Below are 288,358 nucleotides of genomic sequence, written 5' to 3' on the forward strand. Positions count from 1 at the left end.
AACTTACCAAGGAGAGGGAATGTATGTATGGCAGTCCTTTTCAGAAGTTTCTGCTTTTAGTCAGGAACTTAGTCCGCATCTATTGATTTTAATTTGCCTCCAACTTAAAATATTCCTTACTGCATGGCCACGGTACCCACTGGAGGATGGCGAACGGTGGCCAGTTGGAGGGTCTCTTAAGTATAATACTGTTCCACAATTAGACTGGTTTCGTAAGGAACAAGGGAAATGGGTAGAAGTAGCATATGTGTTGCCCTTTTTCTCTCTGCGAAATATGCCAGACTTATGTCCTAAGGATGTAGATTTGGGGGTGAAACCTTCAGCTCCCTCCTGTCCTCTTACTTTGCCCCCGTACCTGGGGCTCCAAGCTGAGCAAACTGAAAGCCAGAGAACCCCCCTCAGAAGGGTTGCCTTGGTCTCAGTGGAAATCCAAACTGAGATTCAAACTGCCCACGTGGAGGTCCAAACAACTCCTGTCTCAGTACAACCTCAGACTACTCTGGTTTCAGTAGAAACTCAGACCATTGAAGTAAGAGCTGAGATGGAGGACAGGAGACAAAGAGAAGAAGAAAAACAGGTTTCTCCAATCTATCCCTGGGATCATATGCGCAGAGCAGCCAGAGACTGAGGAACAGCCACACAAGCTGTTGCCTCTTTATGAAACACCCACCCGGAGAAATAATCAGTCTGTGAGAGTTAATAAGCCTTTTTCTTATCAAGAAATACAAAGAATCAAGGAGGATCTGGGAGACTATTTAGAGGACCCAGAAAAATATATTAGAGCTTTTAAAGGTGTTACTCTGCTTTATGACCTCACTTGGAAGGATGTGATGTATATCTCGGGACAAACGCTGACTCCCGACTCAAAGACTCGAGTTTTGGGAAAAGCGGTTGCTTATGGAGATGAATGGAGAAGGCAATGGCACCCCACTCCAGTACTCTTGCCTGGAAAATCCCATGGGCGGAGGAGCCTGGTAGGCTGCAGTCCATGGGGTCGCTGAGGGCCGGACACGACTGAGAGACTTCACTTTCACTTAAAATATTACTTATGCCAAAGTGACGTAGTCTTGTTCTCAACATGAGCAAGAGAAAAAGACGTGTCCAGAGGCAACTTATAAAACACTTGGCAGGGAACTTGCATGGTGGGCCAGTGGCTAAGACTCTGCATTCACAATGCAGTGAACCAGTGAAGCTGCTCAGTCGTGTCTGATTCTTTGCAAGCCCATGGACTGTCATGTACCAGGCTCCTCCCTCCATAGAATTTTCCAGGCAAGAGTACTGGAGTGGGTTGCCATTTCCTTCTCCAGGGGATCTTCCTGACCCAGGGATCAAACCCAGGTCTCCCACATTACAGGCAGATGCTTTACCATCTGAGCCACCAGGGAAGCCCTTAACATATTCCTTATATCAAAGTGACATATTCTGGTCCTCAACATGAGCAAGAGAAAAAGACATGTCCAGAGGCAACTTATAAAACTTGGCTGGGAACTTGCCTGGTGGGCCAGTAGCTAAGACTCTGCACTCACAATGCAGGTGGCCCCAGTTTGATCTGTGGTAAGGGAACTTATGCAAAGAGTTGACTCATTGGAAAAGACTCTGATGCTGGGAGGGATTGGGGACAGGAGGAAAAGGGGACGACAGAGGATAAAATGGCTGGATGGCATCACCGACTCGATGGACGTGAGTTTGAGTGAGCTCCGGGAGTTGGTGATGGACAGGGAGGCCTGGTGTGTTGCAATTCATGGGGTCGCAAAGAGTCGGACACGACTGAGTGACTGAACTGAACTGAACTGAAGGGAACTAGATCCCACATGCCACAACTGCAAGTTCACATGTTGCAACTAAGGATCTCATGTGCCACAATTAAGACCTGGCACACGCGCGCGCACACACACACACACACACACACACACACACACCTGGCACAGCCAAATAAAAACTAAAACACTTGGCAGAACACAGTATGTATGTAGAGAAGCAATAGGAATTAAAATTTTGTCAAGGTTGCAGATATCATGGCAAGGTTCTACTAGCTGCAGAAACTAATTCAGAGAGTTTGGACTTTGAGAAACTAAGAGCTTTTAAATAAGAGAGCACTACATAAGACATCACACTTGAGGAAACCATGTTATAGACAAAACTGATTATCAAATTAAGGCAGGTATTTGCTAAGCTAGAAAATACTGAATCTAAACATATATGTCTAGTATCCTCTTAGCACTCTGCACCATGCCAGACACCAGATTGACACTGATGCTCTTTTTCTGAAAATGGTCTCACTTGAGTATGACTTCATTTTATATCTTACTGTTGAAGGCATACTTGGTAAGGATGTAGATAAGGAAATAAGGGCCCCGTCTGACTGGTGCTGAGGAATCTAATGTGGCACTGTGCATGCTCACCCTGTGCTTTCAGCCAGCTGATCAGCTTCCTGCCAACTGAGTCGCCCATGCCAGCAGGTTGTGGGTGTGGTTGTTAGTCACTCAGTCATGCCTGACTCTGTGACCCCATGGACTGTAGCCCACCAGGCTCCTTGGTCCGTGGAATTCCAAGAATACTGGAGTGGGTAGCCATTCCCTTCTCCAGGGGATCTTCCCAACTCAGAGATTGAACCTGAGTCTCCAGCACTGCAGGCAGATTCTTTACCGTCTGAGCCACCAGGGAAGCCTCAGCAGCAGGTTAGAGCATAGTAATGAGGAGCTCGTTGACAGCTGCATCCCCTTCCCAACATGATCCTGACCTCCTCAGCTTCTCTCTTCTTCTCCCATTTTGGTCTTATGCTCTGATTCTGATACTTGATATCAACAACTTGATATCTGATACCACTCTACCAGTACAACCTTGGGTCTTTCTTATCATTTCACCAACACCTGCACTCCCATCTGCTGCCAGGCCATAAGCAAACCAAACAGCCTGTGCCTCACAGTACCTGGAACACTTTCACAGCCCATGTGGCCCCTGAATAGCCCAGGTTCCCTCAATGTTCAAATGAGAAAATTTACAAAAAGCAAACTAAGGCTGTGATATATATAATAGGTTCTTAGATTTGACTCTTTGTATTGTCTCCTGCTTTGAGCAGAGGCCCCAAAACACAGAATAAAAATAAGTAGCAGAGACAGTCATGTTCTAAGGTGAGATATTAGACTGCAAAGAGGGTGTCCTAACCCAGTTTTACTGTCAGCACACCGCTTGTATCCAGGCTGTATGTGTACACTATGAATCCATGAGAAGGATCTAAAGATGGGAAAATATGCATTTGTTTCAAGAGGTTTGCCACATGATCTGAATATTCCCATCAGCATCCCTGTATAGATTTGGGAGGTGTGTTTCTCCCCATCTCAAGAAAAGCAAGGGAGGAGGCAGGCACTTCAAGAGAGTATTCCAGAGTCTTGGCACACGTTCTCTTAATTTAAGGAACACAAAGTATGGTGCCCAAGTTCAGGGGCAAGAGGATGTAACTAGGGCCTGTAGGAGCCTTGCTGCTTGGTCTGCAGGACAAGGAAAGTGAATTCTGATGGGAATGGCCTATATTTCCAGGCACAAAAATTAAGATGAACTTCTCCTGGGCCAAAAGTGGACCACATAGGAAGGAAACATACTGGGTTTCTTTTTCTTCTCTTTTTCTTTCAGTTTTATTGGCGTATAATTGACATATGACACTGTATAAGTTTAAGCATAATGATTTGATTTACATACATCATAAAATTATTACCACAATAAGTTTCGTGAACATCCGTTGTCTCACATAGAAAGAATATTAAAGAAACAGAAAAACAGTTTCTTCCTTGTGATGAGGACTAAGGATTTGCTCTCAACAATTTTCATATATAACATTCAGCCATGTTAATTGTATTTATCATGTTGTTACATCACATCCCTATTACTTATTTTTTTTAATATATTATCAACAGCAGGAAATGAGTTTTTATTGCATACTGGGCTTCTTAAGAGTGACTCTACCAACTAGGTCTGCCTAGAGAGATGAGGTCTGTAACAGAGAACTACTTGGGGGGTGGGGGGAATTGTAAGCGGTCGTGTAAATGAAACAGGATTGTGCCTAGGGAACAAAAGGAAAATATTTCCCAGCAGAAGCATTCCATGAGATCAAGATCTGCATTTGGAGTATACCATGCCAGTGGTGTTCCAGTAAAGGTTTACCACCTGATCTCCAGGAAGAGTCCAGATTTGTAGCATTTCTGCCTTCCATGGTGTGATTGGTTGGCTCCTGTCTCCTGCCACAGCCAACTTATGTGGGAAAGTTGCATGGTAGGACACCATTATAAAGTGTCTTTACCATGCAGATACAGTAGATGTAAATAAACTCAAGACAAGAACAGAGATAAAGTGTGTGCTCAGTTTCTCAGTCATGTCCAGCTAGCTCTTTGTGACCACATGAACTGTAGCCTGCCAGGCTCCTCTGTCCATGGCATTGTCCAGGCAAGAATACTGGAGTGGGTTGCCAAGCCATCCTCCAAGGGATCTTCCTGACCTAAGGATTGAACTTGCATCTTCGGCATCGCAGGCAGACTCTTTATCACCAAGCCACTGGGGAAGCCCCAGACATAATAGAAAAATGTAATCAAGTAGCTAGGAGCTATTGCATATTATCCCTGATTTTTAAAAATTTATTTAACTGTAAGTATATATATATATATATATATAAATGGAGTAGGAAATGGCAGTCCACTCTAGAATTCTTGACTGGAAAATCCCATGGACAGAGGAGCCTGACAGGCTACAGTCCATGGGGTCACAAAGAGTTGGACATGACTGAACGACTAAGCACATTATGTATAATTTAGTTTTTTTTAAAGTCTTTCATTTTATTTATTGTTGGCTGTGATGAGTCGTCAATGCTGAACACACGCTTTCTCTAGTTGCAGCAAGCAGGGATTACTCTCTAATTGTTGTGCAGAGGCTTCTCATTGTAGCAGCTTCAGTAGTTGTGGATTATAGTCTCTAGAGTGCAGGCTCAATAGCTGTGGTGCATGGGCTTAATTGCACCATGGCATGTGGAATCCTCCTGGACCAAGGATCAAACCCACGTCTCCTGCATTGGCAGGTGGATTCTTAACCACTGAAAAACCAGGGAAGTCCATAATTTAGTTTTTAATGATGACTGGATTTAACAACCATACAAAATTCCTAATAACTGAACAATTAGTGCTTGAGACATGACATAGGCAAACTTCAGCATGCATCACTGTACTATTCTCAGAAGTCACAGATGTCATATTACAGCCAAGACCTTTTCTGTCCCTTCCCTGGTACCCTTGCTCTGCCTTATCCTTTATCCATGGAGGCTTCAGAAACAGGATAACAATATACAGCCTTGCTGTACTCCTTTCCCAATTTGGAACTGGTCAGTTATTCAAGATCATTCTATTGTTTTTGAGATTGCACCAAAGTACTGCATTGCAGGACTCTTTTGTTGACTATGAGGGCTATTCCATTTTTATTAAGGGATTCTTGCTCACAGTAGGATATAATGGTCATCTGAATTAAATTTGCCCGTTCCCATCCATTTTAGGTCACTGATACCTAAAATGTCAATGTTACACTCTTGCCATCTCCTGCTTGACCACATCCAGTTTACCTTGATTCATGTACCTAACATTCCAGGTTCATAGACAATATTGTTCTTTACAGCATCGGACTTTCACCACCAGATGCATCCACAACTGAGGGCTGTTTCTACTTTGGCCCAGCTGCCATTCTCTCTGGAGCTAATTGCTATTAGTAATATGCTCTTTTCCAGTAGCATATTGGACACCTTCTGACCTGAGGGCCTCATCTTCTGGTGTCATATCTTTTTGCCTTTTCATACTGTTCATGGAGTTCTTGCAGCAGGAATACTTAAGTGGTTTACCATTCCCTCCTCCAGTGGACTATGTTTTGTCAGAACTTTCCACCATGATCCATCCATCTTGGGTGGCCCTGCACAGCATGGCTCATTGCTTCATTCAGATACACAGGCCCCTTCACCATGACAAGGCTGTGATCCAAGAAGGGGTTTGATTTTTAAATTTTTAACATTTTTAAATATTTAAAAGTACCTTTTTATGCACAGAATATCCTTTAGAAAGTGTGCAATACAAGTATGTACAAATGTATGTATGTATATATTATTTACTATACTAAATATTTTACACCATAAGTTTATAACACTATAATTCTTGGTAAGGAAGAAAATATTCTAGAATTATAACTTAAAACATATTGTAAGTCTGAAAAGATACTGTTTCCTACCATAGGTCCTCATATGGCCATTGATCAAAAATTATTTATTAATGCTCTCTTTTATGACCATTGCTAGACAATGTGGGGAATATATTCATTGACTCACAAATATTTATTGAGAGCCTGTTATATTCCACCCTCTATTTAAGACAATAGACTATCTGAAAATGACCTTAACTTCAAAGCACTGGAGACCTAACAGTAAATAAAATAAACAAACCCCTGGGGACTTCCCTGGTAGTACAGTGGCTAGGACTCTGTGCTTACAACACCAAGGACCCAGGTTCAGTCCCTGGTCAGAAAAGTAGATCCCACATGGCCCTACTAAGACCAGCACAGCCAAATCAGTCAAGCAATAAATAAATAAATATTTAAAAATAAATAAATAAATAAAGCCCTTATATTCTGGAATTTATTTTCTAGAGGTAGACAATAAATAAACAAAACCAAAAACAAGTAAACACAGACCGTGATAAGTGCTCTGAAGAAAATAAAGATGGAGATGTGATAGTAAGTAGAAGAGACCAGTTTCCAGTGGACCTGTTAGGGAAGGCCTGTCTAAAGAGGTGACTTGTGTTCAGAAGACTGAGATTGAACCATAAATGTGAATAGCTGTGGGGAGAGCAATCAATGGAGGAAATAACAGGTGGTTTAAGAAGACCAGGTGTGGCTGAGGCCTCAGTGGGCAAGATGAGGTATGCTGTTGCTGCTGCTGCTAAGTCGCTTCAGTCGTGTCTGACTCTGTGCGACCCCATAGACGGCAGCCCACCAGGCTCCTTTGTCCATGGGATTTTCCAGGCAAGAGTACTGGACCATTGCCTTCTCCCAAGAAGAGGTATAAGATGGGTTAACTGGTAAGCACTGGCCAACACAAAATTAAAAAAAACAAACAAACAAACCTCTGGCTGCCATATGAAGAATGAATAGGAGCGTGGATACAGGGAAAAGGGAGAAATTAAAAGATTATTTTCCGAGTTCTGAGGAAGATGACAGTCTTGGATTTGATAAGGAGTTCCTATGGCTCATTGGGTAAAGACTCCTCCTGTAGTGCAGAGACACAGGAGACACGGTTTTGATCTCTGGGTCTGGAAGATCCCACGGAGGAGGAAGTGGCAACCCACTCCAGCATTCTTGCCTGGAAAACTTCCAGGTCACAAAGAGTCAGACACAACTGAGTGACTGAGGGCACACATACACAGCAACCAAGACATGCCTTGCAAGAGGTAGGGAATGTAAATCCTATAGAAAATGTCCTTAATTTGCCTTCTAAAAGAATCTCTAGGTTGAAATTTTTTATGCACTGAGCAGTTTGCTTTCATGGATATTGTTAGGTTAGATTTTAAAAGTTAAACCTTGCAAAATCTAAATTACCCACAGTCCCGCTTCACCTTCCCAAGTCCTCTGTATTGTGATTTCCAGAATTGTTAATTGCAGTTCAGTTATGCATTAAGATATAAAATAGTTACTTTTAAAATCGAGAATTTGTGGGTGGTGAGAAGACCAGGCAGCCAAAATTCTCAGAAAATCCTCATCTTAGAATGACCTTAACTTCAGATTCTCCCCCTGCCAGGAATTTGCCTCATTAATGGCTCCTTGAAGCAGCTGTTGTCACTGAAATAGACTTTTGAGGTCATTAGGTATGAGAAGGACACATAAACTAGGAAAATTTGAAAAATGTGGTTAGAGTCCACTAAATTTAGAATTAACATCTTAGCAAAGGTTAATTTTTTTCTTTTTTAGAGCAGTTTTATTTTCACAATCAGATTAAGTAGAAAATACAAAGAATTTCTCTGTAATCCTTCCAACTCAACTTCTCCCCTCTACCAACATCCCTAAACAGATCAACAGTATTTTAAATTCTACATGAACACAATTTTTCATGCCTTTCTTGTCTGACAAAGATAAACAAGTGAAGATTTGTTTTTCACAACATTCATTTATTGCAGCTAAGATAAGTCTCTGATATTTCATCATGATTACCCTTCGATTTTCCTCATAGACCAAGTCAATCACTGCCCCTTGGTCACTAAAGCAGCTCCTATGCTATTTCACAGACTTTCCTGTTATCAGTAGGATATATCAGCTGCCTTCATTCCCCCACCTTCCCAGCCAGACTTACACTGTCAATGGTCTTTTTTCCTTAAATAAGTGAAAGGAATACATTTTCTGAAACTAATCGCATACCATGCTGGATGTATCTGCCTGTGCCTTATTGGTCAACTAAAGCCTTGAACTTTAATCAAAATGTACCATCATACAGGGTAAAGTAATTCAGAAAGAGAAAAACAAAGATTGTATGATATCATTTATATATGGAATCTAGAAAAATGGTACAGATTAATTTATTTGCAAAGCAGAAACTGAGACACAGATGTAGAGAATAAATGTATGGAAACCAAAGGGGAGAAGGGGTGGGTGGACTGATTTAGGAGATTGGGATTGACATATATATACTGCTGCTGCTGCTGCTAAGTCGCTTCAGTCGTGTCCGCCTCTGTGCGACCTCAGACGGCAGCCCACCAAGCTCACCCGTCCCTGGGATTCTCCAGGCAAGAATACTGGAGTGGGTTGCCATTTCCTTCTCCAAATATATATATATATACTATGTATAAAATAGATAACTAATGAGAACTTACTGTATAGCACAGGGAACCCTACTCAGTTCTCTGTGGTGACCTAAATGGGAAGGAAATTTAAAAAGTGGATATACTTACAGCTGATTCACTTTGCCATACAGCAAAAACTAACAAAACATTGTAAAGCAACTATACTCCAATAAAAAATTAGTAAAATGAAAAGAGAAAGATTACTTGAATTCGACCCAACCCTTTCTCACACAGTTCTTGGAAAAAAAACTGTTGTGGAGACAATTCAGTACAAACACAGTGGGATTAATTAAACAAATTAGCAGGAATCTAGTGCTTTGATTCATTACCTTGCTCTTTATCCTGTACTTACTTTGTGCCAGGTGTGGTGCTTGCCACATAATAGTAAATAAATCAGCAATGGCCCCCATTCTTGCAGAGCTCCATCTAAGGTGCTTGTTCTCAGTGGGCTAATTTTATCTACCTCCCCTCCCACCCCCCCAACCCAAGAACAATTGGCAACATCTGGACACAATTTTTGGTTGTTACAACAGAAAGGCACTACTAACCTCTAGCAGGTAGAGGCAAGAAAGGCTTCTCAACACCTCTAATACACAGGACAGCTCCATAATAATGCCAATGGTGCCCCCAAATAGCCACTGCCCCAAATGTCAATAGTGCTGAGGTTGAGACGCTTTGGTCTAATGAATGGAAATATATTACAGATTTACTGAACAGTAAACTAAATCCTCTGTGGAGGATTCCCAGCAGGAAATCATCACTTAGAATGAAGTGTTTGGGATTTATATAGACATCTCAAACTTACAAACAGAAATAAGTCCAGCCTACATCAGAAGAAGGTATAAGAATATATAGGAGGTTTTGCTCACTGTGATGTTTTCCGATTCTAGTACAATGATTCTCAACCTAAGGACTGATGTAGAATTCCAAAGAGAGTTTTAAAAACTTCTGGTGACCAGTTTGTACCTCTACTAGGTATACAGTAGGGAAATGTGAAACCTAACACAGAGTTGAGAGCTATCTCAGATCCTACCCACAGGGAACAACTGTAGTGGAGACAGTTCAGTAAACCTTTAGGGATATTTAAACTTTCTTTCCTTCTTTTCCTTTCTTTCTTTCTCCTCTAAATTCCTTGAGCAGTTAAGTACAATCTACTTCACACTTTACTATGTAAAGCTTTGAAGCTATAGTCTAATCATTTTATGAATGGAAATATTTTCTTTCCAAAAGATGATACAATATCAAATTTCATCTCATCTTCTTTTGGTCCTCCTTTGGCCTAATGTAATGCTAACCATTTAACAAGTGCTAAACAATTGGTGCTTAATGACTTAAATAGATGAAAGAAAGACTCATAAAAGCTCCAAATACAGAGATAGGAGGAGAAGGAGAGTATCAAATATGTCATAAGATGACAACTAAGCACAATGCAGTGGATCAGAAAGGGAAAACCCTAGAAAGACTATTATTGGGCCAGCTGGTGCAATTTGAATACAGATTGACCATTAGATAGTATTATGGTGTCAAAGTTAAACTGACCTCGTTTGGTCATCATCCTGTGATTATGTATGAGAATGTCCTTGTTCATAGGAGATATACTAGGAAAGGGTAAAGGGTTAAGATATCTGCAGCTTACTATTAAAAATTCAACAACACAAATAGTAGTAATAATAATACACATATATGTGCACTTGTATGTATGGATAGATATAAAAAGTTGGTGATAAAGCAAATATGGTGGAATGTTAACAATTAGAGACTCTAGAGGAAGAGTGTCTGACTATTTATTGTATTCTGCTTTGCAATTCTTCTATAAAGTTTTCAAAATAAAGACTTACAATCTACATATGTATAATATTCTGAGAAATATTAACTGGGGCTTGGTAGTTGCCTGAATGCCATAGAGCAAAGAAGATTGAAAGATACTTTCCTGAAAGTTATACCTTTGCCATCTGCTATAAGCATGAATTACTTATGTGGCTACAGTGGAAACAGCAAGGTTCAAGTGTGAGATGGAATTTAGCCAATTAGGAAGTGTCATGCTTTTCTGATTAGGCAACATCTGCCAAATCTACAGCTGGACGAGAGCCTATAAAATTTGGATGGAGAGACTCTATAGTTCCCTATTCCAGCTGAAAGGGCAGTGTCCAAATGCTTATTCCTATACTCTCAAGAAAAAAATGTGTTTTTGTATTCCTCCTTGAACCTCTAAAATGGTAGATTAGTGGAAGTACATGGTCAAAGTACCCTGGAGGAGGAAATGGTAACCCACTCGAGTATTCTTGCCTGGAGAATCCCATGGACAGAGGAGGCTGACAGGCTACACCATGGGGTTGCAAAGAGTTGGACACAACTGAAGCGACTTAGCATGCATGCATGGTAAAAGTAATTACAGGCCTGTTGCTTTTTTTTTTTTTCCATCCCTCACCTCAAGCACTGAAAATATTCTGACTCCAGTCCAGGGCTAATTCTTTTAGACTACTAGTTTAATTTTTTTCTGTCATGGCATTTCTAAATACTCTGTATTTCTTCAAAGATATCTATACCACCAATACCTGAAACTCCAAAAACTCTATCACAATCTAGAGTGATTCCAGACAATTATGTACTCTTACATCTCCTAACAGCAAAGAAGTAAACAACTTCTCTTTCTCATCACCGTAAGTTTGGAACATCATTGATTGAGTTATTGGATCATTCAACAAATATTTGAGTGCCAAACCTCCTCCTCTCCCAGCCTCATTCTCTGTGGAGCAGTGTTAATCTTGTTCACCTCTTTTTTTTCATCCCAAGGATATCAAGTTCTACCAGTTCCACTTTCAAAATGCAAGTCCAGCTACTTCTCACACCCTCATCCAAACCCACTATCACCTCTCACCTTGACAACCAAAGGCATTCCTACTACCTCTCCTATCATTTACCACCTAGCTCACAAGATTCCAACCACACTGCCTTCTATGATGATTGTTCTTCCATCACCCCTAGCCCTTCCTGCCACAGGGCCTTTGCACTGGCCATTGCTTTCCCCTGCAACACCACTCCTGAAGTGTTCCAGGTCATCTCCTCAGAGATTTTCCACAACCCACACAATCTACAGTTATTCCCCCCCACCGCATCCCACACCATCATCACTTTTCATTTTCCTACTCTGTTATATACTTTTTTTTTTCATAGCAATTATCACCAACTGGAAATACAGTATATATTTATGCATTTTTTTGTTTTCCATCAGAATATCAACTCCAGGAGTGCAGGAACTTTTTCTGTTTTGTTCACCACTGCATGCCCCACCTCTAGATAAGGGCCTAAAGCTTATAAGGAGCTAAATTAATATTGACTGATGGAATTAATTCATGACTAATACTTTCTGACAAATTTTCTAAACAAAGCTCCCTACTCCAGAGTAGTTAGCCTACAGTTAATGTTTTCAGAACCACTGTCCTCAGAACTCTTGCTGTTAACTGTTCACTTGTTCTCCTGGGAACTGGTTGTTGTTGTTTATCGGAGTATGATTGATTTACAATCCTTGGAGCTCATAAAGGCCACAGGTTCAAGAAGAGGGAAAAAAGAGAGTAACAATTTGGAAAAGATCCATTTACTTTTCAAGTTTGACATTACACATTGGTGGTAAAGTAGATAGATGCCCATCTACTGAGGTGATAGGAACAGCAACTGTGACAAAAAATACCTTCTCTACTGGACTATTATATACCCTGAAATTCTACTGTTAAGGATTAAATTATCAAGTCATCAACATCAAAGCGCTGATTCTTCTTCAATGTTTCAGACAACAAACAAATTTTTAATGACTAATGTTCTTCTCTCTCCTCTGTGCCTAACGCATGACTTGCATGTGTATGTATTCAATAAATATTTGTTGAATAAATACAGACTTTCCTCCTTGAGTTTACCACCTCATTTTCCTTGCCATGCACTTAAGTCTCTATTATGCATGTCTCTCCTCTACCACTTCAAACTCTGATAGTTCTTTTCCATCTTTAATTATACACCTGGATTTTTTCCAGAAATATATATGCTGGTTAACAGCAAAGACCTTGGCATCTGAAATGAAGGGCACAGACAGTTTTCTGAAATCTAATCTCTTCAGCCTCCCACTCAGACTTGCCAGAGAACTTATTCTGGCCCATGTGTTCCAAATGTATTAATGCCCGCCCACCTTCCCTCCATAGTGAGGTGGCTGGCCTTCCCATGTCCTCTGTGTCATTTTTATTCTCACCTTTATAACTGCTTATTTGTTCCTCTACCCCCTGCCTTCTTCAGCCCATGGAAATAACACTCATTCTTCAGGGTTTGGATTAAAGAACATCTCAGACCACACTAATTAATCTAGCTTGCCTCTGAAATCTAATAATAATAAGTGTTGGTACCACTTGTTTGAACATAAAATTACATATTACCCTGGAACATAATCTTCCTGAAATTTATTTTGTCTCTCCAGTTTGATTGTATGAGCAGGGAATATATATATTTTATTTTTCTTCTGTATTTCCTCTAAATTTCACACAGAGCCCAGCTGGTTGCTTTTGCATAATACTAGAGATCAATTCGGAGAAGGCAATAGCACCCCACTCCAATACTCTTGCCTGGAAAATCGCATGGGCAGAGGAGCCTGGTGGGCTGCAGTTAATGGGGTCGAGAAGAGTCGGACGGGACTGAGCGACTTCACTTTCACTTTTCACTTTCATGCATTGGAGAGGGAAATGGCTCCAGTGTTCTTGCCTGGAGAATCCCAGGGACGGCAGAGCCTGGTGGGCTGCTGTCTCTGGGGTTGCACAGAGTCAGACATGACTGAAGCGAGTTAGCAGCAGCAGCAGCAGAGATCAGTTAGTACTTGCTGAATTACACTGAGTACGAATTAAATACATTTGTGACTGGAGAAATATACCTGCTCTCTAAAACAGTTTGGATAAAGCCAAAGATAAGTTCCAGGTCTTGGCATTAATAATAAGCAAGACATCCCATCTTAGGTCCCTGTTGCAAGACAGAAGAGAGGATGAAGCTACATAAGACATGATGGTGCTCTTTCTACCTTATTCTCCTGAAGTCAGTCCTCACCAAATATAGCTTAGCTTCTTTTTCTGAAATATAAGGAAAACAATCTCATCACCATATTATGTAATTGCATGCATGCTCAGTCATGTCCACCTGTTTGTGACCCAGTGGACTGTAGCCCACCAGGCTCCTTTGTCCATGGGATTCTCCAGGCAATACTGGAGTGGGTTGCCATTTCCTCCTCCAGGGGATCTTCCCGATCCAGGGATGGAACCCATGCCTCCTGCCTCTCCTGCCTTGGTAGGCAAATTCTTAACCACTTTACCACTGCGCCACCTGGGAAACCCATATTAAGTAATATAAATGTTTAAAGCATGCTTTTTACATAACTCATTCTAGTAACAAAAGCACTTAATCTCTCAATTATAAACAAAGTCTAGATACATTAAAAATTAAGTTGGTAATTTTCAGGTGGTCCACTGCAGGGAGCATGGTCAAGGAACTAAGATCCTGCATTCTGTGTGGTGGGCCAAATTTTTTTTCCTTTAATTTTCAAGAAAGAAAGACTGGATTCTTGAAACTTCTGACCAGAGCACCTACGTGTGACCTGTTCAGTGTGGTGGTTTCAAGGTTGTCAGACTTTACTTGGCAGCTCAAGCCCCAAGAGATCCAGATAAGGGCTAACCTTGAAAATGCCAGTCTGATATTTCTGCCATATTCTACTGGTCAAGCTAGTCACTATGGCTGAAATGCAAGGTACAGGGAGTTAGATTCCACCTCTCAATGGAGGGAGTGGTAAAAATGTGGGGTCATCTATAATCTACCACAGAAGTTATGTTTTCAAAAGAATAAGCTTTATTTTTAGACATATATATCAAAGGGTTTACAGATGAAAAGTATGCTGCCTGAGCTTTACTTCAAAATGATTGGGGTGAGGAGGGGATAAGGGTGTTGATGAAACAGGACGTCATGAATATTACTGGAGCTGGATGATAGCTATGTGGGGTTCACTGTATTATTTTATTTTCATATATGTTTGAAATTTCCCATAAAAAGTTTTTTAACAGCATTTTTTAAATAAAAAATTTTAAAGATTTATTTATTTATTTGGCTGTGGTGGGTTTTCATTGCTGCCCAAGGGCTTTCCCTAGTTGCCAGGCTACTCTTAGTTGCAGTGCGCAGGCTTCTCATTGCAGTGGCTTCTCTTGTGGAGCATGGGCTCTAGGCATGCAGGCCTCAGTAGTGAGGAGCCTGGGCTTAGTTGTTCCAAGACAAGTGGGACCTTTTGGGATCAGGGATTGAACCGGTGTCCCTTGCATTGCAAAGCAGAATCTTAACCACTGGACCACCAGAGAAGCTCCGATTTTTAATTGTTTTATTTTTTGGGCCACACCCTGTGGCTTTGTGGGATCTTAGTTCCCCAGCCAGATATTAAACCTGAGTCCTCAGCATTGAAAGCACATAGTCCTAACCACTGGACTGCCAGGGAATTTCACAAAAAAGTTATTTTTAAAAGTTCAAGTTTTCTTTTGTCTGAAAGCTATGCAATAGCGAAAGAAAGAAAACATCACTAGAAACATTTCTGTATGATGCATTTGGTGTATCTTTACTGATATTAAATATTGAGAAAACCAAAATAAATTACTTTTATAGCTAGGAACTTAGGTATTTGGAATTTGAAGGAGAAAATTTTATTTCCTTAGATTGCTGGTGTACAATTGTATATATGATATGAATTAACAAATATCTTGTATTTGAAATATTGTCAATAATTGTAATGGTGTGTAAAGTGCTTTCAATACCTAATACAGCACAAACCTCAACTGACTGCTTGATTATGTGGTTTTAAAAGTTTACTTTTAAATAGTTGTAGTGGTAAAATCCTTCCAGGAAACTCAACTATTTTTCAGTTAAAAATTTACCTGCTTTAGTAAATACATTTTTCCCTTTAGGCATAACACTATGACTGCATTTTTTCCTTTCATTTAGATCTATCACTTGCAAAATCTCTAATGCAAGCGCAACTCAATGAATAACTAGAGAAAAATAGGAATTGCATGACATCTGAGTGCATAAAATGTACCTTGGATTTTCTGTTTCCCAAACTCTGAATTTTCATATTACTAGGTCTATTTTTGAACAATCTGCAATCCTTAATAATCGGATTTCTATATTGATCTCTCTCTATGCATAAAAATACAGAGGCCAGGTGACTAACATTTATATTACTATATAGCTAAATGTCTATAACTACCAAGTTGGTATTATGCCTTACAGAGGATCCCAAATCTATTCAGTATCTGTACAGGATTTGATGCTAAAATTTGTTACACTACCACGAGTGAGAGTCCTAAGCAGCAGATAGGGGGCGTCCAGGCTTATTTGAGAAGTATGCAATGATTCTGAAGAAGAAATGCTTGAGGAAAACAAATATTTTTGACATTGATGGCTATGTTTGCATGAACCAACTTCCCCTTCCCAACACTACCAAGGCCCTTCACGGAAGATTCTCCTTTCTGCAATGCTCCCACCTGATGCTAAAGTGGGGAAATTAAAGAATGATTTAGAACTTACAGCCATGGGACCCTGGGGAATACATATTCTTTCTGTGCCTCGGTTTCATCACCTGTATGATAAAGATGACAATTTCTGTCTCATCTACCATGCAGGACTATTAGGACCATCAGTGGCTACAATGTTCTCTGAAACAACTTTGAAACCTTAGAGCTTTCTGTAATAGCAAGAATTGCTGGAATTAGTACTATTCTACATACATGAAAAATGTTTTTTTAAAAGAAATCTAGAGCTATTTTATTCAAAAAGAAATTTTTGTTTCCAATTCTTTTAGCATTCCCCACCATTTTTTTCCATTAGAGAATCAGATGCCATCATTTTTAAGAATAGGAAAAATATTTTAAATTACACTGACATGGAAGTGATCACTGGTCACCTCTCTCCTTCTATTCCAATAGAACCCAGATTTTATTCACTGTGACCAGGTGCCCAGCTAAAAGATTGTATTTCCTGTCCAATATTACAGCTAGTTGTGATCTTGTGACTATGCCGAATATAGTGACAGGTTATTTAGGGGTTCAGAGGCAAACATCAAAACCATCAGCTAAAAGAGTAGAAATCATCCTTCATCTTTCTCTTCACTCTGTGTCTCTCAGTTGGATTTATTTTCCTGTGTAAACACTAAACTTTCTCCAAAGTGCTCTCAGCTAGCCATCAAATGGGGAAAAACTTGAAGGGTTCTTTCATATTAAATATTAATGGCTTATAGTAATTTAGTGTTCAAAATTCTTTACAGACAGTTGAATTTAGTATAATTTTCCAATCCAAAGAAAGGCTAAGATAACTCATAATTCCCATATACTATAATAAAAATGTGACAGTGTCTAGAATTGATAAAGAAACAGCAATATGAACTGTAACAAATAAAAGGAATAGCCAAAAGATTATAAGCACGGAAAGAAGAGTGGGGAGGTAGGGGCAGAGCCCTATTGTTTTTCTTAAAGGAAGGATCATCTCTATACTATTCTAAACATTTCAGCCTTTGCTACTTCTGGTGCTATTCATAAAAAGTCATGTGTCAGTATTAAACTTCAGAGAAGTTGGAAGCGACTGTGTAACAAGCATTCAAACACTGAACACCTGCCAGGATGCTGGTTCCTTCTGAGCAGAGGGATTCTAGGCAGTTCCTTAAATATATCTTGACTTGCTTAGTGTCATAAGGCCACAGCTGAAATGAAATAAAAATGGGTTCACTGACCAAAGGCAACCAGTTTACATAGGTTGGGGTGGTCTTGCCTCAAAATCAACTTAACTGGGACAATCTATGTTAGAGGGTGACTAGTGAACCCCAATCTGGAGAAGAAAATGGCAACTCACTCCAGTATTCTTGCTTGGAAAATCCCATAGACGGAGGAGCCTCATAGGCTACAGTCCATGGGGTCGCAAAGAGTCAGACATGACTGAGCAATCTCACTAATGAACCCCAATATAGCCTCTTTTTGGAAGATATGAATGCAAAAGAAAGAGCAGTTAGAAGACGTGGAAAGACAGGACAGTAGAAAAGGTCAGAGGAGGACATGTTCAGAGAGAAGAGCTAAATTGCAATCATTCTGGAGTTGAAAGCACGAGTAGGAACAATGTGCCTGCTTCTGAGGTGGCCATGAGCTCACTGGGCAACACAATTATTGTTGAATGCTGAATGACGGTTGTACTGACACATGCAGTCATAGGCAAACTGCCAAGAGTTCTCCTTTGTTGCCTGTGTTGCCTAATTTTATAAACTTATTACAAACATCTCTTATCTGGGACACATTTGTTCCTTCCAACATGAAACAGACTGTGGTGGATGTGGTCATATGCTGCAAGGTTTAACTCTCCCCTCCTCTGGCATCATCTTTTCAGGAATACAGCCTTCACTTCTCTAGCTACCAGCATATTGAAGGCTGATGACTCCCAGCTAAATCACCAGAGAATTGCCTCGCCCAAGGTCACTGCCCTGTAGGCAACCCTCATCTAAAATGGGGTGGGAGGAAGATGAAAATGAAGACACGTTTACCTCCATCAGGACAATTCATAGGTCCAGAGCTCCATAAGCTATCAGTTGAGTCCTCTGTTGTGACTGGATAGCAATTCATCTTTTCCTTCTGCCTCTTCACTCCCCCATTGATATTGGGGTACTGATATTAAGAGCACTCCCCTCTTCCCCATGATAAACGATTCGTGACATATGTATGTTTCTCTCGGAACATAACGTTAAGTAGACATGCTGGTTCTTATGCCAAATAAGATAAGCAGGATGTCTTTCTGTCATCTTTCTACCAAATCTCTAAAAGTTCCTGCCAGGTTTAAGGTAATAGCTATCAAGCTCCTCTTCCCAAATGCAAATAATCATCAGCACTAGTGAGTGCAGCCAGCTCAAACTCAGAAACATCCACCAGTACAACAGAAAGCATCTCCAGGGACATGCAATGGCCCATAACAGCAGCCACCATCTTCTCAGCTGCCTTTGCCAGGGTACATCTGAGCCTCAACTATTTCTGGCCAAATAGAGACAGAGACGGTATAACTGTAGCAGGGCATAGAAACCAATGCTCCAGTCCACAGATCGAAGGATGCCTTCCTAGCCATCAAACAAGATGTCTTAGAAAAGACAGTATTCCCAGGTAGCACTAGTGGTGAAGAACTCACCTACCAATGCAACACACACAAGAGACACGGGTTCAATCCCTGGGTCAGGAGTATCCCCTGGAGGAGGAAATGGAAACCCACTCCAGTATTCTTGCCTGGAGAATCCCATGGACAGAGAAGCCTGGCAGGCTATGGTCCATAGTGTCGCACAGATTTGGACACAACTAAAGCGACTTAGCACACACATATAGCTTTATGTGAGCCAGAGTTCTGTCTTTTGTTTCAGGCTATTTCAGTTGTCATCTTCAGGGAGCTGTCCATATAGCAAAAGCTCAAGCTAGAGACACTCAGCTGCTACAACCTAAGGGTGGCAGACTGACCATCTCATTATGACCACACAGATAAGCTACTTTGTAGATATCTAGCTGCATCCAAAATTTCTATACCAGGACTTGCCTGGTGGTACAGTGACAAAATATCTGTGCCAATGACATATATTTATAGGTAAGTCAAGAATTTTATTTCAGTCCTGACCAGCAAACATTAACAGTGATGGAATTAAGTAAAACACATTGATCGTGTGTTTTGAATATCAGAGCACAAAATAATGTGTCTTAGAAACACCACATTTCTTTTTTTGTTTGTTATGTTTTAAAATTTTATTGATTTACTTACTTATGGCTGCACTGGGTCTTCACTGCTGTGCACGGGCTACTCTCTAGTTTTGGCGCATGGTCTTCACGTTGTAGTGGCTTCTCGTGTTGCAGACCACGGGCTCTCGGGCCTGCAGGCTCAGTAGTTGTGGTGCAAGAGCTTAGTTGCCCTGCAGCATGTGGAATCTTCCTAGACCCGTGAAAAAACCTGTCCTGCATTGGCAGGTGGATTCTTAGCCACTGGACCATCAGGGAAGTCCTAGTATTTCAGTTTAATGAACTTTATCACTATGAACCTCCCTCCAAAAATTCAATTTCAATGACCTTCAGGACCTATCTTTCAAGGAGAGTTGTACAAAGGTCCTGGGGCTGATACAGGGAAATACAACTTGCTGTTGTTTCATTTGCCTCAAAACCACACTCATGTTCTGTGGTTCCTCTGTTTCAATCCTTCCTACCCAAGTACCCACAAAGCTGTTTCTGTGCTCACTCAGGGTCCCTGCAGGGGAGCAATGCCAGGGTATCCACAGCCCCAGATTGCAAATACATTTCAGTGCCTCAGGAGACTTTTCCTCTCAGCCTTGGGGCATCCCAAAGAAACCCAGCAGAAAGTGTTAATTGTTAGTTCCGCAGTTGTGTCTGACTCTTAGTGACCCCGTGGACTCCACCAGGTTCCTCTGTCCATGGGATTCCCAGGCAAGAATACTGAAGTGGGTTGCCATTTCCTTCTCCAGGGGACCTTTCCAACCCTGGGACAAACCCAGGTGCCCTGCATTACAGGCAGGGTATTCACTGTCTGAAAGCCAGGAAAGTCCAATCCTACAGGATGCCTTTATAACTCTTTGCAGCTGAAGATGGAGAAGCTCTATACAGTCAGCAAAAACAAGACCAGGAGCTGACTGTGGTTCAGATCATGAACTCCTTATTGCCAAATTGAGACTTAAATTGAAGAAAGTAGGGAAAACCACTAGACCATTCAGGTATGACCTAAATCAAATGTCTTATGATTATACAGTATAAGTGACAAATAGATTCAATGGATTATATCTAGACAGAGTGCCTGAAGAACTATGGATGGAGGTTCATGACACTGTACAGGAGGCAGTGATCAAGACCATCCCCAAGAAAAGGAAATGCAAAAAAGCAAAAATGGTTGTCTGAGGAGGCCTTACAAATAGCTGTGAAAAGAAGAGAAGCAAAAGGCAAAGGAGAAAAGGAAAAATATATCCGTATGAATGCAGAGTTCCAAAGAATAGTAAGGAGAGATAAGCAAGCCTGCCTCAGTGATCAATGCAAAGAAATAGAGGAAAAACAATAGAATGGGAAAACTAGAGATCTCGTCAAGAAAATTAGAGATACCAAGGGAATATTTCATGCAAAGATGGGCACAATAAAGGACAGAAATGGTTTGGACATAGCAGAAGCAGAAGATACTAAGAAGAGGTGGCAAGAATACACAGAAGAACTATATAAAAAAAGATCTTCATGACCCAGATAACCACAATGGTGTGATCACTCACCTAGAGCCAGACACATCACCTAGTGGAGGTGATGGAATTCCAGTTGAGCTATTTCAAATCCTGAAAGATGATGCTGTGAAAGTGCTGCACTCAATATGCCAGCAAATTTGGAAAACTCAGCAGTGACCACATGACTGGAAAAGGTCAGTTTTCATTCCAATCCTAAAGAAAGGCAATGCCAAAGTATGTTCAAACTATCACACAGTTGTACTCATCTCACACACTAGCAAAGTAATGTTCAAAATTCTCCAAACTAGGCTTCAACAGTACTAGAACTGTGAACTTTCAGATGTTTAAGCTGGATTTAGAAAAGGCAGAGGAACCAGAGATCAAATTGCCAATATCTGGTGGATCATAGAAAAAGCAAGAGAATTCCAGAAAAATATCTACTTCTGCTTCATTGACTATGCTAACACCTTTGACTGTGTGGATCAGAACAACTGTGGAAAATTCTTAAAGAGATGGGAATACCAGACCACCTTATCTGCCTCCTGAGAAACTGTACGCAGGTCAAGAAGCAACAGTTAGAACTGGACATGAAACAACAGATTGGTTCCAAATTGGGAAAGGAGTATGTCATGGCTATATATTGTCACCTTGCTTATTTAACTTATATTCCGCATATATCATGCGAAATGCCAGGCTAGATGAAGCATAAGCTGGAATCAAGATTGTTGGGAGAAATATCAATAACCTCAGATACATAGATGACACCACCCTATGGCAGAAAGTGAAGAGGAATTAAAGAGCCTCTGGATGAAAGTGAAAGAGGACAGTGAAAAGATGGCTTAAAACTCAACATTCAAAAAACTAAGATCATGGCATCCGGTCCCATCACTTCATGGGAAATAGATGGGGAAACAGTGAAAACAGTGTCAGACTTTATTTTTGGGGCTCCAAAATCACTGCAGATGGTGACTGCAGCCATGAAATTAAAATATGCCTGCTCCTTGGAAGAAAAGCTATGACTAACCTAGTGCCACGGAGAAGGCAATGGCACCCCACTCCAGTGCTCTTGCCTGGAAAAGCCATGGACGGAGGAGCCTGGTGGGCAGCAGTCCATGGCGTCGCTAAAAGTTGGATACGACTGAGCGACTTCACTTTCACTTTTCACTTTCATGCTTTGGAGGAGGAAATGCCAACCCACTCCAGTGTTCCTGCCTGGAGTATCCCAGGGACGGTGGAGCCTGGTGGGCTGCCGTCTATGGGGTCACACAGAGTCGGACACGACTGAAGCGACTTAGCAGCAGCAACCTAGTGCCAACAAAAATCCATCTAGTCAAAGTTATGGTTTTTCCAGTAGTCATGCATGGATGTGAGAGTTGGACCGAAGAAAGCTGAGTGCCAAAAAATTGATGCTTTTGAACTGTGGTGTTTGAGAAGACTATTGAGAGTCCCTTGGACTGCAAGGAGATCAAACCAGTCAATTCTAAAGGAAATCAGTTTTGAACATTCATTGGAAGGACTGATGCTGAAGCTGAAACTCCAATACTCTGGCCACCTGATACAAAGAACTGACTCATTGGAAAATACCCTGATGCTGAGAAAGATTGAAGGCCGGAGGAGGTGAGGATGACAGAGGATGAGATGGCCCGATGGCATCACTGACTTGATGGACATGAGTTTGAGCAAGCTCCAAGAGTTGCTGATGGACAGAGAAGCCTGGCATGCTGCAGTCCACGGGGTCGCTGAGTCGGACATGACTGAGAGACTGAACTGAACAGAATCCCTTGGATTTAGGCTGTTTCTGCTTTCAGCCTAGTCATAAGCCCTAAGGCATAGAATGGCAAAGCCTGATGACAATGAGTGGGGAGGGAAAATCATGGAAGAACAAACAGAATTTAGTAATTCAGTAAATTATCTTGCTATTTTCCAATGGCTTTCCCTCTCAGTGAGCAAACAACTGGAAGTCCCTAACCTACTGTGACCTAAAAAGGCCGGCATGACTTTACCTCCTGCTCCCTCTTGCACCATGGCTCTTTCTTTGCACTCCCTTACCCTCTGTCACACTCTCTCATAATTCCACTGTATTCACACTGTACTTTATGCTCCTTGAACTTGCTAACCTCTTTCCTCCTCAGAGCCCTGTGGCAGCCAGCCTTAAGGATGATCCCCAATGATCCTCATCTCGTGATTTTCATGTCTTTATGAAACATGAGGAAAAGGGGCAGGGCACAAACTTTGAAAGAATGACTTAGACACAGGACATTATAAAAATTGGTTAGAACCAACTAGGTCCAAGATGGTGGAAGAGTTGACTTCCAGTGACCTTGAACAGCTAAGTGACACACCCACCAGCTCCATGACATTTCCAACCATCAACGATCAAAAAGTGGGTGGTGGCCTAATTCCTGAATATCTCTGCCCCTTCCCCAAAATAGTTGGAATAATCCCCCTGGTCATTAGCCTATGAAATTACACAGTCCATAAAAACTGCTGCTGCTGCTGCTGCTAAGTCGCTTCAGTCATGTCCGACTCTGTGCAATCCCAGAGACGGCAGCCCACCAGGCTCCCCCATCCCTGGGATTCTCCAGGCAAGAACACTGGAGTGGGTTGCCATTTCCTTCTCCAATGCATGAAAGCCATAAAAACTACCCACCCCATATTTCAGGACCTCTCATCTTCTCAGATGTCTGTGCAGTGTTTACTTCTAAATAAGTTCACTTCTTACCTGTCACTTTTTCTCTCACTGAATTCTTTCTGTGATGTGATATCAAAAACCTGAACTTCATTAAGTCCTGAGACCAAGTGTGTGATCTCAATTAAAAGACTGTGGATTCAAGCCCCAATCTAGGTTACACAGTTTCACTTGGTTTCACTTACATAATCCCTTCCTACACTGGATGGGTTTATCTGTGAAACAATCAGATTTTGTGGAGATGATGATGTGTAGCTTCTGAGTTGGATCATATAAGGCATGAGGCTTCTGTGACTTCCTTGATGGTCCATTGGCTAACACTCTGCACTCCCAGTGCAAGGGGCCAAAGTTCAATCCCTGGTCAGGGAACTAGATCTCACATGCTGTAACTAAAAGATCCTGCAGGCCACCACTAAGACTGGAGCAACCAAAAAAAAAAAGACATGTGGCTCCTCTCTTGCCCCATTTTGGACTTTTTTCTCTGGGAGAAGCCAGCCAGTGTATCATGAAGACACTCAAGCAGTCTATGGAGGGGTCCATGCTGGCAGATACCGAGGCCTCCTGCCAACAATCAGCACCAAGTGAGAGAACCCATTTTGGAACTGGGTCCTCCAGCCCCTGTCAAGCCTTCAGAGACTGTATCCCTGTCTAACATCTTGACTGTAACCTCTTAAGAGACTTTAAGCCAGAACCACCCAGTTAAGTCACTTTCAAATCTGGCCCACAGAAACTATGAGATAATATCTATTGTTATTTTAAGCAGCTACATTTTGGGATAACTTGTTTTGTAGCGATAGATAACTAGTACCAGTCTTGACATGCTTTCCCCAGAACACTTGACCTCGAAATTCCTACATGTCTCCTAGACTCCATTAATAGTGCTCTAACATCTCCTTGCAAGAATGTCTTCTCTGACCCCCAATGCAAAAACAGCTCTCTTTCCCCACTATGATGCCACAACTGGTCTCCATTTCCCTGCTTTATTTTCCCTCATTGACCTACATAACAACCTGATAGGTTATATTTAATTGTTATATTTAATTGTTTGTTTACTATCTGCACTCCCATGCTCAAATGTAACCTCCCTGAGAACAGGGATTTGTTTTGTTCAGTGGTGTATCCCTAAGGCTGAGAACAGTGTCTGTCCCATGGTAGGCATTCAGCAAATATTTCTTGAATGAAGGAAGGAAGGAAATGAAAATACAGCAAAGGATCGTCAGAAGTCGTGGGGTTAGACTGAGGATATGAGACTCAAAGTGTGCCTTGAAGAGAGTAATAACAGTTTGGAAGGTATTATCTTCCAGCTCTGGTCCAGAAAATTAAACCAAAGAGAGCGATGCAGAATTACAGTTTGTAGGAGAACAAGGAAAGACTGAAAAGATAAGAAAGGCTGAACACCACAAACGCCAAGCCAAGGAGCTTCAGGGCATCTTTCAAAATCACAAGCATGAGATGTAATCCTACACAAATTGTAAAACTAATTTAAGAAATCAAAAAGTTCAATACAAAGCTGAAGGATTTTACAGTTTTAATGTGCCTTTATTACACATTTCACCTCACTGTGTGATTACTTTTTTAAAATAGGAGTATAGTTGCTGTTGTGTCAGCTTCTGCTGTACAATGAAGTGAATCAGACATATTTATACATATATCCCCTCTTTTTTGGATTTCCTTCCTTTTTAGGTCACCACAGAGCACCATGAAGAGTTCCCTGTGCTACACAGTAGGTTCTCATTAGCTATCTATTTTATATATTTTTTGTTGTTGTTCTTCAGTTGCTAAGTTGTGTCTGACTCTTTGTGACACAGTATACATAGTAGTGTATATATGTGTGTGTGTGTGTGTGTATATATATACACACATTTATACATAGTAGTGTGTATATGTTAATCCTAGTCTCTCAATTCATCCCACACCTCCCCTTTCTCCCTTGGTAGCCATATGTTTGTTCCCTATGTGATTACTCATTAATAATCATTGAAAGACTATAAGCATTTTAATCTAAAAGGTTATCCTATCCCAAGTAACATTCAAGATAAGTCCAGATGGAAGTTTGCACCTTCAGGAATCCTGCTGAGTAGCCAAAACACAATCTTTGCAAAAGAATTTAGTCAGATACCTATCAGAGGATGACACTGAATTAACAACAGCCAGGATTTGACTAGAGGTGGTATTTTCTGCAAAATATGTAAAGTGAGCAACTTATGTGTATCATAATCTTCTTCGATTTGAAGAGCTAGAAATAAAACATTCTTTGAAGGGGAAAGAATCAGAGACTGGAAACCAGGGCAAGATGACAAGAGGTTTATTTGTTTGTTTGTTTTTAATTAATTATTAGTTTGCTTGCTCTTGGCTGCACTGGGTCTTCCTTGATGCATGTGGGCTTTCCCTAGTTGTGGCGAGTGGGGGCTACTCTTCATTGCCACACAGAGCTTCTTATTGCAGTGGCTTCTCTTGTTGCAGAGCATAGGGTCTAGAGCATGGGCTTGATAGCTGTAGCACATGGGCTTAGCTGCCCCTTAGCATGTGGGATCTTCCCGGACCAGGTATTGAACTTGTGTCCCTTCCATTGGCAGATAGATTCTTAACCACTGGACCACCAGGGAAGCCTGAAATGTGTTTTGTTTTGTTTTTTTCCTAAATATTGGCATATACTTTTTGGGGTAGGGCTTTTCTATTTTTTAATCTCTTTATTTGTCTTCCCTGGGGGCTCAGGTGGTAAAGAAATCTTGCCTGAAACTCAGGAGACCTGGGTTCGATCCTTGGGTCAGGAAGATCCCCTGGAGTAGGGTCCATGAAGTCACAAAGAGTTGGAAATGACTGAGTGCCACTTTTATTTATCTTAAAATACATTAAAGTGTTTGAGTGAATTATATTTCACCTCATTTCCATTTATCTTTATTTTCTTTATTCTGACCACTATCTATTTATATTTACTGAGTTTGTTGGTTCACGACGGCTCAGCATATTAGTTGGAGATCTGAAAGCACTGATTTTACTCTTGCTCCATTAGTAATATTTTAATATCAGCTCCATGTTTTCCAAATGGGGTCAGTTTTTGTTTTTAGCTTTTGTTTAATGCTTAGAAGTAACTCTATTCAAATTTTCTTTTCTTTTTTTTTTAACTTTACAATATTGTATTGGTTTTGCCATATATCAAAATGAATCTGCCACAGGTATACATGTGTTCCCCATCCTGAACCCTCCTCCCTCTTCCCTCCCCATAACATCCCTCTGGGTCATCCCAGTGCACCAGCCCCGAGCATCCAGTATTGTGCATCGAACCTGGACTGGCAACTTGTTTCATATATGATATTATTCATGTTTCAATGCCATTCTCCCAAATCATCCCACCCTCTCCCTCTCCCACAGAGTCCAAAAGACTGTTCTATACATCAGTGTCTCTCTATTAAAATTTTCTTATCAGGGCTTCCTTTGCTTTCAATGAAGTAGGTATGAATGCGTATTTCACTGTCTGTTTCACACCTTCTATAAAACAGTGTTGTTGCACAGAAAACAATATATGAAAAAGTGTTTTACAACATACTCAATGAACAGCATGCTCTTTAAAGTGTCTAGATTATGGCATGCATACTAAGTTGCTTTAGTTGTGTCTGACTCTTGGCAACAGTATGGACTGTAGCCTGCCAGGCTCCTCTGTCCGTGGGATTCTCCAGGCAAGAATACTGGAGTGGGTTACCATGTCCCCCTCCCAGGGATCTTCCCAACCCAGGGATCGAACCCACATTTCCTGCATTGACAGGTGGATACTTTACCACTGAGCCAGCAGGAGAGCTATGATTTGCCGTAAAATAACTCAGAATCACGCTTTGAACTTATGTAGCTCCTGCCCTTTGACATGCTTAAAGGTTTGAAAGAAGGCTAAGCTGTCTTCCTGCAGTTTAATACTGGGAGACAAAATGGCATAACCAAGAAAGCAAGAGAATTGTTAGGGAAGGAATTGATGTTTGTCTCTTGGGATTGTACTCATTTATCTTCTTGTGTAACCAGAATATGGTGAAGCTTAAACCTAGGTTGAAAATATATGGTATTGCAAGTTCTACGAAAATCTTACTGGGTTTCCTAAAAAAAAAAATTTGAGAATTATTTAATGATCATCTGGGTAGACTACTTCATTTTTGCTTAATGTAAAAAGGAGGAAAATACAAAGCTATTCATTTACTACAAGATAACCTTAAATATATCATTATTAAGCAATGGGTTGTCTTCTAGAAGAGGAAAAAATGAAACACATCTGTGAAATTGAAAGATAGACTTTATGGTTGATCAATGGACCTGCATATTCACCTACCTGAGTATTCACCTACCTAAGCAGTACAGCAGAACTATAAACTGAATGTTGTCAAATGAAAAGTCTTCTGTGTGCACAATTATTTTAACTAGGCAGTTAACATCTTTTCATTATCATATAAATGTATTATATTGAAAATTTGATAGTATGATATTAAATGGGAAGGCCTTCTTAAGTATAAAATTGGCATTAAAAAACCTATCATATATTTGCAAATATGCAGGTGGAAAACCTTTAAAGAATTTAAATTGCCTTAGTTAAAATAAAAAATTTCAGCCTAATTAAGATGAAAAACTCCCTGTGTGTACATGGGAATGACATTGCTAATGACTGCAATTGCTCTCTTCTGTCAGTGTAGCTGAAATTTTTCATATTTTGTAAGCCTGCTCTATTGTTCTACCTGAGGCTATCCGTTTTGGTCTCTGTGGCCCCAATCCCTGTCTAGATTTCCCAGAGTCCTTTGTAGACCACATGACTAGATTCTAGCCAGTGGACTTTGAAGTTATACCTCCATCATGCTTTCATGGGTATAACATCAATAAGGCACAAGAAAATTGCCAGCCACAAGATGGAAGAGTCCAAATCTCTAGATCAACCCATGGAAGAAAGCCATCTTCAATCAGGAACCCTTCACTGAACAGCTATATCAACAAAAAATATATTTTATTATGTTAAGCCATTACAATTTTAGGTTTTATTGTAGCAACTAGTCACTCCAATATAGTTACCTAAGTTAAGTAATATTTCACCTTATTAGAAGAAACACATTTGCACATACATTATATGCACACTAATACAAGCAAATATATATAATATACATACACTGTTTTCATCTCTTTTTGCTAATGGGAGTATAAAATTACACAATCTTTCTGGAATAAAAATTGATGGTCTTTATTAAAACTCTACCTGTTCATGCTTAATTATGTGATTATCTTGACCTCTTTCTAGAAATTATCCTGAATAAATCACAAGCTTCCCTGGTGGCTCAGACAGTAAAGCGTCTGCCTGCAATGCAGGCAACCCGGGTTCGATCCCTGGCTTGGGAAGATCCCTGGAGAAGGAAATGGCGACCCACTCCAGTACTCTTGCCTGGAAAATTCCATGGACAGAGGAGCCTGGTAGGCTGTAGTCCATGGGGTCGCAAAGAGTTGGACATGACTGAGCAACTTCACTTCACTTATCCTGAATAAATAGTATGCAAAGATTTAGTTTCAATGATATTGTGTGGTATTTTTTTATATTGGCAAAAATCTGTATCCATAGAAATATCCATACTAATGAATGATTTAAATAAATTGTGGCACTTTAGACAATAAATATTTTAGACAATTAAAATATTAATTACCTAGAGATTATCATACTAAGTGAAGCAACTCAGAGAAAGAAAAATATCATATGGCACCACTTACATGTGGAGTGTAAAAATATGATTCATATGAACTTATTTCAAAACATAAACAGACTTCCAGACATAGAAAACAAATTTATGGTTACCAAAATCCTTCAAGCTAGGCTTCAACACTATGTGAACAGAGAAATTCCAGATGTACAAGCTGGATTTAGGAAAGGCAGTGGAACCAGAGATCAAATTACCAACATATGCTGGGTCATAGAAAAAGCAAGAGAAATCCAGAGAAACATCTATTTCTGCTTCATTGAATATGCTAAAGCCTTTGTGTGGATCACAACGAACTGTGGAAAATTCTTCAAGAGATGGGAAAACCAGACTACCTTATTTGCCTCCTGAGAAACCTGTATTCAGGCCAAGAAGCTACAGTCAGCAACAGTTAGAACTGGACATGGAACAACGGACACTTGTTCCAAATTGGGAAAGAAGTGTGTCAAGGCAGTATACTGTCACCCTGTTTATTTAACTTATATTTAGAGTACATCATGTGAAATGCCAGGCTAGATGAGCTCAAGCTGGAATTAAGATTGCCAGGAGAAATATCAATAACCTCAGATATGCAGATGATACCACCCTTATGGCAGAAAGCAAAGAGGAACCGAAGAGCCTCTTGATGAGGGTAAAAGAGGAGAGTGAAAAAGCTGACTTAAAACTCAGTATTCAGAAAACTAAGGTCATGGCAGCTGGTCTCATCACTTCATGGCAAATAGATGGGGAAACAGTGGAAACAGTGTCAGACTTTATTTTCTTTGGTTCCAAAATCACTGTGACTTCAAAATTAAAAGACGCTTGCTCCTTGGAAAACAAGCTATGACCAACCTAGACAACATATTAAAAAGCAGAGACATGACTTTGCTGACAAAAGTCCAGATAGTAAAATCTATGGTTTTTCCAGTAGTCATGTACAGATGTGAGAGTTGGGCCATAAACAAGGTTGAGCGCTGAAGAATTGATGCTTTTAATCTGTGGTGTTGGAGAAGACTCTTGAGAGTCCCTTGGACAGCAAGGAGATCAAACCAGTCAGTCCTAAAGGAAATCAACCCTGAGGATTCATCGGAAGAAGTGATACTGAAGCTGAAGCTCCAATACTTTGGCCACCTGAAGCTGAGACAATTCATTGGGAAAGACCCTGATGCTGGGAAAGATTGAGGGCAGGAGGAGAAGGGGGAGACAGAGGATGAGATGGCTGGATAGCATCACTGACTCCAAGGACACAAGTTTGAGCAAACTCTGGGAGATAGTGAAGGACAGAGAAGTGTGATGTGCTGCAGTCCACGGGGTTGCAAAGAGCTAGACATGACTTAGCAACTAAACAACAGCAACAGTGGAACTAAATGTGATTTTAAATTGTTGTTTTTATTTCTGTATTTTCTGAATATTTTTCAGTGGATACACATGTTTTTGTTATACATTGTGTACACATCCACACACACACATACATGTATTGTGTGTGTATATATATATAATTGGAAGGAAGGGAGAGAGGTAATCTTGCTGCAGAACAGGCTTTTCCCCAGAGTACAAAATGAGGTCTCTATGATGGTAAAGAAATGTAGGAAAAAGTTGTTCATTGAGGACATGAAGATGAGGAAAGGCACATCAGACAGAAATCATTCCATATTAAGTTGATTCTGAAAAGAACTGCAGAGGGCACTAAAATTCTGAGTATTTTATACTACAATTTTTTGAATTAAAAAAATTTTTTTTAATTTATTTTTTTAATCTCAGTTTTATTTATTTATTTTACTTTACAATATTGTATTGGTTTTGCCATACATTGACATGAATCCGCCATTGGTATACATGTGTTCCCTATCCTGAACCCCACTCCCACCTCCCTCCCTATCACATCCCTGTGAATCATCCCAGTGCACCAGCCCCGAGCACCCTGTATCATGCATTGAATCAAGCAGTAAATGCTGGAGAGTCTGTGGAGAAAAGGGAATCTTCTTATACAGTTGGTAGGAAAGCAAACTAGTACAGCTACTATGGAGAACAGTATGGAGAGTCTTTAAAAAACTGGAAATAGAACTGCCATATGATCCAGCAATCCCACTGCTGGGCATACACACTGAGGAAACCAGAATTGAAAGAGACACGTGTACCCCAATGTTCATCGTAGCACTGTTTATAATAGCCAGGAGATGGAAGCAACCTAGATGTCCATCAGCAGACGAATGGATAAGAAAGCTGTGGTACATATGCACAATGGAATATTACTCAGCCATTAAAAAGAATACATTTGAATCAGTTCTAATGAGGTGGATGAAACTGGAGCCTATTATACAGAATGAAGTAAGCCAGAAAGAAAAACACCAATACAGTATAGTAACGCATATATATGGAATTTAGAAAGATGGTAATGATAACCCTGTATACGAGACAGCAAAAGAGACACAGATGTACAGAACAGTCTTTTGGACGCTGTGGGAGAGGGTGAGGGCAAGATAATATGGGAGAATGGCATTGAAACATGTAAATTATTACAATTTTTTTTTATTAGTGAATCCCCATGGTACTCATGCAGTGATTCTGGCCTAACATCCACATGTGCTATATCCACCCTAATCCCTGTTTCACAACACTGCAAGACTCATGCCTGTCCAAGACCAAAGGTCATCAAAGCAAACATACACTTTGTATTTTTAGCATCCCCCCACTTCTTCCTGCTTCTTTGTCCTTCTATTCTTTATATTTTCTCTTGTTTTACATCAATACTTAACCACCCAAAGCCCAAAATTGTCCTGACATTTAACATTTGGACACTTCTAAGCGCTTTGCTGGAGCAGCCATGAAGAGATACCCCATGTTCAAGGTAAGAGAAATGCAAGTAAGACGATAAGTGTTGCAAGACGGCATCAGAGGGCAGACACACTGAAACCATAACCACAGAAAACTAGTCAATCTAATCACACTAGGACCACAGCCTTGTCTAACTCAATGAAACTAAGCCATGCTCATGGGGCCACCCAAGACGGGTGGGTCAGGGAGAAGAGGTCTGACAGAATATGGTCCACTGGAGTAGGGAATGGCAAACAACTTCAGTATTCTTGCCTTGAGAACCCCATGAACAGTATGAAAAGGCAAAATGTTAGGATACTGAAAGAGGAACTCCCCAGGTCAGTAGGGGCCCAATATACTACTGGAGATCAGTGGAGAAATAACTCCAGAAAGAATGAAGGGATGGAGCCAAAGCAAAAACAATACTCAGTTGTGGATGGGACTGGTGATAGAAGCAAGGTCCGATGCTGTAAAGAGCAACATTGCATAGGTACCTGGAATGTCAGGTCCATGAATCAAGGCAAATTGGAAGTGGTCAAACAGGAGATGGCAAGAGTGAACGTCGACATTCTAGGAATCAGTGAACTGAAATGGACTGGAATGGGTGAATTTAACTCATATGACCATTATATCTACTACTGTGGGCAGGAATCCCTCAGAAGAAATGGAGTAGCCATCATGGTCAACAAAAGAGTCCGAAATGCAGTACTTGGATGCAATCTCAAAAACGACAGAATGATCTCTGTTCATTTCCAAGGCAAACCATTCAATATCACAGTACTCCAAGTCTATGCCCCAACCAGTAATGCTGAAGAAGCTGAAGTTGAACAGTTCTATGAAGACCTACAAGACCTTTTAGAATTAAAACCCAAAAAAGATGTCCTTTTCATTATAGGGGACTGGAATGCAAAAATAGGAAGTCAAGAAACACCTGGATTAACAGGCAAATTTGGCCTTGGAATACGGAATGAAGCAGGGTAAAGGCTAATAGAATTTTGCCAAGAGAACACACTGATCATAGCAAACACCCTCTTCCAAGAACACAAAAGAAGACTCTACACATGGACATCACCAGACGGTCAACACTGAAATCAGATTGATTATATTCTTTGCAGCCAAAGATGGAGAAGCTCTATACAGTCAGCAAAAACAAGACCGGGAGCTGACTGTGGCTCAGATCATGAATTTCTTATTGCCAAATTCAGACTTAAACTGAAGAAAGTAGGGAAAACCACTAGACCATTCAGGTATGACCTAAATCAAATCCCTTATGATTATACAGTGGAAGTGAGAAATAGATTTAAGGGCCTAGATCTGACAGATAGAGTACCTGATGAACTATGGATGGAGGTTCGTGACATTGTACAGGAGACAGGGATCAAGACCATCCCCAAGGAAAAGGAATACAAAAAAGCAAAATGGCTGTCTGGGGAGGCCTTACAAATAGCTGTGAAAACAAGAGAAGTGAAAAGCAAAGGAGAAAAGGAAAGATATAAGCATCTGAATGCAAAGTTCCAAAGAATAGCAAGAAGAGATAAGAAAACCTTCCTCAGCGATCAATGCAAAGAAATAGAGGAAAACAACAGAATGGAAAAGACTAGAGATCTCTTCAAGATTTTTAGAGCTACCAAGGGAACATTTCATGCAAAGATGGGCTTGATAAAGGACAGAAATGGTATGGACCTAACAGAAGCAGAAGATATTAAGAAGAGGTGGCAAGAATACACAGAAGACCTGTACAAAAAAGATCTTCCTGACCCAGATAATCACGATGGTGTGATCACTCACCTAGAGCCAGACATCCTGGAATGTGAAGTCAAGTGGGCCTTAGAAAGCATCACTATGAACAAAGCTAGTGGAGGTGATGGAATTCCAATTGAGCTATTTCAAATCCTGAAAGATGATGCTGTGAAAGTGCTGCACTCAATATGCCAGCAAATTTGGAAAACTCAGCAGTGGCCACAGGACCGGAAAAGGTCAGTTTTCATTCCAATCCCAAAGAAAGGCAATGCCAAAGAATGCTCGAACTACTGCACAATTGCACTCATCTCACACACTAGTAAAGTAATACTCAAAATCCTCCAAACCAGGCTTCAGCAATACACGAACCATGAACTTCCATATGTTCAAGCTGGATTTAGAAAAGGCAGAGGAACCAGAGATCAAATCACCAACATCTGCTAGATCATTGAAAAAGCAAGAGAGTTCCAGAAAAACTATTTTTGCTTTATTGACTATGCCAAAGCCTTTGACTGTGTGGATCATAATAAACTGTGGAAGATTCTGAAAGAGATGGGAATACCAGACCACCTGGCCTGCCTCTTGAGAAACCTATATGCAGGTCAGGAAGCAACAGTTAGAACTGGACATGGAACAACAGACTGGTTCCAAATAGGAAAAGGAATACGTCAAGGCTGTATATTGTCACCCTGCTTATTTAACTTCTATGCAGAGTACATCATGAGAAGCACTGGACTGGAAGAAACACAAGCTGGAATCAAGATTGCCGGGAGAAATATCAATAACCTCAGATATGCAGATGACACCACCATTATGGCAGAAAGTGAAGAGGAACTAAAAAGCCTCTTGATGAACGTGAAAGTGGAGAGTGACAAAGTTGGCTTAAAGCTCAACATTCAGAAGACGAAGATCATGGCATCTGGTCCCATCACTTCATGGGAAATAGATGGGGAAACAGTGGAAACAGTGTCAGACTTTATTTTCTTGGGCTCCAAAACCACTGCTGATGGTGAGTGCAGCCATGAAATTAAAAGACGCTTACTCCTTGAAAGAAAAGTTATGACCAAACTAGATAGCATATTAAAAAGCAGAGGCATTACTTTGCCAACAAAGGTCCGTCTAGTCAAGGCTATGATTTTTCCAGTGGTCATGTATGGATTCGAGTGTTGGACTGTGAAGAAAGCTGAGTGCCGAAGAATTGATGCTTTTGAACTGTGGTGTTGGAGAAGACTCTTGAGAGTCCTTTGGACTGCAAGGAGATCCAACCAGTCCATTCTAAAGGAGATCAGCCCTGGGATTTCTTTGGAAGGAATGATGCTAAAGCTGAAACTCCAGTACTTTGGCCACCTCATGCGAAGAGTTGACTCATTGGAAAAGACTCTGATGCTGGGAGAGATTGTGGGCAGGAGGAGAAGGGGACGACAGAGGATGAGATGGCTGGATGGCATCACTGACTCGATGGACGTGAGTCTGGGTGAACTCTGGGAGATGGTGATGGACAGGGGGGCCTGGTGTGCTGCAATTCATGGGGTCTCAAAGAGTCGGACACAACTGAGCGATGAACTGAACTGTAGCCTATCTTGTTTTGTTTATTTTTCCTCTTTATTTATTTGGCTGTACCAGGTCCTAGTTGCAGCGTGTGGGATCTTCAGTCTTCATCAAAGATCCTTTAGTTGTGGCATGCAGAATCTTTAGTGGGATCTTTAGTTGTAGCATGTGGAATATAGTTCCCTGATCAGGAATGGAACCCAGATCCCGTGCCTTAGGAGTGTGGAGTCTTAACCACTGGACTAGGGAAGTCCCTAAGCCTAGCTTCTTTTAAATTTTGGACCTGTGATCTTGAGAAAGTTACTGGCATGTGTTGGGACTTATCCTTCCCTTTCTTCAGTGAAATAATTGAACCATGGTTCTCACCTACTCCAACACACAGAGATTTTGTGGTAATGAATTACCATCAGAGATAGATCTTGAACTTCACTCAAGGTTTTCTCCCTGCAGCTCTGTTCCTGACCTAAAAAATATCTAGTTCCCAATCAAGGACTCTGATAGAGTTGTATGAATGCCTAGGGATTTTTCTCTTGTTCTTCCTTTTTCTCTTCTTTTATTCCTCTCTCTTTATTTACCTTACTTCCTTTCCCTTTCTTTTGTATAGTTATTAATATTTTAAAAATATTACTTCTAGGTTAATTCCCCTCTTGTCTTCCCAACTCTTTATTAGTGAGAAAAATGACAACTATCCAAATCTATCAATTACATTCCCATAATCAAACTTCCTCAGGAGTATCTATTAAGAACAAACCTGGGAAAGAGGAGTTTATTTTTTGGTAAACTTCAGGAAAATGAATCATTTAGGATGTCTGGCTGCTGATATTCAAATGTGGGCAGGGACATGTATGGATAGCCACTCATGTTTTCATTAAAGGGGCCTTAGTGTACATGCCTTTGCATCAACCATAGAGTCCCTCCCACCCACACCTACCGTTGTGGGTCTGGAGACTAGGACCCTGAGCCACTCTGGCCCTGGGGAGCTGGCCTCTGGGCTTCCCCTTCTAGTGAGGTTCAGTGTCACTGAAGTTCTTGTCCAGTCTTTTCTCATATACATGAGAAATTCTAGCATTCTCATGTATAAATGTCATCTGTGTGACTCCAGTGGGAAGAAACGGTAGGATTTAGGGATTCAGAAATCCTGGTAGCAATGGGTTTGTTTTGTTTATATGTGTTGCTCAGTGTTGTTAGTTGCCTAGTTGTGTCTGACTCTTTGTGACCCCATGGACTATAGCCTGCCTGCCAGGCTCTTCTGTTCATGGAATTCTCCAGGCAAGAATACTGGAGTGAGTAGCCATTCCCTTCTCCAGGGGATCTTCCTGACCCAGGGATTGAACCCAGGTCTCCTGCCTTGCAGGCATATTCTTTACAGTCTTAGCCAACAGGGAAGCCCTTCTTTTGTTTCCTCAAAGTCAAATAACTTGTGTGTTCAGGTGTAATTTCATTCTGGAGAGGTCCTCTGAGCTCTTCTTGATGACAATTTTCCTTTCAATGAGAAGAAAAAATATTGCAGAGAAGCCCTTTTGGAAGCAATCGGGATGAATAATGAATAAAGTAAGCAATGAAAAGATAAATTCTTGGGAGCCTAGAAAGGAAACTATTTTTATCCATCTGAAAAGTAGTTCCATCATGTGTATCAAGGTTACATCAAAAAGTTATTTATCCAATGCAACTACATTTCTTCACTTATGGGAAGTAAATGAATAATAGATATAATCTCCATTTTACAGAAGAAAAAAATGAAAGGTAAAAATTTCACCAAAGCTCAAGGTCTATACTTTAGTTTCCTAAAATGTGAGTGTTATATTAAAATAATTGCACCTACTTCATGAGTTATGAGGGCTGCACGAGACAAGGCTTATAAGGAGGTTTGCACAGGTGAAAACCTGATAATTGTTAGCTGCTATATTATTATTATTATTTAATAAATGGCAAATTCTGAAACCAGTATTCTTGTTCCTAGTGTATAAGTACAAAAAGGACAGTACTGGGCAACAACAACAACAACAAAACACACAACTGAAAAATGGGCAGAAGACTTACACAGACGTTTCTCCAAAGAAGACATACAGATGGTCAATGGGCGTATTAAAAGATGCTCAATGTTTCCAATTATTAGAGAAGTACAAATCAAAGCTGCAATGTTATCACCCCACATGAGTCAGAATGTTTACAAATAACATTAAAAAGTTTACAAATAACAAATGTTGGAGAGGGTGTGGTGAAAAGAAAACCCTCCTACACTGTTGGCAGGAATGTAGGTTGGTGCAGCCACTATGGGAAACAGTATGGACGTTCCTCATAAAACTAAAAACAGAATTACTATACGATCTTGCAATCCCACTCCTGAGCATATAGCCAGACAAAATTATAATTAAAAGATATAGATGCACCTCTATGTTCATAGCAGCACTGTTCATAGTATTCAAGACATGGAAACAACCTAAATGTCCATTAACAGATGAATGGATAAAGAAGATGTGGTATATATATATGTAATGGAATACTACTTGGCCATAAAGAAGAATGAAAATGCCATTTCCAGCAATATGGATACAACTAGAGATTGTGATACTAAGTGAAATAAATCAGAAAGAGAAAGACAAATACCTTATGATATCACTTATATATACGGAATCTAAAATATGGCACAAATAAACCTATTTATGAAACAGAAGCAGACTCACAGACATAGAGAACAGACTTGTGGTTGCCAAGGAGGGTGGGTAGGGGAGAGAAGGATTGGAAGTTTGAGACTGCAGATGTAAATTATTATATATAGGATAGATAAAAAACACAGTCCTATTGCATAGCATAGGGAACTATATTCAATATCCTGAGATAAACCATAATGGAAAAGAATATTTTTTTAAAAAGTTTGTATATGTATAGCTGAGTCACTTTTCTGTATGGCAGAAATTAACACAACACTGTAAATCAACTATACTTCAATAAAAACATTTTTAAAAGAGAAAGAACAGTGGTGGAAAGGCTGGAGCAACATCAGGAAGAACAGCAATATAGATCAGGAATAAGTCCTGAGCCCATAAACTGCTATGTTGGGGACAGTGACCTGACCAACAGGTATGTAGTCACCTGGTCCAGATAACAGTGATGGTAATGAGAACAGACACCTTAATTCTTCTAGTGTAGCAGGTGCTACCCACACCCACTTAGATACCTGCCCTTTTTGAAGATTTTCGCCACACTTTGAACCACAGGAAAAGGTTCAGATACCTAACATTTTCTGCATAAGAATGGTAGTTCTTCCCATCCAAAATTTTATTTGCTCTTTCTTAATATGTGTTGTGCTTAGTCACTCAGTCATGTCTGACTCTTTGCAACCCCATGGACTATAGCCTGCCAGGCTCCTCTGTCCATGGGGATTCTTCAGGCAGGAATACTGGAGTGGGTTGCCATGCCCTCATCCGGGGGATCTTCCCAACCCAAGGACTGAACCCAGGTGTCCCATATTGCAGGAGGATTCTTTACTGTCTGAGCCACTAGGGAAGCCCTTTCCTTAATATAACTCTTATCTAAAGGCAATAAATGTAGGTTTCATTTTGAAACACAAAACTTGCAAAATAATTTTGAAAAACAGCAGTGATTTGTGGTTGCCTCTTTCCATAAAACCAGAACAAGTCATTTTATATGTCTTATACTTTATATCAATAACCTCAGATATGCAGATGACACCACCCTTATGGCAGAAAGTGAAGAGGAACTGAAAAGCCTCTTGATGAAAATGAAAGAGGAGAATGAAAAAGTTAGCTTAAAGCTCAACATTCAGAAGACGAAGACCATGGCATCTGGTCCCATCACTTCATGGGAAATAGATGGTGAAACAGTGGAAACAGTGTCAGACTTTATTTTTTTGGGCTCCAAAATCACTGCAGATGGTGAGTGCAGCCATGAAATTAAAAGACGCTTACTCCTTGGAAGGAAAGTTATGACCAACCTACATAGCATATTAAAAAGCAGAGGCATTACTTTGCCAACAAAGGTCCGTCTAGTCAAGGCTATGGTTTTTCCAGTGGTCACGTATGGATGCGAGAATTGGACTGTGAAGAAAGCTGAGCGCTGAAGAATTGATGCTTTTGAACTGTGGTGTTGGAGAAGACTCTTGACAGTCCCTTGGACTGCAAGGAGATCCAACCAGTCCATTCTGAAGGAGATCAGCCCTGGGATTTCTTTGGAAGGAATGATGCTAAAGCTGAAACTCCAGTACTTTGGCCACCTCATGCGAAGAGTTGACTCATTGGAAAAGACTCTGATGCTGGGAGAGATTGGGGGCAGGAGGAGAAGGGGACGACAGAGGATGAGATGGCCGGATGGCATCACTGACTCGATGAACGTGAGTTTGAGTGAACTCTGGGAGTTGGTGATGGACAGAGAGGCCTGATGTGCTGCAGCTCATGGGGTTGCAAAGAGTCAGATATGACTGAGCAAGTGAACTGAACTGAACTGAACTGATACTTCATATGTCTATAACTGCTACTGATAATAATCTTCAAGAACTTGGGAGCACAGTTCTCCTTTTTGGATTAGAAAACAGTGATACAAAAAATTTCAGGGACTTCTCTGGTGGTCCAGTTGTTAGGACTCCATTCTTCTAATACAGTGGGCACTGGCTTGAACCCAGTTTGGGGAACTAAAATTCCATATGTTTTTGTAGCAAAAAAAAAAAAAAAATTGAATTAAAAAAAATTTTTTTTAATGGACTTCCCTGGTGGTACAATGGATATGAATCCTCCTGGCAATGCAGGGGACACTGGTTCAGTCCTTGGTCAGGGAAGATTACACATGCCAAGAGGCAACTAAGCCTGTGCATAACTACTGAGCCTGTGTACCACAACTGCTGAGGCCTGCATGCCTAGAGTCCATGCACCACAACAAGAGAAGCCACTGCAATGAGAAGCCTGAATACCACAACTAGAGAAAGCCCGTCCAAAGCAATGAAGACCCAGTGCAGCCAGAAATGAATAAATTACTTAAGTTTTTAAAAAGCTGAAAGACCATGATCACAGAAACAAAATCTACCTACCTTTCTACAGGACTGAAATAACAGAGGGAAGTGTGGCAAATAGTTCATACTAAAGTGGTTAGCAAAAATCTTGGCATTGACAAAGAAATCTTATTCCAGACTTTCAGCATCCAAAGATATTCCCTTAAGGCAAGTTACTTAAATTTTCCAGGCATGAAAATTTTCATTTACAAAATGGAGATGATATAATGATATCTGCTTCTTAGATAATGGAGTAATATACATTGTTGAGTACACAAATAATCAACATAGTCCCTAGTACAGGATTAAACAATCAGTAACTTTTATCATTAACAATCAGCAAAAATAATAAACAGATTCACAGCAGAGGAGCTGGATCATCTAAGTCACTGGAGAGTCACTCTGGGAACAACCCCTGAAAACCTCATGTAACTCAAAACATGCATAAGACATCAAGATAGATTTTTCCCTTAAGAATAAATGTAATGAGGGAAATAATAGTCTGAGTGCATGTAAACCTAGGCAAATGAAATACATTTCTTACATCCAACTTACTGTTTAATGCACAATCAACAGTTTCTAGTGAGGGGAATTAAAATTATTTCAATGTATATGCATAAAGTGAGACCTTAATAATATTTTTCACTGCTCACTGTTTCAAATTTGCTAATTCATATCAGTGTGAAATATAAACACACTGTTTATCCAAAGGCCATTCAGTATCAGAGAGAAAGTATTATAAGAAATGAGGCACAGGGGAGTGTATCGAAGGGTTTCAAGGGATATACTTTAAATATAGAGGAAAACAGTAGGAAATGTAAATCCTGCAACATCTAGAGTTTAAATTGTTGGAATTTCTTTTACAACTGCGAAACCTATAAGAAGGTACTTTTTTTTTTTTTTTTTAATCTGCTGCTGCTGCTAAGTCGCTTCAGTCGTGTCCGACTCTGTGCGACCTCATAGACAGCAGCCCACCAGGCTCCCCCGTCCGTGGGATTCTCCAGGCAAGAATACTGGAGTGGGTTGCCATTTCCTTCTCCAATGCATGAAAGTGAAAAGTGAAAGGGAAGTTGCTCAGTCTTAGCCGACTCTTAGCGACCCCATGGACTGCAGCCTACCAGGCTCCTCCATTTTAACCTGCAAAGAAACCTAAAAAGGAATGCGAAATGATGACAAACTAAAACACCCCACTCCCAAGACACTTGCTGTGATGGAAGAGAACACAGAAATGTGGGAGGGAGGAGGTGGGAAATCCTACCAATTGCATGGACAAAAGCCAAACTTCTAATAAAAATTGTGCCTGCAAGGTTTGGATTTCCATGCTTACATTTCTGCCTCAGAGTATAGATCAAGCCTTACCTGATGACCTAGCTTCCAGATTCCACACTTTAATCCATGTCTTTTTTTTTTTTTTTGGATGATAGCTGTGTTTTGCTTTTTTTTTTCTAATTTTATTTTTAAACTTTACATAATTGTATTAGTTTTGCCAAATATCAAAATGAATCCGCCACAGGTATACATGTGTTCCCCATCCTGAACCCTCCTCCCTCCTCCCTCCCCATACCATCCCTCTGGGTCGTCCCAGTGCACTAGCCCCAAGCATCCAGTATCGTGCATCGAACCTGGACTAGCAATACCATGTAAGAAACGAGTTGCTAATCCATGTCTTTAATCACATACTTGTCCAGAGATCACATAGAATGATAAGGTTTTGCTGCCACAATTCTAATGTCAGAAACTGGAAGAGAGAGAGTTTTAGTTCTGTTTTTCACTCTTAATTGGGAGAAGGAAGTTCTTTTAGCTTAAAAATTGAAGGCTTACATCTTCAATTTTTCCTATTTCAATTTTTAAAATGGGATTTAACTATACAGTTCATATGGCAGTGAATTATATCCATGAGATAAAGATCTTAAAAATATTACATAATTCAAAACTTGCATAATTCTAGACAGATTATCCCACCCAAAGAACAATATAATGTAAGAAATAGTATTCTCATAATAATAATAATAAATAATCCTACAACATTACAGAGCATTTCTTAGAGTAAATTTTTAGTGTGTTTTTTTTCAAAACTAAACTTTTTCTTTGGAAATAATTTTAGATTTATAGAAAAGTTTTGCAAAGATAGTATTGACTTTCCTTATACCCCTTACCCAGTTTTCCCTATCATTAACACCTAACGTTACTATAGTACATTTGTCAAAACTAAGAAACTAACATGGGCAATATTCACTGAATTTAAGATTTTACTCAGATTTCATTAATTTTCCCATTATGCTCCTATTTCAGAGAAGGCAATGGCACCCCACTCCAGTACTCTTGCCTGGAAAATCCCATGGCTGGAGGAGCCTGGTGGGCTGCAGTCCATGGGGTCGCTAAGAGTCAGACACGACTGAGCAACTTCACTTTCACTTTTCACTTTCATGCACTGGAAAAGGAAATGGCAACCCACTCCAGTGTTCTTGCCTGGAGCATCCCAGGGACGGGGGAGCCTGGTGGGCTGCCGTTTATGGGGTCACACAGAGTCGGACACGACTAAAGTGACTTAGCATAGCATAGCATAGCACAGCATGCTCCTATTTTTGTTCCAGAATCCAATACAATTTTAAATACTTTTTGTTTTTAAAGATTCATATTATTCAAAATTTGTGTAAACTGATAACATTTTAAAATCACACCTTCAAATTTGTGAAATTAAAATTGGCAAGCTGTTTATGCAAAGGTTTTCCATAGTATTTAATACAAGGATGGCTGAAGAATTAACCTACCGCAGTGGCCTGAGCCAGTGTTGTTTAAATTGGAACGAGGAGTGGAATGGAGAGAGTGTATTTTGTACTGGGTTTCAGCTGAAGATTTCATTTGAATAAAATCACTAATAAGAAATCCAGGGGAAATATTAGAATACAGTGAGAAATACTAAAAAAACAAATAAGCCAAAATTGAAAATGATCATGTTATAAGAAACTTGCAGAAAACTGCCATAGGCATCATTTTTTCATACAAATAGTTTAAGCTTTTTACTGCAAAGAACATACAAGCAAATTAGGTAGCCACATACATTGCAAAATATTGTCCATTTGTTGTTACTATACACAAAATTGTTAACCAACTATATTGTTTTTGTTTACTCGCTAAGTCATGTCTGATTATTTTGTGATCCCATGGGCTACAGCCTGCCAGGCTCCTCTGTCCTTGGTATTTCCCAGGCAACAATACTACAGCGGGTTGCCATTTCCTTCTCCAGGCGATATTCCTGACCCAGGTATCAAACCTGTGTCTTCCACACTGCAGGCAGATAACTTACCATTGAGCCACCTGAGAAGCCCTATTAAAATATAAAGAGCCCTTACAAATCAAGAGAAAAATGAACAGAGAGCACAGCCAATTTATGGCCAATAAGCATCTGAAAAACTATTCAAATTCATTTTCAAAGAATACAAGCTAAACTGCAAAGTACATTTTTTAACTTATCAACCTGGTGAATGATAATGCAAAGTGCAGGCTGATGTGCAAAGAACAAGGCACTCTTGTACATTGCTAGTGAAAGTGAAAGTTGCTTAGACATGTCTGACTCTGTGAGACCCCACGGACTATAAAGTCCATGGAATTCTCCAGGCCAAAATACTGGAGTGGGTAGCCTTTCCCTTCTTCAGGGGATCTTCCCAGGTCTCCCACATTGCAGATAAGATTCTTTACCAGCTGAGCCACGTTGCTAACATAGGAGTAAAATGTGAAAATTGTTTTACAATGGCTTGGCAATACATGTTTCCAGTTACCTATTGCTGACTAATTAAAATATTCCAAAATGTAGTCGCTTAAATCTACAACAATGTATTGTGTCTCACATTTCTGTGAGTTGGCTGCGTGGTCTTTCATGTCATGGAATGTTGGCTGAGGCCAAGCATGCAGCTGCACTCAGCTGGGAGCCCAGCTAGGGATGGATCGCCTAAGGCTTCTTTTCTTTTCCACATGGCCTTTCTTTCCATTTGGCCTCTCATCATTCAAAAGCCTAGCCCAAGGATCCTTCATGTCAACTGGATTCCAAGAAAGCAAAAATGGAAGCTGACAGATCTCTTAAGGAGTAAGTCTGGAAGCGATGGTATGCTGGAGCCCATTGGTCATATATGCTATCTCTTTCCAACTACATGCTCTGTGATATCACATTGGTAGCTCGAAATCAGTCATGCTGGCAGCACTTACACCATGTGCTCAGTTATTCAGTCATGTCCAACTCTTTGCAACCCTTTGGACCATAGCCCACTAGGCTCCTTTGTCCACAGGATTTTTCAGGCAAGCACACTGGAGTGTGTTGCCATTTCCTCTACAGGGGGTCTTCCTGACCTAGGGATCAAACCTACATTTCCTGTGTCTTCTGCATTTCAGGTGGATTCTTAGAAATTGGCAAATGCTCTAAATCATGACTTTTAATTATGTTTCAAAAAGCTGAAAGTCACACAGCTTCACATCCATCACATTCTGTTTCTTCAAGCAAGTCACAAATCCAGCCGAGAGTTCCTGTGGGAGAAGAAACAAATTTTACCTTCTTGATCTGAGGAGTGACAAAGAATTTGTGACCATATTTAATCCAACAGAGTCTTCCCTCTGGCCACAAATTATTTATATTCTTTCTCATGCAAAACAAAACAAAACAGACCATCTCCCAAGACACCTCAAAGTCTCATTCCAAGAGAGCATCAGCCTCAAAGTTCAATATTTCTAACTCACAAAAAACCTACTATATAGCCCAGGGAATTCTGCTCAATATTCTGTAACAACCTAAATGGGAAAAAAGAATTTGAAAAAGAATAGATAGGTGTATATGTATATCTGAATCATTTTGCTGTACATCTAAAGTTAACACAACATTATTAACCAACTATTGTTGTTGTTTAGTCGCTAAGTTGTATCTGACTCTTTGTGACCCCATGGACTGTAGACTGCCAGGCCCCTCTGCCCATGGGATTTCCCAGGCAAGAATACTGGAGTGGGTTTCTATTTCCTTCTCCAGGGGATCTTCCCTACCCAAGGATCAAACCTGTGTCTCCCGCTTGGCAGGCAGATTCTTTACCACTGAACCACCTGTGAAGCCCCTTAATCAACTATACTCCAGTATAAAATTAAAAAATTTTTTTAAATGTTTTAAATAATAAAAGAAATACCCACTTTGGAATTAAATTTTTAAAAAGCTCAATATTTCATGACCTGAATCATGCTAAGATGTGACTGCAGCTCCTCTGGGTCTAGAAAGCTGTGAACTGTGAACTTTCCCAACTTGCCTCCACCCTTCCACCCCTACCAGGCATTCAATGGTGAGAAGTGGACAGGAAAGTCACCATGGATGCTCCTATTCAACAACACAGAGAACAGGTTTATAACAATTCTGAAATCTACCTGGATATTAGATGAGAAATCCTCTATACCCCACCCCCCAGCTCTGGGCCTGGGAGCTCCGCTAGGGCTGAAACATGTCAAGTGACTGCTCATCCCCCTGGCTTCCCTAGCTGACCTCTATTCATTCAGGAGTCTAGGGCAAAGTTCTTTACAGAATGCTAGCTGGTTTCTCGGAGAAGGCGGTAGCACCCCACTCCAGTACTCTTGCCTGGAAAATCCCATGGATGGAGGAGCCTGGTAGGCTGCAGTCCATGGGGTTGCTAAGAGTCGGACAGGACTGAGTGACTTCACTTTCACTTTTCACTTTCATGCATTGGAGAAGGAAATGGCAACCCACTCCAGTGTTCTTGCCTGGAGAATCCCAGGGACGGGGGAGCCTGGTGGGCTGCTGTCTGTAGGGTCGCACAGAGTCGGACACGACTGAAGTGACTTAGTAGTAGTAGTAGTAGCTGGTTTCTAGATAGCAACAGGAGAAACTGCTATGTCTCTCAAAGGCTAGGTCTGCTGATTCGCACTGTTGTATAGCAAAAACCAACACAACACTGTAAGGCAATTTCCTCCAATTAAAAAATAATTTAAAAAATAAGGCTAGGCCTGGAATAGCAATAGTGTCTTCATACTAGTGTTTCTATATTTAGCAAATAAAAATACTGAATGCCTCATAAAAAGATGCTCAACATCGCTGATTCTTAAATGCAAATCACAATGGGATATACTTTACACCTGTCAGAATGGTTATTATCAAAAAGTCTACAAATACCATATTAGTAAGGAAATGGGAAAACAGGAACCTTTGTAAACTATTGGTGGGGAAGTAAATTGGTGCAGCTACTGTGGAAAACAGTATGGAGCATACTCAAAAACCCAAAAATAGGACTACCATATGACCCAGCAATTCTACTCTTGAGTATGCTGCTGCTGCTAAGTCGCTTCAGTCGTGTCCGACTCTGTGCGACCCCATAGACGGCAGCCCACCAGGCTCCCCTGTCCCTGGGATTCTCCAGGCAAGAACACTGGAGTGGGTTGCCACTTCCTTCTCCAGTTCATAAAAGTGAAAAGTGAAAGTGAAGTCACTCAGTCATGTCCAACTCTTAGCGACCCTACGAATTGCAGCCCACCAGGTTCCTCCATCCATGGGATTTTCCAGGCAAGAGTACTGGAGTGGGGTGCCATTGCCTTCACCACTCTTGAGTATATATCTCTAAAAAATGAAAATACTAATTCAAAAATATACGTGCACCCCAATGTTCATTGAGCACTATTTATAGCAGCCAGGACATGGATGCAACCCAGGTGTCCATCAACAGACAAATGGATTAAGAAGACTGTCATAAGAAGAATGAAATTCTGCCATTTGTAGCAATGTGGATGGACCTAGAGAATATATTATGTTAGTGACATAAATCAGACAGGGAAAGATAAATACTATAGGATACCACTTACATGTGGAATCTAAAAAATTATACAAATTATTGTATGTGCAAAACAGAAACACAAACAGATATAGAAAACAAACTTGTGGTTACCAAAGCGGGGAGGTAGAGGGGGAAAGACAAATTAGGAATATGGGATTAACATATACAAACTACTGTGTATAAAATAGATAAGCAACAAGAATATATTGTATAGCACAGGGAATTATAGCCATTATCTTGTAATAACTTACAATTGAGCATAATATGCAAAAATATTGAGTCATTATGCTGTACACATGAATATAATATCTTATAAATCAGTTCAGTTCAGTCGCTCAGTCATGTCCGACTCTTTGCGATCCCATGAATTGCAGCACGCCAGGCCTCCCTGTCCATCATCAACTCCCAGAGTTCACTCAGACTCACGTCCATCATGTCAGTGATGCCATCCAGCCATCTCATCCTCTGTTGTCCCCTTCTCCTCTTGCCCCCAATCCCTCCCAGCATCAGAGTCTTTTCCAATAAGTCAACTAAATCAGCTACACATCAATAAAATGGTACAGAATACCCAGTTAAATTTGAATGTCAGATAAATCACAAATAATATTTTAGTATAAGTATGTCCCACTTTACTGTTTGTTTGATATTCTAATTTTACTGAGCATCTTGTATTTTACCTGGCAATCCTATTTTCACCACATTCTGAACGTCAAAGTAAGTCACTCAAGGATAAGGAAAGGAGACATCACTTATTTTTGTTTGTGTCATGTCTTAGTTGCATCATGTGGGATCTTTCGTTGCAGCTTGGGCTCTCTCGTTGAGGCACATGGGCTCCAGAGCAAGCAGGCTTCAGTAGTTGCAGCACATGAGCTTGACTGCTTTGAGGCTTATGGGATCTTAGTTCCCTGACCAGGGATTGAACCCACATCCCCTGCATTGAAAGGCAGTTTCTTAACCACTGGATGATGAGGGAAGTCCTGAGACATCACTTTTTAAAAATTTAATTTGTTATTTATTATTGAAGTATAGTTGATCTACAATGTTGTATTAATTTTTGCTGTACAGCAAAGTGATTCAGTTACACACATACATACATTCTTTTTTATATTCTTTTCCATAATGGCTTATTACATGGCATTGAATACAGATCCTCATGCTATCCTATAGGACCTTTTTGATTATCCATTCTGTATATAACAGCTTGCATCTTCTAACCCCAGCCTCCCACCCCATTCCCTCCTCATCCTTCCTCCCCCTTGGCAACGATAAGTGTGTTCTCTAGAGACACCACTTATTGACGGATGAGTGGCATGCTTGTATAGGGAGAGGAGAAGTTAATGATGGCTATTTTTCAGACTGTCACCCTTAGCAAAAAACCTTGAAATTGTGCATCTCATTATAAAACCAATGATTCTATTTCTAGGGATTTTTAAAAGCACATGATTAAAGACGTGTCAAAGATTTAGCTACATGAAAGTTCATTGTAGAACTGTTTGTAGTGGTGAAAAATAGGAATAACCTAGATGTACAAAGATAAGAAATAAGTATATTTATAGTGGCCCTAATATGCTCAAGCACTGAGTTGAGCCCTGAAGAGATAGTGGACAACATGGAAAACCTGTGGTCTCAGAAATTTTAAAGGCTAAAAGCACAAGGTTGACATTAAACAGATAATCATATATTTGACTAATTGACTGTAAGTGTGCTAATTACCACAAAGGCAAATTACTGGGTGCTATGGAATCACCAAGGTATCTAAATTATTGGGGACTGGTTTAGGAGAAGGAGCAGGAAATAAAGAGAAAAGATGAGGGAAGAGAGCACTAAGCAGAGTGAAGAGAAAAAGGATTCTAAATATATGTTTATTTACATGTAAAGATCATCATAATAAACGGATATGAGATGCTCACGAGACATCTAAGTGGAGATGCTGAATTGCATTTAGATACACAAGTTGGGATCCTGGGGAAGGTTAGATGTGGATATACACACTCTGAAGTTACCAGTCTATAATAGTCACTAGGCAGTGACATAGGAAAATCAGGGGCATAGGGTGTCACAAAGTGGCTTCCCACATGGTGCTAGTGGTAAAGAACCTGCCTGTCAATGCAGGAGTCATAAGAGACGTGGGTTTGATCTCTAGGCGGGGAAGATCCCCTGGAGGAGGCCATGGCAACCCATTTCTTGCTTAGAGAACCCCATGGACAGAGGAGCCTGGAGGGCTACCGTCCATAGAGTGGCAAAGAGTTGAACATGACTGAAGAAACATATCATGACTTAGCACATACACATGCATGCAGGGTATCACAGAAGCCAAGAAAAATTTCGAGGAAATCATGGTCACTTGGGAGAAAAGCCACTGAGTGGTTACATAGATGAAGGCAAAATGTGACCACTGAGTCTGGTAACATGGAGGTCACTGATGAATCTTTTAGAAGTTTCAGGTGTAGTGGGGAGAACAAAGGCCTATATGAAATGGACTGAAAATAGGTGATGCGGTGGGGAAAGGCATTCATTTGAGAAGTTTTTCTGTGAGAGAGCAGGAAAATGGGGTAGCAACTAGACAGGAATGGGAGGTCAAGAGCAGGTTTGTTGGCTGAAGGACACAACCCCCTAAAAAGAGGGAAACTGATAATTCAGGAGAGAGACGTCTATTTGTGGGAGTAAAGTCTTTGAGAAAGTGAAAGAGGATGAGGTACAGAGCACAAGAAAAGGGTTGGCTTTATTTAGGAACAGGTATGCTTCCTCCTATGATAGCGGATGAAAGACTGTGGGTGCTGATTCAAGAGGCTGCAGAGACACAGTGAAAGGAAAATGAGACACAGTGAAAGGAAAATGAGAAAGTGTCCATTTACTTCTATTTCTCATGAAGCATGAATCAAATCCACCAGTAAGAAGGGAAAGAAGGAAGGGGGAGATTAGAATAGGTTCTCTGAATATACTATACATCTCATGTTGATCCTGCTAATTTGAAAATCAATGTACGTATAGACTCTCACTTACCCAATAAAATTTGCAGTTTCTCAGGATCTCAAACAAGAAAAAAGTGAAGAGGCTCAGTACCAAGAACAACAGTGTAAAAATCAAGATGGATTTATTGAGGAATTTTATTTAAAAACCTTAAAGGAGTTTTATAATCATATATTAAGATTCATTAGTGTCAATTCAGCAACAGGAAGATTCTGAAGTCATAGAAGGAAGTACACATGAAAGTATTGTTCAGTTCTGCATCTTAGCCAGAATTAACAGAGACCCAGTGATGGGCTTCCCAGGTGGTGCTAATGGTAAAGAACCTGCCTGCCAATGCAGGAGAGGTAAGAAATATGGGTTTGATCCCTGGGTCCCTGGAAGGAGAGCACGGCAACCCACTCCAGCATTCTTGCTGAGAATCACATGGACAGAGGAGCCTGGTGAGATACAGTCCATGGGGTCACACAGAGTTGGACATGACTAAAGCGATGCATGCACACATGATGATGTCTGTTTTAGTGACTTAGCCAATGAAATAAATTGCTTATTTCCATATTAGCAAAGAGACTGAATAAGTAATTAGATAACGCATTTCTTATGACCAAGGCAGACTAGACATGAATAGACTTGTGAGATAAAGTTAATGTGATAAAATGCAATACACTACTGTAAATGCAAAACCAGCTAACTTGACACTAAGAGTTGACACTCCTGGGAGTATTTTTTCAGACGCTATTAGAAAAAATGAAATCTGAGAAGAACTTTTGGGTCATCAATGCTCTATATATAGAATCTTCAAATAATCATAGATCTCAGCACTTTGTCAACAAGGGAGACATAGAATGGGGTTACATCATCTTTTCACTGGTTTTCTTTCTTGTTGAACACATTGAAAAATTTGTGATGGGACAGATCCCATCCTAAATCTTAAAAACAGATGTTACAATTTTCACATGAAATTAAAAATACACTATGATAATTTAGCATATAATAGTAACATTACCGGAGAAAGCAATGGCACCCTACTCCAGTACTTTTGCCTAGAAAGTCCCATGGACAGAGGAGTCTGATGGGCTGCGGTCCATGGGGTTGCTAGAGTCGGACATGACTGAAGCGACTTAGCAGCAGCAGCAGCAGCAGCAGTAACATTACATTGCAACACAAATTTTTAAAAGAGCAACCATTCATTGAGCACTTAGGTACCAAGCACTGTTCTTTGTACCTGGTATATGTATTATCTTACATAAACTTCAAAACTCCTAAGACACCTCTATGAGGTAGCTTCTATTACTACCTACATTTTGCAAAAGACAGAAAGTTGGTTCATCTAATCCAGTGTACTAAGATAGACTGTTACAAGTATTATATACCTCTTCCATATCAAGTATATTACTACATTCAGGGGATTTTGTACAGTAAAAAAGAAGGCCCAGTGCCGAAGAATTGATTCTTTCGAACTGTGGTGCTGGAGAAAACTCTTGAGAGTCCCTTGAATTGCAAGGAGATCAAACAAGTCAAACCTAAAGGAAATTAGGAGGAGGAGGTCACCATTAACCCCACCATAGAGCTGCCAGAACTTACACAGAACTGGGAAATAAACCTTTGGAGGGCACAAACAGAACCTTGTGCACCAGGACCCAGGAGAAAGGAGCAGTGACCCCAGAGGAGACTGACCCAGACTTGCCTGTGAGTGTCCAGGAGTCTCCACTTGAGGAGTGGGCTCAGTGGTGGTCTGCTGCAGGGTTGGGAGCCCTGAGTGAAGCAGTACATGCTACACTCAGGATCTTTTGAAGGAGGCCACCATTATCTTCATCACCTCCACCATAGTTTGGTGCCAGGTAAATAACAGTGAGGGAACATAGCTCCACCCATCAACAAAAAATTGGATTCAAAATTTACTGAGCATGATAGGACCATCAGAACAAGACCCAGTTTTCCCCTCTGTCAGACTCCCATCAGGAAGCTTCCATAAGCCTCTTATCCTTCTCCATTACAGAGCAGACAGACTGAAAACCACAGTCACAGGAAATTAACCAATCTAATCACATGGACCACAGCCTTGTCAAACTCAATGAAACTATGAGCCATGGAGTGTAAGGCCACCAAAGACAGATGTGTCATGGTGGAGAGTTCTGACTCTCCACCATGTGGTCCACTGGAGAAGGGAATGGCAAACCACTTCAGTATTCTTGCCTTGAGAACCCCATGAACAGTACGGAAAAGCAAAATGATAGGACACTGAAAGAGGAACTCCCCAGGTCGGTAGGTGCCCCATATGCTACTGGAAATCAGAAGAGAAATAACTCCAGAGAGAATGAAGAGATGGAGCCAAAGCAAAGACAACACCCAATTGTGGATGTGACTGGTGATGGAAGCAAGGTCCGATGCTGTAAAGAGCAATACTGCATAGGAATCTGGAATGTTAGGTTCACGAATCAAGGCAAATTGGAAGTGGTCAAACAGGAGATGGCCAGAATGGATGTTGACATTTTAGGAATCAGCGAACTAAAATGGACTGGAGTGGGTAAATTTAACTCAGATGACCATTATATCTACTACTGTGGGCAGGAATCCCTTAGAGATTCTTGGAATGGAATGGAATAGCCATCATAGGCAACCAAAGAGTCCAAAATGCGGTATTTGGATGCCATCTCAAAAATGACAGAATGATCTCTGTTCGTTTCCAAGGCAAACCATTCAATATCACAGTAATCCAAGTCTATGCCCTGACCAATAATGCTGAAGAAGCTGAAGTTGAATGGTTCTACGAAGACCTACAAGACCTTCTAGAACTAACACCCCAAAAAGATGTTCTTTTCATTGTAGAGGACTGGAATGCAAAAGTAGGAAGTCAAGAAACACCTGGAGTAACAGGCAAATTTAGCCTTGGAGTACAGAATGAAGCAGGGCAAAGGCTAACAGAGTTTTGCCATGAGAACGCAACAGTCATGGCAAACACCCTCTTCCAACAACACACAAGAAGATTCTACACATGGACATCACCAGATGGTCAATACTGAAATCAGATTGATTATATTCTTTGCAGCCGAAGATGAAGAAACTCTATTCTGTCAGCAAAAACAAGACCAGGAGCGGACTGTGGCTCAGATCATGAATTCCTTATTGCCAAATTCAGACTTAAGTGGAAGAAAGTAGGGAAAACCACTAGACCATTCAGGTATGAACTAAATCAAATCCCTTACAATTACACAGTGGAAGTGAGAAATAGATTTAAAGGACTAGGGGCGGTCCTAAGATGACCCCTAAGACGGCCCCTAAGATAGGATGGGGAGACCATTTTCTCCCCCACAAATTCATCGAAAGAACATTTGAACGCTGAGCAAATTTCACAAAATAACTTCTGAATGCTGGCAGAGGACACCAGGCACCCAGAAAGGCAGCCCATTGTCTTCAAAAGGAGGTAGGACAAAATACAAAAGGTAAAAAGAGAGACAAAAGAGTTAGGAATGGAGACCCATCCCATGAGGGAGTTGTAAAAGAGAAGTTTCCAAACACGAGGAAACCCTCTCACTGGTGGATCTGTGGGGAGTGTTGGAATCTCAGAGTGGAACCTCAGTGTTGGAACCTCAACATAACCGGGAGGATAAATAAATAAACAAAACCCACATGCCTAACGGCAACTCCCAGCGGAGAAGTAGCCCAGATGCTCGGGTCTGCCACCAGCAAGCGGGGGCTAAACAGGGAGGCAGGAGCTGCATTGCTTAGGGTAAGGACCGGGCCTGAATGCCGTGAGGGCAATCTGAGGGAGCTAACGTGGGATAGCAACCCAAACTGTGGGATAACCAGAGAGAGAGAGAGAGAAAAGAGAGAGAGAACTTTCCCTCGAAAAGCCCTAACCTAAGGCACTGCCAGGCCTGCTCACAGAACAAAGGACTGAGCGAATACCAAAGGAGAGATAACCCGTTGCGGACTGGCCATCCCCCGCCGGAGGCAGGGAGGCAGCCAGAGCCAGAAAGGGGCAATCTCGGTCCCAGAGAGGGCATCCTCTACCAAACTGCGAGCAGGCTCCTAGTTGCTAACCAAGTCTTACTGGGTCCTGGACAGTTGACACCCGCTGGGAGGGTCGTAGCCAGAGATCAGCTCCCCAGAGAGACACACTGCACACCTGAGATGGCACTCCCGCTGTGCACCCAGGAAAGTAAGTGGCTGGGATGGGGGAGGTGATAAGACGCACCGCACCTGGGGAGTGTGTGCTTGCTAAGCACCTGGTCACCTGAGCTGCTCGGACCTGGAAAGGGCACAAAACGCAGGACCCACGGAGTCTGTGCCTTTGTGGAGTACCCAAGAACCTCAACCTGAGCAGATTAGACCCGGGAAGTGCACGCAACCCAGGGCCTGCTTTAGACAGTTCCCCTGCAGAGCAACCTGGAGCCTGAGCAGTGTACAGCAGGGGCAAACCCAGTGTGGCCAAGACACTGCAAGCACTCCCCACACACGCCAGTGATATTTGTTTGCAGTTTTCCTTCCTCCCCACAGCACAACTGAACAAGTGAGCCTAAATAAGTGACCACTTTCAACCCTTTGTGTCAGGGCAGAAATTAGACACTGAAGAGACTTGCAAACAGAAGAAGCCAAAATAAACAGAGGGAACCGCTTTGGAAATGACAGGTGCAACAGATTAAAACCCAGTAGTTAGCATCAACTACCTTGGAAGGGGCCTATACATCTTCAGAAGTATAAGCTGGAACAAGGAACTATCTGAAACTGAACTGACCCCACACTGCGTGCAACAGCTCGAGAGAAATTCCTAGATATATTTTTACTATTACCATTTTTTTAATTAAAATTTTTTTTTATTTTTAAGTCCGCTATTACTTCTTAATTTTCATTTTTATAACCTACTATGAAGAATGCTCAAACTACCGCACAATTGCACTCATCTCACACGCTAGTAAAGTAATACTCAAAATTGTCCAAGCCAGGCTTTCGTAATACAATGAACTGTGAACTTCCAGATGTTCAAGCTGGTTTTAGAAAAGGCGGAGGAACCAGAGATCAAATTGCCAACATCCACTGGATCATCAAAAAAGCAAGAGAGTTCCAGAAAAACATCTATTTCTGCTTTATTGACTATGCCAAAGCCTTTGACTGTGTGGATCACAATAAACTGGAAAATTCTGAAGGAGATGGGAATACCAGACCACCTGACCTGCCTCTTGAGAAACCTATATGCAGGTCAGGAAGCAACAGTTAGGACTGGACATGGAACAACAGACTGGTTCCAAATAGGAAAAGGAGTACGTCAAGGCTGTATATTGTCACCCTGCTTATTTAACTTCTATGCAGAGTACATCATGAGAAGCGCTGGACTGGAAGAAACACAAGCTGGAATCAAGATTGCCGGGAGAAATATCAATAACCTCAGACATGCAGATGACACCACCGTTATGGCAGAAAGTGAAGAGGAACTCAAAAGCCTCTTGATGAACGTGAAAGTGGAGAGTGAAAAAGTTGGCTTAAAGCTCAACATTCAGAAGACGAAGATCATGGCATCTGGTCCCATCACTTCATGGGAAATGGATGGGGAAACAGTGGAAACAGTGGCAGACTTTATTTTTTGGGGCTCCAAAATCACTGCAGATGGTGAGTGCAGCCATGAAATTAAAAGACGCTTACTCCTTGAAAGAAAAGTTATGACCAACCTAGACAGCATATTGAAAAGCAGAGACATAACTTTGCCAACAAAGGTCTGTCTAGTCAAGGCTATGGGTTTTCCAGTAGTCATGTATGGATGTGAGAGTTGGACTGTGAAGAAAGCTGAGCGCTGAAGAATTGATGCTTTTGAACTGTGGTGTTGGAGAAGACTCTTGAGAGTCCCTTGGACTCCAAGGAGATCAAATAAGTCCATTCTGAAGGAGATCAGCCCTGGGATTTCTTTGGAAGGAATGATGCTAAAGCTGAAACTCCAGTACTTTGGCCACCTCATGCGAAGAGTTGACTCATTGGAAAAGACTCTGATGCTGGGAGAGATTGGGGGCAGGAGGAGAAGGGGACGACAGAGGATGAGATGGCTGGATGGCATCACTGAGTCAATGGATGTGAGTCTGAGTGAACTCCGGGAGTTGGTGATGGACAGGGAGGCCTGGTGTGCTGTGATTCATGGGGTCACAAAGAGTCGGACACGACTGAACGACTGAACTGAACTGATATATAAAATAAATAACTAATAAGAACTTACTGTATAGCACAGGAAACTCTACTCAACACTCTAATGACCTATGTGGGAACAGTATCTAAAAAAGAGTGGACTGGCGCTTTCCTGGTGGTCCAGTGATTAAGAATCCGTCTTCCAATGCAGGGGATGTGGGTTTGATCCCTGGTCAGGGAACTAAGAGCCCACATGCCTCGGCGCAACTAAGCTCTGCACCTCAACTACTGAGCCCGGGGAATTTAGAGCCCTCCAATCCCAGGGACGGGGGAGCCCGGTGGGCTGCCGTCTATGGGGTCGCACAGAGTCAGACACGACTGAAGTGACTTAGCGGTAGCAGCAGTGCCACACGTAGAGAAGCCGGCACGCTGCAAGGAAAAATCCTACATGTCACAACTGACAATTTACCCAGACAAATAAATAAACATATATACTTTTTAAAATAAATAAAAATTAAAAAGATTGCATATATATAACTGATTCACTTTGCTGTATAGCAGTAACTCACACAACATTGTAAATCAACTCTACTCTCATAAAAATTATTTTAAGTGATTTCCCTGGTGGTCCAGTGGTTAAGAACTTGCCTGCCAATGCAGGGGACACGGGTTTGACTACTGGTCTGGGAAGATCCCATATGCCATGGGACAACTAAGCCTGTGCACAGTGCAGCAAAAAAATAAGTAAATAAAATTTTAAAATTAATTAAAAAAATAAACAAAATTGCTGTCACACACTTACCTGCAGATTCTCATTGACTCCCTCTCTACCTCCCTGCTTTATTAAAAAAAACTTTTTTTTTTAGTGAAACAAGTATTTATTAGAAGGAAAAAAGAGTATAGTACCTGTGGACACATGGGCAGGCTCAGAGACAGAGAGTCCTGAGTCATCCTCCCTGCTTTATTATTTAATTTTTTTTGTCAGCACTTATCACTATCTAATACAGCATATATTTTACTTGCTTATTCTATTTATTGTCTACAATGTTAGTAAAGGGTCCCTCTCCTGATTTAAAACCTGTGTGTGACATTTCAGGCCTGACCAAAGGCAATTCAAAGGCTTTAAGCTGGAAGGTCTGGGGTTGGGAGGAGGGAGCTTCCCCCTCCCCACACAGCCTCAAGGACTCAGAACCCCTGGGGGAAGTCATGCTCTTTCACTCCTAACCCTGGAGGCTTCATTCCTAGGTTTCTTTATCTAAGGCCTTGGGCAGAGATCTGCAGGCACCTCCAATGTGACCTCCTTATGGGTTTAGTGGGAAAGCCTCGACAATTTTTTCTTTCCTCTGACTCAGTACCACCTACTTATCCAGCCTTAGCATGCCCCACCTCACTTTGCCATCCTCCCCTCTTCTGCATAAAACTGCAGGAGACTCCCAGGTCTGTACTGATCCACCTGACCCTCACTGGAATGCCATTTTGTGGGGGAAATAAAACTGGAGGGAGCCTGCACTTTTCCCAGTTTTAGACTTTCTTATAGCATCACAAGAAGTGATTAAAGGCTTCACTCTGATTTTTGGCTTGTTTTAAAAAGCTATTACAACAGTTTTTTCCTTTCTTAGCTCAGCTAAATTCCTGACAGCTTTACAAGGGCAAAGCTTTGACTTTAGTCTTTTTAGAGCAGTTTTATGTTCATAGCAAAACTGAACCCCCACATGAGTGTAGCCTCCCCCACCATCAGCAACCCATCAGTGGTACATATCACCCAGAGTCCATAGCTTAACTTCAGGTTCAATCTTGGTGTACATTCTACATGTCTGAGCAAACTGATGACAGGTATCTACCACTATGGTATCAAAGCCGGTAGTTTCACTGCCCTGAAGTCCACTGCTCTATTTGTTCCTTCTACTCCTGGCAATAAATACTCATTTTACTTTCATCATAGCTTTGCCTTTTCCAGAATGACATATTGTTGGAATCATATAGTATGTAACCTTTTCGGATTGGCTTCTTTCCTTTCACTTAGTAAGTTTACAGTTCCTCTATGCCTTTTCATGGCTTGATTGTCCATTTCTTTTCAGCACTGAATTATACACTATGGTCTGGGTGCATCACAGTTACTTATTTATTCACCTACAATGAAGGGTCATCTTGGTTGTTCCAAGTTTTCACAATTACAAATAAAGCAGCTATAAATATCTGAGGGCTATAATATCCCTCCCTCTAAAAGCATTTTCTTTCTATTCTACCCTTTTTCTGAGTTACAGTGGAATAGTAAAGATTACCTGACAAGACCTTTATTGGTCTGCAATCTGGGTGAGTGACAGAATCAACAATGGACACAATTCCCTACATTCTGTTTCCTTTGAAATGAGCCCTGATACTTTTTATGCCAGGCTTCCCTGGTGGCTCAGTGATAAAGAATCCACCCGCCAATGTAGATGTGAGTTTGATCCCTGGGTCAGGAAGATCACCTGGAGAAAGAAATAGCAACCCACTCCAGTATTCTTGCCTGGGAAATCCCAGGGACAGAGGAGTCTGGCAAGCTACAGTCCATAGGGTCACAAAAGAGTCAGACATAGTAACTAAAAAAGAACCACTTCTATGCCACCTCAAGGCACCCTAAAGTTTTCTGCAATAGGGTTCACCCACCACTCAACATTCTAGGACTTTTTAACTTTCTTACTACACATCCAAACTTTTAAAATACTCTGTAATATTTTCCAACTGAACTGAACAATGAAATCTGAGGGACAAGACAGTCTTAAAATATTGCCAAGGGAAAAGAAGGAGCTGAGGGACAAGAGCTGAGTGACAAGAAGATCTTAAAATATTGCTGAGGGACAAGAGCTGAGGGACAGGAAGGTCTTAAAACAGTGCCTCACCCAGATGACAAAGTTGTCCCTATTCCTGCCAGTATCAAATGCAACCAAGTAACATTGCAATGATGGATAATAAGTCTCTCCTGCTTTCTAATGTCCATCCATAGCTGAAGTCACCAATAGGTTCTTGCTGACTTGCCACTGGAAGAAAAATTGCATGCTTGAACTGACTGATGAGTGAGGTATTAAGGACCAGCTTGACTGGCATCCTACCAGTTCTCCCAGAACTCTAAATTTAATCTGTCACAAAAGTTGAGTGAGTTGCTGGGTGAAGGAGTCTGCACACTTATTACCTCACCGTAGAGCACCTGGGCTCTACAGGTCATCAGATCCATGACAACTATGCTGTTGTCAGAACACTGATTTTTCTCAGAAGTGACAGAAAAGGTCATGGTAGGAGACCTAAAAGCCTATCTACCCTGCAGCTGAAAACTTAGTTCACTTTATGTGAATTATTTTTGTTTGTTTGTTTGTTTTTATTTGACTTCAGTTCAGTCAGTTCAGTTTAGTTGCTCAGTCGTGTCCGACTCTTTGCGACCCCATGAATCACAGCACACCAGGCCTCTCTGTCCATCACCAACTCTTGGAGTTTACCCAAACTCATGTCCATCGAGTCAGTGATGCCATCCAACCATCTCATCCTCTGTCGTCCCCTTCTCCTCCTGCCCCGAATCCCTCCCAGCATCAGGGTCTTTTCCAATGAGTCAGCTCTTCGCATGAGGTGGCCAAAGCATTGGAGTTTCAGCTTCAGCATCAGTCCTTCCAGTGAACATCAAGGACTGATCTCCTTTAGGATGGACTGGTTGGATCTCCTTGCAGTCCAAGGGACTCTCAAGAGTCTTCTCCAACACCACAGTTCAAAAGCATCAATTCTTCGGTGCTCAGCTTTCTTTATAGTCCAACTCTCACATCCATACATGACCACTGGAAAAACCATAGCCTTGACTAGATGGACTTTTTTTGGCAAAGTAATGTCTCTGCTTTTTAATATGCTGTCTAGGTTGGTCATAACTTTCCTTCCAAGGAGTAAGCCTCTTTTAATTTCATGGCTGCAATCACAATCTGCATGAACCAGATGCAGATGAACCAGATGCATGAACCAATCACTTCCCATGAACCAGATGCCATGATCTTAGTTTTCTGAATGTTGAGCTTTAAGCCAATTTTTTCACTCTCCTCTTTCACTTTCATCAAGAGGCTTTTGAGTTCCTCTTTACTTTCTGCCATAGGGTGGTGTCATCTGCATATTTGATGTTATTGATATTTCTCCTGGCAATCTTGATTCCAGCTTATGCTTCTTCCAGCCCAGCGTTTCTCACGATGTACTCTGCATATAAATTAAATTAGCAGGGTGACAATATACAGCCTTGACGTACTCCTTTCCTTATTTGGAACCAGTCTGTTGTTCCATGTCCAGTTCTAACTGTTGCTTCCCGACCTGCATATAGGTTTCTCAAGAGGCAGGTCAGGTGGTCTGGTATTCCCATCTCCTTCAGAATTTTCCAGTTTATTGTGATCCACACAGTCAAAGGCTTTGGCATAGTCAATAAAGCAGAAATAGATGTTTTTCTGGAACTCTCTTGCTTTTTCCATGATCCAGTGGATGTTGGAAATTTGACCTCTGGTTCCTCTGCCTTTTCTAAAACAGCTTGAACATCTGGAAGTTTACGGTTCATGTATTGCTGAAGCCTGGCTTGGAGAATTTTGAGCATTACTTTACTAGCATATGAGATGAGTGCAATTGTGTGGTAGTTTGAGCATTCTTTGGCATTGCCTTTCTTTGGGATTGGAATGAAAACTGACCTTTTCTAGTCCTGTGGCCACTGCTAAGTTTTCCAAATTTGCTGGCATATTGAGTGCAGCACTTTCACAGCATCATCTTTCAGGATTTGAAATAGCTCAACTGGAATTCCAGTTTCTATTTGACTTAGTCAAATAGAAAACAGCTCCAATTGACATTTTTCCAAAGAAGATATACAAATGACCAATTAACATGTGAAAGGATTCTCAAAATCATTAGTGATTGGTGGTGGTGGTGGTTAGCAGTGGTTTAGTCGATAAGTCATGTCCAACTCTTGTACTGTAGTTCACCAGGCTTCTCTGTTCGTAGGATTCTCCAGCAAGAATACTGGAGTGGGTTGCCATTTCCTTCTCCAGGTGATTTTTCCCACCCAGGAATCTAATCCAGGTCTCCTGCATCACAGGCAAATTCTTTACCAAATGAGCTATGAGGAAATCCCAAATACTGGAGTGGATTCCCATGCCCTCCTCCAGGGGATCTTTCCAACCCAGGGATAGAACCCAGGTCTCCTGCATTGTAGGCAGATTCTTTACCATCTGAGCCACCATGGAAGCCCAATAGGGATACACAAATCAAAAATAGGTACCACTTTAAACCTTCCATGGGATTTTCCAGACATGAATACGGGAGTGAGTTGCCATTTCCTTCTCCATTTAAACCTTCTAGGATTCGTAAAATAAAAAATTGAGAACATAACATTCTCTTGCTGAGGATATGGAGAAATTAGAACACTCATACACTGCTGGTAGGAATTTAAAGTGGGGTAGCCGCTTTGGAAATTACTCTGAAAGCTCCTCAAAAGTTTAAATATGGAGTTATGATATAAGCCAGAAATTCATCTCATAACTATGTACTCAAAAGAATTAAAAAGTAAGTTCACACAAAAATTTTTACCTGAATGTGCATTAGTACCATTATTCATAATAGCCTCAAAACGGATACAGCCAGAATACTCACCAGTGAATGAATGGAGGAAAAAATGTGGCATACACATGTGAAACTGTTGGTCACTCAGTTGTGTCCAGCTCTTTGCTACCCCATGGACCATCCACTAGGCTCCTCTGTCCATGAATTCTCCAGGCAAGAACACTGGAATGGGTTGCCATTTCCTTTTCCAGGGCATTGCCAACCCAGGGATTGAACCTGGGTCTCCCACGTTGCAGGCAGGCTCTTTACCATTGACCCACCAGGGAAGCCCTGGTATATGCATATAATCGAATATTATTCAGCTACAAAAAGGAATAAACTACTAAAATATGAATGACCACTGAAAATCTATGCCAATTGAAAGAAGTGAGGCTCAAAAAAATCACATATTGTATGAGTCCATTTATATGCAATGTACAGAATGGGTGAATTGAGATAGAAATAGAAAACAGAAAATAGAGATAGAAAACAGGTTAGGGACTTCCCTGACTGACCAGTTGTTAAGAGCTTCCAATGCAGGGGGTGAGGGTTAGACCTTGGTTGGGAAACTAAGATTTTTTTGGTGCAGCAAGGCCAAAAAATAAATTTAAAAAATAATAAAAAGAAAATAGATTAGTCATTGTCAAGGGCTGGAGGGAGAGAGGGATAGGAAGTAACTGCTAATAGGTATGATGCAACTTTGCGGAATGATGAAAATTTTCTTATCTTAGATTGTGGATTGTGCTATGCTCAGTTGCTCAGCCATGTCAGACTCTTTGTGGCCCAATGGACAGTAGCCTGCCAGGTTCCTCTGTGCATGGGCTTTTCCAGGCAAGAATACTGGAGTGGGGTGCCATTTCCTACTCCAGAGGATCTTCCCCACCCAGGGATTGAACCCACATCTCTTGTGTCTCCTGCATTGGCAGGCAGATTTTTTTTACCACTAGTGCCACCTAGGAAGCCCCTAGATTGTGGAGATGGTTGGAAAATTCTCTGAAAACATTAAAAAGCCATTCATTTGTGCTCTTTAAATGAGTGAATCATATGGTATGTGAACTATGTTTCAATAGGTCATTAAGAAATAAAAAAGACAGCTCTTACCTATTGATAAATAGTCAATAGCCGAGAATATTATTTTTGTTTTTCAGCAAACCTGTCAAAACCTTAAAGAGGAAAAGGTACCCCATATGGTCTGGAGGGCTGAAGTCTATACCAGGAAGGAATCTCTTAGTAGTGTGGCAGCAGTTAAGCAGTTGTACTTTTGAGAGGAGGCCCTAACCCTTTACGGGCCAGGAACAGATATGGTCTCCCTGTCTCCTTTTAAGGCAAACCTGCAGCTAGTGAGCTATATTCACAGATCCACTGCAATTCCATTTTGTCAGTCAGACCTCTGAAGTCTTAATCAGGGATTGCAATCTTTCAGAATATAGAACTACCTAGGTTTGATTAGCTTGTCCTGGTTTACCCAGAAGTTTACCAGTTTCACACTGAAAGACCCACATCCCAGTAACCCTCTCCGTGCCAGGAAAATTAGGATAATTAATTATTCTCAGACAACCAGATAGAGCATAGCCTATGGTGAGCAGCTGTCTGTATTTGTTCTTATGATCAATAAGCTACAGAGGGCAGAAATTATTACAATAATCTTTTGCTATAGAAAATAGACTCATATCTTTTCCTCTGGAGTCCTGAGGCTCACTGCTGCTCTTTCCCACTGTGGAAGAATGACTGGAGCTTAAAAATAACCCAAGACAGTAAGCCATAAATCAGATTTAATACCATCAGAAAATACATCTTGGCAGTGGGATTCTGTCTCACTCACATATTCGAGCCATGCTGGAAAGTCACAGCAAACTTTATAGGATAGATAGACTGCTTGACGACAGGCAGAAACCACAAATCATAAATTTTGACCCGAAATTAAAACTATTGATAACAGGTGTTCATTAATGAAGGAACTTTTCAAGCACATATATAGGTCCTTGTCTAAAAATTTCCTGGAAGCTAATCATAGCTCTCTGAAACATCTATTTAATAAAATTTATAAACCATACCTAAACTGAAATCTGCCATATCAGAATAAGGTAATATAACATTAAAGGATTATTATTTAATCCATCTAAACTATTTATATTTTCCAGGGAAAAAATAACATTCATTCATAATCAGCTACTAACTGGGTAACCTCAGAAGGGAAAAATAGGTCCCAAGAATACTTTTCCAGTAATTTTAGTCATGCTTCCATATAGTAAACAAGAAACTGTGAAGGAAATGAACAAACAGTAGAAAAGTTTTATGTAAAAGAAAAAGCTTCAATGGCAATCTCAATGATGTATGCTTACTCTCCTGGCAGATCCTTAACTTCTGTGTCCTTCATTCAGATGTCTTAGGATCAGCTGAAGCAGAATGTTTTACAAAAATAAACTAACATGAAAACCTTTTCCCAATGTTCATGCAAAGAAGATAATTACAATTTCAGATGTAACGCCAGACTCTTCCTTTTCACATGATGATCTCGTGGTTTCTTAGTTGTGACACATAAAAAAGGTATTTGACCCAAATTGACTCAATTTGTTATATAGTTTATAGAATGTTAAAAGAAAAAAAAGGGAGAGAAACATTCCCCCTTCCTTCCTTCTTTCCTTCCTTCTTTCTATCTACCTACCTCTAACTACCTTGACTTTTCTCTGTAGGTGTGTGTGTATGTTTTACAACTTGGCAGAGGCTGAAGGCACTTTGTTGCTTTGGAAGTCAAACACGTTTGTTACTCAGCTGATACATCCCACATGACAATCATAGGATAAGCTGGTTGTTTTTTCCAAGGTATCACTGCATCATGCTTCTCCTCCTGCTTCAAACTGGGTGTTCCTTGTCCTCAGCAATTTATTTTTTTGTTATGAACTTAAAGCTAAAGTCCATCGAATCCCAGATTTAAATGAATAAACACTGTTCACTTGGTGAAAGAGGGAAGTAACAACTGAGGAAGGCAAATGTTGGGTAAAAGATGTGTTTTATCATGAGCTTCTACAATCTCTGAGGCTGATGTGCCTCTAATCGGACCCAGAGCCCTTTCTCCATACTGAGCCAAAATAATAGGACTGTCTCTTTTTCTTTCACATTCCTCTAACTAGGAATCCAGGCTGTCTGTTGGGACGTTTTCTCTCTCAGAGCTGGTCTTAGAGCGCAGATCAACCCATTATTACCCAGATAGAGTTTTGTTTTGTTTTGTTTTTAACCCAGCTTCCCATGAAACCCAAAACAGTACAAGGTCCTGCTTTCCCTGAAGAAAGATGGCCTTGCACCTTATCTTCCAGAGTCCACATTGCATGAATTTAGCATCTACAACCTACAATAAATTTTTATTTATTTATAATAAATTACCTTACTGTGAAACTTTGTTTTATAATTTTTATTTTTTACTATTATTATTTAGCTGTGCTGGGTATTCACTGCAATGCACAGGCTCTTTGTCACAGTGCAGGGGTTTCTCTAACTGAGGTACATGGGCTTCTCTAGTTGTGGTGTGCAGGCATAGCTGCCCTGCAGCATGTGGGATCTTAGCTCCCTGACTAGGGATCAAACCCATGTCCCCGAAATTGGAAGGTAGATTCTTTACCACTGGACCACCACGGAAGTCTAAAACTAGGTGAAAGAAGGCCCTTTGAGTTTCTTTAGCTTTTGTGCTTAATTGGATCAACATTCCATTATTTCAACTGTTGGTTTTTCCACCTTAGGAAGGGAAAGGATGGAAATTCTTCCCTTGGAGGGGTGCCTTCCCGGCCTGGTGATAGGGAGCAGGAATTCAGTATGCTCAGCTTAGCCCCTATACCTCATTGTTGCTTCTCTGCCCCACCTCTCCTCAAGCATCTCTCATTCTATTTATCCATGGCATAAGCTTTCTATGTCAGGATCTGGCTGTAATGAGGAGACTTGAAGTTTAGTCAATCTGTAGGGAAAGTCATCAGGGGACCGAATTTTGGTTAATATCCATTCTCCAAACTGTCCCTTTGATTATTTTGTTTTTCAGCTGTCTGATTCCTGTGTCCACTTCTCAATGAGGTTTGAATTCAGAGGGCTGAAAGGAAATAATCACTTCTTCTATAGGAACAAAACCCCCCTCAAGGAACTTCCCTGGTGGCCCAGTGGTTAAGAATCTAACTTGCAGGGAACGCGGGTTTGATCCCTGCTTGGGGAACTAAGATCCCACATGCCATGGGGCAACTAAGCCCGCAGGTGCCAACAGAGACCCAGAGCAGCCAATAAAAAAGTAATTAAAGAAATCACACACACATAAAAGCCTTCCAACCTGTGGCTAAAATAACAAAGGTTTATTTCTCACTTATGTTACTTGTTCACAGGGTCTCTGGTCATTGTTTTTGACTATACACACCACAAAGTGGGAGTTTAGGGGTTTTAAAAATGGCTTAAATATTAGCATCCCTGAGTAGAATTTTATTAGAAAACAGAATAAGAAGAAATGTTCAGATTTGAAACCCACGATATAATTATAAAGACTGTCCCAGAACGCTGTTTTCAAATCTAACTCTTTCTATTGGGGGATATGTTTATAATAAACAATAAAAAAAAGGTATGATCTGCTGAATAGGTCTTTTCATATCCTCTGATTTATTTTCGGGAATACTTAATTCAGAGCTTTTCTTTCGGGGTGTTGGCACTTTCCCTTTTTGGAAATGAGTTGTACTAGACTGACCTCTATTATTTCTGGATTACATGCCAGTGATGGAAAGTGAATTGAGTGCTTTGAGGAGGGAAAAAAATCATTACCAGAAAGATGAATAGACTGATTTTGTACTGGGTTCCTAAAAGGAGGGGCTCTGGAAAGATCAGTGGTTTGAATTTTCTGGGAGACATATCTTCTTGGATACTCTTCAGAGTTGTGATAAATTCCTCCAGCAGCAGGTGGGAGGTAGGTCTATTGATAGCAGACTCTCTTCGGGCCCACTGACTTCAAAGAGAGGCCTCTCTTTGCTATGTGATATTCAGATACAAAAACTGCATTGGCTCTCAGATTTCAGGCATTTGGAAAAGAGTCAACAGCCAGCCAAGTTTACAAATTTATTGCTTTGCCATAGCATGGAGAGATGTTTTTCAACAAATATGTATTATTTTCTACTATGTGCCACACCGTGCAATGTGCTGATGACACCTAATCTACCTATTAGATCCACCTAAAAGACCTATTTAATAGAGCTTTTGTTATTGGAGGAGGGAGCTGAATCTAGCCGGTAAACAGCCTACAATTCAGTGTGAGAAATACCAAACTGAGGACACATAGGGTACTAAGCTTCTGTGCGTTTGTGCTTAGTCACTCAGTCATGTCTGACTCTGCGACCCCTGGTGGACAATAGCCTACCAGGTTCTTCTGTCCCTGGGGATTCTCCAGGCAAGAATACTAGAATGGGTTGCCATGCCCTTCTCCAGGGGAATCTTCCCAACTCAGGGATCGAACCCAGGTCTCCGGCATTGTAGACAGATTCTTTACCATTCTTTACCACCACGGAAGCCCAAAAATACTGGACCGGGTAGCCTATCCTTTCTCCAGGGGAAATTCCCAACACAGGAATCAAATCGGGGTCTCCTGCATTGCAGGTGGATTCTTTACCAGCTGAGCTACCCAGGAAACCCTAACTAATCTTACACTGGAGGAAATCAGGGAATACTTCCTAAAAGAATCAACCTGGAATTGTGATCTCAGGAACGACAGGACTTAATGTCGTTGGATGACGACGGAATGGATGACGGAATGAGCAAAGTCCCAGGGGCTGGAGAGCATATGGCATATTTGACAGCACTGAGAATATAAAGTTACATGCAGGGGTGAAGGAGAGAAATGTTTTTGTTTCTGTGTTTTTTAGGGAATAAATGAACAGGAAAGGGATGTGGCTTGAGGTTAAAGGGGTAAACAAATGCAATATCACGGAAAGTCTAGCAAACCATGTTACAAAGTATGACCTCTACCTTTATGGAAATAGTCATTGAATAATTTTTAGCAGGAAAGTGGCATGATTGAATTTGTTTCTGGAGGCCACTCTGGTTGCTATGTTGAAAACAGATTGAGAAAGACAAAGTCTGGAGATAGGAGATTAAAACTCCAAAGCAGGATCTATGTAGCTATCCAAGAAAGAGACAATGGTCCTCTGAGATCATGTATTGGCTGTGGAATGTACAAGAGGGCAGATTCGAGAAAATTCTAGAAAGTAGAATTGACAGGACATGATATGTGGATGGTGTAGGAAAGGAGAGGGGGGACTTTAGCCTGCTACTGAGATTGCTCAAGTCTCTGGCTTGGACACTAGGTTGATAGTCAGGTCATCTATTGAAATGGGGGACCCAGAAGGAAGATCTGAGTCTAAGATTTGAGTCTAAGATTTGAATCTAAGATCTGGAATTCAGTTTGGGACAGGTTGACTTGAGGTGTGTAGTGGACACTGGCAATGACCTAGTCATGTCCCTGAAGCCTACTATTCAAAGACATGAATTTGAGCAAATTCTGGGAGATAGTGTAGGAAAGGAAAGCCTGACATCCACAGGGTCACAAACAGTTAGACATGACTTAGGGACTGAACAATAAGTTCCTGTATGTGAAGAAAGCATCTGCATCTCTCTGCCTGTGGTCATTCCTTGCTCACTAAAGTGAGTTTTGCTTCAGGGCACATGTAGTCAGCTACAAAGTTTCAGGGAGTTGATGTCCCAAGAGTGACCAACCACAGTGTGGTACAGGAACTGATGAATCACAATCTTAGCTATCTTTCTCCTTTTGCCTCCACCGCACAGCTTTTGTGATCTCGGTTCCCCCATCAGAGATGGAACTTGGGCCCTCGGAGTCCTAACCACTGGACTGCAAGGGAATTTTTCTTGTTTTTCTACACACCATTTCTGAGGCATCTTCCATCCAGGGTTTAGAGGGTCCCATGAGACTAAGCCTCAGGTATCAACCACAATAGCTGTTCGTTGACACATCCTCTGCTGATTCTCTTTTTTTTCCTGTCTCATTCCCTTAGAAGGCCTCCAGAGATCACCTCCCCCCAAAATAAACCATTTGCACCCATACTGGAGTATCAGAGTCTAAAATGAAGCTGTTTTTGAAACAACCAAGTGGAGGTTTCAGAAGGCACATGGATATGAAGATTGGAAACTCAGGTGGAAACTTTGGGCTGGAAGATATTTAATATTTAGGAGTCATCAACATATGCTTTCTCATTGAGATAGTGAATGCAGATGATTTTTAATAGTCTGTAGAAGAAGTGGAAGGCCAATCATAAGTATTATTTAGGGGAAAGGCAAGGGAAGCACTGACCTCCAGGAGGAACATCCAGAGAGGCTGAAGGAGAAATGGGGAAGTGTAAAACCACACAAATCAGAATAAGTAAAATTATCTTATGACAGAGGAGTTATCAGAGATCTCTAAGAGAAGAAGGCAAAAAATAGTCACTGGATTTAGCTACAAGGAGGTAATTGGTGACCTTGGGAAACACAATTTCAATACAACGTAAAGGCAAAAACATCATAGATTAAGTCATGAATGAGAAGTGAGGAAAGTCTGGGCAGAGAACATAGACAATTCTTTCAATAAGTTAAGCAATGAAGGGAGAGAGACTAATAGAACAATAGCTGGAGAAATCTGCTGAGAAGAGGAGCAGGGTTTCCTGTAAAGCTCCTTCAAATTTCTGCCTAACTTTCTTTCCTGCCTCCCTGGATTTGTGATTTCATGTAGCTGAACCAGATAATCAGGAAAATATCAGTTCTTTGAAGTCAGCCCCTTGGCAATCTTCATTCCATCTGCATCCTTCATTCCCCCTTGCTGTGTACCATCGCATATTCACAGATTCCGAAGACTTAATGGATTCCTTTTTCATTCCTAGTTCCGTTATTAATACTGTATTATTATAGTGTTGTGTCAAATTCTTCTAGAATTAACCCTTCCAACTTGTGTGATACTCTTCTTATACACAGTAGACTGTTGTACAATAATCTGTGTTTGGCCTGAAAACAGTAGTGATTTTATTTATATTTTTATAAGAAACACAAAAATCAAAATTTCAAGCCAAATAGTAAATATATCATGTGGTAGAAAATAACATTTATAGGAATTTTTCCTTCAGTTCAGTTCAGTCACTCAGTCATGTTGGGCTCTTTGCGACCCCCTGAATTGCAGCATGCCAGGCCTCCCTGTCCATCATCAACTCCTGGAGTTCACTCAAACTCATGTCCATCGAGTTGGTGATGCCATCCAGCCATCTCATCCTCTGTTGTTCCCTTCTCCTCCTGCCCCCAGTCCCTCCCAGCATCAGAGTCTTTTCCAATGAGTCAACTCTTCGCATGAGGTGGCCAAAATACTGGAGTTTCAGCTTTAGCATCATTCCTTCCTAAGAACACCCAGGACTGATCTCATTCAGAATGGACTGGTTGGATCTCCTTGCAGTCCAAGGGACTCTCAAGAGTCTTCTCCAACACCACAGTTCAAAAGCATCAATTCTTCAGCACTCAGCTTTCTTCACAGTCCAACTCTCACATCCATACATGACTACTGGAAAAACCATAGCCTTAACTAGAAGGACTTTTGTTGGCAAATTAATTTTTCCTCAGCCTTCCTAAATTGGCAAGATAGCCACTCAAAGATTACGCTGCTGCTGCTGCTGCTAAGTGGCTTCAGTCGTGTCCGACTCTGTGTGACCCCATGGACAGCAGCCCACCAAGCTCTGCCGTCCCTGGGATTCTCCAGGCAAGAGTATTGCAGTGGGTTGCAATTTCCTTCTCCAATGCATAAAAGTGAAAAGTGAAAGTGAAGTCACTCAGTTGTGTTAGACTCTTTGTGACACCATGGACTGCAGCCTACCAGGCTTCTCCGTTCATGGTATTTTTCAGGCAAGAGTATTGGAGTAGGTTGCCATTGCCTTCTCCCAAAGATTATGAGGAAGCAATAAATAGTAAACATCAATGGAAGCAGCAGTTACCTATAGGCTCCCAGAGTGTACAGTCAATCTTTTTAAGATTCTTGTTTTTTTTTTTTTTGATGTGGACCCTTTTTAAAGTTCTTATTGAATTTGTTCAACATTGCTTCTGTTTTAAATTTTGGTTTTTTGGTTGCAAGGCATGTGGGATCTTAGCTTCCCGACTAGGCATTGAGCCCCACACTCCTTGCATTGGAAGGTGAAATCTTAGCCACTGAACTGCCAGGGAAGTTCCCAGTTGATCTTTATTAATGAGTCTTCTCTGGACCAAGTCCAGATCTGGAAAGTTCTTCATTGGCACTATCCCTATAAGGCTTTAATGAGCCCTATTCCATTCTATTATTAGGAAGCATCACTATGAACAAAGCTAGTAGAGGTGATGGAATTCCAGCTGAGCTATTTCAAATCCTGAAAGACGATGCTGTGAAAGTGCTGCACTCAATATGCCAGCAAATTTGAAAAACTCAGCAGTGGCCACAGGACTGGAAAAGGTCAGTTTTCATTCCAATCCCAAAGAAAGGCAGTGCCAAAGAATGTTCAAACTACTGCACAATTGCACTCATTTCACATACTAGTAATGCTTAAAATTCTCCAAGCCAGGCTTCAGCAATACATGAACCGTAAACTTCCAGATGTTCAAGCTGAAGTTCAAGTTTTAGAAAAGGCAGAGGAAGCAGAGATCAAATTGCCAACATCTGCTGGATCATGGAAAAAGCAAGAGAGTTCCAGAAAAACATCTATTTCTGCTTTATTGACTATGCCAAAGCTTTTGACTGTGTGGATCACAATAAACTGTGGAAAATTCTTCAAGAGATGGGAATACCAGACCACCTGACCTGCCTCTTGAGAAATCTGTATGCAGATCAGGAAGCAACAGTTAGAACTGGACATGGAACAACAGACTGGTTCCAAATAAGAAAAGGAGTTCGTCAAGTTCTGTATATTGTCACCCTGCTTATTTAACTTATATGCAGAGTATATCATGAGAAACACTGGGCTGGAAGAAGCACAGGCTGGAAGAAGCACAAGCTGGAATCAAGATTGCCAGGAGAAATATCAATAACCTCAGATATGCAGATGACACCACCCTTATGGCAGAAAGTGAAGAGGAACTGAAAAGCCTCTTGATGAAAGTCAAAGAGGAGAGTGAAAAAGTTGGCTTAAAGCTCAACATCCAGAAAACTAAGATCATGGTATCCGGTCCCGTCACTTCATGGCAAATAGATGGGGAAACAGTGGAAACAGTGTCAGACTTAATTTTTCTGGGCTCCAAAATCACTGCAGATGGTGACCGCAGCCATGAAATTAAAAGACACTTACTCCTTGGAAGGAAAGTTATGACCAACCTAGATAGCATATTAAAAAGCAGAGACATTACTTTGCCAACACGGGTCCATCTAGTCAAGGCTATGGTTTTTCCAGTGGTCATGTATGGATGTGAGAGTTGGACTATAAAGAAAGCTGAGGGCCAAAGAATTGATGCTTTTGAACTGTGGTGTTGGAGAGTCCCTTGGACTGCAAGGAGATCCAACCAGTCCATCCTAAAGGAGATCAGTCCTGGGTGTTCACTGGAAGGACTGATACTGAGGCTGAAACTCCAATACTTTGGCCACCTCATGCGAAGAGCTGACTCATTGGAAAAGACCCTGATGCTGGGAAAGATTGAGGGCAGGAGGAGAAGGGGATGACAGAAGATGAGATGGTTGGATTGGGTTTGGGTGGACTCTGAGAGTTGGTGATGGACAGGGAGGCCTGGCATGCTGCAGTTCATGGGGTCGCAAAGGTCGGACATGACTGAACGACTGAACTGATTCCACTCTGGTCTGGGAGGGAAGGAGAGAAAAGGAAGGGAAGCAGAAAGATGAGTATCATCAATGTGTAGAAGGACCCTGGACCATGAGAAGGGAGCGCAAGGTGGTGGCCAGTTCACAAAGGGGTCATAGCCCAGGCTTTGGGGCTGACTTGTGTGGTAAGAGGTGCTACCTGAAGACTGCTGATTGGCCCCAGCTGCTCCCAGCCTAAGGTACACTACTTACACCATCATTCTCTAAGTGGAGAAGTCAAAGTCACTAAAAACTCAGGGATGATTAGATTCCCAGATTGATTGGCAGATCAGAAAAGGACATGAGGGAACAGGACACCATGCCAACAGGGAAGCAGGCAGCAGCCCCTGTTGTAGGTCACCCTAAACACATTAGACGAACTGGGCAGCAAAAGGAATTTAAACACCTTCCTGGAAAGTTCCACCCCTTCCTGGTCGCATTAATGACTTAGCATGTGAAAATGGTTCACAGGTCCTGAATATGCATTAAGCCATTTACTGGGCTTCTCAGGTGGTGCACTGGTAAAGAATCTGCCTGCCAATGCAGGAGACGTAGGAAACACAGGTTTGATCCCCGGGTCAGGAGGATCTCCTGGAGAAGAAATGGCAACCCACTCCAGTATTTCTGCCTGGAGAATTCTATGGACAGAGGAGCCTGGTGGGTTACAGTCCCTGGGGTTACAGAGCCAGATACAACTGAGCAACCACACACACACACAAGCCTCCTTCTAGACGCATTATGGCCATTATGTGATTTAATCTTACCCCCAGTTCAGTAGGCTCCTTTAGCACCTGTAATGAACAGAGAGAAAACTGAGGCCAGAGAAGTTTAGTTACTTACCTAAGGTCACACAGCTGATGCACTTCAGAGTTGAGATTCAAATTCTAGACGCTGATTCCAGAGCCTTTTCAACCAGGAAATACTTTATGCAGCTTTCTCTTCAGGATCATTTCTTCTTCTGTGGATGGATAATTCGAACCATCAGCCCATTTTGCCCTATAACAAGTGGCTTTTCCTAGAGCTATTTGTGTTGAAGTCTAGAAGAAATGTGTAAAATAAGTAGGCTATGAGAGAATTACCAGCAGGGGAAATATAAGAATGCCAGATAGCTGTTTTGCTCTTTTCATGTCTTCAAGAAGATAGTTAACTTCCAACTGCTTAGGTGAGAAATGGGGAGAATATGTAATAGTTTACCTCAACAAGTACTTGTTTAGTGTCTCCTCCAGGAACAAAGGTGACATGTGGTGTTTCACGCCATGTTTCAGGAAGGCCTGTTTGACTTGATTTTCCTCTCTACTTTGAGAGAGGTGAAGTTGCCAAGCCACTGTGAGACAAGGAACTGGTACTGGAATTGCTTTTTCAGATCTGACACTGCCCTGGAATCCTTACTTCTGTTGAGTCATCTTCATACTGGCACCTAAGGTGTGTTGTAACAACGAACCATAAAACTGTGTTACAGGGTGTGTCATGACCATCCACCAATGTCAACTTGGCTGGTGCATTTACATGAGAGGGAAATTACAATGTGTAGCCACTGTGTTCCCGTAATAATGAGACTCTGGAATTATTAAATACTCCCTGACTCTTTCTAAGAGAATCATGGAGAAGGTTAGGGTTGTCATGTTGAATAAGACAATATGATCGCAATATCAAATCACGAGCCAAACCCTGCTGACTCTTGGTATAGAAGCAAAATTTAAATGCTAAAGTTATGAACTCTAGCTTGGAGATAGCTCTTGCAAGAACCCCCACATTTAAGTGTATGTGTGCGTTTTAACCTAAAACATTTTTAGTTTATATATTATTATATAGCTATTTTGATTTTTTGCCTTTGAGGTAAAGTTCTATGAATTTTAACACATGTATAGATTCCTGCAACTACCTCCATGGCCAGGATATAGAACCATCCCATCATCCACCCTCCAAAAAAGACTCTCTCCTACCATCCCTCTATAGTCACTCACTCCCAGTCCCTGAAAACCACTATCTTCTTTTTTACAGTTTGTCTCTGAGAAAGCCATATAAATGGAATCTTACAGCATGTAACCTCCTGAGACAAGCTTTTTTCAATAAGCACAATGCCTGGATGATTCATCCAACTTGTGCGTGTATCAATACTTCCTTTCTATTTATTGCTGAGCAGTATTCCATGGTATGAATGAGTCATCATTATTAACCTCCTAAAAATTCATTATATTTTTAATTGAAGTTTAATTCATATACAATAAAATTAATCCCTTTACCTTAGTTTTTTTTTTTTAAAAATGAAGAAATGAATCATGTGAACATCCTTACTCCATGAAAAGATATGCTTTAAACTGGAAACAGATTTTTGGACATGCCATGTTTGTCTGACTTTCTCCAGTAGATGGTCTCTATATTTGGAGAATTGTTCAGTACAGTTCTCTTTCCATCTGCTTGTACTCATGTCATTAACAAATAAATGTTCACTTCTTTCAACTGATTTCATATTGACTCTCCAACATTCTGCATTGTCTCTATTCTTTAGTGTTTTTTTTAATACATAATACCTGTACATTGCACAAAATACAAAATGGTACATACCAAGATAAGTAAGTCACACCCACTTTCTATCTCCCAGTAACTCAGTTTCCTTTCTGGAGCTAACAGTATCCTCAATTTTTTTTAAAAGCATCATTAGAGGTATACTATGTTTTTACAAATACATACATGTATCAATGTATTAAAAAGTATGTACATAGACATATATAAGTATACAACTATAGGTATGCACGTGTATTCAGCTTCTCAGTCATGTCTGACTCTTTGCAACCGCATGGACTGCAGCCCACCAGGCTCCTCTGTCCATGGAATTTTCCAGGCAAGAATACTGGAGCAGGTTGCCATTTCCTACTGCAAGGGATTTTCCCAACCCAAGGATCGAACCTGCATCTCTTGCATCCCCTGCATCAGCAGGCAGATTCCTTATCACTAGTGCCACCCAGGAAGACCCACAAATATATATATTAATATATTTTAATATAAACTATAAATAGATGCATATAAAAATCAATGCATATATGCATGCTGCTAAGTAGCTTCAGTCGTGTCCAGCTCTGTGCGACCCCATAGACGGCAGCCCACCAGGCTCCCCCGTCCGTGGGATTCTCCAGGCAAGAATACTGGAGTGGGTTGCCATTTCCTTCTCTAATGCAGGAAAGTGAAAAGTGAAAGTGAAGTCGCTCAGTCGTGTCCGACTCTTAGTGACCCCACGGACTGCAGCCTACCAGGCTCCTCCGTCCATGGGATTTTCCAGGCAAGAGTACTGGAGTGGGGTGCCATTGCCTTCTCCACCAGGCCCTCTGCTGCTGCTGCTGCTAAGTCGCTTCAGTCATGACTGACTCTGTGCGACCCCATAGACGGCAGCCCACCAGGCTCCCCCGTCCCTGGGATTCTCCAGGCAAGAACACTGGAGTGGGTTGCCATTTCCTTCTCCAATGCATGAAAGTGAAGTGAAAGTGAAGCCATTCAGTCGTGTCCAACCTGAGTGACCCCATGGACTGCAGCCTACCAGGCTCCTCCGTCCATGGGACTTTCCAGGCGAGAGTACTGGAGTGGGGTGCCATTGCCTTCTCCGGCATATATGCATATGCATACACACATACATTTTCCCCACACACAAATGGGGGCATATTCTACCCAATGTTCTGTACTTTGCCTTATTCTCTTAACTTCCCTTCTCTCAGAATTCTTTCCAGAAAAGTACACTCAAAGCAGTATAGTAAGTCCATTTTACTCTATTGTTTGAGTGTATTAGAATTTATTTAAGTATCACATTACTGATGGTCCAGCAAGTTTCTAAACTTTGTTCACACAAAGAATATATTGTTTTATTTGTATCATTTCATTTCACACAAATGGAAGCATCTTTATAGGATAATTTCTTAGAAGTGGAATTTCTGAGTCAAGGGATATATTCATTTCTGTTTTTGAAAGATTTGGCCAAAATATCCTTCAGGACAGTCACATCAGTTTATATTATATTAGCAATGGATCACAGGGTTTCTACATTTATTTAGTAACTAATTATATTCAATGATAAGTATCAGAAAATCAGCATTAATAGCTTCTCAATCTTTATTTTTATGACATTAACACTTTTGAAGAGTTTAGGCCAGTTCAAAAACTGTCCTTCAATTTGGGCCTTTATTTTTTAAAAACAAAGAACCAATTGCAAATAACTCAAAGCAAAATACAAGGAAAACTTTTCAGATATAGACAAGAACAAGAAAAATAAAATTTAAAAATGTACTTGGTAAGAATACCTATCATTTGTGGGGGGTGAGGCTAAGAGGAGAGAAATAAGTGAGGAAAATTAAGAGGAACAAACTTCCAGTTACAAAATAAATGAATCGTGGGTATGAAATGTATAGTGTGCAGAAATAGTCAATAACTATGTAATATCTTGTATTGTGACAGATGGTAACTAGACTTAGTGTAGTGACAATTTTGAAATGTATAGAGATACTGAATCACTGTGTCATGTGCTAACAGTGTTGTAGCTACAATTTATTTCAAAAACAAACTCAGAGAAAAAGAGATCAGATTGTGATTATCAGAGGAGGGAAGAGAAAGGAGGAATTGGATGAACATTAGTCAAAAGGTACAAACTTCCAGTTATAAGATAAGTAAGTACCTATAATGTACAATTAACACTGTGATATAATGTACAACTAACTCTGTGGTATGTTATATATACAAACTTATAAGAGAGTAAATCCTAAGAGTTCTCATCACAAAGAAATTTTTTTTCTATTTCTTTAATTTTCTATCTATATGAGATGATGGGTGTTCACTAAACTTACTGTAGTCATAATTTCATGATGAATGTAAGTCAAATCATTATTCTGTATGCCTTAGACTTATACAGTTATATCTCAATAAAACTGGGGGAAAAAAAGAAGGAATACCTATCATATTTTGTTTGTTTGTTTGACTACTTACCATTTTTTGAGCACTTACTATATGGCAAATATTGAGTTAAGTATTTTGCTAGGGGTAACAGTGAACAGTTATTGGATGCTGAATTTGTGCCAAGTGAAGTGCAAAATTTTTTATATGCATTTATCTCCTGTATTCCTCATAATAATCCTTCAGTATTCTCTATATAATGCATGAGTAACCTGCAGTACAGAGAGGCAGAATTGTTTGCCTCTGATCACAAAATTAGCTCTCTTCCTATTCCTTTCCTTCCCTTCTCTTCTTTTCAAGTTAAAAAAGTTCATATGCTCATTAAATCCAGAGGGGGTAAAGTAAAAGTGGAGTGCCTGCTGGCCTCCAGAGGTAACCTCTATTAACAACTGGGTGTGTTTATTTCCACACCATTTTCTATTAGAGCCAAGACTTAAATCCCATCTTTTCTGACTCCAAAGCCTTTATTCCTAATGAATATTCAATGCTGTCTTCCATAGGTAAATAGAAAATTATATAATTATATACATATGCTATAAAATGAAATGGCTCTTAAAACTCTTATCAGTTGGATTATTGTTGAAAAGCAGGAAAAGCTAAAACATATTAAGTACCATCTCTCTGATACAAAGAGCCTTTTTATCCATAGCATAAAGAAGACTAAATTAACTAATTAAAACTAAAAGAGCTTTTGACAAATGACACCCTGCAAGTACCTTTTGTGAACTTGCTACTTAGCCAACTGTTGACTATAAAAATAGAAAGAATAAGGCATGTGACCAAAGAGGAGGAACAAAAGCAGCTGAAATCAAAAGCAGTCCTGTTGTGCAATAGCTGATCTAGTTGAAGCTTTGCTGTAGAAGGAGCTTCGAGTCATTGGGTCCCACAAAACTCTTGCAGTTTCTAATAATTTCTAATCTAATACTAGATTACCTGTAGAGTACTGTCTGTGTGGTATCCCAGTGAGGTTATAATGGTGCTCAGTCATGTTCCACTCTACCTAAGGTCAAGAAGAACGGCAAAGTATCAATAGTAATGGCACTGGGAAATAAAAACTCATTTCTTCGGGTCATAGAAGGATCCAATTTAAAAAATTACCTTTGCATTGGATGATGATGCAGAACGCTGATGCCTCATTCTTCATAATCTGGGAAGCTAGTCAGTGAGGAGAGCCCAGCAGTTTCATTGAGTTAAGATTCCCTCTGCCTTCTACTTCCATATAGCAAACACATTTCACTGGATCTCAGACTAAAAGATCTCTGTTAATTTTACCTCGAAAAATTTCATCTTTCCTTTCCTTGTATTGCTCTTGTCCCATTTTGGTGAAAAGGTAGTTAAACCTTCATAAAACAAAGTTCATGGCTTTCTTCCCCCTCCTTTTTCTGCTTGTAATTGTAAATCTCTAAAACTTTGGATTATCATTGCTTTAAAGGTTTTTTAATATGCACCATAAAATTTTCTGTACCTTCTCTTTTTGTAAGTGAAAAAAGGAGTGTTGCAAGAGTCCTGAGTACTTTCCATTTCTTTACTGGGTATTGGTTCATCTTTTTTTTTTTTTTTTGGCAACTTTGTTAACTTTTGTTTTCTAGAAAAAAATACACTTTAACTTTTCAGTTTATTGGTAAAAAATTCTTCATACTATTCATCCATAATTTTAAAAGTCTCTGATATTTCTCTAGTTATGTCTCTTTCTTTACTCACTTCTTTTTCTCTCATATTTTCATTCTCTTTGAGTTTCTCTGTCAATATTTAAAGAAACCTATTTTTATAGGCTTTTCAAAGAACCAGCTTTGGGTGTTTAGAGTTTTTGTTTGCTTCCTCTTTGGGGGGTTTATCTATTTTCAAACTTGTTGAGTTGAATATTGAATGCTTAGTTGACTTGTTTTTAATACTTTTATATAAATACATTTGCATAATTCCACTTTAGCCGCAGGCTGGCAACAAAAGATTTCCTGGGTTTGAATCTCTGCTCTGTCACTAGCTATATAGTCTTGGACAAGCTATTTCACTGAAGCTCTGTGCTTCAGTTTCCCCTTCTTGTTGTTCAAATCAATTATTCATTATCCTTATCAATGTTTTAAATGCTTGGTCCATCATTATCTGAGAGAGATGTTTTAAATTCTCCCAGTTTGGGGATTAACATATTTCAAGGCTGTTTTTTGGGGGTGCAAGGGGGCAATACATACAAGTACATGATGATTCTATCCTCCTGGTAGACAACTGCTTATCTTAATATTATATCCTTCTTTTTGCATTAAATTATATTTTTGTAAATATTAATATTCTTATACCAAATTTGTTTTGTTTAGAGTAGATGTTGACAGATTTATATTTTTCTGTATCTTCATTTTCAAAGAAACCAAGCTAGTGAATGGCAAAACCAGTTTTATTCCTAGACCCAGTCCTGTGTTCTTTTTTCCTGGCCATGACACATCCTAGGTCTACCTTCTTTCATGAATCAGCTGTCACTCTTCACTGTGAGGCCTCTCTCAAAACCTCAGCCTATAGTGACTGCTTCCTCCTCTGAATGCTCAATGCCAGCAGTACTTATTCAGTCCTGAAAATGTTCTCTTCTAGTGCTGTATGTGCATCTGTTCTGGAAGTTCCTTAAAAGCTAGAATAGGGTTTTGTTTTTTTGGCTCCAGTGGGTCTTCATCACTGCATGCAGGCTTTCTCTAGTTGTGGCAAGTGGGGCTATTCTCTAGTTGTGGTGCTCAGGCTTCTCACTGGGGTGGCTTCTCTCGTTGTGGAGCACAGGCCCTAGGGTGTGTGGCTCAGTAGTTGTGGTTCGTGGGCTCAGTAGCTATGGCTCTCGGACTTAGTGACTCCATGGCATGTGGGATCTTCTGAGACCAAGGATCAAACTGATGTTCCCTGCATTGAAAGGTGGAGTCTTAACCACTGGACCACCAGGGAAGTTCCTAGAACAGGGGTTGTTAATCAAGCTTCAGAAACAGAGAACTGATTGAAATTAAAAAGTGCTAATTTGGGGTTTGTTAGAACTGCAGGTGGAGAAGGCAATGGCACCCCACTCCAGTACTCTTGCCTGGAAAATCCCATGGATGGAGGAGCCTGGTATTGCCTGGAGAATTCCAGGGAATGGGGAGCCTGGCGGGCTGCCGTCTATGGGGTCGCACAGAGTCGGACATGACTGAAGCGACTTAGCAGCAGCAGCAGCAGCAGGACTGCAGGATACACAGATTCAAGAAGCAGTTGAATTGTGTTCTCCCAGATCACAAAATGGCTTATAAGGGAAGAAAACTGAAGATTACTATGAGTTACTTGAATTATTTTTCAAGAATTATAATTGGAGCTGGAAAGAAGTAAGGGTGCTTATTAAGTAAGAATTGGTTGGAGTCTAAAAAGGTTGCCTAGTTACAAAGGGAGACCCTGAGACCACAAGGTTGCAGCTGGCAAGTGTTGTTTTGAATACAACTGGTAGTGTCTTTGGATCTGGTACAGTTCAAATAGAGCTCAAGTTCTCATGGTGTGGAGATGTGTCTGAGATCAGATTCTCAATGGCCACCTGACTCCATTTTTGTATGCCTGTAAGTGTGGTTAATCCATTATAATTTCAATTTGTCATCAGTTCAGTTCAGTTGCTCAAGGAAGCTTTTATCTTCTGTTATTCATTGTGAAAGATATAAAAGAGGAATGAAACAATGACAAATAACAAAAATGTTGGGTTGGCCAAAAAGTTCGTTCGGGGTTTTCCTTACCATCTCGTGGAAAAACCCAAAGAACCCAAATGAAATTTTTGGCCAACCCAGTAATAATAGCTACCATCTACTGAGCACTTAATACGTGCCATGCACTTTATTAAATGCTCTACATGCACTGTCTCATTTATTATTTACCAGATTTACCTTCTGTGGAGACTGTAATCAGGACCAACTTATCCATTATGCTCATTAGGTACAATGCCTAGGACCCACAATGCTTTTAGAGGTCCATGAAAATGTTTAAGTTTCTTTTAGAATCAGAAGGGAAAATAAAGGAATATAATCTTCCCTGGACATTAGTTTTTCTCACAGCCATAAAATGTAATTTATAATATTTTTTATGGAGTAAGCATCCATGAGGGCAAAATGCCTTTGGGCCTCAGAAAGTCATAATGTAGCCCTTGCTATAATCATTCCCACTTAACAAATAAAGAAACTGAGGCTCAATCAAGTGGAGAAATAAAACATGCAACAGAGCAAGAAATGGTAGAGATAATTTTGGATATAGCTCTGAGGGACTCTACTGATGACCCTTTTAATTACTACGCTATACATTAGACAACATTATGTAGCAAGAAGCTCACACCAAATTTGGAAAACAAATTTGTTTAATACTAATCAATTAGAAAATACTTCAGGGAAAGGAAAGAATATAATTAACTGCCCAAATTCAGGGACAGAGCCACACTATGTAGGACCTCAGGCTTTTACAACTTGAAAGATCTTCTTTCAGAAAAAATAGTAAAGTATAAATAAAAGTTAGGCCTAAAGTTTTTGGAGGGAACTGTCCCAAGAAGGGAGCCTTCAAATGGAAGCCTCATTTTGTGTGTGTGTGTGTGTGCACGCGCTTAGTCCCATCAGTCATGTCCAACTTTTTGCTACTCTATGGACTGTAGCCTGTCAGGCTCCTCTGCTCGTGGAATTCTCCAGACAAGAATACTGGAGTGGGTTGCCATGCCCTCTTCCAGGGGATCTTCCTGACCCAGTGGTTGAACCTGCGTCTCTTACATCTTCTGCATGGCAGGCAAGTTCTTTACCACTAGTGCCACCTGGGAAGCCTGGAAGCCCCATTAGCTTCACGGCAAATCCATCTCATCTAAATGTCCTTGCACCTGAAGAAGGCCAGACAAGGAATGAATCATCGTCAGCCAGGAATATCAGCAGAGATTTTTAGGAGGAGATGGACTTTGAAGTGTGGCTGTGATTGATGCTTTTGAACTGTGGTGTTGGAGAAGACTCTTGAGAGTCCCTTGGACTGCAAGGAGATCCAGCCAGTCCATTCTAAAAGAGATTAGTCCTGGGTGTTCTTTGGAAGGACTGATGCTAAAGCTGAAACTCCAATACTCTGGCCACCTCATGCAGAGAGTTGATTCATTGGAAAAGACTCTGATGCTGGGAGGGATTGGGGGCGGGAGGAGAAGGGAACAACAGAGGATGAGATGGCTGGATGGCATCACCGACTCAATGGACATGAGTCTGAGTAAACTCTGGGAGTTGGTGATGGATAAGGAGGCCTGGTGTGCTGCAATTCTTGGAGTTGCAAAGAGTCAGACATGAATGAGCGACTAAACTGAACTGAGCTGAGCTGAGCTGTGATTGGGCACCCTGAGTGTAAAGGCAGTGGGGGGAGTGTGAACACTGTCTGTTCACAGAAGGACAGAAAATACCACCTGCCTGAAACCCACAGTGACACTGGCCATAGGTGAACCACTGGGTTTGCTGAGGAAGGCAGTGCCTATTTGAAATGCCAGGATGGAAAGTCTGCTGGGAATGTTCATACATTCCTTGGTCTTACAGCATTACACAGTGAAATGCATCAAAAACATGAGAAATAAGGACTTCCCTGGTGTCCAGTGACTAAGACTCTGTGCTTCCAATGCTGGGGTCCCAGGTTCAATCCCTGATCAGGGAACTAGATCCCACATGCTGCAACTAAGAGTTCACATGCTGCAATGAAAGATTCTGCATGGCGCAATAAAGATTGAAGATCCTGCATGTCACAATTAAGATCCAGCACAGCCAAATAAATAAAAATAAATAGTTTTTTTAAAAAGAAAAAAAAAAAGAGGATGAGAAATCTGGTGCCAAGGGCAGGACTCTTAGGAGGGGTGGAAAGAGGCAAAGAGATCTAACTGAAGGACTATTATGGGTTTATTTTAATGAGTGCCTTATAAATTATGGGTGGCAGAGAAAAGGAAGGAGTGAAATAAGAGAAAGAGATTAAGAATGAAAAAAGATCAATCAGGCAGATGTGAGGACTAGACAGGGCTAAGACTCAGAAATAATTTTTACATTCTGAGCCTGGTAAATTGAAGGAATAGCTCTGGGACTGCCAGAAATGTAGGGAGTGGTTAGATGTGGTTCTAGAGAAGCTAAATCCAGCTATGCCAAAAACTCGAACCAACTGGGCTACATGCATCCCTGGGAGAAGCTGAGTCCAGGGACAGGGAAATATCCTGAAAGAACTTCAAGGGGTTCTGCTGGTGTATTAGCCTTTACAGTCTTTTCCACATACCAACTCCCCATTGGATCAACACATTCTTTCTCCATTATGTTATCAGCATTTAGAACCCCCAGTCAGGTCTTACCCTTCTAACTGACTTAGAAACATTTTGCTTTTAACATGGCTTTTGTTGAACACTATTATGAGATGAGCTATAATTTCACTCTCAGGGTTTCAGATGAGCTATAATTTAACTCTCAGAATTTCAGCCTATCCTGTGCCTCTCTCCAGGTGAGTGGTCAAGAAAACTAGTAACATTGAAAATAGGAAACATAAAGAGAATAAATATGAGAGGGCATTACCAAGATAATCAAAACAGGGATATGGAATTAGAAAGGGGGTGGATTCTTCCAATGATTCAAAATACATTGACTGCATATTCGTTCCACGTCAGGCTCTTTGCTTGGAACAAAAGATATTACTGTGAAAGAAATGCAGTGTCTGCTTTGAAGGTGTCTGAGTTTTCAAGGATGGCTGTTTGGGAAAGTGACAGGGTCAGAGAGAGAATTAAAACAGCAAATTCTAGAGGGTAGGGAGCAAGATGATGAATTTAGTCAAATTTGATGTCCTGAATAATGTATGCTATGTCTAATACACAGTTGCAAACATGGAAATGGTGTTCAGGAGAAAAGGCAAGGCAGGGGATACAAATATTAGGGTATAGAAACCAGCATAAAGTCAGTGCCAGAGGCAGACATAGAGGATGAAACTATCGTTTCCAAGGCTAATAGTATCAGTGGAGGGTTGCTTGTTTTGTTTTGTTTTGTTTTGAATATTTATTTATTTGCCTGCACCAGGTGGTAGTTTTGGCAGTTGGGACTTTCAGCCTTTGTTGTGGCACGTGATTAGTTGGGACATGCAAACTCTTATTTGCAGCGAGTGATATCTAGTTCGCTGATTGAGAATTGAACCTGGACCCCCTGCATTGGGAACGTCAAGTCTTAGCTACTGGGTTACTAGGGAAGTCCCTAGTGGAGGTTTTCAAAAGAATGACAGTTGCTTCAAAAATTAAAGAATGATACAGAATTGGTTAAAAGAAAAGAAAAGTGTTAAAGAGTGGTGACTATAGCACAGACAAGTTAGCCAAACTTGGAGGAGGATCAACATCAGATCTTGCTTTTTAAGACAGAAATTTCGCTGTAAGTACTTCTTTACCAACATCCTCAAATGGTGATACATAGATTGTGTAATTCCTCATTTCTAAACATTACCCCATGAATTATTTAGCCATAGTTTCTAAATATAGGGGGTTGTATTGGTCATGATAGATATATGATAGATATAGCTATAGATATACAGATTTGACTAGAGAGAAATTTAACACAGAGAATTGATTCCATGGTGGCCACAGACTGAGAAGGCAACTGGGGACACTGAGGCAATCCAGAGATTAGCAACAGCAGGAATTCATTACCAATTCTATGTCTGTGGGGACAACAGAAGGAGGTGGCTTCACCCAAGCTTAAAGCAGAACCCATCTGGAGTGAGTTAGAGCCAAAGAGGGGACTGCCCAACAGAAGCTGGGAGCCAAGAGAGACAATCCAGAGGAACCAAGAAACATCCTTTTCCCTTTCTTCCTGCTAATCTAGGTCAGTGCTATCAGTGCCTTCCGCTATCAGAGCCCAAGGCAGCCTGGGAATTGTAGTTCCCTTTCATAGGGGGAAGAGTAAAGGGAAAACAGCAAGGAAGTGATCTTTTTGTTATTGATTTGTAAATTTATTATATGATGATCAAAGACTGTAGTCTATTTGATAATAATTATTTGTTATTCATTGAAACTCATTTTGTGGCCTATGACATAGGTTTTGCAAATGTTCCAAGTTTTATTGAAGCATGTGTATTCTCTATTTTGTTTGGGGGCAGTGCTCCACAAAGGTCTGTCAGACTTGGTTTGTTAGTTGTGTTGCCCACACCATAAAGATATTAATACATCTTTATCTATACAGCTATTCTGATGGTATGAAGTCAGTTTTTGAAATAAGTTTGTTAAAAATCTTTCATTATAATCATCAGATCAGATCAGATCAGATCAGTCGCCCAGTGGTGTCCGACTCTTTGCGACCCCATGAATCGCAGCACGCCAGGCCTCCCTGTCCATCACCAACTCCCGGAGTTCACTCAGACTCACGTCCATCGAGTCAGTGATGCCATCCAGCCATCTCATCCTCTGTCGTCCCCTTCTCCTCCTGCCCCCAATCCCTCCCAGCATCAGAATCTTTTCCAATGAGTCAACTCTTCGCATGAGGTGGCCAAAGTACTGGAGTTTCAGCTTTAGCATCATTCCTTCCAAAGAAATTCCAGGGCTGATCTCCTTCAGAATGGACTGGTTGCATCTCCTTGCAGTCCAAGGGACTCTCAAGAGTCTTCTCCAACACCACAGTTTAAAAGCATTAATTCTTCGGCGCTCAGCCTTCTTCACAGTCCAACTCTCACATCCATACATGACCACAGGAAAAACCATAGCCTTGACTAGATGAACCTTTAAATTCACATGCCAGTTATATGAAAAATAAGGAGCATGAATGGAAATAGTTGGAAGGCTGATACACCAGGCCAGGTGAGAAATGATGGTAGCTTAGCCTAAGATGGTAAGAACATAGAGTGAAAGAGAAAGAGAAATTAATGCTGATTTCTAGGTTTCTGGCTTGGGAAACTGGGGTGAATGAGGGTACAGTTCACATATATGGACTGCCATTGACCAGGGATTTTTGCTTGAGCAAATTACATAAATTCTTTGGACTCAGTTTTCTTATTTATAAAAATGGGTATAATAGATTTTATTTCATAGGGTTATTGTGATGGTAAAAAGAGTTAATATATGAAAAGTATTTAGCACCTAGCTAAATAAATCTTCTATATAAGCTTTTATTATTATCAACTAATGTATGGTTAAACAAGTGAAGGATTGGGTTTAAGGTGGGAAATCAAGATTTCCTATTGAAGCTCATTATGTTTGAGTTGTTTTGTCAGTTACCTTTTTAAAAAATACTTGTTTTTATTTATTTAGTTAGTTGCACTGTCTTAGTTATGACATGTGGGATCATAGATCTTGGTTGCGGCATGAGAGCCCTTAGTTGTGGCATACAAGATCTAGTTCTGTGACCACGTATCAAACCTGGGCCCCATGCTTTGGAAGTGTGGAGTCTTAGCTACTGAATACCAGGCAAGTCCTGTAAGTTACCTTTTAGTAAAGAGAGTCTGAGTAATCTTGGCAAACACTGCTTAGGAATGAAAGAGGACAGAAGTGAGAAAAGACCACTGTAAGGTCCAAGGCCACCTACAAGAGGTGGCAGAATCAAGGAAAGGAGAGTAGACAATAGCTTCAGGAGCAAATAAGGGTCACTTCAGAATGAGATGGAATAACTGAATAAGAGCCCACATGTGCTTTCTGCTTATTTTTGTTTTGCAGTGCTACAGTGTGTTGTTGTCTGGCTTGGTTCTAGCTAAGGAAGCCAGTCATTCTGAAAAGACTGCAGAAGAGCAGCGCTCTGGGGGAAAAAATGATTGCAATTAACAGAGCAACATTAATTTACCTTGTGTGTGATTTATCATAAGATTAGCAAATAGGTTACTCTAGCAACAGGTTGTTGAGAAGCTTGTATTAAACTTGTGATACAACTGGAAAAAGTAATTAACCTGACACATATTCATGAACATGTTTATTTCCGGCTTTGAGCTACTGTGTGGAATAAAAATGGAAATTATGAATTCCATAGTATGCACTGCCTTGGCAGATTTTAGTGTGTGATTATGCATGACCACACCTCTCCCACAAGTTTGCACAGGCTTAGGAATTTTCTTATTAAGGTTGTTACACAATTTGCAACTTAGCAAGGGCATAGAAATGAATGGAAAGAGTATTTCCAAGCATATTCATCTTGATTTATAATTATGTATCCCCCTTCATTGGGTTAGTGCCAAATTATTTTTTCTTGTCTGTAGTGTTAAGAAGGGGAGAAGGAAATGGCAACCCACTCCAGTGTTCTTGCCTGGAGAATCCCAGGGACGGGGGAGCCTGGTGGGCTGCCGTCTCTGGGGTCGCACAGAGTTGGACACGACTGAAGCGACTTAGCAGCAGCAGCAGCAGTGTTAAGAAGGAGAGCTTTGCTTTAAGCTTATTGTAATTAAAGTCATCTTTCATATATCAGATTTAGATTGCTCTCACATAAATTATAAGCTATATTCAATAACAAAGCCATTATCACACTTCACATAAATAGAAAATAAAAAGCAAGTTCTGTGTGAAGAGAGGAGATTTAACATGTACTTTGACTCTCTTGCCCTTCTGTTAGTGGGCTAACACAATCAGTGAAGGGATATTTTAAGGCTTAAACTCAATATATGGAAAGCTAGAAAAGGGATCATTTTGGAAGTTGGACAGCAGATGAATACATAGGGATAGAATAAAAAGAGCTGAGAAAGTTGAATTCAATCAAACAATAGAGAATACTAAGAAGTAATCTGATTTACAGAGAATCAAAGACTTAGAAACTAGGATTTCCCTGCAAGTCCAGTGGTTAAGACTCTGGGCTTCCACTGCAGGGGGCACAGATTCCACCCCTGGTTGGGGAACTAAGATCTCACATGCCACAAAGTGCAACCAAAAAGGGGGGGGGGGAGGGGGAGCTCATCTATTCACTCATTGAACCCTCACTGTGGGCCATCATGTGCCAGGCACGGAGGACACACGATAGTTGGGATGACCTCATCCTTTTTCTTGAACAGCTTAAAACCTCAGGAAGAAGAAGGTTGGGGTGGGGGATGCTGCAGTAGTTGGGGATGCCTTCTTGGAAGACAAAGTAGCTTTTGCAAACCTGTCAAGAAGAGAATAAGCACAAGTAAAGGAGGAATACAGAAACTGCTCCTTCCTTAACTGGCAGAGTGATGGCTTATCTTTAGAATGAAATAAAATAGATGGTCTGCATGGAAGAATATCAGTGCATTGAGGGCAAGAGAGCAGGACTATCAACAGGGGAATAAATGAATGTATGCATATTTGCTTTGGAGACATGTGATGTCTCCATGTGATAACATGTGATCTTTCTCAGTTCCGAATCCAGGACACTGAAAGCTAGATCTTCACCCTTCTGGCAGGATACTGAAAGAGTCTTCTCTGGGAATATGGCCAGTCCGTGATGAAAGCCATGACATTGGAAAGGTACTGACATCAGAAATTTCCCCAATAGACAGCCCACCCTGATGCTCATATAGGAAAACTCACATCAGACTAGCTCATCTTTCACATCCTCAGAACTTTCAGCCAATATTTTAGTATCACACACTTAAATATTGTCAAGTACAAAGACTATGTATGAGAAATCTGAGGAAAGCTAACCTGGAAGATAGAAAATAAAATAAAGGGAAAAAAATAATGTTGAAAAATTAAAGACACTATAAAGGTCAAAAACATCACAAAGTGAAATGACTGTTAACTATGAAAAAGAACAGAATTCTCAGTTCAGTTCAGTTGCTCAGTTGTCTCCTACTCTCTGCAACCCCATGGACTGCAGCATGCCAGGCTTCCCTGTCCATCACCAACTCCTGTAGCCTACTCAAACTCACGTCCATCATGTCAGTGATGCCATCCAACCACCTCATCCTCCCTCATCCCCTTCTCCTCCCACCTTCAATCTTTTCGAGCATCAGGGTCTTTTCCAATGAGTTGGTTCTTTGCATCAGGAGGCCAAAATATTGGAGTTTCAGCTTCAGCATCAGTCCTTCCAATGAATATTCACGACTGATTTTCTTTAGGATTGGCAGGTTGGATCTCCCTGCAGTCCAAGGCACTCTCAAGAGTCTTATCCAACACCAAAGTTCAAAAGCATCAATTCTTCTATGCTCAGCTTTCTTTATAATCCAACTCTCACATCCAGACCTGACTACTGGAAAAACCATAGTTTTGACTAGACGGACCTTTGTTGGTAAAGTAATGTCTCTGCTTTTTAATATGCTGTCTAGGTTGGTCATAGCTTTTCTTCCAAGGAGTAAGCGTCTTTTAATTTCATGGCTGCAGGCACCAACTGCAGTGATCTTAGAGCCCCCCCCTCAAAATAAAGTCTGCCACTGTTTCCACTGTTTCCCCATCTATTTGCCATGAAGTGATGGGACCACATGCCATGATCCTAGTTTTCTTAAGGTTGTGTTTTAAGCCAACTTTTTCACTCCCCTAATTTACTTTCATCAAGAGGCTCTTTAGTTCTTCTTCGCTTTCTGTCCTAACGGTGGTATCATCTGCATATCTGAGGTTATTCATATTTCTCCCAGCAATCTTGATTCCAGCTTGTGCTTCATCTGGCCTGGCATTTCTCATGATTTACTCTGCATATATGTTAAATAAACAGGATGACAATATACAGCCTTGATGTACTCCTTTCCCAATTTGGAACCAGTCTGTTGTTCCTTGTCCAGTTCTAACTGTTGCTTCTTGATCTGCATACAGATTTCTCAGGAGGCAGGTCAGGTGGTCTGGTATTCCCATCTCTTGAAGAATTTTCCATAGTTTGTTGTGATCACAGTCAAAGGCTTTGGCGTAGTCAAAAAGCAGTAGATTTTTTTGGGAAATCTCTTGCTTTTTCGATGATCCAACAGATGTTGGCAGTTTGATCTCTGGTTCCTCTGCATTTTCTAAATCCAGCTTGAACATCTGGAAGGTCATGGTTCGTATACTGTTGAGGCCTGGCTTGGAGAATTTTGAGCATTACTTTGCTAGCATGTGAGATGAGTGCAGTTGTGTGGTAGTTTAAACATTCTTTGGCATTGCCTTATTTTGGATTGGAATGAAAACTGACCTTTTCCAGTCCTGTGGCCATTGCTGAGTATTCCAGATTTGCTGGCATATTGAGTGCAGCACTTTCATAGCATCATCTATTAGGATTTGACATAGCTCAACCAGAGTTCCATCACCTCCACTAGCTTTGTTCGTAGCAATACTTCCTAAGGCCCATTGACTTCGCATTCCAGGATGTCTGGCTCTAGGTGAGTGATCACACCATTATGGTTATCTGGGTCATGAAGATCTTTTTTTGTATAGTTCTGTGTATTCTTGCCACTTTTTCTTAATATCTTCTGCTTCTGTTAGGTCCACACCATTTCTGTCCCAAATAAATAAACAGAATTCTACCCCCCAATAAAGAAACAAACAAGTAAATAAGTGGAATGTTCCAAAAACACAGTGAATGTCTTAGAAATTAAATATCAAATAAAAATATTTGATAGAAAGTTTAAAATATAAAGTTAAGGAATTTTATCAGCAAAAAGAAAAGAAGACAGAAAATAGATTTAAAAAAAAACTCTAAGACAATTAAGAAACTGATCATGGAAAAATTAGCATTAAAAAAGAGAGGAAAAATAAGAGCAGATGGAAAGGAGAGATAGGTAATAATCTGAATTTCCAGACTGAAAAATTTACCAAGTGAAAACAGATTCATGCTAGTACAACATTGTGAAATTTCACATTTAGGGCAAGGAGAAGATCCTGCAAGACTGTAAAGAGGAAAAAACGTCCAGATCATACACATAGGGTCAGCAATCAGTGAGAATAAAAATGTTCCCCCAAACATGGATAAAGGCAATTGTTCTATAGTCATGATAACAAGTGGCCATTAAAATGGTTTTAAACTCTAAATCAATCAAATGCCCCTCCTCCCCCCACCCTGGAAGAATATGCCTTTGAAAACCAACCAATCAGCATGAGTTGCTCACTTCCGATCATTGGCCCATCAGGGATGGACTCACTCCAGTAAACACACCCAAGGAACTGTGATTCTGCAGATGATGGCAACCCACTAAAGCCTCTGAAAATCCACCAGTCCCTGAACTCTGTGCTTTCCCAAAACCCCAGACAAGCTTAGCAGTCTGCTTTGCTTGGAGAAATCATGCCTGACCAGCATAGCTCTCCTGTACCATAGCAAGCAGTATATCCAGTGTTACTCTTTTATTTCAGATATTGAGTGGTGATCTCATCAGCCTTTGACATAGATTTTTAATTTCTGAACAGGAGCACCTGAAGCTACAAAGCAATAGAGGAAGACTTTCAAAATTCTTAAGGAAAATAATTAACAACTTGGCTCAGTGGTAACGAATCCATCTGCCAATGCAGGAGATACGAGTTTGATTCCTGGGTTGGGAAAATCCCTTGGAGGAGGAAATTTCAACCCACTCCAGTATTCTTGCCTGGAAAATTCCATGGACTGAGGAGTCCATGGGGTCATAAAGAGCTAGACTCAACTGAGCACGCATGCAGAGTTCTACACCCAGCCAAATTATCATTTAAATGTGAGAATTTCTTTTAAAAGACACTTTTAGACATGCAAGATCTTAAACAATTTACTTATCATATACCTTTTCTTGGGAAGTCACTGGATGAACCAACCAAAAGGAAGATGTGGGTTACTGGAAACAAGAGATCCCATTTAGGAAAAAAGCAAAAGACAGCTCCAGAACAGTGATCAAGAGAATCACAAGATGGTAGTTATACCCCCACAGCAAACCAATCCATATTGTAGCTTGTATCAGCTACCCAATGCTGTGTAACAAATAAACCTAAAATGAAGTGGCTTAAAACAAACTCTTTAGCTCATGCTTTTCTGGGTATTTCTTTTGGCTGATCCTAGCTAGGATCATTCATGTATCTGTGGCCAGTTGGCAGGTTAGCTGTGGGTGATTGGTTCCAGATGGCCACACTCACATGTCTGACAAGTGGTGATGGTGGCTAGAGCCATTAAAGTGTCTAAGCTATATAATTCTTTCCTCATCCAGAAGGTAAGCCTTGCTTTTAACATGGCACCAGAACTCCAACAGCCCAAAGCACAAGATCTTTTCCAACTACTATGTCATGTTTACTAACATTTCCCTGGCCAAGGAGAATCACATGGTCAAGTTAGGAATCAAAGTAGAAAATGTACTTAAAGTTGCAAAGCAAGGAACATGGGCTATTAGAAAGGGAATTGTTGGACATTTCTGTTAGCAATCTACTACAGAGTTTAGCAGAAGTTTCCAGGAGAAAATTCTCTAAGAAGATGAAATTAGTAAAATGTAACTGATGTGTCTGAACACATTAAGGGAAGATTTAGAGAGCTGTTAAAGATTTTGGTATTGAATTCATAACAAATAAAAAGATAATTAAGCAGAGAAAAAAATACAGGCCATTATTAACTCTGAGGATAACAGAATGTTGTTAGCAAATAAAACTAACCACAATTTGCAACAGATTTAGTGTTAATTAGTGTTTAATTGGTCATAAGTCAGCTGGTTAATACTAAATATTAAACAAATGAAAATTACAATTTGATCAGACTTCCCTGGTGGTCCAATGGCTAAGACTCTGTACTCCTAATGCAAAGGGCATGGGTTCGATACCTGGTTGGGAAACTAATATTCCCACATGCCATGCCATGCAGCCAAAAAGAAAAAGAAAAATTGACCAAATTGTGAGAAAAATGAGTACAAAAAGTGGGTACAAGTAGTGGGGGCAGGAACCGATAAAAGAGTGCTGAGTCCTACTCTTCTATTCTTCTTCTTGAATGGAAAATCAAGAGATCATATCTAAAACTGGAAAGTCAAGAAAGAGCAATGCAAAAATGTTATCTAGAAAAATGCAGGCAAATACCAAAATAATCAGGTGAAACTGGTGCCTCTGGGAAGGAGGAAGTGATATGTGAGGGGACCTGCTGTGTTCCACAAAAAGTCACAAAGAAATATTTGTCTTTAAAATTATGTGTATGTTCACTTAAGTACAAATAAAAACTGAAAGAAAAAAGACAGAGAAGAAAGTGATAAGTATCTTTAATCCAGACTGACATGTAATAATCTCTGTCTAATATCAAGTGACACAAACTAAAATGTGGAGTAGTTTGTATACTAAGCTATTGTTTGCATTTTAAAAACAGAGGCGGAGGTGTCCTCAGTGGCTCAATGGTAAAAGATCCACCTGCCAGTGCCGAAGACGTGGGTTCGATCCCCAGTTTGGGAAGATCCCACATGCCTTGGAAAAACTAAGCCCATGCACCACAACTATTGAGCCTGTACTCTAAGGCCCAGGTATCACAACCACTGAGCCCATGTGCCACAGCTACTGAAGCTGTGTGCCCTAGAGCATGCTCAGCAACAAGAGAAACCACCATGATAAGAAGCCTATTCACTGTAACTAGAGGAGCCCCTGCTTGCACAACTAGAAAAAAAGTCCACAAAGCAAAAAAGACCCAGCACAGTTAAAAAAAAAAAACGTAAAAAATAAGTAAATAAAATTATTTTTTATACATAGGTAAATTTTTAAAAAATGGAGTGGGGATTTCCCTGGTGATCCAGTGTTTAAGACTTCACCTTCCAATGCAAGGGACAAGGGTTTATTTAATCCTTGGTCAGGGAACTAAGATTCCACATAACTCTTGGCCAGAAAACCAAAAAACATAAAACAGAAGCAATATTGTAACAAATTCAATGAAGACTTTAAAAATGGTCAACATAAAAAAAAAAAACTGTGAAAAAAAAAAAAGAGGGAGTGGAAACTATAAATATACACTTGTTATTGCACAGAATGGGCTTCCCAGGTGGTTTAGTGGTAAAATTCTGCCTATCCATGTGGAAGACACAGAAGACATGAGTTCTATCCCTGGATAAGGAATATCCAGGGATAGAGGAGGAAATGGCAACCTACTCCAGTATTCTTGCCTAGAAAATTTTATGGACAGTGAAGCCTGGTGGGCTATAGTCCATGGGGTTGCAAAGAGTCAGACACGACTGAGCACGCATACACGCACTCATTGCTCAGAATAATTCATCAGAAAGCTCTGTTGAGTCTATCCTCAAAATAAATTCCAGTCCCAACCATTCCTCCCCTTCCATCATTCTCATCCTCAGGAGAGCCATCACCTCTTGCCTAGATGAGGCTAGCAATCTTCTCGTTACTTCACTGGCCTCACTGCCTCCAACCTTCAATCTAATCCCCACACAGCAGCCCAAGGTATCCAGTTAAAAGGAATATTAAATGACATCATCCCCCCACCCCTCCAACTCTCGCCCTGTTCAAAACCTTTAAAGTGTTTTTTTTTTTTTTTTTTAATCAAGTTGAGTAAAACCATATTGCTCTCCAGGTCTCCACAATCCCCTATGATCTGGTTCTGACCTCATCTTATTCTAGCTCATTCTTACTTCAACACATGGTCCCTTTGCCTAGAGTGCTTTTCCCAGAGACTGAGTCTGGCCTATCACCCAGATCTCTGCTCAGATGTCACCTCCTCATAGGGACCTTTCCTCATCCTTGTCTCTGTCTCCTCCTTCCCCACTCCCCATCTACCTATAATGTCTGTCACCTTACCCTGATTTATTTTTCTTCATCGCACTGATCACCATTTGACATTTAGTTACATATTGAATGGTTTAGTTGTTTACTAGCTGTCTCTCCCAACAGCATGTGGAGTCCCATTAGGGAAGACCCCAAGCACCTAAAACAGGGCTGGTGCAGAGAGTGTGTGCCTAGTCACTCAGCTGTGTCTGACTGTTCGAGACCCCATGGGCTAGGGACCACCAGGCTCTTCTGGCTATGGGATTCTCTAGGCCAGAATCTGGAGTGGGTTGCCATTTCCTTCTCCAGGGGATCTTCCCAATCCAGGGACTGAACCCTTGCCTCCTGCACTGGCAGGAGGATTCTTTACCACTGAGTCAACTTGGAAGCCCCTGGGGCATAGTAGCTATTAATAAATTTCCTTTGAATAAATTAACTACAATGAAAAAATACAGGAGAACCCCCCCCCCCCCTCGCCCTGCTGGCCAAATATTTATCATGAATGCTTTGCGGAAGGCAACTGGGAACTTGGGTGTCAGGGGTGGGAGAACAAGAGAGAATTATTTTCCACTTGCCTAGGTCCCATGATCTTTAATTCCTCCAGCACCCAGAGTCCAGACTGCCCCCAAGGTGGTGCTATAGAGCACCCAGAGTCCAGACAGCATCACCACGGTGATGTTCTAGAGTGAAGAAGGGAAATGTGAGAACATCTATTTAGGTTTATTTTTTTCCTAAAAGAAAGAAGGTATTATTAACATTCAATTCATCTACTTTGAGTCCATGTATAAAATTTATAAATTATATTTTGAATTTCATGTTCAATATGTTTTTGCTGACTAGGATATGAAATTTAAAAGTTTGGTCTGTAAGTTGGATCACAAACCAATGACCTTTAGGTCTTAGATAAATTGGACATGTTTGATGTGTCCCATTCTGTTTAAAAGTATACGAATCAACATTAAAATCCAGAAATTTCACAGAAAATCTCAGGCGTGTGGGTTGTTTGAGAAAACAGAGTTGTTGGCAATGCTGGTCCTTTGATGACTGAGGGCCACATGGGCGCAGCCCCATTTAAAAATGCAAGTGGATCCTGGCTCACTGAGGTTCTCTCTGTCAGCTTCCTGTAGGTTCTCAGATTCAGCTCATCTCACTCCCTGGAGGCATTTTACTTTAAGACCCTTTTCTGAATCTTTTTCTCAGTTTCAGGCAAAGCATTTTTATCTGATAGCAGTGAAAGTGCTGAAATTTGCTAATAATCAACTTAAAACAAACAAAAGAGACTGTGTTTAGAGCTATCCCTATATTCACATGACACTTAACTCTTTCCATCTGCTGAGTAACAGGGGGAAGAGCAGGTGTTGGCACAACCATGATTAATAAGAGATTGTGTCCCTATGAATCATGGTGCCTGGGATTTGTCCCAGCTAGAGCAGACTGAGAGCCACTTCTCTGTAGCCCACAATTTCCTAATTATATATAGTCCTTCACTGTTATATGTGTATCTACAGCCCCATAGAAACTTCTTGTAAGAACTACTGAGTGTGTAGAACTCCTGAGTTCCTCAGAGCATCAAGTACTGAAGATATTTAATAAAGGTTTGTTGGTTAAGTGATTAACATTAAAAAAGTGGATACTGCCAGTTCTTATAACTTATATCACCACAGTTTACATAGTTAAATATATAGAGATAGTAAATGAAGAGTACATACACACACATGCACAAACACACATTTAAGAAAAGCTAGAAGGAAGAATGTCTTAGTTTTGTTTTCCTGTAGTGCCCAGGGAAGTGCCATTGCTATTAACAATCAGATAAATGGATGGATAAATGAATGAATGAAGTTCACAATAGCCACCTTCATCATAATCACAGATACTATTTACTAAGTATTCTCTGTGGACTGGCCACTGAGCTAACTCCTCAACATAATTTTCTCATTTAATTCTCTCAATCATTACTATGGCCATCTTTTTAATATTACAAATTTAAAATATAAGGCTTGGAAAAATGAAATAAGTAGTCCAGAGCCACATAACTATTAAATGGCAGATTCAGGATTCAAGCCCAGGGTGTTCCAAAGCCAGTGGTCTTTACTAAGAAATACCGAAAACAAACAAAACCCACTGGATGAGAAGTTGAAATTTCTCCAATAAAATATTCTCATACAATGACATGGCTGTCACTGAAAATAAACTCTAAAGTCAGCATATTCTGCAAAAGCAGAAGTTAAACATGTATTTAGTCAAATATAAACGGGGAGAAAAAAAGGACATTCAGTTTAGAGCTCAGAATAAGTACATGAGCAAGGGAAGTTGAAACTTTGAAAAACAGTCAGTCAGTCAATCAGTTCAGTCACTCAGTCACGTCCGACTCTTTGCGACCCCATGTATTGCAGCACACCAGGCCTCCCTGTCCATCACCAACTCCCTGAAAAACAGCAGACAATTGTAAATTAATTTTTACAATAGCGGGAAGCTGTGTTTCAGCCACAACTTCTATTTATTGTAGATAAGAAGTAGTGACTGAATCATTTTTTTTTTAATGTAAAATCAAAACTCCAGTTTCATTCATCCAACGGGAACATTTCCTTCATGACAAAGGCCCTATTGAGCTGAAGAGATCTTAAACAGTTTGAAGGCTTAGGCTCCACACCCAAGGAGTTTACCATGTGCTAGAGATGCTGAGGTGTCTACATGCAACTGGAAAAGAACACTTGGTCAAGTGAGGCCCAAGCTGGAAGGTCTTGCCAGCCAGGCAGATAATGCTGGACTGTCACTTGGGAGCAAAGGGTTAAGAGGCCACTCTCTGCCCAGGCTGCATGTAACACCACACTCCGTTTGTTCACTGCAGAGAAAAAGAGGTGTGGTAACAAGAGTCCTTCATGAGATAAGATAAAAGCTTTAAGTAAATTAATCAGAATTGTTCTGAACATAAGATAAGGGGTTTAGATGACTGAGGGTGAGGCAGACTAAGAAGAGATATACATATTTCCCCAGCAGGAAAGTGTTAACACAGTTCAAGGCAGCTTGCTTAATAGAAAGGAAAATATGCAACTTTTCTTTAGATGGAAAGTTGAGTGTCTGCTGTGTGTGTGTACATATGCGAGTGCAGAATTATAAATTAAAAATTAAAGAAAAACTTCTAAGCTGGTTGGTAGACCATTCATGGGGTGATATAAAAGAGATTTTGAGTTTACTTTAAAAATTTTTCTCTCTAATAGAACAAATAATACACAAATATACTTTCCTTGCAAAAATTATAAGTTACAGGTCAAAATAAACTCCCCTTTGGCTATCTCTCAGTTATACCCTATTCTGAATCCCAACACCTCCTCAAACGATCTTCTGAAATTTGAAGTGCAAGTACATGTGGTATTTGAGAATAATGACAAAAAAGGAGAAAAATATTTCAGTAATAACACTAATTTCCTCTTATTAAGTAGGTGCTATGCTAGAATTCCATGGACTATATGGTCCATGGGGTAACCAAAAGTAGGACACAACCGAGTGACTTTCACTTTCTTTCATGCTAGATAGTCACCAAATCATTAGATCATTTAGCAAATGTTTTGTGAGCAACTAAATGCCAAGGACTATGAATACAATAATGACCTCAAAGAACTTGCAACTACATCCTAACTTGGTGTCCTTCTACTATATACTGATAAAGAAAGCAAGACTGAGAGCTTAAGCAACTTACCCAAGGCTGCTGTGAGATAAGTGGTAATACTGTGGTTCAAAGCCTGGACTGTACCTCTTCAAAGGCTCACTTTCTTTCTTCCACTACCGCTCAACTGTTTTCAAACTGTTTATTTTAAAACAATAGTCTTGGGCTTCCTTGGTGACTCAGTGGTAAAGAATTTGCTTGTCGATGCAGGAGATTCAGGTTCTATCCCTGGTTTGGGAAGATCCCCTGGAGAAGGAAATGACAATCCACTCCAGTGTTCTTGCCTGGGAAATCCCATGGACAGAGAAACCTGGCAGGCTACAGTCCATGGGGTTATAAAAGTTGGACATGACTTAGTGACTCAATCACCACCACCACCCTAAAAGTTCAAGTTGTGCAAGGTCATCAGGGCTAGTGAATTCCAAACCTGAAAGTGCCTGGGAATCACAAATTCCTGTCCCTCTCCCAATATTAAGGGCCCTAACTAAATAGTACTGGTGTTCCCATAAGAAGAACAAATTAGAACACAGTTACAGAGAAGGAAGACTATGTGAGGAAGCAGGGAGAAGATTGCCACCAACCCAAAGACAGGCCTCAGAAGAAACAAGTCCTCCTAATACCCTGATTTGGCATTTCCAACCTCTAGAATTGTGATAAAATTAATTTCTGTTGTTTAAACCACCCAGTCATGGTACTTTGTTATAGCAGTCCTAGCAAATAAACACAGGCACTATCTGGTATTATTTGCCCTTTGAATGCAGGAGAATTAATGATTCTGTAAGAGAAGGATGAGATCAAAGGGGTCAATAAAAATAAAAACAAGAAGATGACTTTCACTTTCATCAAATTCAATTTCAGGAAATGGTGAAGATAACAATAAATGAATGAGAAAAAGTGGACAACTGCCAAAACAAACCTTTGTTAAGGAAAGAGTACCAAGATTTCTTACTCTAACAGAGATGCCTGTGTTTTCAGTCAGTGGAGGAGAAAACTTCCTGAGCTCAATGACAAAGAGGTGAAGAAAGGCTTCCATGGAAGACATGGAGGTAAAGCACAAAGGAATTGAGAAGCATCATGCAAGTATATAAAATATTCAAGAAGGAAGAATATAGGAAAAGAAAGAAATGTGAGTTCTGAGATTAAAGGAAGTAAAACATTAAGAATTTAAGGAAGTAAAAGGAGTTTGAAAGAAGCCTAGAAAAGCTAAAAATAAACCATATATGTGGGCCAAGTGTTATGTAAACCGGAAACAGGTCACTGAGATAGCAGTAGATCACTCAAGGTTACAGGCACAGTTTATGGGTATCAGAGAGGAAAGATTTAGGGTATAATTTTACAACAAGAAGTAAAGTAATATGTGAAGAAAGACTGGATTTGGTTATCTACTTTTTCATGTTTCCTGGAGCCACTGAGTCAATAATTTCCCCATTTTGTGTCAAGTTTGAAACCAACCAAAATAATAAAATAGCTATGAATGGAGGGAAGAAAAGTGATACATTTCTTTTTTGCTATGTTGAACAGATTAGATATAATTTAACCACAATAGACCTTATGGGCAAGCCAGTCATCGCACGGATCCATTTGGAAAACCTGCCATGTTCCACCATGCTGTTGCTGCTGCTAAGTTGCTTCAGTCATGTTCGACTCTGTGTGACCCCATGGACTGCAGCCTACCAGGCTCCTCCATCCATGGGATTTTCCAGGCAAGAGTACTGGAGTGGGGTGCCATTGCCTTCTCTGCCATGTTCCACCATGACTGTTAGCTAATCTTTTAGCTCCCAGTTCTCCTACCTCAGCTGACTGGAGCCAGGAAGGAGCATGTAACCCCCAAACAATTTTATAGATTTATGGTCTATGAGGAGGTTTGGCATAGAACCTTTGTCCAAGTAGGGATTTTTCTGAGTTAAGCAGACACTATCTTTTAGAAATTTGACAAGGAACTGCAAGATTATGAATAAGCTGAAGCTTAAGTTATCAGAAAAGAGAAGCTAAAATCACAAGGTATTCATAGGGGAGCTGAGAAATCGGCAGGCAGATATAGGAATGGTGGCAGGGCAGATGGAGGGATGCTGAGTCATGGCAGTATAGGCTCTAAACTCACCAAGACAGCAAGATGACTCAGAGCAGCAACTCTTCACTGGATGCCTCCAGTTCCTGAATGACTGCCAGTGTTCATGAGGACTGACTCCATCACTTTTCCCAAATTCCAAGAAGATTCTTAAAAGTCTTTACTTCCACAGATGTCCTCACAGTACCTCTACTTCCAACCCTCAAATGAACCATTGTTCTTTGTAATGAAAGGATATTGACAACATCTCAGGAATAATAGCACTGGCTAATATTTATTTAACACCTATGTGACAAGCACTAAGGGGTTAACTTTACATGTTCTTGTTTGTTTAATGTTTTCAACAATCTATGAGGCACTATTATTACTCTTACCAATCTATAGGTGGAGATCCTAGTTCAGAGAAGTGATCTCTCCTACTAAAGGTCACAGTGATTCTGTGGCAAAGCTGGTTCTGTCTTCAGATTTGTACAACTTCAGAACCCAAACATATAATTAAATCTAACTCCAGCCAAGTAATTCTCTTTCTTTGGGGTCATGTTGCAACTACAAAGTGGGATTCAGTTACTCCAAATCATAAATTTTATATGTAATGATTAGAACTTATAGGGAAGAAAAAAAAAAAGATTCATCATGAATTTTACATGCTCTGCTGCTGCTGCTGAGTCACTTCAGTCGTGTCCGACTCTGTGTGACCCCATAGACGGCAGCCCACCAGGCTCCCCTGTCCCTGGGATTCTCCGGGCAAGAATACTGGAGTGGGTTGCCATTTCCTTCTCCAATATGTGAAAGTGAAAAGTGAAAGTGAAGTCACTCAGTCGTGTCCGACCCTCAGCGACCCCATGGACTGCAGCCTACCAGGCTCCTCCATCCATGGGATTTTTCCAGGCAAGAGTACTGGAGTGGGGTGCCATTGCCTTAAAATAATATAATCATGCATCTTCTGAAACTTTGGAAACTTCATAAAAGGAAAGTTCTGAAAAATTTCCCCTGAGCAAAACATAGTGAAGGAAAGTTAATTACTAATTTCAGATGCAAAATATGTGCTAGTTGTTATTTTAATTACTGTTTAAGGAAAATAAGTATTTTTCTAGTTTAAATCTGACCTTAATTTCCCTAAACTAACTTTCCTCACAAAATTTTAAGCTCCTCAACAATGAATTCTCTACAAAGAGGTTTTAGAAACCAAACTTGGGTATAGAAGAGAAACTACTTTGCATTAAATAAAAAAAAAAAGAGAGAAATGAAACTGTAGAGTTTAAAATATTTATATGTAAGGGAAAGAGGCTTTGAAATATAAAGTGCAAGATTCCAACTCTTTCACTTATGCTAAAGAAATAACTAAGATTGATTTCTCAAAATTGAGAAATTTAGCAGAGATGTATATTGTTTCCTTCACTGCTGGAGTCTCTGGCAAAATAATAGGTGCTCAATAAAAATATATTAAATAAAATGAAAGATGACCAAACTCAAGATACTGAGATTACTCTCTGGATTCTATCTCTAAATTACACAAGAATTTGAACATGTCACTTAGCAACTTTGGATACAAATTTTATTTATTTATTGTGAGATTTTTTTTGTTTATTCAAAACATATTGCAAGAAGATATGTTCTGTCAAAATTAACAGCACAGTACTGATTTAGAAATAAGCAAAAAAAACTAATGGAGCAGACTAGAAGACAGATTTTTTAAAAATTGAAGTATAGTAGATTTACAATATTGTATTAGTTTCAGGTATACAGCAAAGTGATTCAGATATATGTATCTATCTATCTATATCTATATATCTATATACACATATATAAGCACATAACGTATGTACTCTTTTTCAGATTCTTTTCTATCCCTCCTTCCCCACCCCTGTCCCCTTTGGTAACCATAAGTTTGTTTCTATGTCTGTGAATCTGTTTGGTAAATAAGTTCACTTGTATCACACTTTTAGATTCTACATATAGGTGATATCATATGATATTTATCTTTCTCTCTTTGACTTACTGCATTTAGTATGGTAATCTTTAGGTCTATCCACATTGCTGCAAATGTCATTATCCTTTCCTGAGGCTGAGTAGTATTCCATTATATATGTGTATATATATATATATATGTCTATACATATATATATATATCATGTTTTCTTTATCAATTCAACTGTCAATTGACATTTACTTTGCTTCCATGTCTTGGCTATTGTGAACAGTGCTGTATGTAAATGACCAATAAACATAAGAATCCACCAATTATTGATATGTTTATATAACCTTTTGGAGGCCACTTTGGCAATATGTATCTTTTCAAATTAGAGTTTTGTCTGGATGTGTGCCTAGGAGTGGGATTGCTGGATCATAAGGTACTTCAATTTTTAGCCTTTTGAGGAACTTCCATACTGCTCTCTATAGTGGCTGAACCAATTTATATTTCTACCAACAGTATAGGAGGTTTCCTTTTTCTCCATACCCTCTTCAGCATTTATTATTTACACTTTTTGATGATGGCTGTCCTGACCTGGTGTGAGATGATATCTCATTGTAGTTTTGACTTCCAGTTCTCAAATAATTATCGATATTGAGTACTTTTCATGTGTCTGTAGGCCATCTGTAGAATTAGATTCTTGTATATATGTGTATGTCAATTTAATATATATGTATGTGTGTGTGTGTGTGTGTCTGTGTGTGCGGAGAAGGCAATGGCACCCCACTCCAGTACTCTTGCCTGGAAAATCCCATGGACAGAGGAGCCTGGTAGGCTGCAATCCATGGGGTCGCTAAGAGTCAGACATGACTGAGTGACTTCACTTTCACTTTTCACTTTTACGTATTGGAGAAGGAAATGGCAACCCACTCCAGTGTTCTTGCCTGGAGAATCCCAGGGACGGGGGAGCCTGGTGGGCTTCCGTCCATGGGGTCACACAGAGTCGGACACAACTGAATCGACTTAGCAGCAGCAGCAGCAGTGTGTGTGTATGTGTGTGCGTGTGTATTTATTATTCCATAAAGGCTGAATACCAAATCATTATGTAAAGTAAAATTGATTTGGGACAGCTGATTATTGTTTAAAGAAAAAATAATGCTAATTATCTTTCATATCACAAACTAAGCTAAATTTCAGATAGATCCAAGACCTGAAAATTAAAAAAAAATTTTTTTTTTGATGTGGATCATTTTTAAAGTTTTTATTGAATTTGTTACCATATTGTTTCTGTATTGTGTTTTGTTTTTCTGGCCTCAAGGCATGTGGGATCTCAGCACTCTGATCAGGGATCAAACTCACCCCCTTTATTGGAAGGTGATGTCTTAACCACTGGACCACCAGAGAAGTCCTGAATATTTTTTTAATAAAAAAGAAAGTTATAAAACTACTAAGAACAAAATTCATAGAAATGTTTTTATAACCTCAGGGTGGTAAAATCATTTCTCAGAATAACATTAAGCCCATAAAAGAAAATGATTAAAATGTGAAAAATTATAATTGTTTTTCATGTAACAGTACTATAAACAAAGTTAGGAGGTGAAAGGCAATCTAGGAACTCGGAATTATAACAAAGAAAATAAAGAAATCATTAGCCATAATATAGAGGGGCTGTAAATCAAGAAGAATCATAACTTACATATAACATAGTAAGAAAACAGGGAAAAGGGAATTAGCAGGAAATTCAGAGAAGAAATGATGTAGTTAATATATATATGAGAATCTACTAATGGCAAATATGTAAATGACCAATAAACATAAAAATCCACCAATTATAACCACCAATTAAGTTGATATAACCTCTTGAGGCCACTTAACTTCCCTGGTGGCTCAGATGGTAAAGCGTTTGTCTACAATGCGGGAGACCTGGGTGCGATCCCTGGGTCAGGAAGATTCCCTGGAGAAGGAAATGGCAACCCACTCCAGTACTCTTGCCTAGAAAATCCCATGGACGGAGGAGCCTGGTGCAGGCTACTGCCCATGGGGTCGCAAAGAGTCGGACATGACTGAGCAACTTCACTTTCACTTTCTTTGGCAATATGTCTCAACGGCATTGATCTAACTAAAAATGAAGGTGCAGAGGAAAGAGCACTGGTTTTGAAGTTAGACTGAACTGGGTCTGACACTTGCCTTTGCGATTTACCAGCTGTGTGATCCAGAGTGAGTTGCTTAACCTATCTGAGCCCTTTTCCCCCTCCTCCAGATTTCCTGCCAGCTTTGATTAGACTTGAGGAATGATTCAAGGCATATACCCTGAGAAAATAATAATTTAAAATGATACATGCACCCCAATGTTCATTGCGGCACTATTTACAATAGCCAGAACATGGAAACAACCCAAATGCCCAATAACAGATGAATGGATAAAGAAGATGTGATACACATATACAATGGAATATTATTTAGCCATAAAAGGAATAAAACTGAGTCATTTGTAGAGATGTGGCTGCAACTAGAGTCTGTTATACTGGATGAGGTAAGTCAGAAAGAGAAAAACAAATATCATGTATTAATGCACACATGTGAATCTAGAAAAATGGCACAGATGAATCTATCTCCAGGGTAGGAATAGAGACTCAGATGTAGAGAGCTGACATATGAACGTGGTTGGGGAAGGGGAGTTCGGGACAAATTGGGAGATGAGGACTGACATATATACACTAATCTGTAAAACAGATAGCTAGTGAGAAGCTGCTATTAATATAAAGCACAGGAAGCTCAGCTTGGTCGTGTGATGACCCAGAGGGGTGGGATGAGAGTAGGGGTGGGAGAGAGGCCCAAGACGGAGGGTATATATACATATATATATATAGCTAATTCACATTGTTGTACAGCAGAAACTAATACAACATTGTAAAGCAATTATCCTCCAATTTTAAAAAATAATCTATCAGAAATAACTTTTCATGAATGGATAAGCAGCTTTCAAATTTTTATATACAGAAATGTTTGCAGAGGATAACAATTAAAAGAAAGAAAAGAAACAGAGAAAGAAACAAATAAAGGATAATTCTAGGATAACTGAAAAATGAAGATGTAAACAATTATTCGCAAGCAGACAATACAGCTTAAGAAGTGAATAGTAAATTGATCAGATTATTGAAGAGACATTTTCTTGGGTCGGACAGTTTTTCTCTGTTCATTCTTAAAATATTTTTTCAAATATCAAAGCAGTATGTGCATACGTTTATAAAAAAGTATCAATGATGCTGAAGAGCTACTGCAAAAGGTAGGAATACCTGTTGCTACATCTCAGCCCTACCCCACTCCTTTCTCTCTACCCAAACCCTAGAAGACTCAAACTTGAAAATCAACTAAGTTTAACTTTTTAACAGCTACAGTTTATTTTTTATTTTATTCTTTTGGGTGGTTACTTCCCTATCTCTCAGTAATACAGTCATATCAGGACTTTTTCTTTATCAAATAGACTTTTATCTATGGACTTCCTTCACATTCTGATACATGAGTACTTAGTTCACTTACATCCTCCCGACCCCTCAACATGAATAGCTCACTAGTTTTAATTCCACTATTGTAATTTTAGGTAATGCTTTTTAGTTCCTCTTTGCAATTTTCTTACTCTATGTATTTTTGTTTCCTGTTCCATTAACAAATGACCTATAGCTCTCAACCCCCCACTTTGTATAGGTCCCCTCCCATTCCACTTCCAAAGTTCTTTTACTGCTGTCCTCTGTAAGATTTCAATGAAAAAGTTCAAAGGACCAGCATAATGGAATAAGAAGTTCAGGGAATTCCACGGTGGTTCAGTAGTTAAGACTCAGTGCTTTCACTTCCGTGGGTCTGGGTTCAATTTCTGGCTGGGGAACTAAGATCCTACAAACTGTGCAACCAAACAACAACAACAACAAAAAAAGGAATTAAAAAAAAAAAAAACAAGAAGTTCAAACCACATTACAAAAATTGTGAAATAGTTCATGCACATAGACAATAATAGAGACTAATATAGAAACACATATATATCCACTACTAAGCTTTATCAAATCTTAACACTGTACATATTTACTCCCCTTAAAAAAAAGCATTGCCAATCCATTAAGGGCATCTATACTATTTCTCTTTACTAGTATTTATCATTACATCAAAAACCTATCTCATTAATTCCATGTTTACCATTCTAACACATGATTTTGTATTTTAAACACATACTTTGACATCTATATATATGATAAACATATTTAAATATATTCATATATATTACATATCCATGTATTATTTATTAATGATGACATTTTCAAAGTAAAAATTTGCTGGGAATTCAGGAGCACTAATGTTTCTAAATTCTGAGATTTGGGGGTAACTCTTACTACAAGGCAAGGAAAAAGTTCCAGGAGCACGACTCACAAGGCACACAGTCTACCATAAAAGGGTAAAAAACAGTAGCTGGGTAGTTTATGAGGAAGGCTACAGTACCAAAGGACAGAATCAGGAAGGTGATTTTTTAAAAAATATTTATCTATTTAATTATTTATTTTTGGCTGCATGGGGTCTTAGTTGTAGTACCCAGTCTCTCCAGTTGTGGGATGCATGGGCTTAGCTGCCCCATGGCATGAGGGATCTTAGTTTGCCAACCAGGAATGGAACCTGCATCCCCTGTACTGCAAGGCAGATTCCTAACCACTAGACAAGGTACCTCAGCTGGTAAAGAAACTGCCTGCAATGCAGGAGACTTGGGTTTGATCACTGGACTGGAATGATCCCCTGGAGAAAGGAATGGCTACCCACTCCAGTATTCTGGCCTGCAGAATTCCATGGACTATAGTAGGTGACCAATATGCTACTGCAGAAGAGTGGGGAAATAACTCCAGAAAGAATGAAGAGACAGAGCCAAAGAGTAAATAACACCCAGTTGTGGATGTGACTGGTAATGGAAGTAAAGTCTGATGCTGTAAAGAATGATATTGCATGGGAATCTGGAATGTTAGGTGCATGAATCAAGGTAAATTGGAAGTAGTCAGACAAGAGATGGCAAGAGTGAACGTCAACATTTTAGGAATCAGTGAACTAAAATGGACTGGAATGGGCGAACTTAATTTACATGACTATTATATCTACCACTGTGGGCAAGAATTCTTTAGAAGAATGGACTAACCCTCATAGTCAACAAAAGAGCCCCAAATGCAGTACTTGGGTGCAATCTCAAAAATGACAGAATGATCTTTGTTCATTTCTAAGACAAACCATTCAATACCACAGTAATTCAAGTCTATACCCCAACCACTAATGCTGAAGAAGCTGAAGTTGAATGATTCTATGATGACCTACAAGACCTTCTAGAACTAACACCTAAAAAAGATGTCTTTTTCATCATAGGGGACTAGAATGCAAAAGTAGAAAGTCAAGAGATACCTGGAGTAACAGGCAAGTCTGGCCTTGGAGTACAAAATGAAATAGGGCAAAGGCTAACAGAGTTTTGCCAAGAGAATGTACTGATCATAGCAAACATCCTCTGACAACACAAGAGATGACTCTACACATGGACATCACCAGATGGTCAGTACTACTACCGATATCAGATTGACTATATTCTTGCATCTGAAGATGGAGAATCTCTATACAGTCAGCAAAAACAAGACCAGGAGCTGAATGTGGCTCAGATCATAAATTACTTATTGCAAAATTCAGACATAAATTGAAACAAGGAGGGAAAACTACTAGACTATTCAGATATGACCTAAATCAAATCCCTTATGATTATACAGTAGAAGTGAGAAATAGATTCAAGGGATTAGATTTGATAGACAGAGTGCCTGAAGAAATGTGGATGGAGGTTTGTGACATTGTACAGGAGGCAGTGATCAAGAAAAAGAAATGAAAAAAGGCAAAATGATTGTCTGAGGAGGCCTTACAATTGGCTGAGAAAACAAGTGAAGGGAAAGGCAAAGGAAAAAAGGAAAGATACACCCTTCTGAATGCAAAGAATTCCAAAGAATAGTAACAAGAGATAAGAAAGCCTTCCTCTGTGATCAGTGCAAACAAATAGAGGAAAACAATAGAATGGGATTTCTTCCAGAAAATTAGAGACACCAAGGAAACATTTCATGAAAGTTCAGTTCAGTTCAGTTCAGTTCAGTCGCTCAGTCGTGTCCGATTCTGTGCGACCCCATGAATCGCAGCACACCAGGCCTCCCTGTCCATCACCAACTCCTGGAGTTCACTCAGACTCACGTCCATCGAGTCAGTGATGCCATCCAGCCATCTCATCCTCTGTCATCCCCTTCTCCTCCTGCCCCCAGTCCCTCCCACCATCAGAGTCTTTTCCAATGAGTCAACTCTTCGCATGAGGTGGCCAAAGTACCGGAGTTTCAGCTTTAGCATCATTCCTTCCAAAGAAATCCCAGGGCTGATCTCCTTCAGAATGGACTGGTTGCCAAAGCCTTTGACTGTGTGGATCACAATAAACTGGAAAATTCTGAAAGAGATGGGAATACCAGACCACCTGACCTGCCTCTTGAGAAATCTGTATGCAGGTCAGGAAGAAACAGTTAGAACGGGACATGGAACAACAGACTGGTTCCAAATAGGAAAAGGAGTACATCAAGGCTGTATATTATCACCCTGCTTATTTAACTTATACGCAGAGTACATCATGAGAAACGCTGGGCTGGAAGAAGCATAAGCTGGAATCAAGATTGCCAGGAGAAATATCAATAACCTCAGATATGCAGATGACACCACCTTTATGGCAGAAAGTGAAGAGGAACTCAAAAGCCTCTTGATGAACGTGAAAGTGGAGAGTGAAAAAGTTGGCTTAAAGCTTAACATTCGGAAAACGAAAATCATGGCATCTGGTCCCATCACTTCATGGGAAATAGATGGGGAAACAGTGGAAACAGTGGCAGGCTTTATTTTTCTGGGCCCCAAAATCATTGCAGATGGTGACTGCAGCCATGAAATTAAAAGACGCTTACTCCTTGGAAGGAAAGTTATGACCAACCTAGATAGCATATTCAAAAGCAGAGACATTACTTTGCCAACTAAGGTCCATCTAGTCAAGGCTATGGTTTTTCCAGTGGTCATGTATGGATGTGAGAGTTGTACTGTGAAGAAGGCTGAGCGTCAAAGAATTGATGCTTTTGAACTGTGGTGTTGGAGAAGACTCTTGAGAGTCCCTTGGACTGCAAGGAGATCCAACCAGTCCATTTCATGCAAAGATGGGCACAATAAAGGAAAGAAATGGTATGGACCTAACAGAAGAAGAAGATATTAAGAACAGGTAGCAAGAATACACAGAAGAACTATACAAAAAAGATCTTCATGACCCAGATAACCATGACAGTGTGATCACTCACCTAGAGCCAGACATCCTAGAGTGTGAAGTCAATGGGCCTTAGGAAGTATCACTATGAACAAAGCTAGTAGAGGTGATGGAATTCCAGCTTAGCTATTTCAAATCCTAAAAGATGATACTGTGAAAGTGCCAGCAAATCTGGAAAACTCAGAGTGGCCACAGGACTGGAAAAGGCCAGATTTCATTCCAATCCTAAAGAAAGGCAGAGCCAAATAATGTTCAAACTGTCACCCAATTGCACTCATCTTACATGCAGGCAAGTAATGCTCAAAATTCTCCAAATGAGGCCCCAACAGTACATGAACCGAGAACTTCCAGATGTTCAAGTTGGATTTAAAAAGGCAGAGGAACCAGAGATCAAATTGGAAACATCTGTTGGATCATAGAGAAATCAAGAGAGTTCCAGAAAAGCATCAACTTCTGCTTTATTGACTATTCCTAAGCCTTTGACTGTGTGGATCACAACAAACTGTGGAAAATTCTGAAAGCAATGGGAATACCAGACCACCTTACCTGTCTGTCTCCTGAGAAATCTGTATGCAGGTCAAGGAACAACAGTTAGAACTGGACATGGAATGATGGACTGGTTCCAAAATGGGAAAGAAGTATGTAAAAGCTGCATATTTTATCCCTTTTATTTAACTTATATGCAGAGTACATCATGAGAAATGCTGGACTGGATGAAGCACAAGCTGGAATCAAGATTGCTGGGAGAAATACCAATAACCTCAGATATGCAGATGACACCACCCTTATGGCAGAAGGTGAAGAAGAACTAAAGAGTCTCTGGATGAAAGTGAAAGAGGAGAGTGAAAAGCTGGGTATGGAAGCAACCTAGATGTCCATCAGCAGATGAATGGATAAGAAAGCTGTGGTACATATACACAATGGAGTATTACTCAGCCATTAAAAAGAATATATTTGAATCAGTTCTAATGAGGTGGATGAAACTGGAGCCTATTATACAGAGTGAAGTAAGCCAGAAAGAAAAACACCAATACAGTATACTAACGCATATATATGGAATTTAGAAATATGGTAACAATAACACTGTATACAAGACAGCAAAAGAGACACTGATGTATAGAACAGTCTTTTGGACTCTTTGGGAGAGGAAGAGGGTGGGATGGTTTGGGAAGATGGCATTGAAACATGTATAATATCATATATGAAACGAGTCACCAGTCCAGGTTCGATGCACGATACTGGATGCTTGGGGCTGGTGCACTGGGATGACCCAGAGGGATGGTATGGGGAGGGAGGAGGCAGAAGGGTTCAGGATGGGGAACACGTGTATACCTGTGGTGGATCATGTTGATATATGGCAAAATCAATACAATATTGTAAAGTTAAAAAATAAGATAAAAAAATGGAAAAAAAAAAGTTCAACATTCAAAAAACGAAGACCACAGCATCCGGTCCTATCACTTCACGGCAAATAGATGGGGAAACAATGGAAACAGTGAGAGACTGTATTTTCTTGGTTCCTAAAATCACTGTAGATGGTGACTGCAGCCATAAAATTAAAAGACGCTTGCTTCTTGGAAGAAAAGTTATGACCAAACTAGACAGCATATTAAAAAGCAGAGACATTACTTTGCCAACAAAGGTCTGTATAGTCAAAGATGTGGTTTTTCCAGTAGCCATGTATGGATGTGAGAGTTGGACTATAAAGAAAGCAGACCACCAAAGAATTGATGCTTTTGGCTTGTGGTATTGGAGAAGACTCTTAAGAGTCCCTTGGACTGCCAGGAGATTCAACCAGCCAATCCTAAAGGAAATCCATCCTGAATATTCCTTGGAAGAACTGATGCTGAAGCTGAAGTTCCAATACTTTGGCCACCTTATGTGAAGAACTGACTCATTGGAAAAGACCCTGATGCTGGGAAAGATTGAAGGCAGAAGAAGAAGGGGACGACAGAGGATGGGATAGTTGGATAGCATCACTGACTCGATGGACATGAGTTTGAGCAGGCTTCAGGAGCTGGTGATGGACAGGGAAGCCTGCCGTGCTGCAGTCCATGGGGTTCCAAAGAGTCAGACATGACTGAGCAACTCTCATTTTCACTTTTCTTCAAACCACCAGAGAAGTCCAAGAAAGGTGATTTTTAAATTTTGCACCAAGACATATTTTAAACTGGGCCATCTATGCAAAGAAATGAAGTGCTGAAGTTCAAGAGGACGTTCCCCTTTGGGGTTTCCTTGCTATGCTCCCAGGGTGGGTAGAAAGAGAGTATCAGGGAGTGTGAGGCAAGGCTGATCCTAAGGTGCTTAGGATAAAGTACAGCTCACACTTCACAGAAATGAAAATTAAGGAGGAAGGGACAGGGATGTGAGATTGACCCTTTTTCAGCTTCTGTGGACAAAAAAAGTCACCATTCATAGCTAGAATGTATTACCAGAGAAGCATAGATATCATCTAGCAGTTAAACAATTGAACTCATGCTAGAAAAGTAGAAGCAAGAGTCACCAAAGAGAGCCCAAACTCAGTGTCATGGAGGCATAAATGTAAGGACACTCATCTTTCTTCATAGCTAAACGGAGTACATTTTTACAAGCAATTTTTAAAAGTGACCTGAAATTCCCTTACTATATGGTGATTTTGTTTCTTCATGTTCCACCCCAATTTTATCCCTCCATGCCCCCATACACACAATATATATGTTTATATTTTGCCACTTTTGAAATTTAACATGTTTTCTTCAATACACCATCAGTCATCAGACTTACATTCTCAATGTCTACATCTGGTGGCTATTGTTTCCAGTTACCTATAATTATAAATATATGCCAACAAGCACAATGGGTATTCTCAGCATAAGTAGGGGAGGGGATGCTAAGAAAAATTTTTAAATGAACTTTTTTTAAAAAGGAAAAAGTTAAATGTGAATGATTTAGAAGTTACCTTTAAGAGTCAGTTGATTCAGCAGAATCAGCTTCTTATTCTTATATATTAATTATGCACATTTTAGCAGGTATGCAGTTTGGCCCAGGGAGGATTTTTAATTTTTGAAATTTGAAAACATTTAAAAATACAGAAAAAACCATAGATGACAGTGAAAAATACAGATACCCAGAATTAATGGGTGTTCATCATATTTTTTCTTAAATACAAGAACATTCCTGAAAAGTTGAAGTCTCTTTTAGGCTCTTCTGCAGTCACATGGGTAGCCTTTTAATGACTGTAAGGAATAATAAGGCAACTTAGTCCCAAAGTAGTTCACATAAATGGTGATAAAGGACTGATAAATGGGTGTGATCCATGCAGACAGACTTTATCTTTTAATGGGTGGCTATTTCTAACAATTACAATAAGACTCTGTGTTTGTATAATGCATTACAGTTTGCAAAGTGCGTTTGTGGTCTACATCATAGAGGGATGTGAGGTAAGCTTCAGCCAAGGATGCTCCACTCCCTCAAAATGGATATAGGATGATGAAGTAGCAGTGGCAAGGGAAGGTGCCTATAGGAACCACACAGAAAGCAGGTTTTGGAGTTCAGTTAGGGAATCTTTGCTAGTTTCCACTACTGCAAACTCTCCTTCCATTAAAACACGAGCAGGACCATCCCTTCTCCTTGGATCAGTGTGACTCAGAGACAGCTCAAGGACAGACGCTCTGAGACGAGTTGAAACTCACAGTTCTATTTTACATACTTTACTAACAGAAAATACTCTTAAAGGCGATCAAGAGAGCAGTGCAGGGCATAGAGCATTTCCTCACAATAAAGATGACAACATTCTCCAAAGTCCAAGCCTACTTGGAAGTTGCAGAATTGCATGGAGCTTTGAAAGTAATAACAGGGGCTGTGTACTCAGACCATACAATATGGGCTTCTCCAGGTATTTCTTGTAAGGGATCCTGGGGCAATGTTGCTGGTTACAGGATGTAGGCTGATGGCTAACTCTATGACAAGCATGGTGAAAGAAATACAGAGCAGAAAATAAGAATGAAAAAGCAAAAGTGTTAGTCGTTCAGTCATGTCTGGCTATTTTGCAAGTCCATGGACTGTAGCCCACCAAGCTCCTCTGTCTATGCAAGTCTCCAGGCAAGAATACTGGAGTAGGTAGCCATTCCCTTCTCCAGGGGATCTTCTTGACCCAGGGATCAAATCTGGTATCCTACAATAAAGGCAGATTCTTTACTATTTGAGCCACCAGAGAAGCCCCAAATAAGGATGGCAGTCTTCAAAAGGAAGAAAGGAAGGTATTTAGGGGATTCAAGTCAAACAGGGTATGTGTATACATATATAAAATACATACTGATCCCAGTTTCAGCTTATTTAGAAGTCATCATTTATATCTACTAGGTAGAAAAAGCATAGATTCAACCGTATTTTAACACTTGAACATATGTGAAAGAAGCAGGAGAAAGACTCACAATAGAGCACAGTATTTGTAATATATTCACGTACATACATTTATATACATGGACATGCACATGTGTATGTATATATGCGCGCGCACACACACACATATATTTGTAAAACAGAACTTTATGAATTGAAAAAATAAAAGAATTAGGACAAACCAGAAATGTCAATAAACTCCATAATATATCTCACATTCACAAAGTAACTGCCAGTTAGACCCAACATAGAGATTGTAATTAGCATCAGTATTACCCCTGCTGTGAAGCCTTCTCTTAGCTCCCTTTCCTCCCATTAGAGCTGATGATTTCCACTCTATGTATGACGCAGAGCACTTTCCACTTTAAGCCTTTTTTAGCCTCAGTCACCATCATGATAGGTTGAATCACAGGTTTCTTTTGTTCTTCCAAGTAGGCTTGAAGGATAGGACAAGGAACATGTTCTACTCACTTTAATATCTCTGAAATCCAATACAGTATTTGGACAATGTATATACTCTATGCGTGTTTGTTGAAATTGAAACTGAGCCATTGTCTCTCACAGAGAGATTTTTGTCTTGTGGAAGCAAAATCTTCTGATCTTCCAGTCCATTTCTCCCAACTTGGTTCTCTCCTTTAGGCAAAGAATCAACATCTATCAAGCTAAGTTATTTTCCTTCTTCTATAGGGGAATAAAGATAAACAGTTTTTCCCCAGAGGCTAAGACACTAGTTTTTCTTACATCGTGTTAAAGGGTAAAAAAAAGAAAGACTATTGGAGACCTAAGACTGACTGATGATTGGAAAACCAGGGAACTCGACTCAGACAGAGGAACAGGCCTTAGGAGCCCCTCAAGGATAAAGCAAAAACACTCCAACTGTTTTCATCCCATATTAGGAAAGCAAAATGTCTTGAGTGATGTTGGTTGGCTGGTGCTATCTGAATCTTCTGTTTGTGTAATTATGGGGCTGGTCTTCTTTGGGAATATGGTATATATTTGGGCCATTTTGAGATTATGGTATGTAGGCACCTTATGATCTGCCTGATGGTGATGATGGAATCCACTGGGGTGTCAGCAGGCTTGGTGGACTGGTCAGAGTTTAGCAGTGCACACAATTACCCTGGGGTGTGCAGGTAGCCTTCCCATCTGTACTTTTGTCAAGAAAATCAACCCCAGTCCTTGTCACATAAACTGTGGCTCCACTTTTCAACGGTCTTCCTTCTCTGAGGTAAGGAAAGGGATGGACATGCATTCAGTGCCCACTGTATATCAGGAACACTAGTGTACTTAGAAACTTTACAAATGACATGAAGTAAATATCACCACTTTATGGAGGATGCCACACAGCTATTAAGTGGTAAATCTAGGGTTCAAAGCCTGGTCTAGTCTAGCTTAAAAATTTGGTTGATAGTTGATAACCTCTAAAGTGCTTCAACAGCATCAACAGGCCACAGAACTCTCACACTATTAGTGAATGACCTGGGCAGTTAGTTATAACATAGACACCCAGAGGTCCATCCCAACATGGATTTTTTCTAGGTCTTAGAGGCCCTGTGTTACTTTGTTAAGTGCAAGATGAGAAATTTAGACAGTCAAGACAACAGACCAGTAGCATAAAATGCTCTCTAATTAGATGGAAAGTGAAAAAAAAAAAAAAAACAACTAAAAACAAAACAAAACCTTAAGTGGAAATAGCAAAAGGCTGAGAGTTTTTAGGGCATAAGAATCTAATTAACCATATTTAATGTTTTATTGATTTTGATGGTAGAAAAGCATTAAGTAAAAATACATGAAACAGAAAGTGCCTGTTATGATACAACTCACTAAAATTCAAATGAAGTAATAATGTATCTGAAAGTGTTTTAAAGGCATAAAGTGCTATATAACTGTGACGGGTTATTTGAACAAGAAATCTTTTCTAGGAGAAACATGAAACATTGGTATTTTTGCCTCTCCTCTTAGAACGACAGCAGTTTTGAGAGTTGCTCTTTGCTGAAGAAACAACTTATGCTTATTTCCTCAGTTTGGCAGGATCAGGTAGAGAACAAAATTAGCCTTCAGGAGGAGAAACTCTCTGAGTCTATGTGAGGCTTCACAATTGTATTCTGAACTGTGGCCAAAAAGTTAGCACTTTTAAAAGTATTTTTAGAAAAAATACATAGTGAGTGTGATAATCTAAATTAAACATTAATGGCATGCCTAGAGACTTTGTACAGTGAAATATTTTTACTTAAAAAAATCAATTTTTATTTTATGCCTTGTACATATTCAATCTGCTTTCATCTGAGTTCTTTCTGCCCTGTTCTTACTCCCACTCCCTCAATCTCTGGTTCTTTCCTCTCTAGCCTTCCATCTCTCATTGTACTTGGGAGAAATGTGATTTTACTGTTCCTTTCTCCTAGAACTGTGTCTTCTGATTCTCTGAAGTGTCTGATCAAATACTTTCCCTCTGAGTCTGAAAGCACATTGCGCCTTCTTCCCTTCTCCTTGTTCCCTATCCTTGTCCCCACCACCTTGGAGCTTCAAGTTCCCACTACAATTTCAAATTTAGAATATTTTGCTGTTCCTCCTACGAGGGAGCTTAAAATGCCTCTAATTACACTGTTTCCCAAGTCTCTCTCCTCCTTTGCAATTTAGATATAGCACAGCAGAACAGTCTGCCTGACTCTCCTCTCTGATCTGTCATGTCCTTTTGAACAATTTCTGTCCTATGTTAGTCTTGTCTCAATACGGGCCCAGCGCCCCTTCCATGTCCAAAAGCACTGCTCACAGGTAAAGTCAAAGGGCCAAGAAGCTGCTAAACAGCAAGAAGCTTTGCTGTTTAGCCAGTGCCACGTTGCTATTCAATTCCTGGCTGAAAATAAATTTCTGTCCTATTTACCTAAAACATTTCCTTCTATTTCCTAGGATTTCAAGTTATTTCAATCTGGATGTGTCCACAAGTATAAAGTAAGATAAAAGGTCAACTGTTTCCACTGGTCCAACGTAGCCTTCTTCAAAGAGAATGGGGTCTAGGGACTTCCCTATTAGGACTCCAAGCTTCTACTACAGGGTTCATGGGTTTGATCCTTGGTCTGGGAACTAAGATCCTGCAAGCCGCATGGTGCTAGATAGTTGATAGATAGCCTCAAGTTTGAGAACTATATGAGAAACTGTGGTGAGAAAAAACAACAGACATAAGTGACAGGACAGTATTTTGAACATTAACTGATATTCCCCTCATTCCCACATATTCTTCCCTGTTAGCTCTACCCCTCCCAGAACCCTCATCCTCAGGCTACTAATTATTTTGCCTTTAGGCTTTAAGAAAAGACTAAAAGGAAACACAAAGTTGATTCCTGATGTTTTTGCATTTCAAAACAGACTTCAAAATCATAAATAAGAAAGAGTTGAAGAGAACAGTCTATTGAAGGTGAAAGATTCAGTTCAGTTCAATTCAGTCGCTCAGTCGGGACCAACTCTTTGCAACCCCATGGATTGCAGCACGCCAGGCCTCCTTGTACATCAACAGTTCCTGGAGTCTATTCAAACTTATGTCCATTGAGTCAGTGATGCCATCTCTCATACTATGTTGTCCCCTTCTCCCGCCGTTTGTCTTTCCCAGCATCAGGATCTTTTCAAATGAGTCAGTTTTTTGCATCAGATGGCCAAAGTATTGGGGTTTCAGCTTCAGCATCAGTCCTTCCAATGAATATTCAGGACTGATCTCCTTTAGGATAAACTGGTTGGATCTCCTTGCAGTCCAAGGGACTCTCAAGAGTCTTCTCCAACATCACAGTTCAAAAGCATCAATTCTTTGGTGCTCAGCTTTCTTTATAGTCCAACACTCACATCCATACATGACTACTGGAAAAACCATAGCCTTGACTAAATGGGCCTTTCTTGGCAAAGTAATGTCTCTACTTTTTAATATACTGTCTAGGTTGGTCTTAACTTTCCTTTCAAGGAGTAAGTGTCTTTTAATTTCACAGCTGCAGTCACCATCTGCAGTGATTTTGGAGCCCCAAAACTAAAGTCTGTCACTGTTTCCACTGTTTCCCCATTTACTTGCCATGAAGCAATGGGACCAGATGCCATGATCTTAGTTTTCTGAACGTTGAGCTTTAAGCCAACTTTTTCACTCTCCTCTTTCACTTTCATCAAGAGGCTCCTTAGTTCTACTTCACTTTCTGCCATAAGGGTGGTTATTATCTGCATATCTGAGGTTATCGATATTTCTCCTGGCAATCTTGATTCCAGCTTGTGCTTCATCCAGCCCGCCATTTCACATGATGTACTCTGCATATAAGTTAAATAAGCAGGGTGACAATATACAACCTTGACGTATTCCTTTCCCTATTTGGAACCAGTCTGTTGTTCCATGTCCAGTTCTAACTGTTGCTTCTTGACCTGCATACAGATTTCTCAGGAGGCAGGTCAGCTGGTCTGGTATTCCCATCTTTTGTAGAACTTTCCATAGTTTGTTGTGATCCACACAGTCAAAGGCTTTGGTGTAGACAATAAAGTGGATGTTTTTCTGGAACTCTCTTGCTTTTTTGATGATCCAATGGATGTTGGCAATTTGATCTCTGGTTCCTCTGCCTTTTCTAAAACCAGCTTGAACATCTGGAAGTTCACAGTTCATGTATTGCTGAAGCCTGGCTTGGAGAATTTTGAGCATTACTTTACTAGCGTGTGAGATGAGTGCAATTGTGTGATAGTTTAAACATTCTTTGGCATTGCCTTTCTCTGGGATTGGAATGAAAACTGACCTTTTCCTGTTCTGTGGCTACTGCTGGGTTTTCCAGATTTGTTGGCATATTGTGTACAGCACTTTCACAGCATTATCTTTTAGGATTTGAAATAGCTCAACTGGAATTCCATCACTTTCACTAGCTTTGTTTGTAGTGATACTTCCTAAGGCCCATTGACTTCGCATTCCAGAATGTCTGGCTCTAGATGAGTGATCATATGATCATGATTATCTAGGTCCTGAAGATCTTTTTCCCATAGTTCTTCTGTGTATTCTTGCCACCTCTTCTTAATATCTTCTGCTTCTGTTAGGTCCATATCATTTCTGTCCTTTATTGTGCTCATCTTTGCATGAAATGTTCTCTTGGTATCTCTTACTTTCTTGAAGAGATCTCTAGTCTTTCCCATTCTATAGTTTTCCTCTATTTCTTTGCATTGATCGCTGAGGAAGGCTTTCTTATCTCTCCTTGCTATTCTTTGGAACTCTGCATTCAAATGTGTATATCTTGCCTTTTTTCCTTTGCTTTTGGCTTCTCTTTTCACAGCTATTTGTAAGGCCTCCTCAGACAGCCATTTTGCTTTTTTGCATTTTTTTTTCTTAGGGACGGTCTTGATCCCTGTCTCTTGCACAATGTCAAGAACCTCCATCCATAGTTCATCAGGCACTCTGTCTATCGGATCTAATCCCTTGAATCTTATTTCTCACTTCCACTGTATAGTCTTAAGGGATTTAGGTCATACCTGAATGGTCTAGTTGGTTTCCCTACTGTTTTCAATTTATGTCTGAATTTGGCAATAAAGAGTTCATGATCTGAGTCACAGTCAGCTCCTGGTCTTGTTTTTGCTGACTGTATAGAACTTCTCTATCTTTGGCTGCAAAGAATATAATCAATCTGATTTTAGTATTGACCATCTGGTGATGTCCATGTGTAGAGTTGTCTCTTGCCCTGTTGGAAGAGGGTGTTTGCTATGACCAGCATATTCTCTTTGCAAAACTCTGTTAGCCTTTGTCCTGCTTCATTCTGTACTCCAAGGCCAAATTAGCTTGCTACTCCAGGTGTTTCTTGATTCGTACTTTTGCATTCCAGTCCCCTTTAATGAAAAGGACATCTTTTTTGGGTGTTAGTTCTAGATGGTCTTGTAGGTCTCTTCATAGAACTGTTCAACTTCACCTTCTTCAGACTTACTGGTTGGGATATAGACTTGAATTACTGGGAGACTGAATGATTTGCCTTGGAAATGGACAGAGATCATTCTGTCATTTTTGAGATTGCATCCAAGTACTGCATTTTGGACTCTTTTGTTGACTATGATGGGTATTCCATTTCTTCTAAGGGATTCTTGCCCACAGTAGTAGATATAATGGTCATCTGAGTTAAATTCACGCATTCCAGTCCATTTTAGTTCACTGATTCCTAGAATGTTGATGTTCACTCTTGCCATCTCCTGTTTGACCACTTCCGATTTGCCTTGATTCACGAACCTAACATTCCAGGTTCCTATGCAATATTGCTCTTTACAGCATCGAACTTTACTTCCATCACCAGTCACATCCAAAACTGGGTGTTTTTGCTTTGGCTCCATCTCTTCATTCTGGAGGTATTTCTCCACTGATCTCCAGTAGCATATTGGACACCGACCTAGGGAGTTCATCTTTCAGCATCCTATCTTTCTGCCTTTTCATACTGTTCATGGGGTTCCCAAGGCAAGAATACTGAAGTGGTTTGCCATTCCCTTCTCTGGTGGACTACATTCTGTCAGAAATGTGAAAGATTAAGCTTTTGAAATATCAAAGCCCATGTCTTGAAAGGACTGGGTACAGTATGTAAGAATCAGATTTTTCTGTTTCCTGGGACTAGGAAGGGTCTGGCTCCAGGAGAGCCAGTGAGCAAGTCAGTGGTGAGTAGACTTAAGGGTTTCAGAGAAAGTGGTCTGTGAGGTATACATCCTGCTGAAGAGCAGAGAAGATGTAAGCCCCACAAGCTAATGACCTATGGCTGATTTATCTTGAGGTTTGACAGAAAACAACAAAATTCTATAAAGCAATTATCCTTCAATTAAAAAAAAAAAAAAGCAGTAAGATCCCAGAGTTCCCCATTCCTTGCCAGCCGGGAGTGGAGAGAAATGGGCCAGCTGGACCATAATATAACATAAATTGTAGCAATATTTGGGATAATATGTAAAACTTGCTAAGCAATACTTGTTTTTCTTATAATTAACATAAAGCATTTTCTATTAATGCAAAACAGGATTACATTCTATGTTGTTAATACAAAGATATGTACTCACAGTCCCTACTGAAGATTACTCTAAATTTCTTTTTTAACATTAATAAGAAATATAGACACTCCTAAAGGAACTGTGGGTTTTCCAGGTGGATCAGTGTTCAAGAATCCTCCTGCAATGCAAGAGAGGTGGGTTCAATTCTTGGATTGGGAATATCCCCTGGACAAGGCAATGGCAACTCTCTCCAGTATTCATGCCTGAGAAATCCCATGGACAGAGGAACCTGGTGGGCTATAGTCCATGGGGTTGCAAAGAGTCAGACATAACGTAGCGACCAAACAACAACAAAGGAAATGCAAACTTGGTAGCTACTGCTGTTTTATAAGTGATACATAGCCTATGAAATTAGAAAGATATTTGAACCACTCAAATGAACAATGGCTTTAAATCTATCCCTTCTAAAATTATTATTAGGAGCCATTTTTACAGGCATCACAATATTTTTTTAAACTCAAGAGTGTGGACTATGAATATAGCACAGCTATCATATTTAAGAAACACTTATATCAAACTTACACTGAGAACTAAAAAGATAGGAAAACTGGACTTCATGTGTTGTACTATAAAATATAGTCAATTCTCATTATGCATGGTAGTTATATTCTATAAAGTTGCTGTGAACATGAAATTAATGAATAATGAACCACTGATCCTAGGGGAAATGCAGGGTTAGGTTCATGTTGACCTCTGGTCACAATATTTTTGTCAACTGAACTCATAATCTTGCTTCATGTGTGTTTCTGTTTAAAGACATATTATTCAGTGTTTAATGTTGATTAATTAATTGTCAATTTTATATATTCAACCTAATGTTAACATACCCATTTTAATGATGGGGAACCTAAGGCTCACAAACACTGACTGTCCAGTGGCACACACAGCTTGCAAGAGAGACTCTGAATCTGAACCCAGATCTCTTGTTTCCATTGAGTACCAGGTATACATTTCAGGCCATAAAAGTTCTTGTAAAACAAATGTTTAACTTTCTTTACATATGTGTGTGTTAGTTGCTCAGTCATGTCCAACTCTTTGTGACGCCATGGACTGTAGCCTGCCAGGTTCCTCTATCCATGGAATTCTCCAGGAAAGAATACTGGAGTGGGTTGCCATTTCCTTCTCCAGGGTATCTTTCCAACCCTGGAATCGAAGCCAGGCCTCCCACCTTGTAGGCAGATTCTTTACCATCTGAGCTACCGGAGAAGCCCTTCTTCAATTATGTGTGACATTAAATGCCCACCAAATGGTAGAGATTTGACTGTAAAAACAAAGGCAAACATCAGGACGATATTTCTGCCCACCAAGAAATACCAAAGACTGTCAGCAAGTCACCAGAAGCTAGGATAGAGGCCTGGAATAGAGCCTTCTCTTACAGTCCTCAGAAGGAAGCAGCCCTGCCAATACCTTAATCTGATTCTTTAGTTGCCAGAACTGTGAGACAACACATTTCTGTTGTTTGAGCCCCCTAGTTTGTGGGTCCTTTGTTACACTGGAATCTAACATATAGCCCATCACTGGTTGAAGAATAAAACTTATCCCCTTATAGCTTCCATTTTGCTACATTTCAACAAAACCAGAAAATAATTTACTTAAAAGATAAACAATGAACTGAATCCTACCCAAGGTTATGAAACCATAGCATCAACTTTTCCCAGAGTACAAAAGTCTGATTTTGAAACCTACCTCAAAGGATGGATCACTTCTAGGCCATCTGGGCCACTGACAATTGTTCTGGACTTCCTAGCCATTAGTGTGGCTGCTTTTGTGTCATGTAAAAATTAATGCAGAAAGAGAGTTTCTTGGGGGGAGAGCAGAGGTCCCCATTGTTATTTAACATTAACAATGCTAAATGTATTTTGTTTCCTACACTGGGTGCTGATTACATCTTTCTTTCTTTTGTGCAGGCAAATATGCTTGGGATTATTTTGGACTCAACGTCGGCATGGTTCTTTGTTCATTCTGCTCTATTCCCCATGGTTTCCCTATTGATGGGAGATTACTAATGAATAAATATAAGAAATAAATGAAAGTCCCTTTAAAAAAATTAAATGACTAGGTTTCCATTGCATTATATATTTCCAACAGCATGTTCATTAGCTATTCTATACCTCTGCTGGATATTTTGGGATGTGAACCTTGAAATACCTACATGAGTTCTGTGATGATGATGATCACTTGGTTCTTTGTCTAATAATCTGTCAAGTATTGTCTCTGGGGACCAGTCAGAAATCAAGTGAGATAGTTCAGTTGAGGGAATTTAATAAGGAACTGGTTATGAAGGTGCTAGATGGGCCAGAAAGCCTAACTGGGGAAAGAGGGGAAGCCCAGTGAGAAGCAATAGCAGAAAGCCTCTACCCATCACCTCTAGGGTTTGGAAAGACCAACAGAGGGACTGAGTTAACAGATCCCTGGAGTCATTTACCCCAGATGGTCCTAGAACGGGACTCACAGAGGAGAGCAGTCACTGTGGGAGAAGTTTCCTGACTCAGAGAAAGAGGCAAATACCTTGGCTTCTCTTCTTCTGCCTGTGTTCCTATTTTATCTTTTTATCTTTCATTACCCTAATTCTTTTTTGGCATGGGCAAATGAGTCTAAGAAATGAAGCTGGCAGGAATCAGCTTCCTTCCATACAGACAGAATAAGAGAATGACAAAGAATGAATGAATTTGACAGCAAGTAGGCCAATGACTAGGCTTTCCTGGTGGCACTAGTGGGGGGAAAAAAAAAACCACCTGCCAATGCAGGAGACCTAAGAGATTCGGGTTTGATCCCTGAGTCAGGAAGATCTGCTGGAGCATGGCATGGCAACCCACTCCAGTATTCTTGCTTGGAGACTCCCATTGACAGAGGAGCCTAATGAGCTATAATCCATAGTGTCACAAAGAGTCGGTCATGACTGAAACATCTTAGCGCACACATGCAAGCAAATGGCCAGCACATTAAGCCCTTAGTACAGTGTGTTATGTTGTGCTTTGGGGTAGCAAATGGTCAAAACAGGTCAGAGAAAACAAAACCAGAGATTGGGCAAAGCCAGTGAGGTATGACAGATACTGCATACAGATTACAGGGTTATGGGACTTCCCTTGTGGTCCAGTGGCTAAGACTCCAGGCTCCCAAATTCAGGGGGCCTGGGTTTGATATCTGGTCAGGGAACTAGATCCCACATACTACAACCAAACTGAAAAAAAAAAAAAATGAATGCAGAGTCATAAATAGGAGTTGAGTCAATAAAGAGAATCAGCACACATTTGTCATAAATTATAAGTAGAGACATATAAAATAGTCTCCTGGAGATCAGAGGAAACAAGAAGCCATAGATTTTCAGGATAATTAGGCCATATCATGCAGATAGAACATCAACACACACAGGGTAGTAAGAAGGGGTCAAATAGGCTGACAGAGAGATACCATTCATTACCTGTATTACAGTAGGGATCCATCCCAAATAATCGGTTTGAAAAGTAGACATTCCTGTATTTGCTTGGAAATTGCACTTTGAAATCACTGTATTAGTTTAGTTACTTGTCTTTGCTTTCTCATGAGAGTAGATTATAAAGAAAAGTTGTAACTATTTGAGTTTTCTGTTGATTGCAAACTCTACAAGTAGGATGTTCCTGTTAGGTACTCACAAGGCACTTATCTGCAGCAAGGAAGGCGAAGATAATGGGGAATAAACAAAAAAGGAATCATCCAGTCAAAGGATAGAATGAAAGTTTACATATAGAGTAATGTAACCATCAAATTCGTCTTACATTTTCTGTCCTTGTATTATTTCTTTTTCATGAGCTTGAGTAATGCTTTTCTTATTTATTCTATATAGTATCATATGAGAAAAAGATACTTTAACATGATCATACTATTCTCCTTAAAAATAATCTCTCTGCAATCCACTCCAGTATTCTTGCCTAGAGAATCCCATGGACAGAAGAGCCTGGCAGGCTGTAGTCCATGGGGTCGCAAAGAATCAGACACGACTTAGTGACTGAACAACAAAGAGGTTATTTCTGGGGTTGCAGGCAAGGCCTCCTGGGGAAACGGTGGAAAGAGTCACGGGTTTCTCTGAAAACTGGCAAATGAGCCTCCTTGCAGCCCGCAGACCGGCTCTTCAGGCTATGTTCTCTGGCCGGCTCATAAAAAAAAGAAAAATCTCTTTGGATCCACAATGTTTATTTAGATAAAATTAAATGAAAATTGTTCCTTGTCTTTAATTAATTAGATTGAATGTTTTTAAACTATTTTTTTTTTTTGTTAACCAAGCTCTTTTTTGGTGGAATCTAAATATAGGAGATGCCTGATCCACTAATTATACAGGCATTTATAATAATTAATGTTTGGAAGAAAGCAGTGTATTTTGCATACTCTCCTTTATCATTAAAATGTACATTTTGGAAAATAATAAAGGAAGCATGTGAATTTCAGAAATACTAGTTTATATAATCACACACACACACACACACACAAACACACACACACACAAGGGAGGCCAAAAATCTATACAGATATAATGAGGCTGCTGTAGCTATAATTATAGATATTAATAAAATTCATTCACCCAGAAATAGAGGCATCAAATATGTGCAGGCACAAGGCTAGACTCTGAGAACATGTACATATACATAATTCCTAGCTTCAGGAAATAAATAAGCTAGAGAGAAAGTCTAAGAAGCTACTACAGAAGCTATGAGAGGTGACTATTGGCAGGGCTCACAGGTGGCACAAAGAAGAGAGGTAGAGACGTACCTAGGTACCTAGACGTACCTTGCCTCCTCCTTCCTAGGCAAGGAGTCATCCACAAGTTTTCAACCTCAAGATTTGCAAATTGGAAGCTCTGGACCTTGGACAGCCCAGTCCCAAGCTTTGGTCTCCTGCCCATGGCAAGTTCCAGCCTGGTTTCCATCCTGAGCTAACATTACACCGCTATACACAAAGCCATGCCTCCTGCTCACCTCTCACTCCCAGAACTCATGGGCACCCTTTATAAACTTAATTCCACCCCCTGCCTCCCACAGACAGACACACTTTGCTTCATGGGCACCCTTTATAAACTTAATTCCACCCCCTGCCTCCCACAGACAGACACACTTTGCTTCCCACATCAAACAGGTCATCTGGTGCTGATGACTACATTTCTCAGAAACATCTCTGAACATCTGCTTCTGCTACAGTGCAGGTACGTGCCATATCTTAACTTGTTCTATCACAATAGTCTATTGGGTCTCTCCATCTCCTGTTTTGATCTGCTCTTTTGCAACTTTGCGCTGACAAAGTGCTCTCTTTCCAAAACATGTTATTCTCTTTCCTGGTACCCTCTGATAGACCCCCACTGTCCATACACAGTGGCTCTCAGACTTGGATGTAACCCATTATCATGTTAGGGAACTTCTTTTTCCAACAGATTCCTCTTGAACTAAAATTTCCAAAGTGGGGCCTTGGCAATCTGTATTTTTAACAAGCTCTTCAGAAGCTATTTACTGTCAGCCTGGTTCCAGTCAAGGGACCAGGGTTTTGGAACTGCAAGATGAAGTCTAAACTTAGCACACAGTGATTCACATGGACTCTTCCCCCGTACACACCCCATATCATGGTCATGGTTGTAACCCATTTCTGAAACTCCCAGGGTTCTTCTAAAGCCTCTGTGTCACTGCATATCTATTCTTTCCAGAATTACCTTGCACTCCTTTTTCATCCTGGAAAGCATTCCCTAAGCCCACTTTAAAGCTTTCCTTGATCTCTCAGCTGAGTGAGCTAAGGGTCTGCCTTTGTTTTTAAAAGCCCTATGCAAATCTCTTCTCATAGCGTACTTTAATTTTCACTTGTCTGTTTCTTTTACTGTACTTTGACTCCTCCAGGGGTGGGACTGCAAATTACTCATCTCTTTAATCTTAAGAGTCCAGCCTTGTTCCTGATTCATAACAGGGACATAACAAATGAACAAATAGACTAATGAATGAGTAGAATTCTGGTTACACTATGGTAGAAATTGGCTGTGTATAGATCATTACTCTTTATGAACTGAATAATTATATATCTTTCAACAGAATACTATTAAGCAAAGCTAGCAGAAGCTCATCAGCATTTGAGATAAAATGGAAAGAAACAAATGCTACTACAAAAAATATGATTGTTCTCCATGTGCAGGATTGAGGGAATCATTAAACATTTAGATTAATGTATTGTTTGGCAGATGTCCAATGTTTTTTATTTTTCATTTGCCTTTGTGTTCATATATGGGCTGGTAATATAAATACTGGAGAAGAAAAAGGGCAACCCACTCCAGTATTCTTGCTTGGAGAATCCCATGGACAGAGGAGCCTGGTGGGCTACAGTCCATGGGATCACAAAGAGTTGGACATGACTGAGAGTAAACCAATATAAACACAAACATGCAATTCATCTCTTCTTTTTTTTGCAAAGTCAAAAATATTTTTCAGTGTATTTCTATTTTTTTGGCTTTTAGTTGGTAGTATTTTTGTTTCAATGAACATAGCATGAACCCCCAACTACTAAGCAAGACACTGACACTCGGTATCAGTTTATAATTCAATGTAAATGCAATTTTTAATGGACTTCATTTGTTTTTTCTTGCCTTACATTCATTCTCTGGGTAATAAATGTGTATTTTTCCCTTTGTGACTACTCCTCCTCCACTTTCTGTACACATGGTTCTTTTTGGTGAGACTGGTTGGGGACGGGGAACATGTGACCCAGGCTTGGCCAGTTGGAGTCACAGTGAAGAGCTTAGGGAAGATGCCTGGTCCAAGGCAGCCAAGGTGAGTTAGTCCTAGTTCCTTTGCCAAGACTATTGGAAACGATGTACTCCCTGCACTGGGACTGATACACTGTAAGAACATAAGCCATTTTTGCCACTGTGTGAGTAAGCTGCCTAAGAATGAAGCCAACATGATAACAAGCAAAGCCAAAAGAGAAAGACAGGCAATTTCTGATGATACTTTTGAACCTTTGCATCCAGCTGTGACTAAATCGTTTACTGTTTGAGATTTTTACTTAGTTGAGCTCTACTCACTCTAAAGAAAAAAAAAATCCTTTTTATTCTTAAACTGGCTTGAGTTTGAGTTCTCTCATTTACTATCATATGTGTCTTGATCATAAGACACTATATCTGATTTTATAGCATCACTGAACTTATTATACAAGAATTGTGTGGATTTTCAATAAAGCTCTTCTCTTCTATGAATCCCTAGAGATATACTTAAGTAGAAGTAATCTACCAGTTTGTTGTCAGGTCTTAAATAAATCATTTAATCCTCTGTACTTCAGCTTCCTCATTTGCTAAACTGGGGAATTATACAAAGTCCCTTCTGCAAAATTATTATTCTATGGAAAAAACACTGACACAATGTTAGAGCAACTGATTGCTATTGAGGATCATAATTCTCCAACCATAAATGCTGCCATGGCATACAGTAAGTGTCAGGGGCTGGAGGAGGAGAGAGTAGAGAAAGAAGAAGAAGAAAGTCCGATAAATTTCATTTTGGATAAACCCCAAACAGTCAAATAATTCATTATTTATCACAGTACCATTATTAGCTTCTTCTGTAATTGGGAGATGAGTTCCAGAAATGTGAGAACTGTCACAGGTTGTCAAATTTACCAAAGGATGAAAATAGATGTGTCAGGGAAAAAATGCATTCATAATTCAGTTTCTTCTCATCAAACTGGAATCAAATGCCCAGTTTTGGATTGAGAGAAGCCTAAACATATTTCAAATATGTGTTTCGAAGAGATGGCAATGCCTGAGATAAACGTAGAAAAAAAGCAATGACTATTTAAAAACCTGGGCTGCTCTAAAACCAGAAGCAGTTTTAATAAAAACCAACATAATACATTAAACTAAATGTAATGACACAGTGGGTTACATAGCAACTTCAAAGAACTCAGAATGCACTTCTTTTTATCTTTCACTTAAGAAATAATCAAGGTTCCATTTCCTGAAACATTTTTTTTTCTCATGCGCATGTGTTTACATGACTTCCTATTCATCCACACCTAACAAAAATCACAGCAACCTACGATGTGTCTGTGTTTTCTCTCTCAAATTTGTATTTTTAGTTTTAGGTGTTAATACGTAGTGATCTGCTCCTAAGACACATTGAACTTGCTCAGGCTGAATCATCCTAAAAGTTTTCTATGACTATGTTTTGATATTTGCATTGGATTTCCAAGTTGGGTAACTCAGCAATTTTGCTCCTGCCTTATTAGATTTTTCTTAAATTACGAAAATTAATGTATATTCATTGTAATTAGACAGAAAATAAAGAGTTATACCAAAAGTTACAATGAAAAATTTAATCATCCTTCAATCTCATCTGTTAGGTCTCCATTGCTTCATGTGCAACTTTCTATACAGTTCCTGTTTATACCACATATGAACACAGACATACACAGGGCTCATCCTTCCTTCCTTTCTCCCTCCCTTAATCCTCCCTTTTCCACTCATAGTTTTCCAAATATTGGATCCCACTACAAATCAATGGTCACAAACTAGCGGCTCACAGTCAGGGAAAATATTTTGTTGGCAAAAGATTAAGGAAATTTAACATGAACAATCTGGACACCCATTCCTCTGTGCTGATGATGTTATCAACGCTGCACAGGCTTTCTAATTTAACATGGTCCTTTCCAGTTCCTATTATTCACGCCTCTACTAATCCACCTTTTTACATTCTGGCCTATCACCTGTAAGCATTTGAATTTATATCCTCCTGGTATTACTTACCAACTTGCTTTTTGCATTTAACATTATGTCATGATATTATCGATTAGAATTACATGCAGTTGCCTATAACTGAAAATGCCAAATGATAGTGGCTTAAATCCTACCGGTTTCTCTTTTTCACATGTAAAATAAGTCTGGAAGTGTGTGGGCCACAGCCTAGATGGCACTTCAGAGTCGTAAGTGACCTGAGCTCCTCCTATTTTTCCTTTCCACCTTCCTTGGGACCTGGCTTCTAGTCTCAAACTCAGTTTATCATCCCTACTGGCTAAGAATTCTAGTCACTCAATGTCGATCTGTGTTACAGGCAGTAGAAAACTGGAGGGCAAAACACAGAATGGTGCTTCTCCTGAATCAGCCTTCTTTAAAGGCATTTTCCGGAAGTCCTGCTCAAATACTTTCACTCAGATCTCATGAGCCATAACTTTGCCACACAGCCACACCTAGCTACACAGGAGGTGGAGAAATGTCCTTGACTGGGAACACAAGCACCAGAATAAGATCCGGGTACTGCTATCAAGGAGAAAACAAAAATATCAACCTCTGCTCCATATCCCTGCAGGTTAGTACAGACATATGGCCGAGACTGTCAGGGTCCCTCAAGTTCCAGATGCCTCTTCTTTTAAGTTAAAAGAAGTTTCAGCTTTAACCTGGTCACAAAGGTACTTGAAATGAAGGCTGTATTTCTAACTTTTCAAAATTTTAAATAATACTTCATGATCATAACCTTCTCTTCCATCATCAGAGCTTTTTTTTAGGATTCACCAAATGGGATTCCTAAGACTACCTTAAGCAAAGTTTAAGTTGTTTTTTTTTCAGCTTATTTTGAATTGGAGGATAATTGCTTTACAATGTTGTATTGGTTTCTGCCATACAAAAATATGAATCAGCCATAAGGATATTTATATCCCCTCCCGTTTGAACATCCCTCCCACCTCTTATTCCATCCCACTCCTCTAGGTTGTCACAGAGCACTGGGTTGAGCTCCCTGTGTCATACTGGAAGTTAAAGTTTTAACAGATACTGGTGGTTCACTTTGCAGGAGGCTATGGCAATTCACTTTTAAGAACTGACACAATGTTAGAGCAACTGACATACATTGTTCAATACATGTCCATTTTCTATATATTCTCAGCACTGGATTTTTTTTTTTTTTTTCTCTTTTTAAATGTTGTGAATCATGGGTGAAAAATGGTATCTGTCATTGTTTGATTTGTGGTTCCCGTACTGTCAGCAATGAAAAGCCTCTTTGTCTATGTTAATTGTCCATTTAAATTTCTTCTGCAGGGAGTTTGTGTTAAAACTCTTTGCCAATGTTTCTGTTGGATTATTTGCCTTGTTCTTACCATTTTGACTTTGTCATACATGATATAAATATTTTTATAATCCCATAATTTCTAAAAAAATCTTTAGCCACTGGAAATTTATGTAACCAAATCTTTCCATGAATGGTGATGGATTTCTACTTTTACTTAAGAAAACATCTCTTCCACTTTCAGATTATTTTCCTAAAATTTCTTCTGATTTTCTGATATATTTCTATCTTTATTATCCAACTCATCCAATCAACTATTTGTTGACCACTTATTATATGCCAGGTCCTCTTCAAATTCCACTGGGGATGTTTTCCTAGTTGGTAAAATGGACAATAATGCAATGAACTGATATAAAACATGAGGCATTTCACCATAGAATTAAAACATGGTGATGTGGTAGGGTGAGGCGGGCTATTTCAGATTGAGTGACCAAGAAAAGCTTCTAAGAGGAGATAAGATAAAACTGATTCAGGAATAACTACTGATTAGGGGAGAAGATGCAGGTGGGAATGGCCTTGGGATGTGTGAAGAGCTGAAAGGCTGATGTGGCTAATGGCTCAAGGAGAGGAGAAAAATTTGAGAGGGAGGCAGGAACCAGAACATGGTGGGTTTAGCAGACCAAAGAGGAGTAAAGATTTAATCCTACATTGAGGATTTATAGTTCATATGGACTTTTTTTTTATATGTAATATGGTATGTGTCTAGGGGGAGTCTAACTGTGATTTGCTTTCAAATGGAGAGTTCTATTTTAAATAAACTATTCATCATTTGCAGGTGGTGGTGGGAACTAGGGTGATATTCTACAGAATCTCACCCCATTTCAACACTGTATAGATAACATTACTAAATAAAATATTTGTTCAATTGAAATTAAACATAGAATGAGTGTAATTTTTGTTTTGTGTTGTTTTGCTTTGTTTGTTTTTGTTGTTGTTTTGGATTTTGGCCATGCAATGTGGCATGCAGGATCTTAATTCCCTGATCAGGGAATGAACCCATGCCCCCTACAATGGAAGTGCTGAGTCCTAACCACTGGATAATCAGCAAAGTCCCCATGAGTATATAATGTTTTTATCTCAGGGATGTGCCTATTCAACAAATCTTTCTAGAACTACTTTTTAGAAACACAGTCAGAAGCAGTTTTTAAGTCATCTTGAGTTAATACAGTTCAGTCACTCAGTCATGTCCAACTCTTTGTGATCCCATGGACTGCAGCACGCCAGGCTTCCAAATCCATCAACAAATCCTGGAGTCTGCTCAAATTCATGTCCATTGAGTCGGTGATGCCATCCAACCATCTCATACTATATCGTCCCCTTCTCCTCCTGCCCTCGATCTTGCCCAGCTTCAGGGTCTTTTCCAATGAGTCAGTTTTTTGCATCAGGTGGCCAAAACATTGGAGCTTCAGCTTCAACATCAGTCCTTCCAATGAATATTCAGGATGGATTTCCTTTATGATTGACTGGTTTGATCTCCTTACAGTCCAAGGGACTCTCAAGAGTCTTCTCCAACACCAGAGGTCAAAAGCATCATCTTTGGTGTTCAGCTTTCTTTATGGGTCAGCCCACAAATCCATACATGACTACTGGAAAAACCACAGCTTTGACTAGATGGGCCCTTGTAAGCAAAGCAATGTCTCTGCTTTTTAATATGTTGTCTAAGTTGGTCACAGCTTTTCTTCCAAGGTGCAAGCATCTATTAATTTCATGGCTGCAGTCACCATCTGCAGTGATTTTGGAGACAAAGAAAATAGTCTCTCACTATTTCCATTGTTTCCCCATCTACTTGCCATGAAGTGATGGGACCAGATGCCATGATCTTAGGTTTCTGAATGTTGGGTTTTAAGCCAGTTTTTTCACTCTCCTCTTTCACTTTCATCAAGAGGCTCTTTAGTTCCTCTTCGCTTTCTGCCATAAGAGCAGTGTCATCTGCATATCTGAGGTTATTGATATTTCTTCTGGAAATCTTGATTCCAGCTTGTGTTTCATCCAGCCTGGCATTTCACATGTTATATTCTGTGTGTAAGTTAAATAAGCAGGGTGACAATATACAGCCTTGACGTACTCATTTCCCAACTCAAAACTAGTCCATTGTTCCATGTCCGGTTCTACCTGTTGCTTCTTGACCTGCATACAGAGTTCTCAGGAAGCAGGTAAGGCGTTATTTCCATCTCTTGAAGAATTTTTCAGTTTGTTGTGTATCACATAGTCAAAGGCTTTGGCGTAGACAATAAAGCAGAAGTAGATGTTTTTCTGGGATTCTCTTGCTTTTTCTATGATTCAACGGATGTTGGCATTTTGATCTCTGGTTCCTCTGCCTTTTCTAAAGCCAGCTTGAATATGTTGAAGTTCTCAGTTCACATACTGTTGAAGCATAGCTTGGAGGATTTTGATCGTTACTTTGCTAGTGTGTGAGATGAGTGCAATTGTGTCGTAGTTTAAATATTCTTTGGCATTGCCTTTCTTTGGAATTGGAATGAAAACTGACCTTTTCCAGTCCTGTGGCCACTGCTGTGTTTTTCAAATTTGCTGGCATATTGAGTCCAGCACTTTCACAGCATCATCTTTTAGGACTTGAAATAGCTCAACTGGAATTCCATCACTTCCACTAGCTTTGTAGTGATGCTTCCTAAGGCCTATCTGACTTTGCATTCCAGGATGTCTGGCTCTAGGTGAGTGAGCATACCATTGTGGCTATCTGGATCATGAAGATCTTTTTTGGATAGCTCTTCTGTGTATTTTTGTCACCTTTTCTTAATATCTTCTGCTTCTGTTAGGTCCATACAGTTTCTGTTCTTTATTGAGCCCATCTTCGCATGAAATGTTCCCTTGGTATCTCTAATTTTCTTGAAGAGATCTCTAGTTTTTCCCATTCTAATGTTTTCTTCTGTTTCTTTGCACTGATCACTGAGGAAGGCTTTCTTACTTCCCCTTACTATTCTTGGGAACTCTGAATTCAGAAGGGTATCTCTTTCCTTTTCTTCTTTGCCTTTTGCTTCTCTTCTTTTCTCAGCTACTTGTAAGGCCTCCTCAAGACAACCATTTTGCCTTTTTACATTTCTTTTTCTTGATTATGGTTTTGATCACCACCTCCTGTAGAATGTCATGAGCCTCTGTCCATAGTTCCTCAGGCACTCTATCAATCTAATCCCTTGAATCTATTTGTCATTTCCACTGTATAATCATAAGGGATTTGATTTAGGTCATACCTGAACAGTCTAGTGGTTCTCCCCACTTTCTTCAATCTACGTCTGAATTTTGCAATAAGGTGTTCATGATCTGAGCCACATTCAGCTCTTGGTCTTGCTTTTGCTGACTGTATAGGGCTTCTCCATCTTTGGCTGCAAAGAATATAATCTATCTGATTTCAGTGTTGACCATCTGGCGATATCCACATGTAGAGTCATCCCTTGTGTTGTTGGAAGAGGGCGTTTGCTACAACCAGTGCATTCTTTTGGCAAAACTGTTAGCCTTTGCCCTGCTTCATTTTGTACTCTAAGGTCAAACTTGCCTGTTACTCCAGGTATCTCTTGGCTTCCTACTTTTGCATTCCAGTCCCCTATGTTGAAAAGGACATCTTTTTTTGGTGTTAGTTCTAGAAGGTCTTGTAGGTCTTCATAGAACTGTTCAGCTTCTTCAGCATTACTGGTTGGGGCCTAGACTTGGACTACTGTGATACTGAATGGTTTGCCTCAGAAATGAAGCGAGATCATTCTGTCATTTTTGAGATTACATCCAAATACTGCATTTTGGACTCTTTTGTTTACTATGAGCATTACTCCATTTCTTCTAAGGGATTCTTGCCCACAGCAGTAGACATAATGGTCATCTGAATTAAATTCACCCATTCCAGTCCATTTTAGTTCGCTGATTCCTAAAATATTGATGTTCACTCTTGCCATCTCCTGTTTGACCACTTCCAATTTGCCTTGATTCGTGGATCTAACATTCCAGATTCCTATGCAATATTGCTCTTTACAGCATCAGACTTTGCTTCTATCACCAGTCACATCCACAACTGGGTGTTGTTTTTGCTTTGGCTCCATCTCTTCATTCTTTCTGGAGTTATTTCTCCACTGATCTCCAGTAGCATATTGAGCACCTATCCACCTGGGGAGTTCATCTTTCAGTGTTGTATGTTTTTGCCTTTTTATACTGTTCATGAGGTTCTCAAAGCAAGAATACTTAAGTGTTTTGTCATTTTCTTCTCCAGTAGACCATGTTTTATCAGAACTCTCCACCATGACCTGTCTGTCTTGGGTGGTCCTACAGAGCATGGCTCATAATTTCATTAAGTTAGACAAGGCTGTGGTCCATGTGATCAGTTTGGTTAGTTTTCTGTGATTGTGGTTTTCATTCTGTTTGTCCTCTGATAAATAAGGATAAGAGGCTTATGGATGCTTCCTGATGGGATAGACTGACTGTGGGGGAAACTAGGTCTTGTTTACTGGGCGGGGGCATGCTCAGTAAATTTTTAATCTAATTTTCTGTTGATTGGTGGGGCTGTGTTCTCTCTCTTTTGTTTGACCTGAGGCCAAACTGTTGACCCATGCCTCCACTGAGACTCCTGGACACTCACAGGTAAGTCTGGCTTAGTCTCTTGTGGGGACACTGCTCCTTTCTCCTGGTGCACATTAGGTTTTGTTTGTGCCCTCCAAGAGTCTGTTTCCCCAGTCCTGTGGGAAGTTCTGTACTCAAATCCCACTGCCCTCCAAAGTCAAATTCCCTTTGTTTTCTCCTTCCCTTTGCCCGATCCCAGGTTATAAATTTGTTTTGGATCCTAGAACTTTCTTAATAGTGTGAGAATTTCTTTGGTATAATTGTTCAGCAGTTTGTGGGTTGTCTGCTTGGCAGCTCTATGGTGAGGCTAATGACGACCTCCTCCAATAGGGCTTATGCCACATGCTGCATGATGCAGGTCTGCAGCAGCCAGAGCTCCTGTCCCCATGTCAGGCCACTGCTGACCTGTGCCTCCGTGCGAGACATGCAAACACTCAAGGGCCAAGATTTGCCACCAATGAAGATATTTAAGGGAATGTGCAACAGGCTCTGAAGGCAAGTCTGAAAGAAACCTTCTAAAAATATTTTGCATGATGGTAGCAGCTGCCGTCTATGGGGTCGCACAGAGTTGGACACGACTGAAGCGACTTAGCAGCAGCAGCAGCGTTAAAAGAGTAAGCAGACGGGCCCCAAGATAATTTCTGTGAAAAGAGGGACAAACTTTAAAACTTTAGGTCTGTATAAGTAATAAGTAAAAGAGTCATTACTTTATAATTCAAGCATGTTCCTTTCGATCTTTTCATACAGTTGTTTTATAATTTGCAACATGCTTTTTAAAAATTTATGCTTTACAACAACTCTGTGAGTTACATATTCCTACCATTTTTTAAAGATGAAGAAACAGATTAATTTAAGAAGCTGACATTCAAGTCTCTTGATTCCAAGGTCAGTGCTCTCTCTACACACTAAGTTATTTAAGGTCACACGACTTGAGAAAGGAGAAGCCACCGTTCATAGCCATCATCCCCTATGACCACTGGGCTGCATGGACATCTTGACCATTTATCTAATCTGCCTTAATCAATGCTCTCTATAGATTTGATTGCTCTGACAACTTGCAAATAGTCACCTGTGCAACAAGTACCCAAGTTAATTTAAAAAAAAAATAATATTGTTTCCCATTTTAAAATAATGGAAATGAAGTGCTGTGAAAGTCTTGGACATTTTAAGATTCAGAGACATTTGCTAAATTGATGTTAAAGAACAGGAATGACCTAGGAAATTTCATGGTAACCTGTAACCAGTATAGCAGTCAAAATTAAAGAATGCTTGTGGCATTATAACTTAAGAGTCCTGAAAAGGGGTCAGAACTGGGTTTTGATCTGGACTCTGTTCCTTAGTTTCTCTAAGATATTGGGAAAATCGCTTAAACTCTCTGGGCTTCTGTATCATTTAGAGCTCTTAAATTTATGCAAGTAATGGAAACTGACTGCTATTAACTTAAGCAAAAGGGGATTTATTGGAAGGATACTGTAAGATGGACAAATGCTTAAAAGGCTAGGAACTGGGTTTGGAAACTGACAAGAACAAAGCACCTAGTTGACCTGAACTGAAAGGAAAACCAGGGTACTAATAGGCAGCAATGAATTTAGGGCAGTCAAACAAATCCCACTCATCCACCACTGCTTTCCTTTTCATATCGATCAAGGATCATCCCCAAGAGGCCTTCTAGCTCTGACATCCTCTGCTTCTCAGTATTTGTAGAAGGGTAAGCAGGAAGAGGGGTGCATATGCAAACAGGGTGGTCAGAAATGCTTTGGCCGGATATGCCTCAGAAGGTTCTACATAGCTGAAGAAGGCTGAGCCACCACAGCGGTACAGACGCTGACCAATGTGGCATGCAGCAAGCAGGAAGTGGAAAGGGTCTTAAGCAGGCAAAGTGTTTGGGTAGGTGAGTTATGAGGAACCTCCACAGACAGTTTTCACAAGTGCTGGAAACTGAAACACTTCTAACAAGTCACTCCCTTTACAGATGAGGGACAGGTCTTGACTCTGTGAAAGAGACTGCAGCAGGTCTCCTCATGTCTACGGAATGAGACACAGTAACTACCATGAACACAAAGCTCATATTTGAATGTAATATACTGGTATACATTAAACAGTCTCTTGAATCAAACATTGAAAATGGGTAGCCTGTGGGTCAGATATGGTCTTCAAAAAATTAGTTACCAACAGATAAAAATACAGGTATTTCCAACTTTTCTTGAAAAAAAAAAAGGGAGGTTTTGGCAACACAAGGCCTACAATCTTACATAGCAACAATTTTCTACTGTCTTCTGTGGGCTCTCCACGTTGCCATACCCTCCTCATAGCCCTCTTCACTTATGAGGCTGCCTGCCTGGATCATTCTAGTTTCTGAACACTGATGTAATTACTTCCATGACAACCCACCCAAGGCCAGCATTTTGGACAGCCATTTTGAGGATCTATTGCTGTGGGCTTCCCTGAGCAGGAGAACTTCCCTGAGTTCAAGTTCCAAACCTCTGTTCTTGAGACCCCTTTGGTAAGATCCCGTTAGTCCAGACATACTACCTGTCATACTGGAAACAATCATTTGCTCTACCCCAACCAAACCACATCTCCATCTTCTGTCAGGGCCAATCTTCGGGCATCTGCTCTCCCCCAAAACCTTCAGTACTTGATGGTGGAAAAGGCAGCAAAGAGTCCTCATATACCATCTTCTATGTATAGTGAAAAAACAGAAGGTACCTGAACAAAGAATCACTTCTGTTTGACTTCTTGGAAGACAAACCTCTGAGGAAAGTGGCCCCTGAGATTTATTTATTTGTTTGCTTGTTTATTTCATATGAGTAGCTGTGGATGTACTGGGCACCAGTGGATGGTAATGATGATGATGCCCCTTAGTAAGTCTCCTTTGTACACATCTAATCCCATCTGGATGCTACTCCTCATATTTTCTATCTCTTAACGCCAACATCATATACGCTATATAAGCATTCACTTCACTATTAACTTTGTAGAATCCATTCCTTACAAAGCAGGCAAAACATTTCCTTAAATCTCTGATGGATTCCAAGTTGCTTTTAGGCTAAACTTTAAGATGCTTTAAGAAGTCTACAAATCCTCGCATGATTTGATTCCTCCTTATCTCAGGCTTTACCTCCCATTCTGTCTTCTTCTCTGGCTCACTTCACTTTGAACACTTGGAACTTCTTTAAACTTGTGGAAGAAAAAAGGCTCATTCTCACCTCAGGGCCTGGACTCTTCTCACTTCCTGGAAGGCTCTCCCCTTCTTCCTCATTCTCCTCCCTATCTATCATCTTCCAGCCCTCAGTTTTTAAATGTTTCCCTGATAGCTCAGTTGGTAAAGAACTCGCCTGCAATGCAGGACACCCCAGTTTCATTCCTGGGTCAGGAAGATCCACTGGAGAAGGGATAGGCTACCCACTCCAGTATTCTTGGGCTTCGCTTCTGGCTCAGCTGGTATAAGAATCCGCCTGCAATGCAGGAGACCTGGGTTCACTCCCTGGGTTGGGAAGATACCCTGGAGAAGGGAAAGGCTACCCCCTCCAGGATCCTGGTCTAGAAAATTCCATGAACTGTATAGTCCATGGGGTCACAAAGAGTCAGACATAATTGAGCGACTTTCACTTTTGTCAGAGAAGCCTCTCCTACCTTTTGTTTCCCTCCCATTCACTCACCCCTCCTCCCCATTTCTCAGAGCCCTCTGCTTTATAATTTCTATTGCTCTTAATACAGTTTATATGTTTCTCCACTAAACTGTAAACTCTGCAGCGCGGAGAACCTGTTCATTTTGTGTCTACTGAATATTAACGGTCAGCATAGTCCCTGCCTTAATAGAATGGGTGAGCAATACTTATTTGCCAAATGAATGAAAAGCTTAAATTACATTGCCCAGCCTGGTCTAACACCACTCTGTTATCTTCTGGAGTAATGAGACATCCTTTCTTAGGAAAAATATTTTTATTTCAGTCACCTATAAGTGAATCCACATGGTTTATCAGAAGGTAAACCAGAAGAGAAAAAAGCTAGTAACATTATAGGTTTCCTAGGTGGGGGGAGGTCCCAGACCAACACGTAGAAACTGGGTAGAAATGCAAATTACCAGGCCCCACTCCAGACCCCTTAGAGAACTCAGGGGATGTGGTTCAGCATTCTGTGCTGTAACAAGCCTTCCACGGAATTCTGATGCACACTTTGAGAAGTTTAAATGCCATTTCTAGGCTTTCTAGTTTTTAATTTTTTTTAATTAAAATTTTTGGTCCTTAATCCGTGGTTTCATCCTTCAAGTAGAATAGCACAGTCTAAAACTACCCCGGAGAGTACTTTTTTCTCCTCATTCAAAGCCACCAAAAGCTTATATGTGTAAGTGTTTACCTGTACATTCCTGTGAGGTGTGCCTTCTTAGTGGGCACAGGCCTGCCCTCCGGGTGGCCTACAATCTAACCCTTGTGGTAACACTTGTAATGTGCCCCGTTGTAACAATGCACAAGTGTAACTGAAGAAAAAACAAAAACAAAAAACAATACCAAGGCAGAGGAGCCACGGCGCAAGCCTTTGTTCCTCTCTCCACCAACGGCTCACCCTCCGTCAGATATAGCTCTTTACCAACCAGAAAAGGAGCCGCTCAAGATATAAAAACGGATGGGTGCCGCTGACAAGGTTTTCAATTAGGCCGTTTTCCCCGGAGCACCGGAGGATAGTTGTGGCTGTGGAATGCGATTCCAACGCTTCCTCAACCTAGCACAGAAGTAATTGCAACGAAAAACCCCTTCCAGTTTCAGAAGGAGAATTGGAGGCTCGGGCAGACCTAGTCGCCCCTACCTGGAGAACACCCGAAGTGGACCACCTCACCTTCGGAATGGGAGCGGCAGCCGGCGGCGCTCCTCACTGCGCATGCTCTCTCGCCCCGCCCGCTCGGAGCCGGAAGGGGGAGCGCTCGAGGCCTAGGCCTGGCCTGGCCGGGGCGTCGGCACCGGCGGCCATCTTGGCTTCCCGGGGAAAGGCGGTGTGAGGGGAAGAAGTTGTAGGGTGGGGGCAGGAGTGAGGAGGAGGGGAGAGGGGGAGGAGGCCGCGGCGGGGCAGGGCGGGGACTGCCTGCCTGCCCGGGTTGCGGAAGTGGTAGCCGCTGACCGAGCCTGCTTCTCTCTCGCTACTGCTTCGGCTTCCCGGCTCCCCCCCAGACGGAGAGGGTGGCCCGGCCGTGGATGATCAGATAGCTTCTACCTCCCGCCGCCCATCCCTGGCCCCAACCGGCACGGAGCAGACGGCGGCAGCAGCAGCAGCAGGCGAGGAGGAAGATGGCGGGACGGCTGCCGGCCTGTGTGGTGGACTGTGGCACGGGGTAAGGGGGCTGATGGGCGGGGGTGGGGAAACTGAGGCGGAGGCAGGAAAATGGCGGGGCCAGGAGGAGGCCGGGAGATGAATGGAGCGGCAAGGTGCTGCCGCCGGCCGTGTCAGCCCGGGCCGCGCCGGGTGGCGAGGGGTGGGGCCCGCAGTCAGGGCCTCCCTCATCCCCCGCGCTTCACCCTCTGGGAGCCGGGCGGCGGCGCGGGGCCCAGAAACCCCCCCGGGAGCGGCTTCCTCCGCGCGACCCCTCCCGGCCCTTCCCCCACCGCGGTGGGCAGCGCGGCCCGAGGGGCTGCGGGGACGGTCGCCTCCCCGGGGCCCGCGGTCGCGTGGGGGTGGTCGTCGAGCCCGGCGCAGCCGACCCTCCTTTGCCCGGTGCCCCTTCCTGCCCGTAGGTTTGGAGGCCGAGGGGAATGGAGCGCGGGGACTGGCCGGGCAAAGGAGCGAGAAAAGAGAAGCGCTCCTTTAGGTTTTGCAAGATTGCTGTGACAACATTCTACCCGGGGTGTGGGTGGGGAAAGGGAAGAATCGGACCCTGAAAATGGGAACCTAGATCGGGGTTTTCATTGGACCACCCACCTCCTCTTCCTTTTCGACTCCCGGTCTTTTCCATCTCCCACTACGTTCCTACCGGCCAAACAAGTCACATTTTAATTTGAGAGAAAGATGTCATGTGTTACTTCTCTTGCCTCAAAAAAGTCCCCCAGTGAGCAAGCGCGCTGCAACTTCCTTAGTTTTGTCAAAGCCGCTTCCTGCTTTCAGTCTTTTATACCCTTATAAGGTAGTTTTTCGTTTCCAACCTGAACACATCTTATTAGAACTTTCAAAATCAAGCAGTTTTCAAATAGGCTGAGATACTGGTACTAGGTATGAATTTCTGTGAACGTAAAAAGTATATTTGCGTTGCATGGAGAGGAAGGAGGGGAAGCACCCAGGAAAATTAAGTTGTATAGATTCATTCTGTGACCATGTCTTAAGGAGAGAAGGAAGGTAATAGAGTTGTAAAGGAAGGTACTTGCTTTTCAAGGAGTTGTTTATTATAGATCTGCAGTGTAGTTTACTAAAGTATATAACGGTGTGGAAGTGGTCGTTCCTTTTGTATTAATAGGCGTTTATAGCACACTTTATACTAACGTAGAAAATATTGCCTGTGTTTTAATGCAGAGTGACTGCTTTATGTTTCACTATTGGAAGTGTTTTCTTTTGTGCTTGTGAATACTGTCTGATACAGGATTACTTCTCCAATTCCCCCAGTTTTGGAGGGGGTTATGAGAAGTAGATTGTCAGCCTTTCCCTTCCCTTTTTACTCTTTAGCAAATATTGTTACTTAAAGGATGGTATACTCCTCACTCAGTTTGTTCTGTGTGAACTTTCTCTATAAGCCTCATAATCATACCTTTATGAAAGTGTGGCAGTTTGTAAAATCCCAGCCGTGCAGAAGGAAATAAGCGATTTATTAATATAATAATAAACCAGTGTCGTTTAGCCATGAAACTTGTATGTAGCTTTTTGATGGACGGCTGATTAAAGTTATTTTTCTTAATCCAGTTTTATTTCCTTAAACCAGTATTTTTTTTTTCCGCCTTCCTTCTTAGTCCAGTTGGTGAGTAGTTTTATGTTTAGGGTCAGTTTTAAAATTAGATTTGGCAGCTTGACTGAGAAAGAATTTTCAAGTATGTTTTGTTACAGTGAAAAATATTGTTACATAGTTAATATTCTATGCTTTAGTAATTATTGCCTTGTCAGTAAAATTAGTGTAGATAAGTGTTGCCCTAATGGTAATATCTTAAGTAAGGTGTTAACTTTTTCTCATTTAATTTTTTCCCTTTTGAAATACAGTCTTGGTTATGTTTGAATTAGTATGCTGGCTATTTCTTTGAGGTTGACGATCTTTAAGTGCCTTTCTGATAGGGCAGCCTTGAATTTAAAACACAGACTGAGTGACTAGGAGGTGTGGGGGAGAGGGGTTCAATTTATACTTAGGATGCTGCCCATGCTTAGTGGTTGAGTTGTATCCGACTCCTTGTGGCTGGTGGACTGTAGCCTGCCAGGATCCTCTGTCCATGGAATTTTCCAGGCAAGAATACTGGAGTGAGTTGCCGTTTTCTACTCCAGGGGATTTTCCCCACCCAGGGATCAAACCTGTGTCTCCTGCATTGGCAGACAGATTCTTTACCACTGAGCCACCTGGGAAGCCCCTTATATTTAGGATACTTTTGCTTTAATGATCAGTTATTGATTATATTACTACATTAGTTTTATCTCATAGGGAGAGGTTGTTATCTGGACAGTCATGATTTAAATGAAACTGATCTAAGAGTTCTTGTTTCTTTTACCATCTGTCACTGTCTGAAATTCCACCTTTAGAGATCCATTTATTTATTTTTAATTTGATTGCCCATGCGAAATGTGAGATCTTAGTTCCCTGAGCAGGGATTGAACTCTTGCTTCCTGCATTGGAAACTGAGTGTTAACCACCAGGGAAGTTCCAGATATACACTTACTGTGGTTTTCAGAAGGCATTTTGGTCTTTCTTGTTGCCTATTAATAGAAATCCTGCAAAGTTACACCTTCAACTTTAATACCGTACAGAAGATAGCTCATTGAAATTGCACCTTTGATAAACATCTGTAAATAAGCCCTTAATATAGAGTTTTATGTTCCAGAGTACTGTAGTTTTCCACATGCAAATTATGCACCTACAATGTGTGTGTTCTTTTGTACTTTAGAGAGTGCATTCATCAACCACAATTACCATTTACATAAGTGAAAAATTATAATGAGTTCAGATACTCATTCCATTTCATTATATAAGATAAGCAAAAGGTGATAAAAAGAATGGCTGTCTATGAAGTTTGGTGGGCTTAGGTAAGAAAAGCTGTAAAAGTTAGGAAACAATGACATTTAATCCCCAAATTTAGAGATCCTCCAGTGATCCTTTATTTCAGCATAAGATAAAGAATCACCTAAGCACAGATCATAAAAGAAAATAATTCCTTTTAAAAAGAATTTAGAAAAAAATACTTCTTTCATATTGATACCATGTCTACATAGTTTTGGGTGGAATCTGTATTGGAATAGTAATGTAAAATAAAATCTGGGAACAGATTATTATTGATAGAGCAGGTTGCTTAAGAACTAAGGTGCGGACTCAAATGGGCTGGCTACCAGTGGTGAGGAAAACTTTTTTTTAAGCATTTAAAAAATATTGTAATACTTGTAAAGTTAAGATTATCCTAAGTTATCTTTTGCATATTTTCCCCCAGAATTCTTCAGCATTCAAGCCATACAAAGGAACTCCTTACATGCTTTTATTTTGTTATACTTGTTTGCAGAGCTGTGCATTGTGAAATTTCTTTCCCCTTTAATGTCTTTCCTTTTTTTTCCTAATAAATACTGTAAATTATTTCCATTAACAGAGTTATTATAGTCTTATTGTACACATATCCAAGAGCTCTTGGATATATTCGGATCTAGAATCAATTAAGCAGTTTTCCTAGTTGAGTTAAACTTCTTGGCCATCTTGAAATGTAAGCATAGTATTTTGTTGGAGTTGGTGGTTCATCTTGTAGTCACATTCTAGCTATTAGTACAGATAGGGTGTTCACGTTTGAGAGCAGTGAGGAAGAGCTGAGTGGGTGGGAGAAAATACAATTGGGAAGTCCATGTTTCTTAAATAAATTCTGTATGTAATATGTAATAATAACGCTATTTTTCCAGTTGTCTTGAAGAGCAGAAACAGTCACAGTATCTAGTTGTTACCAAAACATTCATTAAAACTCTTACTACTTCATGGGTCTTGTTTTACATGCTGTTTGCAGTAAATATAACAGACATGCTCCTGTTGAAAAGTCAGATTCTTACTTGGTCATGTCTAAAATCTCTCCTTTCCTTTCCTTCCAGTCTTCTTCTGCCTGCCAATTTTGTGTTGGAATATTGACTTTGGATTGGGTATATGTTGTATCTAATGAACTTTTAAGCCTTATTGTAAAAGAGTTTGGAAATTTTACTTTTAAGCACAGAAGGGAAAGATCCACTAGTGGAGGATCTGTTGGTCAGGCTTTTTACTTATTTAATCTTGTGACAGCTATTTTTACCTCATCTTACAAGTGAGAAAATAGGATAGAGAATTTACTTTTTTGGTATCATGTAGTTAAGTGTGAGCGTTGCTATTTGCATTTAAGTTTATTTTATTATTATTATTTTTTTTTGGTATTTAAGCCCCACGTTCTTTCTGTTAATACTGTGGGGACTCCTCTTAGGAACTATGCACATTGATTATTTGTATTAGTAAAGTTAACTCTATTCTTGCTTCAGTTCAGTTCAGTCGCTCAGTCGTGTCCGACTCTTTGCGACCCCATGAATCACAGCATGCCAGGACTCCCTGTCCATCACCATCTCCCGGAGTTCACTCAAACTCAAGTCCTTCGAGTCGGTGATGCCATCCAGCCATCTCATCTTCTGTCGTCCCCTCCTCCTCCTGCCCCCAATCCCTCCCAGCATCAGAGTCTTTTCATAATCTTATTTAAAAAATCCTAGCCTTACTAAGGCGATGGCACCCCACTCCAGTACTCTTGCCTGGAAAATCCCATGAACGGAGGAGCCTGGTAGGCTGCAGTCCATGGGGTCGCTGAGGGTCAGACATGACTGAGCGACCTAACTTTCACTTTTCACTTTCCTGCATTGGAGAAGGAAATGGCAACCCACTCCAGTGTTCTTGCCTGGAGAATCCCAGGGACGGGGGAGCCTGTTGGGCTGCCGTCTATGGGGTCGCACAGAGTTGGACACGACTGAAGTGACAGCAGCAGCCTTACTAATTCGGAGAAGGCAATGGCACCCCACTCCAGTACTCTTGCCTGGAAAATCCCATGGTTGGAGGAGCCTGGTAGGCTGCTGTCCATGGGGTTGCTAAGAGTCAGACATGACTGAGTGACTTCACTTTTCCCTTTCGTGCATTGGAGAAGGAAATGGCAGCCCACTCCAGTGTTCTTGCCTGGAGAATCCCAGGGATGGGGGAGCCTGGTGGGCAGCCGTCTATAGGGTCGCACAGAGTCGGACATGACTGAAGTGACTTAGCAGCAGCAGTAGCAGCCTTACTAATTAGAGAAACCTTTCTGTGCAAATTTGACTTACTTTTGATTTTTCTTTTTCTGGATATGTGAATTCCCCGACTTATTTTGTCACTTTGTTTTAGAAATGATTAAATTTAATCTCCAGAAAAAATTTACTCCAGGTTTTGTTTATCAGGAAATACTAACAGCTAACATTTACCAAGAATTATGTGGCAAATGCTGTGCTAAATGTTCTGTGTTATCTCATTTACTTTTCATATTGGCTTGAGAAGTATTACCTCCGTTTTTAGACTGGGAAATGTAGGTTTAGAGAAGTTAAACTACTTGACTCAAGGTATTATAGCAAATACCTGTGGTAGAGACACTGTACTATGTAAGTCTCCTTACATAGAGGATGAGCTTTTGACAATTTTGAATCATTTAGATATTTTTTAAAAGAAAAATATATGTTGTTAAAAAGGCAGAAAGCAATGTAACTTAAGGATTACTTGCACAGGTGGAAAAACTGGTGTTGTCATATCAAGGCTAACTATATACTTAGCAGGGGGCTTTCCTGGTGGCTCAGTGGTAAAGAATCTGCTTGCAGTGCAGGAGACCCGGGTTCAGTATTCTTCCCGGTAGGATCCAGTGGACGAGGAGCATGGCGGTCTACAGTCCATAGGGTTGCATAGATCCGACATGACTGAGCGACTAACACTTAAATACTTAGCAGGTCAGAAACTCTTGGAATTATAATGAAAATGTGTAGTACAATCAGCTCTCAAGAATCTCAATGAGACAAGAGTGAAAAATCATTAAAAAGAAATTAGAGGAGCTTTGTTGGTGGTCCTGTGGTTAAGAATCTGCTTTCCAGTGCGGAGCATTTGGGTTTCTAACCCTAGTTGGGGAACAAAGATCCCACATGCCTCAAAGCAACTACCTAGCCCTTGTGCCACAGTCAAGACCTGACAGCCATAAGTAAATAAATATTTTTAAAAGAATTTAGAGGATGTATAAGACTGTACTTAATCAGATGTTAAGATATTTCCTTTTCTGGCAGTAGTAATTCCTGTCCTATAGGTTGGTAAGGAAAGAAGAATTATTGTGGTCAGGATGAGTCGAGGAACTTGGAGTGAAGATAGGATATAAACTCTTCCTTTAAGGATTTGGATTGAGGCAGGGGAAGGAAAAGCACATATAGTGGGGAGCGGGGAGAGCTGTTTGTGTTTAGTCCTCTTAGCAAATGTTGCACCATTTCCCCTGTGTTATGGATTGAAGTCTGTAATAACAGTGCAGATCTAGATTATGTAATGCGAAAGGTACTGACATTTATTGAGCTCTTCTTGTGTATCAGGTGTTCATTATATGGCAGGAAAGCTTTGATCAAAATAATTTTACTTGATAGGGCATAATAATCTAGTACACAGATGAGTGAATGTTGAAAATAGGGTTTTTAGAGTATTTCTGGAATGGAATTTAGTCGGATCAGGTGTAGAGGAGATATTTGGGATGAATTTACCGGACTTGCTACATAGTAGGAACCTGAATCCTTGTTGAATGAATGAATGAATAAATGAGTGAATGAGCAATAATTAGGGATATGGTTTTTAAAAAGTGCATCAGAAACACCTTTTGCCCAGTGGTTCAGAATCTTATGGGTTGGGCCTAGGAGCATTTATTTAAATGGGCTCCCTGTGTAATTTTTAAGCACCCCTCTCAGTACCTGTTTTGCAGGAATTCTGAAATAGGGTGTTGGCAGTGGGAATGGAGAAGAGATCAATTTGGGAAAAGTTGCTGCTTTCCCTTTCTTTTGGCAGCTACATTGTTTTGTATGTTTTATTTATGGTTAGCAAGGGCTTTGTAGTCAGAGCTATTTTTGAGTTCAGGCTCTACCATTTTCTAGTTGTGTGATCTTGTACGCTTCAGATTCTACAGATACTGTTTTTGTCACTTGGAGATCATAGTATCTTACGGAGTTTTAGTTTTTTGAGATAATACATGAAGATGGTTCAACCCAGTGCTTGGCAAATAGTAATAGTTCAATACATTGTAATCATTACAGTTATCAGTTAGCTCTGTCTTTTTATTGAATTGAAAAGTTCTTAAGGAAGGGAACACATTGTCTTATGCTTCTTATTTCCAACAGGCTTTGTCTACCATAGTTTTTTGCTCAGTCACAATATTTTTGTTGATTTGGAAGATGGAGGTATAGTTAGGGCTTGGCATTTGTTTCTGGTGTATTGTAAATAGGAATCAATGAAGATTCCAGATTGTGAGTTTAGAGTGGGACATGAAGGAGTTGGTTTTGAGAAGCTGAGTAAGGTTGAAATTTGTATTTGTGAGCCATAATTGGAAATGTTCCAAGAGAAGTTAGCAATGTAGGAACTTCAGGAGTAAAGGTGGGGATTTGGCGGTCACCATTATAATTTTTAAATTGAAGCTAATAAGATGACAATTTAAAGAGAGAACAGAAAGGTTGAATATTTATCTTCTTTTTTTGAAAAAAATCTTGGATATGTGGTCTGGCTTCTTGAACATCACAAAAAGAAGAATAAGAGAGCTCTGTGGCTTGACATGGTGAGTGATCTCATCCCACTTCTTAAGAGGCAAAGTGCTTAGAAGAATTTAGCTCAAGGTGGGTTATATTTTACTCCACAGTGTTTCTCCTAGTCCAGAATGCTCTAGTCTGGGATGGTTAAAATGTTTCTTTAGGCAATATATTTTCTTAAACAAAATTCCCTTGTAATAAAAGCATTGGAATGCTCACCTGCAGTTGTTTTGGAACTTATAGCCTCTTTTATGATAATTGTGGTCTATAATAGCCACTAACATAGAGGTAAGAGCAAAGCAGTCAAGTAATAATAGCGTTACATTAACATGCTTTCTAGCTTACCAAGAACTTAATAATTCATGAATTATTAAGGAATGGTGCAAGATAGGGTGATGTTATTGGATTAATGTTTTAAATCTGGTTCTTAAGTATGGTACCAATTAATACTATTTTTGTGTTGCTTGTTTTATGTCTTTGTGCTTGATCACTCAGTTATGTCTGACTGCAGCCCCATGGGCTTGTAGCTCGCCAGGCTCCTCTGTCCACGGAATTTTCCAGGCAAGAATACTGGAGCAGGTTGCCATTTCCTACTCCAGGGGATTTTCCCAACATAGGGATTGAACCCACATCTGTTGTGGCTCCTGCATTGGCAGACAGATTCTTTGCCACTAGCACCGCCAAGAAAGCGCTTTATATCTTTATGTATACCTTTATATCATAAAATATATAAAATGTGCCTGCATAGCTGATTAATACCAGTGAAGAAAGACAAATAGTATCTTAATTTTTTTCAAAGGACAAAGTTTTATGGAATTTTAATAATTTTCTTTCAAAAGCTTTCCAAACTGTTCATTTAAACACAAGTCATCCTTGCAACCAGGAAGGGAACAGCCTTGAATATATCTGGTCACATTCTCTTTTTCACTCTTACTCCTTCTCTCGCTTCCTACTTACAAACCATACCCCAAAGGATATTTTCTTCATTTGTTCTAATGCTGAGCGTTTTATCTTTAAACATTCTCCTTGCAGGCTTCTTGCCCTTTGTGAAAGCGTGATACTTTTGAGAAGGATGTCTTTAACACTTTTTCAGTTATAGTAATTATGTGAATGAAAGGTTGCTAGAAGGAGGGTACGTCTTCAAAAGGGGAACTAGGATGCAAAATACCTTACAGTTTAGGGTTGGTTTGGAAGCTGTATAAAAATATAAACTATGTTTTTAATATTGGTCTATGACAAAACACAAATGTGAGCCTACTTAAAGTTTTAAAATTCAATATAATTAAATACAGTGCACTTTTTCTTCTGCTATAAACATTTAAAAAATTAGGTTACTTTGAGGCTATAAAAATAGTATTTAATGTGTATTTGTAACACTTCACTTACACTTTAGTGAATGAAGAAAAGTGCCTAATTACTCACACAGAATTTTGGAGCTGAAAAAGACTTTGAAAAATAATTTAATCCACTCTTTATTTACAGATTAAACAGAGGTCCAGAGTTGAGAAATGTCTTTCAAGGCCCTTGTAAGGGTTTTATTTCTGAGATAACTTTTTATAACAGTTTCAGAAACCTTGCTAAATGGGTACTATTTATAATTATCTTTTTAAAGATGAGGAATGTGAGGTATGGTGAGCTTAAGTAACTTGCTCAGTTACATAGTAGTCTACAATTGAGCCCTGTGGCAGTCTGACTCCAGGGCCCACTGCTGTACTACCCTAACTTGGGATATATTCAACAGGGATAGTTAAATTGTTCACCCAGTTTTTTGAATAGTGTTCAAAGTTTAAGCTACATATTTAGAAAAGCAAATTTCTACTTTTATTTCTTTATTAAAAAAATTTAAAGGATACTGTGTATTTATATATGGTTTCACTGGGTCATCGTTGCTACTTGCAAACTTTCCTAGTTGCGGCGAGTGGGGGCTACTCCATCACTGTGGCAGGCTTCTCATTGCGGTGGCTTCTCTTGTTGCAGAGCACAGGCTCTAGGCACATGGGCTTCAACAGTTGGGGCTGGCGTGCTCTAGAACGTGGGCTCAGTAGTTGTGGTGCACGGGCTTAAGTTGCTTGTGGCATGTGGAATCCTTCTGGACCAGGGATCTAAGTGATGTCCCCTGCATTGGCAGGTGGACTCCTATCCACTGTACAACCAGGAAAGTCCTAAATTTCTACTTTAGAACTGCATTTTTTGGTGAGGGACGCAGGACTGTGCTGGGTCTTCCTTGCAGGGCACAGGCTTTCCCTAGTTACGGCCCAAGAGGGTTCCTCTAGTTGCAGTGTCCAGGCAGAGTTGCCCTCTGCATCTGGGGTCTTAATTCCCTGATCAGTGATCTAACCCCAAGTGCCCTGCATTGAAAGCTGAATTCTTAACCATTGGACTGCCAGGAATGTCCCAGAACTGCTAACTTTGAACAAATATGAAATATATAGGGAGGTCTTTGTGACCAGTTCATTGATTTTACTAACTGGAACCACATGTAAATTACATAGCATAGAATTATTTATTTAGCCTCACGAATATTATAAGGACATATATTGTATTTAACATAATAAAACTGACAATTGTTGGTTTATACAGGACAGCTCAATTAAGGAAATGATGTCTAATTACATATAACTTTAAAATGAAGAGCATATTTGTTAAGCTGCAATTTGAAGATAAACAATCGATGCATTTAAAAAGTCCTTCCTCATTAATGATGGCATAAAACACAGAAAGAAACTGTTGAACCCAAGAGTAAAACTAGCCTTAGAATCTAGGACTATAAAAATGATTTTTGTATTAGACTCAGAGGACTTAATACACATTTGCAATGTGTATTAGGAATACAGTCTTAGGAGTAAAGTTTATAATCATAAGACAGTAAATGGTGGACATTTCACTCATAACTTTTTGATTTTATGGTCCATGTTCTTACCTCCCTACTAGTGTAAAGGTATTAAGTTTTAGCTCTAGAAGAATTGAAAGAATATTTCTGTTGATATTTAGGAGTCCAGATTCTTCCAGTCAGCGGTCTTGTACGTGTTTTTGTGTCAGGTTAAATAGTGACTTTCATGTAGTGAGAAGAGCATTGGAGGAGATTGGAAATGCTCTTTAAATAATTGCTGGTTATCTTTATAGCTAACATTTCCTGTTAACTAGATACTACCTTCTTGTTCTGAAAGTTCCTTAACACTACAAGTATAAAGAAAACTGTAGCTAAGCTGAGAATTGACGTATTATGAAATTTGACATTGGGATTCATTTGTATACCTCTTTTTTCATTTAAAATTTGAAAATCATTTGTTATTTTGTAAAAAATCTCTATGTGTACGCTTTACTTTGTTTTTATAACATATTAAGGGTGGAAGCTGATCATTCGTACTGAGGTAAAATTCTTTCAACTTTAAATTAATGGTTCTCACTACCAAAAAATTTTGGAAAATGGATTGTACTGTTATTAAGGTTCTTTGCACTCTAAAGTTCTAGGGTCTAGGGTCTTTTATTTGTTTTGTTGTATGGTTTAAAATTGTTGCAACATTTAAAGTTAAAACTCTACTGCTGTTTTTCCCTTATGTAGTCTATAGAATCAAGTACACCATACTTAGTATAATAAATTCAGTTTATTCTTTTCTGGAATGATTTTTGTCCTAGCTTTCTATCCATTTCATTTTTGAAATGTGATTTTTTTCAAAGATTCTCTTTAATATTCTCATTTAATGGTTTGATGTCGGCAACTAATTGAGATCTTTAAGTAGTTTTTGCTGTGATATGTTTTTCAAAACAAAAAGAAAAGTGAACCATTGTATTAAGTAAAAAAAAGTACTTTTTGTCAACTAATGTTTTTAATAAGGAAACATGAATTTGTAGAATTAAAAGTAATACCCAACATGTGGGGTGCTACTGCTTTTATATTACAAGCATCACTGATTTTACTATTTAAAAATATTCTTTCATAAATTTATTCCTTTTAGAAAGATACAGTGAATAATATAACATATACCCCTATTTATTAGAATCATTACCTGGTAAAATTTTATATTTGTTTCATCTCTTTGTTTTTTAAGAATAAGAGAACATTATAAATGACTCTCCTCAAGCCCACTTTTCCCCTGCCCAGAAGCATTTACGACTACAATAAATTAACCATTTTTTGTATAAATTTTTTTTTTTTTTGCTGTTCATTTCTATCAGTCCAGGTCTTCCCTCACTCCCGACTTGATTACATTACCATTACTGCTCTTCTAGTCACTTTGATATAATTTCAGAAGTGCTTTTGAACTCTTTTATTGTATTCCTTTCTCATAAGCAATTTCTAACCTTGTTGCTCAAAACCAGCATTGTAGATTTTTTCTCATTGCTACTGCAGTCCAGGGAGATTTTTCTGTATATTCAACTTGCTTCCCTGGGCCACAAAGGAAAAAATTTGGTTTAATTTTTCTGAGTATTATATTGCCCTTATCAGTTTCATAAACTTAGTATAGCTTTGTCTTTTTCATTTTATGGTCTCTTTAAAAACCATTTAGAAATGACACTTTCTTTTTCTAAGTATAGGAAAGCTTAAAGAAAAAGAATCATTATTTCACTACCCAGGTAACCCAGTGACATGTTTTAAATTAAAGTAATATATATGCCTGTCTGTGTGTGAAATATCTCTGGAATACATAAATGATTGACTCTTGGTAGCAACAGACTGGTTAGTAGATCAGCCTTGTAGGGAACCTTTTTGTGTGGTAAAGATACTAACTTTAGTACTTCCTGTTTTATTTATTAAATTTTTTATCATGTGCTCATGTTACCTATTCAGAAATTCTTTTAAAAATAATTTATGTGTATGGTTATACTATTTAAGACAAGTGTTAATTTGAAAAACAAAATTCTGACATCCTGCTATCTGTGGGTAATCAGACTTTACTATTTCTTTTGTAGACTTTCAGAAGAAACCGTGTATATATATTCTAGCAATATATAATAGAATTATTCTTGATGTGTAATTTTATTTCTACTCTACATGTATATGTAAATTTTTGTTTGTAGTTGACAAAAATACTTGACATGAAAATATTAGAGTATTCACAACATGTATTTTTCCCTGTTTAGAACTAGGTTTGAAAGTATTTTTGAGACATTTTAAAGTAACAGTGTAATGTAATTAATACTAAAATACAGACTCACGTACATGCACAGGCACATACATACACACACACCATTTATTAAGACATAGCAAGTTGGAAGGCTTTAGGACTCTTCCTGATTTTGCCTGGGAATCATGCTGTGAAAATCAAATGTGTCCAAAAGGACTGATGAAAATGGAAGATTTGAAAAGGACCTTTGAAGAAACAAATGATTAGGATAAAACAAAAACAACAATGAAAAGAGGATGGAGCGTTTATAAGTGCTAGGATTTATGTTTCTGTTCCCAAATACAATTTTCAAGACTTTATAATAGTTATTTCTTTCTGCTTCAGACATAACAGAGTGTATTGCAGGAGTTGAGAATTAAGAAAGTGAACTGTGGGTATCTAGATGAGTCTGAGAAGGTAAATAGGCATCAGATCATACATAGCTTGTTGAGGAGGTCTTCAAATCAGTGAAATTCATTGAGGTGTTCTAAAAAGCAGAGCCTTGGTTTTTTGTACTGTTAATCCATGTATGTGTGTGCAAGGCTCAGTTGTGTCCAACTCTTTGTGACCCCATGGACTATACAGTCCATGGAATTCTCCAGGCCAAAATACTGGAGTGGGTAGTCTTTCCCTTCTCCAGGGGATTGTCCCAACTCAGGGATCAATCTCAGGTCTCCCCCGTTGCAGGTGGATTCTTTACCAGCTGAGCCACAAGGGAAGCCCCTGTTAATCCATGCTTGACATTTAACTGTTAATAGGCACGTGCATTTAAGACTGTTATGTCTTCTTGATGAATTTATCGCTATATTATCATAAAATTTCTCTTACCTTTGGTATTACTCTTTTTCTTAAAAGTTTCATTCGATGTTAATATAGCCACTTCAGACTTATGCTTACTATTTGCCTTTCATCCATCTTTTTTCATTCTCCATCTTCATATTTAAAGTGTGTACCATGCAGACAATATATAGTTGGGGCTCCCTCTCTCTCTCTCTTTCTTCCTTTCTTCTCTTCCTTTTTCTTTCATCTGTACTGATTGTCTATCCCCTTTAATTGGAGAATATAGTCTATTACATTTAATGTAACAGTATAGTTGGATTTGGGTATGCCATTTTATTTTTTACTTAGTGTGAATAAAACTTAAGCAGAGTAGAACCCTTGTGTCTCGGTAGATTTATCAATACTAACTCTCTTGCCACTCCCTCTACCTCATGGTGTAGTTATCATAGGTGTTACATCTACATATGTAACCCCACAATACAATTTAATTTTTGCTTTAAATACTCAAAAGTATGTCAAAAATTAAGCAGAAAAAAGTCTCATTTACCTGTTTACCATTTCTAATGTTTTTCATTAATACCACAGTTTCCCCTCTGGTGTCATTTCCCCTCAGCCTGAAGAACTTTCTTTAGCTCAGGTTTTAATGGCAATGGGTTTTCTTTTAACTAGAAAAATGTCTTTATTTCACTTTCTTTTTTTTTTTTTTCTTTATTTCACTTTCATTGTTGAAGGATATTTTTGCTCTTAAAGATTTCTGGGTTGACTGTTTTTGTACCTCTTTCAGACTTAAGGAATATTACTTCACTATTTTTTGACTTCCATAGTTTCTCATAATAAGGTGCTGGTAATTTGAATTTTTTGTTCCTGTTATTGGGGCCTTTTTCTCTGGCTGCTTTTAAGATTTTTCTTTATCTTTGATTTTTAGTAGTTTAATTATGACATCCCTAAGGTTTCTTTGTGTTTTTTCTGTTTCTCCCCTCCCTCTCTCCTACCCACTTCCCTCCCAGCCTCCTCCTCCCCACCGTTCAGGAACTTCATTGTGTCACCTTTCATTTTTTGTTCCCTAAGTCTCTGAGGTCTGTTCTTTTCTCTTTGTGTCTATCTTTTTAATATTTTTCCTCTCTCTTTTCAGATTTTATAATTTTTACTGATCTGCCTTCAAGTTCATTGATTATTTCCTGTGTTGCCTCTGTTTTGCTTTGCTCATTCAGAGAACTTTTTGTACCTGGCATTGCATTTTTCAGTTCTGTTATTTCCATTTGCTCTTTTTACAGTTTTAGAGTTTCTTTGCTATTTATCATCAGTCATTACTACTTCATTGTGGTAGTCACAGCTGCTTTCATGGCTTTATCTGATAATTCTAACATTGGATTATTTCATCTTCTGTTGAGTGTCTTTTCCTTGGAAAATGGGTTACATTTTCCTGATTCTTCATATTAATAGAATAATTTTCGTGTGTATGAATTAACCAACCTTTTTTTTTGTTGTTGTTCTCTTGTTGATGAATATATGCTTTGCTTCCAGTTTTGGGCCATCACGAATAATGCTCTTGTGAACAAATGTGCACATATCTTTGTGTGGGCATATGTTTTTATTTTTCTTGGGTGTATACCTAGAAGTCGGATCGCTGGATCATATGGTAAATGAATGTTTAACTGTTTTCCAAAGTGGCTATTTACAAATGATTTTGATTTTCTGTCATTTCAACTAGAAATGTATGAAATTTTATCTCAGTGTACTTTTAATTTGCTTTTTTTAAGCCCTGTGGAGTTGAGCATCTTTTTGTTTGTAGCCATTTACATTTCTTTTTCTTAAGTGGTTAGTGTCTTTTACCTTTCCTTCCCTTATTTCCTCTTCCTTTCTTTGCCTTGTTGTCATCACCTTCTAGTTTTAGTGTTTACATGTAGGTCTTTGATTTATTTTGAGTTGTATGTGGTATAAGATTAAAGTCCAGTTTTCTTAGCACCATTTCTCGAAAAAACTGTCGTTTCACTGAATAGTTTTGGCACCCTTGTCAAAAATTATTCAACTGTATATGGCAGGGTTTATTTCCAGGCTTTGTTCTATTCCAGTTGGTCTATATGTCTGTCAGGCCACACAGTTTTGGTTACTGTAAATTTTTAAGTTTGAAATCAGGAAGTGTGAGACCTCCAACTTTGTTCTTTTTCAGGATCGTTTTAGCTGTTGAGATTGCATGTGAATTTTAGAATAGATTTTCCATTTCTCCCCCCAAAATTGTTGGAATTTTGATAGCAATCACATGGGTCTGTAGGTGGATTTCAGTAAATAGCTTGTTGTTGTGCAAGTTTGACCCATGTCTGAGTCGTGTACCAAATAATGTTATCCAGATGGCAAATTTAAGAAAAATCCAAGCTATTTAATCTCATGTCTGTCTGAAGGAAGATTTTTTTCCTGAAGGTGTTACTGAGCAGTGAGGCCAAATGAACCGAAACATTGAGTTTGGAGCAGAGAAAGGTTTATTGCAGGGCCATGCAAGGAGACTGGTACCTTGTGCCTCCCAAACCCTTAACTCCTTGAAAGGTTTCAGCAAAGCACTTTTAAAGGCAAAACGATGGAGTGGTATGTTGGCAACTGTTCACATACGTCAGGTTATTTCTGTAAGCCTTGAAGACCAAAGATTTCTGCAACTTTTTATCTCTGTATGAATAAGGAGGTATTATACTCTAAAAGGTCAAAGAAGCCTTGAGAATCTGTTATCCTGTGTATTTCAGATTATAGGCAATGTTTTTTTATTTTTACAAAAGTGCGGAGCTAGCATGACTAAGCATAGGAAACAAAGCACAAAGGTTAATAAAGTATATAAAAGGAACAGCTCTAATATGGAGTCAGATTTGTTCTTCCCTGTTACAAGGGAAGTTTAGAAAGATTTGGTGTGTGTATGTGTGTGAATGTTTGAAATTTAGTATAATTTAGTTAACTTATTTTCCCAATATGCTTAATTATATAAGTGACTTTTTGAACACCCCAAAAACTTAGTAGAAAATTGCAAGGGCTGTGGAAAAATAAAGTGTACTGACAGAATATATGAATTCAAAACAAAAATTTGCCTTGTAAATGTAAGGTTAGAAATGGTTTACTGTGCTATTTGGTCAGTATTTGTTTTTAAGTCTAAGGAACAGTATTATAACTAAGAGAAGAACGTGTGTATGCCTAGAGAAATTATTTTTTTTCAAACTTTTAACTTTGTATTGGGTCCAGAGAAATTCTTAATATGAAAAAGTTTGATTTGAAATGTTTCCTTTACTATAAAAATTGAATTAATTGTGAGAGAAGAGTTTTTTTGAGTAAGAAAAAAAATGAGAGAAGCTCTTCTGCCATCTACTTATACAGTGTTTCTTCTCTGGTGACTGGAGAATTTTGACAGCTCATTGTAAAAATACCTTAAATCAGTCATTTCAAATGTAAAACCTGATAATATTTTAATATTAAGTTAGGTTAATGAAAAGCTAGTTTATATTTGAAAGCTCTAAACAAATTTAGTATTTAAAGTCTTTCTTGTTTTTTTTCTTATATTAATATAAAGAAAATTTAAGTGAAGTTTTAAAGCAAACCTCTTATACCTATATTCTCAAATCCCCTCCAGTTTATTTATATGTGCTCTACAAATACTACTGTATCTTGTATGCATTGATATGTAAAGGGTTGGAAAGCTTTTTAGAAGCTAAACAACTTGTAAAATTACGTAAACTAGGACATTTCCCCTTACATTTCTTAAAAATGGGTGTAAATATTGTCCTCTATGATAATCTCAAGTATTATTATATAGTGGTCTCTATCTGGTGTATCTAGACTAGAAGATTTTGTTCTTTGGGGTATTATTTAAATCCAGGGCAGTAGAACATTGTGTATGTGTGTTCAGTTGCTCAGTCATGTCCTACCGTTTGCCACCCCATGGACTGTAGCCCCCCAGGATCCCCCAGGACTGTAGCCCCCCAGGCTCCTACTGGAGTGGGTTGCCATTTCCTACTCCAAGTAGAACATTAGTAAATATATTTGGCTGCTGTTCCCCCCATTCCCCCAGTTAAAAAATTATTTTGCTAGATTTGTTTTAAGTTTAATAGAAATGATTAAATGTTATGGTGTATCCATATAGTTGATATATTATCTGTAGTTACCTTCATGTTTGGGGGAAGAACATACTTATTTTGATTATGTCTTGACTTTTGTATTAAGTTTATTATATCCTTCTTTCAGTGTTTGTTTTGAGAGTAGATTATTGCTGAATATGCTCAACCTAGGGAATTTTACTTTGATCAGGAATAGAGTATTGATTTACCTGGTGAACTTGTTAAATGGAAGTTTCTTACGGTAATGTGGTTTCTACTTCAAGTTTCTTACTGTTATTCTTGGGAAATGGTATTACACACATAAAAATAACATAGGCTTATATATATATGTTCATCAAGTGGTTGAGAGAAGTTTATTGAAAGAAAGGATGACTCTTAAAATGATTAGGAAAGGCTTCATGAAAGACTCTTAAGCTGTGATCTGAGGTTTTTGAGAGGGTGCAGTGAGAGCACAGATAATATGTGAGGGAGAACGTGCAAGTCATGTAGGGGAAAATGAGGAATAGGTACAGTGGGCTTTGAGTTGGGTTCGTGGAAGTAAGTGATGGGAGACACTTTTAAAGTTGAATTGAGGATTATTTTGGAGAATCTTAATACTTAGCTGAAGGAGTCAGAGTCATAATTTTTTATCTACAAGGTACTTTACGAACTATTTACAGTGGCTCATTTTATAGACGCAGAAACAAGTTCTAATCTTGTGGGTCATAGAGCCTCATTTGAAGATTTTTGTTAGGCAGTGACTTTTCAGGGAGATTATCCTCCTTTGTGAGGGTCATAGAACTGGAAGGAAGTCTTTCTGTTCTGTTAGGGTACTGTTGTATATAATTGCTTGAACAGCTTTGGGAATAAAATGAAAGGGACTGGATGAAAGAATAATTAGTATTCATTTTGCCACTGTGTTGGTAAGACAGTAGTGTCTTTTAGGGTTTTATAGCCTCAGGCAGCTTTAGACTGACTTGGTTTAACCAAGTCTTTGTTTTGATAAGGTTAAAGTAGTTCTTTTTTCCCACTGTGGATGGGGTGGGACAAGGTATACTGTTGGCTCTCTTCCTTTCAGTGTCATGGTAGCCTCTACTTTATCCAGTACTGCTTCCTAGGTGGTGCAGTAAAGAATCTGCCTGCCAATGCAGGAGGTATAAGAGAGGTGGGTTCGATTCCCTGGGTTGGGTGTATCCCCTGGAGTAGGAAATGGCAACCCACTCCAATATTTTTGCCTCCAAAATTCCATGGACAGAGGAGCCTGCCAGGCTACCATCTGTGGGGTCACAAAATGACTGAGCACACACACATACCCTTTTACTTCAAGTAGGTTACTGTTAGTTTTAGTGAGTTCAGTGGGAACAGATTATTCATGTTAGTTGATGGTGGTTTTGTGTGTTTGAATAATTCTAATTTTTTTGTACCGAAACCAGAGGGTGTGAGCAAGTGGTTCAATCATGCTGACCTCCATCTATTACAGGAGTTCTATTCTACCACAGTTGAAGGTTTTACATTAAGAAGAGACTGATTTGGAAGTATAAAAAGTGTGGGCATTAGCCCTCTGTGACAACCCACACTCTTGTCTGTGAAGTATGTTTTTCCCAAGACTAGTCTTGCCTTATGAGATGGCTCACACTCTGTCTGTGGAGTATGTTTCTCTCTAAATAAATCCACTTCTTGTCTTTAAAAAAAAAAAAAAGACAGTGAAAGGGTTGAAAAAATAGATACAAGCACTAATCTGAAAAATCTTCTACAGACTAACTTTCATTTATGAATACAGGGATAATTTGTATCATAGTGATAAGCCAAAGAATTGATGCTTTTGAACTGTGCTGTTGGAGAAGACTTGAGAGGCCCTTGGACTGTAAGCAGATCCAACCAGTCCATCCTAAAGGAGATCAGTCCTGGGTGTTCATTGGAAGGACTGATGTTGAAGCTGTAACTCCAATACTTTGGCCACCTGATGCGAAGAGCTGATTCATTTGAAAAGACACTGATGCTGGGAGGGATTGGGGGCAGGAAGAAAAGGGGATGACAGAGGATGAGATGGTTGGATGGCATAACCGACTCAGTGGACATGACATGGGTTTGGTGGACTCCGGGAGTTGGTGATGGACAGGGAGGCCTGATGTGCTACAGTTCATGGGGTCGCAAAGAGTCAGACACAACTGAGCAACTGAAGTGAACTGATAAGTATTTAGAAGTTCAGTTATCTGCATGGCCTGTATCTGATTATTGGGGAATGGAAATTTTGGAGAGAATGCATGGACAGAGTAATTAGAGTTGACATGTATTAAGTGTGTCCTTTATGCCAGGTGCTGTGCTTAATGGTTTACCTTGTTCTCCTATTAAATACCCTTAACAGTCATAAGTTACTGCTCTTTATTTTACAAATGAAGGAATTAAGGCTTAGGAATTATTAGTAAACAATACTTGTACTCACAAGGGCAGAGGTAATCAACTATGTGGGAGGTTGTGAAAGTTTTCTTATAAAAGCAGTGGCATTTAACCCGGAACAGTGTTGATAGTGGCTCTTTGGCATGGCATGAGTTGGTCTTTTTGGAAATTGTTAGTATTTTTATGGTTTGGTAGTGTGGTGTGGTGTCAGGGCTGCTGGAAAAGGTTGTCAGGAGCCAAATATTAAAGGGGGTCTTTTGTATGTCCTGCAAAGAAGTTTTATTTATTTTTATAACGTATACAGTATGGAATCTTTGTAGAGATTTGGTCAGTGGAGCAGTATCACATTGTGAACAGTTTATGTTCTCCCCTTATTTTTAATGTTTTAGTTTGTTTAGCACTTTCAGATCTTGAACTTAATTTGGGGGCTAAAATGTACTCCAAAGAGATCTTCCCAATATTAAAAAATATTTATGCTGAAACTATTAAAATCCAAGAATATCACAGTAATTTACCTGCCTCCTGTTTAGCAGTGTGTTTGAATATAGAGTCAAACTCTGTCTGTGGAGTGTGTTTCTCAAAATATTGTAATGTAAATACTTTCTTTTTAAAGCCTGCTTATAGCCAAAAAGTATCCAGCTGTCTCCTAAGTAGCCCCCAACATGCTGCTTGTGGAAGCTCCGCTTTTCTAGACATCCTTGTTGTTATTTTGTTAATGTTGATTAGTCACTAAACCCCGTCCAACTCTTTTAGTGACCCTCTGGACTGTAGCTGGCCAGGCTCCTCTGTCCATGGGATTTCCCAGGCAAGAATACTGGATTGGTTGCCATTTTCTTCTACAGGGGATCTTCCCGACCCAGGGATTGAACCCATGTCTCCTGCATTGGCAGGCAGATTCTTTACTGCTGAGCCACCAGGAAAGCCATTGTAAGACTGTAGGTTGAATCTTTTACGGCAAACACTATAAAATTTATACTTTTTTTTTTGAGTAGTAATGAATTCAAATGGTATGAAATAATATATGATTAAAAAAAAACTTTTTACCCTTGCCTGTTACTTAGTTCTGTCCTCTAGAGACAACCAAAATTATGAATTTCTTAATACTCTTCCAGAGATATTCTGTGCTTATACAGCGAAATATGTTTTACCTGTACCCTTTACTTTTTTACAAATGTCACATTGTTCAGTACCTTGATTTTGTTCAGTTAACAAAAGCATTTTGGAGTTTGTTCCATATCTGTACATAAAGAGCTTTTTCAATCACTTTTTAATAGTTACCTAATATTCTATGGTTTAAACATAACATATTTAATAAGCTTCTCATTTGATGGCTCTTTATTTTCACTTTTGCTATTATAAGCAAGATTGTAATGAAACGCCTTATTCTGTGTTATTTTGTACATTATGAATATCCCTATAGGATCAGTTTCTAGAAATGCAGTTTCTCATGAAAAGCTGTGTGTACTCAGTTACTCAGTTGTGTCCGACTCTTTGTGACCCCATAGACTCTAGCCCTTCAGGCTCCTCTGTCCATGGAATTTTCCAGGCAAGAATACTGGAGTGGGTTGCCATTTCCTCCTTCAGGGGGTCTTCCTGACTCATTCCTGCCTTGGGAGGCAAATTCTTTACCACTGACCCACCTGGGAAGAAACAGGGGACACAGAAAGACCCTAAAGCTTCATAGATTCCTGCTTAGTTTTAATGACTTGTAGCCAGGTAGCCAGTTGCCTGGCTTTATAAAAAGTAAGATTATAGTTACTAGCTGCCAGCAGATACTGTTTTGATAATGTCCAATGGCATCCAAGCCTGACACGTCTCAGAAAACTCAGCTTGTTAGCAATGCAAAGACTAGCCTGAAATTACACCCATTGTGTCACCTCGTTATTTCTTTGGATGTCTGAACCATAGTTACTCTGAGTTTTGACTTTTAATATTTTTCTTATTAGCCAAAGCAGATATCATCTTTAACAATATTAGTGTTTCTTTGTGTATGAGAAGATGCAGGAATTGGGACTCATAAAATCTTTTCCTGAAGATATCCAACTCTCTGAAGGCCTGTTCTGCCAGTTTTTCCAGAGCACAGAATGCCTGATTCCTGATCTCCACCCTAATCTTTCAGTGGTGTTGAAGGTCAGCAGCTGCAGTGGCCATGATTTAATCTTTGTAGAGGTAGATGGCAACTGCCAGTTTCCAGTTGGCAGGGTCCCTTCGTGTCATAAATTTGACCGTGATTTGAGGCTGCTATTTCGTCCTGTTGTGCTGAGAATGCTCATTCCCAGGTCTGGCAGAGATATTGCTTATAGGCCACTCAGTGTGCTCTTACTGGATTAGGTCATAAAACACTATCCAAAATTCTCTGGACCACCTGTCTTACCAGCCTCTCGATCCAAGAAAACATTCCCTCTTGTTGCATCTTCCATATCTAGTTTCACTGTTAAAATCATTGACCTCTTATGGAGCTATATATTATTTTATCAGAGGCTTAATCACCCATTTGGTACTATAAGAGATAGCAGTTTTGTAAAACAGTTGAAATACAAATAACAAATAAAAGTTATGGGTACTTATAATTTTGAAAGTAGAAATGTTTAAATAAATTGAAGCTATGGGATTTTGTATAGTATTCACCCAGAATGGAATCTTGCTTTGTAACAAATATAAATCTAAGAATTAAATTCATAATTGCCAAGATATTAGTGAAATACTTATAAAATTCTTTTTGTTTTTCAGGTATACAAAATTAGGATATGCTGGAAATACGGAACCACAGTTTATCATCCCTTCCTGTAAGTATTTCTTTTAAGTCATAAATAAGCTGACTTAATATCTTTTTCTTGATAAAGTAAAAAAGAAAATAATCATTTCAACACTCTTTAAGATTTAGACCTTTATAAACATGATTTGCCAAGTTCCAAATGTGGCCTCATTTCTGTACCTCTGACCATTTATTTCAGATCTCTTTTTAGCTCTTCATTTACTAAATCTACCAAATACCTTTTAAAGACAAAAATGAATGAGCTGGGAATCTGCTTTGAGGATATTGCTATTAATAATGTGTGTATGTTACTATTAAGTAATGCATTTCCCATCACACGCCTACAAAGACCATCCTTTGGTTTGTGCTCATGAGTTTTGCGGGGCTTGTGCTTGTTGACATCCCTAACAAAAGCCCATGGCTCAGAATAAGGATGGCATCTTATCTTTAGAGATGCAGACTTCAGCTGTTCTCTAATACTTTATAACCTTACTTAGGTTATTTTTGTTCTGTCTTATGTTTGTTAACTTCGCTTTAACTGACTGTCCAGTTTCAATAATTTATCTTTCAGATGTTTTTAAAAAATACTCTCAGACTTGGTTTGTTTGTGCTCTTATTTGTTAGCCTGAGCTATGTAGCTGGTCCTTGATGGACATATTTTGGACGTCTCATTTAGATGGTTCACCTTTTGCACATTGTATAGTCACATTTCTCAACTACCTGACCTACCACCAGGTTAAGACGTCAGCATATCAGACAGCAAACTTTTTGAGCCATTCCTTGGTGGTGCTAACTTCTAGGTGGTTTAATTTTGGAAGTATCACTAGTATTTGTGTGACTGAATATTTTTGTGTATTCTTACTGATTTATGAAAATGAGAAGGAAACAGAAAGATAAACATGCAGAGAATAGTGAAAGCAGCCTAGGATTCAGAGTCTGTGATATTGAGAACAAGGTAGAAATTACTAGACTTCCCTGAACTACAGATCTCTGGACTCAGTTGGGCACTCATTGGACATGAACGAGTAGTTTTGTCGTTTATGTATGGCAAGAACAAAGTTAAATGTGTGAAGATGTGTCAAAATTATCTCTAAAGGGGGAACTATTATATATTTCTTTCATTCTCTAGAAACAGACCTGTTTGACTTGTGCACTTCTGATAAACTTTTGATACATTTTTTCTAGGGATTGATTATCTGTGAATTTAGGCTATTACCTAAATCTAATGCTTCAATACATGGAATGGCTTTTAGCTGACACTGATGAAATAACTTATTCATAGGAATATAGTGGTGTTAATTTGTAGTACTGTTGTTTTTACCCTTTATTCAAGTATATTTGTTATCTACATGGAGGGACAGATTTGCTTTTTTTCACTTTTGTCCCAACTTTACATATCAGTATATTGATAGTTTGTTTAAGATTTTGATGACAAATATTGGCTCTGTTGCTGACTAAAATAGAGTACTTTTGCAAACTAGTACTTGATGTTAGTTATGTTTGAGTTTAGTTTTATACCATGTGTATATTTATATTAGTTTCCCAATGCTGCCAAGGCAAAGTACCAAAAACCAGATGGCTTAAAACAGCAGAAACTTGTAGTACTGCAAGCAAGAAGTCCGAAATCAAGGTGTCAACAGGGCCATGATCTTGCTGACAGCTGTAGGGGAGAAATCGTCTTGGCTCTTAAAACTTCTGATGTGTCCTGACAATCCTTGGCATTCCTTGGCTTGTATGTGCATCACTCCAGTCACACAGCTAACCCTATGTGTCTTCACATTGTTCTTCTTCTGTAAATGGATATGCCCAAATTCTGTATTTTTATAAGATCACCAGTCATTGGATTGTAGCCCATCCTAATAACCTCATTTTAACTTGAAAGACCCTATTTCCAAATAAGGTCACATTCTGAGGTAGTAAGAATTAGGACCTAAACATATCTTTTTGGGGGCACACAACTCTTAAAATGCTGATTTTGCAATCTCTTAATTTGTAATTTTTTATAAGGCATTGTATTGTGATTAAAACATTTATTTCAGGAGATTCCTGATGTGTTAACTCTGATTCTTGCAAAATTTGCTTTTGCTTATATTCTTCACTGCTGTATTAAGTCTTAGTTCGAAGCCCATATACTTTTGATATTTTAAACTTTTGGTTCTCATCACCATTATATTCTTTTTCTATTTCATCTTTCTGCCAAAATTTGCAATTTTAGTTTTCATTGTCTTTCTTATGAGAGGTTGAAGCATGTTAAAAATCCTTTTGTGTATGAAAGAAAAGATTTTTGATTATGGAGTTTTTTTTACTCAACTAGTTTTAATGCTGCAAGTGTAGTTTTATAATGAGCAGATATAATCATTGCCACTGATGAACATGGATATTTGACCTGGAAAACCTGTGGATATGATTCAAAGTTATTTTCATAATCTTTGTCTTCTAGGAAATTTGTAGTGACGCATCTGGATGTCTGTGTGCATTATGCTAGAGAAGCAGCATTTAGAAGTTGATTGGATTTAGAATTTTCTTCTGTATTTTCTACACACCTTATTAAGGATATAAATTGTTATTAACTGAAAGTGTAACTGAATGGCCCATCAGCTTATGTGCATGCATGTTTTTGTTTTTTTAAATTTTTGGCCACTCCTCATGCAGGATCTGAGCAGAGGTTGCACCCATGCAGTAGAAGACCTGAGTCTTAACCACAGGACCAGCAGGAAAGTCCCCATGCAGATGTTTTGAATGAAGAACTGTTTGATTTGAAGGATTCAGACATTTACAACTTAGTTAAGAAATTTATAAGTTTTAGGTCTAGAACTGTATGCTGTTTTTTGAAATTATATAAGGAGATTGCTGTGGGTTTTACCTAAACGATTTGAAATTTCCCTTTGTATATGTGGATTAAAGTTTAACAGGTCCTTATGCCAGTGTTAAAAGTAAGCTAGTTCATAGTAGTGCAAACAGGATATGAAAAAATTTTTAAAAAATATTTCCCCATGCAATTTACCTACTTTTATTACTGGTTTTCAATTTTTTCTTTCTGATTGTCCATCAAGCCTATGTTGACTTGGTGGAATTACAGTTTTACTCAGATCAAAATAGAGCTTACATAGTTTTTACAAACAAAACTGAAACATTCCCACAGCAGTACTTCTCTTTTGGGGGCTTTTTATATTTGAGGCCTTGTTTCTGGGTGGAAGTTGAGATTTCATTGTATTAAAGGAATTTTGTCATTTTTTTTATTAATGACCTTTTTGCTTTAATTTAGCAATTTAAATATACTAGATCATGTTCTATGTAATAATACTTTATTATGAAAAATACAAGTGAAAAATTTGTCTCACTTGAAAAAAATAAAATTTTTTACATACATAAATAACTTCTATTTTAAAGGTATTGCTATTAAAGAGTCAGCAAAAGTGGGAGATCAAGCTCAAAGGAGGGTGATGAAAGGTGTTGACGACCTAGACTTCTTCATTGGTGATGAAGCAATAGAAAAACCTACATATGCAACAAAGGTATATTTTTATGATTTTTATAAAAATAAATAACATTTTATTTCAAAAAATTAGTTCGTTTAGTAATTTTGCCACTTAATTACAGGACTAATACTCTCAGCCTCTTCACAGTAGAAATTTCTTCTTTCTCTGTGACTTCTTCCAGCCTTGCTTTAACTGTATTATTTTTTCCTCCCCACCAAGAGGAATATTTTAGCTCCTTCACGTAACTGGTATTTACTTTTTCAATCTCAGAGTCATCAATGTGATTGACTTTCTCTTGCCTCCACATTATCACACCTAGAAATACTTCCCATCTTTATTCAAACCCACACTATTTTTCTCCTGTTGAAGCCTGTGTCATCTGAAAGAGCACTGTTTTTTATCTTGTTTGTTCCTATCCTTCATCCTCCTGCTCCTTTTTTATTGAGATATAATTTACATACTGTAAAATGGGTAAGGCTTAGTTACACAGTTAAAAAAAATTTTGTGACTGTAATCATAAAAGTTCAGGATAGAGAACAAATCTAGTAACCCAGATACCTTCCTTGTGTCTGTGCTCAGAGTCACTGTCCCCACCTGCACCAAAAGGTAGATACTGTTTAAATTCTCTTTGCCTGATCTGTGCATTTCTTCCTTTATATATCTTTTCTTCACTTCTCATAATTTATTCATTAACAAAAAAACTACCATGTATAAACAACTTTATTTAAAGTGCTGAGATTAAATAAGAAAAATGGATTTCTTGACTTCAAGACTATTGTAATGTGGTGGAAAGAAAGCCCTTGAAGAAGTAATTATAAGTGGTTTGCATTTATACAGATATTTGGCTCTTGGAGCTTATAAACAAGACAGAACTGGAGATAAATATTTGGAAGATATTAGTGACCTTTGGAAGGGGTAAGATTCTCTAGCGGTAGGCCTAGGACAGAGCTTGGTCAATGCACCATTGAGGTTTGGATGGAGGAGGAAAGCCTACAAAGGATTCTGAAAAGGCATAGTTAGGCTGGGTAAACAGGAAAGAGCGATAAACAGTGTGGCATGCTGCTATCAGGTGATCTAGAGCCCATACGTTACTTGCTGTCTTTAGCTGCAAGGATGTTATTTGTAACCTTAATAAGAACAGTTTTAGAGGATTAATGAGCCTGGATTAAAGTATAGGTTAGATTGTGAATGGCCAGAAAAGTAGGCCAGGAAAAATGAAAGGATTATTTCCGTGAGGTTTGGCTTTGATTGGGAAGGAGAAATAAACAGATAAGTTGTGGGCATAAGATGGAAGAGATGTTTAAATGCTTAAATGCTAATGTAAGAGAATTATTAGAAAAAGAGATCAAAGTAACAGGAAAGACAGACTATAATACAGGTCGATGACAAAGCTAGAGGGATGGAATCCAGAGCATAGATGATCTACTTCATACATGGTGGTGAAGGTGAATTCGCTCAGTGGTGTCTGACCCTCAGCGACCCCATGGACTGCAGCCTTCCAGGCTCCTCCGTCCATGGGATTTTCCAGGCAAGAGTACTGGAGTTGGGGGATCTCTTAAATTATAAAAAATTGAAAAAGAAAAAAGAAGTAAGTGCAGAATCAGTTTTATAGATTTGGTGAGGAAAGTCAGTTTGGCTTCCTGACTGTTAGCTCCTGATTTCCTTGTGAAACACATGATGACATTTTCTCTACTGCTCAGGAAATAGAGGGGAAAAGTGCAGTCTGAGTGATGGGGAGAATATTTAAAATCATCACTGTGGAGAGTAAAAATGAACAGAGTGGGGAAACAACAGCTTGCCAGGTATATTTATGTCCATTTGGGAATAGTAGTTATGAATTCTTAGTTTTATCAGCCGGTTCTGTGTCATTTGTATGATCAGCATTCTGGATATAGGTTAAGTTTAGGGTAGGATCATGCCAAGTTGGGTTTTGGTAGATGGAATGACAAAAGGAAATATGAGCAGAGTAAGGAAGCCCAAATCTAAACTGTGTGTTGTGAGGAGGGATGGGTTTTGGCTAGAGAAAAAGTAGATTAGCCTGTGGACTGCAAGTCAAGAGAGATGTAGTGAGGTGCTGGAGTATGCTAGAAGGATAAGAAGTTGTGATCAGAGAGGGGGTGTACTTGCATTTCAGAAATTTAGAGATGATAATGATACTAAGATCTAGACTGTGGCCAAAATGGAAAAGACACCTTCAGAGGTGGTGAAGTCAGTGAACTGAGAGGCCAGAGTTCTCTGCATTGATTCTGTTCTCTTAATACACTTTCAGGTCTTCCAGATGCAACAGGCAAATGACAAAGCTTCTTACAGTCCTGCCTTCTTTCCTCAGCATTTTAGCTGTTGTTTTATTTTTCCTCTTTGTCCTTTTAAAAGCCAACTTATTTTGATAAGCTCTTTGTTAAATCCAGTTACATCTAGCAGTCTTCATCCTTCTTGATTTGTCTTTCTTTCACAAGATTACTCTGCTGGCTCTCTTCCTAACATGGGCTATTCTTGTTATTTGTTACTGTTCATTTTTTCCCCTGTACTGTCACTGGTTCTTCTTGCTTTGCCTGCTGCTGCTGCTGCTACTGCTAAGTCACTTCAGTCGTGTCCGACTCTGTGCTACCCCACAGACAGGCTTCTCCATCCATGGGATTCTCCAGGCAAGAACACTGGAGTGGGTTGCCATTTCCTTCTCCAATGCATGAAAGTGGAAAGTGAAAGTGAAATCGCTCAGTCGTGTCTGACTCTTAGCGACCCCATGGACTGCAGCCTACCAGGCTCCTCCATCCATGGGATTTTCCGGGCAACAGTACTGCAGTGGGGTGCCATTGCCTTCTCCCTTCCTTTGCCTACTACTCAAATATCAGTATTTCCCGGGTACTGTCCTTGATTCTCTCTTATTTAAGACCTTTTGTAGATGATCTCATCCACACCTTCATCTGCAGGCACAGCTTAGATCTCTACCCAATTCCTTGACCCCATTTCCAGCTGCCTACTGTCACCTACCTATTCTCTGGCTCTTGAGTTTAATATATTCAAAACAATTTTTTATATATACTCCACCCTTGCTATTCGAAGATAAGACAAAATACATTTTTGGTATCTTGATTAATAATAGATCCTTTTCATCCTGATTTGATAGTTAGAAACCTATTGATATCTTTGAGTTTTTTCTCATAGTGATAGAAATCTTCAGTCTGGCCTAACATCATTTACAGCACAACTGGGGCTCTTATTCTCTTTTGTTCTTTCAGGATTCAGTTCAGCTTTCCCAATGTTACTATAATTATCTTCTTAAAAATCAAAGCTATTCTTGTTTACCCTGATAGAAAATTTCTACTGATGTTCTGTTTCTTATAGAATAAAAGACCAATACAAGGCAAGTAATAGTTTTTGAGAACCTGGTCCCCTTCATCTAGAAACAATCTACCTATCTACACCCCTTTCCCTAAAGGCACAGGTATTTTTCATTGATAACTGTTATTATAATAACATAATATAACATGTTATATTATGCAGTGTTTGTACGTATTGTTTGCTATTCTCTATTTACATTTTCTTCTATCTCCCACTCTGAAAAGAAAATTAACAAGATTGCTCCTTTAAGACCCAGCTTAGATATGACCTCCTCAGTCATAGAGAAATAGGAGCCTTCATATTTTCCCTCCGAAGGCAAGTTGTTCATCTTGTCCTAGGTACTTTATTTCTTTAAAAGCTAATGTTTGTATCTGCTATATTTCTTTCATTAGATAGATTCTTATGGCAGGATGTTCATGGCCTTAGCATTTGTGCCAATGATTCATAGTAGGTGCACAATAATAGATGATGAATAAATATCATTTGGAACATTAAAATATGTAAACTTCCAGTAATGTTATAAAATGAATGATGTAATAAGTACATTTTTTTCCTTTCCTAAAGCAAAGTGAGGAGTTCAGTTCAGTCGCTCAGTCGTGTCTGACTCTGCGACTTCATGGACTGCAGCACGCCGGGCCTCCCTGTCCATCACCAACCCCCAGAGTTTACTCAAATTCATGTCCGTTGAGTCAGTGATACCATCCATCCATCTCATCCTCTGTCATCCCCTTCTCCCACCTTCAATCTTTCCCAGCATCAGAGTCTTTTCCAATGAGTCAGTGAGGAGTAGAAGTTATTTTTTAAGTGTAATGCTTTAAGAAGTATCTATTAGAAGGTTTTGGTGAAATGTGGTTATTAGAAATGAATAGATAAGAGGTTTAATGATGACTAAATGACAGTAGGATATTTTCTTCACTAGTGTATTCATCCTTAGGTACTGAGTGTATATTTATTCTATGTGCATGGAAGTATATTTTTAAAAATGTTTCTTTTGTAAAATTTTGGAAGATTTTTGCCTAAGCTTTTACTTTGCTTGTTTAAGGAATTCTTCATATATTCAGAATACTAATTTTTACTTTAGTTTTATGTGTTGTGAAACTGTTTTATTGCAGAGGTTCACGAACTTTCTTAGTGCCTTTAGTGTCTCAGTAAAGTTTTGACAGTTTTTTGTCACTTAGAAAGAAATTTTAACAATCTGTTTGTTAAGTAGCAACGTAGCTACTTGAAAAAAAATGACACTTCTTTGAAAGGAAAATATTTTTGTTAAATTGTTAGTTACTATTAGGATGCATGTGCCTGTCAGGTAGGTCACAGTTTCTCACACCTGGAATTAGATTTTGTATCCCCATCCTCATTCTTAATTTACTTTTTACATTTCTTATTTTATGGATTTTTGGGGGGAGGGATTTAATTTTTATCAAAGCAACTGCTGGTAATCCAGTTTTTCAAAGAAGTGATGTTACTGACTGATGGTTGAAACTATACTGTCTTAAACTAGTAGATATGTAGTGTCAAACTGATTCTGAGTATCACCAAATTTCCCTGGAAAATTTAAAATATTTGCCATATCTTTTTGAATTTGCTGTAGTTCTGCCAGGTTCAGTTTTGAAACTGAGTCTATATAGATATGTATGACTTGTCTTACAAAATTTTGCTTGCTTGATTTACGATTATTCTTGCTGTTTATTTACCAACTGTTTTTTATATATAAAACATGCAACAAATATTTGTGAGAGCTAATAAAGATTAAGCAAATTGTCATAACCTGTAATTTTCACAAGCTGAATTTTAATGGGGTATGTTTCTATTATAAAATTTTCAAAAATCCAGAAAGAGTGGTGCAATCTTTCATCTAGATTGAATAGTTTATAACATTTTGACATATTTGCATTTTTTTTAAATAGAAACATCTGAAAATATGTAGAAATCATTTCCTTAATCTCTACTTAAGTATGCATCTTCTAATGATCTGTGTGTCATTATACGTAAGAAATGCTTCCCTCTTCTACTATTCACTAATGATTTGTTTTATTTTTGATATTAATAAAGATTTGATTCCTGTTTTATTTTTTTGTTTTAATAGTGGCCAATCCGCCATGGTATAGTTGAAGACTGGGACTTGATGGAAAGGTTTATGGAGCAAGTCATCTTTAAATATTTAAGGGCGGAACCTGAAGATCATTATTTTCTTTTGGTAAGCACAACTTATAATTTCAGTGAGGAAATTTTTGAAGAAGCTTAATGAGAATGTTTTCATTACATCTGTACTCAATAGGCTATAATTTATTTGTCATGTATCTAAAAATATTGTGATAAATCTGGATCATATTTAGTATCTTCAACTATAAATTTGAGGGGAAAAAGTTGGAAACATGGCACTTTTTTTTTTTAAATTAAAAAAATAGCGGGTGTGATTTTTATTTCATTTGTGATTCTTGCTAATAAAATATGTAATTTAATTTTTAAACTTTTTTTATTAAAGCAATACATGTTTATAACTTTAAAAATTTAATTGCTATAGATTTAACTTTAAAAAACAGCATTTTTCTTCCTAACCTCTCCCTACTCTTAAACACTTGATTCTCCAGAGGCACACACTTTAACATTTTAAAGAGTTTTCCCTGATAGTTTTCTCATGTATTTCATTTGTTATTTTAAATATTAGATACTATAAGTTCCTACTAGGAAAGATGAGTATTTTGTTCTTTTCCTTTTGTCCCCCCTCCTTAACACAATATCCTTATCTTCTTCCTCTTTCTGTGATATAGTTACATCATAATTTTGGGTAAAATTAATATTTTATATTTTATTATGGTGATTGTGAATATATATATATACACATAAATATGGGAATATACATATACATAAATACAAAGTTCAAAGAACCTTGCAGTGAGCACCTACAATCTAGACTCAGCATTCAATTTTGCTGTAATTGTCTTAGAACATCTGTTTATTTGGTTACCTTTCTATTACTCCATCTTACTTTTTAAATCACCACAAAGAGTTGCAGATTGAGTCAATTCACCCCTAACTACTTTAGCATACATTATCATCAACTAGAGTTTATTATTGTTTACATTTTTTTCTTTTCTGTAAAACTTACATTCTGTAAAATCACACATCTTAACCCTGTCATTTTATCGGTTTGACCAGGCGTTGGCAAACTTTGTCTAAAGGTAGATAGGAAAGATTTTTGGCTTTGTGAACCATGTGGTCTCTGTTGCAGCTGCTTAGCTCTGCTGTTGTAGTAGGAAAGCAGCCATATGCAGTACTTAAATGAGTGGCTGTGGCTGTGTTCCAGTCAACTTTTATTTACAAAAAGAAGTGGTTGACTAGATTTGGCCTGCAGGATGCATGATGTATTAATCGTTGCCCTTCTGTAGTTTCGACAGATGCATATGTCTGTGTAACCCAAACCCTTATCAAGATACAGAACATTACTGTTAAGCTGCAAAGTTATCTCATGCCTTTTCCAGTTAATCCCTACCCCCATCTCTTGGAGGCAACCCTTGTTCCAATTTTTTTCCCACACATATACATTTTCCTCATTTTTGAGTTTCATATACATGGAATTGTATAAAATGTGCTCTTTGGTAAGACTTCATTCACCATAATCTTGAGATTCATACATGTTGTTGCATTTAATGCTTTTTTTTGCTGGTCATACTCTGTTGTATAAATATGCCTCACTGCCCATTTCCCTGTTGAAAATCACCTGGGCTGTTCCAAGTTTTTGATAGTTATGAATATTTTGGGTATTGTGAATGTTCTTATACAAGTCTTTTGTGAACATGTTTTTATTTCTCTTGTGTAAAAAACACCTAGATAAGGAATTGTTGTGCCATAGGGTAGCTGTATGATTGATTTTATAGGAAAGTTTCAGAACTTTTCCCAAAGGATTGTACCTTTTTGCACACCCACCCACAATGTGTTATTGATCCGGTTACTCTGCGTTCTATCTAACATTTGATATGTATCAGTCTTTTTAATTTTAGCCATTCTGGTGGGTGTGAGCTTTCTCATTTTGGTTTTAATTTGCATTTTTCTGATGACTGATAACATTGAGTACTTTTTCATGTGCTTATTAGCTATTTGTATATTTTCCTTGTGAGATCTTCTGATTAAATTTTATTTTGTATAGACTTCTGGAGTTTATAATTTAACTGCCTTGGTTTTTTAAGTTTGCTTAATTTTACACATAACTATTACTAAATTATCTCCAAATTCTTGAACATAGTCCAAAGCCTTCCTGCTGCTGCTGCTGCTAAGTCGCTTCAGTCGTGTCCGACTCTGTGCGACCCCATAGATGGCAGCCTACCAGGCTCCCCCTTCCCTGGGATTCTCCAGGCAAGAACACTGGAGTGGGTTACCATTAAGTTTAAATACATCAAGTAGTTTAGAAGTTAAAGGTTGTATGAATGGAAAAGATCTAATACCAGTTAATTGAAAAAAAGATTTCTATGGTGTCTTTTAAAATCTAGAACATGATTTTATTTGCAGTGATTTTAAGTTTTATCTGTCTTTCCTTTTGCAAGTTGTGCTCATTAAATTTAAGGACTTTTTCCTTAACCCCAGGTCAAAAAGATAATTCTGTATTTCTTAAATTTAAAGTTTTGCATTTCAAGTTTAAGTATTTGAGATAACAAAAAGAATTAAATAGTCAAATCAGATTCATGAGAATAATATCTTATGTGGTTTCAAGCTTGGTGATATAAAATAATTTAGGTATTCCTGAGGCAAAGGTGAAGCATGAAGTTCAGGATTTTGGGTGCTGTTCCTTAGGTCCTTTCTTACCTCACTGGGATAGTTTCTGACCCAGACTTACCCCATAGGTTTCTAAGTGGTGTGGTGTATGCAGTCACATAACTTAAACTGAAGAGAACTGTGTAAACATCTCCATTTTACACTCTAACAGTTATATGTATGTATAGATCTATTTGAATTCTCTACAGTTTTTCGTTAGCTTTGTACCTCTGGGTTTAATGACTTTTATATAAATATAGTGTTTGAAATACATTATTTCTCACTTACAAATTATGTATAAAGTTATCACAGTAATCTGATATTGCCTATTTAAATGTTATTCAATTTCATAGACTGAACCTCCACTGAATACTCCAGAAAACAGGGAATATACTGCTGAAATAATGTTTGAGTCTTTCAATGTTCCTGGCTTGTACATTGCTGTACAGGTAAGCAAGTTTAGATGTCAAAATAAGCATGGCTCTTAAATTTTAACCTGGTTTAATTTAACCTTAAAATATTTGTGTATTTTTCTTAATTTCAAAACATATCATAGTTTTCTATTGAATTGATAATTTAGAAATCATTAGAACAATGGAACTATTTAGTGAGTAAAAGAGAAGTGTTAAAAGGAAGTAAGTTGATGGTTTTTGGATAAATTAATAAGGCCTTTTGTAAAACAGAAATAAGGGAACTAATATTTATTCAGAGTTCATGTCAAGAATGTTGTATACACATTGATTTACCCTTAGAACATTCATTGTATCCTTTTTTGTAGTCTGCTTTGAATTAGTTACCACTGCATATGTTTGACCACTGTCGCCATTGTGCCCCTCTGTATACTGTATATCACAAATCCCTATAGTTTTTTAAGTTTATAAGTTTTGTCGAATTTAATTTGTATGGAAATAAATCTGTGTGGAACAGTGGAATAGTCTCTCTCCCCTCTTAGGAACAGAGCTTACTTCTTACTTGTTTCTTAACCCTGTAGCAAATGTGATCCCTGGCATATCACAAATGCTTAATAAGTATATAAATTATTGTGTAGTTCTGTTAGCCCATAATGATTATGGTGTGATCCAGTGTTAAAGTAAGAGGATGGTCTAGTTACCTTTCTAGATTCCTTACAGCTATTATATTGCAAGTAGATAAAATAAAGCCAACTTAGTACTGTTTTTAATTAATTATCTTGTTTGAGGCTTGGATTTATATGAGATTTAGTTTTTTTAATTGAACTAGTTACATTAATTTCTTAATTTGTAAATGGAAAAACTTATACTTTATTGCTTATGCCAAGATTTTTTATAGAAAAACATTTCATCAACTTTGTTTTCCTAATTAAATCATAGTATTTGGAAGTGTGCAGTGGTCTTTTCTCTGGTTATATCGCTTGTTACATATTCCTGAATGCATGTTGCATTTAGAAAATTTGGAGGTAATATTATAAGAGTGATACTTGTGTATAGCCATCTATGTATTGAATAACTAATGGTTGGTGGTTGTGTGCTTCTCTGCCTTACTTTTACTTTTGTGTTTGTTATGGGCTAGGCCATATACACAGAGTTTAAGTCCTATACTGTATTATCTCATGTTAGTCTCCTATATGTTAGTACTGTGGTATCTCATGTTAGTCTTCCACTTTTTTTTGGCTATAGGAGGAAAATGGCCCTCACTAAAATACGGAAAATTATAAATATGCCCTTAAAAACTAATGTAAGGCTTTGTCTTAATAATATATAGGATATAAACAATTTTATTGTATAATGTAAGTTAATTCTGTGTATTTCCTTTCTAAAGATACTACATTTACAATTGAATAAAGTTCTACAATAAAATGAAATTTTCTATTAACTCTTTATTTTCTTGCCTGCCATATTTCTTTTTTTCAAGGCCGTTCTTGCCTTAGCTGCGTCTTGGACCTCTAGACAAGTAGGAGAACGGACGTTGACCGGTACGGTAATAGACAGTGGAGACGGTGTCACTCATGTCATCCCTGTGGTAAGGATATTTTAAAATTACTGAACAAAATAGCAGTTAACATCTAGCAAAGTTTAATTATATAGATTAATGCCACCTTTTAAAAAAACTTGAAATATTATATTTATTTACTAAAATTTGGTCATTGCTCAGCTATAGTTGTGTTTTGCTCACATTATTATAAACAAATTCCAGTTTTGTTTTTTTTTGCTATAGGTTTGCCTGTAGTTAAAAATAATTAGAAAATTACTAGAAGTTTCCAGTTTGTAGTTAGGAAATGATGAATTACAGTATCTGGAATGGAAATGTGCCTTTCTTTTCTTAAACATGGAATTCAGTTTTCCAGTTTGGATTTATGTTAGCCAGTGAATGTGCTAAGTCGCTCAGTCATGTCCAACTCTTTGTGACCCCATGGACTGTAGCCTGCCAGACTCCTCTGTCCATGGGATTCTCCAGGCAAGAATACTGGAGTGGGTTGCCATTTCCTACTCCACAGCCAGTGAATAGTTTTTCTTTCTCTTCTTAATTAACAGATTTCATACTTGTGTTAGCTTTCTACTAAAATGGCAGTTAGTTGAAAGCACATGACCATCAGTGACTTTTGGGAAATTACATTTTTTGAATTAAAAAGCTCAAGTTGTGATTGTGCTTTACATGGATTTAATCAAGCACAATTAAGAAAAATGCATCAGATTGGATTATTTGTGAGAGAAGGCATTTTTCTGCCAAAGACTTTCTACTTCTAATTTTTAATGACAAATTAAATTTTTTCATTGTGCCCAATAGATTCAGAATTATTACTTGAATTCATACTGATCTCTTTGGGTTGGTATATATAGAAATGTTTCTCTTTAAAAAATTTTTTATATTATATTGAATATCATGTAAAGAATGAAATTGTTTTGAACTTTTATTTCTTCATTATTCTTATTCCTCATTTTAATACACTGGGCAACCTCTGTTGACAGTTACATCCTCAGAGTGATTATTAGGTTCAGTTCAGTTCAGTCTGTCAGTCGTGTCCGACTCTTTGCAACCCCATGAATTGCAGCACACCAGGCCTCCCTGTCCATCACCAACTCCCGGAGTTCACTCAAACTCATGTCCATCGAGTCGGTGATGCCATCCAGCCGTCTCATCCTCTGCCTTAGGTTAGATGTCATAATTCACCCTCCTGATATCATAATAGTTTTAGTAATACTTGTCCTTTAAAAAAAAAAATAGAAACTTTTTTGAGATGTAATTCACACGCCACACAATTCATTCGTTTATAGTGTACCATGCAGTGTTTTTTGTATATTCATAAAGTGCATCATTACCAGAGTCAATTAAAAAAATTTTTATCACTCTAAAAAGAAACCTTATATCTTTTAGTATTCACTCTCCCCCTTTACCTTTAGCCCAGTCTACCTTTTCTGACTCGATAGTTTTGCTTGTTCTGGATATTTCATATAAACAGAGTCCTACACTCTTGGTGATTGTCCTTTCACATAGCCCAGTGTTGTCAAGGTTTATCCATGTTGTAGCATGTCTAGTACTTTACTTATTTTGCCAAATATCTTTTTATATGGCTATTCTACATTTTATTGTATTGTATTGGATATTTTAATATCTTGGAAATTAGGGTTATATCTAATATTTTGATAGCTTTTTATAATTTAGTTGGCATATTTTTCTTAGTGCTACATATTCTTTTCCTTTTTTTTTTTTCCAGAATGGGAACAATAATAGCAACCTGTTTAATAGAACTGTTTTGAGGATTAAATAATGGATACATGTATGCTGCTTAGAGATACATAAAGATTCTTAAATTGTTCATTTAAAATTCTCATTTTAACCTCAAGATCTACGTTGTAGATTATATTATCCTTTAAGGACCTCAGTTTACTTACTTATAAAATGCACATGAGTTCCTTAACATCACCAAGTAGGTCATGGTGCTAGGATTTGAACTTGTTCTGCCTGACTGCAGCCTTTTCTTAATATCTACACAGTTAAGCAATAAGATCTTTATCCTTATAGTTAATATTGGAGTAGATAATTTACAAAAAGAAGCTACCAACTTGGAATAGTTTTATGAAGCATATTAAGAATTGGGTGTTCCTATTATTTTTTCCTGCATTCTTTTGAATTAATGGAATGTGTTTTATAATTTCATTTTGTCTTTTTTACTGACTTAGCTATGCTGTGTATTTCTTTGTTATTGTCATTTGATTTTGGTGAGTTTTGCTGTATGGTTTATAGTAAACATCTAACTTATCATAATCTAATAATAATACTCTACTTTTTCATAAATAACTGTGTTAATAAAATTTAATTTTCTTACATTATTTTTGTACTTCTGAGTTGTAGTAAATTTATGAATTCATTCTGTAAAATTAAATTATTTGGAAGTATTACAGTGCATGGACCAGCTCAGACTTAAGTTGATACCTACTTCATTATAAAAATGATAGAAAATATGTGTTAATGATTATTTCCTACAATGAAATTTAAATTTTTTGCTGAAATTATAGAAAATTTAAACAGTAATATCCTGTTTGAAGTCTGTTATCTAAAACCTTTAATACTTCTGAAATTCACTATTTCTTTGCTTTTGAGTCATTTCAGTCTTTGTTATAAACTCTTATCAGTGGGATAATAAATCTAACTTGCCATTCTCATTCATGGTGTCTGTACAGTATTGTAAATTCTGTGGTAAGTTAGCTGTAAAGAATACAGTTGAGGAATAAAGACTAGAAGAGTTTTCCTGGAATGAAGCAATACTTAAGGATACAAATGTAGTAATCTAAGAAATTGATCTTTAGTGATTAGTTTAGGTGATTCTTGAAAACACTGAAAGTAAATTTGACACTTTTTCCCCATCTAGGCTGAAGGGTATGTGATTGGCAGCTGTATTAAGCACATTCCCATCGCAGGACGAGATATAACATATTTTATTCAGCAATTGTTGAGAGACCGAGAAGTAGGAATTCCTCCAGAGCAGTCCTTGGAAACTGCTAAGGCAGTGAAGGTAAAAAATGATTCTGAGAATATAATTCAGTTAGAAATTAAAGTCATGTTTATAATATTAATAGGAAAAATTCTTAAGTCAAGAACAGTAGTTTAAAAAAAGCTTTTGTTACCCAGTTACAAACCACTATTCTTATTTATATTTTTTCTCTATATTTCTTAGAGGAAATTTTGGGGGCTTAGCAAGTTGTTGCTTGTTCTCACCACATTTCACATTTGAGAGGACTAACATATAAGGATATTTATACAAACTGACTTCAACATAGTTACTGTCTTAAGTAAAATAAATGTAGCATGCCTTGGAGGTACTATGGGTTCTGTTCTGTCCCACTGTGGGAAAGGGAGTATCACAAAAAAGCAAGTCACACAAATTTTTTGGTTTCCCAGTGCATTTAAAAGTTATGGTAACACTACAGTCTATTAAGTGGCAATAGCATTATGTCTATAAAATGTACATACTTTAATTTGGAATCCTGTACTTTAATTAAAAAATATTTTTTGCTAACGCATGCTGTCATCTGATAATTCAGATGCCAGATATCTTCAGTTTGTAAAACATACGCTATCGGCAAAGCACAGTAAAATGGGGTATGCCTGTTATTAGTTCACTTCAGAGTCCTCACATCTCAATTTTCACTGATTTATTTATTTCTGATTCTAACAGTTGTCTGTTAGAATAAAATTTTTGGTGTCATTGATTCATTGGGCTATAGGATAGATGCAATGGTAGGTTCAAATGATATGGCAGATAGAAGAAAAATGTGAAGGCTGTGTAAGGTATTTTAATAATTTGTAGGCTACACTAGGGCTTATGCAAAATACCAAAATATTTAGCATTGCTTTTTAAAATTTATCATTTGTCAACATTTCTAAAAAATTTCTTATATGTTTAAAATTTCGTATATGTTTTCGTATATGCTTTTCGTAAAAGCAAAACTTCCCAGGTAAAAATAATTCCATTGATTTGACAGTCTTTGCATGATTATAGTGCATTAATGAAGCATAGTTGCTCTAATATATATGTTACAGGTGTACAGCATAGTGAGCCATAGCTTTTAAAGATCATAGTTCATTCAAAATATTGGCTATATTCCCCATGTTGTACAATATATCCTTGAAGTTTATTTTATACCTAATAATTTGTACCTCTTATTGTATTAATTTGTGTGGTTAAGTCAGGTATTTATTCTGCAATTCTTTTGTATTTTATGTTTTCTCTTTTCTAAAATATAAAGTCCTTTAATTATTGAAACAGTATAAAATTTTGTATGACATTAATGAGTGCTTTCATGAAGTAGCACTGAAATATTAGAAATCAACTCTTTGTTAAATCTTATTCTATTTGTATGTGAAGCCCAGGAGATGAGCTGTTTATTTGTACTATACATATGATAACATCCTAACATAAAATTTTCTTCATCTTAGTCTCTGAATTTTATTTTCTGAAGATATTTTTTGATTTGATTTTAGTTTACTGAAAATAAATACCATTCTGTTTTGCTTTTCCTAAAACAAGAGGGAAAAATTACTCTTCGTTTTCTAGGAGCGCTATAGTTATGTCTGCCCAGACTTAGTAAAAGAATTTAACAAGTATGATACAGATGGATCAAAGTGGATTAAACAGTATACTGGAATCAATGCTATCTCAAAGAAAGAGTTTTCCATTGATGTTGGATATGAGAGATTCTTGGGACCTGAAATTTTTTTTCATCCAGAGGTAAGTCTTGTTTCTTTTTTTAAGATAGACTTGTTTTGAATTATTCCGCAGAAAATACCAGTCAATAGTATCAGAGAGAGTTAATCTCAGGAACTTTCTTTTGAATGCTAAAGTGCTATAGTGAGTAATCTTTACATCAATGTATGTTCTCATCAGCATTGTAAAGTGCTCCCATTTATATAGATTTTTGCCAGGTCATAGTATATGTTTGGCTTTACATTTTTGCTAATCTGATGGTTATGAAATGGTATATGTAATCATTATTTTAATTTTATTTCTTTTGAAATCTCTGATTTCAGTGTCTTTAATTTGAATCAGAGACCAGAATTTAATATTTCTATAAGTCCTTTATTTTTTAACTGAAAAGTTTCTTAATTTTTAATTGTGATATTTAAATCAGTAGTGGTCTAATCTCTATCATGTGTCCAACTTACTTTTCAGTTTGCTAACCCAGACTTTACCCAGCCTATCTCAGAAGTTGTAGATGAAGTAATTCAGAATTGTCCTATCGATGTCAGACGTCCTCTCTACAAGGTCAGTGTTTATAGCAAAATTGTATTCTACGTCACACTTCTAAAAATGTCTTTATTTTCTCTCTGTTGGTGAATGTAGATTTAAAACCACATCTAAACTTCTCTTTATGTAAAAGTTCTATTTATTTATTTTTCTCTACTAATACAGAATATTGTCCTCTCTGGAGGTTCAACCATGTTCAGGGACTTTGGACGTCGTTTGCAAAGAGATTTGAAAAGAACTGTAGATGCCAGGCTGAAATTAAGTGAGGAATTGAGTGGTGGTAGATTGAAGGTAGGTTTTCTCAATTATTGGTGGAAAGGTTGAGGGTGCCTTGATTATTGTATTGGAAATGTAGAATGTCTGCCAGCTTTTCTTTGGAAGGTAAGAGGAGCCTGAGGTATCTAATGGAAAGTGGTTAATTTTATAGATTCATATCCATGATATTCTTGGTCATTCCATTCCTCTAGGATATAACCTATATTTCTGGAAAATACGACAGCCCACTGCAGTATTGTTGCCTGGAGAATTCCATGGACAGAGGAGCCTGGTGGGCTGTCGTGGGCTCGCAGAGTCAGCCGTGACTGAGTGACTAGCACTTTCACTTTTATAGCTATGAGAGAGATTTTTTTAATGTTTATCTCACAAATAATTTACATATAGTAGATTTGTTGCATATTCCAGGAATAATATTCTTTATGAGTCTACAAAATATTAAATACCTTTTATAGCAGGACAACAAAGCAGAGTTGAAAGAGAGAGACTGTTGTGTGATTTCACCTGTTTTCACACACTGACTTTATCCTCTCCTATAGCAGCCTCATAGTGTGAAATGAGATTGGTGGTACAGGAAAATAACCTTTCAATTTCTGTCCTGTAATTTTGGGCTTGCTGTCAAAAAAAATCAAAATTAACTTCAAATTCTCAGATGACTGCTTTACATATTTGTAAGACAAATTTTCAGTAAATTTGTTTCATTTTCATTATGGGATATTGTGGGATATTGAAGCAAAACATTGATTCAGAAGATATGTTACTAAGTAAAACACATTTATGCAGCTTGGAAAATTACCAAGAATGAGGGCTTCATCCGAGACTACCAGTCACCCAGAATTACTTGAAAGCAGTAGATACAACACTCTGCTTTACTGCTGTTTGAAGAATTGCATGATAGCTGACTTTCAGCCCCTAAATTTTGATTATCTTTAAACTATTCCTTGGAGTACAGTAAAAAGTGGTGGTTTAGTTTGTAATGACTCATTGCAGCTAAATGAAAATGTTAAAATATTTTTATGCTTCTTACACATTTCTAAATAAGAACTGATTTTTTTTTTCCTCTCAGTGATATTAGCACTATGCTAACATATCTAATAATATAGGAAAAATCATACATACTGGAGTACTCCACCTTCCCTTTTATTTTATTCAGTAGTTATTTTTATGGATCTTTATAACATCTTTATATATCTGTATTTAAATCTGGCTTTTTTTTCTGTCAATCCAATTTTAAATGACAGTCAAATAGCTTTTTTATAGTAACAAAAAGCCGTATCTTTTTGTGATACATAAATTAAAAATTTTTTTTATTCCAAAATAATTTCATACTTTGAAACTGTTGGCAAATTCTAGTGGAATTCCTATATATTCGTCTCCTAGATTTCTAAATTTTAGCATATTTGCTTTATTTTTCTATTTTTATAAATATATGTATGTATACATGTATCTTCCTGAACTATTTGAGAGTGAGTTGCAAATATAGCCTATTACCCCTAAACGTTAGTGTGTATTTCCTAAAAACAGGCCATTACAATTATCAAAATCAAAATATATATATAAAAATAATATATATATATATATATATATTTTTTTTTTTTTTTTTCTGGTCTAGGAGTCAGTCCAAGATCATATGTTTGAATTTGGTTTCATTTCCCTCTTATCTGGAAAAAATACTCATTTTTTTTTGTCTTTTATAATTTTAATATTTTTGAAGACAACAGGAAATTTATTTTGCAAGCTGTTTCTCAGTTTGGGTTTGTCTGATGTTTTCTTATGATTGGGTTCAGATAATGCATTTTTTGCAGTAATAGTACAGAAGTGATATTGTATTCTTTTTACTGCATTGCATTGCCAAACGCATGATTTGTTTTATATGTTAACTTGGATCACCTGGTTAAGTGTGTCAGGTGTCTCTATTATAAAGTTATTATTTTTTCCTTTATATTTAATAAGAATCTTATAGGATGATACTTTCAGATTATGTATAACTGACTTGTTTTTCATCAAAGTCTCAGCCACTGCTTATAACATCATATTTAGTTATTGCTGTGATAGTTGCCAAGTGGTATTTTGCAAATTCCATTATTTGGAATTATGTTTTGGAATTCCAAATTCCAAGAACTAACACAATATTGTAAACCAACTGTACTTCAATTAAAAGAAACCAGGATTTGGACACTAGATATATATTCAGTTGTTACTGAGGGGTCAGTGCATCTAGGCCTTGTTGGCAGTCAGATGTAGTGTGTGTGTTTGTGTGTGTGTGTGTGCATATAAATCTAGTTCTCTGTTTAAACTAAAAACTACAGATTCATACTGATAATAGAAGTTCCAGAATACTGTAAGGTTCATTCTAGCCTTATACCTTCCTATATTTGTAATGCTCTTCTCTGATGGTGAGAAACCAGCCTTATGTTTGTTGTTTGCTCAGTCCTGGAATACATATGTAGTCATTTTAGAGTTATTGATCCATGCCACTGTGAGAAATAGACCGACTAATGAGAGTTCAGTGTTTGCTTAGTTTTTAGCTTAACCTTGAGGGCGTAGTCCTAATACTGTGTTCATGGGTTACCTGGATTAGTTCGTTTCCCTTACTTTACTGTGGTTATATTTTTTTTAAAAATAATAAAATTAGCTTAATTTGTTTCTGTTACATTGTTTTGCTCTATGTACACCCCCACCTCACATCTTTTTTATTTGTTTATTTTTGAGTATGTACAACTAAGGTTAAATAATACAAGAATTGTTATATGAGTTTACCGTTGAACTGATCTTACTACATCTTTTATAGCCAAAACCTATTGATGTACAAGTCATTACACATCACATGCAACGATACGCAGTTTGGTTTGGAGGATCTATGCTGGCTTCCACAGTAAGTGAAATGAAGCTTTAAAATTTGACCTTTTTGTTTTAAAGATAAAGTAATTTATCAACTTAAACAATTTAGAAGAACAAGAGAAATTTCTTAAATTTTTATGTAATATTGCACAGGAAAGTTTTAAAATTGAACACAAATAAACATAGTATTTTTGAAAAGTGGAATTTATTTGGACTTACTGGTTTTTGGGGTATTTTTTTTGTTGTTGTTCTTGCTAGACATTTTTTGAGTGAGCAGTTCTTTTTAAAATTTATTTAACATATTTTTTTTTTGGATGTGCTGAATCTTCATTGCTGCACGTGGGCTTTTTCTAGTTTCAGCAACTGGAGGCTGTTCTTCATTGCAGTGTGCAGATTTCTCATTGTGGTAGCTTCTTTTGTTGCAGAGCACAGGCTTAACTCTGTAGTAATACAGGTATCAGAAGGTCATTGTTTTTTCTGTGCAAATATTTTAAAATATTAAGTTACCACATAAAAAGTATGATGTTCTAAACTTGAGTCAGGGGAATTAATAAGATACCTCTCCCAAACCAAAACATCTTAAAGTCCCTTTAAAAGATACTTTAAATTTTAACATCCTTCACCTCGTAAGTAGTGGTGCTCTATCCTGTAGTACCTGGAGAAGGAAACGGCAACCCACTCCAGTATCCTTGCCTGGAAAATCCATGGACAGAGGAGCCTCGTGGGCTGCAGTCCATGATGTCGCAAAGAGTTGTACACGACTGAGTGACTTAACTTTTTTAGCTTTATCCTACAGTACACAATATAAAATAAAATGTAAGAACTTTTATTTGAATTATTGAAAACCATACAACCTTGGATTTCAATAAAAGCATTTAAAAATAAGAGGTAAAAGTTATTTTCTTCCTTAATTTGAATTGTCTTCATTTGTGCTGTCTCTATCACCTAGTTGAGTGTGTAACTTTCTCCTTGGAGAAATGAGGTAATAGACTATGGAATAGTCTGTCTATACCAGACCTTCAGTGAGGAAAGCAAGTTCATCTAGAAGTTTTTGGAGCATGACCTGGAATACATCATCTGTAACTTACATGAATGCTGCTGCTTTTCTTGATTCACTGTACAGTGTGGGAAAGCCACAACAGAATAGTTGGGCATTTGAGATTTAGCCTTCCATTCCATTCAATTTTTTCAAAATTGAAAAATTCCAGGAGAAACAAACGTTGAGGAGAGGGATTGGAGAGACTTTTGTCAAATGCTCCTTTTCAGTTTTGGTTATAGACTTGTAGCTGATTTTGAGTCACAGTTGGAATTTCAAAGCTTTGTTCAGCTACCATAAATGGACTGATAAACGTTTTGGATTTAAAGTGGTACATTTTTGACCTTTCCAAAAATCTGTTTTTATTTTCAGCCTGAGTTCTACCAAGTATGCCACACCAAAAAGGATTATGAAGAAATTGGACCTAGCATTTGTCGTCACAATCCAGTGTTTGGAGTCATGTCGTAAAATTGGCTTCATAGTTATTGGGGTTAGGGAGGTGGGGAAGAAATAGTCTTTCTGATTACCTGTTTTGTCTGGATGGCTGGTTTTGAACCTGACTTGAAATAATAAGACCAAACATTAATTATACAGGAATATTTTAATAAGTATATCAACATGCGAATGTAGAGGAGAGCCAAAATGATTAAGTGTTTTTCTTTAGATTGAATATTTGAATCTTACGTGTATCAAAAGAAGTGGGTTTTAGTTCTTTCTGTGCCCTGGTATTTTGTATATTATTGAATTATCCAAGATTTGATGGGATTTATCAGTATGTAGATAGCTCTATAATGCTTGAATTGTACACTTTGAAGTGTGTGCAATGCAAGAGCTTGTTTATATTTCATACTTTTTATACTTTGAGGAAAAAAAGTCAAAGAAAAACTAGTATTTGAGGGTAAAAATAAAAAAGTGACCAAGTAAAGGATAAATACAAAAAATAGCCTGTGAGACTTGGCGTACACACACACTCATGGGATTCCAGTTATTATGAAGTGCTTCCACCCTCCTGTGCCCCCCAATGGTTTTCTTTGCAAGTGCTTTTGGAACTAAGAAGCTAGTGTCTTGGATTAACTGATGCCTGCTAGTGCTTTCTGATTACTTGCATTCTGTTTTCTCGCTTTAAAGGAAAAGTAAAGACAAGACTGTTGGACCAGTATTGCAGTTCTGTAGTGTCATTTCTTATTAAAAAATGAATAATTTGATTACCCAAATTGGTATATTTAAAGCCTAACACCATTCTAATAAAGGCACAAATTTCTTTTTAATACTTGTTTTAAGCTCTTTAATCTTTATAAGTTAACTAATAAATCTATTTTCTTCAAACCTCTGCAATAGTTCTTTAAAATCTCAACAGTTGGTTAGTGAGCTGACTTTTTTATGTGCTCTAAACAAATAATTGTGAACTTTTAATATGTTGAGTGCTTTCATTTTGATAACTGGATCTCCATTTGATATTTTCATTTGTATAACTCATTTGCAGTCCAAAAATTTTTTTAGTGCCAGTCCCTGACATATCATGGAAAGTTAATTTTCATTACATTTTAAAATAATCTGGATCATGAAGAACAAGTGATGAAAATAAATTAAAACTGAATTACCTTTTCTAATGTTTTTTTTTTAGAAGCAGTGTCGTTCTACTTTGTGTTTATATATTTATATGCTTTTTATTTCTGTTGAAATAGTAGAATTCATTGAAATCTCTCTATATATGTGGTAGAAAATTTCTTGTGAACTTGAAATTTTGCCAGTTATTTATAGAAGACTAAAATGAGAGATGTTTTGTAGGCTTTTAGAACTTAAGCAGTAATACCAGTGAACACTTGAACTTCATTAACCATGAAAAACCACACAGGATTAATATTAATATATACTTCTGTCCAAAAATCTAAGAACAGTTAAAGTGTTTTTGTCTTTAATATAGATTTGAGGAGTAAACTTTAGTTTTTATTTAGAGTGAATATGGATGTTTAAAATTATATTAATCATTTATGTGAATCTTAATTCTTTTGAGTGTGGCAGTCAGGAACATACTGTATGTTGTAAAATGGTAATCCTGTCAGGATCAAAGATCTTGTTTTATTTGAAAAAGTATTTCATGAACATTGTTAAAAAAAAAAAAAACTGTTCAAGTAGTACCAAAGAGTACATAATGAAAGATTTCTTTCCTACCCTAGCCTCATTTTTTCTCATCATTACACTCTTAGAATGTCTTTTATGTCCTTGTAATTTTCTGTGCATATAGGAATGAATATAGCTCCCTTGTTTTACAGAAATAAGAGCTTACTATATATACTGTTCTGCACTTTGCTTTTTCAAAGATCTTTTGATACAGAACTAAATTAATAAGCATTAAAGATTTTATCCACCTGGCCCAATACAGTATTATTATTAGTATTGTCATAACTGTCTTTTCCATCTGAGATGATTGAATAGTAAATAAATAAACTTGAGGGTCAGAAATTTTATTTTAAGCTTAAACTTACTTGGGGAAACAAGAAGTCTCTAGCCTTTCCTATATGTTTCCTGGTATATAATATGATAGAAACAGTGGTCTTACGTCCTTTACATCTCTCCTGTCATTGTATATCATTAATTTAAAGCACCCTTGGTTGTATATGTATAGAGGTTGGCCAAGGTGATTAAAACCTATAACACCAGTATAAGAGACTGCATAAGCATGTTACATTGGAAAAACACCAGACTGAAGCCTAAAGCCAATTGTTGAAATTTTTATTCTAGTTCTACAGATTGATAATACAAGTCCTTCAACTTTTATTATTGTTGTTATTGTTAAAACATGAAAAAAAAAATTATATAATCATGGACATATTGTTTGAACTTGCTCGACCTTAATTCAATTTATATATAAGATAGTAGTGTTATCTGGGAGCTTCCCTGGTAGCTCAGCTGGTAAAGAATCGCCTACATGCGGGAGACCCTGGTTTGATTCCTGGGCCAGGAAGATCCCCTGGAGAGGGGATAGGCTATCCACTCCAGTATTCTTGGGCTTCCCTGGTGGCTCAGATAGTAAAGAATCTCCCCGCAATGTGGGAGATCTGGGTTGGAAAGATCTCCTGGAAGAAGGCATGACAAGCCACTCCAATATTCTTGCCTGGAGAATCCCCATGGACAGAGGAACCTGGCAGGCTGCAGTCCACGGGGTTGCAAAGAGTTGGACACAATTGAGCGACTAAGCATATCACAGCACAGTGTTACCTGGATTAACAATGCAGTTTTTATGAGTTGTGAGACTAATCTGTTTGTGGTAGTAAAGATGTTTTTAAAGGTCTCTTTTTTGATAGGCAGGACTTTTAATCAATTGGAAATACTAACAGACAGAAATAAAATAGATGATGGCTCTCTCTAATATGATGTTTACTCTTTGGTAAGTACAGCTTACCCTTAAAATCTCTAAAAGATGTATACTGCAAGTAATCATCCTGTTCTGATCGATCTTCCTTTTTGATAAGAGATAAGGCAGTTAATATATTCAGGTCCCTTAATATACATTTTTTGGTTTGTTTTCAAAGCTACTTTAAAAAATGGAAATAAATTGTTCTTGCAGTTTCTAGAAATACCTTCAGAAATAAAATGAACTGTGTGGATAATAGGCTATTATGTTCTCTATTCTTTACTTAATTTCTAGAGAAGTCCTAGAGAATATGTCTATATGAATAAAAACTTTCAGATAACCCTGAAGGTGGTACTAGAGTACTTGTAACAATGTTGAGGAAATTATTTGTAATGTAAAAGCTTATTTGTGTCATTGTAAAGAGTGCTGTTATAAATACTGGACTTTCTGTCACTAGTGAAATCCAGTGAATTTGTGATTTTCTTACCATCCCATCTCTGACTCTTGTGACCCCGTACTCCCTGATATTTTGTAATTCATCTTCAGTAACCTTGAGTACCTTGGATAGCCCTTGGCAGTCTCTTCTTTAACTGTTAACACCAAGAATCTCAGCTTCGGTTAACAGGGACTAAATATATTAGCTAACATACAAACCAAAATATGTGCCAACTCTAGGAGTGAAGCATTCTCTCATTCATATTGGAATCCTGTCTTTTAGAATATGTTTCTGTGTAATAACACTTACTCTATATAGTTGGCCTGGGGCAGAGTTGTTATTGAGAGTTTATAAGGAACTTTCACAGCAAATTCAGAAAATAAAAATTTATTTTTATAATTAGTTCCATATCACATCTAAGCTAACCTTAAGCAACAATATTTAGATCTGCTTGTGAGTATGAAAAGTTTTTAGACATTAGTGGAAACGGATTTCTGCGACTCATTGTTAATAACACCATAGTACTATATAAGTGTTCATCTCTCTTCCACATTTTCCCCCAGCATTCCAGAGTTTTCTTTATAACCTGCTTGGTCTTGGTAGAACCTTAACAAAAACAAGTTAAAATCTATGGTTGTCTTTGATATTCTCTATGCCATAACCCAGTTTAACTGATACATTTTTAACTTGGAGCTGAAAGGAAATAACACCTATTTGAATTTAGAATTACTTTAACATTGTTCCAGTGTCACAGGCACAGTAAAAAAAAAACAAAAATAGAAATGAATGATTTAGAAAAAGTGGCAATTGGGGGAAAAAAACCTGAAAGAAGAAAATAAGGAAATTAAAAATGGAAGAAGAAAAGTATTCTTTATTTTGATTTAGCAAATTATTATTCTTATACTGTTTTCCAGTGTTTCTTCACTTTTGGTGATTTTTATGTATTACATTTAAAGCTAAGATGCTGAGTCAAAATAGTTTCAGTTTTATTCAGACATTACAACTCATTTATACTCTATGTAGTGCATCAAATCTGGGGCCTCTAATCTCATGGGCACTTCTTGACTACATACTGTGATTCAGGCACTGCATGAGGGTGAATAGAACATCTGCCCTGAGCTCAGAGGCTAATGTATTAGTAAAGATGCTCTCAGAGGAGTGAGGAATATTTTGCCCTGAGTTTTGCAAAACATCATGTTAACTTAGAATTTCTTTTCGTAAAGATGGTGGTGGTGGTAGTGGGTTTTAGGGAGAAAACTCAGGTGAAGTGGAAAATACATACACAATATAAGTGTGCTAAGTCACTTCAGTCCTATCCGACTCTTTGTGATCCTATGGATTGTAACCCACCAGGCTTCTCGGTCCTTGGGACTCTCCAGGCAAGAATACTAGAGCTGGTTGCCATTTACTTCTCCAGAGGATCTTCCTCACCCAGGGATCAAACCTGTGTCTTAGTCTCTTGCATTGGCAGGCAGGTTCTTTACCAATAACCCCACCTGGGAAGCCCAATATAAGTGCGGCTGTGGTTTAAAATTAGCTTCCCTGATGGCTCAGAAGGGAAACAATCTGCCTTCAATGCAGGAGACCCAATTTGATCCCTGGAATGAGAAGATCCTCTGGAGAAGGGAATGGCTGGCTACCCACTCCAGTATCCTAGCCTGGAGAATTTGTGGACAGAGAAGCCTGGTGGGCTACAGTCCATGGGGTCACAAAGAGTAGGACACTACTGAGTGACTAACACTTTCAACACTTTATGGTTTAAAATTAGTATTTTATGTGTGCCTGAGATTCTTAAAATACTGATAAATGTTACCCAACAATAGTTGACAAAAGTGAAATCTCAAAGTAGGGTTTGTCTTATCCATATACTCTTTCTAGGGCCTTACGGTATTGTCTGGCACAGTGTGGTGGTTAGGTGGCTGTGTCTGATAGATGAATGAATAAAAGCCATTTTTCACTGAAATTAACAGTTTGAGTTACTTGAGTATATAGCTTTTTTCCTTAAAAAAATATCTGTATCAGAAAACTTAAGACTGAATTATTAATGTTTTTTAATGCCAGTAGTTTTTGCCTTAAAAATAAAACAGTGATACTTTACACAAAACAGTGGGGAATTATTTAAATGATCAAATTTTCTGAAGTAGATCTTCAGTAGTTCCTTAACTAGGTCTTTGATCATTTTGAAATCTCTGATGTAAATGACCATGTCTCTGAAAATCATTGCATTGTACAAGGCTAATTGAAATGCCCTGAAATGTTTTGTAACATTCAATATCAACAGTAAAAAAACTCCTGATTTCTAGCTCTGGTTTTTATTGATCAGTTATGATTGTTTTGTTCAAATTTCATTTTAAACCAATTGATTTAGAGGTGATGACTTCAAAATTGCCTCCATTTTCAATTAATAAGTCAGTGGTATGGTAGGCTGTTAATCTCTTGGAGTTTTATTAGAAAGTTAATACTGGAATTAGAACCACACAGTCTTTCTCTTATTGGCCATACATGGTATCATTCCCAAACAAATTCTTAAGAATCCATTGTTTAGAAGGCTGGGCAGTAAAAAAATCTGAGACTTGTTTTTGGTGCCATGATGCTTAGCTGAGATGTCACATATATTCATGAGATGATAGAAGTACTTCACAGAGAAGTACTTCACTTTGTATTGAAATACTACTGGTCTTTCCTGAGATCCTGAAAGAAGAATAAGATTTTGGTAGTTGGAGAGTAGATGGGGAAGATGTTTTTAGTTATAGAAGAAACAGCCTGTGAAACGGTTAGTAGTTGGGCAGAGAGAGAGCAAGTGATTGTAGACAAGTTTGAAGAGTGGGGCATAAGATGAGAAGGTGTCTCCTTCAAACACTGACTGACTTAAAAGTTGATGCAGTTAAGGTTGATATCACACCCAAATTGACATCAGTATCACTGGGGAATTTTCAGAGTTTGGTCTACTTAAACTCACTTTATAGATGAGGAAACACATTGTGTGAGACCACTTTAATAGTCGCAGAATAGGACTTGTTGGGAATGATACTTGTTTATATTGAATAGCATATGATTTTGTTTTCCAAAATTTATTTGGCAACATTGCTTAGCCTCTCAGACTCATCATTCTCTTGGGAGAGCTCATACCAGCATTCTTATGCTAGATGCTGTTTATAAGAGGAAGGTGTTAAATGACTTAATGTCTACCAAGTCGTGCATGATGCCCATAGTTACCAGGCCAGAGGGCTGAATGAATAGCAAGAGCCTAAAACTCAGGATGTCTATTTGAGACTGAATTAGATGTTAAGAGGCAATGGTCTTTAAAAAGAAAGTAAAGGACACCTCATATACAGAACAAGCTTTGGAATCTTAAACTGTCCCAATATAGGTGAAATGGCATATTTGAGCTCTTACACATTTTAGCCATGTATCTCTAAAATGCTAAATTTATGTACCATATTTCAGCTCTCACTAATACTGAAATTTAAATTTGTCAGTGGCATAACTTTTTTTATTAATTAGTACCTGAACTGGTTTTAGAAACAGAGAATGCATTTTTAGACTACAAATAAAAAGTGAAGTTTATGATAATGTTAGGAAGTTATCATGGCATGTGGGAAGTGCTCAGATATTTCTTGGAAAAAAGATCTGGTTCAAAAAGGACTTGTGGAAATGATATTTCTGATCTTGTCACTGTTTTGATCCAGTAATTTAAAAGAATACTTACAATGCAGGCAGGGGGATATCTGTTTTAAAAATAGGTCACAAATTTGGCACAAATTAAAAATTTACATATACATTTATAGCTGTCTTTAAAATTCATCTTTTGTAAGATGGTTCATTGAAAAAGTAGTTCAACACTTTAGGTATATATTTTAATAACTTCAAGGATTTGCTAATGATTCCACATTTGGATTGCATTTGAGTTGTATGTCTGAATTCATCTGTCATTGATATATCTAAAAAAATACATATATGGTTATTTGATCTGAACAGTACTATTTTCCTACCTAATTTTCTTTTCCACCTTTATAAAATGAAAGTAACAACTCTGGACATTATTTCTTAGGGCATTGGAAGAATGAATTAAATGGTTTTAAGTACTTTTTCCCCAAGGAGAAAGATACGACTTCTTAAACCCCACGTAGGAGACTACACTTAATCTTTAGCATTTTTATATTATTGAAATTGAAGGTACTACTTGTTTTTACCTATTTCACAAAGAAGACACATGATTTAAAAGACATTTAACAGATGGAAGGAGTGGCAGAGGTAGCTTTTGAGTTTAGTCTTTGAATCCATCCACTAGATATCTCTCTCTTCTCCATTAATGAATATATTTCATTTAGATTTGCTGCTGTCAAGAGCAGTTTGGATCTGAGTTATACCAAAAACATTCACTTTCCCATTTAAAGGATGCCATTTTCAGCATGGCTTTTAAAAATGAAATATTCCTTAGGCTGTTTCATCGTTCAGAGTGTGATTTATTCTGCAGTATTTGTTAGGAACATTCTGTATACTAAGTACTGTTCAAGATGCAGGGACTATAATAGCAAAACAGAAGTGGTATTTGCTACCTGAGACTCTTTAAGGTTAGGCTTTGTTCAATTTCTCTTTAGTGATGTAGATCATTGGAGAAATGCCAAGTTAATTGCAAAGTCAAAGAAGTCTAAGATTCGTTACATCTCATGTTACAAAGACATGATTTGTTAATTGTCTTGAATACATGCAGACTTGAGACACCCACCAACTTAAGTTTTTTAAGGTTAATATATAAAGGGTAAATTAAGGTTTCTTAGAAAAAAAAATTAAAAATTACCTCCATTTAGCAATGTGTGATCAAGAGTTCCTTGCGGTGGGGTATTTTATCCATCAAACTGAATGTTGGGTGAAACAGCATGAATTGGTTTGGCCCATTGCTCTTCCTGTTTTAGTCTGATCTGAGGTACTGTGCTTTGGCCTCAGGATTGTGATCTCAGTTTTATATTCCAGAATATATTCAAGGTATGTATACCCTTTTCTGGACATTGGTTAGTCCTTTGCAACAGAAAATCTCAACTTTTTTTTTTTTAACTGACATCATAAAATTACAAGAACTGGGAATTTATGGTGTTCTGAGACCAGGGGCTGTGTGCTCTGTGTCACCTACATTCTTGGCAAGATCATTTCCCATTCCCCAGCAGCTTTCCTTCTTGGGCCCTTTATATTCTCAAAATGAGCACCAATAGCAAAAGGAGATGATTAAAGTTCCTTCAGTATTAATAAGTGGCCTTGAGCCTTAGTAGCAAAGAAATGAACTGAAGTTATACTTTATCAAAGAAGCAAGCATTTTTATTTCCTTATATCCTGTTAGGTTTTCTACCAGCGCTTCCTCATAAAATGTGCAAGGTGAACTCCAGTGGCACAAGCCTAAAGCTAACTCTTAAAAGAATGCTTTATTGTGAGTTTGAGGGATGGCAGTTGAGATTGAGATAGAGCTACCTGAAGTTTAATGCAAATTTTTATGAAGTGGAATAAATGCCTGTGTATTGTCTTGACAATACATAGATATTAGGATTTTAAATGACCTTGAGATAACTCTGGAGAAAGAACTTGCACATTGAACCAGGCAGGAGACCCCTGGCTCTGTGACACAGCTGCAGTAATACATGTCTCTTGTCACTCCCAATTTCAAGAAGGGGCTCTACAAATTGACTGAAAATCTTTTATGGGGAGATGCCTTGCTGACGTCTGTCACCACTTCTGCCTCTGAACATTTGTCTGTTCTGAGATCGGGGCCAGTTGCCCTAGCTGGTCAACAGGGCATGGTAGAACATCAGTACTGTGCTTAGTCACTCAGTCATGTCCAACTTTGCAATTGCATGGACTGTAGCCCACCAGACAACTTTGTCCATGGGAATTCTCCAGGCAAGAATGCTGTAGGGGATTTCCATGCCCTCCTCCAGGGGGTCTTCCCCATCCAGGGATTGAGTCCAGGTCTCCCGCATTACAGGTTGATTCTTTACCATCTGAACCACCAGGAAACCCCAGAACATCAGTAAGGAAGTCTTGTGTTCACCACATTGTAGTACATTTACCTTAGAATTATTAAACTCAGAAATTCTAGTGCCATGTCTTTTTATGTATGCAGACAGCGTGTCTTGTGAACTACAGCTTTTTGTACTGTCTGTCTGTTGGTTTACACCCACCACACCAATTTACAGACATGCCCTACCAGTGTGTTAACATCTCATGATGCAGTGAGTGGAAAGTGTTCTTAACACACAAAAACCCTTAAGAGTGACTTTTAAAATAGTTTGGTGGTGGTTTCAGGGACTTTGAAGAGCTCCAGCACCATAGTGCTTTATATCAGCACAGAAAGAATTCAGCAAGAGGCAAAGCGATAGGTAAGAAATGATTTATTAGAATAGGGCACTTCTGAGGCTTACAAGTGGGTGGGTGAGAGGATGCTGTGCTCCAAGAACTTACTGGGCTACAGTTTTATAATCAAAGGAAAAGTGGGGAGGGGGAGAAAAACAAATTTTTTGGTGTAGATATCCTTCCATCATCGGTTTCTCCTGCAGGTTGAGCCAGGAAGTTTTCTTGTCCCTACATGGTCAAGCTAAGACCACAAATTATTGTTTTTTATGTGTGCAGAGAGCATTTCCTAGGCACCATTAACTTACTAAGCCCACTGGGCAGGATGTGGGGCTCATGCCACCATTGTGTTATTTTTGGGGGCATGTTTTGTGCTTCATGGTTTTGCTGCTAAGCAAGCCTGCTTGGTTTTGTGGTTAAGCAAATCTACTTTGTTGAGTAATCGGTAATGTATAGGAGTTTCCCATATATAATATATGTAGTCCTATATATATAGCAGACTGTGCTGGGTCTTCATTGCTGCATGTGGGCTTTCTCTAGCAATGGCCAGTGAGGGCTACTCTGTCGCGGTACGCGAGCTTATTGCGGTGGCTTCTTTTCTGGAGCCAGGCTCTATCTGTGAGGGCTTCAGGGTTGCAGCACATGGAGTCAGTAGTTGCAGAGTGCAGGCTTAATTGTTTTGAAGCATGTAGACTCTTCCTGGACCGGGGGTCAAACCCATGTCCCCTGCAGTGGCAGGAGAATTCTTATCCACTGTATCACCAGGGAAGTCCTCCTGTATTTTTTTACTTAACAATCCCTTAGTGGGTTTAACCATTTATTTATTCACCTACTTTGTCCCTTTACTCTGTCCCTATCACATTGGGGTAAGAACAGGTTTCCACTCCATGAGGTCTTATTATATTCTCTATAATGGGTGTGATTATCTAATGATGACACATTGGAGCTAAGATGATGTTATATACATCATTTGAGCAATAAAAACTTAATAGGCTATGCCTTTTCAAGCAATTAATGTGTGTCTAGGGTAGGATAAGACAGGAAGAAAAGGCTGATTACTGTCCCCATTCATAAAAAGAGCAAAATCTAAAAGTTGCAGGTTGAAAGTATCACCTTATTTGTGTGAGCAGGGTTTACACAGAAGGCTAACCCGATTCATAGCTGCCCATTTCCTTTGAGAGTTCTTTTTGCACGTGCAGCTTTGCTGAATGGATTCCTGTTGAAATCCTGTTAAATCACTGTTCCTTCCACCTGAGGAAGACTGGCCTGCCTTCACTTTTGAAAGTGGGGAGGTCTTTTGTTGTAGCTTCGTAATCTACTGCTTGAATCAGCCTCATCTTAGTTTTGGTTGGGTGTGATGTGCCATTTTTGCTGAACTTGAAATATTGCTATTCCTTGGTAATCAAATTCAGTCCAAAAAAATATGTTTGAGCATTCATCACATAGGAGGCACTGTGCTAGACAGTGGGGACACAGAGCACTTTGTATGTGTAGCTTAACTTGGAGACAGCCCTGAACTAATGTTACTAAGCAGAGGCAGGACACTGCATTGCCCTTCATGAGACACAGATAAAGAGTTAACAGGAAACAGTGTTTCTCCCATGGATATGCTGCAACTGTAATATAACAATCTCCTTAAAGTGTCTACTGCTTTTTTGCTCATTGAGAAACTTTGTTTTCTAAGTCTTATAGACCATCAGAAATTTTGTTACTTAAAATTTGTCAGTAAGATGAAATATTCCACTTTTTTGTCATTTACTTTAATACAAGTTGCCCTGGCTTCCAGATGAGGGGCAGAGCTTCAAATAAGGGTTTGGGAACATGTCATGGCACATGTCAACTCTAGTTCCCAAGGATACAGAACCCTGTACCCAGTTGGTAGTCCAGACCTTATGTTCAGCCCTTTACGGAGCCTTACCTTGCTCTGAGCCTATCACAAGGTTGATTTATTGAAATTTAACCCTTTCCCCAGAATTTGTAATTTCCACATTTCCTTCATGTGCAGGTATTTTTACAGTAATGGGTATTGTCAGACTGGTGACTTGGTCAGTTTATTGGTATGCTCCTGGAAGTCTTAACGGTGATTGGGCTAGGACAGAAATCTATTCCAAGTATAAAACACAAAAGGACAGAGAATCTGATTTTAACTGAGGATTCAGGATTGCTTCAAGAAGGCAGCTGAATTATTAATTTATTAGGTGTTGTCACCTTTTAAACAGTTTGGTATTACAGATATGAGACCAAGTAAACTGAAGTGATTTTTCCACTTTGACAGTTCTCAATTTAGCATTAAATATATGTATATGTAATGCATTTACATACTATATGCACTAATATATACCTGTATCCACTAATATATACCTGTATCCTGTGTTTTCACTTTTAGTAGTTTTATATATAGATAGATAACTTCTCTTCCACAAAGTAATACCTCTTCATGGAGGGTGGAGTGTGTGCTTAAAATTCCATGTAATTTTTTTCCAGTGTCTTGACCAGCGTTGTGCATATAGTAGGTGTTCAATAAACACTTTCCAAGACAAATATCGTATGATATGGCTTATATGCAGAATCTTAAAAAAATGATACAGTAGAACTTACAAAACAGAAACAGACTCACAGACTTAGAAAAGAAACTAATGATTACCAAAGGGGAAAGGTGGCAGGGGAGGAATGAATTGGGAGTTTGAGACTGACATATATACGCTATATTTAAAACAGGTAGTCAGCAAGGACCTACTGAATAGCACACAGAACTCTACTCAGTATTCTAAAACAACTTAAATGGGAAACAAATTAGAAAAAGAATAGATGTATGTATATGCATAGCTAAATCACTTTGTGGTACACCTAAAACTAACACAACATTGTTATCCAACTGAACTCCAGTATAAGGTAAAAATTAAAAATAAATAATAAAACATTTAAAAGATAAACACTTTACACCTTGAATCAAAGAAGTTTCACATCTTCGCTATTTCCTTGAGACTTTCCCCAAATTTGAAACCTAAGGTATTGTGGCATCCTCCTCTTCCTCACATTTCTGTCTCTGTATAAAGTACAAGTTACCCTGATAGTGAGGTGCTGTGCAGTTGAAGTTTTTTGTAGCTCCATCTGTCTAAATGTCAGTGAATAGATGTATTTGTCATAATGTGTGGTAAGTGCAAATAAGCCCCCTGTTAGTAGTATCACTAGAGATAAAATCGATACACAGGAACTCAAAGAGGTGATAAGCTGTCAGATTGCCCTCTAAGGAAATACAGAATGTCATTTGTAGCTGAAAATGTGCAGAAGTAAATGCACAATTTCTCACTCCAGCCTGATTTGTTTTTCAAACCTCTGTGTATTTACTTTTGTTCATTCACCACTTTGGTTGAAATAAACTTTTAATTAAAAACAGCTCAGGAAAACTACTGACGGCATTAATAGATCTCAACACAGCAGCAGCAGCACAACAGTCTGAATTCACTGACTTGCCTTCCAGGCGGGCCTTGCCCTTTCTGTAGAGGCTGGTGGAGAAGCTGAAGTCTCTGGCTCTTAGTGGCTGCTGGGGGATCTATGTCCTTGATCTACTTATACCTAAAGTAACACTTTTCCTTGAAACTTGGCTATTCAAGGATTCATAAAACCAGCAGAAGTAGGAAATAATAAACCTTTTGAGTAACCAGAAAGGATTGGGTAAAAGCCCACATTCTGACCCCTTGCTCTTTCCTCATGGTTGTGCCCTAAAATTCATGCTTACCTGACACATGGTTCTGAAAGCTCTCTGTTCTAGTGTTTCGTCCCTAATGAGTGTTAACATATTAGATTTTGAGTTAGTGTTTCTGTCCCCACCCCCCTCTGGACTTACTAGGTTGTTTGGTGAAGCCTGATCACTTCAGTGATGTACACCTGGAGTGGTTTTATGTTTTCCCACTGAAGGCAGGTGAAGGAACCAGGAGGGAGTCTGTCCCAGTGTTTGCTGTTGCACTCATTGGTGTAATGCACTGCGTATGTAAAAAATAATGAAGATTCCCAGTCATGATCCTAAGCTGCTTTGGTTTTGATAATTTTTCCACAGAAAGATTCAATTCTGTTCAATAAGTATTAAAAAATAGTTGAAAAGGGAAAGTGTAAAAGATAATGTTTAAAGGATTTTTTGCTACCTAAAAAATGAGGCTGACAAGTAGTTGAAAATATAACTACTGAGAATTCCTTGGCAGCTCAGTGATTAGGACTTTGTGCTTTCACTGCCCAGGGGATGGGTTCAATCCCTAGTTGGGGAACTAAGATCCCACAAGCTGTGAGACATGGCCAAATTAAAAAACAAGATGGGGCTTCCCTGGTGGCTCAATGGTAAGGAATCTGTCTGCCAATGCAGAAAACATGGGTTTGATCCCTGGTCTGGGAAGATCCCACATGCTGTGGAACACTGAAGCCCATGTGCTACAACTATTGAGCCTGTGCTCTGGAGCCCAGGAACTGCAACTACTGAGCCCACCTGCCACAATTACTAAAGCCCAAGTGCCCTGGAGCCCATGCTCTGCAACAAGAGAAGCCACTGCCATGAGGAATAGCCCCTGCTTCCCACAACCAGAGAAAAGCTCCCTCGACAATGAAGATCCAGCACAGCCAAAAATAGTTAGAAAAAATTTTTTAAAGACAAAAACTAATATCTGTTGAGCACCAACTCTGTGCTAGGCAGTGTTTTGGATTGTCACTGTTTAGTCGCTCAGTCACATCCAACTCTTTGTGACCCCACGGACTGCAGCACAATAGGCTTCCCTGTCCTTCACTATCTCCTGGAGTTTGCTCAAACTCATGTCCATTGAGTTGGTGATGCCATCGAAACATTTCACCCTCTGTCGTCCCCTTCTCCTGCCCTCAGTCTTCCAGCATCCGAGTATTTTCCAGTGAGTTGGCTCTTTGAATCAAGTGGCTGGAGCTTCAGCTTCAGCATCAGCCCTTCCAATGAGTATTCAGGGTTGATATTTCCTTTAGGATTGACTGATTTGATCTCCCTGCAATCCAAGGGACTCAAAGAGTCTTCTCCAGCGTTTTGGATACTTGACACTTAATCCTCACAGTCACTCCATGATTTGGGCGTCAATAACTCCATTTACAGAGAAGAAAAATGAAGCTTAGCAAGGAGGAAAGACTTGACCAAGGCAGGCTCCATTTGGATACAATAACAGAAAATCAAATTCAAATAGATTAAATAAGAATATCACCTTGTGTGGAAGCAATCGACAGGTAAGTAGCTCCAGGAGTGATTAACCTGATAGTCCACTGGCATCATCCAGAACCCCATTTCCCCCCTCTTTCTGTTGTGCCATTCTCAGCACGAACTGTGTTTGGGTTCTCTTCCTGTGGTTGACAGTGAATAGTTGCTGTTTCAGGCCTCTTATCCAGACACCATCGTATCCAGCAGCAGCAGAGACAGCTCATCCTGGATCGTCGTTTTTTAAGAAAAAGGGCAATTTCCTACATACCTCCCAGAAGAGTTCTTACGTGTTCCATGGTCAGCATGTGTCCATGCTGAGTGGATTTCAGTGTTTGACTTAGTGAGAGCAAGTGGAAGAGTGTGTCTCCCTGAGACAAATCAGGCGTGTGCACATCTCAGATTGCTGGATACACAGTCAACAATGTCTGTTCCCTAGGAGCAGAGCAGGGGCCTATCCAAAGCCTGTGCTTGCCTCACGTATTCCTGAAACTCACATGTGCATAAATGCTTCCTGTGTATGGCTCTTACGAAAAATGTGGCTGGAGCAGATCCCAGTGTTTAAGAGATTTACACTTGTAATTACATTTGGGTTAGATAAGTATTAACATTTGTTCACTTTCTCTGAACATTGGCCAAATGGTGTGTGGAGCAACTGTGGTATTGAAGAGTGTGACTTCCTGGAAACAAGACAACGTAACTCCTTTGACTGGTTTTAACAGTCTCTTCTTACAGAACGTCCCTCTCACTGTCTCCTTAGTGAGGAGTAGCTATGGGCTCACGAGTTTCAGAAGGCAAATTGAGGAGGCCCTTGAATATCATTCAGGCCAAGGGATGCTTTTCTGTAAGGAACCTGGAGTCACTGAAGACTAGCCAGAAAAAGACATGCATATGTGCTAAGTCGCTTCAGTCGTGTCCGACTCTGTGTGACCCTATGGACTATAGACTGCCAGGCTCCTTTGTCCATGGGATTCTCTGTGTAAGAATACTGAAGTGGGTTGCCATTTCCTCCTCCAGGGGTTCTTCTCAACCCAGGGATCAAGCCTGTGTGTCCTGCATTGGCAGGCAGATTTTTTACCATTGACCCACCTGGAAAGGCCATACTTGTTCTAGAATTTCATATAAATAGAATCCTTCAGCTTTCACTCAGCACTCTATATGTGAGACCCCTCCACAGTGTCGTGTGTATCAGCATTCACTTTTGGTGCTTAGTGTTACTTTTGTGTTGTTGAATAGCATTCCACCTCTTTGTTTTGTAAGTTGTTCCCTGCCTCTCCTCCTCTTTCCTTGGAAGCAGCTCCTTCTTGAAGCCCTTGTTCCCTTAAAAAGCATTAAGTGTGCTTTCTCCAATAAAAGCCAGAAAGATTTTTATTAGAGGCAAGGATGTACAAAGTGTTTGTCTTCATGGAATAGAAGAGGGAAATGGCAACATAAAAACATACAAGTTAATCAATAAATTAGGCTACCACTTAATTCTCCAGTAAAGAGCCAGTTCAGCCTTAAGTTAGAGTGGAGACTGGGAACAAGCTTAAGGGAGTGGTTATGAAAGCTGGTGCAGAGCGGGTGTCAGTGGAGCTCAGTGCATCATTAGATCAGGCAGAGGTGGAGGAAGGACCATGCTGAGTAGTGTAGCCTGGGTGGTGTTGGAGATGACTGGGTTGGGGGTGAGGAGGCAGGGTGAGAGGGTGGATTTGGACTCAGATTCCTAGGAGAGGACTTTTCCTTGTACAGTGGTACAATGGATAAGAATTCACCTGCTAATGCAGGGGACATGAATTCGATGCCTGATCCAGGAAGATCCCACATGCCATGGAGCAGCTGAGCCTGTGCACCACAACTACTGAACCTGAGTTCTAGAGCCAGTGGGCTGCAACTATGGAAGCCCATGTGCCATGGGCCTAGAGCCCATGCTCTGCAGCAAGAGAAGCAACCACAATGAGAAGCCTGCACGCCGCAACTAGAGAAAGCCTATGTGCAGCAAGGAAGACCCAGCACAGCCAAAATTAAAAGAAATTAAAAAAAAAATGTTCCCAGAAGAGGTAAGAGCTAGTAGGATGGGACGAAAGAGGGGTCTGGTTAAGCCTGGAGAAGAATGATGGCTGGGTCCTCTTCTTGGAAAGCAACAAAGCAGGAGAGGATGAGTGACATATTCCCGAGTACGGATGGTGCAGCCCCAGCTCCAATGCCTGTCCTCAGCATGACATGGCTCCTTAAGAGATTTTTTTTGTTCTATTTACTCTGAACAGGTGAAGTTGATAACAGGTCCCACTTCAGGTTCAAGGAGGTTGGATTTCAGTGCAGCACGTGTACAGGAGGCCTCTCCCAACTGCCCAGGGCTAGATAGTAGAGCTCACTGTCCCCAGAGTCAGTCTCTAGCCTGTCTATCATGTGGTGGTAGATGGCAGCAAGCCCTAAGTTAGGAACCACACTGTGATGTGTTATCAAGAGACACTAGGCACACATTCTTTGATCAGATCAACCAGGGATGGAATTACCTGGCTCTACCAATTTCGATTAACATTGGCTGCAAAGATTGGCAAGATGAACCTGGGACATGCCAGACTTTGAATTCAGGAGCCCTTCTGGTTGGTAATCATTATCAGAATTGTATCTGCAGCACAAAAGGGGCTCCTAGCAGACCGAATGGGCTTCACAATGAATGTGATGCAGCAAGTGTACAGTTTGCTCTAGCCAGAGTGCTTCTGTACTTCTTGAATGCATGCCAGTTGGTGATACAGGCAGGCAGTGATGCTGTGATGTTTTTACTTGACCCCAGGATCCTGGTTGTGTTCTGGAGGGTTGAAGTTGCCAGAAATCTGGCTACATCTGAAAAGGGATGTATATTTTTAAAAACCCTAGCAAGTATCCTCAGTATGGGCAGTTGACAGGCCCAAATATACACAGATTAAAATTTTCATAAGTATATTTTTGACTTTCTAGGCAGAGGATACTGGTCTAAGACTGCTCTGCTCATTCACATTGTAGAGACGTCCTTATCTGATATTATGGATTTCATCATTGATACTTCTAGAAAAAACTGTCATTTCCCACCTCCCTTACCCATAACCCATGAATCTTAGGACTTTTTGTCATTTCCTTCTGAAAGGAATGGCCCCACTCTAGTATTCTTGCCTGGAAAATCCATGGACAGAAGAGCCTGGTGGGCTACATACAGTCCACGGGGTCGCAAAGAATCAGACATGACTGAGTGACTAACACTTTCACTGTCACCAGTGTCTCTACTTCTGTGGGTGCTGTAGCCATTAACCTACAAAAGAATAAAAGATATGTCTAGGAGGTTATCTTTCTGGAAGATGTCTGTACTCAACGACACTGCTGCTGCTGCTGCTGCTGCTGCTGCTGCTGCTGCTAAGTCGCTTCAGTCATGTCTGACTCTGTGTGACTCCAGAGACGGCAGCCCACCAGGCTCCCCTAATCCCTGGGATTCTCCAGGCAAGAACACTGGAGTGGGTTGCCATTGCCTTCTCCAATGTATGAAAGTGAAAGTGAAGTCGCTCAGTCGTGTCCGACTCCTAGCGACCCCATGGACTGCAGCCCACCAGGCTCCTCCATCCACGGGATTTGCCGGGCAAGAGTATTGGAGTGGGTTGCCATTCGACGACACTAGTTTCTCTAAATGTTTAGAAATCAACTCCTAAAATTCTATCAGTGCCCAGAGAGTGGAGAGAACTAAAAACTGGAGGCTGTAAGAGTGTCTACAGCAGTGTCTGCCTCCCTCCTCTCTCCTACTGGCGGTCTGGGTTTTTTTTTTTTTTTTCCAATATGTAAACTCCCTCTGCCTGGAGGCGGATGCACCCCCTGCTGAACGCCTGGAAATGTGCTCCAGGCCTCTGAGAACTTGTCCTCTGACAGATGGTGGCAAATTAAACTGGCAATTGAAAAAAGATAGTTTCCAGGCCCTCTGCTGGGGAAGTGATTCCAGAGGGGGAGAGGCAGGGAGGACAAATAGCTGAAAGTGGCCAAAAAACATTTGGTGCTCGGCAGCATCTATTTGGCCAGTAAGCACTTCCTGAATGCCTATGTAGGAGGAGCTGCTCCAAGCACTAGAGGAAAACATAGAAATCACGAAGACCAAATTCTATCCTTTATCTAGTAAGACTGACAGCACCTGGAGAGGTGCAGGGACAACTCTAGGAACGAAGGCTTCTCTAAGGGTGAACGGAAAACTGTAGCCACCCTACAATGACGTGGTAATGTGTATTGATGCGTAGGTCTTGAATACACAAAGAGGAAGAGAGAAACAAAATTCCAAGGTTGGAGATGACACTTGGCAATCTTCTCAATTTAAAGGTTTGGAGGGACTTCCCTGGTGGTCCAATGGCTAAGACACTGTCCTCCCAATGCATTGGGCCCTGGGTTCTACCCCTGGTCAAGGAACTAGATCCTGCATGCTGCAACTAAGACCCAGCACAACCAAATAAATAAATAAATAAAGTGGGGAAACCAAAGCCTCTTTTCAGCAACATGGTGTGGTTTGTTCAAGGTCAAAGTCACTCAGTTATCTGGTGCTCAGTGATTATTACTACTACTACTGGTAGTACTCATACCATAAATAATAGTACTAATGATGCTATGAATAGGAGTGGTAATAATAGTACTAACAGGGCTACTAATAGCTAAGATTATAGAGCACTTACTGTGTACCAGCCACTATCCTAGGTGCTTTGCATGTATTATCTAATTGAATACTCACAGCTGGTTATGTTGTTTTTCACCTCCATTTCGCAGATGGGAAAACTGAGGCAGAAGAGTACAAGTAGCTTGCCCAAAGTCATAGAACCAGAAAATGGTGGAAATGAGATCTGCCCCAGGCAGCTGGGCTGCACAACGTGCACTCTTCATTTCTGAGCCACAGAGCCCCTCAGTCTGTTAGGGGAAGCACACTGATTGAAACTGCCCACCCTGGGCCAGGTACCATAGTACCCATTTGCATGAGTTGTTTTATGACAGGAGGTCCTGATAAGGAATGCGGAACTAATAAGCCACCACCAACCGGAAGAGTTCGGGAAAGGTTGAAAGAAGACACCGCGTGTCCGTCCACTTCCCAGAATCCCTCTCGATAGCATCCACCTTGGCTGAGTGGTGCGTGTGCCACGAAAGACTGAATTAGAGTGATTGGCCAAAGACCACCTGGAAACTAATCCCATTACCATAAAACCCGAGACTGCAGGCCACGTGGCAGAGCAGTTCTCCTGGGTTCCCTTACCCTACTGCTCTCCACCTGGGTGCCCTTTCCCAATAAAATCTCTTGCTTTGTCAGCACATGTGTCTCCTCAGACAATTCATTTCCAAGCATTAGACAAGAGCCCAGTTTCGGGCCCTGGAAGGGGTCCCCCTTCCTGCAACAAGTCCAGTGCTCCTCGTCCAGGGCTTCTCATCTAGTGCTCCTAGGCCTTGAACTGGGCATGTAAGGCACTGAGAAGTCATTGAGCCAGGGAGTGACTTGACAAAAGAGATACTGAGAGTTGGTTTGTGTGGATTCAGTGGTCTGGGTGGAGTAGGGAAGAAATGGAGAAGGGAGACCGAGTAAAAGACTGTCTAGATATAGTTGAACATCTGGGCCACAGCAGGAATAGAGGATTACACTGGACAAGAATGATGTTAGCTGTCACTCAATTAACAGTAAGAATTAGCCAGTCCAGTGGCTTATCCTCCTCGAAAACAAAACTCTGACCTGTAGAAGGAAGGAATGGAGAGAAGGTGAAGGACCAAAAAGGGGAGAAGTAGTACAGTAAAGAGAAGGGGCAGAGAGCAAAAGTAGAAATGGAGTGGATATTGATGGCATCCCCCCTATTTCTTACTTATAGATCCTGCTTTTGAGGGGATGGTTTAATTTACTTTACATAATGCCTGTGGCCATTTCTCATTGCACGAGGGTAAGAAAGAACAGAATGAGAAAGATGTGATCTCCTAGCGCAAGTGTCCCCTACCTCCAGAGTCTAATGCCTGATGGTCTGAGGAGGAGCTGATGTAATAATAATAGAAATAAAGTGCACAATAAATGTAATGCCCTTGAATCATCCTGAAAGCAAACCACCCCCACCCCAAGTCCATAGAAAAACTGTCTTCCATGAAACCAGTCCCTGGTACCCAAAAGATTGGGGCCCACTGCCCTAGTGGGCATAGACCTTAACAATGGAATAAACATCATGTTAGGAAATGAAGAGAACACACTCTGCACCCCAGCTGCCTGGGGCTACCTCAGCTCCAGACAACCACCAGCTGGTTTTCAGTGATTGGTGACGCCCTCAGGGAAGGACTTGTTATCCCTCCCCCAGACCCTTGTTGGGAGGTCTGCAGGGCTTCCTCCTCCCAGGCATTGCCTTTGCCTGGAGACCCTCACCCAGTGACTGACAGATACAAGGGTATAAAGACTGGGACATCTTGGCCCAAAGTGGGCAACCCTGACAGGCAGTCTACACTCCAAACTTTTGGGCACCAGGGACTGGTTTTGTGGAAGATAGTTTTTCTATGGACTCAGGTTGAGGGGTGGTTTGCTTTCAGGATGATTCAAGTGCATTACATTTATTGTACACTTTATTTCTATTATTATTACATCAGCTCCTCCTCAGAGCATCAGGCATTAGACTCTGGAGGTAGGGGACACCTGCGCTAGGAGATCACATTTTTCTCATTCTGTTCTTTCTTGGAGAAGGCGATGGCACCCCACTCCAGTACTCTTGCCTGGAAAATCCCATGGATGGAGGAGCCTGGTAGGCTGCGGTCCATGGGGTCCTGAAGAGTCAGACATGACTGAGTGACTTCCCTTTCACTTTTCCCTTTCATGCATTGGAGAAGGAAATGGCAACCCACTCCAGTGTTCTTGCCTGGAGAATTCCAGGAACGGGGGACCCTGGTGGGCTGCCGTCTATGACAGGTATTATGTAAAGTAAATTAAACCATCCCCTCAAAAGCAGGATCTATAAGTAAGAAATAGGGGGGATGCCATCAATATCCACTCCATTTCTACTTTTACTCTCTGCCCCTTCTCTTTACTGTACTACTTCTCCCCTTTTTGGTCCTTCACCTTCTCTCCATTCCCTCCTTCTACAGGTCAGAGTTTTGTTTTCTAAGAAGATTAGCCACTGGATTGGCAGCTGAGACTGATTTGGGCAGTACAGAAATTCAGCTCTCCATCTACCCAGTCCTGCCTCTGCCCCCTCCCAGAGCTTGCCCACTAAACTTCAAAGGCACTTCCCGGGGAACACAGGGACCCTCAGAGAAGCCTCTGACTGCCTTATCTGCCACCCACTGTGGCCTGACTGCTGTGATGGGGGGTGGGTGTCTCCTTCCTGCATCACCATGCACTTTCTCCCCCATACCGTTTACATCATGAAAGCTAATTGGATAAAACCTGCTTTTCGGGTGGGCAGAGGTATAGCACCTCTCTTGCTAGAATCTTCAGACAGGCTTGGGCAGTATGGCTTAACTCATTGTTGATCACAGATACTATATATTATATAGAGTATAGAATTGCTCAGAATTTTTCGATTAGAAGTAATTTTTTATCTGTGTGCAGTCCTCAGACTCCCCAGGTGAACTCAGAGGTCTGGCAGCTCAGAATCTACTGGTAGATCATCAGACTGTGTGTGTGTGTGTGTGTATGTGTGTGTGTGTTAACCAGAAATAACTCCAGAGCACAGGCAGGAGCGCCTCTCTGCAGCAGACTCTGCTCTGGGCTGGCGTCCGCTTGCAGCTGGCCAGTCTTGGCCGTCTTCCTGTGCACGACGTGGCAGCAGTTGCCCCTTAGCACCTGAGTCCACCTCACCGCAGATTTAGTTGCACCAGTTCATGATTTCTGAATACCGATTCCCAATCCCAAATGCCAGGAGGGAGAGAATCTGGCTGCCTTCCTTGAGTGACATGGCCATCCTGGTTCAACATGTGTGGCCGGGGTCTCGGGGGTGCAGAGTCTCAGAGGAAGGGGCTGAGGTGAGCTGGGGAGAGGACCCCTCCCACCCCCCGCAGAATGATTAACTACATATAATGTGTGAATCTGTCCTTGGAGGGTTGAACGAGGGATGACTAGATTTCTCAAGATATTTACAACTCTCAGAGATGAATGCCCATGATAAAGAGAAGCAGAATTATATGTCAGGAGGAACAGAAAAGACAATGAACAGCTCTTTGATTTATAGCTGTCCCCGCTTACCCATGAGGGGATACCTTCCAAGACCCTCATTGGATGCCCAAAACCATAGATAGTAAGTTCTGAAATCTAATATGATGTTTTTCCTGTACATGCATGAAAGTTAAAAAGTGTTAGTCGCTCTCGTGTCTGACTCTTTGGGACCCCATGGAATGTAGCCCCGGGCTCCTCTGTCCATGGAATTCTCCAAGCAAGAACACAGGAGTGGGTAGCCATTCCCTTCTCCAGGGGATTTTCCCAACCTAGGGATGGAATTCAGGTATCTTGTATTGCAGGCAGATTCTTTACCGTCTGAGTCACCAGAAAAGCCCCATACCTGTAACAAAGTTTAATTTATAAATTAGACACAATAAGAGATTAACAACAATAACCACTAATAAAATACAATTACATAAAAATACACAGCAATAGATAGAATATTATAAAGCAGAGATGTTACTTTGCCAACAAAGGTCCGTCTAGTCAAGGCTATGGTTTTTCCAATGATCATGTATGGATGTGAGAGCTGGACTGTGAAGAAAGCTGAGCGCCGAAGAATTGATGCATTTAAATTGTGGTGTTGGAGAAGACTCTTGAGAGTCCCTTGGACTGCAAGGAGATCCAACCAGTCCATCCTAAAGGAGTTCAGCCCTGGGATTTCTTTGGAAGGAATGATGCTAAAGCTCAAACTCCAATACTTTGGCCACCTCATGGGAAGAGTTGACTCATTGGAAAGACCCTGATGCTGGGAGGGATTGGGGGCAGGAGGAGAAGGGGAAGACAGAGGATGAGATGGCTGGATGGCATCACAGAGTCAATGGACATAAGTTTGGGTAAACTCCAGGAGCTGGTGATGGACAGGGAGGCCTGGCGTGCTGCGATTCACGGGGTCGCAGAGTCGGACACGACTGAGCGACTGAACTGAACTGAAACTGCAATAAAAGTTATGTGAATGTAATCTCTCTCAAAATACCTTACTGTACAAATTGAATGTCTCTTCCATCTTAACTCGGCACTTACTACGTGTGGTGACTCTAACTTCTGCAGTTTGAGGTGTGACAGCAAAAGGAGCACGGATTCCTTTTTCCCTTCTCACAATTTCACAGAAAGATTTGTTCTTTCTGTAGCGCCTAACAACCTCCGCATATGATTTTTCCCACTTTCCTCATTAAGTAGAAAACTTTCCCCTTTTCACTCAGAGAGCACTTCCGTCTTTGGTATATCCACCCGAATCGCCAGCATCACCACTCTTGCATTTTGGGGTCATTACTAAATAAAAGTGACTTGAACTCAAGCCCCAGATTATCACAGCTGTTGATCTGATACCCAGCCTGCTACAAAGTAACCAATGGGCGGATGTGCTGGACCTAGAGCTGATCCGCTTCTAGGCGGGATTTAAAACTTCGCGAGATTTCATCACGCTGCTCAGTGGTGCGTGATTTAAAACGTAAGGATTTTTTATTTCTGGATTTGCTATTTAATATTTCCTGTTCATAGTTGACCGTGGGTAATGGAACCCTCCGAGAGCCAAGCTTCAGGTAAGGGGGAAACGGCTGTCATTGTAAACTGGACAAAGGAGGGCCGGGAGACAGACTCTGGTGCTTCTGATTGGCTCTGAGAATAGCTGTATGTGGCGTTAGATATTTAAAGGAATGGATCTGTATTTGGGTGATAAGCTGTTGTTAAATTTCCGAGTGATATTTCATTGGCATTCTGTCGGGCGAACTGCACTCATGCTCCTTTTCAAGCCCTGGACGTGAGCAGTTTCCCCAATATCCACCAGATGGTACCTTCCTACCAGAAATTAGGTTTCAGGCTGAGGAGCTCCACGTGGTTTTTCTGCCCTGCAGACACGCTACAGATTTCAGATGCCTGTCAACTACAGTGGTAACACGAAAAGTCAGAAAGACTGAATCCTGGGGCAAAAGGGGGTAGGGGAGCCTGTAATAGTTTTATTTTCAAGAATATGAAAAAGAAGTCTAGTGTTCTTTTTGTGGTGGGGCAGCTGCTTGTGGAGAGTGGACCAGAGTCCTAGCAAAGGTCACGTGTGAGGTGAGGGCTGTGGGGTAAGCCCCCGAGAGGATTCCATGATGCCTCTGTGTCATCCCATGAGTTGCCAAGCGCCTTTTGCTGGCGTTTCTCTGAAATTATAACCGGTCACCGTGTTAAAAAGAGCCTTTGTTGGAGAGACTTCTCAGTTCCTTCAGCACTTTTAATCCCCACGTTTAGCATCCTGGACTGGGGAAGGTCATGGTGTTTACTGCAGGATGATTATTCTGTCCTGGTGCCTAGTACTTTCCTGCTTTTAGCACTGAGAGCAAAGCAGAATCATATGGTCAGTGATCCTGGTTGACTGAATGTTCACCCCAGAGAAAACAGACCTTTACACATGTTCAGTGGGCCGAGCAGTTGAATGGGGCAGTGGGATACCATTTCTTTTTAATATTTATTTTTTATTTACTTATTTATTTGGATACACCTGCCTTAGTTGCAGCACACATGATCTTTGATCTTCCTTGCGGCCTGGGGGGTCTTCTAGTGGGGGAATACGGGATCTGTAGCTGCCGCATTCGAACTCTCAATTGTGGCATGTGGCACCTAGTTCCCTGACCAGGGATAGAACTGAAAGGTTGTTGTGGAATCATGCGAATACACTGGGATTCTTGGCCCCCGGAGGAGAAGAATTCAATCCGGGGCCAAAGATGAGGCTTGATCGCTCAGAGCTTTTGTGTAATAAAGTTTTATTAAAGTATAAAGGAGATAGAGAAAGCTTCTGACATAGGCATCAGAAGGGGGCAGAAAGAGTACCCGCTTGCTAGTGTTAACAATGAAGTTATATACTCTCCAGTGAATCCAAAAAATGTCTGGAGGTTGTAAAGACCTCCCATAATTTACATTTTAAGATAACAGAATTAGCCAGAAGGTTTAATCCGGAGACTGTCCTCAGGCAGTATACATTATTGTTATATAATCCTAAGGAATGTAGAGAAGGAAAAAAAAGTTTGTCCTTTCTTCCTCCTTGAGAATTCCAGACCCCTCTCTCCTTGGGGACCCCTAGACTCCCTATCAACCTGCCTAGGAAATGACTCTCTCAGAACCTGGGCCCCATACACTGCAAGTGCAGAGTCTTAGCCACTGGACCACCAGGGAAGTCCCAGTATTTTCAAATTATGAGTCACTTAATTGCTGGTATTTTCTTAGCAGACCCCTTTGCTCCATGTAAGCAGAGGGAGGTATGTCAGGAAAGGCAGAGTGCTGGAGAAAAGGGCTCTTTTGGCTTTTGAGTTTCAGAAGTTTAGGTCTTCTCTGATAGACTTGGGAGCACAAGTGGTAAATAGACACAGTGGTCCCACGTTGGTAAGAGATAAGGGAGGGGTGTGGGGTGACGAGAGGGGGCACTGGGGTGCCTGAAACCAGGGAGGCCATGCTGCTGTCATCTACCGTCAGCCAAGTTCCCTGGGGAGGGCTGGGCTTGTGGGACCTCAGGGACCCTAGGGAGGAAACAGGAAGGGTGTGAGGGTCTCAGAGCAGAGAGGGCTGTCCCCTCGTCCCAGAGCAGAGAGCCACAGAGATTCAGGTGACTTTGAGAGGCACAGAAGCAGCAGGGACAACCGAGGCTGCCGAGAGGTCCGTTGTGGCCAGGGCATTCAGGCCCACCTCTGCCTGCCTGGCAAAGCCTCTTGCCTTTCCTTATCATTTCTCTGTTTCCTGTTACTTGCCTGATATTTTGGCCAGACTGAACTGGGCCCTGTGCCCCGTACTTTCTGCTGGAGCCCTTGAGTCAGGCTGTATCTTGACTGAAACAGGTCTTTCCATCCTTGTTTCCTGTCAAAACCTTACCCTTTATTCCAGGCCCAGCTCATGAAGCCTTTCCAAGTCTTTGCAAAACCAGCTGTCAGCTCTTTTTCAACTCTGGCAATGGTCTTGAAGTATTTTTATAGGCAGCCTCTTGGCGTTTTGTATTCCTTTGAGTCCCCATGGCACCCATGGTAGGTCTCAGCCAAGGTCTGTCGATTTCTTGGGTGCAGTCAGTGCTGAAAGGAGTGCTGTATTCCACGTGCACTGTGGATAGTACCTCGTGAGGTGTGACGGAAGCAGACCTTTATGATTTGGGGAGGCTCTTTGTGCCCTGGCTGCTCTGGTCCTCTGGATGGAAAGCTCTGTTATCAGGGCCAGAATATCATAGTACTTATGGGTTCAACCTGTGACTTTCCAGAGAGCTGAGGGAAGAATAATCACTGGGGCCTTCTGTATGAAAACCTGGTCCTCTTGCTCTGGGGGTGGCTCTTCTGTCTCCCTAGTAAAACACACTGGTGTCATCGAGCCGCTTGGATGGCCTGATTTCAGCGTCTTGCTGACTGCCTTTCATTCCCAGATCTTCTGCTGATGCCTGAAACCCTTAAACTGGCCACACACATCTGTGTTTTAAGATCCGAGATTGAACATGGAAGGCAGGTTTTTCTGGGTGAGGAAACGAGTGATTTAAATTTTCACTGAGGTCTAAGCTGTTGATAGCAGAGTTTTTCCTGAGAATGGCTGTCCACTAGGAGGAGGAGGTTGGCAGGAAGAAAAGAGCAGTGGGTGGTGGGAAAGAAGGCCGGGGACCCAAAGATGAAGTTTATCTTCCTACCCTCTTTTATGTCCTGGGCCCTGTCTCATTCTGACTTTCTACAGAAATGGGTCTCTGACTTTTGATTTCATAAACCTAAAAAAAAAAACTTTTGATTTCATAAACCTAAAAAAAAAAAAGATTCTAAAATCATTTTCAGATACCAGAAGGTTACCATTATTTATTTGATTACATAAGAATGTTAACAGTAAAAAAACCTCTGCCACATATTGTTGCCATCATTTCATAAAAGAAAGGAGGTTTTAATGATAAAATATGTATTGGGGAAGACAATCTCAGATCAAAGTGTTTTCCTTCAAATTGTATGAATACCTTTACAGGAAAAAAAAAAAAAAAAAAACGACCACTTTGCCTCTATCTGTCTCCCTTTGCTGTGGACCCAGGAAAATGTTGGCAGGGTCTGGCATCCAGGTCCAGCTGGTTTTTGAGAATCACATCCATCCTGGTTCTGAAACCCAACTATGGTTTACCGTTTAAGACGCCATGCTGCCCCCTGGTGGTCCAAGGGAGTAACTGTAGCAGCTAAAAGGGTCTCAATATATTAATGTTTAGGGCCTCCTCCTGTTGATTTGGAGAAGGCAAGGGCACCCCATTCCAGTACTTTTGCCTAGAAAATCCCATGGACCGGAGGAGCCTGGTAGGCTGCAGTCCATGGGGTCGTGAGAGTCGGACACGATTGAGCGACTTCACTTTCACTTTTCACTTTCATGCATTGGAGAAGGCAATGGCAACCCACTCCAGTGTTCTTGCCTGGAGAATCCCAGGGACAGGAAGCCTGGTGGGCTGCTGTCTGTGGGGTCACACAGAGTCGGACACGACTAAAGCGACGCAGCAGCAGCAGCCTAATGATTACAATATGTTTATGTCACCAACCAGCCACTAAGGGTGGGGCTGCATAGAACAGGGTCACATGAAGATGAAGAGAGCCAGGCCCTTAATACCAAGGAGCTTTCCTACGACACTGATGTTTTAGACAAAAGTTAGCAAAAATGTTTGGATTTGTGTGTTGAAACATCCACTCCCTGCCAATGTGGTTTTACTTCAACTCTGAGTCCAGAGGCCCAGGGTAGTCACCGACCCCTGTGTGGTGGCATGCAGTCGATCTGTCAGCATCCGAGCAATTTGTGAACTAGGGTCCAGTGGCCACCTGGAGCTTGATCTCCATCTCCACCTAGAAACCTAAGCCCACAGGGGCTGAAGAAGCTGGAAAGTGACAGCACTAACTAATCTAGCCATGGTGATTCTTGCACAACATTCCTGTTTCCAGCTCCTCAGTGTCTGTTTTTCTTTTTTTGGTCACACTCTGTGGCAGGTGGAGTCTTAGAACCCAGACCAGGGATTGAACTCATGCCCCCTGCATTGGAAATGCAGATTCTTAACCACTGGGCCACCAGGGAAGTCCTGTTCCTCAGGGTCTAAATCCTACTTATTAGGCCATCCCCAGGTCAGACAAGCCCACCTTTCTCTTGAAATCGTTTGTGCCTCCTCCAAACCCACAATGACCTCTCTGTCCTCAGGACTAATCAGGACTACTCTTTACCATCAATTTTTTTCTCTTGTTTTCTTTTTCAAGTAGACAAGTGATTCCTGGATGGCTGAGGCAGTATTTTATCAGTTTTCTCTCCATCTCTGCTTCTGAAATAACATCTCAGAGCTTTTAATTTTCTCTATTATTATGTAGAGGAGCTGCCTACTTCCTTTCAAATATTAGGGCTTCACTTAAGACTAATCAAAATATTTTTCATCAAAGATGAGAAATTAAGTCATTTTAGGCAGTTGGGCTGTAACAATCCCCAAGTCTCTATGGCTTAAATTAATGGAAGTTTTTTCTTCCTAATGCTACATGGCCCGTGCAGGTCATTTGGGAGTAGGGTTGCTCAAATTAACAAAGAAAATACAGGGAAACCAGCTAAATTTGAATTTCAAATGATCAATCTGTTTTTTTTCTTTTAGTGTAAGTACATCTCCAGAAATACATACTAAAAATTATTACTATAATTACTTGAAGTTCAAATTTAACTGAATACCCTGTATCTTATCTGGCAACCCTACTTGGAATTAACCTGTTGAGGTTTTCTGTTGTCCTCGTAATATCTCAGTCTTGGCGAGGAAGAGATTGACAGTGACATTGGGAAGGATGAGAGGATGAAAAAGGTGGTACCCACCCACAGCCCATTCTACAAAACAGGACTGAGGCTCAGGTAACTGAGCAGATGAAAGAGGGCTGTAAATTCTTTGCTACTCATCCCCTTGAATCTGAGCCAGCCTTAGTGGTCCAACAGAATGTGGCTGAAGCGACACTGTATAACTTCTGAGGCTTGGTCAGAAGAAGCCTCGAAGTTCATGCCTCAGTCTCTTGGGACACAACCTCAAAACCCCAGTTGACTGTGTTAGAAGTGTGACCACCCTGAGGCCCCCTTGAGCTGCTCTGGTTGACAGTCCAGCTGAGCTCAGCTTTTCAGCCATTCACACCGAGGCCCCCCAGGTATGAGTGAGGCTGTCTTGGACCCTACAGTTCATCCTGCACGTGTGTGCGTATGCTAAGTCACCTCACTTGTATCAGACTCTTTGTGTCCCTATGGACCATAGCTTGCCAGGCTTCTCTGTCCGTGGGATTTTCCAGGCAAGAATACTGGAGTGGGTTGCCATGACCTCCTCCAGGGTATCTTCCCAATCCAGGGATTGAACCCATGTCTCTTAGGTCTCCTGCATTGGCAGGAGGGTTCTTTACCACTAGTACCACTGGGAAGACCTCAGTTCATCCTACTCACCATCTAAACACCACAGACTGGTCTCAGTTGATGCCATGAGGACCTGAAACATCCCTTAGCTAAACCGTGGCCTGAATTCTCAACCCAAAAAGTCACAAGATATAATAATATGACTATTGTCTTAAAGGCACTGAGGTAATGAAGCAGATAATACACACTTAACACTCATGCTCAGGTACTCGATTTTCTTTTCCCTTTTCCCAGATCCTTCATATTGTGTGCCTGGATGCTTTCACCCGTGAGGAGGCATGGTTAGCCTGGGATCTCCATCTTCAACAGAGATGCTCCAGATAAACTCTTCTTTTAAGTAGAGTTTGGTCTATACTGCAGGTACAATTTTGTTGTCAGCTTAAATCCAATAAGTAATCAATCCAGTGTTGAGTAAGCATCTCCATGGGGAGGAAAGTGTGCTGGATGGTGATGGAAGAAGACTGTCTCTGTACATATCATGTAAAACATCTCACTGCGGTTTAACGAGTACACAGGCACGCATGCTAAGTTGCTTCAGTCGTGTTTGACTCTTTGTGACTCTATGGACTGTACTCACATGCTTAATTAATTTGCTTTTTACCATTACCTTGTGAAGCAAATATCATTTTATTACACTGAGACGTCAACTGAAACCAGGTCACATAAGCAGTAAGTGCCAGAGATGGGATTTGAACCAAGACTTACCCACCGATTCAGGTCTCCTGTTTACTTGCTGATAAACAGGAGACCCTAGGTTCATTTCCAGCGGTGCCTTGACTGAGCATCCAGCTTCTATTGGGCTTCCCTGGTGGCTCAGATGGTAAAGACTCTGCCTGCAATGCAGGAGACCTGAGTCGGGAAGATACCCTGGAGAAGGAAACGGCTGCCCACTCAGTATTCTTGCCTGGAGAATTCCATGGACAGAGGAGCTTGATGGGCTACAGTCCATGGGGTCGCAAAGAGTCAGACATGATTGAGCGACTAACACTTTCACTTTACCCACCAATTATTTTCCATTATGTGAAAGCCTTAAAAGACAGATGCAAACCTTCATTCTACAAATAAGAAGATTGAGAACCAGGAAGAAATAGTATCACTGCTGTGCTTTATCACTAACCACAAATCTCTGGCTAGGAACTCTCCAGCCTGGCCTCAAAAGCTCCCTCAAGTGTAGACCAAAGATGTGTTGAACGAATATCTTCAGAACCGTTGCCTTATGAGGGGTGACAGAGAAGATGAAATTTCCACTGCCATTTCTCGTATGTTCCTGAGGAACATGAGCCCTCAGTCATTCTGTTTAGCTCTTGGCTGGGGGAACTAGGCTGATGAACAGTTTGTGGGCAAAGGGCTGGATTGGTAACAAGAGCTTTTTGGAGAGAGCATCCTCCCATAAAATCATCCACCCCTGTGATCTGGGATGAGTCACAGTTTCATCTTTGTTCCAGAGCATGGAAAAGCAGAAAAACAGTAAGTTGGTGGTGCTGTTTCTGAATCATAAGTTACTCAAACACCATTCCTGGCTTGTTCAGGATGTGTCAGTCTGCCAGGGTGTCCAGATCCATGTCAGCATTGGTCATCAGCCTGGGGAACAGTGAAGAGGCCAGTGTGGAACATGAAATAGGTACAGACAGAGAGGGACGCTGTGTGACATGGACGAGAATTCTGAATGGAGTCAGACACTCTTAAGTTGAAGGCTGTCCGGAGATTAAGTGTTTATGAAACACTTTGTATCCACAAAGTGAATTTCAATCATTTCTCATCTAAAAACACAATATCACTGATGACACATGTATTTGTGTTATGGTTGACGCCCCAAACTTGAACTGCTGCCTGTACAAAGGGGGACATCTCCATGCACCTGAGATCTATTTTTAATGCTATTGTGAAGGAAGAACAGGAAGTTTGGACACATAATGTGAGTCTTGGTCCAGACCCATCATGAAGTGGGTTGCCATTCCCTTCTCCAGGGGATCTTCCCAACCCAGGGATTGAACCTGGGTGTCTTGCATTGCCAGCAGATTCTTTACCATCTGAGCCACCAGGGAGGCTTCAGTCATTACCACGCAAACCTGTAATTCTCTCATATGGCACTTGTGGAAGTTCCGGCTCTCTTGTTGACAGGCAGCTGTTCAAGGTGGATTCTTTGGACGAACCTCTGTTAACTCTTCCCTCTTTGTTCCACAGCTGGGTGGTTGGCGTTTGTGTAGTGCTTTGTGTTTGAGATGACCAGATGACTGGGCTGAGGGTGATTGTGAATATGTATGGCTGAGAAGACCACACCAACTAATTTTCATCTAGAATTTAAGGTGAACACTGCTTTGCATTGTGGCAGTTGAAGCTGTTTGCAAAACCAGGGCTGACTGTGGCTGTTTCTAAAATTACCAAGAAGACTCCAAGAAGTGTGCCTACATTTTAGTTTTTCCTCTAGCTGTTCAAATGACCCCATTTATAGATAGACTTCCCTCCTTAATCTAGCTTCTCTCTGCAATTGTCTAAAATACTGCTTTGCTTTTTAGTTAGATTTGTTGAACATAGGCTTCCCTGGTGACTCAGTGGTAAAGAATCTGCCTGCTAATGTAGGAGACATGAGTTTGATCCCTGGGCCAGGAAAATCCCCTGGAGAAGTAAATGGCAACCCACTCCAGTATTCTTGCCCAGGAAATCCCATGGACAGAGGAGCCTGGTGGGCTGTAGTCCATGCGGTTGCAAAAGAGCTGGACGTGACTGAGCGACTGCACAACAGCACAACAACAACAGTTGACCATAGTAGCTAAAAAGAATTGTATAGACCATCTGATACAAACCTCTTATTTTTCTGGTGAAGGAACTGAGATTCTGAAAGGTTAAAAGGAACTGGAATCCATGTTTTCCAAAACTTCCTTCCGCTGTGTATTTCAGAACTTTGTGCTGTGGGATGTTGTTAAATGTGTTCCCCCAGCTCCACTGAATGCTTTTTATGTTGGACTTTTCCACATTCCACAGCATGCCTTGTACAGGGTTCATCCACAGCACAGTCAATTGGCAGTTGACTGGTAATGGCTGCCAAGAGAGCCCTGTTGAGGAGGAGTCAGTAAGAACCTCTCAGGCTGGAGAAACTGGTCAAGTTTCTCCTGAGATGTGACCTCTACCAAGAGGACTTGAACACCCCAGCTCAAGTGCCTTCCCTCCTCCATCTTCTCCTACATCCATCTCCTTTCCTTGCTTGTCTTCCTTTCGCCTTGCATTATCTGAAATACTCTTTCTTGTATATTGCCTTCTTATCCCATTAGAGTATAAGCTTCAAGGGACTTGCAGTGGTTAGGACTCTGCGCTTCCACTGCAGGAGACACAGGTTCGATCCCTGATTGGGGAACTAAGATCCCACAAGCCATGCAGTGCAGCCAAAAAAGAAAAAAGCTCCAGTAGGGCAGGGATCATGTTTACCTTGTCCACTGCGTATCTGCTGTGCCAGTTAGAGTGCTGACATGTAGGAAATGCTTAGTAAATACTTGTGGAAGGGATGGCCAAATGCCATGGTTGATTAGAGAGGTCTGTTACAGGTAGTGGAGGGACCAGTCATGATGTCAGTACAAACTTTTGTTATCACAGGATTGGTTAATAATGGCCAAACAATTCTGGATGCAGAACTGGTTTCCTTCTGACATCCAGCTTGATTCTAGTCCATCTCCTGATGACCAGTTATTAGGTACTCTGGAAATAGGAATTTATTTTCATCACTAATAAGAATTTAAAAGGAGAAGGCACATTTTCTGCTGTTATCTCCTTTTCTCAAGAGTATAATAGTGTCATATTCATCATAGAACATCTCTGACATAGCACAGTTCTTTGCACAATAAATATTTATTCACTGACCATTTGTGTTTTTCCGGTGTCATTTTTAGAGGGATTTTCAACCTTCTTGTGAATCTAGAATAGCGTCACCAGGGACACCCTACATAGTACACAGTACCTATGGCCCATTGATGTGACTGATTGAGACTCAGATGTGTAAAGCCATGAGCAGAGTTCAGGTAAATATCCAAATTAAACTGTCCTAAAGCAGAGTGAGCGGTGTCCATTACTTTCGCACTGAATATTGGCTATTCTCATCCATCCCCTCCTGCAAGTCAATATCTGAAATTGGCTAGTGTGAGAAAGGAGAGGTTTGAGAAAAATAAAGACCAAAGAGAGATTTAGGGCTTAAATATATTTGGAATTCATCTCTTTTTCTTTTCACCTCCTTTTAAAAAACTGTGGTACATATGAAAGCATTTGTAGCAGGTAGAGGTTTTCAGAAATTGGCTCTTTTTTGACCCAGTCAATACTGGTGTTTCATGTCAAAACCAAAACATGATTCAGTGCTCTAGTAAATCTGATTTAATATTCCCTAGGACTCTGGGGTTGTATGCCATCTATACTCCTAAATTTGATGGTGTCAATATGACCTGACATTTAATTATTTGCATAGCCTATTTAAAATTAAAATAGCAACAGGCTCGGAGTTCTTTTCAAGCTCTAATACACTCTCCTTTTAAAAATATATTTTTCATAAATTACTGTGCTGTCTGGCAGGCCATCACATTCTTTAGTTCCTGTAATAAAAGGGGAATGGTGCTATGTGGGTGTGAAATGTGAAACGTGGAAGAGAACGCAGTAGTTAAACAAGAGTGGACACTGATCAAGTCCATTAATCAAAGCACATTTTAAACCTCTGCACATTGAAAACACTAGCATCCAGGGATTGATTAAAGAGGAAATATAAAATGGCAGAAGAGGCCCAATAGCTGCCCAGGCAGGTCACATCTGAGAGCCTCTGATTAACAGAATGTTGCTTTCAGTGGGATTTGTTTTCCCTGGGTTATCTTTTGAAGCATATTTGCTAAGAAACAGTGGGTCTGAGCTACAGTGTCTCCTTCTCATGACTATGGCAAAATCACCAAATCAACATTACAGAGGCTTGCAAAACTCTTCAGACCAGCATCTTACATTTTTCCATCATCAGATTACTCTCATGACATCCATGTCACATGAATAACTTCTCTAGTCTTTTCATTACCCCATCCCAGTGTCCCATATCCAAGGCCACAAGGATTCCTTAGCATTTTTGAAGGATACTTTAATTTTTTTAAATTGAAAAAAATGTTTTTTGATGTGGACAATTTTTAGTCTTTATCAAATTTGTTACGATATTGCTTCTGTTCTCTGTTTTGTTTTTTTTTTGGCCTTGAAGCATGTGGGATCTTAGCTTTCTGACCAGGGATTGAACCCAAACCCCCTGCACTGGAAGGCAAAGTTTTAACCACTGGACTACTAGGGAAGTCCTGAAGGGATATTTTAATCTTAGAGGTCATTGTCATTGGTGCCATCTGGTCATTCTTTGTTGTTGTTGTTCAGTCACTCAGTTGTGTCCAACTCTTTGCCACCGCATGGACTCCCTGTCCTTCACTGTCTGCTGGAGTTTGCTCAGACTCATGTCCAATGAGTTGGTGATGCTATCCAACCATTTCATCCTCTGTTACCCACCTTTTCTTTCTGCCCACAGTCATTCTTTGGTTTGTTCATTATTTTATTCACCAACTCATTCAAATATATTTATTGAACATTATGTCTAAACAGAATCACATGTGACAAGAAAGGCAAAAAGATTTCATGACTATTCTCTGGGTGCTTACTGTATGGTGGAGAGAGGTCAACATGTACTATATAACACGGCAAGGTCTGGCTACCCCAGGCTCTCTGCAGTACAACAGGAGCAAGGAGAAGGCAACTCTGAAGTCTCCACGGGTGGTGCAGGGGAGGGCTCTCAGGGAAGTTCTCAGGTAGGAGAGGAGTTGGGGGCTTGGAAGCACAGTGTAAGCAAATGCACGTGCAAGGGAGTGGAGGCAACAGAACACGACTTGCTCAAAACAGCAAGTACAGCAACAGTGAGTGAGAATGAAGCATTTGGGTGTGGGCAGGCAGGTAGGAGCCGGGTTGTAGAAGATCCCTATGCGAGGGGATAAAGGAAAGTCAGCCCAGGATTTCCTGTGGGTGAGATTCCCTAGATTTCCATGTTGGAAAGACCATTCTGCTGCTGGATGGACGATGGGTGGACGTCAGGAGAGATTTGAGCAACAGAGAAAACTAGAAGCTGAGCCCTAATCTGTGAGAGAAATGGCTAGAACATGAGCTACTAAGAGGAGTGGCAAAGGGAATTTGAGATATGTTCTAGAAATCTCCAGGGCTAATACAAATTAGGCCAGATATGGTGAGAAGGAGAATTTCAACTTGTTCCAAGGTTGCTTTTACTTTAATCTGCTCACAAAACCTCAGGGAGGCAGATGATAATGCCGTTTGTGATTTTAGGATGAAGGAAAGTCTCCCATGGCCTCCCATGTTTCTAGATGTATTTTGGATGTTTTGGCAGCCAATGTGGTGAGATGTCTGCCAAGTCAGAGAGGCCAAAGGCTGTGGGTTTCATGACCCAGGACACATTGGCACCTAGCACCACTGCTAGCTTCATGCAAGGCCAGTCACACTAGGGTCTAAATTCTGGGTCCTGAGGTTCTTAATGGAGTAGTTTCCTCCTTTTCATATGTGTTTTGTTTTTCTTTACCCTAAAGTGAGTCTGGAGATGGGTAGCAATTTTAGGATATTTGAGTTTGAGCTGTGTGTGGGACGCACGGAAGATTTGGGTCTGGAGTTGGAGCCTGAGTCATCACTGAGACTTTAGAAAAAGATGGGGTGGAAAGCATTGCTATATGTGAATGGTGGAGAATGTGCAAAGCATCAGGACAGAGCCCTGGAAAACATTTGTATTTAATCAGAAGAAGAGGAGTGTTATGGACTGAGTGTTTGTGCTCCCTACCCTCGCCCTCAAATTCATATGTTGAAAGTCTAACTCCCACTGTGCTGGTATTTAAAGATGGTGCCCTTGAGGGTGGGGTTGTCATGATGGCATTAAATGGCCTTGTAAGAAGAAAAAGGGAGAGAGCTCTCTCTCCCCTCCAAGTATATGCGCCAAGAAAAGACTGAAGGCACACAGAGAAGATGCCGTCTCAAGCCAGGAAGAACACTCTCACCAGGAATTGAGTCAGCCCGCATCTTGCTTGGACATGCAGCCTCTCAAACCATGAGAAATAAACTTCTGCTGGTTAAGCAGCCTGGGGTATTTCGTTATGACTTGCTAATGTGTGCTTAGTCACTTCAGTCATGTCCGACTTTTTGCGACCCTATGAGCTGTAGCCCACTAGTCTCTTCTGTCCATGGGATTCTCCAGGCAAAACTACTGGGGTGGATTGCTGTGTCCACCTCCGGGGGGTCTTCCCAGCCCAGGGATTGAACCCACATCTCTTATGTTTCCTGCATTGGCAGGTGGGTTCTTTACCACTAGCCCCACCTGGGAAGCCCCCTTTGTTATGATGGGTCAAGCTAAAACAAGGAGGCTAAGAAAAAGAATAAAAGCATGATGAAAAGGCTAAAGGGAGAAGCCTTCCTGAAGGTAACTTCATAGAAGTCAAGGATTAGACAGATTTAGGAAGAAATGGTTCTCCAACTATGTCAGAGAGATCCACATCACAGGTGTCTACTGGGCTCTGTCTGTTTTAGGCTTAAAGCCTTGTGCTGTCCACGTGTGCATGATATGTGTCTCTTTCAAGTAGGATAAACTGATTAAGAAAAGTGTAAAGTGTATTTCCTACTTGATTGTACCTATTATGATCACCAACAAAATTTTGATTAAAATTTTATGGCTTTTTTTCCCCATATTGCAATTGTAGCAACTGTTCATTATAGGAAAAACAGAAAATTTGGATTAGGGTAAAGAAAAAACACATTTTAAAAATCTTCCATATTATTATCATCTAGAGAAATTGCTTATAAAATTTCAGTTTGGCATACGTATTCACATATAGATGGATATGTATGTATATATATATATAAATGTATGTATTGTATAAATACAATGGGATTATATTATTTTGTAACCTGCTTTTTTCAACATAATGAACTCATTTGATACCAACAAATATTTCTCCACAGAATAATTTTTTAGATGATTGTAACCAATCTCATGCAATAGAACATTTAGATTGCTACTATAAGTGATATTGTAATAACTATCCTTAAAGCCCCAAATTAATTCACATTCGTAATTAGTTCCTTTGGTTAACTTCCTTAAAGTAGAATTGTAGGGGCATAAGTGGTCATGCTTTAAAGAGAGCACAGGAGTGTTCCATGTTGGTGTGCTCTATGTATGAAATATGAAGAAATGTTCTTTTAAGTCAGAATTGGTAGAGTGCGACTAATTTGTCACCATTTTGGGGAGAGACTTATATGCAGTTTGCCATGCACATTTGTATAAATATAAACTCAGCTCTGTAGCAAATTATGATGGCAACTTTTAGTTGTTTTACAGTGAGAAAGTGGCTCAGTTCAGTTTAGTCGCTTAGTCGTGTCTGACTCTTTGCGACCCCTAGAATGCAGCACTCCAGGCCTCCCTGTCCATCACCAACTCCTGGAGTTTACTCAAACTCATGTCCATTGAGTTGGTGATTCCATCCAACCATCTCATCCTCTGTTGTCCCCTTCTCTTCCCACCTTCAATCTTTCCCAGCATCAGGGTCTTTTCTAGTGAGTCAGTTCTTCACATCAGAAAAGTATTGGAGTTTCAGCTTCAGCATCAGTCTTTCCAATGAATATTCAGGACTGATTTCCTTTAGGATGGACTGGTTGGATGTCCTTGCAGTCCAAGGGACTCTCAAGAGTCTTCTCCAACACCACAGTTCAAAAGGATCAATTCTTCAGTGCTCATCTTTCTTTATAGTCCAACTCTCACATCCATACATGACCACTGGAAAAACCATAGCTTTGACTAGATGGACCTTTGTTGGCAAAGTAATCTCTCTGTTTTTTAATATGTTGTCTAGGTTGGTTATAACTTTTCTTCCAAGGAGCAAGTTTCTTTTAATTTCATGGCTGCAGTCACCATTGGCAGTAATTTTGGAGCCCAAGAAAATAAAGTCGCTCACTGTTTCCATTGTTTCCCCATCTATTTGCATGAAGTGATGGGACCAGATGCCATGATCTTCGTTTTCTGAATGTTGAGTTTTAAGCTAACTTTTTCACTGTCCTCTTTAACTTTCATCAAGAACCTCTTTAGTGCTTCTTCACTTTCTGCCGTAAGGGTGGTGTCATCTGCATATCTGAGGTTACTGATATTTCTTCGGGCAATCTTGATTCCAGTTTGTGCCTCATCCAGCTCAGTGTTTCTCATGATGTACTCTGCATATAAGTTAAATAAGCAGGGTGACAATATACAGCCTTGACATGCTCCTTTTCCTATTTGGAACCAGTCTGTTGTTCCATGTCCAGTTCTAACTGTTGTTTCCTGACCTGCATACAGATTTCTCAGGAATCAGGTCAGCTGGTCTGGTATTCCCATCTCTTGAAGAATTTTCACAGGTTGTTGTGATCCACACAGTAAGAGGCTTTGGCATAGTCAATAAAGCTGAAGTAGATGTTTTTCTGGAACTCTTTTGCTTTTTCGATGATCCAACAGATGTTGGCAATTTGATCTCTGGTTCCTCTGCTTTTTCTAAAACCAGCTTGAACATCTGGACGTTCATCGTTCATGTACTGTTGAAGCCTGGCTTGGAGAATTTTGAGCATTACTTTACTACCGTGTGAGATGCATGCAATTGTGCGATAGTTTGAGCATTCTTTGGCATTGCCTTACTTTGGGATTGGAATGAAAACTGACCTTTTCTAGTTCTGTGGACACTGCTGAATTTTCCAGATTTGCTGGCATGTTGAGTGCAGCACTTTCACAGCATCATCATTTAGCATTTGAAATAGCTCAGCTGGAATTCTGTCACATCCACTAGCTTTGTTCGTAGTGATGCTTCCTAAGGCCTACTTGACTTCACATTCCAGGATGTCTGGCTCTAGGTGAGTGATCACACCATCGTGATTATCTGGGTCAGGAAGATCTTTTTTGTATAGTTCTTGTGTGTATTCTTGCCACCTCTTCTTAATATCTTCTGCTTCTGCTAGGTCCGTAGCATTTCCGTCCTTTATTAAGCCCATATTTGCATGAAATGTTCCCTTGGTATCTCTAATTTACTTGACGAGATCCCGAGTCTTTCCCATTCTGTTGTTTTCCTCTATTTCTTTGCATTGATCACTGAGGAAGGCTTTCTTATCTCTGCTTGCTATTCTTTGGAACTCTGCATTCAAATGGGTATATCTTCCCTTTTCTCCTTTGCCTTTCATTTCTCTTCTTTTCACAGCTATTTATAAGGTCTCCTCAGAGAACCATTTTGCCTTTTTTGCATTTCTTTTTCTTGGGGATGGTCCTGATCGCTGCATCCTGTGCAATGTCATGAACCTCCATCCATAGTTCATCAGGCACTCTATCAGATCTAATCCCTTGAATCTATTCTCACTTCTACTGTGTAATCATCAGGGATTTGATTTAGGTCATACCTGAATGGACTAGTGGTTTTCTCCACTTTCCTCAATTTAAGTCTGCATTTGGTAATAAGGAATTTGTGATCTGAGCTGCAGTCAGCTCCCAGTCTTGTTTTTGCTGACTGTATAGAGCTTCTCTATAAAAAAAAAGTGGCTAGAACCCCACAATCAGTGGGAATGAGAAAGCAGCCTTTCAGGCTATTTTGTATAGTTTTTCTGCTTATCCACATACTGCAGTGATTTGTGCTAAATTCTTAGTATTTACTTGTGTTCTTGTCCAAAGTTTTGTCTAAAGGCAGTGAGTTTTTATTAACTAATTTTAATGGAAGATTTTTACTGCTTGCTAGGTGCCTGCTTTTAACTACTGATGAGCAATGGCTCTGTGAGGTGTGTCCTCTGTCTTTCTGGGGAGAAGTGCTGTGCTCTGTGATGTGATGAGTGGTTTTGGGGACGCTGGTGGTCAAGGAACATTTTATTTGTTTTCATCGGTTTTATTGGAGTAGAGTTGCTTTACCATGTTGTGTTAGTTTCTGCTGTACAACAAAGTGAATCAGCTAGATGTACACACATATACTGTCTTTTTTGGATTTCCTTCCCTGTTAGGTCACCACAGAGCCATTGCATAGAGTTCCCCAGGGTATACAGTAGGTTCTCATTAGGTTATCTATTTTATGCATCAGATCAGATCAGATCAGATCAGTCACTCAGTTGTGTCCGACTCTTTGTGACCCCATGAATCACAGCACGCCAGGCCTCCCTGTCCATCACCAACTCCCGGAGCTCACTCAGACTCACGTCCATCGAGTCAGTGATGCCATCCAGCCATCTCATCCTCTGTCGTTCCCTTCTCCTCCTGCCCCCAATCCCTCCCAGCATCAGAGTCTTTTCCAATGAGTCAACTCTTCACATGAGGTGGCCAAAGTACTGGAGTTTCAGCTTTAGCATCATTCCTTCCAAAGAAATCCCAGGGCTGATCTTCAGAATGGACTGGTTGGATTTCCTTGCAGTCCAAGGGACTCTCAAGAGTCTTCTCCAACACCACAGTTCAAAAGCATCAATTCTTCATCGCTCAGCCTTCTTCACAGTCCAACTCTCACATCCATACATGACCACAGGAAAAACCATAGCCTTGACTAGCTTTGACTAGATGAACCTTTGCTGGCAAAGTAATGTCTCTGCTTTTGAACATGCTATCTAGGTTGGTCATAACTTTCCTTCCAAAGAGTAAGCATCTTTTAATTTCATGGCTGCAGTCACCATCTGTAGTGATTTTGGAGCCCAGAAAAATAAAGTCTGCCACTGTTTCCACTGTTTCCCCATCTATTTCCCATGAAGTGATGGGACCAGATGCCATGATCTTCGTTTTCTGAATGTTGAGCTTTATGCATAGTATCATTTTATATATATATATATACATATATATATATATATATACGCATACATACATACATATAAATCAATCTCAATTTCTCAAGGAGCATTTTAAATCTGTTCTACTGGAAAGAGTTCCATATAGGTGGCAGTCTGAACTGAAAATGGATCCTTCTTGTGCTGTATTGCAATGACTTCCCATGGAGAGCTTAGAACATGACTCTGTATCCACTTCATGTGTTCCCAAAGTGGACACTTACCAGGAACCCTCATGTACCAGGCACCAGTTGATGGCACTTGCAGGCCAAACAAATAACACTTCTGTCCACGTGAAGCTTCCATTCTTGTAGGGGATTCAGACAGGAAGGGTATAAATAATAATCAAGGTAATATTTCATAATTTTATTTTATTGAAGTAGTGTTGGTTTAAAATTGTGTTTGTTTCAGGTGTATAGCATAAGGATTCACCTTTTTTGCAGACTGTATTCCATTAAAAGTTATTATAAGATATTACATGTGTGCATGCTCAGGTGTGTCTGATTCTTTGTGACCCCATGCACTGTAGCTCACCAGGCTCCTCTGTCCATGGGACTTCCCAGGCAAGAGTGGGTTGCCATTTCCTCCTCTAGGGGATCTTCCTGACCCAAGGATGTAACCCAAGTCTCCTGTGTCTCCGGCATTGGCAGGCAGATTCTTTATCACTGCACCACCTGGGAAGCCCATTATAAGATATTGAGTATAGTTAATTCCTCATGCTATACAGTAAATCCTTGTTGCTTACTTATTCATGTACAGTAGTTTGTATCTGTTAATCCTATACTCCTAATTTGTCCTGCTCACCCTCCCTGTCCTCATTGAATATCACACAGGTTTAAATATCATGGTGACAATAGAACTCACTCATGCAGTTAGTGTAGCAGAGGTAATGGTGGTAGCGACACACCATTGGGTTGGCTGAGGAGGTGATGTTTGAGTTGAAAACTGGGTAAGGAGAAGAAGCCAACTTTGGAAAGATTTTTAACTTTGGAGTGTTTAATGGAGGAAAGTGTTTAACGGAGAAGAACAGAAGTGCAAGGCTCCCCAGGACTTGGGGGGGGGTCCTAAGATGCTGGAGGAATAAGACGGGGAGACCACTTTCTCCCCCACAAATTCATCAAAAGATCATTTGAACATGAGCAAATTCCATAAAACAACTTCTACATGCTGGTGGAGGACACCAGGCACCCAGAAAGGCAGCCCATTGTCTTCAAAAGGAGGTAGGACAAAATATAAAAGATAAAAAGAGAGACAAAAGAGTTAAGGACATAGACTCATCCTGGGGAGGGAGTCGTGAAGGAGGAGAAGTTTCCAAACACCAGGAAACTCTCTCACTGGCAGGTCTGTGGTGAGTTTTGGAATCTCAGAGGGCAACATAACCAGGAGGAAAAAATAAATAAATAAACCCCACAGATTATGAGTCTAACCAAAACTCACAGTGGAGAAGTAGCTCAGACGCTTGCGTCCACCACCAGCAAGCAGGGGCTGAACAGGGAGGTGTGGTCTACATTGCTTAGGGTAAGGACCGGGCCTGAATGCCCTGAGGACAATCTGAGGGAGCTAGGGTGAGATAGGAACCCACACTGTGGGACAGCCAGAGAGGAAAAAAAAAAAAGAGACAACTTTCCTGTGAAAAGCTCTAACCTAAGGCACTGCCTGGCCCGCTCACAGAACAAAGGACTGAGTGAATACCAGAGGAGAGCTAGCCAGCTGTGAACCAGCCTATTCCCCACCAGAGGCAGAGAGGCAGGTGGGTGACAGCCAGAGCCAACGAGGGCCAAACTCGACCCCAGAGATGGCATCCTCTACCAAACTGCGAGCAGTCTCCCAGTTGTTAATCAAGTCTTCCTGGGATCCTGGAAGGTTGATGTCTGCCAGGAGGGTCGCAGCCAGAGATCAGCTCTCCAGAGGAGATACACGGCACACCTGAGACGGCGCTCCTGCTGCGCACCCAGGAAACCGAGCAGCTGGCCCCAGGGAGGTGATAAGATGCACCACCCCATGTGGGGAGAGTGCGCTCGCCAAGCACCTGGTGGCCTGAGCTGCTCAGACCTGGGAAGGGCACAAAACGCAGGCCCAGCCGAGTCTGTGCCTTTGTGGGATACCCGAGAACCTGAACCTGAGTGGCTTAGACTTGGGAAGTTCATGCAACCCAGGGCTGGCTTTAGACATTTCCCCTGCAGAGCAACGTGGAGCTTGAATAGTGTAGACTGGGAAAACACACACACCACTAGTGGGGGCAAACCCAGTGTGGCCCAGACAGTGTGAGCACTCCCCACACACGCCAGTGATATTTGTTGGCAGTGTTCCTCCCTCCCCACAGCACAACTGAACAAGTGAGCCTCAATAAGTGACCACCTCCGCCCCCTTGTGTCAGGGTAGAAATTAGACACTGAAGAGACCTGCAAACAGAAGAAGCCAAAATAAACGGGACCGCTTGGGAAGTGACAGGTGCAACAGATTAAAACCCTGGAGTTCGCACCGACTACATTGGAAGGGGCCTATAGACCTCGAGAAGAAGTATAAGCTGGAACATGGAACTGTCTGAAACTGAACTGACCACACACTGCCCACAACAGCTCCAGAGAAATTCCTAGATATATTTTACTATTATAATTTTTTTAATTAAAAAAATTTTAAGCCCTTTATTATTCCTTTAATTTTCATTTTTATAACCTACTATTACCTTGCAAAAAAAAGATGCTACTTTAAAGCAAATTTCATATATATTTTTTATAATTTTTGTGATTTTCTTTTGTTTTTTTTTTTAATATTGTATTTTTGAGAGTCTAACCTCTACTCTAGATTTTTAATCTTTGCTTTTTGGTATTTGTTATCAATTTTGTACCTTTGAGAATCCAATCTTCAGTACCCATTTTTACTAAGGATTGTGATTACTAGTTTGATTGCCCTCTCCCCCTTTTGACTCTCCTTTTTCTCCCCCAGGTCACCTCTATCTCCTCCCTCCCCCTTCTCTTCTCTACCCAATGCTGTGAATCTCTTTGGGTATTCCGGGCTGTGGAGAACACTTAGGTAACTGATTACTGGCTAGATCTGTCTCTCTCCTTTTGACTCACCCTCTTCTTTTCCCGGTCACCTCTATCTCCTTCCTCCCTATTCTCTTCTCTGTGTAAATCTGTGAACCTCTCTGGGTGTTTCAGGCTGTGGAGAGCACATAGGGAATTGAGTACTGGCTAGATAGTGCTTGCCTTTTTTGATTCCCCTTCTTCTCCTTCTGCCCACCTCTATCTCCCTCCTCCCTCTTCTCTTCTTCATGTAACTCTGCAAACCTCTCTGGGTGTCCCTCACTGTGGAGAATCTTTTCTCCATTAACCTAGATGTTTTATCATCAGTGCAGTATGGATGGAGAAGTCGTGAGGCTACTGTAAGAATAAGACTGAAAACCAGAAGCAGGAGGCTTAATCCAAAACTTGAGAACACCAGAAAACTCCTGACTCCAGGGAACATTAATCAACAAGAGCTCATCCAAAAGCCTCCATACCTACACTGAAACCAAGCTGCACCCAAAGCCAACAAGTTCCAGAGCAAGACATATCACGCTAATTCTCTAGCAACACAGGAACATAGCCCTGAGCATTAATATACAGGCTGCCCAAAGTCACACCAAACCCATAGACACCTCAAAACTCACTACTGGACACTTCATTGCACTCCAGAGAGAAGAAATCCAGCTCCACCCACCAGAATACCAATGCAAGCTTCCCTAACTGGGGACAAGCCACTCGTCCAACCCCACCCACAAGGAGGAACCTCCACAATAAAGAGGAACCACAAACTTCCAGCATACAGAAAGGCCACCCCAAGCAGAGCAATCTAAACAAGATGAAAAGGCAGAGAAATATTCAGCAGGTAAGGAACATGATAAGTGCCCATCAAACCAAACAAAAGAGGAGGAGATAGGGAGTCTACCTGAGAAAGAATTCAGAATAATGATAGTAAAAATGATCCAAAATTTTGAAAACAAAATGGAGTTACAGATAAATAGTCTGGAGACAAGGATTGAGAATATGCAAGAAAAGTTTAACAAGGACCTAGAAGAAATAAAAAAGAGTCAATCAATAATGAATAATGCAATAAATGAGATCAAAAACACTCTGAAGGATACCAACAGTAGAATAACTGAGGCAGAAGATAGGATAAATGAGGTAGAAAATAGAATGGTGGAAATAAATGAAGCAGAGAGGAAAAAAGAAAAAATAATTAAAAGAAATAAGGACCACCTCAGAGACCTCTGGGACAATGTCACATACCCCAAGATTCGAATCATAGGAGTCCCAGAAGAAGAAGACAAAAAGGCCATGAGAAAATACTTGAGGAGATAATAGTTGAAAACTTCCCTAAAATGGGGAAGGAAATAGTCACCCAATTCCAAGAAACCCAGAGTCCCAAACAGGATAAACCCAAGGTGAGACACCCCAAGACACATTTTAATCAAATTAATGAAGATCAAACACAAAGAACGAATATTAAAAGCAGCAAGGGAAGAACAATAAATAACACACAAGGGGATTCCTATAAGGATAACAGCCAATCTTTCAATAGAAACTCTTCAGGCAAGAAAGGAATGGCAGGACATACTTAAAGTGATGGAAGAGAAAAACCTACAACCCAGATTACTGTACCCAGCAAGCATCTCATTCAAATATGAAAGAGAAATCAAAAGCTTTACAGACAAGCAAAAGCTGAAGGATTCAGCACCAACAAACCAGCTCTTCAACAAATGCTAAAGGATCTTTTCTAGACAGGAAACAGAGAAAAGGTTTATAAACTCGAACCCAAAAGAACAAAGTAAATGCAACAGGATCATACTTATCAATAAATACCTTATCAATAATTACTAGAGATCTCTAGTCTTTCCCATTCTATTGTTTTCCTCTATTTCTTTGCATTGATCACTGAGGAAGGCTTTCTTATCTCTCCTTGCTATTCTTTGTAAATGAGTTGAGTGCCCCAACCAAAAGACAAAGACTGGCTGAATGGATTAAAAAACAAGACCTCTATATATGCTGTCTACAAGAGACCCACCTTGGACACATACAGACTGAAAGTGAAGGGCTGGCAAGGGATATTTCGCACAAATGGAGACCAAGAGAAAGCAGGAGTAGCAATACTCGTATCAGATAAAATAGACTTTGAAATAAAGGCCATGAAAAGAGACAAAGAAGGACACTACATAATGATCAAAGGGTCAATCCAAGAAGAAGATATAACAATTATAAAAATATATACACCCAACATAGGAACACCGCAATATATAAGGCAAATGCTAACAAATATGAAAGGGGAAATTAATAGTAACACAATAATAGTAGGAGACTTTAATACCCCACTAACACCTATGGATATTTCAACTAAACAGAAAATTAGCAAGGAAACACAAACTTTAAATGATACAATGGATCAGTTAGACCTAATTGATATCTATAGGACATTTCACCCTAAAAAAATGAATTTAACTTTTTTCTCAAGTGCACATGGAACCTTCTCCAGGACAGATCACATCCTGGGCCATAAATCTAGCCTTGATAAATTCAAAAAAATTGAAAATATTCCCAGCATCTTTTCTGATCACAATGCGGTAAGATTAGATTTCAATTACAGGAAAAAAAAACTATTAATAATACAAACATGGAGGCTAAACAACACGCTTCTGAATAACCAACAAATCACAGAAGAAATCAAAAAAGAAATCAAAATATGCATAGACATGAAAGAAAATGAAAACACAACAACCCAAAACCTATGGGATTCATTAAAAGCAGTGCTAAGGGGAAGGTTCATAGCAATACAAGCTTACCTCAAGAAACAAGAGAAAAGTCAAATAAATAACCTAACTCTACACCTAAAGGCTTTGGCATAGTCAATAAAGCAGAAATAGATGTTTTTCTGGAACTCTCTTGCTTTTTCCATGATCCAGCAGATGTTGGCAATTTGATCTCTGGTTCCTCTGCCTTTACTAAAACCACCTTGAACATCTGGAAGTTCATGGTTCACGTATTGCTGAAGCCTAGCTTGTAGAATTTTAACCATTACTTTACTGGCGTGTGAGATGAGTACAATTGTGAGGTAGTTGGAGCATTCTTTGGCATAGCTTTTCTTTGGTATTGGAGTGAAAACTGACATTTTCCAGTCCTGTGGCCACTACTGAGTTTTCCAAATTTGCTGGCATGTTGAGTGCAGCACTTTCATAGCATCATCTTTCAGTATTTGAAATAGCTCAACTGGAATTCTTTCACATCCACTAAATTTGTTTGTAGTGATGCTTCCTAAGGCCTACTTGACTTCACATTCCAGGATGTCTGGCTCTAGGTGAGTGATCACACCATCGTGATTATCTGGGTCAGGAAGCTCTTTTTTGTACAGTTCTTCTGTGTGTTCTTGCCACGTCTTCTTAATATCTTCTGCTTCTGTTAGGTCCATACCATTTCTGTCTTTTATTGAGCCCATCTTTGCATGAAATGTTCCCTTGGTATCTCTAGTTTACTTGAAGAGATCTCTAGTCTTTCCCATTCTATTGTTTTCCTCTATTTCTTTGCATTGATCACTGAGGAAGGCTTTCTTATCTCTCCTTGCTATTCTTTGGAACTCTGCATTCAAATGGGTATATCTTTCCTTTTCTCCTTTGCTTTTCACTTCCCTTCTTTTCACAGCTATTTTTTTTTTTTTTTACAAAACAAAAGTATTTTAATACCTTTAAAATCCAAATTTTCCTTTAAAATCATTCATGAAAAAGATTCTCAAGTCAGAATTAACACCTCAATTAGTCAAGCATTGGGAAGCTACATTACAGCTATTTAATATACAAAGAGACATCTTTTCACCAGTCAGTTCCTTCTAATGTCTCTGTTCCAGAATCTGTATACAGACTTGTTTTTCTATACTCTCCATTCCATCATTTCTTCAGATCATGAAAACTGAATTTGCTGAACACCAGAAATCTGTTGATATGATGTTGTGTAAACCATAACATTTTGTTGCTGACCATCTGCAGTTATTAAGCCAGCTGGTAACTGGTTAGTAAATGCCTCATCTGTAAGCTCTTCGCTTAGTCCGTCTGTAGCTGTGACTGCTCCACCAATTCCTTAATTTTTCCAAATATCAAAATGAATCCACCACAGGTATACATGTGTTCCCCATCCTGAACCCTCCTCCCTCCTCCCTCTCCATACCATCCCTCTGGGTCGTCCCAGTGCACTAGCCCCAAGCATCTAGTATCGTGCATCGAACCTGGACTGGCAACTCGTTTCTTACATGATATTTTACATGTTCCAATGTCATTCTCCCAAATCTTCCCACCCTCGCCCTCTCCCACAGAGTCCATAAGACTGTTCTACACATCAGTGTCTCTTTTGCTGTCTCGTACAGCAGGTTATTGTTACCATCTTTCTAAATTCCATATATATGTGTTAGTATACTGTATTTATGTTTTTCCTTCTGGCTTACTTCACTCTGTATAATAGGCTCCAGTTTCATCCACCTCATTAGAACTGATTCAAATGTATTCTTTTTAATGGCTGGGTAATACTCCATTGTGTATATGTACCACAGCTTTCTTATCCATTCATCTGCTGATGGACATCTAGGTTGCTTCCATGTCCTGGCTATTATAAACAGTGCTGTGATGAACATTGGGGTACACGTGTCTCTTTCCTTCTGGTTTCCTCAGTGTGTATGCCCAGCAGTGGGATTGCTGGATCATAAGGCAGTTCTATTTCCAGTTTTTTAAGGAATCTCCACACTGTTCTCCATAGTGGCTGTACTAGTTTCCATTCCCACCAACAGTGTAAGAGGGTTCCCTTTTCTCCACACCCTCTCCAGCATTTATTATTTGTAGACTTTTGGATCACAGCCATTCTGACTGGTACCTCATAGTGGTTTTGATTTGCATTTCTCTGATCATGAGTGATGTTGAGCATCTTTTCATGTGTTTGCTGGCCATCTGTATGTCTTCTTTGGAGAAATGTCTATTTAGTTCTTTGGCCCATTTTTTGATTGGGTCGTTTATTTTTCTGGAATTGAGCTGTAGGAGCTGCTTGTATATTTTTGAGATTAGTTGTTTGTCAGTTGCTTCATTTGCTATTATTTTCTCCCATTCTGAAGGCTGTCTTTTCACCTTGCTAGTAGTTTCCTTTGATGTGCAGAAGCTTTTAAGGTTAATTAGGTCCCATTTGTTTATTTTTGATTTTATTTCCAATATTCTGGGAGGTGGGTCATAGAGGATCCTGCTGTGATGTATGTCAGAGAGTGTTTTGCCTATGTTCTCCTCTAGGAGTTTTATAGTTTCTGGTCTTACGTTTAGATCTTTAATCCATTTTGAGTTTATTTTTCTGTATGGTGTTAGAAAGTGGTCTAGTTTCATTCTTTTACAAGTGGTTGACCAGATTTCCCAGCACCACTTGTTAAAGAGATTGTCTTTAATCCATTGTATATTCTTGCCTCCTTTGTCAAAGATAAGGTGTCCATATGTGCGTGGATTTATCTCTGGGCTTTCTATTTTATTCCATTGATCTATATTTCTGTCTTTGTGCCAGTACCATACTGTCTTGATAACTGTGGCTTTGTAGTAGAGCCTGAAGTCAGGTAGGTTGATTCCTCCAGTTCCATTCTTCTTTCTCAAGATCACTTTGGCTATTTGAGGTTTTTTGTATTTCCATACAAATTGTGAAATTATTTGTTCTAGCTCTGTGAAGAATACTGTTGGTAGCTTGATAGGGATTGCATTGAATCTATAAATTGCTTTGGGTAGTATACTCATTTTCACTATATTGATTCTTCCAATCCATGAACATGGTATATTTCTCCATCTATTAGTGTCCTCTTTGATTTCTTTCACCAGTGTTTTATAGTTTTCTATATATAGGTCTTTAGTTTCTTTAGGTAGATATATTCCTAAGTATTTTATTCTTTCCGTTGCAATGGTGAATGGAATTTCACAGCTATTTCTAAGGCCTCTTTGGACAGCCATTTTGCTTTTTTGCATTTCTTTTTCTTGGGGATGGTCTTGATTCCTGTATCCTGTACAATGTCATGAACTTCCGTCCATAGTTCATCAGGCACTCTGTCTATCAGATCTAGTCCCTTATATCTATTTCTCACTTCCACCGTATAGTCATAACGGATTTGATTTAGGTCATACCTGAATGGTCTAGTGGTTTTCTCCACTTTCTTCAATTTAAGTCTGAATTTCGCCAATAAGGAGTTCATGATCTGAGCCACAGTCAGCTCCCAGTCTTGTTTTTTCTGACTGTATATAACTTTTCCATCTTTGGCTGCAAATAATATAATCAATCTGATTTTGGTGTCGACCATCTGGTGATGTCCATGTGTAGAGTCTTCTCTTGTGTTGTTGGAAGAGGGTGTTTGCTATGACCAGTGCGTTCTCTTGGCAGAACTCTATTAGCCTTTGTCCTGCTTCATTCTGTATTCCAGGGCCAAATTTGCCTGTTACTCCAGGTGTTTCTTGACTTCCTACTTTTGCATTCCAGTCCCCTATAAGAAAAGGACATCTTTTTTGGATGTTAGTTCTAGGAGGTCTTGTAGGTTTTCATAGAACTGTTCAACTTCAGCTTCTTCAGTGTTACTGGTCAGGGCATAGACTTGGATTACCGTGATATTGAATGGTTTGCCTTGGAAACAAAGAGAGATCATTCTGTCTTTTTTGAGATTGCATCCAAGTACTGAATTTCAGACTCTTTTGTTGACTATGATGGCTACTCCATTTCTTCTAAGGGATTGCTGCCTGCAGTAGTAGATATAATGGTCATCTGAGTTAAATCCACCCATTCCAGTCCATCTTAGTTTGCTGATTGCTAGAATGTCAATGTTCACTCTTGTCATCTCCTGTTTGACCACTTCCAATTTGCCTTGATTCACGGACCTAACATTCCAGGTTCCTATGCAATATTGCTCTTTACAGCATCAAACCTTGCTTCTGTTACCAGTCCCATCCACAACTGAGTGTTGTTTTTGCTTTGGCTCCATCTCTTCATTCTTTCTGGAGTTATTTCTCCACTAATCTGCAGTAGCATATTGGGCACCTACCAACCTGGGGAGTTCATCTTTCAGTGTCCTATCTTTTTCTCTTTTCATACTGTTCATGGGGTTCTCAGGGCAAGATACTGAGGTGGTTTGCCATTCCCTTCTCCAGTGGACCACATTCTGTCAGACCTCTCCCATGACCCGTCCGTCTTGGGTAGCCCCACATGTCATGGATTAGTTTCATTGTGTTAGACAAGGCTGTGGTCCATGTGATCGGATTGGCTAGTTGTCTGTGATTGTGGTTTCAGTCTGTCTGCCCTCTGATATGCAGATGACACCACCCTTATGGCAGAAAGTGAGGAAGGACTAAAGAGCCTCTTGATGAAAGTAAAAGAGGACAGTAAAAAAGTTGGCTTTAAGCTCAACATTCAGAAAACTAAGATCATATCTGGTCCTATCACTTTATGGCAAATAGATGGGGAAACAGTGGCTGACTTTATTTTTCTGGGCTCTAAAATCACTGCAGATGGTGATTGCAGCCATGAAATTTAAAGATGCTTACTCCTTGGAAGGAAAGTTAGGACCAACCTAGACAACATATTAAAAAGCAGAGACATTACTTTGCCAACAAAGGTCTGGCTAGTCAAGGCTATGGTTTTTCCTGTGGTCACGTGTGGATGTGAGAGTTGGACTGTGAAGAAGGCTGAGCACCAAAGAATTGATGCTTTTGAACTGTCGTGTTGGAGAAGACTCTTGAGAGTCCCTTGGACTGCAAGGATATCCAACCAGTCCATCCTAAAGAAGATTAGTCCTGAGTGTTCATTGGAAGGACTGATGTTGAAGCTGAAACTCCAATACTTTGGCCACCTTGTGCGAAGAGCTGACTCATTTGAAAAGACCCTGATTCTGGGAAAGATGGAGGGCAGGAGGAGAGGGGATGACAGAGGATGAGATGGTTGGATGGCATCACTGACTCAATGGACATGAGTTTGGATGGACTTCGGGAGTTGGTGATGGACAGGGAGGCCTGGCATGCTGTCTTTGATGGGTCGCAAAGGGTTGGACATGACTGAGCAACTGAACTAAACTGAACACCTGAAGTAACTAGAAATGGAAGAAATGAAGAACCTCGGGGTTAGTAGAAAGAAAGAAATCATAAAAATTAGGGCAGAAATAAATGAAAAGGAAACGAAGGAGACCATAGCAAGAATCAACAAAGGTAGAAGCTGATTCTTTGAGAAGATAAATAAAATAGACGAACCATTAGCCAAAATCATCAAGAAAAAAGGGGAGGAGAATCAAATCGACAAAATTAGAAATGAAAATGGAAAAATCACAACAGGCAACACAAATATAAAGGATCATAAGAGACTACTATCAGCAACTATATGCCAATAAAATGGACAACTTTGAAGAAATTGACAAATTCTTAGAAAGGTATAACCTTCAAAAACTGAACCAGGAATAATAGAAAATCTTAACTGACCCATCAGAAGCACGGAAATTGAAACTGTAATCAGAAATCTTTCAGCAAATAAAAGCCCAGGTGCAGACGGCTTCACAGCTGAATTCTAACAAAAATTTAGAGAAGAGCTAACACCTATCCTACTCAAACTCTTCCAGAAAATTGCAGAGGATGGTAAACTTCCATACTCATTCTATGAGGCCACCATCACACTAATACCAAAACCAGACAAAGATGCCACAAAAAAAGAAAACCACAGGCCAATATCACTGAACATAGATGCAAAAATCCTTAACAAAATCCTAACACACAGAATCCAACAGCATATTAAAAAGATCATACATCATGACCTAATGGGCTTTATCCCAGGGATGCAAGATTCTTTAATATCTGCAAATCAATCCATATTATACACCACATTAACAAATTGAAAGATAAAAACCATATGGTTATCTCAAAAAATGCAGACAAAGCCTTTACAAAATTCAGCATCCATTTATGATAAAAACCCTCCAGAAGGCAGGAATAGAAGCATCATACTCAACATAATAAAAGCTGTATATGACAAACCCACAGCAAACATTATCGTCTATGGTGAAAAACTGAAGGCATTTCCCCTGAAGTCAGGAACAAGACAAGGGTGCCCACTCTCACCACTACTACTGAACATGGTTATGGAAGTTTTAGCCACAGCAATCAGAGAAGAAAAAGAAATGAATCCAGATTGGAAAAGAAGAAGCAAAACTCACTGTTTGCAGATGACATGAACCTCTACATAGAAAACCCTAAAGATTCCACCAGAAAATTACTGGTGCTAATCAGTGAATATAGTAAAGTTGCAGGATATAAAATTAACACACAGAAATCCCTTGCATTCCTATACACTAACAATGAGAAACAGAAAGAGAAATTAAGGAAACAATTCCATTCACCATTGCAAAGAAAAATATAAAATACTTATGAATAAGTATTCATATTATTCTACCTAAATAAACAAAAGACCTATATATAGAAAACTATAAAACACTGATGAAAGAAATCAAAGAGGACACAAATAGATGGAGAAATATACCATGTTCATGGATTGGAAGAATCAATATAGTGAAAATGAGTATACTACCCAAAGAAATCTATAGATTCAATGCAATCCCTATCAAGCTACCATTGGTATTTTTTCAGAGAACTAGAACAAATAATTTCACAATTTGTATAGGAATACAAAAAACCTCAAATAGCCAAAGCAATATTGAGAAAGAAGAATGGAACTGGAGGAATCATCCTGCCTGACTTTAAGCTATACTTCAAAGCTACAGTCATCAATACAGTATGGCACTGGCAGAAAGACAGAAATATAGATCAAAGGAACAAAATAGAAAGCCCAGAGATAAATCCATACACCTACGGATACCTTATCTTTGACAAAGAATGCAAGAATATACAATGGAGAAGAAACAATGTCTTTAACAAGTGGTGCTGGGAAAACTGGACAACCACTCATAAAAAAATGAAACTAGAACACTTTCTAACACCATAACAAAAATAAACTCAAAATGGATTAAAAATATAAACATAAGACCATAAACTATAAACCTCCTAGAGGAAAACATAGGCAAAACACTCTCCAACATATATCACAGCAGGATCCTCTATGACCCACCTCCCAGAGTAATGGAAATAAAAGCAAAAATAAACAAATTGGACCTAATTAAACTTAAAAGATTTTGCACAACGAAGTAAACTATAAGCAAGGTGAAAAGACAGCCTTCAGAATGGGAGAAAGTAATAGCAAATGAAGCAACTGACAAAGAATTAATCTCAAAAATACACAAGCAGCTCCTGCAGCTCAATTCCAGAAAAATAAACAACGCAATCAAAAAATGGGCCAAAGAAGTAAACAGACATTTTTCCAAAGAAGACATATAGATGGTTAACAAACACATGAAAAGATGCTCAACATCACTCATGATCAGAGAAATGCAAATCAAAACCATAATGAGGTACCATTTCATGCCAGTCAGAATGGCTGCGATCCAAAAGTCTACAAACAATAAATGGTGGAGAGAGTGCAGAGAAAAAGGAACCCTCTTACACTGTTGGTGGGAATGCAAACTAATACAGCCACTATGGAGAACAGTGTGGAGATTCCTTAAAAATCTGGAAATAGAACTGCCTTATGATCCAGCAATCTCACTGCTGGGCATACACACTGAGGAAACCAGAATTGAAAGAGACACATGTACCCCAATGTTCATCACAGCACTGTTTACAATAGCCAGGAGATGGAAGCAACCAAGATGTCCATTGGCAGATTAATGGATAAGAAAGCTGTGGTACATATACACAATAGAATATTACTCAGCCATTAAAAAAAAGGCATTTGAATCAGTTCTAATGAGGTGGATGAAACTGGAGCCTATTATACAGAGTGAAGTAAGTCAGAAAAATACTGATATAGTATACTAATGGACATATATGGAATTTAAAAAGGTGGTAACGATGACCCTACATTCGAGACATTAAAAGAGACACAGATGTAAAGATTAGTCTTTTGGACTCTGTGGGAGAAGGCAAGCATGGGATGATTTGAGAGAGTAGCATTGAAACGTGTTTATTATCATATGTGAAGCGGATCACCAGTCCAGATTCGATGCATGAGACAAGGTGCTCAGGGCTGGTGCACTGGGATGACCCTGGAGGGTTGGGATGGGGAGGGAGGTGAGGGAGGTTCTGGATGGGGAACACATGTGCACCTGTGGCTGATTCATGTTGATGTATGGCAAAAACCACTACAATATTGTAATGTAATTAGCCTGCAATTAAAATAAATAAATTTATTTTAAAGAGTCCCCAGGGAACAAGTTGGGTGTGTTTGAGACATAGAAAGAAGGCCAGGTTTGCTGGGGCAGAGTGAGTGGGCAGAGGGTGGGCAGAGATGAGCTGGAGGGGCAGGTAGGGAGAGTTGCTGTGGAGTCTTTGGGTTCATGTTAAGGAAACTGGATGCTTTGAATTGGGATAAGATGCTTCACTGTGCTTAGGCAGTAGAGTGGCCTGTTTGTTTGGTATTGTGGGAAGTGAACCACAGAAGGGAATTCAGCAGAAGGCAAGGGGGCAGAGAGCTCTTTTGTCATAGAAAACAAGGAATTTCTATAAAGAGGGAATACTAAACTGTGTCGAGTTCTTCTGAGAGGATGAGTGAGATGAGAATGGAAAAACATCTTTTGGATTTTGCAAGATGGAGATTATCAAGGACTTGGGCAGGAGAGTCTTCATTTCAGAGATCAGGATGGAGAACTGATCAGAGTGGTTGAGGGAGAAAGATTTCCTGGGAAGAGACTGAAATGAAGAAGATCTGAGCTTGCAGATGGCCACAAAACGAAAGATAGAAGTAAGGCAGGAAGATAAACAAGGGATCAAGGAAAACTGCATGCTGAGTGGGGTTACCCTCTAGGCCCCTTGCCTTTCCCAGCAACTGGCATGCAGGCAGCCATATGTAAGAATGCAGGCTTGGAGATTGGAGGACTTCTGCCTGGAGACATCATCTAGGGTGAGATAAGAGAACTCCAGGCACTAATATTAGAGAAACCACAACAGAGGAGTCTGACTCTCCTCTCCTTGACTGTACTGTGTGCTCAGCAGTTAGCATACTGCACCCCTACACAAATAGTTTCCAATCATGTTTTAATGCTGCACTTTTAAACAAGAACTGGGCTTCCCTGGTAGCTCAGATGGTAAAGAATCTATCTGCAATGAAGGAGACCCAGGTTCAATCCCTGGGTCGGGAAGATCCCCTGGAGGAAGAAATGGCAACCTACTCCAGTATTCTTGCCTAAAAAATCCCATGGACAGAGGAGCCTGGCGGGCTACAGTACAAAGGGTTGCAAAGAATTGGATGTGACTGAGTGACTAACACTTTCACTTTAAACAAGAACAGAAAGCCAGGGAAGAACATGTATTTAAAGTAACCCTGTATGATGAAACAGAGAGTGAAATGAACAGAGGAAAGAAAAGAAAAGAGCTCAGAGAAAGCAATGTGGAGATCAGACAGACTTAAAAAGCCTATAATTAATATCTTCAGAAGCATAGGAGAAGATTTTATGTTCATGAAAAAGAATAAGGCAGTATAAAAAGGAACATTCAGAGAAAAAGATAGAAGGTTGGAAATTTAAAATATGCGAGAGACATTGGTATTAAAGCTAAGGAAATCTTTCAGAAGATAAAACATAACAACAAAAAGATGAAAAAAAGTTAAAAAATTGATATGCTGTGGAAAAATTAAAATTGAAAGAAAAAGAAAGCCTGTCAACTCAAGATTTTAAACTATAATAAAACAGAAAATGAAATGGAATGCTCAGTAGTAAATAAAACAAGAAAAAGCATATTTATTTATAGATAGTTATAATTAAGTGAAAAATGCACATTAAAAAGAATTTTTTTTAAGTGTATAATGCAAACAAAGTATAGAGGATATATGTCAAAATAAGCATATAAATGGATTGTGAGATTGTTGGTTGTATTAGTTAGGGTAAGCTGAACCCAATAGCCAATGGCTCAAACATTTTTAAACAGCTGCACTAAATATAATTCATATACTATACCATTATTTAAAATATACAATCCAATGCTTTTTAGTGTATACATAGATTTGTACAACCATCACCAAAGTTTGAGCATTTTCATTACCTCAAAAGGTAACCTCATACTCTTTTACCTGTCGTCCTGCTAACCCCCTAATCTCCAACCTCCCAGCCATAAGCAACCATTGATCTGCTTTCTGACTGTAGATTTCTCTATCCTAGAGATTTCATATGAATGACATAATGGCATATGTGGTCTTTGGTCACTGACTTCTTTCCCTTAGCATAGTATATTCACTGTTTGTCCATGTTGTAGAATTCATCAGCACTTTCTTACTTTTTGTGGCTGAATAATATTCTATTGTGTGGAATATTATTAATTAATTAACATTTAATTAACATTAAAATAAATTAACATTTTGTTAATTCATCAGTTGATGGATGTTTGGGTTGTTTCTAACTTGGCCTATTATAATGTTACTATAAACATTCATGTATTAAAAGTTTTTATTTTAATTTCTGTTGGTTGTATACCTAGAAGTAGAGTTGGTGGGTCATACTGTAACTATATTGGATTGTTGGAGGAATTGCCAGATTGTTTACCAAAGTGGCTGCACCCTTTTAAATTCCCACCAGCTTCATATTTAAGAAGGTCCCGATTTCTCCACTTTCTAACCAACGCTTGTTATATGACTTTTTGACTGTTGCCATCCTAGTGGGTATGACTAGGTATCTTACTGTGGTTTTAATTTGCATTTCCCTGATGACAAATGGTGTTGAATATCTTTGCAAGTTCTTACTGGTTATTTGTGTGTCTTCCTAGGAAAAAATGCTTATTCAGAGCTTTTACCTATTTGTAAAGTGAGTTTTTTAAATTATTGAATTCTTTATGAGTAAGAGTTGTTTATATATTCCAGATACAAGTCCCTTTTCAGATATATGATTTGAAAGTATTTTCTCCTATTCTGTGGGTTGTCGTTTTTATTTTCTTGGTAGTATCCTTTGAAGCAGAGAGCTTTTTAATTTTGATGAAGTCTGATTTGTCAGTTTTTTCTCTTATGTCTTGTCCTTTTGGTGTATTTAAGAATCCTTTGCCAAATTTCAAGTCATGAAGATTTACTTCTATGTTTTCTTTGAAAAGTTGTATAATTCTAATTTTGTCTTTGGTTTATTTTGTTTTCAGTTTAGAACACAATGTGAGGTCAAGTTTTAGTTTAATTCTTTTGCATTTGGCTAATCAGTTGTCCCCAATACCATTTGTTGGAAAGACTATTCTTTCGCCCTTGGATGGTGTTGACACTCTTGTGGAAAATTGGTTAACCATTAATGTGTGAGTTGACTTCTGGCCTCTCATTTCTGTTGCATTGATTTAGATACCCATCAGTACATCAGTCGGAGAAGGCGATGGCAACCCACTCCAGTACTCTTGCCTGGAAAATCCCATGGATGGAGGAGCCTGGTGGGCTGGAGTGCATGGGGTCGTGAAGAGTCAGACATGACTGAGCGACTTCACTTTCACTTTTCACTTTCATGCCTTGGAGAAGGAAATGGCAACCCACTCCAGTGTTCTTGCCTGGAGAATCCCAGGGATGGTGGAACCTGGTGGGCTGCCATCTATGGGGTCACACAGAGTCGGACACGACTAAAGAGACTTAGCAGCAGCAGCAGTACATCAGTTTCACTTTCTGATTAACATTGCTTTGTAGTAATTGTCAGAACTGAAAAGTGTTAGTCCTCTCATTTGTCCTCCTTTTTCTGCTTTGTATCGGCTATTCTGGGTCACTTGCAATTCCGTATGAGTTTCAAATTGCCTTTTAATTTCTGCAAAGAAGTTAGTTAGGATTCTGAGTAGATTTTGTTTTGGATTTGTAGTAGATAAGTTTGGGGATTGTTACTATCTTTTAAAAAAATTTATTTATTTTAATTGGAGGCTAATTACTCTAAAATATTGCAGTGGTTTTTGTATTAAGTCTTCTGATCCATAAACATGTCATACTTACCCATTTGTTTAGCTGTTCTTACAATAAAGTTTTGTAGTTTTCAGCATATAAATTTTGTACTTCTTTGTTAATTTATTTGGTGACTGTTTTACTCTTTTTAATGTTATTGTGAATTGTTTTCATAATTTATTTTTGGATAGTTCATTGCAAGAGTGTGAAATACAGTTTGTTTTTGTGTCATTTATCTTGTATTCTGTAACTTTGCCAACAATTTATTTATTAGTCCTAGTAGTCTTTTTGGGGGCTTCCCAGGTAGTGCTAGTGGTAAAGAGCCTGCCTGCCAATTCAGGAGACCTAAGAGATGCTGAAAGTGAAAGTGGAGAGTGAAAAAGTTGGCTTAAAGCTCAACATTCAGAAAATGAAGATCACGGCATCCGGTCCCATCACTTCATGGGAAATAGATGGGGAAACAGTGGAAACAGTGTCAGACTTTATTTTTGGGGGCTCCAAAATCACTGCAGATGGTTACTGCAGCCATGAAATTAAAAGACGCTTACTCCTTGGAAGGAAAGTTATGACCAACCTAGATAGCATATTCAAAAGCAGAGACATTACTTTGCCAACAAAGGTCCGTCTAGTCAAGGCTATGGTTTTTCCAGTGGTCATGTATGGATGTGAGAGTTGGACTGTGAAGAAAGCTGAGTGCCGAAGAATTGATGCTTTTGAACTGTGGTGTTGGAGAAGACTCTTGAGAGTCCCTTGGACTGCAAGGAGATCCAACCAGTCCATTCTGAAGGAGATCAGCCCTGGGATTTCTTTGGAAGGAATGATGCTAAAGCTAAAACTCCAGTACTTTGGCCACCTCATGCGAAGAGTTGACTCATTGGAAAAGACTCTGATGCTGGGAGGGATTGAGGGCAGGAGGAGAAGGGGACGACAGAAGATGAGATGGCTGGATGGCATCACTAACTCGATGGATGTGAGTCTGAGTGAGCTCCGGGAGTTGGTGATGGACAGGAAGGCCTGGTGTGCTGCGATTCATGGGGTTGCAAAGAGTTGGACACAACTGAACGACTAAACTGAACTGAAGAGATGCTGGTTCAGTCCCTGGGTTGGGAAGATACCCTGGAGGAGGTAATGGCAACCCGCTCCAGTACGCTTGTCTGGAAAATCCCATGGACAGAGGAGCCTGACAAGCTATGGTCCGTAGCATTGCAGAGTCAGACATGACTGAAACAACTTAGCACACTCAGTAGTTTTTTGGTGGTTTCATTAGAATTTTCTATATACAAAACTATGTCATTTGTGACTAGAGACAGTTTTACTTCTTTACAATCTGGTTTCCTTTTATTTCTTTTATGCACTAATTGCTGTTTACAAACTGAATATTTGTAAATATTTGTATCTCCCTAAAATTCATAAATTTAAATCCTAATCCCCAGTGTGATGGTGTTAGGAGATAGGGCCTTTGGTAGGTGATCAGGTTATGAAGGCGGAGCCCTCATGAATGAATTGATGTTCAGTCTCTCAGTCGTGTCCGACTCTTTGCAACCTCAGGCTTCCCTGTCCTTCACTATTTCCTGGAGTTTGCTCAAACTCATGTCCATTGAATCAATTATGCCATCAAACCATCTCATCCTCTGTTGCCCCCTTCTCCTCCTGCCCTCAATCTTTCCAAGCAGCAGGGTCTTTTCCAATGAGTCAGCTCTTTGCATCAGGTAGCCAAAGTATTGGAGCTTCAGCTTCAGCATCAGTGCTTCCAATGAATATTCAGGATTGATTTCCTTTAGGATTGACTGGTTTGATCTCCTTGCTGTCCAAGGGACTCTCACGAGTCTTCTCCAGAACCACAATGTGAAAACATCAATTCTTTGGTGCTTAGCCTTCTTTAAGGTCCAACTCTCACATCTGTGCATGACTACTGGAAAAACCATAGCTTTGACTATGGAGACCTTTGTCAGCAAAGTGATGTTTCTGCTTTTTAACACACTGTCTAGGTTTGTCATAGTTTTTTTTTTTTTTTCCAAGAAGCAAGCATCTTTTAATTTCATGGCTGGAATTCAGTTTGGTTCAGTTCAGTCGCTCAGTCGTGTCCGACTCTTTGCAAACCCATGAATCACAGCACGCCAGGCCTCCCTGTCCATCACCAACTCCTGGAGTCCACCCAAACCCATGTCCATTGAGTCGGTGATGCCATCCAACCATCTCATCCTCTGTCGTCCCCTTCTCCTCCTGTCCTCAATCTTTCCCAGCATTAGGGTCTTTTCCAATGAGTCAGGTCTTCACATGAGGTGGCCAAAGTATTGGTGTCAGCTTCAATATCAATCCTTCCAATGAACACCCAGGATGGATCTCCTTTAGGATGGACTGGTTGGATCTCCTTGCAGTCCAAGGGACTCTCAAGAGTCTTCTCCAACACCACAGTTCAAAAGCACCAATTCTTCAGCACTCAGCTTTCTTTATAGTCCAACTCTCACATCCATACATGACCACTGGAAAAACCATAGCCTTGACCAGACGGACCTTTGTTGGCAAAGTGATGTCTCTGCTTTTTAATATGCTGTCTAGGTTGGTCATAACTTTCCTTCCAAGGAGTAAGTGTCTTTTAATTTCATGGCTGCAGTCAGCATCTGCAGTGATTTTGGAACCCAGAAAAATAAAGTCAGCCACTGTTTCCACTGCTTTCCCATCTATTTGCCATGAAGTGATGGGACCAGATGCTATGATCTTAGTGTTCTGAATGTTGAGTTTTAAGCCAACTTTTTCACTCTCCTCTTTCCCTTTCATCAAGAGGCTCTTTAGTTCTTCTTCACTTTCTGCCATAAGGGTGGTGTCATCTGCATATCTGAGGTTATTGATATTTTTCCCAACAATCTTGATTCTAGCTTGTGCTTCCTCAAGGCCAGCGTTTCTCATGATGTACTCTGCATATAAGTTAAATAAGCAGGGTGACAATAAACAGCCTTGACATACTCCTTTTCCTATTTGGAACCGGTCTGTTGTTCCATGTCCAGTTCTAACTGTTGCTTCCTGACCTGCATACAGATTTCTCAAGAGGCAGGTCAGATGATCTGGTATTCCCATGTCTTTCAGAATTTTTCACAGTTTATTGTGGTCCACACAGTCAAGTCCCCTTATAAAAGAGACTGTAGAGAGCTCCCTTGCTTTTTTTGCTGTATAAGAACACAATGACAATAGTGGTCTATGAAGCAGGAAGCTGTTCTCACCAGACAGAGTCTGTTGGCACCTTGACCTTTAATTTCCCAAGATAAATATTTATTAAGTCAACCAGTCTGTGGTATTTTTTGAAAGAATCTTAAATCACTAATTGCCCTGGATAGAACATCCAGTACAAGATTGAATAGAAGTGGCCAAGAATGGTCATCGTTGTCTTGTTTATTGTCTTAGGGGTAAATCTTCCAGTCTTTCACCAGGAAGTATAAAGTTAACTCTGGGATTTTCATAGATATTTTTATCAGGTTGAGGAAATTCCCTTCCATTCTTAGTTGTGTGTTTTTATCCTAAAAGTGTTGGATTTCATCAAATTTTTTTCTGTATCTTTTGAGATGATTGTGTAATTTTTGGTTTTTACCTATATAAGATGTATTACATTGATTGATTTTCCAGTGTTAAACTAACCTTTAATCCGTGGAATAAATTCCAGTTGGTTATAAGTTCTTATATATTATAGGAAGAGGAAAGAACATAGAAGAGTGTACATGGGGGGTTTTGTGGCCCATGCCAGTAAGTAGAACATATTACTACCACTCACATTAGTGAGTAGAAATGATGTGTCTCACTCACTAATGGAATGTAAGTGCATGCCCAGACTGCAAGGGGTGCTGGGCAATGCAGTTTACCATGTGCTTAGTTTCCTCACATGGATACTTTTTCCCATCCCTTTTTTTTTAAGTTGAAGTATAGTTGATTTATAATGTTGTGTTAATTTCTAGTATATAGCAAAATGATTAAGTATATTTATATACACACATTCTTTTCATATTCTTTTCCATGATGGTCTATTATTGGAAATTGAATATAGTTCCTTGTGCTTTACAGTAGGACCTTGTTGTTTATCCATTCTTGGTATAATAGTTTGCATCTGCTAGTCCTAAACACCCTCCTCCACCCCTCCTGCCACCTGGAAACCATGTCTGTCCTTTATTTCTGTGAGTCTGTTTCTGTTTCATAGATAGGTTCATTTGTGTAATATTTTAGATTTCACATATAAGTGATATCATATGGTATTTTTGTTTCTCTTTCTGACTTAGTACGATAATCTGTAGGTCCATCGTCACATGAATTCTTTTAATTTTGTCATAGTTTATTTGTATTTTATAACTTCCCACAATGAATTTATGTTTATAACACAATATAAATTTAATTCAAAATAGAGACTAGGTAGGCAATGAGAAAGCAGAGATAGAATGTATATGAACAACTCTTTCTGAGAAGTTTTGCTGGTGCCATTTCTGGAGGGGAGGACTAGGTTAAGAGAAAGTTATTAAACATGGAGATTCTAGCATATTCTTGCAAGCTGAGAATTATCCAAGAGGGAGGAAACAGTTGATAATGAATTTTTGAGTTGGTTGCCCTTAAAACCTTTGTAGACTCTTTTTCTAGAAAAAAGGGAAAATGTTTGAAAATGGCCACCCATTGTATTTCCACTCATTCAGGATTTCAGATCCTTTCCTGAAAGACTTGTAAGCAGGAAAAAAATAGTGTTTATTGAGCTTGACAACATTAAAAAATTATGAAAATTTTCAAAGCTAATTATTGTTTTTTTCTAAAAAATTTCCTTTGACATGCTAATAGTTTTAATTAGGGTCCTTAGCTACAGAAACTCTTAGGTTGCAAAGAACACCAGAGCAATGCACTAATGTGCTGAGTGTGGGTGATTGCTGTTTACCAGTGGACTTTAACTATGACATAGAAATGAGACCATCATGCAGTGGGGCTTCTCTCACTAACTTTCATGAAGCTAACCCCAGTATCAGACCGTCACTCCAGGTGAACCCCAGAGAGCTGTCCTGCCCTCTCCGGCTGGCTGATCTTTGGCACTTTGATCCAAGCACGTCCCTCTGTGAATGTGTCCTTGGCACTCTCACTCTCCTGATTGTCCAGCCCTTTGTTCATTTGTCACCTTGTGTTCCAGTAGCAGGGCTTCACTAGGCACTTTCAGGCTGTTTGCTTTCCTGCAGGGCTCCAGCAGTGAATCCCATAGACGTCGTCTTGGTGGGGATGACAGGCAAACAGACTGGGAGCTCTAAACTCTAGGAAGAGTGCTATGATGTGGGGGTGGGGGCACGGAGGGAGACACAGAGTGCTGAGGGGACTCAGGAGAGATGTGTCTCATATGCTTCCAGGAGGTGAGAATGTCAGTCATCTTGGTTAAATTCCTTTCTCCTACTTCAGTCCGCTCCCAGATGGCACAGTAGTAAAGAATCCTCCTGCCAGTGCAGCAGACACGAGTTCGATCCCTGGGCTGGGAAGATCCCCTGGAGAAGAAAATGGCAACCCACTCCAGTATTCTTGCCTGGGAAATCCCATGGACAGAGGAGTCTGGCAGGCAGTCCATGGGGTCACCACTTGGTGACTAAACCACCACCACCATGCCTATCCCCGCATATAATCATCAATTAATTCTGTTGCTTTTTCTCTACAATATTTGCCAGATCAGTTCTTTCCTTTCGTTCCTTCCTGTGAAAGAAGTTGCTTATGGGAACCAGGCAGGCCTGGGCATTTCAGCTGTGGGGCCTTGAGCAAGTTAATAAACCCTTCTCTGTCCCAGTCTCTAACTAAAAAATGGGGAAAGCAAAACTTCCCTCACAGATATATGTGCTAAGTCGCTCAGTTGTGTCCGACTCTTTGTGACCCCATGGACTGAATCCTGCCAGGCTCTTCTGTCCATGGGATTCTCTAGGCAAGAATACTGGAGTGGGTTGCCATGCCTTCCTCCAGGGGATCTTCCCGACGCAGGGATTAAACCCGAGTCTTATGTCTCCTGCATAGGCAGGTGGATTCTCTACCACTGGAGCCACCTGGGAAGCTATGTGATGAAGAACAAATAAGATAATACTTTAAAAACAGCCCCAGGCTTGGCATTTAACAGCTTATCATTCCAGGCTCTTCCCTGTGCCTGTAATCTCTTCCTTTGTACTCTGCCCACAGCTGCTGAATTTATCTTTCCCTGGCTTTAATCTTATCTCTCCTTTGCTCAAAAACTTTCAAATTCCCCTAATCTATAGAATAAAGTCTGAATCAGTCAGGAAAGAGGTGTACAGCTAAGGGCTGAGGGGAGAGAGTGTCAGAAAGAGCACAGGGGAGAAACCCAGGTCACACAAGCCATTGGGCACCTGGAAGGCTCCACAAGAAAGAAATCCCTGAGCTGAGAACTGAAGGATGAATAGAGTTCATTAGGTAAGAAGAGGGGCAGAGGAGGGGGAAGGTGGGAAGAACATTCCAGTCTGGCTGAAGTGCCGAGAGCAGGCAAGAGGTAGGGGAGATGAGCCAGGTGCCTGTCCAGAACATAGAGCCTGGTGGACCAAGCATTTGTGGAATAATTTCCATGTATGAATCATTGACTCATTGGAAAAGACTCTGATGCTGGGAGGGATTGGGGGCAAGGGAAGAAGGGGACGACAGAGGATGAGATGGCTGGGTGGCATCACTGACTCAATGGACGTGAGTCTCAGTGAACTCTGGGAGTTGGTGATGGACAGGGAGGCCTGGCGTGCTGCGATTCATGGGGTCGCAAAGAGTCAGACACGACTGAGCAACTGATCTGATCTGATGAATCACTGAGAGCTGTGCCTAAGTTTTAAGCTGTTATTTGTTTAGACATCAATTTTGCTTGACTTTATTTTCTTGGGCTGCAGTATTGCTGCAGATGATGACTGCAGCCATGGAATTAAAAGATGCTTGCTTTTTGGAAGAAAAGCTATGACCAACTTAGACAGCATATTGAAAAACAGGGACATCACTTTGCCAACAAAAGTCTATAGTCAAAGCTATGGTTTTTCCAGAAGTCGTGTATGGATGTGAGTGTTGGCCCATAAAGAAGGCTGAGCGCCAGAAAATTGATGCTTTCAAACTGTGGTGCTGGGGGAGACTGGAGAGCCCCTTGGACAGCACGGAGGTCAAACCAGTAAATCCTAAAGGAAATCAACGACCTGAATATTCATTGGAAGGACTGATGCTGAAGCTGAAGTTCCAGTACTTTGACCACCTGATGTGAAGAACTGACTCATTGGAAAAGTCCCTGATGCTGGAAAAGATTGAGGGTAGGAGTAGAAGAGGGCAACAGAGGATGAGATGGTTGGATGGCATCATCGACTCAGTGGACATGAGTTTGAGCAAACTCCAGGAGATAGTGAAGGACAGGGAAGCCTCAGTCCATGAGGTCACAAAGAGTTGGACATGGCTTAGTGACTGAACAATAACAGCAACAGTGACTAATTGAAAGCCATGCATTAAGTTTTAAACTGTTACTTGTTTAGACATCAATTTTTCTTGTTGAGAAGGACAATTTCTGCATTCTTTACAATCAACATCAAAGGTGCTCAAGACATTTGACTGATAAAGTGGATGCAATTGTAATTGTGGAAATAGAGGAAAAGAAATCTGGGAGTTGGATTTCCTGATTATGTCTGAGAGTTCATTGAGGTTTCAGCACAAATCGCCCGCCACAGAGTGTCTGAGAACTGCTGCTGAGATGCAGTGTGAGTTGATTTTGCTCTCTGGGACCATACACCTGTGACTAAAATACCCTGCATTTCCCCAGAGTAAGAAAACTCATGCTATCCCAGAGACTCAGACAAAGGGAAATTAAGCTTGCTTGCACTGGAGCCTGGGGACCAAAAAGCTGATGGAAGCTTTTGCAGGTTCTTGGGTCTCTATGGAAACGGGCAGATTCAGGGAAAGTTTCTTTCTTGAAAAGGAGAGTGTTGGCTGCTTCCTTTCCTCTGGACATGCTGAGATGCACGATTCATGAGGTGGCTATCCGCGGGTTCACTGCAGAAATGGGGCCATTTGTACTGTGCCTGCCCTCTCACTCCAGTACACACCCCCAGCAGTGCTTGCTGGGGCTCTAGTACCTGGTGTATCCAGCTGCCATACAAGGAGTGAGGACTCAGTAACAGGAGACACAAGTCACAGAGCCATGAGCCATGTGCCTGGTTCATCCCTGGATCTCTGGGCCTATGGATAGCATTTTACACAAAGTAAATGCTTAATTATTTTTAACAAGCAAGGTGTGAAAAATGAAAAGGAATGATAGCCAAGTTCCCAGGTGGCCTTCTTCCCAGAGTTAAAAAGCAAAAATTCTCAGATTTTACATGCATACTATTAACTGGAAATCTTGTTCTGGTTCACTAAGTTTGGGGTGCAACCAGAAGTGCTACATTTCTTTCTTTTAAAAAAAATTTTTATTGGGTTATAGTTGCTTTACAATGTTGTATTAGTTTCTGCTGTACAGCAAGGTGATTCAGTTATACATATACATATATCTACTCTTTTTAAGATTTTCTTCCTATTTAAGTCACCACAGAGCTTTGAGTAGAGTTCCCTGTGCTATACAGTAGGTTCTCATTAGTTATCTATTATATATATGAAGTGAAAGTGAAAGTGAAGTCGCTCAGTTGTGTCCGACTCTTTGCGACCCCATGGACTGTAACCTACCAGGCTCCTCCGTCCATGGGATTCTCCAGGCAAGAGTACTAGAGTGGGTTGCCATTTCCTTCTCCAGGGGATCTTCCCAACCCAGAGATTGAACCTGGGTCTCCCGCCTTGCAGGCAGACGCTTTAACCAGTGTATATATGTCAATCCCAATCTCCCAATTCATTCCACTCCTTCTTCTCCACTTGGTAACTATAAATTTGTTTTCTACATCTATGACTCTATTTCTGCTTTGCAGTTAAGTTCTTCTGTACCATTTGTCGAGATTCCACATATAAGCAGTATTATACAATATTTGATTTCTCTTTCTGAATTACTTCACTCTGTATAACACTCTCTGGGTCCATCCATGTCACTGAAAATGGCATTATTTTGTTTCTTTTTATGCCTGAGTAATATTCCTGAACAGTAAGTCGTGTCCAACTCTTTGCAACCCCATGAACTGCATAGCACCCCCAGGCTCCTCTGTCCATGGGGTTGCAAACAGTTGGACACGACTTACTGACTGAAAAACAACATTTCATTGTATATATGTAACACATCTTTACCCATTCCTCTCCTGATGGACATCTAGGTTGCTTCTGTGTTCTGACTATGGTAAATAGTGCTGCAGTGGACATCAGGGTGCATAGAAGTGCTGCATTTCTCAGGAGCTCCCAGGTGATGCTCCTGCTGCTGGTCCTTGGATCAGCCATTGCGTAGTAGGGATATAGATAGAAGAGCTGACTGAAGAGTCAAATTATGTCACTTGCAGCATTTTATTAGTAGGCTGCCTAACTCACCTGAAAGATAAATGTGTGCAGGTTTGAGTTCACATGCATAAGGTTTGGTGTAGTTTTGGAATACTCATTTTCTCTATGCCCGTGAGATTATATGGACATAGAAACTAACCATATGTATCGAAAATCCACACCCAACATACTGGTGGTCACTTCAGTAGTAATTTATAGCATATAATTCCAAAAGATTTATAACTATTTCAAAATCATTTAATAGCTGCAGTTTTTTTTTTTTTTTTTCACAGCTTCATTCAACAAATGTTTCTGGAGTATTTACCATAAATCTCTCTCTGGCACTGGAAGGTTCTCTTTTCTCTTCTTCTTGAGCTCCCAGTCTGGTGGGTGAGACAGAGATAAAACAAATAATGGCAGTATAATATGATGAATTGTCCACTTTGTCCAATAGAAATATAACACAAGCCACAACTGTGATTTAAAATTTTCTAGTAGCCACATGAAAAAAGTAAGAACAAACCGGTGTAATTAATTTTAGTAACATATTTTGTTCAACTCAATATAACCCAAATATCTTCCCTTAAATATGTAATCAATATGAAAGGTATTAGAGAGGTATTTTACATTTTTTACCTACTAAGCCATCAAAATCTGTTATGTATTGGCCCTGATGGCACATCTCAAGTTGGATCAGCCACATTTCAAGTGCTCCACGGCCCCTGTGGCTGATGACCACAGCATTGGACAGTGTGGGTCTCTACAGTGGGGTGTCCAGCACCTTCACTGGACTAACACCCCCAGTATTACACCCCCACAGGGTCTGTGGACACATTGCCCAGTATCTCCTAACTTTGCTTTCCTCTGGGGCTGTCCTGAGGATTTAAAGAATGAATAACACATGTCTATGAAGATCTATGATCTGTTTTAATTTTTTTCTCTTTTTTCTTATCCTTAATACTCCAGCTAACCTTTGGAATCCTCAGGGAGAAAAATCAGAATAATTTGATCAGTTTTGTTAAAATCACTCACAAGTGGTTGTAGATTGGGATTTTGTTTTAATGAAGAAGGGCTGGTGTATGTATATCACACTCACTGTTAGTTGCACTCAGAAGTCATTTCTAGGGACTTCCCTACAGTCCACTGGTTAGGACTCTGTGCTTTCACTGCTGAGGGCACAGGTTCAATCCCTGGTTGGGGAACTAAGAACTGAGATCCCACAAGCTGCATGTGCGTGTGTGCTAAGTCACTTCAGTCATGTCTGACTGTTTTCGACCCTCTGGACTGTAGCCCACCAGGCTTCTCTGTCCATGGGATTTTCCAGGCAGCAGTACCTAAGTGGGTTGCCATTTCCTCCTCCAGGGGGTCTTCCTGACCCAGGAATTGAACCTGCGTCTCTTATGTCTCCTACATTGGCAGACAGGTTTTTTACCACTAGCACCCATATAAGCTGCATGGTGTGGCAACCACCACCTCCCCCACCAAAGTAATTCCTAGTCCCCTTTCTCCTGATAGGCTCTTGCCATAGAGGCCAGAGTACCACATATGTGGTACATAGGCTCTTGCTAATAAAGGCCTTGCAAACTAGTTCTGTCCCATCCATTCTTGCATTCTTGCATGAGTGCGTTGGTGGATAACTCATGTGAGGCTCTGTTCCAGTTACTGTGGGGAGGCAGGTTAAAAAGACAAATAAATATACAGTAAGTCCTCTACATACAAATCTTCTAGTTGTGAACTTTCAAAGATGTGAATGTATGTTCCATCAGTGTCAGACTTGAGTGAAGTTGCAGCCTGCCCTCACTCTCGTATTGCTGACAATCCTTTAGCTCTACCATCTCCCACCTCCTCTCCCTTCTCTAGTCAGTAACTTTTCTCTCGCTCGATGCCAGCCCCTGTATCCCAGCTGTTGTACTACTGTACTTTTTAGAATACCGTACTGTAATATTAAAAGGCTTTCTTATTTTTTGTGTGTTTGTTTTGTGTGTATTGTTTGTCTGAAAAGTATTATAAACCTTATTACAGTGCAGTACTATATAGTGAAAGAAAGTGAAGTCGCTCAGTCGTGTCTGACCCTTTGCGACCCCATGGACTGTAGCCTGTCAGGCTTCTGCGTCCATGGGATTTTCCAGGCAAGAGTGCTGGAGTGGATTGCCATTTCCTTCTCCAGGAGATCTTCCCTACCCAGGAAACAAACCTAGGTCTCCCACATTGCGGGCAGACGCTTTACCGTCTGAGATAGTAGATCATGTTAATTTGGTACCTAGACTCAGTTAGTTGGACCTACGAGCAAATTAGACTTTCAGACATACTCTCAGAATGGAACTCATTCATATGTAGGGGACCTAATGTATATGTTAGATATGCTCAGTTGCACAGTCATGTCAGACTCTTTGTGACCCCATGGACTGTAGCCCGCCAGACTCCTCTGTCCATGGGGATTCCAGGCAAGAATACTAGAGTAGGTTACCATGCCCTCCTCCAGGATATGTTAGATAATGCTATGCAAAAATAGTAAGATAAACATGGAAATAAATGGGGAAAGGGAAGTTGGAATTATCAATAGTGTGGTCAGGGAAGATCTCACCTCTAAGATGAAATGTGAACAAAGATTGCAGAAGGTCAGGGAGCCAAGTGTGTAGTTATAGGAGGAGTAGCATGCCAGGCAGCAGGAAGAGCATGTGCAAAGGCCCTGATGGGGAGGAAAAGGCTGGTCTTATTAAAATAGTAGGAGCCTGGAACTTCCCTGGTGGGCCAGTGGTTAAGAATCTGCCTTGCAATGCAGGGAACATGGGTTCAATCACTGGTTGGGGGACTAAGATCCCACATGCCATGGAGCAACTAAACCCATGAGTTGCAACTACTGAAGCATGTGCTCTGGAGCCTGTGCCACATGTGGAGGGTCTGTGCACTTCAACAAAAGATCCCACATACTGCGACTAAGACCAGAGGCAGCCAAATAAATAATAAAAACATATATACTTTAAAAAAAACCAGAAGGAGCCAGTGTGGCTGGAGCATAGTGGACACAGATTGTTCAGTGGTTAGAGACCACAGATGGAAGGAGATGGCCAGGTCATGTGGGCTTCACAACCCCTCCGAGGAGCCTGGACTTCTTTCTGTAGTATGTGGGGAAGCTACTGGAGTTCAGGGCACAAGTAGCATGATCTCATTTTCACTTGAATGTGTTCACTCTGGTTGTTATATTGAGAAAAGGCAGACAGAGCGAGGAGAAGAAGGTAGAAGAGAAATGAGAATGTAGTGGGGGTGATAAGATGGTAGCTTGGATTGAGGGTGGGAGTTGGAAGTAAGGGGATGCCAGCAGGAGACTGCTGGAAAAGGTTTTTATTTCCTAATAAAAAGAGGCAGAATGTGCAGAAGTGGTCTTTCCCCTTTGACTCTTCTTTGTGGATGTGATGACCTGATTTGCTACAGCCGTTTGTGGTCAAAAAAACATCCTGAGATGTCAGCCCACGGCTTTGTCAATTCCCTGAGCCAAGGCCCATAATTGCCCATCTCCAGATTTCCTGTATTTAGAGATTCAACAAAGCTCTGCTGCCTGCAGCTGATGGATGTTCTGATGTGCCACCCCCACGGCGTGTGTGCGCTCAGTCGTGTCTCTTTGCAACTCCATGTACTGTAGCCTGCCAGAGTTCTCAATCCATGGGATTTCCCAGGCAAGACTACTGAAGTGGGTTGCCATTTCCTCTCCAGGGGCTCTTTCCAACCCAGGGATCAAACCTGTATTTCCTTCATTGGCAGGTGGATTCTTTACCACCTAGCCACCTGGGAAGCCCCAATGGCACCCTTCCTCTTCTGCTCCTCTCTGGTAGGACCCCAGGGATCTGCAGGGCCAGATTCTGAGCTGTTCCAAGAAACAAAGGACCCCTGTGTGATTTCAGGAGGAGAAAGAATTAAAAACGCGTTCTCTCCTAATCCCCGTTCATCCGAGCTAATCTTCAAATGGGCAAAGTAATCAATTCAAGTAATAAATATGGCTTATTCAAAGGGCTGAATAAGTGGCTGGAAGCAATTCCCCACTGTGTTTTCCATTGAATAATTGAAATTATGCAAGGGCATGGAAATTTTTCAACAAATAAAATGTCGGAAAATCTATTAAAGATATGTCTGCAAAAATTGAAAAGCCCAACTCAGCAATAAAAAATAAATTACATTTCCGTTCTTGCTGTTGCTCCCTTTGGGAAAGAGTGTATTACTATCACTTCGTGGACAAATGGAACCAGCGCATTTCAGACTAAATGACTCTCCTGGTTATAACCACGAGGTTTAGATGACTGGATGGTTCTATACAGAAAAAGAAATAAGAAAAAAAAATTCCCTGACTTGATGCCACTCAGATAATGTATCTGCTGTTTTGTTTCTTCATTGGAGGTTTTGGGGGTCTAAGTTTTCCATCTGTAGCTCTGAGTGATAGATAACTGTGCACTTAGACTGTGGAGTTCCTTAGGCCATTTAGACCAGCCCTGTGGGATTCAAAAGTCCACTAGCATCCCTATTTCTCTTTTTATCTTATCCTGAGTAAAAGGACTCAAAGGAGAGGACACCTCCAAAGAAGCTGCTAGAAACTTGACCAACAGAATGTCATCTTTAAACTGTGAATTTAGAGATGTTCTGAGTATTTTCTCTGCAGTGTGATGCGGCTTTGTGAATTGACTTTAAACTTTGGTTGGGATTGTGATCCCATAACCCCCCTGTACTTTCCGTATTGAATTCCAAGCAGCTGTTTAATAGCTGGACACCTCTTTAAATAAAGACCATGTAGCTTAAAACCACATACTTTTTGTCTTTGTTTCTTCCTTTTAAGCTCATTGTTTTTGCTGTAGCTCACAGTGCTGGCCTGGGTTTTGCTAACTGCCTTGGGCTGGGCGGGTTCTGTGGTTTTTTCTCTACAGATGACACTTAACACCAGGGGTTACCCATTTCTGTGGACCCAGGCCAACCATGTCTACCTTCAAGCACATTCATTGCCTGGGAATCTTGGAACAGGGAGGTATCACCTCTCCTCATACTGAGTCCCGACCTCCTCCCCACTGAGAACAGTCAGAGCTATGATTTCATTTGTTGAAAGAAGCTGTTGCCTCTGGCCCCAAATTAAGGGGGAAAAAAGTCAATTGCCCACCTCAATGGCCTGCTGCACTGGTGGCAGCTTTTGGCAGACTGAAGTGATAACCAGTAGCTGAAGTAAAAAAATAGGCCTGAAGCTACAGCAAGAGCAGCTTCTTCCAAGCACAGAGTAAACGTCAGCCATGGTGCCGGACTTCATCCTGTAAACAAGGGAAGTGGGTGAATAAGACCAGGGCTCTTTCTGGGAGTGGGGGCAGGAGTGGAAGAGAGGAACAGAGTGGTGGTTCTTTTCTTCCATGCTGAGAGTGAGTTTACCAAAGGTTAGAAAGAGAGCTCCTTTGCTTTTTGTTTCTGTTTGTTGATTTGAAAGTGTGAAAGTGAAGTCCCTCAGCCATGTCCAACTCTTTGCAACCCCATGGACTGTAGCCTGCCAGGCTCCTGCATCCATGGATGGGACTTCCCAAGCAGGAGTACTAGTGTGGGTTGCCATTTCCTTCTCCAGGGGATCTTCTTGATCCAGGGATCGAATCTGGGTCTCCCGCACTGCAGGCAGACTCTTCACCGTTTTGGCTACACTGGGTCTTTGTTGCTGCATGCGGGCTTTCCCTAGCTGTGGTGCATGGGCTTCTCATCGCGGTGGCCTCTCTCGTTGCAGAGCACAGGCTCTATGCACACAGGTTCAGTAGCTGTGGTGCACGGACTTATTAGTTGTTCCTCAGCACATGGGATCCTCCTGGAGCAGACACTGAACCTGTGTCCCCTGCATTGGCAGGTGGATTCTTAACTACTGAACCACCAGGGAAGGCTAAGACAGTGCCTTTGTAATAGATGTTTAGATATTTTCTATCTGCTAGATATCAAACCACGAACTTTTCTATGTTTTAAGTCATTCAGTCCTTAAAAGCACCTAATGATGGAGCTAGTTTTTTCATGCCCACTTTATGAATGAGGTAACAGATGCTGAGAGAAGTCAGGGGACTTGGCCAGGGGCACAGGTAGCCAATGCTGCCTCGGGATTTGTAGGCAAGCTGTCAAGAGCATTGCTCTTACCCTGGACAGGACTGCTGTGAGGGCGGCCCTGTTGGCTTCTGTGGATGCTCATGGTGTGTAGAACCGAGTTTCTGTCTATGGTAACCTGAAATTTGCTCTCTAATTCCAGTGCGACACCTCTTCCCTCAATTTCTCTCCCGCTGCCTCGTCCCCGCCCCCACCCCCCGACCCGGTCACCCTTCTGTAAATCATGTCTGTGAGGGAGTGGCAGTGGTTGCCTTGAAGGGAGAAGTTGCCTCAGGAGCTTTCAGTCTGTTTATAGCGGGGTGCCTGCTGGGTGCTGTCATCTGGGCCTGGTGGCCATGGGCCGTAAGCGTCTCCTGGCTTCCTTGGTTTCTCCCACTCAGAGGAGGCCCAAACTTGGTTTCACCCTTGGTGGTTCAGACAGTAAAGAATATGCCTGCAATGCAGGAGATGGAGGTTTGATCCCTGTGTTGGGAAGATCCCCTGGAAAAGGAAATGGCAACCCACTCCAGTATTCTTGCTGGGAAATCCCATGGACAGAGGAGTCTGGAGGGCCACAGTCTATGGGGTCACAACTCAGTCAGACACAACTGAGCACGTGACAGTTTCTAGGTCCTTGCTGCAAATGGCATTATTTCATTCTTATGGCTGAGTAATATTCCATTATATGTATACACACACACACACACATACACACCAAGATGTTTACTTTTTATTTTCAGTTCAGTTCGTCATCAGTCATGTCTGACTCTTTGCAACCATGGACTGCATCACACCAGGCCTCCCTGTCCATCACCAACTCCTGGAATTTACTGAAACTCATGTCCATTGAGTCGGTGATGCCATCTAACCATCTCATCATCCTCTGTCTTCCTCTTCTCCTCCTACCTTCAATCTTTCCCAGCATCAGGGTCTTTTCCAATGAGTCAGTTCTTTACCAAAGTATTGGAGTTTCAGCTTCAGCATCAGTCCTTCCAATGAACACCCAGGACTGATCTCCTTTAGGATGGACTGGTTGGATCTCCTTGCAGTCCAAGGGACTCTCAAGAGTCTTCTCCAACACCACAGTTCAAAAGCATCAATTCTTTGGCACTCAACTTTCTTTATAATCCAGCTCTCACATCCATATATGACTACTGGAAAAACCATAACTTTGATTAGATGGACCTTTGTTGGCAAAGTAATGTCTCTGCTTTTTTAATAAGCAGTCTAGGTTCTTAAATGTCAGTAAGGGTTATCATAAAAATCAACAGATTATCTAGTACCAAAGAGAAAAGAGAAAAATTTTATTTTGATAGAATGATCTAGACCTTTGAAATCAGAATATCTCTAAGGAATTTATTTTAATTATCCGACACATGTAAGGTATGTGAAATTTAAAAAACTAACATTTTATTTTGAATTACATGTGATAGTGACTATTGGATGTCAAAGTCTTTTTACTGCTTTTCGTGTTTTAGGTCTTAATTTTCACCTAGTTAAAACAGAAATACTCTTGGGAGACTACAACTTGGTGTTAGTTCTCTATTACTGTGTAACAAATTACTGCACATTTAGCCACTTAACACTCGTGAATTAGCTTTTTGATTTTGAGTAAGGCATTTCATTTCTGGATCTCATGTTTCTGATATGTTACTGGGCAGTGGTTGGAATGGAAGTGTTTTCTAATAGTCTCTGTTCAGCTGCTCAATTGTGTCCGACTCTGCAACCCCATGGATTGCAGCATGCCAGGCTTCCCTGTCCATCACCAACTCCTGGAGTTTACTCAAACTCATCCATTGAGTCAGTGATGCCATCCAACCATCTCATTCTCTGTCATCCCCTTCTCCTCCCACCTTCAATCTTTCCCAGCATCAGAGTCTTTTCAAATGAGTCAGCTCTTAGAATCAGGTGGCCAAAGTACTGGAGTTTCAGCTTCAACATCAGTCCTTCCAATGAATATTCAGGACTGATTTCCTTTAGGATTGACTGGTTTGATCTCCTTGCAGTCCAAAGGACTCTCAGGAGTTGTCTCCTCCAACATGATGGTTCAAAAGGATCAATTCTTTGGTGCTCAGCTTTCTTTATAGTCCAACTCTCACATCCATACATGACTACTGGAAAAACCATAGCTTTGACTAGACAGACCTTTGTTGGCGAAGTAATGTCTCTGCTTTTTAATATGTTGTCTAGGTGGTTCTGGAGAAGGCAATGGCAACCCACTCCAGTACTCTTGCCTGGAAAATCCCATGGACAGAGGAGCCTGGTAGGCTGCTGTCTATGGGGTCGCATAGTCAGACATGACTGAGTGACTTCACTTTCACTTTTCACTTTTCATGCATTGGAGAAGGAAATGGCAACCCACTCCAGTGTTCTTGCCTGGAGAATCCCAGGGAGGGCGGAGCCTGGTGGGCTGCCATCTATGGGGTCGCACAGTCGGACACGACTGAAGCGCCTTAGCAGCAGCAGCAGCTAGATGGTTTATAACTTTTCTTCCAAGGAGCAAATGTCTTTTAATTTCATGGCTGCAGTCAGCATCTGCAGTGATCTTAAAGCCCCCAAAATAAAGTCTGTCAGTATTTCCACTGTTTCCCCATCTATTTGCATGAAGTAATGGGACTGGATGCCATGATCTTAGTTTTCTGAATGTTGAGCTTTAAGCCAACTTTTTCACTCTCCTCTTTCACTTTCATCCAGAGGCTCTTTAGTTCTTCTTTGCTTTCTGCCATAAGGGTGGTGTCATCTGCATATCTGAGGTAATTGATATTTCTCCCAGAAATCTTGATTCCAGCTTGTGCTTCATCCAGCCCAGCATTTCTCATGATGTACTCTGCATATAAGTTAAATAAGCAGGGTGACAATATACAGCCTTGATGTACTCCTTTTCCTATTTGGAACCAGTCTGTTGTTCCATGTCCAGTTCTAACTGTTGCTTCCTGACCTGCATACAGATTTCTCAAGAGGCAGCCCAGGTGGTCTGCTATTCCCATCTTTTTAAGAATTTTCCACAGTTTGTTGTGATCCACACAGTCAAAGGCTTTGGCATAGTCAATAAAGCAGAAATAGATGTTTTTCTGGAACTCTCTTGCTTTTTCCATGATCCAGCGGATGTTGGCAATTTGATCTCTGGTTCTTCTGCCTTTTCTAAAACCAGCTTGAACATCTGGACGTTCACGGTTCATGTATTGTTGAAGCCTGACTTGGAGAATTTTGAGCATTATTTTGCTCGTGTGTAAGATGAGTGCAATTGTGTGGTAGTCTGAGCATTCTTTGGCATTGCCTTTCTTTGGGATTGGAATGAAAACTGCCCTTTTCCAGTCCTGTGGCCACTGCTGAGTTTTCCAAATTTGCTGGCATATTCTAATGGTCTAATCATCTAATGGTCTTATCAGTTTAGATGTTTGGAAACTTGGTTCTAAAACTACATAAGACCCTCTAGCTTTACAGATACTTGGCAGTACTTACAAGGAAGAGTCATGAAAAGAATGGGAATGGCTCCTTACAGTGGAACCCCATTGAACGTGCCCTGTTGATGAAGCCCTCAGGGTCCCCTTAGTGCCTAGAAGGTAGTGCCTAGAGGATAGCTTTCAAAAAGTAGTGTCAGAGAATAAGCAGGACAAGTGAAACAGACTGCTGTTTCACTGGTTAACTCATTCAAGCACTGCTTTTCTAAAAAAAATTTTTATTTATTTATTTTTGTTTGTGTTGGGTCTTCATTGCTGCATGTGGGCTTTCTCTCATCACAGTGAGCAGGGGCTGTTTTCTAGTTGCAGTGCATGGGCTTTGCATTATGGTGGCTTCTCTTGTTGCAGAGCACGGGCTCTGGATGCACAGGCTTCAGTAGTTCCAGCACATGGGCTCAGTAGTTGTGGCACATGGGCTTTAGTTGCCCACGCCATGTGGAATCTTCCCGGACCAGGGATCAAACCCATGTCCCCTGCATTGGCAGGTGGATTCCCATCCAGTGTACCACCAGGGAAATTGTCATTCAAGTACTGTTACCCGCCAAGCATTTGGACACAATTCCAGACACAACTGGGGTTTCAAAAATCAAACTAAAAACCAAGCAATAACAGAGCTTCTCTTGTTGGGGAGCAAAGCAGGTGTGGAAGCCACTAATGCTGCCTCTCAATATTCCCACTTCCCCTCCTTTAGGTGAGCAGGAAGGTTGGACTTCCCTGGCTTCTGAGGACGGATGTCTCGTGTGATCTTTCTGTCCCTGATAATGTGATTGGAAGAGGTGCAGGCTGCTTCTGGGGGCCAGTGCCTTAGAGTTAATTGAGGTTCTCCACGTTCTGGCCTCCTCTTCTACAGTGGTCATGTGAGTAGGATGTGTCATGGGGTGCAACAGCAAGGACAGCTACCTGGAAGGTGCCAGAACTGGCAGTATACTTTGAATAACTGAGCAATAAGCCATTGTTTTAAGCTTTTAAGATGTTTGAGGTTGTCAGTTACTACAGTGGAAACTAGCATAACCTGATGGATACAGAAAGAAACAGACAGGAACATTTACTGAATAGGGAATATCACTTTACTGAGAAAAGGAGGAAAAAAGCCCTGCCCTGATAATCCAAATTCCTGGGCGAAATATTTTGATTTTTTTCTTTTTCTGCTTCCTCTCCAGCTTGAGGGAGTTGGTGAAGTGTTAAAAAGCAGATAGCAGGGCTCTGAAAAAGATGAAGAATTAGTCTGGATTCATAGATTGAACTGCCAACCTCTGCCAACTGAGAGTTGGCTGGATTTGCAAGCTTGGTTTTCTAAAGATATACCTTTTATAATCTTGTCTGAAGTCTTCTTCTGGTTCACTTGTTTTAGTTATGATGGGCTGCATGCGAAAAAAAAAAAAAAAGCGTTGGAATTCTGTCTTTCAACTAAATAACTTGGTGTTTTTTTTTTTTTTTTTTTGAGCTCTTGTTATGTTTGGGCTGATGTGTTTTGGCCATCTTCTCAAAAACCTTTTCCTGCTGCTTTTTACTCAGATCAGTTTCCTGGAATTCCTCTGAGCCAACCCTTCACACTTTCTTTCTTTCTTTTCTTTCTTCAGAGGAAAATCTGTTACAAACCAGACATCAGGCCCCAAATCTAAAATTTAGGACTTCTTCCTGTGGAAATGAAGCCTCTGTTGGTCTTCTTAATATGTCTCATTCTATAATATTCTCAGATCCAAGAAACACAGGGTTTTGAACACAAAGTTCAAAAGTAGATGTGTGTGTACTCAGTTGCCCAGTCGAGTCTTGACTCTTTGTGTGGGCATGAATTGTAGCCCACTAGGCTCCTCTGCCCATGGAATTTTCCAGGCAAGAATACTGGAGTGGGTTGCCATTTCCTTCTCCAGGGAATCTTCCAACCCAGGGATCGAACTCACATCTGTTGTTTCTCCTGGACTGGCAAGTGGATTCTTTACCACTGAGCCACCTGAGAAGCCCTCAAAAGCAGGTAGAAGTAAGTGAAGAGAAAACTCAAAGAAAACTCACTTGTTTGCCTGTTTGTTTTTATACCAAGTACTAGTTGAGTTCATTTTCTCTATTTTTAAATTTAATTTTGTATCAGTCATATGCTCATGGGATTTAAGATTATTACTAAGAATATTCAGTAAAAGGTCTCATTCCCACCTCCATCCCTCAGCAACTCAGTGTCCCTCTCCATTATAATTAATTTATACCCCTGTACAAATATGTATTATGCATAAGTAAGGACATATTTCAAATATTCCTTATTTTTTCTCTTTTTTAAAATTTGGTAACATCCTATCCCTCATTATGTTTCTTGCTTTTATTACTAATGGTATATCTATCTTGTAGATCTTTCCACAACAGTACATAAGGAGCTTCCTCATTTTAAAAATTCCAGTAAGTTCATTTAACCAAATTCTGTATTGATGGGCATTTAGGTTGTTTTTAGTCTTTTCTTCTACAAACCTTGCTGTGATGAATAACTGTCCTTAAGTCAGTTTGTGTCTCTGTGAGTATATTCATGGAAATAGGTGAAATTAAGGTGTAGCGGCAGAGGGCTCAAAAATATATGATGAGAGTGAGGGTGCTCACTCCCAAACCACAGTGCTCAGGGCCTAACTTGGACAATTGCTCTGAATTCCAAAGTGTTATCACAGCATACACTTACAAAGTATATTTTTGTGGTAATTGTGTGCCCAATGCTATGTAGGCAATAAGCAAAATATGTAGGAATGATGCCTCCCTAAGCAACTTGTGAGTCAGGAAGGGTAGTGTGGTTAATTTTATATTTTATGTGTCAACTTGGCTGCACTGTGGTAGTAGTTATCTGGTTAAATGATAGTCTAGATAGTACTATAAAGTTTTTTTTTCTGAATATGATTAATATTTACAATCAGTTGGCATTAGGTAAAGCAGATTACTCTCCATAATCTGGATGAGCCTCATCCTTATATTTGAAGGCCTTAAGAACAAAGACTGAGGTTTCCTGAGGAAGAAAGAATTCTATTCAAGGTTGCAGCATAGAAACCTTTTTTAAATTTCTACTTTGCTCCCCTGCAGAATTCAGTCTCAAGTCTGCAACATCAATTCTTACTTGAATTTCTAGCTTGCTACCCTGCCTTACAAATTTTAGGCTTGCTAGCCCCCACCATTATGTGAGCCAATTCCTTAAAATAAACCCCTCTCCATATGCATATGTATATATATATCTCCTGTTGATTCTGTTTCTCTGGAGATCCCTGAGTAATACAAGCAGAAATGATGATTCCCACCCAAGAATTGAGGAAGCAGAGGCTGAGAGGGTCCATATCCCTCTAGAGCATGAACTCTAAAATCAAAAGCTCTTTCAGTTGCCTTGCAATTTAATTAGAACTCAAAATAGGGTATACGCAGTGACAGTCCCATTATAGAATACAAGGCACACCCATCAAGGTGCTTTTACTGTGTCTGTAGACACTGCTGCAGGGAAGCCATGGGTTGGAGTGTGAGATCTCCCTGGTTACCTCCGATTGGCACAGAGACAGCAGTGTAACCCAGTGGTAGCCAGACTGCAGACTGGCCATTAACCAATAGCTTGGCCTATCATTGAAAGATAACCTGGGCCAGTGACATTCAGTCAATCAATCCTAAAGGAAATCAACCTCGAATATTCATTGGAAGGACTGTTGCTAAAGCTGAAGCTCCAATACTTTAGCCACCTGATGGGAAGAGCTGACTCATTGAAAAAGACCCTGATTCTGGGAAATATTGAAGGCAGGAGGAGAATGGGGTTACAGTGGATGAGATGATTGGATGGCATCACTGGCTCAATGGACACGAGTTTGAGCAAATTCTGGGAGATGGTGAAGGACAGGGAAATCTGGCGTGCTGCAGTCCATGGGGTCACAAAGAGTTGGACATGGCTGAGTGACTGAATAACAATGACGTTCAGGCAGAGGCTGGGTAACAGAGCAGTAAACTGTGGGAGTAGAGGCTGGCAGGCTGTGATACAAGGAGAAGCAGGGCAGAGCACAGGAAGATGGATGCACACTGATGTTGTAAGAGAAAACACTGACACAGAGCGCAGAAGCAAACCCATCAGGATACAGTGGGCAAAGGATGGTGTGCCTGGGCTCCAGAGTTCCCCAGATCCTCATGGTGCGGCAGCCTCAGGGGTATCCTTAAGGCAGACCTACTTGGTCTTCATGAAACTCAACTCAGACCTCTGTGTTACAACTGATTTTTACATTCCTGAAACAGGAGACTTTCAGCGGAATTCCAAAGACAGATCTTACGTAGGCCATTAGAACCAAGAAGTTCAGCCTGGAGTTCTGAGGCTGGAGATAAACTTATCTTGGTCTAACTGAAAGTTGGGAAACCAAGTTGCTCTCATTTTACTAACATCTGCATTTTATAGCTAGAGGGGACTTAGTGCACAGTCGGCCCCCCACCCCGCCTCCCACTGAGTTTCTGAGATGGGAGAGTAGCAGGACCTCACCCAGGGTCGCATGGACAGGAAGTCTTTCCAGTGCCTCTGCAGCAATGTTTGCAAAACTTCCTGATTATTTGAGTTCTTTAAACATTTCTCTCTCTCTCAAAACTAATCCTCTTTGGTGTTTTTAGAATTGTATGCATTATAGACTTTTAGGGTCTCGGAAAAAAACAATCCCTAGAAAATACTTTTTAAGGTCTATAACAGCCCCTAGATGTGTAATAGAACAAAGTAGTTATTTCTTTTTTTTTTTTGGCTGTGCCACTTGGCTTGTGGGATCTTAGTTTCCTGACCAGGGATTGAACCTGGGCTCTGGCAGTGAAAGCACTAAGTCCTAATCACTGGACCGTTAGAGAATTCCTTGATAGTTTCTTAAAAAAAAAAAAAAAAAATTAAAGATAGGGGAAAACTCCTCATATTCCCTGAGAACTGAATAGAACATATCCAGGTGCTAATTTGGAGGTTCAACCAAAACCTGTGACATCCAGTAATGTCATACAACAAGTGTGGAAAACCAACTCTTGGGAAGGAATTGAGTAAGATGCTTTCATATTTTACATATGAAAAATTCTCCTGAAGACATAAATTTTTTGTTATTAATAAATTTAATTTTTTAAGAGCTATTTTAGTTTAACAATAAAATTGAGCAGTAGTTACAGAGAGTTCCATATACATATAACTTCCTTTGCTATGCACATCCCTCACCAGAATCCTACACTTGTTACAATCAATGAATCTACACTGACATTTCATCACCCAGAGTCCATAATATACATTAGGGCACCAGGAGCTTTATTCACAATTGTCAAAACTTAGAAGCAAACAAGATTTCCTTCAGTAGGTGAATGGATAAACTGTGGTACATTCAGACAATGGAATATTATTCAGTGCTATAAATAAATGAGCCATCAATCCACAAAAACACATGGAAGAAACTAATGCACATTACTAAGTGAATAAAGCCAATCTGAAAAGGCTGCATATTACATGGTTCCTGCTATATGATATTCTGGAAAAGGCAAAACTACTTAGAGACAGTAAAAAGATTAGTGGTTGCTAGAGGGTAAGGGAGGGAGAGGTGAATAGGCAGAGCACAAGGGACTTTCTTAGGACAGTGAAACAGTTCTATATGATATTAGAATGATGTATGCATGCCATTTTACATTGATCAAAGCTCATGAAATGTATAAAAACACAATTGTTTTGATCTCTGTAACAGAGAGGTTAAAAAATTTCAGTAGCTTAAATAAACTAGAAGTGTATTTCTCTCTTATTTACAAATTTAATTTGCCAGTCTGCAACTCCACCATAAGAAGGACCCAGGTTTCTTATGTTTTGTTGCTCTACCATCCTTAAAACACAGCTTCCATCTCATGATCAGCATGGTTGCTCTAGCTTCTTCCATCATGACTTTATTGCAGTAATAGAGACTGATAAATAAAGAGGAAAGGAAGGGAGCCCTTTTCTCTCTAAGGGCATCATCCTGAATTTGCACACAGCACTGCTGCTCACATTAGCTCTTACTAGCCACAGTTTAGTCATGTGGGGTTTTCCAGGTGGCGCTAGTGTTATCGAAACTGCCTGCCAATTCAGGAGCTTCTATTGCTGCTGCTAAGTCGCTTCAGTCGTGTCCAACTCTGTGCGACCCCATAGATGGAAGCCCACCAGGCTCCCCCGTCCCTAGGATTCTCCAAGCAAGAACACTGGAGTGGGTTGCCATTTCCTTCTCCAATGTATGAAAGTGAAAAGTGAAAGTGAAGTCGCTCAGTTGTGTCCGACTCTTAGCGACCCCATGGACTGCAGCCTACCAGGCTCCTCCATCCATGGGATTTCCCAGGCAAGAGTACTGGAGTGGGGTGCCATGAGTGGCAGGTTCAATCCTGGAGTCAGGAAGAGTCATGTGGCTTTGCCTATTGGTGAAGGAGGCTGGGAAATGTAGTCTTTAAAGGGATAGTCAGGTCCTTTACAACAATCCTATTACTATGTAATATGGACAGGGCTTCCCAGGTGGCTCAGTGGTAAAGAATCCGCCTGCCATTGCAGGAGATGCAGGAGATCAATCCCGTATTCAGGAAGATCCCCTGGAAAATGAAATGGCAACCCACTCCAGTATTCTTGTCTGGGAAATCCCATGGACAGAGGAGTCTTGCAGGTTGTAGTCCATAGGGTTGCAAAGAGCCGGACTCGACTGAGCATCCAGGCATGTAATATGGAGAAAATATATCCTGAGGGCTAACTCTGCTCTGCCTCAGGGCCCAAGGCATTGCTTGCCTACTTTCTTTTTCGCATTTGAGGATGATCAGAAAGTTGATAATTATCGTTAATAAATATGGAAAATGCTCACAACTGTGAAAAAGCAATTTTAGGTACTTTGGGAATACAAAAAGGAGTAAGAACCACTCTCTGTTCTCAAAATATTTACTCTCCAGTTGTCAAGTCATACATTGCATAAGAATAAAATGTTAAAGAAAATCCTCAGAGCACTCTTTTTCTGAATTACTGTGTAGGTGGCTTTAATGGATTAATTTTCTCTGTTTTAATTGAAGGATAATTGCTTTACAGTACTGTGGTGGTCTTTGCCATACATCAGTGCAAGTCAGTCATAATTATATATATCCCCTCCCTCTTGAGCTTCTCTCCCCACCCCATTCCACCCCTCTAGGTCATCACAGAGCGCCAGCCTGGGCTCCTTATATTATATAGCAACTTCCTGCTAGTTTTCTGTTTTATACATGATAGTGTATATATGTCAATGCTACTTTCTCAATTTGTTAAGACCAGAAACTATAGAACTCTTAGAGGATTGATTTTATTATCACTGTAACCTACATAAATTGTGCAACACTTCAAAGCTTGGTTTGGACAGGGTGTTATGTTCAAGTAAGCAATATTTTGGCCAAAAGGTTATAAAAATACCTTAGTTCTTTACTCAAACTCTTACTGAAATGGAAAAGAAGCTTGTGTATTCTTAAGACACAGTAGCCTCTTTTAGGATATATTTTTTTTCCCATCACTATTCCTTTTAATAGCTTTTGCCATTCTGACTGGTGTGAGGTGATACCTCATTGTAGTTTCGATTTGTACTTCTCTAATAATTAGTGATATTGAGCATCTTCTCATGTACCTCTTGGCCATCTGTATGTCTTCTTTGGAGAAATGTCTATTTAGGTCATTTTTTTTTATTGGGTTGTTTGTTTTTTGATATAATTCCATGAGCTGTTTGTATATTTTGAAGATTAATTATTTGTCCTTTTGTAAATATTTTCTCTCATTGCTATGTTGCTTTTTTATCATCTTGCTTATGGCTTTCTTTGCTGGAAAAAAACATTGAAGTTTATGTAGAGAATGGACATGTGGACACATGGGGAGTGGGATGAACTGGGAGATGAGGACTGTCATATATGCACTGCCGCGCATACAATAGCTGGCTAGTGGGGAGCTGCTGTGTGGCACCCGGAGCTCAGCTTGGTGTTCTCTGATGACCTATATGAGTGGGATGGGCGCTGGGAGGAAGGTGCAAGAAGGAAGAGATGTATGTATACATAAGCTGATTCACTTCATTTTACAACAGAAACTAATACAACATTGTAATACAGCTTTACTCCAATAAAAAAATAGTTTTTGCCCACTGTAAATCCATATCTTTTACTCTCATTTCCCTATTCCTGAAAACCATCTCCTGACAGTTGTATGCATAATGGCTCTCTTGATTTTCCCTTTTGCCCTGTCCAGAACCTTCATACTGACAGCCCAAGAGCTGACCTGACTTGTGAGAACTCTTCCCTCTTAGATGCCATAGTGAAGAGTTACACATACATTTTTGTCCCTGTTTCACAATAATATTTTTGTCTCTGTAAAACATTGAGAATATTGACACTAGATATTAGTTTCAACCTTTGGACATTTCCAGAGCATTTCCCCATTGCCATTTGAGATTGAGCAAGGCTTAATCTTAGCGTGGGCTTCCTTGGCGGCTCAGTGGTAGAGAATCCACCTGCCAACGCAGGAGACGTGGACTCAATCTCTGGGTCAGGAAGACCCCTCAGAGAAGAAAATGGCAACCCATTCTAGTATTCTTGCCTGGGAAATCCCATGGACAGAGGAGCTTGGAGTGCTACAGTCCAGGGGGTCACAAAAGAGTTGGACACAACTTAGCCATTGAACAACAACAACAATAAGACATAAGGTGAAATATCCTGGGCTAAGGGGAGGGGCGAGGAGATCTGCCCCCACAGGATGCCTTATTTTGGAAAAGTCACTAAACACTAGGATTATTTGATTCTTTAACCTGTAAAATAAGAGAGATGGATTAGCTGGACCTTTGAAGTCTCTGATTATGTAATTAGTGGAATCCCAAGTAATCCAGGCCTAGGTGAGGGCAGGCCCTGAGTGGAGGAGAGGGCTTGTCACTTCTGTGTGGCCAGAACAAGGCAACACAGCTGGAGAAAGCTCTCCTTGCTCACATAATTTTCAGTCCAAGTGCAGAATGTTTGGTGCTGTATTGAACCATGAAACATATCAATGATTGTTAATCAGTCTATAACAAAGATAAGAATATTTTAGCAGTTTGAAAGGAAAGTTCATTCACCCTGCACTCTTTGACCATCATAGCTCACTTTTCCCTGTCTTGTTTTCTTTTCCTTTGGTTAATCTTTACCACACAACTGTAGCTAGTGATTCCTAATGTGGATATGGCTTTCCCATGGCACTCTTTGGATGTGTGGCAAGTAGCAGGGACCATTGTTGTAAATACATGAGATGCTCACGTGTCTATCAACATAACACATTGTGTTAACTTTCCTGTTGCAGTGTCACCTTGGGCTTTTTATTTTGGCAACAATTATACTGAGATGTACTTCACATATCATAGAATTCACCCAATTAAAACGTCTAACTCAGTGCTTTTCAGTATATTCTCGGAGTCACATAACCATCACCACAATCAATTTTAAAATACTTCCATCACCCCCAAAAGAAACCCTGTACCCATTAGCAATCACTTGCCATTGCCCTTTTCCGCAGCCCCTGGCAACCACTAATCTACTTTCTGACTTTATGAGTTTTCCTATCTGGGGCATTTGACATCAATGGAATCTTACACTGTGTGCTCCCTTGAGATGGGCTTCTTTTACTTAGCACAGTGTTTTCACCGTTCACCATATTATAGAATGCATCAACACTTCAGTCCCTTTGGTAGTCAAATGGTATTCTATTGTATGGATATAGTGCATTTTGTTATCCACTGTTCAGGGACCATAGTTTCCTTTTCCCCTCTGTCTTCTCAGACTTAGTCTGAAAATTTTGCTAGAAAATGTGTTGATTCAAAAAAGTTGCTGGGTAGGAAGCCCACTGCAGTTTCCTTCTCTAAATCTATTTGTATGCAGAGTGGAGGGGCACCCCCAAACTGTGTGGTGAAATCCCACATAAAAGCTGGTTGATCCTAGTTAAGAACATGAGACTTTGAGTCAGACAGCCTGGTGTGGAATTTTGGTTTTACCACTTTATCTCAGGCAACACAGTCTCTTTAAGCCTTGCTGTTCTCATCTTCAGTGGTAAAGAATGTCTCAGTGATAAAGAACCTGCCTCCCAATGCAAGAGCCACAGAAGTGAGTTTGATCTCTAGGTTGAAAAGATCCCCTAGTGGAGGAAATGGCAACCTGCTCCATTATTCTTGCCCGGGGAAATCCCATGGACAGAGGAGCCTGGTGGGCTACAGTCCATAGCGTTGCAAAGAGTTGGACATGACTGAAGCGACTTAGCACACACATATGCACATATTCTCATCTTCAAAATGAGAATTACATTGGGACTCCTGAGAAATCTGTATGCAGGTCAAGAAGCAACAGTTAGAACTGGACATGGAACAACAGACTGGTTCCAAATTGGGGAAGGAGTAAGTCAAGGCTGTATATTGTCACCCTGCTTATTTAACTTATATGCAGAGTACATCATGTGAAATGCTGGGCTGAAGGAAGCAAAAGCTTCAAGATTGCCAGGAAGAAATATCAATAACCTCAGAAATGAAGATGACACTACCCTTATGGCAGAAAGCGAAGAAGGACTAAAGAGCCACATGATGAAAGTGAAAGAGGACAGTGAAAAAGTTGGCTTAAAACTCAACGTTCAGAAAACTAAGATCATGGCATCTGGTCCCATCACTTCATGGCAAATAGATGGGAAACAATGGAAACAGTGAGAGACTTTATTTTTTTTTTGGCTCCAAAATTACTGCAGATGGTGGTTGCAGCCATGAAATTAAAAGACACTTACTCCTTGGAAGAAAAGCTATGACCAACCTAGACAACATATTAAAAAGCAGAGACATTACTTTGCCAACAAAGGTCCATCTAGTCAGAGGTATGGTTTTTCCAGTAGTCATGTATGGATGTGAGAGTTGGACTATAAAGAAAGTTGAGCACCAAAGAATTGATGCTTTTGAACTGTGGTGTTGGAGAAGACTCTTGAGAGTTCCTTGTACTGCAAGGAGATCCAACCAGTCTATCCTAAAGGAAATCAGTCCTGAATATTCATTGCAAGGACTGATGCTGAAGCTGAAACTCCAATACAGTGGCCACCTGATGCCAAGAACTGACTCACTAGAAAAGACCCTGATGCTGAGAAAGATTGAAGGTGAGAGGAGAAGGGGAAGACAGAGGATGAGATGGGTGGATGGAATCACTGACTCGATGCACTTGAGTTTGAGTAAGCTCCAGGAGCTGGTGATGGACATGGAGGCCTGGCGTACTGCAGTCCATGGGGTTGCAAAGAGTCAGACATGACTGAGCAACTGAACTGACTGACTGATCAATGAAAGAGACTATTAGTCGGCCCTTATATCATTGTCATTTCCATGGTGATAAAAGCCCAATTTTTTTGTGAGGCATCAGGCTCCCCAGGATGGAAACTGCCTTTCTTAGCTCTTCCTTGAGCTCTTCTTAGTCTCTACCTTCTGGCAAGCAAATGATATGCAAGCAAAAACATCTTTTAGTAGCTTTTAAGAGCCCTCTTTTAAAGACACGGCACATACCCCTTTCCCTTTTTAACTCTGCCTTGTCTTCCATAGTGTTCCCTGGAAGCTGATGCTATAATCTTGGACCAAAGATGAAAGCCAAGAATAGCTACAAGAGAGAATTTGGCTCCTAAGTGGGAGACTGCATTTACAGAACCTCAGTGTGTGGCACAGGATGAGCTGAAGTGGTCAGGTAGTGAGTGGGAATACACAGATATTGCTGGCTAAGAAGCTGGTGAGCTTCTGGTTTTGTGGTGGCAAAACATTTAGTAAAAACTCTTGCCTGAGTTCACTGGGAGATGGAACAGGGGTAGTATTCAGGAACAGGTGAAAAAATGTTACAATGTTGGGTGTGTTGACTGTTTCTTGACACTCTTGCCATAAGAGAGCTGAGCCCTGGCCAGGGTTAGCAGTCTGTAGGCATTGGTGGAAGCGAGCACAGCTCTGCTAAAATAGGACTCTATCGTGTCCTGCAATCTTAAGTCGAAGGAGTGCTTGGTAATTGGGGACTGGGGACTGAAAGTGCCAATGCATCTGTGTCCAAAGCCAAAGTGCTTAGTGGTGACTCTGAAGGGGCAGCTTTGCCTGGACAGAAACTTTGGGCTGCAGGCTCTTCTTAAGCTTAATCTATGAAGAGCTCTCTGCATCTCCACAAGCAAAGTAAAGTAATGGACAAAGATCAGATCAAGTGTTGCCCTCTCTCTAAAGCCTGCTGTCTCCGATGGCTTCAAGACAGCCACTATGAAGATGAAAGTAAGGGTGTGGAAACTGAGGCCAGTGAGGAATAGATCAGGGGCAGGCTCACTGCTGATGTGCAGGCATGTCTGACCTGCTGCTGGTTTCTGTATGATTCTGACCTTAAAACAGGTGGAAAAAAATGTCAATATGTGCTCTCTCTAATATTCTATAAGTATCTACATAATACTTCTGATTTTGTGTTTTGGCCCGTTAAGCCCCATGTGTTTATTCTCTAGCCTTTTTATAAGAAAAGTTTGCCAACCTTTGGACTGGTATCATGAGCACATATAAGGTCTTAGACCCAAAGTTGTGTGTGTGCTCAGTTGCTCAGTCATGTCCAACTCTTTGTGACCCAGTGGACTATATCCTGCCAGGCTCCTCTGTCTATGGGATTCTCCAGGCAAGAATACTGGAGTGGACTGTCATACCCTTCTCCAGGAATTGAAGGAGATTCATCCCAACCCAGGGATTGAACCCGAGTCTCCTGCATCTCCTGCATTTAAGGTAGATTCTTTACTGCTGATCCACTAGGGAAGCCCATACACAGAGTGACTGCAGGCAAATAAGCAAGAAACTTAGCAAAATTTGGGGGGAATTTTATTGTTTTAAGTCACTATTACCTTCACCTGCAAAAGTCTGGAATCATTCAAGCCTGAAAGCAATGCTGCTGATCCCAAACCTGCATGAGCAGGAGGTGGGTGGTCAGCATCTAAAAGGAGCACACCCTCCAGGGCCCGCCTCACCCGCCTCCAACGACAGGACAGAGGGCCAGCAGCCAGTGTACTCTGTGGCCTGAGACGAGGCCTGCACAGCGCTTACCTTGTGGATTTGATAAAGGACAAATGGGCCAGTGGCTGCTCTGTGTTTCCTGAGTCCTCTTCCCCTAGCAGGATGTTTTATTTACCACCGTTGAGACTGACTCCATCATCCCATATTGTATGGGTGTGTCCTTCAGTTGATAGGTCACTGAGCTCCAAGGAGCCATGCATTTCTTGGTGGACTGGAGGTGATGGGATATGAGTGAACTTCAAAAGTAGCCCCAAGAGTCTTATCTAGTCCCAAGAGAGACCATTGTAAGACTACATTTTCATTTAGCCATGTCAAACACTTCTGTATTGTTTGCATTCTGTACAAATACTTGGCAATTTTTGTCCTAAAAATAAGGGCATTATAAAATAAGAAGAAATCTGCAGTGCCTGTTTGGCTGTGGATAGTGTCAATATTTATGAGGGCTTATCAGTCTTTAGAAACAATGGAAGGTACAACTTTTACATTTTAACACCTAAACCTCAGGGGTTCCATCCCAATTCAGAATCACTCTCGAGAAAGGGATGGATTTTGCCTTGGTACTTCTGTGCTTTGGCATCGTAGATTTTTTTTCATTTTGCTAAACCAGTATCTTAAAGTGAAACTCTTCATTTTTTTTCTCTTAGGGACCAGTGACTCTCATTAATTAATTGCACAAGCATTGTAACACTATTAGTGAGTTTAGACTTTATTAGCATGCAAGGAGATCCAACCAGTCTATCCTAAAGGAAATCAGTCCCAGATATTCATTGGAAGGACTGATGCTGAAGCTAAAACTCCAGTACTTTCGCCACATGATGTGAAGAACTGACTCACTAGGAAAGACCCTAATGCTGGGAAAGATTGAAGGTGGGAGGAGAAGGGGGCAACAGAGGATGAGATGGTTGGATGGCATCACTGACTTGATGGACATGAGTTTGAGCAAGCTCTGGGAGTTGGTGATGGACAGGGAAGCCTGGAGTGCTGCAGTCCATGGGGTTGCAAAGAGTTGGACACTACTGAGTGAACTGAACTGAGCACAGTAATACCATCCTTGGGCTTCCTGGATGGCGCTAGTGACAAAGAACCCCCCTGCCAATGCAGGAGACTGGGATGTGAGTTAGAGCCCTGGGTCAGAAAGATCCCCTGGAGGAGGGCATGGCCACTCCATTATTCTTGCCTGGAGAATCTCATGGACAGAGGAGCCTGGGGGGCTACAGTCCATAGAATGGCAAAGAGCTGGACACAACTGAAGCAACTTAGCACACACACACCATCCTCATATTACCAAACCAATACACTCTTAACATTGTAGTTATTCCATTCTAGTCCTTTTCAGTATGGATCTTTAATTCTTACAATCATAATAAAAAATTGTAGTCTTGCTTTTTCACTAAATATTATGTACAAGAATCTTCTGAGTTTCTATATAATCTTTTTAAAAAAAATTTATTTAGCTGTCCCAGGTCTTTGTTGAGGCACTTGGATCTTTGTCAAGTCTTGTGGCTCTTTCGTTGCGGTGCACAGACTCTCTAGTTGTGGTGCACGGGGCTCTGAAGTGCAAGGGCTTCTAGTTGTGGCACATGGGCTCTCTAATTTTGACATGCAGGCTTAGTTGCCCCTCAGGAGTTTTAGTTCCCTGACCAGGGATTGAAACTGTGTCCCCTGCATTGGAAGGCAGATTCTTAACTACTGGACCACCAAAGAAGTCCCTCTACGTGGTCTTTTAATTAAGCTTTTTAGTGGCTGCCTCATGTTCTAATAGCGATTCCTGTTCTAGGCATCTGTTGTACCCACTCAGAAGTTAGTGACCTAAAACAACAAAATAATTGAATTACTTCTCATGCTTTCTGTGTGTCAGGAGTTTGGGGAAGGCTTGCCTGGGTGGTTTAGGCTCAAGTAGTTACCATCAGAGGGTGGTTGGATCCTGGACAGAGGTGACTGGGGCAGCTGGGTCTGGCTGGGCATCCATTTGTCTTTCTGTAGTTTCAGGGCATCTCGGTGTAGACTCTCCACCTGGGCTTCCTCACAGTATGGCAGCCCCAGGATGCTAGGACTTCATAGGAGGTGGTTCAGGGTTCCAGCAGGAGCATTCTAGCAAGCCAGGCAAAGCTTGGTCTCCTCTCACCTTAAAACGGTGCCAGTCAGCTCCCCCTTGGTAGCCAGGGACTAAGGTCAGCACGGATTCAAGGGGAAGGGATATGTCTCTCTGGCAAGGGGTTGAAAGAATTTGCAGAGATGTTTTAGAACTGGCACAGGTCCAGAGCCAGTTTAATTGTCCTAATTATCCTTTTGTTACTGGGCATTATTTGTTTTTTTTCCTACTAAAGTAATATTGTGATAAATATCTTCATATATATAGCCTTTCCCATAGTTTGTATGAAGTAAGATTATCAAGTCAAACAATATAATCTTTCATTTGGTCCCTGAAATATATTGCCAAGTAGCTTTCCGAAAGGATTGTATCATTAAAAATGCTGTACACGATGTAGGTGATCATATTTTCAATACATCATTACTAGTAATGTAGATTACCATTAAACTTTTCTTTATTAACGTAATGTGTAAATTGTGTACCTTAATGTTTACTTAATTTGCATTATTTTTATAATTGGCAAACTTGTCTTTCACATTTCTGAATTTTATTATCTTATTGTCTTCCTAGTTTTATCTGCTGGGGTCTTAATGCATTTATTTTAAGTTGCATGCACACTTAGCATGTTAAAAATAGTCATTTCCAACTATATTTGCCCAGTCTGCCTATTCTTTTTCTTTGGGTTGATAATTTTCCTTGAGGAGTAGGTATTTTTAATTGTTTCTATCAAATGGGTCCAGGGAGGACCCATTTCCACTGTGTCAGATCATTTCTGCTCCCTCTGCTGGCTCCTGTTTGCAGTTTCTTTGAGGGAACCTAAATATTGTACTTCACAGTCAGAAGTGGCTGAAAATGCCTGGAGCAAGGACGATTAGCTTGAAGTAGGAATTACTGATCAAATATCCTCTCCTCACCTCTGCAAGGAAAAGGCATCGAGAACACTGGGGTTGGTAATAAAGGGATATAATGACGGGAAAAGAGGACAGAGGAGAGCCACTGGGTAACAGACACTCATCGCTCTAGATTCACGTTGCCCCCCTTTGGCTGGGTCTGTTGAGTTGGGACAGTCTGGAGAGGAGACACAGGGTAGGGACGAAGGGGTTCAATGTGTGGTGTTCCCCCCTTTACTTCCCAGATGGAGACACACCTGGTGCCCTACTGTTTGAGCCCTGTCTTGTGTGCATACTCTGTAGCTTCAGTCATGTTGGACTCTTTGCAACACTCTAGACTGTAGCCTGCCAGGCTCCTCTGTCCATGGGATTCTCCAGGCAGGAATACTGGAGTGGGTTGCCCTCCTCTAGTGGATCTTCCTGACCCAGGGATCGAACCTGCATCTCTTATGTCTCCTGCTTTGGCAGGTGGATTCTTTACCACTCGCACCACCCGAAAAGCCCCAGCCCTGTCTTGGGCTCATTTTAAACATCCTGGTCTCCAAAACCCAGAGACGTGTGTGCGGGCATACCTCTCCTTCAACAGAATGACCAGCGGTAGAGTCATTTGAATTGACAGTCACTTCCAGTAAGTGCTGAGGTCTGGAGCCTCATCCAGGAAAACAGACAGTAAGAAAAGTAAGGAAAGGAGGCCCAAGGGGAGTGGGGGTGAGGCCTGAAAGGAAGAAAATGGTGCTTAAAAGGCTCTGAAGTTCCCACTGGCAAAGTCCAGCTCTGCGGTCATCTGTAATGTGCTCTAAGGAAACAGCATCCACATGCCACATCACCACCAAAGTCACCTCTGCGGAGTGACACACGGAAGCCAGTGGCCCAGACGCAGGCCATGGAGCTTCTTCTGGTCTCAGGCAAACCCACACATTTAATACTCAGGGAGCACATACATCACACACCATTAAAGCTGCCAGTTTCCGTCTCTTTCACACCATTAGCTGAATATATATATCATTAAAGGAAGTGAGTTACAATATAAAAATATGGTAATTTTGACAGTCAGGTCACAATTGACAGCGCATTTGGGGGCCTGCTTTCCTTAACTGTCTCCAGAGACCCTATATTTAGTGAAAAGACATTTCCCAGAAAAGTTTTCATAAATATTCTCCAGGGGGAAAAAATGTATATTTATCACTTCACATAAAAAGAAATCTGAAGTAAATGTTTTAGTAGCTGACTTCTCAGAAAGTGAGTGGCTATTTTTAATCCAGGACTGGAAGAATTTTTCTTATCAACTTTATGAAAGTCAGGGAATGCTCTCAGCTGGGTTACCAGCAATGTTATTAACAGCAGCATCCTTATTTTTTTTTCTTCCTTCCTTGTCCTCCCTGCCACTGTAATACTTCATATTCCATCTGATCCTGGTGTGGATATTTTTAATTTTTTGCATTTTATGACACTTTGTCATTTTGGAGACTCACTGGCTGTGGACAGACTGCCCATCCCAGGGTAAGCTGGTTCTTGGAGATAGCAGATGAGTCCCCTACAATTTCACCTGTCACATTTCTATCACCCCATCCAGAGCCCCGCCTCTGATCATCTCCTTGTTTAGACTCTCAGACTTCCAGGTACTCTTGCCTTCCCTAAGCACTTTAGGCTCAGATACCAGACAATGAGGAACAGCCCCTGTGCCCTGGAGCCCACTGAAAGTATTCAGGCTAGCCCATCCAGCCATACTCAGCTAGCTTATCCTGCTGAACTTATTCCTTTCCCCTCAAACAATAATAAAGGTTCTTCCCCACTCCCTCCTCACTCCCACTGCCTCCTGACCCACCCTGGCCCTTCCTTGTGGAGGCCCTATTGGTACGGTGTTGCCCTTCCTTTTGGGGAGTGTGAGGAACACTCGATGTCTTTTTGATGGCATTCACCTCCGAATTTATTATTTACACCAGAATTTAATAATAATAAAATCTGCATTGAAAAACAGGGAGGGATAGTTAGGGAGTGTTCGATGGACATGTATACACTACCATATTTAAAATGGATAACCAGCAAGGAGGTTAAAGAGGAGAGTGAAAAAGTTGGCTTAAAACTCAACATTCAGAAAACTAAGATCATAGCATCTGGTCCCATCACTTCATGGGAAATAGATGGGGAAACAGTGGAAACAGTGGCAGACTTTATTTTTGGGGGCTCCAAAATGACTGCAGATAGTGACTTCAGCCATGAAATTAAAAAATGCTTACTCCTCGGAAGGAAAGCTCTGATCAACCTAGACAGCATATTAAAAAGCAGATATATTACTTTTCCAACAAAGGTCCGTCTAGTCCAAGATTTGGTTTTTCTAGCTGTCATGTATGGATGTGAGAGTTGGACTATAAAGAAAGCTGAGTGCCAAAGAACTGATGCTTTTTGTGGTGTTGGAGAAGACTCTTGAGAGTCCCTTGTTCAGCAAGGAGATCTACCCAGTCCATCCTAAAGGAAATCAGTCCTGAATATTCATTGGAAGGACTGATGCTGAAGCTGAAACTCCAATATTTTGGCCACCTGATGCAAAGAAATCACTAGTGAGAAATCACTTTTCTCACTGGAAAATACCCTGATGCTGCTAAAGATTGAAGGCAGGAGAAGGGGATAACAGAGGATGAGATGGTTGGATGGCATCACTGACTTGATGGACATGAGTTTGAGTAAGCTTCGGGAGGTGGTGATGGACAGGGAAGCCTGGCATGCTGCAGACCATGGGGTCTCAAAGAGTCAGACAGGACTGAGTGACTGAACTGACTAACTGAACCTGCAAGGAACTACTGTATACACAGGGAACTCTGTTCAATATTATATAACAACCTGAGTGGGGAAAAAATTTGAAAAGGAATAGATCCACATATTTGTATAATTGAATCACTTTGATGTACACCTGAAACTATTACTACATTGTTAATCAACTTTAAGTGCTTAGCCTGTCAGTTCAGTTCAGGTCAGTCTCTCAGTCATGTCCGACTCTTTGCAACCCCATGAATCGCAGCACACCAGGCCTCCCTGTCCATCACCAACTCCCAGAGTTCACTCAGACTCACATCCATCGAGTCAGTGATGCCATCCAGCCATCTCATCCTCTGTTATCCCCTTCTCCTCCTGCCCCCAATCCCTCCCAGCATGAGTGTTTTCCAGTGAGTCAACTCTTCTCATGAGGTGGCCAAAGTACTGGAGTTTCAGCTTCAGCATCATTCCCTCCAAAGAAATCCCAGGGCTGATCTCCTTCAGAATGGACTGGTTGGATCTCCTTGCAGTCCAAGGGACTCTCAAGAGTCTTCTCCAACACCACAGTTCAAAAGCATCAATTCTTTGGTGCTCAGCTTTCTTCATAGTCCAACTCTCACATCCATACATGACTACTGGAAAAATCATAGGCTTGACTAAATGGACCTTTGTTGGCAAAGTAATGTCTCTGCTTTTGAATATGCTATCTAGGTTGGTCATAACTTTCCTTCCAAGGAGTAAGCATCTTTTAATTTCATGGCTGCAGTCACCATCTGCAGTGATTTTGGAGCCCCCCAAAATAAAGTCTGACACTGTTTCCACTGTTTCCCCATCTATTTGCCATGAAGTGATGGGACCAGATGCCATGATCTTAGTTTTCTGAATGTTGAGCTCTAAGCCAACTGTTTCACTCTTCACTTTCATCAAGAGGCTTTTTAGTTCTTCTTCACTTTCTGCCATAAGGGTGGTGTCATCTGCATATCTGAGGTTTAGATATTTGTCCCGGCAATCTTGATTCCAGCTTGTGCTTCTTCCAGCCCAGTGTTTCTCATGATGTACTCTGCATAGAAGTTAAATAAGCAGGGTGATAATATACAGCCTTGATGTGCTCCTTTTCCTATTTGGAACCAGTCTGTTGTTCCATGTCCAGTTCTAACTGTTGCTTCCTGACCTGCATATAGGTTTCTCAAGAGGCAGGTCAGGTGGTCTGGTATTCCCATCTCTTGAAGAATTTTCCACAGTTTATTGTGATCCACACAGTCAAAGGCTTTGGCATAGTCAATAAAGCAGAAATTGGTATTTTTTCTGGAGCTCTTTTGCTTTTTTGATGATCCAGCAGATGTTGGCAATTTGATCTCTGGTTCCTCTGCCTTTTCTAAAACCAGCTTGAACATCTGGAAGTTCATGGTTCACGTATTGCTGAAGCCTGGCTTGGAGAATTTTGAGCATTACTTTACTAGCATGTGAGATAAGTGCAATTGTGCGGTAGTTTGAGCATTCTTTGGCATTGCGTTTCTTTGGGATTGGAATGAAAACTGACCTTTTCCAGTCCTGTGGCCACTGTTGAGTTTTCCAAATTTGCTGGCATATTGAGTGTAGCACTCAGTTGGGTACAATTCTATGACCCTTTGGAATGTAGTGCACCAGGGTCCCTCCCCTGTCCCTGGGATTTTTCAGGCAAGAATACTGGAGTGGGCTGCCATTTCCTCCTCCAGGGAATCTTCAGGACCCAGAGACTGAACCCATGTCTCTTGGGTCTTCTACATTGCAGGTGGATTCTTTACTTGCTGATCCATCAGGGAAGCCCCAGCTCTTTGCGACCCCATGTATATACAGTCCATGGAATTTTCCAGGCCAGAGCACTGGAGTGGGTAGCCTTTCCCTTTTCCAGAGGATCTTCCCAACCAAGAGATTGAACCCAGGTCTCCCACATTGGAGGTGGATTCTTTACCAGCCGAGCCATAAGGGAAGCCCTAATCAACTGTACTCCAATAAAAAACAAAACAAAACAGAGAGATGGAAAATATTATGATTCTGCTTTTTAATGGCTCTGAGTAGTGAGCCTAAGGACAGTCCTTCACATTGCATGTAAACCACTGCATGGTTTATCATACTTGGCCTCAGTTAAGAGGAGACTTCCTTCTGGTTCAGTGGATCGTCCTGCACACTGTCTGCAAGAAACTCTACAGTGACGAAAAGCTTTGGAGTCTAGCCACTGTGGGAGAGAAGTATGAGGAAAATGAAATTTGGAAAGCCTGAGGTTAGTCTAGGCAGGACCAGGCTGGTGTTCGATGTTTATTGAGGCAAGAAGATTATAAAAAGAGAGAAAGAAAAGTCAGTTTCAGGTAGAACAAGATGGAAAAAACTTAATTCAACAGCAGTCCTCCTGAGCAGAGCTTTAGGTTCTGATGAATGCCTTGACAAATAAACTGGCAACATGCTCATCCTGAGACATGAGTACCTGGGAGTATTGCCTGCGTGCGTTAGTTTCTTAGGGTGGGCAGACGTGGATGGCAGGCAGCCGCTACTTGGTGTGAGTTCCCTGCTGGGGTAGGTTTGGGGCACAAAGCAGGGAGGGCAGAGAAGTCATCAGCACCAGAAGGAGGCATTTACCTGAAGCAGAGTGAGTAGGGGAGGGGACGTGTTTTGAAGCAAGTTCCAAGCAGAGCAGACAGACTGCGCAAAGGCCAGAGAGAAAGTGAGCCCCAGAAAAGTTTATAAAAGAATTATAGGTACAGATTTTCATTAAAATTTT

At 40.1% G+C, this 288,358-nt stretch overlaps 1 protein-coding gene and 2 long non-coding RNA genes across 7 annotated transcripts; 2 read left to right on the forward strand and 1 right to left on the reverse strand.

Annotated features, from left to right (window-relative positions):
* Window positions 1-28,770: 28,770 nt before the first annotated feature.
* LOC100847374 (uncharacterized) lies at window positions 28,771-144,301 on the reverse strand. Of its 5 annotated transcripts, XR_009491787.1 has the most exons (6): window positions 142,206-144,301; window positions 78,905-95,992; window positions 78,740-78,806; window positions 74,069-74,291; window positions 73,715-73,832; window positions 28,771-45,124 (listed from the first exon to the last, which is right to left on the reverse strand). It is a non-coding gene; the product is annotated as an uncharacterized lncRNA (long non-coding RNA). The 5 variants fall into 5 exon arrangements; XR_804914.4 differs by lacking the exon at window positions 74,069-74,291; XR_003030960.2 differs by lacking the exon at window positions 78,905-95,992 and having other exon boundaries at window positions 43,544-45,124; window positions 142,206-142,400.
* Window positions 84,172-123,735, forward strand: LOC112442697 (uncharacterized). The gene is made up of 3 exons (XR_003030963.2): window positions 84,172-84,262; window positions 89,080-89,189; window positions 123,591-123,735. It is a non-coding gene; the product is annotated as an uncharacterized lncRNA (long non-coding RNA).
* Window positions 141,460-188,867, forward strand: ACTR3 (actin related protein 3). Its single transcript, NM_174226.2, is given in 12 exon segments — window positions 141,460-141,621; window positions 164,305-164,360; window positions 167,720-167,844; window positions 173,234-173,344; window positions 176,250-176,345; window positions 177,787-177,894; window positions 180,743-180,886; window positions 182,429-182,602; window positions 183,044-183,136; window positions 183,284-183,409; window positions 186,183-186,266; window positions 187,641-188,867. Coding segments are annotated over 12 exon segments (1,257 nt in total). The 5' UTR covers window positions 141,460-141,577; the 3' UTR covers window positions 187,737-188,867.
* The last annotated feature ends 99,491 nt before the right edge of the window (window positions 188,868-288,358 follow it).

This window comes from Bos taurus, chromosome 2 (assembly GCF_002263795.3).
Source record: "Bos taurus isolate L1 Dominette 01449 registration number 42190680 breed Hereford chromosome 2, ARS-UCD2.0, whole genome shotgun sequence".
NCBI classification, from domain to species: Eukaryota; Metazoa; Chordata; class Mammalia; order Artiodactyla; family Bovidae; genus Bos; species Bos taurus.